At 37.9% G+C, this 215,228-nt stretch overlaps 6 protein-coding genes across 6 annotated transcripts; all 6 read left to right on the forward strand.

The window, feature by feature from the left end:
- The first annotated feature begins 401 nt into the window (after positions 1 to 401).
- plcl5 (phospholipase C like 5) lies at positions 402 to 109,226 on the forward strand. The gene is given in 8 exon segments (XM_022209043.2): positions 402 to 1,298; positions 61,874 to 63,062; positions 63,065 to 64,080; positions 64,082 to 64,360; positions 75,996 to 76,199; positions 85,003 to 85,078; positions 99,427 to 99,536; positions 106,345 to 109,226. Coding segments are annotated over 8 exon segments (3,573 nt in total). The 5' UTR covers positions 402 to 1,001; the 3' UTR covers positions 106,747 to 109,226.
- A 1,099-nt stretch (positions 109,227 to 110,325) lies between these two features.
- hcrt (hypocretin (orexin) neuropeptide precursor) lies at positions 110,326 to 113,907 on the forward strand. Its single transcript, XM_022209036.2, has 2 exons — positions 110,326 to 111,560; positions 113,373 to 113,907. The coding sequence occupies exons 1-2, from the start codon at positions 111,504 to 111,506 to the stop codon at positions 113,703 to 113,705; spliced, it is 390 nt and encodes a 129-aa protein (XP_022064728.1). The 5' UTR covers positions 110,326 to 111,503; the 3' UTR covers positions 113,706 to 113,907.
- Positions 113,908 to 116,198: 2,291 nt separating this feature from the next.
- Positions 116,199 to 140,691, forward strand: kcnh4a (potassium voltage-gated channel, subfamily H (eag-related), member 4a). Its single transcript, XM_022209042.2, has 16 exons — positions 116,199 to 116,468; positions 123,698 to 123,931; positions 124,007 to 124,138; positions 124,223 to 124,356; positions 125,816 to 126,068; positions 130,378 to 130,535; positions 131,338 to 131,545; positions 132,451 to 132,645; positions 132,731 to 132,930; positions 135,612 to 135,861; positions 135,944 to 136,152; positions 136,307 to 136,345; positions 137,774 to 138,126; positions 138,219 to 138,298; positions 139,217 to 139,293; positions 139,769 to 140,691. The coding sequence occupies exons 1-16, from the start codon at positions 116,393 to 116,395 to the stop codon at positions 140,591 to 140,593; spliced, it is 3,423 nt and encodes a 1,140-aa protein (XP_022064734.1). The 5' UTR covers positions 116,199 to 116,392; the 3' UTR covers positions 140,594 to 140,691.
- Positions 140,692 to 144,268: 3,577 nt separating this feature from the next.
- rab5c (RAB5C, member RAS oncogene family) lies at positions 144,269 to 165,160 on the forward strand. Its single transcript, XM_022209040.2, has 6 exons — positions 144,269 to 144,412; positions 155,899 to 156,213; positions 161,502 to 161,653; positions 161,829 to 161,951; positions 162,852 to 162,945; positions 163,888 to 165,160. The coding sequence occupies exons 2-6, from the start codon at positions 156,048 to 156,050 to the stop codon at positions 164,013 to 164,015; spliced, it is 663 nt and encodes a 220-aa protein (XP_022064732.1). The 5' UTR covers positions 144,269 to 144,412; positions 155,899 to 156,047; the 3' UTR covers positions 164,016 to 165,160.
- A 1,503-nt stretch (positions 165,161 to 166,663) lies between these two features.
- kat2a (K(lysine) acetyltransferase 2A) lies at positions 166,664 to 180,725 on the forward strand. Its single transcript, XM_022209039.2, has 18 exons — positions 166,664 to 166,937; positions 167,176 to 167,299; positions 167,438 to 167,583; positions 169,032 to 169,121; positions 169,238 to 169,419; positions 170,034 to 170,225; positions 170,389 to 170,495; positions 171,247 to 171,351; positions 171,839 to 171,975; positions 172,224 to 172,432; positions 172,510 to 172,636; positions 173,616 to 173,726; positions 173,808 to 173,951; positions 174,047 to 174,161; positions 175,701 to 175,737; positions 176,519 to 176,582; positions 176,670 to 176,754; positions 177,747 to 180,725. Exons 1-18 carry the CDS (start codon positions 166,722 to 166,724, stop codon positions 177,938 to 177,940), a joined length of 2,385 nt encoding a protein of 794 aa, XP_022064731.1. The 5' UTR covers positions 166,664 to 166,721; the 3' UTR covers positions 177,941 to 180,725.
- Positions 180,726 to 183,543: 2,818 nt separating this feature from the next.
- On the forward strand, positions 183,544 to 191,913 carry dhx58 (DEXH (Asp-Glu-X-His) box polypeptide 58). The gene is made up of 12 exons (XM_022209038.2): positions 183,544 to 183,657; positions 183,805 to 184,005; positions 184,441 to 184,645; positions 184,715 to 184,905; positions 184,984 to 185,097; positions 185,768 to 185,900; positions 186,035 to 186,220; positions 186,310 to 186,560; positions 188,209 to 188,520; positions 189,960 to 190,150; positions 190,241 to 190,340; positions 191,228 to 191,913. Exons 2-12 carry the CDS (start codon positions 183,829 to 183,831, stop codon positions 191,411 to 191,413), a joined length of 2,046 nt encoding a protein of 681 aa, XP_022064730.1. The 5' UTR covers positions 183,544 to 183,657; positions 183,805 to 183,828; the 3' UTR covers positions 191,414 to 191,913.
- The last annotated feature ends 23,315 nt before the right edge of the window (positions 191,914 to 215,228 follow it).

A 215,228-nucleotide genomic window follows, 5' to 3' on the forward strand; every position in this document is an offset into this window, starting at 1 on the left:
TAAAATGAATGCAGCAAAGTCTAGAGAAATCCTGGAGGACAACCTGATGCTGTCTGAAGAAAACTGAGACTTGGAGAAGATTTGCTTTCCATCAAGACAATGAGTCGAAGGAAACATCTGAAGCTCCACAGAAATGGTTTAAAGACAACAAGGTGAAAGTTCTGGAGGCTGAGGGATATTTTTTGTTCTCTGGTAGTTTGGAGTCATTTTTGCAAATAAAATGAGTCTGAATAAATGAACACTGTTGTCAACACCAATTACATTGTTATTATTATTTTCCAAACTTTTCTTCACTCTTTAATGAGCTCCCTCTAGTGGATCACCTGCAGCCTGACTAATGTGGAGTTTCAGTGAGTTACATAAGTTAGCAGCACTTTGGTTCTTCACATGAAACATGATCTTGATGTTCTCCAGGATGAACCTACACAACCTGAAGTGTGTAGACTCATTGTGTTGTTGTGACCAACGTGGGTTGTTTTGGGCATATTTCCGCGCACACGCCTCAAGAGTGAAACTGTGATTGCACGCCCGACAGTGGGGGTTCAGCTGCACGTGCACGCTCTCCCGTGCATGCGCCCCGTGTGCTTTATTGCGGCTGCGCCCTGGCAGTCTTGAATTTGTCCCGCGGATGCGTGCAGCGGGGGAAGCTCCGGTCTGTCGCTGCAAAAGTGTTGAGGACGCGGCGATGCGCGCAGCGGAGAGTCCGGAGCGACGCAGCGGGTCTCTGAGCACCACCAGGCGGACACGCAGTGAGCTGTGAGCAGGGAGCACCGCAGCAGAACCTCCGGTCTCCGGTATCTCTGAGCACACGCCTCAGGGAAGCTGCGCCCAGAGTCGGTGCGGGGTTCACCGTCTGCTCGGCGTTTCCACGGGACCAGCGGCGCTCCGAGCATGGAGCCACGGCGGTGATCCGGTGAAGAAGAAGAGCCGCCCCGGACGTTGAGAACATGGGTTGCTTCGCCGCTGCGGAGGGGAGAGCTTTGCTGTAACACCGGCGGATCATGGCAGGGGTTCACGCTTCGGATGCGGGACATTTTATGGATCCTGCCATCGGCGCCCCTCCAGCCCAGGGCGCGACCACCGTGGCGGGGATCACCGGAGACGCGGCCGTGCTGCCGCCCGCCGGCACCCGGACCTACTTGGAGGTGTCGGCCGCTGCCCACGGCTACGGAGCCGAGGGAGTTTACACCAACGGACGGTACAAGGAGCTCGGCAGCCCGCGGATCGGGAGTGGCAGCCGCGACAATTCGACGGAGAGGATCCAGGCTGCTGGAAACGCACCTTGCGGCATCATGAAGGTTGGTGGTTGTTCTGGTTCCGATTCTCAAGGTGACACAAGGAGAGTGTGGTCAGGAGCTGCCTGTTCAACAGGAGATCCTCTCTGGAAGTCATTCTAGGGACATACCTCCACCTCCTCTGGAGAAATGTTTCTAAAATCCAGTTTACTGGCTAGATTGGCCTTCTAGTTCCAGAAATAAGTTGCATCAACCCAGTATGTGTAATTTCAACTCAAATATTTGTGTTGTTTCAACTGGAACTCAATTCAATTTGGGGAAACTTAATAAAATCAGCATGATAACTTGATTTGTCTTCACCTTGAGGTCAAGATTGTAAACGTGATTGTAGAGATCAGAATAATTCCTCCAAGTTAATATAGTTAGTTGGTTGAACATAATCTTATTAGTAGTTGTCTTAAGTTAATAACACTGATACAAACTGTTATTTCTTTTTTGTTGAGCTAAACATCTGCAGTTATTTTTATATTTAGAGTCCAATTTTCTGATTTAGAGAAACCGTTTAAGTTGCAAACTTTAGTTGCATCAACCTAATATTATGTGTAATTTTAACTCAGATTATTACATTATTTGAGCTAAAACTAAGCTCAAGTTCAACTAACTTAATACAATCAGCTTGATAACTGTTTTTTTTCCACTTTGAGGTCAGAATTTCAAGTCCTTACAAGCTTATATTTAAGCTGCCAGTTGTTAAGCCATTTTAAATACTTTGGATGACAGAGATCAGAGTAACTCCTTCAACTCAATGTATTTAGTTGGTTGAACATAATTTTGTTAGAAGTGGTCTTAAAGTCAACAAGATTGATGCAAACTGGTATGTAATTTTTGTTGAATGTAAATATTTATATTTAGAGTCCAATTTGCTGATTTAGATAAACCTTTAAAGTTGAAAACATTAGTTGAATCAACCTAATATGTATAGTTTAAGCTCAAATAGTTGTGTTTGCTGAACTAAACTTAAATTCAGGTTGAGTTAACTTAATAAAATCAGGTTGGTAGCTTAGTTTTTGTTCACCTTGAGTTCAGGATTTCAAGTCCTAAATGCTTGAGTTTATTCAAGCAAATGTCGAGTAATCTTTTAAAATACCTTTAATTTATATTATGTAATACACTGAGCAATTTATCCAACTCAACATAGTTGGTTGATTGAACATAACTTCATTAGAAGTTGTCTTAACTCAAAAGTACTGATGCAAACCGTTATTTATTTATTTTTAGCCTAAATATTTATACTTATTTTGATTTACGATACACTGTTTAAGTTGCAAACATTAGTTGCATCAACCTAATATTATGTGTAATTTACACTCAAAATATTACTTTAGTTTAACTAAAACTAAGTTTAAGTTGAGCTAACTTAGTGAAGTCAGCCTGATAATTGGGTCGTGTTGACATAGTGTTGCTAATTGCAACAACTTAATATTGTGCATCATTTAAATGCAAATTAGTTGAAACTAAACTAAAGTTAAGTTGACAAAACTCCATAAATTTGACTTGATAACCCGAATTTTCAAAAATAATTTTGATTGTAGGGCAAAAAATAAGTCCACTAACTAGATGTGATTTGTTGATTGAATATAATTTTACCAGAACGATTGGTGCAAACTGAGCCAAACATTATTTTTTGGAGTTCATTGACTTTCAGGGTACTACAAATTTTAAGTGGATACTTAAACTGCTTTTAGTTGCTTAACTTTCTGTAAATGTTCAGCTCAAAAGTGCACAAAGGAGATAACTCTGGGTTTTAATGCAACAGAGCAGTAAAACTGACAAATCGAAATGCATAGAATTTCACAAAATGAAAGTATTTTGTGTGGATGTTTCCAGAAACATTGCAGATGTTTTTCTCTTCAGGTTAGGGTGTAACCGTCTGTTTTGATGCTGTCTCTGTTGGACTGTGCAGTTTCAGGATATTTGCTCTCTGAACAAAGCAGAAGTGAAAGCAGGTCTTGTTAGAACACATGGTTTGAAACTTCTTCCCGTCTATAAAGTGTTCTCTGGCCGGCTTTCTTTCTCCATATAGCTCCTTCAGTAATGGATGGTGTGATAATAATATTTTTAATGGCTGCCCAGCCCTAATTAGTGCTCCCATTACTGGAGGTTAATTAACTGGTCTTCCACCAACCAGGCGAGGCAGGAAGGCTGGTTTCCTCGTTATTTAATGTCGCCCCACATTATGCTTCCCGAGTTGCTTTGTTTTTACTAGCTAGCGTGTAGCGTGTTAGCATGACAGACTGCATCATGGGGTCCTTGGTGGAAGTGTTGCGTAGGTGGGACTCACTGGAGAGTTGCATTCTGTCATATCAGACCCAGTGTGCTTAGCAACTGACTAAACACCGGCTGCTTCTTTGTTAGCCCCCATTACTGGATTCCCTGTGGCTGTGGGGGAAACACTCGTGTTCACATGCGTGAACTCTCTGCTGCCGGTTCAATATCTTCAGTAGGATCCACAGGAAAGTTCAGTTCTTTGTTGCTTTTTCTTTCACTCTGTCAGAGGTCGTAACCTCAGCGGTCAGTCCACCTCTTTGAAGATAAAGAGCCAAACATGGCAGTAGAGCTGGAGGGGATACTGCAGTTGAAGTGCGATTGATAAGAAACTATCAGTAATCTGAGCCGACTGTGATTGTTTTTCATAATTGTGAGACTTGTTTCCATTCACCTACATAAAAACAACGTCACATTTAAGTTATATTTTCCACCATTTGTGTCTCCTTCTTCTTTTTCTGCTGTAGCACTAATTATTAATCTCTAGGTGCTTTATTTCACCAATTGCATGTCTTTGGCATTAATGTAACCCAAAACTGATGGAACCAATCAGCGTTTGGATGTAAGGCTGCAACTTATGATTGTTTTCATTGTTTATTAATCTCTTGATTACTTTCTGGATTCATTGTTTCACTGTTTGGTCTATAAAATGGTAAAGAAATATCAAAACGTGAATATTGACACACCAACGTATCAAGAACTTGGCTATTGACTCAACAATTTGTCTAAACCTGAATATTAACGCATTGAAAGGTCAAAAACCTTGATGTTGATGTACCATAAGACCAAAAACTTCCAGATTAATACACCAAAATGTCAAAAGTCCGGATATTAATGGAGTGAAAGGTCAGAAACCTGGATGTTAACACACCAAAAGTAAAAAGAACCTGGATTTTAACTCAACAAAATGTCAGAAGTCTAGATTTAATGATACCAAAATGTCAAAACCTTGCAATTTAGCTCAATGGTGTCAAAACCTAGATTGAATTCATTAAAACCTAAAAAGCCTGGATGTTAACACAGCAAAATGTCAAAGACCTGGATATTAAGATTCCAAAGTGTCCAATCCCTTAATTTTAACACCGTACAACATCAAAACCCTCCATGAACACACCAGAAGATCAAAACCACAAAGTTTAGACACCAAAACATGAAAAGCCTGATCCTCATCGTCAGTCTTGTTTTACTCGAAGATATTCAGTTTACTGTCATAGAGGAGAAAAGAAACCATTAAATATTCATATTTAAGAAGGTGGAATCACAGAACTTTTACTTTTTAAACGTGGCATGGCTCGAAAACAGGATAGAAAGTAGATTGTCAGCAAGTTGTTGAAAGATACTGTACATTCAGCATGGTGAAACATCTTTCTAACTATGTGGATCAATAAAATAAACGTGGCATGGTTTATGAATGGTATTCAGAGGAGAAACTTGTTGGAAGATACATTCAGCATGGTGAAACATCTGTCTAACTATTTGGATCAATAAAATAAATGTGGCATGGTTTATGAATGGTATACAGAGGAGAAACTTGTTGGAAGATACGTTCAGCATGGTGAAACGTCTTGCAAATTTCGAGGATAAGTAAAATAAATGTGGCATGGCTCAAAAATAGGTTGTTGGCAAGTTGATTGAAGATACATCCAGCGTGGTGAAACACCTTTTTAATGATCTGAATCAATAAAATGCATGCGGCAGTGCTTAAAAAGTGTACAGAGAGGCAGGTTGTCAACAAATTGTTGGAAGCTATGCTGATGTTGGTGAAACATCTTTAGTCGATACTGGATCAGTAAAATACATGTGGCATGGCTCAGAAATGGAATATAGAGGAGCAAGTGGTTGGAAGATACATCCAGCATGGTGGATTCTAACTTGGTGGATCAAGAAAATAAATGTGTTATGGTTAAAAAACGGTATCCGGCGCAGGATGTTGTCAGCAAGTTGTTGGTAGATGCATTCAGCATTGTGAAACATCTTTCCCACAGCTGATTAACAGAGGCTGTAAATATTTAATTATCTATAGTATGTGGAGTCTCCATTTTGTTCTAGTATCTTTTAGCCAGTGTCGTTTTGTTTCCATAGAGGTGTAGGACTTTATACTACAGTGAAGAAGGAATCCATAGTGTGGACAAATGTCATGAGAGGCAGCATGTAATGGTTTGGATGTGGAACACACTGTTCGTTTGCTGGTAAAGTGGGTCACTGGTTCATGTACGTCTCCAGTACAACCAGCAACACTTCAGCAGCATCAGTGTGTTTGAGTGCAGCTTCCGAGGGTGAAGGGTCGACGGGAATCGGGAAGCAAACGAGCCATCGCCTCATTAACTCGGCCCTCGACATGCAAATCGTGGATGAAGAGCCGAGTTTGCATGTCTGTCCGGTGTCCCAACTTTGTCCTCTTGTGGTTTCCTCTGCGGGGCGACGGCAGAGACTGCAGAGTGTCCGGAGGAGGGGGTTTGTGATGTAGCCGGTTATGTAATGCCGGGCTGTGGACAGCTGCGAGGCCGACCGGCGGCCGGCTGCAGGCTGCAGGCAGCTGACAGCCAGCACAGTGAGTGAAGCGGCATCTCACCAAGACGCAGGATGACAGCGCTGCATCCCAGCATCCCCGGCGTTCGTCATCGCTTTCTGCTTTCCCCCGCTCTGTCTCTGCACTCTGGAGGGCTGGAAGCACATTTAAGATGCAGATCTGCAAGACAAAAAGCAGCTTAGAGTGTCAAATAAATTAAAAAAAAAAAGGATGTACAATGTTAAAAAATAAGAGGCAGAAAACATACTGTAAATACATACTTACAAATAGCTGTAGAATTATGACTTTTTTGGTGTTGGTTTTCTGAATAAATGCAGTAAATCAGTGTAATTTTGCAGTCAAACATTCAAATTATTTTTATTAATTACTATTTGTGAATAGGGCTGCAACTAATGACGCGTCGACTAATCGTCTGAGCACGATACGTCATCAAAAGCGGAACTGAGCGCGCAATGCAACAGAAATCACCATCCAACCGGAGCGCGGAACACGGACGGACATCGGTGCTGCATCGTGCATATATTATGTATGGACGATACAGCGCGACATCCTCGATCTATCATAAATGCGGATGTCAGCATTTACTATACAGCTGTATCTAAACGCGGACATCCGTGCTGCATCGTCCATACATAATATATGCACGATGCAGCGCTGACATCCGTCCGTCGCTCCGGTCGGACACTGATTTCTGTTGCATTGCGCGCTCACTTCCGGTTTTGATGACGTACCATGCTCAGACGATTAGTCGACACGTCATTAGTTGCAGCCCTATTTGTGAATATGCAGGTGTTTTTATGTGGACGTTATTTATAGGTTTGACCATTTTTAAAGAAAAACAATTGTATTTATTAACTAATGCATTATTTTATTACTATTTTTACAATGTAGATTTTATATATATTTTATTATATTAGATATTATCTCTAATTTTACTAAACAGTTTTGCCCATTTTGTGTTTTGATTTTTGTGCACATTCAGCACAGAAAGTAATACTTTCATTTCCATGATTTTTTTTAATAAGCTACAGTTAAAATACTGATTTTGAATTTGGGCATTATTTGCAGTGTTTTCTTTTTTAAAAAGATGTAAATTAACACTTTTTGTCTGCTGATTTTACATCTATTATCTGGATAATTCAACCAAACTAGGAGAATGTTTAGAATAACAGAAACCTAATTTAGCATTTTTCTATCCTTAATATATGTAAATTTTCATTTAAAATCTAGCTAATATCTGTGAAATGATTTTTTTTTTTCAGATTTGTATAAAGTAAAAAAAAAATCAAAAAAGTGTCACTTCACAGTCAAATGTGTAAAAGTACCCTTTAGTATTTGTAAAAAAAACAAAAACAAATACAGAACTATTTACAGTTTGGCCTAAAAATGTTTAAAAAAGCATTATTTTTTTAAAAGCTTGTTTAAGTGGCTCAGCCCGGTTCCTGTCCGTTGGGAATAAAGATCAATAAGATCACAGAGCTGTCTGCTGTTCCTGCATCACCTCTGGACTCCCAGTGACAGAATATCCATTAATCTGTCAATGATTACCAGGTCTGGAGGATTGATAAGGATGGACACGTCAATAACGATGCGAAAATTGATCAATAAAGTGTTGGCCAGGTTCACCTGGAGCCAGGAGATACATCTGAGAAACACCATCATGTTTAACTTCAGTCAATAAGAAGAATTATTGACCTTTTTTAAAAAAAAAAAACACCAACAGAAAAAAATATTTTATTTAGAATTTTTAATTTTAGTGAAGTACACAGATGGATTTAATCATAAAATAAAGCAGCACTGTTTGGTTTCTTGGTAAATTATCCATCCTGTTTATTTTATTTTTTTATCTAATATTGCACTGGAAAAACATCCCCTTGAAATTATTGTGCTGAGATTTATTAAAGGTTTCTGTATTTAGTATTTATTTTAAGTTTTTATGTATGTAAATTTCATCATTTGTGTGTTTCTAGTGCTAAAACTTTGACCTCAATAAATAGTCACAGCAGTTATTTTCACCACTAAATAATCTTTAAACTCAAAATCGTCTATTTATTATTGAAACACCGCTTCATTGTGTAGAGGGTTTTATTAAAATATGTTCATAAAATGGTGAATAATTATCTATATCGGCTGAAATTAAACATTTCATTGTAATGATTTTTTTCAGGTTCATCATTCAAGCTTCAAGGTTCAAAGACAAGATATCCAAGTCTTGCTCTTGGGAGGTTTTCTTTTTTATAAGTAGGTCAGCTAAATGTGGTATCTTGTATTTTGGAGGTTGTGAAACTGTGTTCATGTTTCCTAAAAAGACAGAACATTGTCCAACAGGAAACGCGAGATGCAATTTTGGTGAATCTTGTCTCTGCTGAGCAAAGTGATGACGTCCAATCAGATGCTGCTTCCACTCACTGAAGTTATAAATAGAAAATACAGCCCAGCGTTTGACCGCCTCTGGTCCTGATAACAACTAAAATAGTCCGGAGACTCGACGGACGACCTGCGTGGTGTTGAAGCTGAGCAGATCGATCAGGTCACAGTTATGACGTTTAATCTGAATGTTCCTCGACTTATTCCTGCTGGGTTTTTGCTCTGTTAAACTGAAGCACGTAAAGTTGCAGCGTATTGTTTCTCTAGCTATATTTTTGAGCACATACTTAGGGAAAAAATGGTGAAAACACTACCTGCAGTTCATCTGAAAAGTCCCTGAATTTGAGTCAGAAGTTTGTTGGTTGCAGCAAAGTCACTAATGGCTTCATGGTTATGATGAAAAGTGCAGAATTGTTTGTTTTGGACAGAATCTAGTTCAAGAGAAGAGCTTATTTTTTTTGGTGAAATTTAATGTAAGACGTAGAATAAAGTGGTTTTGATGAAATATCACAATTTTAAGCTTAGATTTGGTTAATTTTGCCGATGTAGCTGCACCTCATACGTGATTAGTTCACACATCTTTGTTGAAATTCAGTTTATACTACGGCCTGACCGATTTATCGGCCGTTTATAGCCCTTATCAAAAGAATCATCATAGGCTGGAGTTTTGCAGATTAAACGCCGATATATTCTTAATTTCTCATGAAACAGTAAATGTTAAGTGTCAGAGTCGAGCAGAATGACGTTCTTGCACGACAACGATGTGAAATTAATGACTCAACACGTCTCCTGATCCAGTTTAACCCTCTTTGCTGTGTGTCATGACGTTGGTCATGCTTTTCATTTTCGTTGCATTGCTCAAGTTGTGCTAGCCTAGCTTAAGTTACTCCCTGGCCGTGTCCGAAATCGCATACTAACGTACTACTCATACTAAATGTGACGTCAAAATAAGTATGTAGTGCGTTCACACTGGATAGTATGAATAGATTGAGTACGCAAGAAATACCCGGATGTATACTATATCCGGAAAAATTTTAAGTATGCGCGGTGACCACACTAGTCATACTCAACCGCCCCATAATGCTTTGCGAGCTATCCACCAAAATGCAAGCCTCCGCGGGATATGTGGCCGGACCGCGGCGATTTTTATTTTATTTTATGTGGTTAAGTAGTCATCCTAATCACCCCACAGATTTGAGAAATAGGCGTTTTCTGACCAACGTTTTAAATTTGTCAGACGCCTCACAACGTGCTACTGAATGCTAGCAGCTAGTTGCAGCAGCTCGCTTTGCATACAGAACAAGTAGCAGCTACCTCCAGTAGCCTGCAGCTACAATTGAAACGATTCACATAATCTGGCTAATAACTACATGAGGAGTGCCGGCTTGAAATTGCCACATTAATTATGCGACTGTTTGTTAGCGTAAAATCGACCTGAAGCCGGCATTCAGCCGAGATATTTGATAGCCGTACTTCCGGTTTTTGTCGTCGGAGGTTTGAAATGCATTATGGGAAACGGAGTAGTATATTACAGTGTGAACGGTCGGCATTCTAATCATACTTATAGTACGTAGTATACAGTATATACTCATTGAGAATGTAGTATGTAGTACGTTAGTATGCGATTTCGGACACAGCCCCTGTCTGTTTATGTTAGCAGTAACATGGCTGTAGCTATGCTAACCTAGCATAGTGCTAGCTGAAGGCTCAAAAGCCAGTAAGCAACTGCAGAAATAAGTGTACAAAATATCTGAGTCTCTCTGTTGCAAAGCTAGACAAGTACTAAAGGAAAAAACATTGTAAAACAGTAAAATATTCTGTCTGTAATTCATGTCTTTGTTGTTCTAAGCGTTAAAGGACCAAAAAGAAGTTATTTTAGTCCTTATATGAATTTTTAAAGTAATCGGCTGATAAATCGGTTATTGGTATTTTTTTCTGCCAAATATCGGAATCGGTATCGGCCTCAAAAAATCCATATCAGTCGGGCTGTAGTTTGTACAGTTTCTGAAAATGCTACAGCTATGGAGATTTCTTTAAAGACAATGTAATGTAATGCCACAAATCTTAAAGAACAGAACACAAAAACGTCATCTTTTAAGTAGAATTTCAACACAGCCTGCAGTTCAGCTGAAAAGTCCTTGAATTTTATTTGAGTAACTGTTGATCACAGCTGCTGAAGTCTTCATGGTTGCATGAAGGAGTGCAGAATTTTTTAATTTTTTTTTCAGAATCTGGTTAAAACAAGTGATATAATTTTGGTGATTTAAAAAAAATAAAGACATGCAGACTACAGTAATTTTGATGAAATATCACGACGATTTTAAGATTAGATTTAGTTTATTTTCCAGATGGAACACTCCTGGTCTTTTTAAATTAAAAAAAAATCTGATAATTCTTTGTGCTTCTAAAATATTGTACCATTTGTAGCTCTGATAAATGATGTAATTTGGGCATTTTTTAAACCATTTAATGCACAACATGGGTCAAAAGTGACCCATATTCAATGTAAAATGGGTATCTCTTGACCCATGCTGTGCATCAAAGGGTTAAAAAATAATGTGCTTTTCAAATCTGCCAGCAGGTTTTGAGGTTCAGAGGGTTAAAGTCACCTGAAGTAGATTTTAACCGTAATTAAAAAAAGACACACAGTAGAAATACAGTTCCTAGTTTGTATTTATCTGGTATAATTTAAAACCTGATTGAAACGTTGCTGCAGGATTCCTTCACGTGTCGGCCGGCGTCTTAAATTTCTGTACTCCTGGATATTTAGTTTCCCTGACAGGAGGTTTGGATGATCCTCTGCAGGCCTCCGACGCCTCCGACTAATAACTCTGATTACAGCTCGTGGAATGAGATGATGATGATGATGATGATGGTGGAGTAAGAGCCCGTCCACGCATCACTGCTCATATCACAGGCTTTACGTGGAATCAGAGCTTCCTCTGCAGATTTAATTTAAAGTAATGGAACAGGGGCTGAGATAACAGAAGTTGAAGCGACGCCTCTTGCCGGGATTTCAAACGGTAATTCCCACGTCTGCTGCAGCGGGCCTGATATTTTTGGAAAACAGATCTGCAGCGCGTTGAAGATGTGAAGATTACGGATGTCTGCTGAATCACCGCCGCCCGGTTTCGTCAAAGCAGCAAAAAACGCAAACATGTCAAACGTTTGAACCTGCAGCTCACAATCAACCGTTTTACAAAAGGAACACAGAAGAGCTCAGAGTTGGGTTCCCTTTCTGTTTTTTGTTTGACGCATTTCCAGGATTTCTAACGTTTTTTGATAAAGACAGTAAAAGTCACCTCACAAAAAATGAGCTGAGCTTCATAGATTAAAGAAAACAAAAGAAATCTGTGGAAGGCTTTACCATTAAATAAACTGCAGGAAAAACAAGAAATTAAAAAGAAAAGAAGAATTGTGAAAATCTGCCAGGAAAAATATGTTAAACAGAAATGGAAAAACTGTAAAATAATGGAAAACATCTGTAAAATGGTGTAATTTTTAGCTGATTGAAATACAGTCAATGTAATTTGTACAGAATTTTAAAACAAATGTCATTTACAGTTTTAGCCTTTTTTTTTTACTTTTGAAAATTTATACTTTTTTCTGTAGATTTTACTAAATCTTAATATTATTACTGTACTGAAAAAAATATAGAAAAAAGTGGAATAGTGTATTGTTTAAAAAATGTAAAAATGGTAAAAACACAATCTTTAAAAATTACTATGTTTTTGCTGATTTACAAACAGTAAAAATGGTGGAATTTGATGGTGATACACTGTAAAAAAAATACTATTTTTAAAAATGCAGGTTTTTAATTCAGACTTTATTTTTATAATGGTAAATTTGTAAATCTAATTCTTCTATTTGTGTAATTTTATTAAATTATGACAAATAGATTTTGCTCCTTTAAATGCTGTTAAAAAAGAAATTTTGATGGTGAAATGTAAAAGAATAAAATATTTTTTATAAAAATATATTTGCGGTTTAACATTTGACATGTAAATTATCATTATTTTTGTAATTTTACTCAATATTATCTATAATTTAATCAAATTTGAAAGATCTGTAAAAGAGCTGTTAAAATATTTTGTTATAAATCATTTTTCTTTTAAATGTCTGTAAAAAAAATAAATAAAAAAGCTTTTCTTTTTTTGCTGTTTTAAGTACATTAAAACTATTGAGGAACTGTGTAATCATATATTCCAAAATTATACATTATAAAAAAGCAATTACCATGTAGAAACGACACAATATTTGTAATTTTGGCCTCTTCTTATGTTTAAACTATAAATGAATCTTTTTTTTTCTGTGTTCATGCTTTTTTACAGTGTAGACTTGAATGTGTTTGTTGGAGAATCAGGTCTCAGACACTTTTAAGAACAAGTAAGTCTGAACAGAAGTGTGCTGGTTGGATGATTGTGGTTTTGCTTTATTTCACCAGCAGCTACAGTTTCAAAGCACAAATGCAAACTAGCAAACACTAAATTAGACCAACAGTTTCTACAGCTCTGACAAGGATTCATGTTTGACTTTCACTTCTTTACAAACAGTTTAAAGCAGAGTTTGTCTCGTCCTTGTGGCCACCCTGTCCGTCGTCGTCTCCGAATCCTTTCTTTGTTCCCTTTAAGGATAATGACTTGAGCTAGAGCCTCAATTACACAAGTGTCGAACTGCTGCCCAGACAAAGAGAGTTCTTTCAAACAAGAACAATTGATCTGATTGGACACCAGCAGGGGGTGTTTGGGGTGAACTCTTATCTTGATGATCCCTGAGGAACGTATGCAGCAGCGATGAACAGTTTCGCTTTCAAACACTCTAAAGTGGATTTAAATTAGACTATGTACAGTCCCCGACAAAAGTCTTGTTGCATAAGGATATAGTAACCTTAAATGGCATATAACTTTATTTCTAATCAATCAGTTCTCACAAAAAATGGTTCATTTTAATGTCAAGGGCTTTCACATTAATAACTGGGTGCCAATTGAACCAGTCATAAAGTGTCCTGATGTTCACGTCTTGGTAAAGCCCATGACATCTGTTTTTGCAAGGACAAAAGTCTTGTCATGTCTTTAAATTATTCAGCCAATCACAGATTAGAAGTTCACCTGTGACAAATACTGTAACTGTAACATTCCCAGGTGTGTATAAAAAGAAAACCAAGACACAAGACCTTCATATGAAGCCCAACCTGACCCCGACAGCGTGCCAAAGATCCAACCACAGACCAAAGTGCTGATCAGCAAGACCCTGAAGACCAAGTCTGCTGCTGAGGTGGCAGACAGCTTTAATGTATCCAAATGTCAAGTAGAGAGGATAAGAAAAAGATCTGAAGAAACTGGTGATGTTTATGACAAGCCCAGGTCAGGCAGACACCTGTTAGAGAAGAGCATTTGTTGCTTCGACAGTCCAGGGCCAGCCCTTTTTCAACTGCAACAGAGTTACGCATGAACTGGTCGCCAGAAAGGACTGTGCATTCACTGTGGTAGTCCTGACTAGATTCATACATGGACTTTGCTTCATGTGATCCCACCAGATATGCTTTAACTGTTTTCTTGGTTTCATCTCACCATTCATCAGGGTTCTTTTCATGTTCTTAAAATTGAATCTTGTAGTTTAGAGCCAGAGACTCCATGACTAGAAGCTGATGTCATGAACTGTCCTTCACATTGTGCCTCTATTGTCACTTCCACCTCTGTGCTTCACTGTCAGGACTATGCATTCAAGCACAACCACAAAGACACACAGACGACCACAAAGAAACACAAAATGGCCACAAAAAGACGCAAAATGACTACAAGGAAGCAGACAAATCATCAGAAAGAGACTCGCAATTCTTCCATGCTTCACTGTCAGGACTATGCATTCACTATGGTAGTCCTGGTCAGGTTCATACCAAACATGCTGGACTCCATCTGAGCCCAACAAGTTTATCATCTGACCAAAGAATGTGCTCCCTACTTTCATCAGACTGCTTTTATGTTTTCTAGCGAACTTTCATCTTCAAGTTTTGTACTGAAGAGAAGGCAGAGGTGTTTTTCAAGATGTTGTCTACAGAGGTTGATGTTCGGAAATGTCCTTCACACCATCTGAGCTTCTAAGAAACTCTGATTTCCATTGATAACCGCTATGCCAAGTCTTCACACGTAAACTGTGAAATTGATCACTGTCTGCAGAGTCATTTAAGAGGACGACTACTACAGTGCTGATTAGTGGTACCATGGCTTCGTCTATACCTCCTGATTACTGCTGCAACTGTTTCCACTGATTTTTAATAGATCTTCCCAGATCCGTTTCCACCTTTTTGAAGTGTCACAGTCAGATTTTTCAGCTTGTCTAATATTCTTTTTCCATGTGGAGCCATGGAGCGCTTCACTGTCAGCACTATGCATTCACTGTTCATGTCCGTACATCAGAACACAGGTGGTTTTGTTTAATTTATCGTAGCTTTATTCAGTTTTGTTGCATGGAGTTTCTACTTTAGGGCCCAAGTTTTTCATATAGTCCGTCCAAAAAGTTTGTTTTTGACTGTTTACGCGGAAATCGTCTGTTGTTCAACTTATTGAGAGGCGATGCGGTTTTGAGTCATTTGACATTTAAGTGATTTTTACACGTTGGGTTACTGTACTCACTCCTGTTGTGTCCTGCAGACAGAGGGTGAAATATTCTGGGCAGGACGTTGGTGTTATCTGAAGATGTATTGGCATCCTACAGAACGTTCTGGTCCCTTCAGGAGGCTGTTGTAAAGATGACTGATGTCCACATATGTCAGGCTGGATGTTCCCCAGGTTCATCTGTGCTCTGAGAACAGGAGTTTGATGGATAAACATGGTAATATGTCTGCGGAAACTGCTACACACCACTGTTCTCTGCATGGCGCTTCCAGCTAACATGATTTTGTGCTGCTAATATGAAGTACAACAGAAAAGAAAGGCCACTGACCAAACTATGAACTTTTTAATCCATCCAGGTGTCACATTCTAAACATTAAAGGATGATTGAAATGACATTTTGAACAGTATTGAGTAATTTTAGACATAATTCAAGCCTTCTTTTAAAAAGTTGAGTGGTTTTGGACAATTTTTTTGTGTGTTTGGACAACTTGTATGTACTTTACAATATGGCTGGCCCGAATAGTGGTTTCTGGCCTCCGAATATTTGGGCCCTATTAAAGACGAATATCCGGATATTCGTTCTGCCCCGTAACGTCCGGGGGGGGGGGGGGGGGGGGGGGGGGGGAGACGGCCCGAATATTCGGATCCGTTCGTCTGGTCTCCCGGGTCCACATTTTGCCCTCGTTTAGTCTTAAACTGAAGAATTCCCAAACAGCGGTCTTTAGCATCTTGTCTTCTGTTTATGCAACGAAGTAAAGCGTGACGTTTGAGTCAGTAACGCTGCATATTCTTTCTGCCCGGTGATGTCCGACAGTGGCGGGGGGAGCGAATATTCGGATACCAAAATTAATATCCGGATAGTGCCGTAGCGAACGAATATTCGGATATTCGGGATATTCGGATCCAGCCCTACTTTGCAACATGCTTTTAAGTCATTTTAGATGAAACCTACCTAAAGCAGGAGAAACCTTAAAAACTGCATTCTGGGTTCATTTTCAAGACTCATATCGGCATGTGTGATAGGTGGTTGTCAGAACAATTACAGACAACTAAATGAGCATATTTACACACATTTTGAGCATTTTTGGGTCATTTTGGGGAAAAATTGAATAACTTAGGAGACATTTTCAGTGACTTTTGGTTTTTTTTTTTGACATCTTTTGAGTTATTTTGAACAATGTTTGAGTCGTTCTGGACAAATTTAGGGGGAAATGTGCATTCTGGGTAAATGTTCAAGGCTCATACCAGCATGTGTGATGGGTGGTTGGTCAGAACAGGTTCTAGACAATGAAAGGATCATTTTACACAGAAGACACCAGAATAATCTCTAGAGGTGATTCACTCTGTAGAAAAATAATGTTCTAATTGAATCATTTCTGACCCAGTGGTATTTGTAAATGGTGCAGATTTAAACTGTTCCTGAGAGAACAATAGAAGACGAGCGTAAACTCAATCACAGCAGATCAGACCGGAGATCTACTGCAGGAGGGAAGTGATGCAACTTGTGACCGTCTGACCTTCTGGCTGGATTTGCATGAAGACTTGCCAGAGCTGGCGTTAGCGCACCGCGGCTATTATTAGCTGCTAAAGTGCTCTGCAGCCTGAGAACTGTCGCTGACATGTGGAGCCGTCTGGACTCGTTCAGCCTCATAAATGCATATTTATCTGTCAACAGGCAGCACGTCATCTTACATCTGCACCGTTTATTTCCAGAAAACATTCCTCTGCAGGCGGAGCGATAAAACATATCGATCAGTACGCTGCACTTTAACCCTCTGAACTCCAGCAGCAGATTGTGGGCGTTTTTGCTGCTGTTTTAACTCACTGTGGGCTCGTTTTTCACTGCAATCTAAAGTCCGAAAGCTCTGTGGAAGCAACACAACCATGAAGAAGGAGAGCGAACTCAGAAATGTCTTCTGTGCAGAATGACACAGTTAGACTGTTCAAAAGAGACGCAAAAATGACACAAAAAGGCAAAAATTACAGGCAAAAGTGACATCAAGACACAAGAAGATGCAACAATGACACAAAAATGCTGAAAGATGCAAATATGACAGGCAAAGTAGACACAAAAAATATTGAAAATTACACAAAAAGATGCAAAAATGACACAATAGGTGCAAGAATTTCCCCAATAGACGCAAAAATTACCCTAAAAGATGAAGAAATAACAGGCAAAAGTGACATGAAATGATACAAAATGACACAAAAAGGACAGTAAAAGATGCAAATATGATGCAAAACGATGCAAAAATAATCGAGACAAGACACAAAGACATACAAATACAGAAAACTACACAAACTATAGAGAACTCAGAGATGTCTCAGATGCAGCATGATGCATAATAAATGACATTAAAAATGCTAGAATAACAGTGAAAAAAATACACTGTTATTCCAGCAAAAATACATGATAAAAAAATCTGCACAAAAAGCTTTAGAGAGAACTCAGAAATGCCTTCTGTGCAGTATGATACAGTAATATCATCACAAAGATGAATAAATGACAAGAAATGGCAAAAATACCAGGCAAAAACGGAACAAAAAGATATTAAGACCACAAGATGCAAAAAAGACACAAAAAGAAGTGAAAATGTCACAAAATATGCAAAAGTTACACAAAATATGCAAAGTTAACAGACAAAAATGACACAAAAAAACGACAAAATACGCTGCAAAATCCTAAAAATGGAAAAAAATGAGCTTTGAATTTATTTGAGGTGGCTTATCTACTCAAGAAAACATTGAAAAAAGCCTAAATTAACACGTTGAACAATTTACAAGCAACACTGGAAAAATGTGACTTTCCATCCACTTGGCAAAACACTAAAACCTCACGCAGAAATTTTTTTTTTTAAGATTTAAACTCATCAAGGCGACAAACTGAACTTTGTTTTTCAGCTTCAGTCAGTTTCTGAGCCAAAGTCTTGAGGTTTCACACCTAGTTTTATGATATTTACACGACTGAAAGCTGCAAACCGGTGAGAATAGTACCAGCAAACCAGTCACACAGCGGTCTGCTCAGCTGTTTACACCTCGAGCGCAGGAAGAAAACGAAAAAAAACCTCTTTGTGTTGTTCAGCCTTCAGCGTGTTTGAATAACAGAAAGATCGAAGCCACGATTATGAGTTGGAAATAAAATGTGGTCTGCGGTGGGCTGTTCTCCAATCAGACAGAACCTGAAAGAGGAAAAAAATAATAAGAAAAACAAAAAACTCAAGAGCGCTGCTCTGCAAATATAGAAACTGTGAGAAACCTCCAAACAGAACTTTAAACCTCTTGGAGGCACGAATGATGCAGATTTACTGATAGATGTCGGTTTGTCTTCTGAGCAACGAGCCAACAGGTGCAGCTGCTCCAGGAAATCGTGCATCTCGGAGGATTTGTGTTCTTCGTGCAGCTGCTTTATGAAACATTACAGCTGCTGACGGTTTATGAACCATCAGCCCAACCACGAAAACCTGCCTGTGGAGCTGAAAGGAATGTAGTCATTTAAAAAATCACCAAAAATACAGCTTTTATTAGAGCCAGAAACTGTAAAAGCATAAAAATTCTATGGATTTTCAGCTTTCTGACAGTCCTTGAACTACTTATCTGTGATGTGCGGTTCAGTGAGGAAAATTAGACAAATCAAAGCTTAAAATTGTGCTAAGCTAATGTTAGCATGCTACAATATTGAAGATACTGAACAGTGGTAATATGGACGGATACAGTGTAATTTTGGTCATGTTTTCTACTTCTTTTGTTTTCTTAAAATATCTTTTTAAAATCTTTTAGTGTTATTTTTGCATCTTTTTGTGTCTTTCCATGTCATTGTTTTCTCTATTTGTCACTAACTGTGTTGGAAATGATACAAAAGGACAAGAAACTTGCCCGAAATGACTCGGAAGTTTCCTTTTGAAGAGATTTTGAGCAATTTTTGACAAGCTTCAAATAATTCTGGACAATTTAATGTTACTATGAACAAGTTTCATGTTACTGTGGACAAATTTTGAGTCATTTTAGTCATGTTTTCCACTTGTTTTCCTTTTTAAGTGATTTTTTTTTCATCTTTTTGTGTCATTTTTACATCTTTCTTGTCCATGTCATTGATTTCACTATTTCTCTATTTACTGTGTTAGAATTTGCTGAAAATGACTTGTAAAGTTCATTTTGAACAAATTTTTTAGCAATTTTTGGCAAATTTCAAGTAATTTTGGACAATTCTTAATTCAATTTGGACAATTTAATGCTACTTTGGCCAAGTCTCATGATACTGTGGACATATTTCAGGTAGTTGTTGTCATGTTTTCTGCTTGTTTTGCTTTTTAAAATGATTATTTTTCACCTTTTTGTGTTGTTTCCTCCATCTATCAACAAACTTGCCCAAAATGACACGAAAATTTAATTTTGAACGGAGTCATTTTGGACAAGTTTCACTTCATTTTTACAATTCCTAATATAATTTGGACAACTGCATGTTACTCTATTCTTTCACCGTTTTAAAAATGATTTTTGTTAATTTTTTTTGTGCCATTTTGGCTTTTTTTCTTTCTTCTGTCATTTTTCTCTATTTTTTTGCTCCTTTTTGTATCATTTTTGCATCTCTGTGAACATTACAGAAGACATTTCTGAGTCTCCTTCTTCGTGGTCGTTCTGGTTCCACAGAGCTGCAGGACTTTCTGTTGCAGAGAAACATGAAGCCCAGTGAGGAGAAATGAGAGAGAAACTGAAAGCTGCAGAAAAACAAGCAGTGACGCTGCACAGAAAATGCTAATAACGTGAGTTCATGGCATCGGTGGAATGTTTGAGGCACATGTCTGAACTTGCACTGTAACCTGCAGAAAAATAGCCCTGGGGGCAAATAACAGCAGGCCAGACGACATCTTTAAAAGACCGAAAAGTGCAAATCAACCTGTGAGCTGGATTTATTTCCAGCTTGTGTAGGAGGATCTGCTTTAAGAACGGCTCATCACCAGGTGTCTGCTAACGTGTGGGCGGCTGCCGTTAACGGGAAATTCAAAAGCAGTCGAGGTGCATGAATGAAAAGGGCTCAACCTAAATGATTTTCAGATTCTGAGACACAGAAAGGATCAATCGGCAAATCAAACGGCTGCTTCCAGCCACAGACGTCCTCGTCTCGTGCCATCTGTGCAGAGAGAAAAACGCCGCCATCTGTGAAACCGGGGCAACGTCTGTCACACATCCAACCACAGCGGCCAATACAGACCAGAACCAGCAGCACAAACCGTCCAGGAAAACCTTCCCGAGAGCCAGAGAGAGTTGCTTAACGCCGACGGCCTTCGTTTCATAACGGAGTCAGCTGATGGCTGCAGACTTGGCAGGAAAAGCAAACTGATCACGGAGCAGCTGACGGGTCACTGAGACTTGTTTTCAGTTTCTGCATAATTCAGTTTACGTAAAGTTTCACAGAATCCAAACCGTTTGCAGTGACAACGTTCTGTAAAAAACAAAAAATTCTGCACTTCTTGACAAAATCTAAAAGACATAAGTGACTAAAATGCGACCAACAGTCGCATAACAAAAATTCAAAGAGTTTTTAAGTGAAATGCAGGATGTAGAAATGCACGGATCAATAAAAAAATGCAGAGCTGATGAGCAGAGTAGAGTGTATTTAAAGTCACTCAAAATTTGTCAACAATGACTGGAAAAAATATGTCCAAGACGGCGTAAACTTTTCCAAAAATGACTGGAATGACACAATAATAACAATAACAACACTACTGTGCAGAGCCACCATATTTAATGTTGTACATGTTCTAGGTTTGGTCAATTTATGTAAAATCACGCAAACAAGAAAACTATCTTGTCCAAAAATTCACCAAAAAAATAATTCATTTGCAGGAACCAATTTCTGTAAAAAACAAAATATTCTGCACTTCTCGCCCAAACCGAAAAGACTTTAGTGACTACAATATGACCAACAGTTGCACAACAAAAATTCAAAGCGTTTTTAAGTGAAACGCAAAGATCAATAAAAAAAATGCAGAGCTGATAAACAGAGTAGAGTGGATTTGAAGAGACTCAAAATTTGTCAACAGTGACTGGAGAAAAAAAAGTCCAAAAATATGTCCAAAATGGCATAAGCTCATGACTTGGAAATTACTGGATTAATATAATAATAGTAATAATAACAACAATGCCATGCAGAGCCACCATATTTAAATGTTGAACATATTCTAGGTGTGGTCAGTTTTAGTAAAAAAAAAAAAAAAAAGCAAACAACAAAAAAATAAAATGTCCAAAACTTTGCCAAAAAATAATTAATTTGCAGAAACAAGATTCTGTAAAAAAAACTAAAAATTCTGCACTTCTTGATGCACCTGAGAACGCCCCGAGTGTCTCGCTGTGACCAACAGTCATGTGACAAAAATTCAGTCAAACTGAACTTGAGCTCTGATCACAGAGCGACTGACGCATCGCTGTGACTCGCTTTCAGTTTCTAATTTGAGTTGCATAAAGTTTCACAGAATCATGCAGGAAAGACGAAGATTCCTCATCAATGTGTTCACAGTGATTTATAGTAAATACAGACTGTCATTGTGCAATCAGAATGTTTGCTTTAAGCAGTTTCCTGGAATTTCATTTGAATGTTTCTAATGATCGTGTAGGCGATCCGCAGCTGAACAGACAGAAAACTGATCACATTTAGGATGACTTGTTGCTTTTCTTGACTTATTATTTTCAAAAGAAAACTGTGGTCTTGAAATCATAAATTTCATTTTCACTGCTTTTTTTTTGTGTGAGCGATTTTCTTTTGCTCATATTTTTTCTCCCTGTGAGCTCATTTTTCACTGCAATAGAAAGTCCTGCTCCTCTATGGAAACGGAAAGAAGGAGAGAGAACTCAGAAATGTCTAGAATGATTGTAATATTGTCACAAAGATGCAAAATGACACAAAAAGATGCAGAAATTACAGAAAGAAAAGACACAAAGACAGAACAAATGCAAAAATTACACAAAAACATGAAAAGAGATGGAAAGCATGAAAAAAATCACCCAAAATCTACCCACAGTAGCATGAAATTTGGCCAAAGTAGCATTAAATTGAATTTAGAATTGTCCAAAATTCAATATTCAAGTCATTATGGTCTAGTTTTTTGTCATTTTATATTATTTATAACACATTTAGGATGACATATAGAGAACATAACATAGAAATATGCAAAAGTGACACAAAAGATGAACAATGACTTTAAATAAATAACAAAAAGATGCAAAAAATGGCACAAAATTACGTGAAAACATGCAATAATGACAGAAATGTCAAAAATAACGGACAAAAATGACACCAGAGATCCAAAAATGGCTAAAAATCACAAATTGAAAGTTGAATTTCTTTATTTATTTACAATGCAATAAATCGGAAAAAAGAAAAGTTCAGTAATCATTAGTAATTATTCTTAGTAGTAATAGTGATAATAATGTTCTTAATAGTTCCTGATGTATTTATTTATTTTGTCACACGAGTGTTTCGTGACAGCTGAGTCACTGAAGGCTTCATGGTTGCATGAACAAGTCCAGAATTTTTTGTTTTTTGCAGAATCTAGTTGCTGCAAATGATTTATTTTTGGTGGACTTTTAAAAGAGACCTGTAGAATAAAGCTATTTTGATAAAATATTACGATTTTAAGTTTGGATTTAATTAATTTTCCCGACTAAACTGCACAACACAGATGAGCAGTTCAAAGACCGTCAGAAAGTTGAAAATTGAACATTTTTTTCAGTTTTTTTTAAAGCTTTTTCCTCTGATAAATTGTGAAATTCAGGCTTTTTAAACTTTTTGTTTTGAATAGAATTTATTTGAGACGTACAATGCGGTGATATTTGTGTAATATCAGGATTTTAAAATTAATTCTGGTGAAGTTTTCCAATGAAACTGCTGCACAGTTGAAAATCCAACAATTATTTCTACTTTTTCCACTTTCTGTCTCTGATAAATGGAGTAATTTTGGCAATTTTCCTCAACGATAACATTACTTTTCAAACCTGTCGCTGAGTTTTGGGTTTTCGAGGTTTGAACAGATCATGCAGACTGACTGTTGCTTCACCGAAATCCTCATTTTCATTCTGCGAGTGTGTTTTCAGTGAGAGGAAAAGCTCTGTGTGCAGTATGTTTGCAGTATTGTATGTGGAGGTTCAAGGGTCTCAGGCAGCTTTCTGTCTTCTCGGGCTTTGGTTTGGATATTTGTGTTTTCTCGGCGAGGACACGGTTTGTGCGTGAAGTGGGAACAGATTGAGCTTTGCTGTGACTCGTGAACTGAAGGATTTTATGTGGATTTTTTTTATGTTTCGAGATCCTGAGAGAGACAGATCCGGACTTTGCAGCGTGAAATGTGATATCATGCAGCGAGCTGGAAAAACAACCCAGAGGGAATCCATTGATGTTGTTTTCTCCTGAAAGGAAAATGTAAATTTGTGGTGAAAAGAAAGTTCAGATTTTCTATTTTGGAGCTTTTCTAAGTTACTAAAAACACCCTGAATCCTTCAAAGAACTGTCATGTTATCTGTTCAAAGAACAACATGAAAATTAGATAACAAGGATACAAATAATCCAGCTTCTACTAGTTCAGTATCTGTTAACTGTTTCTTGCAACAAGCATGAAGGTGCACATTAAGAAGCAAGAATTTAAAATAAAAAACAGGCTTCATGCATGATATATCATTTCAGCAGCAACATTGTGATGTGAAGCAAAATAACGCAAACACATCATGCTAAACTTAATTTGCCGTTTGATACAAACGGAAAAGTCACACAGTTGTCGTTTCACATCACTAATCTACAAGTGAAGTTCAAAAAAGAAGCCTTAAATTGGAGTAAATTTAGTTTTTTAACTTTATTTAAAAGATGCAGTTTGTTGACAGAAAAAAAAGACTTGATTTTGAGAAAATAAACAACCCGTGATCTGTAGGACTCGACAGATAATGAAATAATAATCATGATTTTTGCTTCTTACAACTAAATATAATCAGCTGTGCACTCGTAGAAATGAGCCCATATGGATGAAAACTTGGTAATAACTTGGATACATCTGACATTAGATTTCATTTTTAAAATTTTTGGTCTCACACCTGTCTGATCTGCTGCAGTAACTGATGGAGACTAGAAGCTTCTGCTGGTTGTCATTCATTATGTCTTTAAAATTCCTACAAAAACATTCACAAATTGTCCAAAATGGCTTAAAACATGTCCAAAACTAGTCAAGCATTGTCCACAATGGCTCAAATATTGTCCAAAATGTACTGAAACCTTTCTCAAATAACTCAAAATTTGTCCAAATTGATGCAAAACCTGTCCAAAATAACATAAACTTCCAAAATGCCTCAAAACTAGTCTAAAATGACACAAAGCTTGTCCAAAATGGCTCTGAATTTGTTCATTTTACCATTTCAAGTCAACTGTCTGATCTGCTGCAGTAACTGATGGAGACTAGAAGCTTCTCTGTGCGCAGCCTAATGGTTAGTTTGAGCAGTGAGTTTTCGTGTGAGGCTCCTTCAAAATGACTCAGAAATTGTCCACAATGTCTAGAAACCTCTCTACAATATCTACAAACATGTCCAAAGTGACTCAACCTTTTATAAAACCTCCCCACGATGTCTTGAAACATCTCTGAAAGTATTGTACAGATCTACCCACGGGTCTTAATAAAGTAACCTTGAACCTTGTGCAGAATTACTCAAAAATGATTCAAAAATTCTCCCAAATGACAAAAAACTGACGCAGTAGATGATGGAGACTAGAAGCTTCTAAGTACAGCTAGCTATCTTCTACTGGGGCCTGCATGTGAGGCATTTGCAGTATTTGAATTCCGTTAGATTTTTGTTGTATTTTGAGGATTTTTTTTCTCAGTTTTGGGGTATTTTTGAAGCATTCTTTATTCAGATGTTATTGCTACACAAAACAACAAATCTAAATTTTATATATTTGTCCCATAAAACCTGAATATTCGCCCTACAGTATCTGTGCTTCATGTAAAAGGTAAATGAAACCTCCGTCCTCCTCAGCCCGCTGCTGCCTCTTCAACCCGATCGTCTTTGCATAAGAGCAACAAGCTGTGACGCTTGGCGTCGGCTGGAGCTGAACTGAAAATGATTTCCACCACCTCGTGTTTATTTCTGCCTCTGCAGCTCCAGCTGAGAGCAGAAATGAGTCAGAAAAGGGTCGACGATGGTCACAGAACTGCAGAGAGTCCCTGCAGTTCAACCAGCAGACCCCAGTTTTATGTTTCACCAAATATTTGACTCAAACCTAGCGCAGTTTAACATTTTAATGCAAACTCTAGCATGGATAGCTGCAGCTTGTGCCTGTACAGGTTATAAATTCATCATAGGATTCATGTTGGCTTCATATTTCTGCTAGTTTTATTCTGTTGCTTTGAGCTGAGACTGTTTTCTGGTGGTGTGTTCAAGGACACTCTGACCTCTGATGTTCCTGACATTGAAAAGGCATGCAAGAGCTGCGCTATGTGGAAACGATTACCAGAAGCCTGTATTTGCAAACTAATAAATCAAACAGTTCTTTTAATCACTAACCGGCTTTCTGCCCTTAATAACTCCTGAAACACGACCTCTTAATGAACCAAACATCCTTTCTGAGCTCTTATAATTTACTGCTGAGAAAACGACTGCATCAGTTGTTTATATGGTCTGGAACATGTGGAAAATTAGAAGCTGCATTTATTCAACATTTTGAGACAAGTTCAAGAGGTATGAATCATTTTAGATGAAACATTTTAGTAGAAATGTAGGAAAAGATTTAGAAATGCCACAAGAAACCATAAAAAAATCACTGAAACTCAAATAATTGAATATTTTTGGCTTAATTGCATCTATAAGAGAAAATTTTAGGACCAGAATCTGCAGTAGAACATAAAAACAATGAAAAAACTAATGCACATTTGGCAGGAAATTTATTAAAAAGCTCAAACACGCGTGCAATTAGTAGTTAATGGGGAACAACCTGTTTAATTACCACCCCGGCCCTGTGGCTCCTGGTGCTGAGATGTTCTTTTTATTCGAGCACCGTTTTAATGCTGTTGCATAAAGTGAGATTTCAATCAGAGCAGTCGGTGACCCAGATGTCGCTGAAACCAAACCTTCATCCAGAATCCAGGTTGATCTGTGGTTGTTTAACTCCGGCTGCTCGATTGTTTGATCGTGTGAAAAGCTCAGAGGAAAGTCTGTTTGGTAATCAGAAGAATTAAGGTCACAGAAACGCAGCAGGAGACGAAAATAAACACAAGAATCCAAATTAGACTAATTGAGAGCTCATTAGTGAGCCCAAATAAAACTGATCTTAAAGCTTCTCGGGTGAAACAGCTATATATCTGGACCTCAGAGCACTTTGTTTAGATTTTAAAAATTACCCCATTTATTTACCGGATATTATACAAACAAAAAATAAATGCACAGATTTTCAACTTTCTGACAGCCTTCGAGCTAACCATGCATAATAGGCAGCCTCATCAGAAAAAAATAACCAAATCTATGCTTAAATTAAGGTTATTTTATCAAATCACTTTTGTTTTCACTTTTTAAATGTTACAATATTTCAATGTATTTTTAGCATGAGTGCCAAAAAAAGATATATGAGAAAAAAATCATTAAAATGGTCTTGAATCCTCTCCAAGAATGAGTCAAAAAAAGACTTAAGCAAAATGACAAAAATTGTGTCCTTTGTGGCTCAAATTTGTCCAAATGAAAATAAATTTTTCTAAAAAAAACGGAAATTTCTCCAAAATTTGCCCAAAATCACAAAAAAATTCAACGGTGCTTTAAAAAAAAAAAAAAATTGGTCCAAAAGTGAAAGATATTTCTCTGAAATGTCTTCAAACTTTTCCATAATTAGTCAAAACTTTAGTAAAATGGCTAAAACCTGTGTAGTATTAATCAAAACTCATCCAAAATGTCTTTAATATTCATCTGAAATATCTTGAAACTTCTCCAAAACAAGTCAACTTTTGTCCAAAATGACAAAAACGTCTCCAAAGTTTCTTAAAGCTTCTTCAAAACAAGTCAGAAATTGTGCTAAAATGGCCAAAGCCTTAATACATAATGGTTCAACATTTGTCCAAAATGATGAAAAAATTGGTCCCAAATGTTTTGAAACTTCTCTGAAATGCCTCAAAATGAGCCCAAAATGATTTTAAAAATATGCAAAAAATGACCCTAGCTTCATCCAACATCCTGAAACGGACTCATTTGTCCAAAATGATGCAAAAATTCCTCAAATTAACTTCAAATATGTCTAAAATGTCTTAAAATGTCTTTAAAAAAATCGCTTAACATTTTTCCAGAACAATTCAAGAAGTGTCAAAAATGACTCAAATATGGCCCAAACTGACAGTGAGAAATAAATTAAATCTGACATTAAAACACCTAACTTCACTTTGTTTGCAGTAACTGATGCAGACTAGAAGCTTCTCTGTGTACAGCCGACTAGTTCGCTTCTACTGTAGGCTGAAATGACAAAAACTTGTCCAGACTAATTTAAATTTGTCCAAAATGATGTAAAATTAGTCCGAAATGACTTGAAACTTGTCAAAAATGACACAAAATGTTGTCAGATTGCTGTATTGCAATAACTGAGTGGAGACTAGAAGCTTCTCTGTGCACAGCTGACCTGCTGCTTTCTAAATTATGTCTATTAATGAGCAGATCTTCAGTTCTTGAGGTGTTTTGGGTAAATTTAATCTATAATCAGCCTCAAGATGCTTTGAAGTCAGATTAAGTGTATTTTTAAGTCTTCTTTTGATGCAGATATGCAGCTTTTTTCACTTGTATGTAGATGTTTCAGCTACAGAAAGGATGTTTTGCAATATTTGACTGTATGACAAGTTCAAAGTCAGATCTGAAAGCAGAAAAATTCTTTGGATGTTTTTCTACCACATGAGGATAGTTGTACCGGTTTTAAAAGAATTTCTTGTTTTCTATACAGATGCATTTTCTCCTACAAAATCACCCCAAACACTAGAGTGATTCATTCTTTCCAAATGTTGAGTCATCTGCTGGAAATTTTTTCAATTTTTCAAATCGCTGGAAAACAAAATATCACAGCGTCAGTTTTTTCCAGTTTATTCCAGTTTAGTCGTGCAGATCTAGAAAGTATTTTGGTGATTCAGAAACGAGGAAAACAAACTAGTTTGTTGGATGAGAAATACAAATGCAGAATGTTCTGGTGTAGAGGGAAACCTGGAAGAGTTCAATGTGGAAAATATGTTGGCAGAGACAATATTTACAACCGAGAGAGGGGTGCGAAGAAGAAGAAGAAGAAGGAGGAGGAAAAAGACAAAGAAGAGGAGGAAAAGGAAGGAGGAAAAAGTGGAGGAAAAATTACAGAAAAAATTTAAGAAAAAGAGAGTAAAATAAAAGAAATGTCATGTTAAAAGGATGAAAAAAATCATGGAAAAAGGAGGAAACAATCAAGGAAAAATTATGAACAAAGAAAGGAAAAAATTACAGAAAATGGAAGAAATAATGAAAGAAAAATTAAAGGACAAATTTAGGAAAAGAGAGGAAAAATTAAGAAATTGGAACAAAAAAGAAAATAAATAAAAAATCAGCAAAATGGGAAGAAAAAATGAAGCATAAAGGAAGACGAAGTAACGGAAAAGGAAGTAAAAGATGAAGAAAAGATGAAGGGAAAAATGAAGGAAAAGGGACAACAAAAGAAAGAGAAAATGAAAGAAAGGGGAATCAAAAAATATAGTAAAGGGGACCAAAAAGACAAGGGAAAAATTAAGGAAAAGGGAGAAAAAATTAGGGGAAAAAGGAGGAAAAATAATGGAAAAAGGAGAAGAAATGAGGGAAAACTGAAAGGAAAAAATGAAGAAAAGGGGTTGAAAAGGAAAAATAAAATAAAAACAGAGAAATGGAGGACAAAATACAGGAAAAGAGGAAAAAATGAAGGAGAAAAATGAAGAAAAAAGTAAGGAAAAGAAAATTAAAAAAGGAAATGGAATGTACAAAGGGCAAAAAATAAAGGAAAAAGGAAAAAATAAAAGGAAAGGGAAGAAAAAAATGAAGGAATAGGAGTAATAAATTTAAAAAAAAATTAAGAAAAAAGGGAGTAAAACCAAAGAACGTGGACGGTAGAAAGGAAGAAACAATGAAGGAAGTAGGAGAACAAATGAAGGAACAAAGTAATGAAAAATGAAGGAAGTGGGAAGAAAGGTGAAGCAAAAACGAAAGAAAAAAGGAAGAAGACGACCAAGTAGAAGGACATCTGTCTGGTGGGTTAAACCTTGAGGCTGCCGTTAGATTATCAATGACTGTGCAGTAATCAGATTACAGTCGGCTGATCAAACGGTGGAGCTGAAGCTGAACGTCACATTCGCTCCTCTGGCAGCTTTAACGGGATTAATGCTTCGTCCTTGTGCTGCTCCTCAGCATCACGTTTCAGCTCCTCCTCACGATCGATTTCAGCAGCAGCGACGCCGCTAGAACTTACCGCCGTCATGTTTCTGTTTGCTTCTCGCGGTGACAGGACGAAGACACAAATCCATGCAGCTGCTGGCTGGAAATAAATCCAAATGGAGGATCTCGCTGTGGAAATGTGTTATCGACCGACCCGAGGCCGTGAAGTGAAGAAAGTTCCCGAGAGGAGGATCTGAGGATCTAAAGACGCCCACAACAGAGCAAAATAAACAAAAAATTATAAAAATCTAGTAGGAATGAACAAAAAAAAACGTGTTAAAATTTGTCCAAAAACAGAAAAAGTGCAAAATATCTCAAAATTGTCCAAAACAACACAAGCTGTTGTTAAATTTGTCAATTTTGACCCTTAAAGTCAAGTAAATCTGACATTAGAATGAATTATTTCACTCTTTTCAAACTCATTTTTGATCAAAATGTGTCCCAAAATGTCTTAAAACATTCAATATGTATCTAAAAAGAATCAAAGCAAAAACTTGTCCAAAATGAAGCAAAAAACATGTTAAAGCTTGTCCAAAAACAAAAGAAATTGTGAAAATTTTAAAAAGTTGTCAATAATAGCACAAGCTTTTGTCAAATTTATCAATTTTGACCATTAAAATCAAATAAATTTGAGATTAAAATGGCTTATTTCACTGTTTTCAAACTCATTTTTGATCAAAATGTGTCCCAAAATGTCTTAAAACATTCAATATGTATCTAAAAAGAATCAAAGCAAAAACTTGTCCAAAATGAAGCAAAAAACATGTTAAAGCTTGTCCAAAAACAAAAGAAATTGTGAAAATTTTAAAAAGTTGTCAATAATAGCACAAGCTTTTGTCAAATTTATCAATTTTGACCATTAAAATCAAATAAATTTGAGATTAAAATGGCTTATTTCACTGTTTTCAAACTCATTTTTGGTATAAATAGGATTTAAATTTGTCCAAAATTCCCACCTAAGCCTTTGTGCAGTGATACTCTGCTCTCAGTGCTCCTGCAACACTTTTGCAAAATGTCTTGAAACTTTTTCCAAAATTATTCAATGTGTCCAAAAAGACAGAAAACATCTTTAAAATATCTTTAGACTTTTTCAAGTGTGTCCAAAATGATTGAAACTTGTTCAAAATAACAAAATAATTGTACAAAACATCTTCAACTTTCCACCAAAATGATTCGGTATATGTCAAATAGACTGAAAATGACTCCATACATCTTCAAGACTTCTTCAACATGGCCCACTTATTGTCCAAAATGAATCAAAATTTGTCCAAAATATCTTGAAATTTACACACTGTGCGTTCTGGGAATTAAATTTTGCCATCATCCCCGTCAAAGTCTTCATGCAGTGATACTCTGCTCCCAGTGCTCCTGCAACACTTGAAACTTTAACCAAAATTGCTCAATATGTGTCCAAAAAGATGCAAAATATCTTTCAAACTTCTTGAAACTTATTTAAGTGTGTCCAAAATTACTTTAACTTGTTCATAGTAACTAAAAAGTGTACAAAAGTCTTCAAAATTCCACCAATAGGATTCAGTATGTGCCAAAAAAGACTGAAAATTTTCCCAAAATGACTCCAGACATCTTCAAAATGTCCAAAACGTCTTCAACATGACCTACTTACTGTCCAAAACATTATTACATATAGAAAATTATACAAGTTTGTCAAAAATGACGATTTTTGGCTAATAAAATGAAGTAAATCTGACATTCTCAGTAGTCTAAAATCTGGCCAGCATCCCCGTCAAAGTCCTCGGGCCTCATTTGATACTCTGCTCCCAGTGCTCCTGCGACACTTCGAAATCCTGCTCTGTTCTCTCATCAAGCAATATTTTATTTACTTAGTACTTTTTGATCACCTTTGTAATGTTTCCTCAACACATCCTAGTTCGTTGTGCTTTAAAAGCCACAGTTTCTGATGCTTTTTTGTGTCATTTTTCTATTTTTACGTCGCCATGGTGTGAAACCTGCAGGTAGAAGAGCAGCACTTCCTGCATATCAACGAGAAACTCCACATCCTCGTTTCGGTCACGTTTGCAGATTCCTGACGGGGGAGACATAATTTCATGGCTCTGGTCGTGTGCCGATGTTCTCATCAGTTTCACATTTATTCCTGCCACCTCGCCGCTGATTTTCCACCGTAGTCATCCGTCAAAACTCATCCCGCTGATTAAAGCACATCTGTACCAATCGGCCCGCAGCGGGTTGAGCTATCAGCAGTAAGATCTGGACTGGAAAATAAACAGGCAAAGATAAATACAGTCATTTATTTCTAATTAAAAACAGCACAAAAGCCACTAAAGCTTTGCCAAAATGAATGCTGTCATATGAAAACACTGAGGTCTAAAAAATGTCTCATAAAAATATTTAAAAAGTGGTGAAAATCTGCCTGAAAATTACATTAAAACAATAATAATGTTCTAAAACTGTTAAAAATAATTAAATACTGAAAGTAGCGATCTATAAAATTATGATAATATTAGTAGATTTGTAAAAGTACAGATGATCGATATTTTTGACTGTTTTGGCCTGTCTTTTTTTACAATTAAAATGTGAATTAATATTAAGTAAATCAGTTTACTTTCAGTGATTTTACTTATTATGATGTTATCATTAATTATTACTAACAAAGCAGAGAAAATACAAAATAACAGCTATAAAATACAATTCTTTAATTCTTAATATACATAATTTTGTTTTAAATAATGGCAAATTGCAAAATAATGTAATAATAATAATTAAATAATTTGCTCATTGATATACAGGAAAATGCTGTTTCAAGGTATAGCATAGCAGAACAAATTCTAATTTATAAAAATACAGATTTTTGATACAAATGTTACCATTTTTTAAAAATTTATTCATTTTAAATACAGTAAACTTGCCAATTTCCGTGATTTCACTAGATTTTATCTGTAGTTTACCAAATCTGTAAAATAAACGGTTTAAAATATTATATACCATTTGTCAGTCCTTAATATATATTTTTTCTTTCAAACAATGGCAAATATAAAAAAAATGGAAAAAAAATTCTGTTGTGAATACAATAAAAATACTGTAGTTTTCTGGTCATAAATGAAACAATGAATAGCGAAGAATAAAAGAAATAATCTGGTAAAATACAGCTTTTTATATGGAAATTTTTTTCTCGACAATTAACATGTAAAAAATTTTTTCGAGATTTTACAAATTATTTTTTGTGATTCAACAAAACACGGAGAACCTGTAAAATAACAATTTAAAGATACTATGTACCACTTTTCAGTCCTCTATACACATTTCTTCTTTCAAAGATGTTACATAAATGGGAAAATAAAAATATTTTGGCTGATTTAAATAAAATAAAAATGATGTAAATGTATGGTCCAGTGAAATTTTAAACAATTACTAAAAATAGCAAAGATCTAAAAATATTATTTTCATTTTTTTTCAACCATTTACATGTTAATTCATTTTTTGGTGTGATTTTCCAAACTATTATCTGTAATTTAACCAAAAAAAAAAAAAAGGAAATCAATAAAGTGACAAAGAACTGTTCAAAATGTTACAATGAAACACAAATTTTTTACAGTGTAAAAATGTAGAATTTTGCTTTGAATGTACCTTTAAGCTCCAAATTTTTGGATTTGTAGTGATTTTTTTATTTGACCAGTGGGTTTCTTCTGGCTTGAAACAACATAAACAAGTTCTGAAAGACAGAAAGTCATTTTAGATTAGCATCTTTTACAGCGTGGAGTCAACCAGGACTTCTAAAATTTAGGAATCAGTTGAATTTGTGGCACAGAGTCCAGTCTAAACTGTCAGGTGAGCTCTTTGTTTTCATTCCAGATGTATTTTTGGACTCTTGTCTGGTTTCATAGCGTGACAGAAAGCGAAAGAGGATGTGTCACTGGAAAATGTTTTCTCTTCACGTTAAAGAAAGCAGAAGATGAAAGCTGGAAATTAGCTGGCAGACGGACAGAAAGCAGGACGTGTTGGAGGTGATGTTGGTTTAGGAAGGACGGGGGATGAAGAGGAAGGAGCTAGCAGACAGCCGGAGCAGAGTTTAAGAGGTTTAAAATGTTCCTCGCTGGCTGATGTCGTTCTGCCGAGTCGGGTCAGTCGGGTTTCATGCTGACTCAGCACCTTCAGAGAACAGAGTCAGAGGGAGGCTGAGTTGCACTTAATAGCAGCTTCTAGCAGCCATCGAGCTCCTTTTAAAGGCAGCTCTCCATCACTGCATCCTCGCTAATGCAGCAGCAAGAGAAAGAACAAGCAGAGGCGAGCGATTTATCATTTCAGAATCGACGTCAAACACATCGAGCAGCAGCTTCTTCTGCAAAAGAACACTTTTCTCATTTCCTGTCACTAGTTCATATGGATGCATTGGGGTTCTTTTTTGTTTACCTTCATTTCAAAGAAAGAATTTGTTGACATGCAACTGCTGGGCTGCACAGTGAATGGAATATTCTTGAAATAATAATGATTAACTGTGATGTCAAGGATTAAAATGCTCCTCTCACCTGAAACAGCCAATGTAGATAAGATCACTTGATTTAAGACAGATCTGCAGTGAAAATGTTGTATTTCAAATTAAAATGTCTCCAAAATGTCTTGAAACCTCTCCAGTTAATCAAAATCTATCCAAAAATGACCATAAACATCCAAAATGAATTGAAAATCATCCAAAATGAACTGAAACTCCCACCTTGACTGTTCAGTGTACGTCCAGAATGACTCGGAAAATGTCCAAAATGATTGAAAAAATCTTCAAAATGTGTTGAAATGTCTTCAACTTCACTCATGTATAGTCCAAAATGACTAAATAAATCAAAATTTGTCCGAAATGATATAAAAGAAAATGTGCAAAATGTCTTGAAACAGTAACTGATGGAGACTAGAGGCTTCCTTGTGCACAGTCGACAAGTTGGCTTCCACTGTGGTCTGCGTGTGAGACATTTAGGGAACATCTGTAAATTGTATATTGACAAAAACCTGTCCAAAATGACTAAGAAATTGTCAAAAAAGTCAAAATGACTCAAAAATTGTCCAAAATGTAGGAAATTGTATTAAAATGTCTCCAAAGGTGTCTAAAATGACTAAAAAAAGTCAAAAATGTCTCAGAATTTCCCAAATACGTCCAACTTTGTCCAAGATATCTTCACATCTGTAGAAAATAACATCTCCAAAATTACTCAGAATTGGTCTTAAATGTTTTGAAACTTTTCTAAAATAATCCAAAATGTGTCCAGAATTACTTAAAAATGGTCCAGTTTCAAGATTTTATTATTTATTTCAGTAATCTGACATTATAACACATTATTTCATTATTTTTGAACTCATTTTAAACAATTCTTTTGAGTTGTTGCAGTGACTGATGGAGACTAGAAGCTTCTCTGTGCACAGACGACCAGCTAGCTTCTACCGTAGCCTGCATGTGAGGCGTTTAGGGAACATCTGTAAATGGTAGATTGTCTATCAAGGTGTTTGGTATACATTTTTATGTATATTTAGCCTTTCAAAGATGCTCTGAATTCATTATTTTAAGTCTTATTTTGTGCATTAGCAGGAATGTAGCATGACATGGAAGTGCATTTTTTGTTTTAATGCAGATACCCTCCTTTTTAAAAACATCCCGGCTCTTCCTCAATAGTCATTCAAGTCATCTGCTAATAATTTCTCTATTTTTTTCACATGGCAGAAAAGCAAAATCTCACAGCTCCGCCAGTCTTTTCCAGTTTCGTGCAGGCCAAAGTGTTTGCTATCCTGACAAACTGTTGAGAACATGGAGAGAGAGAAAAAGTGTGATTTTTATCTTTTTTTTTCCCCTCAGTATCTCTGCTTCCATCTCTGTTCTCTTTGTGCCCTTTGACACCGACAGAATTAGCCACTCTGCTAAGCAAACACCCACAGCTTCGCCCACCTTCCCTCCCCTCAACGTACGTATCGATCCCTCTTTGGATTTTTCACACTGTTCGGGCAGAGTTGAAACAGGATGACTCATTTTTTTTTGCCGTGTCCATTGTTTTCCTCGTCGCTCTGGCAGTGTACGCCGAGAAAAATCGTCCTTCAGACCACCTCTGCATCGCTCAGGAACTGGATGTACTCGGAGAGCTTCTGTCTCGGATGCATCTCTTCTCCTGGCTGCCTGTCACCTTTTACAATCACATATCCTCAAAAATCAACATTTTACACCTGCCAGTTTTTCAAGCTGTAGATACCAAAATTCACCACCTACATGTGGCGCATTTCACACATTCTCGCAGATTTCAATCCCAGTTGCAGTTTGAACTGGTTACATAAAGGTTAAATGTCAAACATGCACATAATAAGCGAGATGTCGGTGGAGCGTAGAGTTCATGAGGGATTGTTATGAACTGTATGCGTCCACATTTCCAGGCTCTCCTTGTCCTTTTGTGTCACATCAAAGCGGTCCTCCTGTTGGCCCTTGAGTCATTGCCCTTCTTTGAGTGTAAATTAAAAAAAAAAAAGAACGACATCACTGAGTTGCTAGGCAACCAGGCCACTCTATTAACCTCCTTTCTGTCTACATTTCCAGTTAATGAATTACAGGGGCGGGGATGCTGAATGAACACATAAACATACCATTATATATATAGATAATGCACAGAATAATAGCTCATGATGAAGCTGCTTTACTTCCAACTGCAAACTTATGTGGTTAGATTTGCTCTGTAGCTTCCTTTCTGCAGTGAACAATGATGCCACAGAAACGTATAAATATAGGGTTTGCATGACTACGCAGCAAAATAAACAAGCTTTATGTCACGCTTAAAAACACCGTGTTTTTCCTCGAAGCAACTAGAAGAGAACAAATCCAGTTGTCATCAGTGAAAGATCGTCATACGAAGAGCAACACAGTGGACAGAAAGTCGAAATGAAAGTCAAAAACAGATTATTTACTGCGTTAAAAATACAGAACCCACAGCAGGAGATTCAAAACTATTATTTTCTCACTGCTTTGCATGTCTATTTTTATCTTTGACGAATGACTCAAACCTCTTCAGCGTACAGGATTTACATTTCTGGAGATATGCTCTGTCATTCTGCAGTCTCTCTCACTGTATTGCTCTGTTTTTCTGTTTAGGCCTCGTGTCGCCTTGCGGGTCAAATCGATCTGTTTTAAAGTTTGAAAATGTGGGGAAAATCTATATTTACACAGTAAAAATTTCCACATTTTCAACATTTTTTGGAAAATTTTTGAACATTTTTTTGGTGGGAAAAAGAAATATTAAATAAAAATGTTTCTTTAAGAACATTCGGAAAAAAATCAGATTTTTTTCGGGTTTTATCCCGAATGTTCTTAAAGAAAATATTAGAACTTTTACTGATATGTATGCAATCACTTTAAATATTTTTAGGATTTTTTTGGGAAGATTTTTAGTCATTTAAAAATATATATATAATTTTTCTTTATTTTTATTTCTTGGGATTTAAAAAAAGCTTTTAAGGGAAACTTTGAAGGAACTTTCTTCCTGAAGATTTTGTAAATTTTTACAAATTTGAGGAAGTTTTTGGATTTTTTTTCAGGCAAGGGAACGATATTTTTTGGTGCCATAAAAGAGGACAACATGAGGGTTAAAATACCATCAAAATGTTTAATTATATTCAAGTCAGGCTGCGTGTTTGTCCAGATCGTACTTTTCACTTTGCTCTTCTGTAGAAACCTTTCTGTGCTTTTGTGTTTTGGCTGGTTCTCATGCAGGAGTGTTCCTCTTCTTCAAGTTTCTTGTCGGACAGCATTTTGGTTCATCCACGGACATTCATGGTGCAGCTATAAATGTCACCAACACCTTTTGCACTCATGCTGCTCCAAATCATCACACTTCCACCTCCGTGCTTCACTGTCAGAACTATGCATTCACTGCAGGGTTTTGGTGTTCAAAGTTCATTTTAGAACCACGTTTATGCAGTTAGACTGATTGGAAATCACAGGTGGACTCACTTTCGTTGATTTTCTACTTTGGGGCTTGCATTTTAAATATAGTCTTGGTTCAGTATTTGTTTTTGATTGTTAATATTCTGCATTTTAAATTAGAAATAATGCAGTTATCGAGAGCTGATGCAATTTTGAATCACTTGACATTAATGTGATGAATATAAGAGAACCAACATTAATATTATTAGTTGTTATTATTAGTCATGCTTGTTTATTCTAAAATATTTCTCTATCAAATCTCAGAGTTCGTTTCCGAAGACAAACAGTTTAACAATCCATCATTGTTGTGTGCTCTGGCTGCCGTTCAACTTCTGAGCAGAGAAAAAAAAAACCAAAGGGTTCCATGAAAGTTGCAGAGTTCAGTTTCACAATATTTGAGAAGGATGTGGGTGGTTTGCAGGCTTCTTATTCTGCACACAACATGTAAGCTCTTAAGCTGGAGCACTCAGTAGTTGTATGAAGGTCAGTGGGCTAAGCTGCTTCAGGAAAGAAACAACAAAAACGCCTTTTCTCCGAAAGCCCCTCTCGTCTCGTGATGCGCCGACGTCGTTCAGGCCACCCTTTAGCGTCTTTGATTTCCCTCACGGCCGGTTTTATACGCATCAATCTGATTTCAGTGAGTTTACAGAGACCCGAAGACTCCCCAAACTCAATCTTGACATCCTGAGTGTTGTGTCTTGCAGAAATTCTGTTTGAAATGTGCCACGGTTCAAACGTTTCCAGCCCCCGTGTTATCATAACAGAATAAATCACGTCAGAATCTTCCTCCATTTCTGATTTTATCATTTAATTAATGCGTTGACAATATGCAAATTAAAAAACAGGAGAGAGAACTGCCCGTATTTGGTCCTTTTCCCGCTAATAATTTCCCTGTTATCTGTCACTGGCAGGTTTGTGAATAAAATAAAATGTTCGCTGCGGTTCTGCCGAGCTCCCCCCAAAGAAAAGGTCAGCGCTGATGAATTTCAATTACTCGCGCACCAGAAATTGGCAGTCGATTGCAATCTGGGTTCCAACGTGGTCAACTGCGTTTTGATTGACGGCGGCGTGGAAGTAAAATCTGCGTGATGGATGCACGGGAAGCCGCTGATGCTCAGTCAATACGATCCAGAGCTGTGAATGAGTGTTTTTCTGGCAGTTAACAGCTAAAACAATGAAGGAGATGTAGCCTCTATCGTATTTTTGTCTCCTTTGATCCATGAAAGTGAGAATAAATCCCAGCGTCTCCTTTTCGCTGCCCTCGTTCTGAACCCAAAGCAGACTCTGGGTGTGTTTTTTTTTCTTTGCTTCTATCATGTTTTATTCACTTTTTCACTGCAAAATGAAAACGTGCACCTCTACGGAAACGGCACAACCACAGCTAGAAATGCATGAAGGAAAATATAGAATACCATAAAACATTGGGGGAAAGAAAGAGAATGTGTTCGATCAGGGGTGTCAAACTCCTTTTAGTTCAGGGGCCACATTCAACCCAGTTTGATCTCAAGTGACCAGTAAAATCAGAGCATAATAACCTATAAATATTCCTCTGTTCTAGTGCATTTAAGGAATTATCTTTTTACAAAACATCATGAACAACCTGAAATTACTTAAGAAAAATAAGTGCAATTTCACATTACAACTTAAAGATCAGAGTGTTTCTACAACGGCACAAAATATTTAGTCACAGGTATCTGCAACTGATCAGTATAGTGTTTTACTTTATGATCAAAAAGACAAAAGTCAGACAAAAAAAGACAAAGTATCACAAAAATGAGACACAAAACAACAAAAGCAGGAAACGGAATGAGACAAATGACACAAAAAAGAGAAAAAAGCTACAAAGCGACAAAAAAATGGACAAAACTGGACCTGTAGAATAAAATATTTTGATGATATATCACAATTTTAATCTTCAATTTGGTTAATATTTCCTGAGAAAAGAAAAATTTAAATGTAGTATGACAGCTAAAATATCCATGAATTTTTGTCGCGTCATTGTTGGTTGCAACCAAGCAGAATTGTTAGTTTTTTTGTAGAATCTTGTTAGTTCAAATTTGGGCTGGGCGATACGGCCAAAAAATAAAATCTCGATTTTTCTAGTCATCCTGGACGATTACGATTTTAATCGATTTTTGTTGTTTCTTTGTGGTCTGTTTGCTATGGCTAGTGCTAGCCATGCCGCACTCCCGTAGCTGCCAGCACTTTTCCCATTCTTTAGGATGCCTCTGCCGGAGGTGCTGAAAGAGGTTAGTTGTGCTGCTACTCTTCGTTTTCACAGTACTTTTGCAAACCTTGCACATGACTGTAGTTTGCTCTGCGTCAGTCTTGTCAAAGCCGAACCACTTCCATATAATCGATGTAACATGAGGCCCTTTTCTCGCGACCAACTCTTCGTCTGCTGTTCTGTCCGCCATGACGGGGGTGTGAGTGTTTTGGTGGAAAGAGATGAGAGGCAGAAGCAAACGCCAGTGCACAAGTCGTGAAAGGCAGAAGAAGAATCTGTATTGTAATAAATTTAAGCTCGCCTCGATTTTACAATTTGGCAAATTTTCCGATCGTCAGGTTTTCAAAAGGCAAAGTAATGAAATTAATTCCATTTATCGCCCAGCCCTAGTTCAGATGGTAAATTTTTTGGCGATTTCTACAAATCAAACATGTAGATTGAATTGCTTTTAATAAAATATCTACATTTTAAGGTTAGCTTTGCCTCATTTTTGATATTTTTTTCTAAGGAAACCCAAAGTCACATATGATATTGACAACTAAAACATCATGAGTTTTTGTCTCGTGATTGCTGTTTGCAGCTGAGTCACTTATAGCTTTCCGGTTGCCTCAAATACCACAGAATGTTTAGTTTTTTTTACAGAATCCTCCTTGTGCAAATGGTTCAATTTTAGCAAATCTTCAAATGAGACATGCAGAAAAGGGTGATTTTGATGAAATATCACAATTTTAAGCTCAGATTTGATTGTTTTTCCCGACTAAATGTAACAAAATAAAACATCACATATAATATTGACTCAACTAAAGCATCCATGAATGTTTCTCACATGGCTGTTGGTTGCAGATGAGTCACTCATTGTTTCACAGCGGCACCAAAAAACAGAATTTTTTGATTGTTATAGAATCTTGTTAATAAAAATGGTTATTTTTATATTTTTTTTTAGCAATTTTTAAAACTCGACAAACAATGAAGTGATTTTGATAAATAAATTGGTTAATTTTCCCTACAAAAACAAGATAAGAATCAATGAATTTTTGTCATGTGACTGTTGGTCCAGTTGAGTCAGTCACTGCATCACAGTTTTACCGCAAAACCACAGAATTTTTAGTTGTCCCCCGCCGCGTGAACGCGCGAAGAGGGGGACCTAGTATTCGCCTCCGTCCATCCGTCCGTACGTCCCGCGTCCTTGTCTGCACGATATTTCATGAAGGAATTGTCGGATCTTCGTCAAACTTGACGTCAGCATGTATTAGAATGATCCCCCGACACCAGTCAATTTGGGTGACCTTCGCATAATTTTCAAGGTCACACCGAGCGTTTGTTGACTTTGACTTTCAAATCCTTGTCTGCGGCGGGGGACATAGACACGTTAGTGGCAAACACTTGTTTTTTTACAGAATTTGGTTTGTGCAAACGGTTAATTTTTCGCAATTTTTGAAAATGAGACATGTTGAAAGTTCACGATTTTAACCTTCAATGTGTTTAATATGTTCAAGGAGCGTCACAAAGCTGAAAATCAGCCATTTTTAACGTTTTTTGCTCTCATAAGTGGTGCAATTTTGCACACCTTTCCGAGCAGTTTTGGGGTTCAGGGGGTTAAACGTGATGCTTACTCGCTGATGACAATCTTACAGGATTATGTGGCTGCTCTGTTTTTCCCGTCTCCCTTATGTTTGATCAGATTAGAGCGTTTGCATTGCGTCCGACTGTCCTTCAGATGCCCTCGTGCCGCAACAAGGCAGCAGAGAGGTAAGAGGAGATAAAGCGGGGATGGAAGATGTTTGACTTTCTCCTCACATCGGCCTCTGCGGCCATGAATGAGTGGACTTATGATTGCCCTGCTGCAGCGCTGTAATACCGTTAAATCCCTCCTGTGCTCTAAACCTGCACCTTAATGAGTGCAGTAAATCAGGCAGCTTGCTCAGGATGCAGCATGTTAAACCACAGCGAGCTCAGACAAAGCAGCTTCTGCTAAGCAGACGAGGGAAATAACAAAAACACAAGACGGATGACGGTCAGATTGAGCTGCAGCATCCGGCAGACGAGGAGCAGGAATGCCAATAGGACGGAAATAGTGCTGAGTTCACTAAGCCGGAGAAGATTTGTCATTTCGCTGGGAGACTGTCGACCCCCCCAAACCTTTTCCACTTTCAGAGTATTGATTTTTCAAGCTCACACAGGGAATTCCATTCGCTTACATGCGTTTAAGTGGATGTAATTTTTTCTCGGGGCAGAAGGCTTTCGAGGTTCTCCCATTGTTAAAGGGGAAAGTTCGGTTTATTTGAAGTGTCTGAAGTGTGCTACCTGCAGTAGATCACAGGTTTAGGACAGCAGACATGAGGACCAGGATCAAAGAAAAGCCATGAACTGCTGGGAAAGAAATATTAGAACCAGCCAGAAGAATCAATATTGGTTCAAGTGTGCACTATATTTATAATATTTATAATATTTTTAGTGCTGCCTGATGGGAACTGAAGCTTTAATGTCGTTCTCTTCTAAATCACCATTGAGAAAATCAGTAATTTTACTTTGCAGAATTAAGTAGTTACTGGTTTACTGCTGCCTCTTCTGATTAGTCTGTTTGGGATTTTGTGAGACTTTGCTGTTTTAACACATAACAGCTAAAAACATGCAAAAAACAACCACAAATAGAAAAAACTAGACCAGAAAGATGCAAAAACAACCACACATATATGAAAAACTACTACTAAGAACCATAAATGACCAAAAAAGTGCATTTAGGAACACACAAAGATGCGAAAAGCATAAAAAGATAAAATATATGATGACAAAGGTGCAACAAAAACTACCACAAAGAACTGAAAAAGATCAGAAAAAGACAGAATGGCACCACAAAGAAGCAGAGACATGCGAAGGCAGACCAAAAGCTACTATCATGACTAAAACAAACTATCACAAAGATGTAATGCCACAAAAGCAACCACAAAGAGACAAAAACGACTAGAAACCAAAAAAGACCACAAAAACATGTTACCACAAAGATGCAAAAACACATTGAGATGCAGAACATGACCCAAAATTTCCAAAATTCCACCACAAAGATGTAGAAATACAAAACATTAAAAAACTGCCAAAAATGACCCCAAAAACACCACCGCAAAGATGCACCAACATGCAAAGACACAAAACACAAAAGACAAAGACACAGGAAACTACCACAAAGATGCAAAAAACCCCACAAAATGTCAAAATACCACCACACATATGCAGAGAGACGCAAAGACGGACAAAAAACTGCCATGATGACGCAAAGAAAGTACCACAAGGAAACCAAAAAGACCATAAAAATATGCCACTGCAAAGATACAATAAATTACCACAAATAGACGGAATACCACCTCAAAGATGCACCAACATGCAACGACACAAAAACATACCACAAAGATGCAAAAAAAACAACTACTAAGAGCCAGAAATGGTCACAAAATGTCAAAATACCACCACGCATGTGCAGAAACACTCAAAGACGGAGAAAAAACTGCTGTGATGACTCAAAAAACTACCACCAAGACCAAAAAATATGCCAGCAAACGATGCAAAAACACACTAAGATGCAATAAACTACCACAAAATGACAGAATACCACCTCAAAGATGCACCAACATGCAAAAACACAAGAAACTATCACAAAGACCTAAAAACACGGGCAACAGCTTTTGGAAACTTTTCTAAAGTTCTCATGTCGCTGACTAATTGTGGAGCCAAAACCGACTAATGTCGCAACAACAAAGCATTTGTTAGAATGAATTTAAGTTCCAAATGATGATGCTGGTGGATTTTCAGCTTTAACCCCATAATTACGTCGACTTATCGCTGCAGCTCCGTTAAACAGAAAACGCTAATGATGCTTTTAGGTGCCTGAACCACAGACTACTGCAGGTGTTGCGTCGACTGCTCGTACAACTTCAAAGAAAGCAAACTCCCCCTTTAAGTGCAGAGACTAGATTCAAAGCCGTTGCTGAGCAGGATTTGTCGCTGTGGGGAGGACTTGTTTATTTGAATTAGCCGAGCTTAGCGTTGTATTTTTCTCCCCCCCGAAGCCCTCGACAGCTGCTACGACCCTGCTTCCCCTCTCTTTGCCCTTGTAACACCCACTCGCTGCAGCCTGGTATGTGAAAGCAGCCACTCCACACTGGGAGTTTTATTTTCCCTTTCTGAAGGACGTACTGTACTTTGTTCGCCCTCCATAATTAAGCAAAATGCCCGACAAATGCCTTTGTTGTCCTTGGAGACTGATGCAGTGACTTTAGGCGCAGTTTTTACCTCCGAAATGAGGCCTCAGTGTTTGTTTACAGTGACTATTAAAAGTATCTGTGTCCCTTGGAAGTTTTCCTGTTGTGTCGCTTTTCAACGTCGAATCATGGTCACATTACTTTGGCTTTTTTTGAACAGGAATTCACTAAAAACAGACAGTTTCATGTCAAAAAAAAGAAGTGAACAAAGCATTTAACTTCTCCAGGAGTCATAGGTGTCTTGGTGGCCTCCTTCAGTAGTCTTTTCTTTGTATGGCTGCTCAGAATTTTAAAAAAAAAGGCAGTTAAATCCATAATTAAGAAATAGAAAGAACTTGGTTCATGTGTAAATCTGCCTAACGCAAGACAAGTGATCGAGCAAGAAAGAGACAAGTGAGGGAGGCCACCAAGACACCTATGACTCCTCTGAAGGAGTTCCAAGCTTTAGCAGCTGAGATGGGAGAGACTGTTCATAAAACTGTTGTTATTCTTCACCAGTCAAAGCTTTATGGGAGACAAAGAGAAAGACTCTGATGGAAATATCTCAAAATAAATCTGGACTAGAGTTTACCAGAAGACACGTGGAGAACCTGAAGTCAACTGGAAGAAGGTTCTTTGGTCTGAGGAGACCAAAATGGAGCTTTTTGTCCATCAGATTAGATGACATGTTTGAAGGACCCACTGTGAAGCATGGTGGTGGCAGCATCGTGGTGTGAAGCATGGTGGTGGCAGCATCATGATGTGAAGCATGGTGGTGGCAGCATCATGATGTGAAGCATGGTGGTGGCAGCATCATGATGTGAAGCATGGTGGTGGCAGCATCATGATGTGAAGCATGGTGGTGGCAGCATCATGATGTGAAGCACGGTGGTGGCAGCATCATGACGTTTCTCAGCAGCAGGTCCTGAAGGCTTGTAAAGGTAGAGGGTAAAATGAATGCAGCAAAGTCTAGAGAAATCTTGGAGGACAACCTGATGCAGTCTGAAGAGAACTGAGACTTGGAGAAGATTTGTTTTCAAGACAATGAGTCGAAGCAAACATTTGAAGCTCCACAGAAATGGTTTAAAGACAAGAAGGTGAAAGTTCTGGAGACAGAGTTCAGACCTCAGTCTAACTGAGAATTAGTGTTTGGACCTGAGAAGTTCTGTTCACTCATGATCCTTGTGGAACCTGACAGTTTGAACAGGTTTGTAAAGAAGAATGAGGTAAAATCTTAGCGTCCAGCTGTTCAGACTGATTGAGACCAACAGGATCAATGCTGGAACTGCAGCCAAAGATGCATCTACTAAATACTGATCTGTTTTCAGTCTCTTTTTTTTTGTAAATTCTTGTCAAAGAAGCCAAATTAAATCGGCTATGATTCAGTGTTGAAAGGCATTAAAAGCTCAAACCTCTGGGGGGGGTAAAGCTTTTAATAGCTGCTGCATTGTGCTGCTCTGCTTGTCTGAGGAGATTCGACATGAATATTTTGGGAGTAATGAAGCGGTGAAGTGTTTGCAGGCAGCTTTTCAGGAACCGGGCTGCAGCTCCCCACAGAGAGCAGTAATGACAGAGTCCGGGAAGGTCCTCCCTTTAAACACTGATGTGGTTCTGCTGCCGGAAGCTGCTGCTGGCTCAGGTTCTCTGATCTGCTGGGAGCCGTAAAGTCGACCACATGAAGAGACGATGGAGCTCAGAAATACCAGAACGATGCTTCACGCACTCATGAAGCTTCCTCCCTTTGATCCAGTTTGGTTTTTGCAGATTGTGTGGGAGTGTTTGCAGTCGAGATCTGCATCACAATGTGAGGTGTTCAGAGGATGGAAAACTAGAATTCATACAAACACATAACGGTTATGAACCAGGACGTATTGATTCATTTTGTGGGGAGCTTGTGTCTCTAATACCAATCTGTCTCCTCAATGCACAGCAGAAAATATGTGAAATATGTCAGATTATGTGCCAAACGTATTTAAAATAACTACTGCTTATTTTGTCACTAATTGGATCTGATTATAGGAATATCTTTACAGTATTTAAATCATATTTCACAATTTAATATATTAAATCATTTAGAAATGTCCATCTTTTGAAAGAAAAAAGAAGACCGCTTAGTCAGTTTATTCAGAATTGTTCTGGAAATTCAAAAATGAAAAATTGTGATATGTTAACTTATTTAAAAATCGTATACATCTTTCATATAATAATTAATTAAATAACTGTTTTTGCGTTCTTTAATATCAAAATTGAATTTCCCAATTTAATTAAGTGATCAAATTTGGAATGTTTGTCTAGTTAGAACAGAAAAATGAAAATAAAATGAATAAATTTAGTGTTAGATGTGCCTAATTTTCCTGAAAGTAACCGTAGTCACACATGATTAGTTCAAATACCATTGGAAAGTTGAACATTTCCAGATTTTTTTTCAGTTTTTACAGTTTCTGAATCTGATAAATGGTGCAATTTTGGTGATTTTCATTTTAAGACAACATTCTGTTTTTAAATTTGCAGGTGAAATTTAATTGAGGCATACAGAATAAAACAATTTTAAGCTTGGATTTACTTAATTTTAAAAAAAACTAACCAAAGCAACATGTGACTAGTCCGAGGACCAGTGGAAAGTTGAAAATTTGAAGATTATTTCTGAACATTTCTGACTGGAATGTTGTAATTTTGGTGATTTTTTTTTTTTTTTAAAGTAATGTTTTTCGGTCAGCATTCCTTTTTAAACCTTTTGGCAAGTTTTGGTCTTCAGAGGGTTAAAGCTTCTCTGAATGCTGAGCTCCATCAGATTAGACATTTATATTAGTGAAATCATGACGTTTTCCTGTTGTTTTTTAAACCCGTTGAGATGCCGGTCTCGTCCGTCCACGGAGAATTGTTTCTGAGACACTCGGCAGATTAAAATCCATCCCATAAACCGGGCAGACCTCCTGAGGATCGCATTGCATAAGATTGTCTACGACGTGTTGATTGTTTGGGGCCGGCTGCATCCCCCAATGTGCCGAGAGTAACAATTTAGCGTCAAAAAAAAGGAAGAGGAAGGTGCAGACAGTCGTTCTCATCACCTTCTCGTGACCTTTAGCAGAGGAACATCTCGGGCTGAATCTGGGTCGGCTGGTATCGAGGCTGGTATCCACCTCCCCTCCTGCTGTTCGCTGCTCTATCAGGGAATCCTGACTCCCAAACTAAAAATAGTTCTTCCCTCTGCATGCCGAGTGTCGTCCTCCCTCCTGAAGATTCCCCGGTTTCCCTCCTTCCGTCTGGTACCGGCCGGATCCTTCTGCAGACCGTCTTCCGCACTGAGGTCACCTTCATCCAGAGCACATGGAAGCACTGTGCATTTACACTCTCCATTCCTCTCATGTCCTACATTCGTCTGCTCTGCTGAAAGGAAAAAAGCTGCTGAAGCTGACGTCGGTCCATTTGCAGCTCTGACTTGGTGTCAGCGGTCAGTGCTGAGGGTGCACTGGAGAATTAGAGCCTTTGTTTCAGCAAAAATAGTCCTGAAAATACACAAAGTGAATTTTTTAACTGTATTTTTGAAAGGCAATTTACTGTCATCTTATAGATTTTCCATTTCACTGAATTGCAGATAATATCTCGTAAAAGCATAGAAAAAAAATATGAATTTGCAAACAACTGAGCTGGAAATAATGTCCACATCAAAGAACAGAATTTTTCCAAATAATAATTTGTTCTTTTTTACGGTTGAGGATAAAAAATAAACCAAAAATCACAATTTTCTGTGCTGCATTTAAATCAGATTTTGCAGATATTTACTGTATTATATTTTATATTTATACAATAATTATATAAATATATATTATGGTAATTTCATACTTTATTTATTTTCTTATTGTCCCTTTTGTTGTTTTGCTAAATTGCAGATAATATCTAGTAACATCACAGAAGAGGCAGTGATTTCTAATTTTCCAAATAGTAGTTTGTTCTTTTCTAAGATTGAGGATAAAAAAAAACACTATTTCCTACCCTGTATTTAAATCTGTTATAATAGATATTTAATGTATTATTATTGTTATGTATTTATATAGTAATTCTAACATAATAATAATAATAATAATATTTAGATTTGTTTGCAAATGTTCCCTGTTGTTGTTTTGCTAAATTGCAGATAATATCTAGGTAAAGCACAAAAAATGGCATTAATTTACATGTTAACTATGAAAACAAAATAAACATGTATTTTTTCCAAGTTGTAATTTGTTCTTTTCTTAGATTTGAAGATAAGATTTCTATTTTTTACTGTATTTAAATCAGAAAAGAATTATTATTTTACGAATATGTCTTATCTGAGAGAAAATTTACATTAATAATTGAAAAATGTCAAATTATTTTGGAACTTTTTTTCCCTGTTTAGTTCAATTAATGTTAATATCTCATCAAATCACTGTATTACTTTTTGTGGAACCCATTAAAGAGATTTTTTAAATTATTTTTTTCAAATAGTTATTTGTTCTTTTCATTTTTTTGTCCATTAAAATAAATTAAATCTGGCAAAAAATGTGTAATTTACAGATATTTGCCATTACTCAAAGGAAAATTATGTACATTAAGGACTGAAAAATGTTAAACATTAAGAAAAGAAGCATTAATAATATGTCAACTTTACAAAAAAACGGGCTAAAACTGTTAACAATGTGCACATCAATACACAAATAAATGAATAAACTCTGTTTGAATAAATGAATGAAATATCCAAACAGTTATTACATCATTTGGTGAAGGTTCCTGCATTCTCTCCAGTATATATTGCAGAAAAACTAGATATTGTATCATGTTTTTTCCAGTTGTGCAGCCGTTCTACTACATATTTGATGGAAATCTGATGACATTTTATAGAGATAATGTAAAATCTTCACTGCAGCTCAGTGTGATGCTGAATGACAAACAAAAAGATCAGAGATAAGCAGGTGTAGATGCTTTTTATTTTTATTCTTCAGTTGGCCCTGGATCAGTCGCTCAGTCGGTTTGCAGCCTCTCGACGAGACGGAAGGCGTCCAGCCAAGGATCAGGCTCTCAGGGATTATTTATAGAGCTGAGTGGGTTTCGTCTACGCAGGCGTTGGAATGTGTCAGAAAGAAAATGCATCATTGATCAAAGCTGCTCCAGGACTCATTTTTCCTTTTTGCCGAGCGGCGGCGGTGGAACCGGCAGCAGTGTGAGGCTGGAGTAAGCTGCAGCCCACTCAGGCCTCCCACTCAGCTGACTCCAAACACCTCCAGCCTCCTCCTGAAACACTGTGGGCGTTTGGACGGAGGCAGGTGTAGGTGTGTGGGACCTCTCGCATCTCGCAGCTCGTGTGAAGTTGTTTCCTTAAAAAGACAGAGCGGAGGACGGGCTCCGGTGCGTCTTTCAGAGGACGCTTCGTCCTGTTCGGGGAATAGCAGCTCTGCAGCAGCTCGGCTCTCTGGTGGCGGCAGCAGGAAGTTCGCTGCAATGCAGATGGCAGTCAAGGTTACTCCTGTTTGCTCCGACAGGCTGAAGGATGGAGGAAACCAGGCCAGCAGTCAGCTTCTGGAAGCTCGTAGCCTCGTTAGAACTTCACGCTCAGACTTGCAACCGAGGCTGCACAATTTATAGTCACTCAAACACGACAAGCGACGACTTCTTTTGCTGCTCACATGGTTCTGCTTGAAAAAATGCATTTTATCTACATGCACAGAGTTGGTTTTTAAATTTATTTTAAAGACAGAGTTTGTTGAAACAGGAGAGAAACATGCAAAAGGAAGATTTGGTTACAAAAAAAGACATACAACATCAGTTGTAGGGCTGCAAAACTTCTTTCCACATTGAAAGAACATAATCCACTGTGATATTTACATTTAAAATGCTTCACCCATAGAAGACGGTCCATGTAGATGAAATTATTTGGTTTAGGATGAAAATTTGAAAATCTAAAATGACGAAAACATCTGCAGTTACTCTAAATTTGTCCACAATGAATGGAAATCATCCAGTGTCTTGAACCTTCCAACAAAACGCTTCAATTTGTGACTCAAGGTGACTTAAAACTTCTTTAACGTGGCTCATTTATTATCCAAAATGAATCAAAAATGAATCAAAACGTCATAAAACTTGTCCAAAATGATACAAGCTTTTGTCAAGTTTTTCAATTTTGACCATTAAAATCAAATAAACCAAATCTTTTCTAAGCTAATTTCTGGTCTCACAGCTGTCTGAGCTGCTGCAGTAACTGAGTGGAGACTAGAAGCTTCTTGGTGTACAGCCGATTAGCAGCTTCTACTGTAGCTGAAATGGCAAAAACCTTTCCAAAATGTAGGGTTATCTGTCCACAATGACCCAAAATTAATGCAGAATAAACTCAGAATTTGTTTATTTTTACTATTAAATTAATAAAATTGGACATTAACGCATCTTAGTTCACTTTTTACAGTAACTTTTAGTTTCTCAGCTGCCTGAGCTGCTGCAGTAACTGAGTGGAGACTAGAAGCTTCTCTGTGCAGAGCCGACTAGCTAATTTTTTACTGTAGTCTCACATGATAAAAACATGTCCTAAACTAATTAAAATTTGTCCAGAATCACTCAAATGTTGTCCAAGATGACTTACAATTAATCAAAGATGACTCTATTGACCATTTTAATGAGTGGCACAAGTCCAACGCGTATGCTTTGTAAAGCAAAAACATTTGGAATGTATTTACCAGAGCTACAGGATAATAGAAAGGCTCTAAAGTGATTTTTTTTCTCCACTGTTTTGAAATGAATTTCCTACTTTCTGTGTATTTTTGACTCTTGGTATTACAGTTTTAGCAGGAAAACTGAAAGAAAAGTAGATTTTCACCTGCTATTACCGTATGAATTGAGGTTGACTTTCCAATTTGGAAGTCATTTGGTGAAAATTTCTGCATTTTTTTTCCAATATATACAGCAGAAAGACAAAATGACGCAGCCTTACTGGATGTTTCTGGGCCACTTTTTTCTTATACTGCCCCTTTTGTTGCAGAATTAGCTGTAATCTTTGGGCTGCATGCCATTTTTTCACTGCATCTGGACTTGCAGGGGAACATTTGTCGTTGATCAGCTTCTACTTTTGCAGCACAGAGTTTCATGCACATGTGCAGAATTCCTCCACATTCAGCAGCTCTGCACTGGAAAGCTCCTGCAACACTCTCACTTCCTGCATTCTGATGAGAACCAGAAGAGAAAAGCTGACTTCTGACATCCGGTGTGTGTTTGTAGAATTCCTCCGGCTTCCCCTTTTGGTAGTGCCCGAGGCTCCGGCAGACGATTCATGGGCAGCAGGTTGAAGACAGCTGCTTCTGTCAGAGATTATTGAGGAAGTGATAGATCACTTGCCAGAGCAGCTCCACAGTGACCTCAATGTTTCCCAGCGTCGGTCTGATCTTTGCATCGGTGCTGCATGAAAGAAATACGGGTCAGTCCGTTCAAAATCACACAAAATCTGGAAAGAAATCCTCCTCAGATTGAGCCGATTCTACATCGACTGTAACTTTAGTGTATTTAATGTTTAAAAGTTAAAGTTTTACCTCCATACTGCAAAATTTAGCACAGTTTAATGGACTTTTTCCATCATTTCTGAGCCTCAGAACTTCATCAGTACAGCAGAGAGATTTATGGCATTTTAGGATGAAAAACACATTTTCTTTTTGGTAAAAACTGACACCAGATCAGTTTCACATCCATCCAGGTGCCACGGTGGGAAGATAAAATCTGTTATTTGTTCATTTTCTCTATAACCACCAGCATCAATATTGGATAAACTAGACACAAAATGCATAAATCTAGACACAAAGCAAAAAAATAAAGACAAGCAAGACCTAAAATTAAAAAATAAACAAGAATAATGAGATTAAAAACAGGAAAAGAGAGATGTAAAATGATTAAAACGACAAAACAACTTGACAACGGTGACAAATAAAACATCCCAAAAGCACAAAACAACACAAAGCTGATGCAACGTGCTTTGTTTTGTGTAATTATATTTCTCAGTCTGTCATTTTTCTTCTTTTATGTCTTGTTTTTGTTGTTTTTTCTGCTTTGTGTTTGGATGTAAGAATTTAGCGTCTTGTTTTTCTTGTTTTGAGTCATTTCATGTCTCATTTTTGTTGTGTAGTGTGACGTTTTGATCATTTTACGTATTCTTGGGACAATTTTGTCTCTTTGTGACATAAAGCTATTATATATTCTGTAATATTGATGCTCATGGTTGGCTATAAATTAAAAAAACCAAAACAATCTGGTGTCAATTTTTACCAGAACTCGAACGTGTTTTTCATCATCATGGTTCTATCTGCTGTACTGATGAAGTTCTGAGGCTCAGAAATGATGGAAAAAGTCTTTTGAAACTCCGTTAAAGTAAGTGAAAGTAAAATATTGGTAGCATGAACACATAGAAAAAGCTAAAGTTACTGTAGATGAAGGCTCAGCTGATCCTGAGGTTTGAGTTTCTGCTCGGTTTTCGTGTATCTGGACAGTGAGACAGTAGAATAAATGACTTGAGGGGCTTCAGAGAGGAAGTGTGAGATCAAACGGTAATTACAGAGTGAAAAGACGAGCAGCAGAAAGAAGCAGGTGTCAACAGACGGAGTCGACTATCAGCCGTTCACCGAGTCGGACAAACATCGTCCACATCTTTGGCAAACAGATCCGGAGCCTGTGGCTGAAAAGGGGTTTGGGGAGAAGAGAAAACAGAGAAGCAATGAATGTAATGAGAGCAAAGCTTCCACACAGTTTAATTAAAGTGTGCAGTGACCACCTGGGGGGGAATTAAACACTTGTGATAGACATTCAGCAGCACAGCGGCAGTTTGTTAGTATAGAAACCCTCCATTGACCGGCACTGTGCTGCCTATGCACGCTGTAAAGGTTAATCAGTGTTTAGCTCACAACAACATGCAAATATAAAGTCCTGCAAAGAGAGAGAGAGCTCAGAAATGTCTTCTGTACAGTACGACACAGTACGACTGTACAAAGATTAAAGAACGACATAAAAGATGCAAAGAATGACAAAAATAATGATCCAAAAAGATGTAGAGAGTACTCTCTAGAGAAATGTCTCCTGTGCAGTATGACACAGTAATGGCAAAAATGCAAAATAAAATGCAGAAATAACAGGCAAAAAAAAAAACCCGACAGAAAGACACCAAAAAAATGTAGAGAGAACTCGGAAATGTCTTGAGCAGTATGGCACAGAAATGTTGTCACAAAAATGCCAAAAACTCTGTTAAAAATACAAAAATAAGTTGCAAAAAAGACATAAAAAGATGCAAAAGTGACAAAAAATATTCCTCAAAAATGCAAATGTGATGCATAAGGCCACATAAAGATATATAGAGAATAATATAATAATAGTAATAATAATAATATAAATAAAAGTTTTCTGTTTCTTGAAGAAGCTAATTTCTAGATATTACATGAAAAATAGAGCAATTTTGATTAAAAATCACAATTTAAAGCTGATTTTTGGTGAATTTTCCTGAAGGAACTCCTCGTCACTGACGAGTAGTTCATGGACAGTCGGAAAGAGGAAAGTTTGAGGATTTTTTCTGTTTGTAGAGTTTATACCTCTGATAAATTATGTAATTATGGTGATTTTTCTTTCTTTTTTTAAGGATAGCATGCCCTTAAAACCTGCTGATGAGTTCTGGGCTCCTCTTTGTATCACAGACACACTAAGCCTTTAAAAACTTAGACAGCTAATCAAATTGCGATATCTATCAGAAAAATTTGCAATTAGATATGTTCCCCAAATTGTTCAGCCTTTCTAACTCATGTAATTAACTGCTGCAGGGCAAACAATGTCATATTTCTAACTGAGAGCAGCTCTTTTCAGTGTGTTTCATGCACAGCAACTGAACAAATTATTTGATGAACGGAAACAAAGCCGACGGTCTGCAGCCCTCGGTTGTCCTTCATGTGCTTTTAGTGATCAGAGAACAGCTGATCTGGTTGAATGAGGCTATCTCAGTGTTTCCTCCTCAGCTTCTGGATATTTGTGCTGCTCCGCTGAGAGCTGAAGTTGTAATGTGGGCACATTCTGTTCTGTTCTGTTGGTCGGGTGATCGAGGCCACGGCGCTCCGACAGTCAGTCACTGATTAAAGAGCTTCTGAACAAGAATCAACACCACGTACAGGATTGTTCTTGTATTATCACACAGCGGAAGCAAGAAGATCTCAACTGATTGGAGTTTTCAGGGCCAATACAACTTATTAATCATCAAAAATATTTAAGATAACAACATATATTTGCCGTACAATCGAAAATCTTGGTGTCAGAATTCAGAATGACACAATTTCCGACACAAAACTTCATTGAAACACCTTTTTCATGCTTTACAGCTGCTTAGTTAAGGCCTTTAAAGGATGGAGAAAAGAAATACAAAACAATGTAAGAGAGAATATAATAATATTGCCACAAAATGTAAACGCATACATCTATCTCTAATATTTTACTTCTTACGATAATAATTAATTTTCATTTGTTTGCTGTGTGTCTTAACAGAACCTGCATTTCATTTGAGAAGTCTCTGAATTTTTAGAATTTAACTGGTTTATTTTTTTTGCAAATTTTTAAACAAGATACATGTAATAAATTGATTTTAAAAAACGTAATTTTAGATTGATTCTTATCATGCAGGACATTAGCCTAGCCGCGCTAGACAACCCACGGCCACGAATTTAATTCTCTGCCAGGGTGGGTCTAGTTACCCTCCATAAGGCTCGAGGTTGGATGCTCCTAAAACTGGCCGGACCAATCACCATGAAGTGTAGAGTCAGAAGGCGGGCGTAACTAAGTGACGACAGAGGCGCGACGATTCTGACAGAAACAACCGGCGCACAATAAACAGTTATCTTTCAACTCGGTTTTGGCCACAGCCCTTAAAGATTTGAAGCTAAAATTCAACTTGAAAGATAAACAAAGGACGGCACTGAAGTGTTTCATTGAGAAGAAAGACGTTTTTTGAACTTATGCTGACAGGATATGGCAAATGGTTGGGAAGCTAATGGGACTTAGCCACAATCCGCCGGCACTCTAGGAATTCCGTCAGCCTGTTCGTTGCACTGATTGGTTGTATACCTACTCAATTGCTGCAGAGTGATTTGAAAGACAACCTTTTAGCCCGCCTCCCTCCCTGTCGAGCAGTCCTAGACCCTTGTGTCTTCAGAACATGGGTCTAGCGCGGCAAGGCTAGCAGGACATGCTAAAACACAGGAACATACTATAACACAGCAACATACCAAAACACAGGAGCACACTATAAACACAAGGACATGTTAAAACACATGAACATGCTATAAACACATCATAATGATACAACACAGGAACATGCTATAAACTCATGAACATGCTATAAACTCATGAACATGCTATAAACTCATGAACACGCTATAAACAAAGGAACATGCTATAAACTCATGAACACACTATAAACACAGGAACATGCTATAAACTCATGAACATGCTATAAACACAAGAACATGCTATAAACTCATGAACACGCTATAAACAAAGGAACATGCTATAAACTTAAATGTAGCTGATAATTGGCACCACGCTATAAACACAGAAAAATACTATAAACACATGAACTTGCAACAATATATGAACATGCTACGAACAGATGAACACGCTATAAACATGCTACAACACAGGAACATGCTATAAACACATTAAAGCGCTACAAACTCATGAGCACGCTATAAACACATGAACACGCTATAAACACATGAACACGCTATAAACACATGAACACGCTTAAACACATGAACACGCTTAAACACATGAACACGCTATAAACACATGAACATGCTATAAACACAGAAAGATTCTATGAACACCTGAACATGCTATGAACACGCTACGACACAGGAACACGCTGTGAACACACCTGCAGCGGATAATTGGCCCCAGGGTGCTACTGCTGATGGAAGCAGCCACTGGTGGATTCAGAGGATCAGAGATGATTTGATGACTGGAATGAGGAGAGTAAAGAAAAGACTTTTAGACCGTCTGCAGCGTCCTCAGCTCGATGCCATCGCGCTGCCGGCCATTAGTCAGACTCTTTGGTTTGTTTTGGGAGTTTTTCTGCTTTTTATCAAACGTGAGCGTCTCCGGCACCGTTTCAGATCCTGGTTGAATTTTCTCCCCGCTCACACATTATGTTCTGCACAATGAGCTGCAGAGAGAATTTAAACTGTCGCCCACATGACAGATTAAAGTGACGAACGCTGACAGATTCCTCCTCCCTCCATCCAGCAGACTCCCGTTTACAAAATCTGCTCTCGGATCCAACATGCTTTATGACAGATTACACTGTTAAAATATGCAAAGAAACCGTAACAAAGCAGGAATGTTCTGGCAAATGGAGACCTGAAAATAACCGCCTCTTAAAATACAGTAATTATGGATAATAATAAAAAAAAATTCTAGCCCTTTTACATGAGCTCATGTGTATTTTTGGGCTTTGTGATGTTTGAGGAAGAGTATTTACATGTTAAATATATTTTAATAATAAATCTGACAGCAAAGTTGCCAGAAAGGCAAATTTAAAAAATGACAAAAGCTGTAAAAAAATGTGTAAAAACAGATGAAGAAAAGAAAAGTATATTTAAAATAGTAATATTCCACTATTTTTGGTTAATTTAAATACAGTGAAATGGTGTCATTTCACAGTGAAACATTGTAAAAATACAAATTAATATTTATAAAAATTCAGATATTTATGTGGACATTATTTACAGTTTTGGTATTTATTTTTTGTTTATTTTTAATATATAACGTTGATACACAGACCGTTTAAACAATCAAATTTATTTATTTGGCATTGAGCATGAAATTATTTAAAGTGCTTTACAGGTAAAATAAAAAAAAACATGTATAAGAAAAATAAAAACTAAAATTATTAAAATTAAATACAGCAGAAGCAGAACAGAAAAGCTGATAAATTACACTAATTGAATAATTAGAACTGATTGACTGAAGTAGTATAGAAAAACAGAAGTAAGAAAAAATACTACAAATAAAACAAAATAAATATATATTTAAAAAAAATTATAATAAATAAAATATATAGTTATAAAAAAATTAAAAATGACTTTAAATAATTAATTGAAGGTAAAAATGAAAAGCCATTTTTCCACCAGCGTGAGGATTGCTGTTTACCGTTCTGTATTCAGTGGGGATGAAGCGTCTCTGGTAACCTGAGAGCTGCTGCTGTCGCTACCTGAGCGCTCACGGCTCATCGCATTAATTGCGTCCCTGGAGTTCAGTTCTGCATCAGAAGCGACAACACTGTGACAAACTGCTGCCCGTCAGAGGACGACGCAGGAATCAGCTCCTGAATCACGACGAGTTTTACAGAAAAATATAAAAAAAACCACCTCCAACACCAGAACAGAAACACAAAAACAGAAATGCTGTCTAACAAGGACAGATTGATGCTGCTTTTGTGGCAGAATTTCTTATTTATGCGTATTTATGGAACCCATGTAACCTGAAGCTGGCTTTAAATATTCTGAAATAACAAAAAACTAAAGTTGAATTTTTTAGATTAGATGGAAAAATACTTCAAGGACTTTTTTTTGAAGTATTCACGGGTGCTACGACTGAATACTGAAAAATAAAATGCTGGCTCCACACACACTATAGATATTTAATTATTCACTTTTTAATTTGTGTCCACATTCTAATCATATCCGCTTAGGTCAAACACTGCCTGTCAGTTCAGCTGAAAAGTTTATGAATTTTCTGTTTTGGGTGAGTTTTCTTGCCATTTTGGAGAAATTGGAAGTCATTTTGGATGTGTTCTGGTTAGTTTTTGTCATTTCAGGCTAAAGTAGAAGCTAGTTACTCAGCTGTGCACAGAGAAGCTTCTAGTCTCCATCCGTTACTGCAGCAGCTCAGACAGCTGAGAGCTCAAAAATTAGTTTGAAAAATGAAACAAGATGTGTTATTGTCAAATGTACTGAAATTATCAGATTTTGTGTAATTCTGCGCAAATTCTGAGTCATTTTGGACAGATTTTGATGAGATGAGAAGCCTCTTTTCTCCACTCAGTTACTGCAGCAGCTCAGACAGATGAAAGTTAGTTTGAAAAGAGTGAAAGAGGCGTTTTAAAGTCTGATTTATTTCATTTTGTCAAAATGGACAGTTTCGGAATTGTTTTGTATGGATTTTTTTTGTCATTTTGGAGAAATTTGACCTAATTCATGACAGGTTTTTGTCATTTTGGATATGTTTTGATTCGTTTTTGTCATTTCAATCAACAATAGAAGCTAGTTAGTTTCCTGTGCACAGAGAAGCTTCTAGTCTCCATCAGTTTGATCTCAGACTGCTCTAAGACCAAAAAATTATTTGACAAGAATTAAATAGCTTATTTTAGGTTCAGATTTACTTGAACTGATTCTAAACATCAATATCACAGTTGATCACGTTCTTTGGAAGCTCAGATCATGATTATATTAACTGTACCATTGCGGTTGCTTTTTTGCCACCAAGTTTTCCTTTTCAGTGTTTCTCACTCATTTTGCTGCATATGTGGAGCTTACATGTCAACAAACCATTATATAAACTTTAAAAAATCCTAAATCCATCGGAGAACATGTAGATTAGTGAACCATGTAAAGCAGTTGTAGCTTGATGTGTTTGACTTGATTCGCCTCGCTTGACTTTTGCACATGTTTGGTGCTGATATATGGTGCAGCTGTAGCATCAGTCCTGAGGTCTGGTTGGACCTGCAGTCCTATTTTCCCTCAGCTGAACCAGCAGCATCTTGGCAGCGCTTCATGCATCGCCATGTGCTTGTGGGTCTTGGCAGTCACTCTCACAACAATTGCATGCAAGTATTTCTGGAGGGGGAGAAAGTTAATGCCTGAATAGCTCTATTTTAACTCACAGTGGGCAACAGTCCTAACCTGGGTGGTCCAGACATCTTTAGGCCACAGGGGAACATCTGTCCAAAGATCACTGACTGGAATATCCACCATTTTATCTCCTTTAACCCTCTGACCCCTGAGCAGTTCCTAGGTGGTTTATAGGCATTTTTCTTTACATTTTTCACTGCAGTGTGAAGGCATGCACCTCTATGAAAACAAAACAACCAAGATTAAAAGTAGAGAGAACCCAGAAATGTGTTCTGTGTAGTTATATTGCAGTAAATCATAAATGAAATTTTAATTTCTTTGCTTATTGGTTTTGAAAAAAACTGCAGTCTAAGTCCCCACAGGTGTTACAAACACTGGAAAAATGGGTACTATTAATATTTTACTACTTGCTTGTTTTATTAGTTTCCACTCTCTGCTTTGTTTAAACACAGCCTGCAGTTCACCCGAAAAGTTTTTGAATTTTTGTCACATGATTCTTGGTTGCAGCTCAATCACTAATAGCTTTATGGCTTCATCAAGAAATACAAAATTTTTCGTTTTTTATAGAATCTCGTCTCATAATTTTTTCAAAATAAGACGAGATTTTAACACAATATCACAATTTTAAGCAGCGTGTTTCAGATGAGTAGTTCAAGGACGGTTACAAAATTCAAAATCTGATAGTCTTCTACGTTTTTGCAGTTTTTGGCTTTGACAAATGGTGATATTTTGTAAAGATATCCTGACTTTCAAACCTCTATGTACAACAGATGTTTTACTATTTCCATTTGTAATTTGCTTCAATGCTTGTCTCACAGCTGCAGTTCAGCCGAGAAGTTTTTGAATTTTTCTCATGTGACACTTTGTTGCAGCTGAATCACTAATGGCTTTACAACTGCACCAAGAAGTGCAAAATTTTTTGTTTTTTTTACAGAATGTTACTCGAGTAAATGGTTTACAGTTGGAAATTTTTTTAAATTGTCCCTGTAGAATAAAATAATTTGGTGAAATGCCATTATTTTTTAACTTACATAATTCACACATGAGTAGTTCAAGGACTGTTGGAAGGTTGAAATTCCAACAACAGTTTTTGTTATAGTTTGCAAATGCTTTGCTTTTGGAAATTTTTAAAAGGAGACACAGAGAATTAGGGGATTTTTATTTTAATTGTAATTTTAGTCAAGGTTGCCAAGCTGTGTAGTTCAAGGACCATAGAAAATTGTGTAATCTAATGTAATTTTGCAGATTTTGTAAAGATAACATGCCTTCCAAACCTCTACATACAATAGATATTTAACTATTTCCATTTTTCTGCAGTTCAACCTTAAAGTACCAGAATTTTTGTCACGACTGTCAGTTGGAGCTGACTCACTAACGGCTGTGCAGTTGCACCAAGAAGTGGAAAAGTTATATTTTTTACAGAATCTTACTCAAGTAGATGGTTTACTTTTACCATTTTTTAAACGATTCATGTAGAATAAAGTGATTTGGTGAAATGCTAAGTTCAAGGACTGCTGAAAGGTGGAAATTCCAACAACTCCTTGTGTTTTTGCAGCAATGATTAATTGTGTCATATGGGCATTTTTTAAAAAGATAACATGCCTTTTCATACCTGCTGACGTATTTTGGGGTTCAAAGGATTAAAGAATGATCTGAATCTCTACTGAAATCTTCTTTTGTGCAGCTCAGAAGAGGTCCACCTTTTGAGATTTGGATATTAAATGCTTGCGTGTCGGTAAAGGAGATAAAGGTCGTAGAACAAGGACAAAACCGGAGAGCGATGATTGCATCATTTCATCAACGGTGCTCATTAATCGTGATGAGCTGCCAGGCGTCATCTGCCCCTGGCTGCCGGCTGGAAGACGGATGGTCCGGAGGTGTTTCTTCGCTGTGGCCTGACGTCGCTCAGGAAGATCCATCAGATCCGCTGGATGGTCGCTGATCTGGGTGGAAGATAAGGGGAAGCCCCGCGGCCCTCTGAGGCTTTATTTCTGGAAAGCAAAATAGATAAAGAGAAAACTGAGATTAGGGTACTTTGGTTGTAATCAAACATCACTGCTGAAGTGTCACTTTAGTGAAATTACTGTGTCTTCTTTCAACAAAGCCTTTGTGCCGAGACTTTTTATCAGTAATTTGTAGATCGGTTTAGACTTGATTTTAATGCACTGTTCTCTGCACTATGCATTATTCAACAAGCCCATTTCCAAGTCCTAAATCAGGCCATCTGCATTCAGGCTTTCTAGCGTACCGCAGCCCTGAGTGGAAATAGGGCAGCGCTGTCTGCTTTCTGCCAGCGAGGCTAAAACAGGCCTGAAAGATGCAGAAGTTCAGCCGTGTCATTGCAGGTGGAGTTTGGAGTTTGGCTTCTTTTCCACAACAGGAAAGAGAAAAACAGTCGCCTCAGAGCTGCAGCAAACATCGGCTGGCAAGAGGCGAATTTATGAGAGGTTGCCCACAGGATGAATATTTAATCAGTAAATCTCATTAGCAGTTAAGAGGCAACATGAAACCGATTTTAAAGCCCTTAACGTTGTTTGCGAAAGGAAACCGTTGTGACTCAAGCCAGACTGGAAATCATATCTGCAGTTTTATACCCCGTCATTACAGCAAACTGCCCCGTTTTAAACAGAAACAGACCTCACGCTGTATACGGTAGTTTATGATTTATATCAGAAGAAAATACCAGAACATTTTCTGCCCACAGATGAAGAATCTGAGCAGTTATTAGAAAAGGAGGTGGAGATGTGCATTTAAGCTTTAAAATAGCATTCTTTTCAGATGCAATGGCACCTAACAGATGAGAACTTCCAAGAATTATCAGAAAGTTGACTTTTTTTTTGATGTCTACAGTTTCTGGTCAGTAAAGAGTGGCATTTTGGAGATTTAAAGTAAAATAATTGGCATGCCAGCACATTTTGAGATTTAGAGAGTTAAACCCAGTTGTGCTTCATGATTTTTATGGGAAAATACATCCTTTGTCATTTTCTAATTGCATTGTTTCCTATTGTTATTGTGATTTTGATTTGAAACTGATCAACTCTTCAGATGAAAATGACACTGTTGTATTTACTGCTGTTTCTTGACTTTAAATGCAAAGTGTAACCGAAAAAACTCTCTCTTTCCCAACCCTTTTCTGCTTCCAGGATGGATCTAAGCAGAGGCAGGTGAGGAAGAAGACAGTTTCCTTCAGCTCGATGCCCAGCGACCGCAAGATCAACAGCACGGCCGCCTGCATGGCCTTCATGATGGAGGGCTGCGAGATGAAGAAGGTCCGGTCCAACTCACGCATGTACAACCGCTACTTCCTGCTGGATCCGGACATGCACTGGCTCCGCTGGGAACCGTCCAAGAAGGATTCAGAGAAGGCCAAACTGGAAATCAAGAGCATCAAAGAGGTCCGACTGGGAAAGAAAACTCCGGTTCTGCGCAGCAATGGTCTCTCGGATCAGTTCCCAGATGAGTGTGCGTTCTCGATTATCTATGGGGATAACTACGAGTCCTTGGATTTGGTCGCCAGCACAGCGGATGTGGTCAGTACCTGGGTGATGGGACTGAGATATCTGGTGTCTTATGGCCGCCACACCGTCGACATGGTGGAACCGAGCCAACCCAGCTTACGAACTTCCTGGATTGGCTCCGTTTTTGAGCTAGCAGATATGGACAAGGAGGGACAGATAGATCTGTTCAGAGCCACCCAGATAATCAAGGGGCTCAACCCAGGAATGAAAGAGGCGAGGATAGAGCTGAAGTTCAAGGAGCTCCAGAAAGCCAAAGACCAGTATGGAGAGGCAATCAACATGGACACCTTCGTTGAGGCCTACTGCGAGCTTTGCACTCGGCCTGAGATCTTCTTTCTGCTGGTGCAGTTTTCCAGCAACAAGGAGTATCTGGACAATAAAGATCTGATGCTGTTTGTGGAAGTGGAGCAGGGTGTGGAGGCTGTAACTGAGGACATGTGCAGGGAGATTGTTCAGAAGTTTGAGCCGTCTGCCGAAGGTCGAGAAAGGGGCTACCTCTCTATCGACGGCTTCACGCACTACCTCTTGTCCTCCGAATGCCACATCTTTGACCCGCAGCACAAGCGTGTCTGCCAGGATATGACCCAGCCGCTCTCGCATTACTACATCAACTCTTCGCATAACGCCTCCCTCCTGGAAGACCACTTCTGGGGCTCGTCGGACATCAGCAGCTACATCAGAGCTCTGAGGATGGGCTGTCGCAGCATCGAGATCATAGTCTGGGACGGACCTGACAATGAGCCGGTGGTGTACGTTGGCAGCTCCGTCGCCTCGCAGCTGGCTTTCTCTAAAGTTTTGGACATCATCAACCAGTATGCTTCGAGAGCTCTGAGTATCCCCTGCTCCTCTGTCTGGTGACCCACTGCTGCATCCCCCAGCAGAGGGTCATGGCACAGCACATGAAGAAGATTCTTGGCGACAAGCTGCATGTCGATTCCCCCAGCAAGGAGGACAACTACCTGCCCTCTCCGGAGAAACTCAAAGGTAAAATCCTCCTCAAGGGCAAGAAGCTGCCACCCAACTGCACTGATGCTGAGGGGGATGTGACGGACGAGGAGGAAGGTCTGGAGATGTCCAGAAGAGTCGGAGCTGACGAGAAGGACCACCTGAACGGGTTGGGCTGTAAGAGACTCCGACTGTGCAGGGAGCTTTCGGATCTCGTTTCTCTTTGCAAGTCGGTCCAGTTCAGGGACTTTGAGATCTCAAAGAGGGAGCAGAAATACTGGGAGATATGTTCCCTCAATGAGGTAGATGCAAACAGGTTTGCCAATGAATTCCCAGAGGAGTTTGTCTGCTACAACAAGCGCTTCCTCTCCAGGATATACCCAACACCAATGAGGATCGATGCCAGCAACATGAACCCGCAGGACTTCTGGAAGTGTGGCTGCCAGATTGTGGCCATGAACTACCAGACACCCGGTCTGATGATGGACCTAAACCTCGGCTGGTTCCGGCAAAACGGCAATTGTGGGTATGTTCTGCGGCCTGCCATCATGAGGGAGGAGGTGTCGTACTTTAGTGCCAACGCTCGGGACTCCCTGCCAGGAGTCTCTGCACAGCTTCTCCACATCAAGGTCATCAGTGGCCAGAATCTGCCCAAACCTCGAGGTTCTGCAGCGAAGGGCGACGTCGTGGAGCCCTACATATACGTGGAGATCCACGGCATACCAGCTGACTGTGCCGAGCAACGAACCAAAACCGTGTCCCAGAACGGCGACAACCCTATTTTTGATGAGACTTTTGAATTCCAGATTAATTTACCGGAACTGGCGGTGCTGCGCTTCGTGGTTCTGGATGACGACTACATTGGAGATGAGTTCATTGGCCAGTACAACCATCCCGTTCGAGTGCCTACAGCCAGGCTATAGACACGTCCCACTGCAGTCCCTGACCGGAGAGTTTCTTCCCAATACCACTCTGTTCGTTCACATTGCCATCACCAACCGGCGGGGTGGAGGGAAGGTCCATAAGAGGGGTCTGTCGGTCAGGAAGGGCAGGAAGGCCCGAGAGTACACCACCACCAAGACCACTGGGATCAAAGTGGTAGACGAACTCTTCAGGGCCTCGACTCAGCCGCTCAGAGAGGCGACGGACCTCAGAGAGAACGTACAGGTAAGGAACTTCACTGGAAAAAAGTATATTGATCAATATACCAGCATTTCTTACTTCCTCAAATCGATATCAGCCCTAAAATCCAGTATCTGTCCTTAGAAAGATCCTTAGAAACTTCATGAAACTCTTGAATATAAAACCCCAATATATTCTGGTGCAAATCACTTTTTTAAACTATAGTTGAGAGAATATTGGCCTCAAAGTGTCTATCCAGTTATCTTTAATCTCATTTTAAGTTAAAACATGACCAAGCATCGAATCATTTTCTATTTTTCTGCCTCAGTCGCTCCGAACTGATGCAAGTGTTTCTGATTAAACTTGCTGTTGTGGACGGAGGCTCGTCGCTAATTGCAATCTATTAATGGTGCAGACGGTAATAAAGTGACATTGCTGTACAATTATGAGCTTTATGAATAGTGTAATCACTGACGAGGGACAATTACTGTCCAGCGGGGAGCGCTGGGTTGCCAGGCTCTCAGCGAACCTCTTTAAAACTCCTCGAGACCAGTGAATGGAGATCTGTAACCATGGAGCTGTCTGGCCAATGACCAGCAGCAGAAGCCTCTCAGTGCGGTTTATTATTTGGCATGTAACCACTGAAGGCTGGCGATACCGAAGCGTATCTTGCTTGTTCGGTCTGCAAATGATGGTACGACGCTGAGCCGTTTACATGTTGTTAGTTTAGAGTGGCAGCCTCTTGTGTCCTCTGACGGGTTTCAAAGAAAGGAAAGTCAATGATGCTCCGTCCAGGTGAAAAATTGTGTCACTTAGAATATTTCAACTGCGAAAATTGATACAAAATTAACAGAGAAATGCAATTTATTTACATCGTGCTTCTAAAATGGGAAGTTTCTGGGTGTTTCTTTGCTCCTGTGGCATTTCTAATCTCTCTGGTTCATTTTTCATCCCCAACATAAAGTTCTGCACCTTTGTGAAACAGAACAACCATGAAGAAGGAGAGAGAACTCAGAAATGTTTTCCACGTAGTATGATAACAGTTAGAATGTCGGTGAGGAAAATAACTGTAAAGATGCAAAGGTGACACAAAAGTTGCCAAAATAACAAAGAAAAATAAAACAAAGGCAAAGAGTGGATACAAAAATGAAGCAGTAAGTATCAGGCACAAATGACACAGTCTCAATAAGAAGAAAGTTATTTTGATTAAATACCATGGTTTGTAGCTTAGATTTAGTGATTTTTACTTTTTCAGACAGAAAGCTGAAAATCTGACTTTTATTTCTGTTTTTACAGTTTCTGGCTCTGACAAATGGTGTGAATTGCAGATTTTATTTAATTTTTTTACCAAAGCAACAAAAAATATGAAGAAAAGACAGTTCTCTGATGAAATTTCACGATTTTTGTGGCTCATCATATGTGAGTAGTTTAAGGGCGGTTGGAAAGTTCAAAATCTCACAAATTTTTCAGTTTTTACAGTGTTTGCCTTTGACAAATGATGTAATTTTGTGTTTTTTTTAAAAGATCAAATGCCTTCAAAAACTGCTGGCAGACTCTGGGGTTGAGATGATTTAAAAAATCTAATATTTAATGTTGATTTCTTGCGTAAGAGGACATAAAATACCACAGGCTCTTGTGTTATCCTCCAAAAGCTACAAAACCTTCCCCACCTTTTTATCCAGGTCATAAATACCAAGCTACCTAATGTTTCAGCAAACAGAAGACAGACCAAACCAAATAAGCAGAGATGTGATTAGAGATCCTGTGGCGTGCCTCCATGCATTTTTCACTTGTGGAAATAGGCGTGTTCTGAAAAAAGCCGCATAATTTTTCTCTGCATGAAGCCAAAACAGAGAGAAATATGTTTGTGCTGCGCAGATGAAATAGATTTTTGTGATGCTGGAGGTTGTGGCATCATCAAATAATGGGAAAATCACTGGGAATGAAAACGACAATACAAGCAATTAACCAAACAATGCTGCCAAAAAGCAGAAAAGCGCTTCACCACCTGATGAAAGATTGATGTTTCCTGGCGAAATCACAGTGCTGCTTTTTGAGATAATCTAAAAATGGGCATGATTAGGTCCTGATAATCTTTGCTTCGGTGTCAGCCAGCGTGAGAAATGATAAACCGAGAGCTGGACCTGGCACAGACTGATCCCACATCTTCACTTTTCTGTCAAAACTCCAATCAACTAACTAACGCTAAATATGGAAATAATCACGTTCGCGCCATGTGTCGCGGCTGAGACCCTAATCTGTTCTGCCGCTATGATTCGTCTCTCATAACAAATGGCTTCGGGATCTAATCTGTAGGCCTACCTGAAAGATGTCGGCAGCTGATTGAATGTGTGTCTGTGTTAGCCTGATCAAACAACGGCGGCGCTGCTAACCGCTCGTCGGGCCTTGTTTTAACTCCAGTTTGAAATGTAAATTCACCCTTTTTGAAGTACAGAGATAAAAGTTGATAAAATAAATGAAAGAGGTGAAGTTGAGAGGGAGGCTGTAAAGGGGATGAATTAAGGTGTGTTCTCTAGAATAAGGCCTTCACCTTTTAAGGGTAGAAACTAGGGACGTTTATGAAGCTGTAGGGAGTCTGGTGTCAACAGGTCTGGAAGCTTCATGACCACTGATCTACTGACTGGAAACCAAGACACAGTCTAGAACAGAAGGAAATCTGTTGACCTAATACGTTGACATCACCTCTTTAGATTATTTCTAAGTTGAGCAATCAAGTATTTTGTCTTTTAAACAATCAAAAACTAATACTTTAGAATGACAGCATTGAAATTCAGGCCCAAAAGTAGAATCAAAACAATAAAAGTGAATCTACCTACCTATGTAGCTAAATTGAGTCCACCTGTAATTTCCAATCAGCCAAACTGCATAAACTCTGAAATTAACTGAACACCAGAAATATGCAGTGTGCATAGTCCTGCCAGTGAAGCACTCCATGGCTCCACAGGAAAAGGATTCCTAAAGGAACTGAACAATCTGATTACACTTCACAAAGATGGAAAAGGATACAGGATGATCAACTGAAAAGCAGTAATCAGTAGCAGGAAATATAGAAGGAAGCATAGTACCACTAATCATGGCTGCAGTGGTCGTCCTCCTGAAACGACTCCACAAAAGGTGAACTACTTTTGTAATCTAGCTGTAATGAACAGATGGACTTCAGGTTTGGTACAGGGGTCGTCAATGGAAAATACGGTTTCTGTCAGAACATCAACTTCAATGGACAGACTAGAAGTTTTGATGTTTGCAACAAAACTGCAAAGTGATTTTTTTGCTAAAGATCATGAAAATAAGACTGATAGATGTTGGAGAGCGTTGTTCTGTCAGATGAAGATAAATTTGTTGGACTCAGAGGGAGTCCAGCATGTTTGGAGTGAGCCTGACCAGGACTACCACAGTGAATGCTTAGTCCTGACGGTGAAGAACGGAGGTGGGAATTAGATTGACTGAAGAATAACAGAACATATCTGCAGAAATTTGAAGTATGGATTGAGTCTTTCATCAGAAATAATGGTGGACATATGAAATATTGAAAAAACATTTTAAAAAATGATCATTCTTAATTGTACACATGGGTAAATATCTTACTGTTCGACTTAAAAGTGATGCAAATTCGATATGGTGGGACAAATTGGACATTCATTTAAGTCTCCTGTTGTCCTCATTTATGGGCACCAAAAATATTGTTTCTTTGTCTGAAAAAAATCCCCCAAAAAATCAGCAAAAAAATTCCCCAAGAAAATTCCAATAATTCCTTTAAAGTTTCCTTCAAAAGTTTTATTTAGAAAAAACAAAATCCCCCAAAATTTGGCAAGAAATATCACGTAAATATTTTTTAAAAATGAGAAAAATCGTCCCAAAAAATCCTAAAGCCACGTATCTAAAATGATTACATATATATCAGTAAAAGTTCCAATATTTTCTTGAAGAACATTTACAAAAAAAATCAAACAAAATCCAGCAAATTTCGCTGGATTAAGAAACATTTTTAGAAACATTTTTAACATTTCATTTTTTCAACCAAAAATGTTCAAAGATTTCCCAAAAATATTGAAAATGTGGACATCAGAAGTTGCACTGTGAAAATGTATATTTTTCGCACATTTTTAAACTTTATAACCGGTAAATTTTGATCCGCAGGACGACACTAGAGTTAATATTGCTGTCTTTATCTGTAAACTGTGCATCTTTACTTGAGAAGAAATATCTTGTGAACTCCGTTAAACTCCAGGTAAAACAGTTCTCATCTCACCTAGCTGAGCTCCTTTAGGACTCCTTTTGTCCCCAAACACCAGGTGGTCTGCTTTCAGTGACAAAGGAAAGGACATTGCGTTTGACTACTGAAGATCTGATCGTCTGCAGTGTCTCACATGTGAGTCCAGGCAGCAGATCGTTTGTTTCTGCTGGACTCCTTTTCTGGAGCGCCAACCTTATAAAATGTTGATGGAGCCGGAGGAGGATGTCCAGCTGGGAGTTTCTCTCTCTTTCTCCTTTTTTATTTCGCTGGAAAGTGTGTGCAGAAGAAAGAGTAGATGCGGAGATGGAAGCAAACGCAAACAAAAGCGGCGTTGTAACCGGAGCTCCGGTTCGGGGAATGTTGGAAGAGGAGTAAAGTAGGGGGAAGGGACTAATTAAAAACACAAGCCTCTCGTTGGGGTTTGGTAACACGACGGCTAGGGAACACTGTGGCTTTTATTACGTAACAGTTATCACAGAAACATTCCCCGCACACAAAGCGTAATGAATGCTAATAAGTGGACTGAGTGGGTTTAAACCCAGAGCTGCTCGGTGCTCCACGAGCTTTCTGAGCCTCTCTGTCTGCAGGAGGGTGCACTTTTTCTGTCCTTTTTCTGCAGACTCTTAACAGCAGCTGATTCCCTCCTGTTGCCTTCCTGCAAAATATGCAAAATTACACAAAATGTATGGAATCAGTATTGTGTATTAGGTATTACAATGCCTTTAAAAAAAAAAAAACATTTACATAATCTAATGTAAAAATCTATTTTGATATTGGAAAATGACAGTATTTTTGAAATATTATTACAGTTGCTTTTATGGTACTTTTTGTTTTTATGTATTTTTAACATATTTTATACCTTGAAAGAGAAAGAAAAGCATTTATCTAAATCTATAATTTATTATTATTATTATTATTATTAAATAGTAGGCATTTTTCTACATGTGAATATCTTTTAATAAACCTCAAAATTTCAGAAATTCTAATTACTTTAGTAGATGGTTGCTTTCCTTTATTTAACAGTATTTTTATATTATTATAGTTACTTTTACTGTACGTTTTGTTTTTTGTTTATATTTTCACGTTTTTACTCTTCTTCTTCTTATTGTTATTATTTAGTAGGTATTTTTTCTACATGTGAATATCCTTTAATAAATCCTAAAATGACAGAAAATACATTTTTCTTTCGTAAAATTAAGGCTAGAAAATCTGTTTAAACTCAAATAATTGTTGTTACTTCAGGAGATGGTTGCTTTCCTCTATTTTACATTATTTTTTCAGTATTATTAGTTACTTTTACAGTACATTTTGTTGTTTATTTTGTTTTTATATTTTTCAACATTTTTAAGCCATGAGAGAAAAAGAAAAGCATCTCATTATATTATTATTTTATTTTTGTTGTTATTATTATTATTATTATTATTATATAGTAGCCATTTTTCTACATATGAATATCCTTTAATAAACCTTAAAATGGCAGAAAATACATGTTTTCTCATGTAAAAATAAGGCTAGAAAATGTGTTTACACTCAAATAAATTATAGTAACTTCAGGAGATTGTCGCTTTCTGTTATTTTTCAGTATTTTTTGATGTTCCAGCTGCCAGAATACTGCAGTTTTTGTAGTTTTTCTATTGGTGGCTTCTTTTTTTTGTCACATTTCTGCACAGGTTGAGAGTTTCTCTGCGGTCTAACCAGTATTCATGGGAAGACCTCTGCAGTTGAGAGGCCGACATTCGATTGTCCTCTCTAAACGCCTTCCTGGCTTCTCTCATCTCGTATTCAGTCTCACGCTCTCCTATCTGACTCCAGTTTCCTCCATGTTTCTCATCAGAGGCCTCCCCGGTTGTTGCACTTCAGCGCAGACTGCTCGTCGCTGCTTCAACACACCATTTATCAGAGACACCAACTGCAAAAGCGGAAAGACTTCAGCAGTCCTTGAAGCTCATCTTTGGTTCATTTTCCAGAGGAAACCACACGATTAGGTTTCCTGTGGAAGATGAACCAAATATGAGCTTCAAATCAACATATTTCATCAACACCTCTTTATTCTACGTGTCATTTTAAAAATTAGCCCAAAAAATAGCCGTTTACAAAAACCAGATTGTTGAAAAAACTAAAAATCTAAACTTCCTGCTGCAACCAGGAAGCCAGGGAGAAAAGTATGATTTTTTTTTTGTAAAATAAATTAGCAAAGAAACTCAACTTTAGTTTATCTTTTTTATGATTTATGACGTTATAACTGTCATGCTACGCAAAAATATTAAAAATGAAAGCAGTAAAGCATCTATAGTGTACAGCATCACATTAGTTGGTTCAACTTTCGATAAATCATGAGACTTTTCCTGAGAACGTATCGTGTCATTCGTGCCTGACTGTCTGGAAAAGCAGCCAAAAATAAGCTCAACCTTGTCTATTTTCATAAAAATCACTCCTTTTCCACATGTCTTATTTAAAAATGAAGCCAAAAATAAACCTTTTGTGCAAACTAGGTCGTGTAGAAAACAACAAACTTTGTGTGGAGTGACTCATCTCACCAACAGTGTCTGAAACTCAGGGACTTTCCAGCTAATATTCAGGTTGTGCTTGAAAGAAAATTCCAAAAACGGCATCATTTACCAGAGCCTGAAGCACTAGAACCAGTCTATTTTATTTTGTTTTTGCATCATATTGTGTCTTTTTGTCTCGTTTGTCTGCGTCTTTCTGTGGCATTTTATGTAATTATTGCACCGTATGTCGTATTTTCTTGGCTGGATTTTTTTTTGTTGCAATTTTTGTGTAATTTTTTTGGAACTTTTTCTGCTTTTTTTATCTCATTTTTGCATCTTATTGTGTCCTTTTTCCTATTTTGACTGCTATTTTTGCATCTTCTCAGGTATTTGTGTAATTCTTTGTATCTTTTACCATCTTTGTGTGTCATTTTGCATCTTCTTGTATCTTTTTGTCATTTTTGACTGTTGTTTCTGCAGCTTTTTGTGTCATATTTGCATCTGTTTGTGTCAATTTTGCATCTTATTTTCTCTTTTATCTCTTTCATCTTTTATCTCATTTTTTGGAGCTCATTGCATCTTTTAGTCTAATTTGACTATTCTATTTTTTGCATCTTTTTGTGTCATTTCTGCATCTTTTTGCATCTTTTTGGTCATTTTTGAATTTTCTTGTGTCTTTGTGTTATTTGTGTCGGCTATTTTTCATAATTTTGTGCAGTTTTTGCGTCGTTTTGTGTCACATTTGCATCTTTTACTGTCCTTTTTGTGTCATTTCGCATCTGTTGTGTCATTTTTGCTTCTCTTTGTCATTTTTTGAAATTTTTGCCTCTTGTCAGTTATATTTTGCTTTTTGGTGACTATTTTGTGGGTTATTTTTGCATCTTTTTGAGTCATTTTTGCATTTCCTCGTGCAGTTGTGCCATTTTTGCATCTTTTTGTGTCATCGTGTCACATTTTGCCTGCTACTTTTGCACTTTTTGTGTCATTTTTTTTGCATCTTTTCTTGTCTCTTTGGAACATGCTAACTGCCATTGTGCACAGAAGACATTATCATACGACACAGAAGACATTTCTGAGTTCTCTCTCCTTCTTCATGGTCATTCTGTTTCCATAGAGCTGCAGGACTTTAGATTGCAGTGAAGAAAAATGTGACAGGATGTTGTTTGGTGTTCAGTGGGTTAAATCCTGATGCTCTCGGAAAGAATGAGATCCTATTAGAGGCTCCAGAGCTGCAGAGATGTTGAAGACGTTTAGGAGCAACGGAAGCAAACGGAACCCCCGCTGAAGAGTCAATGAAGCTCTGAGAGCACTTCACATGAAACAGAACTTGGGTGGACCAACTGCCCTTGAGCAGAGCTGCTGACAAATATCAGTTTACTCACGACTCGAGGAGCGTTTTCTCTTCTTTTAACTTTATTGCTTATTCATTAAAAACAGAATCCAGACAAGAAAAGAGGACAGCAGAAATGTCTTCATGATGGTGCTTTTACAAGCTGCCAGCTGAATGTAAATCAAAAATCTGTCTTGTCTTCACACAACATCTCCTGTTACATAACCACAGTAGAGGAGTTTACATGACTCAGACGTTTTACAGCCCAGAATGGGATAATAAATGAACATCTCCCTAAAACTGTGCACCAAAAGACATGAGAATGAGCTGCTTTTATTATCCCCACATCGTCTCATCGAGCAGTTTCTGGGCATTTGTTTAGGCTTGTCACATATTTACCCACTGTGACTCATTTTTCACTGTAATATAAAGTCCTGTACTTCTATGGAAACAGAACAAGCATGAAGAAGGAGAGAGAACTGAGAAGTGTGCAGTATGACACAGTTTCGTTGTTCCAAAGAGACAAAAACAGATGCAAAAATGACAGCAAAGATGCAAAAATAACAGGCAAAAGGGTCATGAAGACACAAGAACGTGCAACAAGGATGCAAAAGTTGCTAAAAAAGACTCAAAAATTGTGCATAAAGTGCCAGAAAAGATGCAAAAAGATACAAAAATGACACAATTAAAATGCAAAAAGATACAAAAATGATACAAAAATGCAAAAATGACACAAAGACAGAAGAATATGCAAAAACTGCACAGAAAGATCCAAAGATAACGGACACAAGAAGATGCAAAATAACACAAAGATAGTAAAAGAAGCAAAGAAAAAAAATGCAAAAATAACAGGCAAATATTACACCAATAACTTATTTTTGCATCTTCTTGTGTATTTGTGTCATTTTTGCGTGTTATTTTTGCATCTTTTTGTGTATTTGTGTCATTTTTGCGTGTTATTTTTGCATCTTTTTGTGTATTTGTGTCATTTTTGCGTGTAATTTTTGCATCTTCTTGGGTATTTGTGTCTTTTTAACGTGTTATTTTTGCATCTTTTTATGTATTTGTGTCATTTTTGCATCTTCTTGTGTATTTGTGTCATTTTTGCGTGTCATTTTTGCATTTTCTTGTGTATTTGTGTCATTTTTGCATGTTATTTTTGCATCTTTTTGTGTATTTGTGTCATTTTTGCACGTAAATTTTGCATCTTTTTGTTTATTTGTGTCATTTTTGCATGTTGTTTTTGCATCTTCTTGTGTATTTGTGTCATTTTTGCGTGTTATTTTTGCATCTTCTTGTGTATTTGTGTCATTTGTGCGTGTTATTTTTACATCTTTTTGTGTATTTGTGTCATTTTTGCGTGTTATTTTTGCATCTTTTTGTGTATTTGTGTCATTTTTGCATGTTATTTTTTCATCTTTTTGTGTATTTGTGTCATTTTTGCATGTAATTTTTGCATCTCGTGTATTTGTGTCATTTTTGCATGTTATTTTTTCATCTTTTTGTGTATTTGTGTCATTTTTGCATGTTATTTTTTCATCTTTTTGTGTATTTGTGTCATTTTTGCGTGTTATTTTTGCATCTTTTTGTGTATTTCTGTCATTTTTGCATGTAAATTTTGCATCTTTTTGTTTATTTGTGTCATTTTAACGTGTTATTTTTGCATCTTTTTATGTATTTGTGTCATTTTTGCATCTTCTTGTGTATTTGTGTCATTTTTGCGTGTCATTTTTGCATTTTCTTGTGTATTTGTGTCATTTTTGCATGTTATTTTTGCATCTTTTTGTGTATTTGTGTCATTTTTGCATGTAAATTTTGCATCTTTTTGTTTATTTGTGTCATTTTTGCATGTTGTTTTTGCATCTTCTTGTGTATTTGTGTCATTTTTGCGTGTTATTTTTGCATCTTCTTGTGTATTTGTGTCATTTGTGCGTGTTATTTTTACATCTTTTTGTGTATTTGTGTCATTTTTGCGTGTTATTTTTGCATCTTTTTGTGTATTTGTGTCATTTTTGCATGTTATTTTTTCATCTTTTTGTGTATTTGTGTCATTTTTGCATGTAATTTTTGCATCTCGTGTATTTGTGTCATTTTTGCATGTTATTTTTTCATCTTTTTGTGTATTTGTGTCATTTTTGCATGTTATTTTTTCATCTTTTTGTGTATTTGTGTCATTTTTGCGTGTTATTTTTGCATCTTTTTGTGTATTTCTGTCATTTTTGCATGTAATTTTTGCATCTTGTGTATTTGTGTCATTTTTGCGTGTTATTTTTTCATCTTTTTGTGTATTTGTGTCATTTTTGCGTGTTATTTTTGCATCTTTTTGTGTCATATTTACATCTTTTTCTAATTTTATGTAATTTATGTCTTATTTCCTATTTTACCAGTTGCATTCTTTGTCATTTTTGCATCTTATTGTGCCCTTTTGCCTATTTTGACTGTTACTTTTGAATCTTCTTGTGTCATTTTTGCATTTTCTTTTGTCTTTGTGCCATTTTTGCTTATTTTTTTAAACCAATATGAGGTCCAATGTCTTGCTCAAGGACGTTTCTTTTCTTTCTTTTTTTTTATCTTTTTGTCTGCAAGTCCGCTCAAAAATGACACCAACCAACCATGGTGTCATTGCTTAAGCTTCATGTGCAATTTTTTTTTCTTCTGTGTGACTGTGACCATCACCTGTCCTCATGGCAGATTAACCTATCATGTTTATTTCAAGCTGTTTCCTACATTATGCCATTGAGGGCTATGCACACCCAAGTGAAACATAAAACAAACACAGGACAGACAGAAAGATCAAGGACGTTTCAACACGTGGAGAGGAGCTCCTGCTAACTGAGTCACATCTGGCTCTGATGAAAAATAAGATTTACTCTTTGTACTCTATGAGATATCTTCCTGTATCGAGCAGCTCAAACTTTCAGCGGTCTGTGTGGTATTTACTTCACATTTGACCGTTTTTCAAGCCTGATATTTGCACAAAGACGGACAGACTTGGGAAGAATAACAATTAAAGAAAAGGTGAGAAAAGAGAAAGCAAGATGGATGAGTGGCTGAATATTTAGCACCTCCAGGCTGCAGTTTGGCTTCACATCCTCTGTCGAATGAGCAGGAAATGGATCATTTTGCCGAGACAAACACTCGCCGCTGATGTCTTATCTGGTTTCTGGTCAGACGGGAGTATCACGATTCCCCTCATCAAATCTCCTCACCCAAGGTCACGAGGAAGTGGTTGCAGTGTTTTTCATCCCGCTATGACCTCAGTCATTTCATTTGCAGAGTGCAACATCTCTGCAGGAACGTGCTTCAGTTAAACACATCTGACGTCGTTCTGGTCGGCTTCGCTGTAAACCAAATGTAGTGGGAGCGATTCAGAGCTCAAGGACGGACAAGGACACGGAGGAAGACACATGCAGAATATTTATGTGCATTGATTTATGTATAGCATTGCATTTAACACTCGCTTTTCATTTATTATGCCGAGCAGAACATCTTGAAATTAGTGCATCTGAACAACATTACAGAAAACCCATCTTTTAGATAAATATTACGTACAGAATCGATCTTTTTCACTCATGCGTTTCCTGTTTTTTACCGTTTTCTCCCCAGAATGCCATGGTGTCCTTTAAGGAGCTGTGTGGACTAACGCCTGCAGCCAACATGAAGCAGTGCATCCTGACCGTGTCGACGTGGCTGATGAACAGCGAGCGATCGCTGAGGGTGACGGTGGACCTGAGCGAGACGTACCCGACCATGGAGGCTCAGGGTCCAGTACCAGAGCTGCTGCGCAAAGTCCTCAACGCCTACGACATGGTAAGCTACCACACGGATATGCTAAGGGGGAGCTTTACCTTCAAATATGATAGATTTGGGTGAAAAGGTCAAATTTTAAAAAAGTTGATTATCATATATCGAAACATGTGTTCTTTCTCCTGATGAATTGTTTTTTTTTTATTTGATTGCTTATATAATGAGTCATCATCAATAAACTTTAAGTGCCGATTTCTCAAAACTTGATTTTCGGACACACATAAACTGCCCCTTAATTTATCTTCTTACGCTTTTGACCAAAACTTCCCATTTTTGGCATGCTGGTAGTATCGGCTATGTAGAATGCACCTATTAGCCATTTTTTTGATAACTTCATTCTTATATACGAGTTATATACGAAAATCTTTGTAGCAATTGTTTCGTTTCATTACCGTGGTAACCACAGTGAAATATGACAAAATGCCTAATAGGTGCACAGATCCATAATTAAAGTACTACGTGGCGCATTGGTATCATTTCATGTTAAATATTGCATGAGATTTTGCTTGGGGCAAATACAAGATGTAATTTCGGGTTCCATAATTCAACAGTATTTAATTTCAATCCAGTTGTTCAAAATGAAAAAAAAAATGGTTTCACAGTAAAGTTGGTGTTTAGAGGTCTTTAAAAATGTACAGGTTGCATACCTTATCTTAAAAAGTGTGTGCAATATGAAACTTTCAACATTGGTCATTTGTAGTAGTCGGCCGGGTGAAGCTCCCCATTGATACTACAGCAGAACGTACAGGATACCATACAGTATCACCTAAATGTCAAATTATTCAATCAAAAGCAATAAAAAGTATGAAGATTTGTTTGACAATTCAGGCCAGAAAGTAGAAGCTCAATGCAACAAAGGGGAATGCATGGTTTTAAAATGAGCTGTGACGTCATAGCTATGCAGTGAATGCATAATCCTGACAGTAAAGCACAGGAATGCCAGTGGAACTTGTGAGACTTTTAAAAAAAAAATGGAGGAGAACTTAGGAAGATCAACTACAAATCAGTGGAATCACAACATGACTGCATGTACATGGTTCTAAAACACGCTGTGAATACCGAAACGACACTACCACTCAAAAGTTTGGACACATCTTCTCATTTTGATGTTTTTTCTTTATTTTCAAGACTATTTACGTTGTAGATTCTCACTGAAGGCATCAAAACTATGAATGAACACAGATGGAATTGTGTAGTAAACAATAAAGTGTGAAATAAGTCGAAGCATGTTTCATATTTTACGTTCTTCAAAACAGCCACCCTTTGCTTTGATCTCTGCTTTGCACACTCTTGATATTCTCTCCATGAGCTTCATAAGTTAGTCACCAGGTCCTCTGACACAGCACTCCATCACTCTCCTTCTTGGTCAAATAGCCCTTACACAGCCTGGAGGTGTGTTTGAGGTCATTGTCCTGTTGAAAAATAAATGATGGTCCAGCTAAACGCCAATTGGATGGCATGGGCCAAAAACCATTAAATGAGAAAGTGTGTCCAAACTTTTGACTGGTAGTGTATGTAGTGAATGCATAGTCCTGACATTGACGCACTCCATGGCTCCCACGTGGAAAAGAACTCCCAAATCTGATTGTGAGACTTTGCGAAGATGGAAAATGATTCTGGAAGATAAACTAAAAGCTGCGTGTACATGGTTATAACTTACGCTGTGAATACCAGAACTGTGTAGTGAATGCATAGTCCTGACAGTGGAGTACTACATGGTTCTACAAGGAAAAGAAATGCCAGAAGAACTGACAAAAATCTGATTGGGAGACTTCACAAGGACGGAAAAGGATACCAGAAGATCGATTAGAAATCAATGGAAACACAGTTGTACCAGAATGTGTAGAAGGAGACACAGTACCACTAATCAGAGCTGCAGTGGTCGTCCTCCTAAAAATTACTCCACAGACAGTGATTTACTTTCATAATCTAGCTGTGAAAAACCTGTTTTAGACTGGGCACAGTGGTTATTAATGGAAATTAGAGCTTCTGTGACAGCTAAAACAGCGTGACCGACATTGTGCGACATCAACCTCTATTGACAAAACTGCAAAATGAAACTTACGTGAAAAGACGTCTGGTGAACGTTGGGATAACATTCTTTAGTCAGATGAGACCAAGATAAATTTGTTCAGCTCAGATGGAGTCCAGCATGTTTGAACCTGACCAGGACTACCACAGTGAATGCACCGTCCTGACAGTGAAGCACGGAGGTGGAGGTGTGATGATATGGGGCTTTATGAGGGCAAAAGGTGTTGGGGAGATGACACTTATAGATGAATGTCTGTGGATAAACCAAAATACTAGCTGACTAGATGATTCCCAGTCTGCAGAATAGATTCTAAAGAAGAAAGCAACGAAAAACTACGACCTGGACAAGTGCCGATTAGCTTGAATGCATAGTCCTGACAGTGAACCATTGTATTCTGAAGAGAAAGGTAGAGCAACACAACCCCTCCAGCTGAAAACAATGAAGGATGACAGAATGTCTGAGCCTGTCACCAAAATAAATTTTTTTTTTACTTCTGCATTGCTGTCGTCAACCTGGTAAATGTAAACTGTTTCATTTTACACGAGAGAAAATACCCAAAATACACAGTTTTGAATCACTTGACATTTAAGTTGTATTTCACAGGGGTGTATTCCCCTCTCTTTAAACACTTAGATGCTTCTTACACTGTGTTCATGCGAGACAGTACCTCACTTATTACATTGTGTAACATCCGACTAAATATCTACCTTGGGTAAAGATAAAATGTCAGAGCACTCAAGCAGTTAAGTATGATAACAAACGCTGCCCTGGGATGATGCGATAAGCAGCGTTTCCAGCTCTGTGTAGATCTTTGTGTGCGCTGTGCTGACAAATATAAATTAGAAAAGAAAAAAAACAAAGCAGATTGTTATCTTACTGCCTCGCTTAATGCCAGCGTTTGATTCACACAGCTGGATGAGTTTCACAAACCTCCTAATTGACCAGTCAGACTGTCAAGCTGCAGCGACTCGTAGTGTAATTTCACATGTCCTGAACCTCCTCTCCGACAAGAACACTGCATTTTTCACCACTTGACATCGGCTCGGCCCAAAGGGGGAGGCTGGAGGACTCTGTCTGTAATTAGTCGTCACCCGCTGGTTCCCCTCCCTCGCGATGCTTCGTGGGAGTCGTCCAGCATCGTTCAGGTCAACAGCGTCCTACAGGAGACATCCAGGCCGAAGCTGCAGCTCCACATGGAAGAAGCTGCTTCAGGTTTTATGAGGCTTCGCAGGAGGCTGTCAGGGCGACTCTCACGCTCCAGTCCACAAAAAAAAAAAAAATGCTTTCTGGGGACTAGCTGGAAAGCAGGAACAGAATGTCAGATTTTATGGATTTTAGAGGACGACAAACATTCAGTCTACCTGCAGTACAACGAATCATGGTCAATTTAATTTGGCTTTTTTTGACTCTTTTATGTCAAAATGAAAACAGATTTCGAGGAAGTAATGGTGATAATTCAAACTAACGAATAAGTTCTTACATAAAGTGACTAATTGAACTCAGGTGGAGCCAGTTGGTGCTAGAAGTCCCACAGTTAGTGAAATAAAGATGATCTGACGTCAGTGAATGTGTCTCCGTGATTGTAGTATAAAGACTCCTGTATCTGGAAGGTCCAGTCACTGGTGGATCAGCACTAATGATAGAACTACACCATGAAGACTAAAGGACACTCCAACAAACTCTGAGAAAAGACTGTTGAACAGCAAGAAGATTTCCAAGTTACTGAATATCCCTTGGAGTCCAGTTAAATCTGTCATTAAGAAATGGAAGAAAGATGGAACATGAGTAAATCTGATTAGAGCAGGACGTCCTCAAAAACTGAGAGACCGAGCAAAAAAGAGTCTAGTGAGGGAGGAAACCAAGACACCTATGACTGCTCTGAAGGATTTTCTAGAAAGAGACTAGTGAGAGAGGCCAGTGGTGACAATGGGAGACAAAGAGAAACACTGTTGAAAAAAGCTCATGTTAGATCTAGACCAGAAAGCATGTGGAGACTCTGAAGTTAAGTGGAAGAAAGTTCTTTGTTCTTCAAAGTGGAGCTTTTTGTTCATCAAACTAGACGCAATGTTTGGCGGACACCCAACACTGCACATCATCACAAACACACCATCCCCACTGTGACGCATGGTGGTGGCAGCATCATGGAGAGATGCTGCCAAGACACCTGTGGTTCCGCTGGACAAATATGCAAAAAAATATCTGTCAAAAGTGTATTTTTCTTCTGGATTAGTCACTGAAAATGTCACGTCTTCTCCAATGTGACCGTTGCACTCTTCGAGATGTTGCTGCTGAGACTTCTTCGTCCTGATGCTTTGGTTTTGGCAGTTCCCTCAGACTGGCGTGTTGCCACAGTTTCTGCTCAAGAACAGAGGACGCTGTGTGTTCGCATTAGTGTGTGTGTGTGTGTGTGTGTACATTTGTGTAGCTACTTCACGGCTGCCAACAGCAGGTTGTTTACTGCAGAACATTGGCGTGTCCTCAGTCACTCTGATGGATGACCCTGAGCTGAACAAGAGGTCAGACCGGTGGAACACAATCACACATTTACCTGAATGTTTTCATGTAACTGCACACAGACAGTGGAGGTTTGCTGTGTTCTGCTTCTTAGTCGCTTCAATTGATTACAGCTACCTATACATCAGGTGAAATGGACTCAGAACATAGTATCTTCATATTACATCATCATTATGTCATCTTAACTGATTATTTGAACCCCAGAAACCGCCAGCAGGTTTGAAAGGCATGCTGTCTTGTAAAAAATCGCCAAAATGACACCATATACCAGAATCAGAAACTGCAAAAACAGGAAGAATCATCCAATGTTCAACCTTTCTGATGGTCCTTGAACTAATCATGATATTATAATAATGTGTGACTTGCAGTTTTGTTTGGAACAATTAGCCAAAACGAACTAATGTTTAATAAAATCCCTTTTATTCCACGTCTCATTTAAAAATTCAATGAAAATAAAGTGTTTGTTTTTGCCAGATTCTGTAAAAAGCAAAAAAATTCTGCACTTCCTGTCAAAACCGACTAATTATTAGTGACTCAGCTGTGATCAACAGTCACATGATGAAAATTCAGGGACTTTCCTGCTGCAGACTGTTTTCACAGAGCAGAGAGGAGACAAGAATGGAAACTAAAATAAAAATGTTTATCTTAAAATATCTGTAGTATGTAGAGCCAACATTTCTTTTTCCAGCAGTGATAGCACCAATAGGCACTTTAAAAAAAATGTTAGAAATGAAAAATGTTCTTTCCTTCTTCATTTTTTTTTCATTTTTGCATTTCTTTGTGCCTTTTGTGCCATTTTTGCATCTTGTTGTGTCTTTGTGTCTATTTTGTCTGCTGCTTTTGCAACTTTTTGTGTCTTTTTTTTCTTCTTTTGTCATTTTTGCATCTAGTTGCATCTTTGTTATTGTTATGTCTCCATCTTTTTGTGTCATTTTTGCATCTTTTACATTTTTTGGTGTCATTGTTGCATTTCCTTTGTATCATTTTTGTTCCCGAATCATTGTGCACAGTAGACATTTCTGAATTTTCTCTCCTTCATCATGGTTGTTCTGTTTCTGTAGAGGTCCCGGACTTTATATTACAGTGAAAAATGAACCACAGTGAGAAAAATTGTGACAGGAACTAAGTTCAGAAGGTTTATGCAAAGTTTCCGTTTGGAGACTCTTACCAATTTGTGCTACTTTGAAGACCAGAATGTGGTGCAGCTCCAAAACATGTAGGCTGCATTTTTACTCTTAGAAATATTTACCGCCTGAGTTGCTTTCGCTTTTACTGCAACTGTAACATGCACAAACTTTTCTTAATGTTCAGATCATCCTCTTAGTAAAACAACCATCCAGAATGAGCTGACTTTGCAAGACCAGTTCTCGTAATAGAAGCGAAACAAGACAAGGCACGCACATGCACACACAGATGTTGCACACACACTTAATCCGAGACTTCCTGCCTCCAACAGGAGTGTGAAACTTCATTAGCCTCCTCCTCGATGCTGCGTTGCTGCTGCAGCTGCTCCTCATCAGAACTGTGGCATTGTTTAAGCCTCAAACCACAGCGAGTGCTGGTGAGATGCAGCATTAGAGGTGGAGATCCATCGCTACAGTCAGCCGGAATCAAAAAAATAGTGCAAGAGTACAGGAAAACTCTGACAGGAACCCAAATTGCTCCACTTATGCAGATGGTTTTATGTTTTTATGTTGCTATTAGGTGAGACTCTACAATAGATGTTTTCAGATTAGCATAAAGTAAAGAATAATTTAAAGCTTATTTTGTCTTCTAAAAGCCTGCGAAACTTCAACAGGCAGCTTTCAGTTCTGCTTCTCCCATGCATTTTATCTCCGCTAGCTCTCGCGGTTGCTTAACAGACGAAATGTTGTTTGCACACCCAATTAATTGAAAAGAATCTGCTTCCTCTGATTAGGATCTCACCGCAATTAATGTAATCTGATAAGGACATTTACATGACAGCTATTTTGCCCTGATTGGGTTAAGCCTGAACTGTTATTGTGCCTGGAAACACAGCAGCAGCAGAGAGTTCAGCGGAAATACTTCAGAATGAGCCGCGGCTAGCTAGCAAAGTGCTGTGAAAGACGACCCTCAGCTATCTGTATGAAGTATTTCTCTGTTTGTTGTCACTTTTTGCAGCAGCACAAGTGAGCAAACCACCGTGCAAAATGAATTAAATGTCAAGTGATTCAACATTGTAGCACTTCTCAGTTATTAACAATCAACAACAAACAGTATATTAAGTTTTAAAAAAAATTGAAGCCCCAAAGTAGAAGCTAAATGCAACAAAGTGAAGCCACAGAAAGTAAACTCCGCCTGTGATTTCCAATCAGTCTAACTGCATGAGCATGGTTCTAAAATGAACTGAGCAGCAGAACCCTCTCAGTTCTGGACCTGTGGACTGTGTCTGTGTCTGCATCATGGCTCCACATGGAGAAGAATTGAACAGAGGAGGAGAAAAATCTGATTGTGAGACTTCACAAACATGGAAAAGGATCCAGGAAGATCAACTGAAAATGAATGAAAATACAGTTGGATCAGTGATCAGGAGGTATGGAAGGAGCCATAGTTCCACTAAGCAGGGCTGCAGTGGTCGTCGCCCAAAAATGACTCCACACACAGTGAACTGCTTTTACTTTTAGCTATGAAAAGACAGCAGCTGCTTCAGATTTGCTGCTGGGATATCAGTGGAAATCAGAGTTTCTATGAAACTCAAACCGTGCCAAAACGACGGTACAAAAGAAGTAGGGCTGGGACTTTAACGCGTTAATTTCAACTAATTAATTACAGAAAAAATAGAGCATTAAACCTCAGTTCCTTAATTTCTGGCACACCGGTAACACTGATGCACACTCCAGCCCAGTAGGTGGCGGTAATGAGCCTAAAGTCTGTTTTCCAGCTGCGAAGAAGATGCACAAGAAAGTTTGTTGAACAATGAATGAAGACGAGACCGCATTGAGCTTGTTGAGCAGAAAGTTTTCTTTAAAAATCTTCCTGATGGCATCTTGGATAAAAGCCTGATTGTGTGCAAACTGTGCAACAAAGAGTTTTCTGATCAGGTCAAGCTGACGGCATCACCTCAATGTAAAACATGTTGCTGTTAGCACCAGAGCTAACATTAGCTATGACAGTCCTGCTAACGGTGGAACCAACCCATAATAGACCACTTTAGAAGACATGAAAGTGCTTGAGTTTACAAAAGTCTTAAAATGTTGATTATAATCGCTGTAATTACACTTTGAGTTTGAAGTAATCTGTGAATGTAATAGACAGACGAAAAATGCAGATAAATAGAAATGAAACAAAGATTTTTATTTTTACGATCAGTGTTGGTTTGTCCACGTCCAACCAAAGTTTTATTGAATTGAAAAACTTTCCTTCTTGTTTCAAATATTGCTATTTGACAGAAATGTGATTAATCGTGATTAATTAATTACCAAGCCTCTAATTAATGAGATTACTTTTTAATCACATCCCACCAGATAAAAGAAGATGAGATTTTAGATACGAACATAAGAAGAAGCATGATTAATGGTGAGAGAATAATTCTTTGGTCAGATCAAGATAAACTTGTTGGGCTCAGGTGGAGTCCAGCATGTTTGACATGAACCTGACCAGGATGACCACGGTGAATGCATCGTCCTGACAGTGAAGAACGGAGGTGGGAGTGTGATGATATGGGGCTGCATGAGTGCAAAAGGTGTTGTGGAGATGACATTTAGAGATGGAAGTCTGTGGATAAACCAAAATAGTGATTGATAAGATGGCTCTCAGTTCCCAAAAGGCTTGACGAAGAGGAATATTCCAGCATCAGAACCATGCAAAGAATAAAATCAGACAAGAGTTTATCCATCAAATGAACCTAAAAAGCACTACCTGGACATAAAACAGCACCTAGTGAGGTCTACCACGGTGAATGCATGGTCGTGACAGTAAAGAACGGAGGTCAGAGTCTGAGTGACTGAAGAAAGATGGAACGTATCTGACAAAATTTGAAAGTTGGATTGAGTTTGCCATCAGAAATAGAGATGGATGGATGCAGTAAATGAGGAAGTTTTTCATGTTACATGAGCACGGATGACTTAGAATAGATGGAATCACTTTATATGATGTGATTTTGAATCATTTGACATTTAAATGACATTCTATCCAGTCCTGCTGGGTACTGCAATAGCACGGCCTTCTTTGTTTAGCCGGATGTCTGCTTGACGTTGAGACAAATTGCAAATTAACTTCATGTCCTCTTTGTCTTCCTAGATGATCCAAACCAGCAAAACACTGATTGAGTCTGCTGATGTGGTTTACTCCAAGCTCACACAAGCACAACGGGCAGGTATGTGGAATAATGAATGCAGACCCTCCTCCTGTTCTCTCTATTTACTACAATACGGAACACACTCGCTGTGATATTATTTTGTTTTCCTGAAAGCTGTGTGGGTTCTTTCATTTCCTGACATTTTCAAAGCGCCGTGACGTGAATCAAATTACCTCACTTACTGGCATATTTCTTTAAAAATAACCTGCCGAGAAACTAAATGTGTTTGAGGAGCCGAATGTTTCTTCAGATCCACATGAGTCATGCGAACGTGCGGCCCGGTTTTCAAACGCATTACGCGTCCTCCAAGGCGAACCGAACCCAGAATCCTCTCCTGCAGCGTCTTTAGCACCGGTGAGTCACAGTTTTCATGTCGGTGAAAACAATCGGAGCCGCTCAGACAAAAGGATGCGGCAGAAGGGAGGCCAGAGAGCGTCGGCATCCTCTGAGAGCAGGAGGGGAAATGAAAAGCTCTGAGCTGGAGGACGGAATTCAAGAAGCGTTTTGTTTTTGTCGGTGTGTTTTTAGCGGTTCGACCAAATTAGCCGTGATACGATCATTACGAGAGAAATCAAGAGGCGATGCAGCTCTAAAACTCCCTCATTTGCTTCTGCGGAATCTGTCAGAGTTTGAATACTGGGTTTAAAATTTTGCATGTTTGTACATCATATTCACTGAGCAAACCTACAGATTTAGACCTTAACACAGCTGGTGGAAACATGGACAAATGTGTTTTATCTGTGTATGATTAGGGACCATTTTATTCCTCTGAACCCCAAAACCTGACTGGTATAACGTCACTTTTCAGAGGTAGATGCTTTAAACAGAAGAAAATGATGTAAAATTGCAACTTTTCTCCATCTGCTCGTCCGTTTCGCTCAGTTTAATCATGAAAATGAACCAAAACTGAGCTCAGTATTGTGATATTTCATCAAAAATGCTTTAATCTACATGTCTCGTTTTAAAAATTGCTAAAATAAATAGCTAAAAATGAAAATCTAGATCATGTTTAATGTTATCTATTTTTCAACTGTAAATAATATTTTTTCAAAATATTTTGTCCCTTTAAAGTGTGTGACCTTAAAATGACACATTTACTGTTTTTAAATTAAAAAGCTTAATTGTTTTACATGTCTTTTCCATTATTTTTAACATCTTTTACGGTTTTTGAATGTTGTCCTATTTCACTTTTTTTTTTTTTTACATATTTTTCTGCCAGATTTTCACTTTTTTTTACATATTTTTTTTAACAGTGTATGGAGTTATTTAAGTGCTTTTTAGGGGGTGTTTTTTCAATCTAACATACAGTGCACGATGCTGACTTTGAAACCTGAAACACTCAATACCGACTGAGAGGAGAAGCTCAGAATCGACTAAAATAACTCCACATACATGCGTTTTCCCGCTTACATAAAGCTGAGAACCAGGCTTCGTGCTGTGCGGCCGCTCAGGGGTTGCAGGTTGAACTCCAGGGCTTCGATTGCAGATCTGGAGGCAGCTTCAAAGCTTCAAAGACAAACTTAAACCTCCACACAGAAAAACCGGTGCAGTGGCTTTGTTTTCTGTCCAGCGGGTCGGAATTAATCCTAAAAGGGCTTCGAAGGCAACAAGTTGAAGCTTTTTCAACAAGTAAACATGTAATGCTTGAAAAAACGCGGCGTTTTATGGTTTTCATGTAAGTGTAAAAAAAGAAGAGGCTCAGCTGCAGACAAACATAACACCTTCCAAAGCAAACATGTCAATCCGTCCACGCCTGCAGGTTTTAGTGGGTCTCAGCATGAAAAATCAATTAAAAAGTCCCACCTGACGCCCTCAGAATCAGCTGATTCTTTATTTACAGTAACATTAGTCTAATTAAATGACTCCATGCAAGGTTTCACCTTCACATGATGAAGATTTTCAGACTTACAGGCCGCAATTTTATGTGTTTTGCTGATTTACTTTCCTGCTTTTTTATTTCTTTAGTGGTAAATGGCGCCTCCTGGTGTCATGGAGTCAATGATCTGAGCAACTTCACCTGAAGCTTCACATCACCTAAATAGATTTACACATTCATTATTCAGATTTTTTTTAAAACAGTTTTTCACTAGTTTGTTGACTGATGTTATTGTTAACTTACAGATTTTCCCATTTATGTTAAATTACAGATATTAACTAATAAAAGAAGAAAAATCTGTATTTTTACAAATGGTAGCTTGTTCTTTTCTAACATTTAGCTGTAAAATTGCACTATTTTAACTGCACCTAATCAGAAAAAAAATATTATTTTTTTCTACAGATATTTGCTTTTATTTCAAAGACAAAATATATGTATAAAATATTGAAATATATGGTTGATATTATATTGATAATACAATATTAATATTATTAAATATTAATAGCATATTTTGTAATTTACAAAAATAATTTACTAGTTTTTACAGATGTTCCCTGTTTTATTAAATTACAGGTGTTTTCTCGTAAAATCACAGAAAAATCTGCATTTTTTAAATCCATATTTCACTGTATTTAAATTAGCAAAAACATTTTTTACACATTCACTGTTATTTGAAAGACAAATTCTCTAAAGACAAATTATTTTTAATCTAATGTTCCTTGTTTTGTTCAATTCACAGAAAAAAAATATTAATTTGCATTTTAATGAAATAAAAAAAGTCCACAACTGTAAATTATGATTTTTTTCAAATATTTTGTGCTTTTAAAGTGTTTGTGACAGTAAAATTGCACATTTTACAGTTTTTAAATGAACAAAATTCTCATTCTTTTACAGATATTTACCATTACTTTTTTGAACGTTATACTATACTGTTTTTTTTTTACATATTTTTTCTGCCAGATCCACAAATATTTTACAGATTTTTTTTAACAGTGTATGAAGTTATTTACGCGTTTGTTACAGTTTTTATGCACTTTATCTTTCGCACTGCGCCAGAAACAAAGAGTCCTTTCTTTTGATGCTGAAAACAATCTCAGAATAAGCTGCAGAAAAACACACATACGTGCGATTTGTGTTGTTGTTGTTTATGTTGGACTTAACTGTCAGGTTCTTAGGAAACGCTGAGCTGCTGTAGAACAATTCGTCGAGCTCCAAAGTGTTCTTGACCTTGATAGTGCTGAATGTGCGAGCAGAAAGGCTGAGTAAGTCGAGATAAGCCGCTTCAATTTAATTTTGCAATCAGAGATCTAATGAAATGCCACACAGACTCCTGCTATATCGCCCTTCCTCCCCGGTTTTAGTGTTTTATTTGGCCATTTTTTATCCTTCGGAAAGCAGAAATAAACCCACAGCATTCCTCGCGGACGCTGGAAGAGCTCGAATTTATCTTGATGGACTGACTGAGTGCATCCTCCAGACGCCACATGGTTACTGACAGCAGGCGGAGGCTGGATTTGCATTGAATTGAAGGTTTTGCCCCGCTGATCGAGCCGGAGGCCGAAGGTATAATTTTGGCATAATGGCTCTGCGTGTGTGACGCGGGGAAAAGGTGCTATTAGAGGACGAGATGTCAGCGTCGGATGATGGAGCGTGTTTGCTTCATCTGAGCTTCATTCAGGGCCTCCGATGGGACCTGACAGCCGCTGAAAGTGGGATCTGCTCGGAGGAATCCATAATTCATTCATTCATTCAATCTGCATGTTACCCTCCGAACCCTGAAATCCACCAGCGGGTCTGAAATGCATGTTATGTTTTAAGCCTCATGTTGTCTTCATTTAAAGGCACCAAAAAAATGTTTCCTTTCCTGAAAAAAAATCCAAAAATTTAGCAGAAAAATTCCCCGAGTTTCTGAAGACTTGCAAAATCTTCGGAAGAAAATTCCAGTAATTCCTTCAAAGTTTCCCTTGAAAGTTTTATATTTATATGCATATATGTGTTTTAAAAAATCACCTGAATTTGAAAAGAGAATTCTTGTAAATGTTTTCAAAAAAATGAGTTAAAATTTTCCCAAAAAAATCCTACAAATATCTAAAGTAATTCCATATATATCAGTAAAACTTCTAATGTTTTCTTTAAGAACATTCATTAAAAAAAATCAACCAAAATCCAGTGAAATTCGCTCGATTTTGGTTGATTTTTTTTATGAATGTTCTTAAAGAAACACTTTTAACATTTCTTTTTTTCCACCAAAAATGTTCAGAAATTTCCTAAAAATGTGGAAAATGTGGACATCAGAAGTTTCCCTGTGGAAATATAGATTTTTTTCCGCATTTTCAAACTTTAAAACGGGTCAATTTTGACCCGCAGAACAACACGAGGGTTAAAAAATCCCCAACATGCCACCATTTCTCAGAGCCAGAAACTGTAAAAACAGAAAAAATTGCTGGATTTTCACTTTTCCGACACTCCTTGAATGCATCATGTATGACGTAAGGTTGAATCTGTAAAAATAACCAAATGTGAGCTTAAATTCTGGATATTTTCTCAACTTTCTGTTTCAAAAAGTTCCCAAAAATAAGCCGATTCTGTGGAAAAACTAAAAATTCTGTCCTCTTGCTGAACACTTTCCACACGACTCTGCCCATGTTTCACCATGCTGAATGTGTCTTCCAACAACTTGCTCCTCTGTTTCCTGTTTTTGACCCATGCTGCATTTACTTTATCGATCCAGTAGCTTTGATCTTCCTCTCAGTCTCTCTGTGGAAACACTGCCTGCAGTTCAGCTGAATTTCTCAGCATTTTTGTTATGTAACCGTTTAGTCAATACTGGCTTCAAAGTTAGCAAATTATTTGTCCTTAACAGAATCTAAAGGGTTAATTTATGTCATATTTCTACAAAAGTAGTGTAGAATAAAGTGATTTTGATGAAATATCCTGATTTTAAGGTTAGATTTAGCTCATTTTCCCACCTGAGCAGAACGTGGTTGGTTTGAAGGCCGTTTGAAAGTTGAAAAACAGACATTTTTCCCAATTTTCACAGTTTCTGCCTCTGATAAATGGTGTAATTTTGGTGATTTTCTGAAAAAGATGAACAAATAACCCGCCTTTGAAACCTGTTGTCGGGTTAAAAGCAATTCAAACACCTCCTAAAGATCAACAGAAAGAGCTGCACAAGGTTTCCTTCTGTCCACGGCCGCCATGATGCGGTTTAATACGGGAGCGGCAGCAGTGATAGCGGCAACCGTTCCTTTTAAAAGCGTAATCGCGATCCGAGCTCCGTCCAGGAACGAGCGACACAAACTGACCTCCTTGTTGCTTCCAGTCTGAAATGATTGGCACGCTGGGTTGCCATGGCTCTCCCTCGCCTCCTCTTCTTTCCTGTGTTCGGTTTGTGCCCAGTCATTATCGCGGCTAATCAGTTTAATTTGGCCGGTGGAGCTGACGTGTTGATGAGGATGGAGAGGTGCTGGATGATTCCCCCCGGGCGCTATCGATGGCTCGCCATCACACACGCCGCTAATGGGGGAGCCGGGAAAACAGCTGGGATGCACAGTCGGCCACCTCCAGATGCTCCCGCTGAGGTTTCTGTGTACACTGTGTGTGCCGGCTGATGTGTCTGCACTCGTATCTAATCAGTGTGTGGAGAGCTCGACTCCCACTCCTTCTCCGAACTCGCCTCGGCAGCTTCCAGAAGGGTTTTCTTAACTAACGGTTCATTTCGTTGTAAACATTTTGTGTCACTGTTTTATTTAGATGTTGCTGTTTTTATGCTGGTGTAAAACCCCTCAAAGGTTCTACTGGATTCAAGTCATAGTTTGCACTTTGTTGTTCTGTAGGAACTCTTGTGTGATTTTGTTCTTTGGATGGTCCTCATGCTGGTGTATAGACTGGGACTCATCTTCTCAGCCGGGATTTGTTGTTAAATTATTTTTAAATGTCGTCTCCCAAACACCTTTTGCACGACCACAAAGACGACCATCAGGAGACGATACAACCGTGAAGATCCACAAAAAGACACAAAACCGCTATAAAAATGGATCAAATTACCACAAAGACACACAAATGACCGCAATTAGACAGAAAACTACCACAAACACCCACAAACCTACGACAAAGGCACAAAAAATGAGTGCAAAGAGATAAAATAACAGACGCAAAATGACCACAAAAAACAGCAAAGAACCACAAAGACCCACAAAACTACCACAAAGAAACCAAAAATGACCACAAAGAGATACAAAAATGACAACAAAGAGACACGAAACTACCACAACGAAACACAATATCAGCCCCTCATCACACTCCCACCTCTGTGCTTCACTGTCAGAACTATGCATAAAACCACAAAGACAAACAGACGTCCACAAAGAGACAAAACAACCATGAAGACACACAAAATGACCTCAATGAGGCAGAAAACTACCACCAAGATCCACAAAACTACTACAAAGAGACAAAGAAATGGCAACAAAGAGATGCAAAGTAACTACAAATAGACACAAAATGGCTGCAAGGAAACACCAAAGAACCACAAATACACAAAATGACCACAAATAGACAAAAAAATGACAACAAAGAGATACAAAATGACAACAGACACAAAACGACCACAAAGAAACACCAAAGAACCACAAAAACACAAAACGACCACAAAGAAACGCCAAAGAACCACAAAGACACAAAAACGACCACAAAGAAACACCAAAGAACCACAAAGACACAAAAACGACCACAAACAAACACCAAAGAACCACAAAGACACAAAACGACCACAAACAAACACCAAAGAACCACAAAGACACAAAATGACCACAAAGAAAAATCAAAGAACCACAAAGACACAAAACGACCACAAAGAAACGCCAAAGAACCACAAAGACACAAAACGACCACAAAGAAACACCAAAGAACCACAAAGACACAAAATGACCACAAAGAAACGCCAAAGAACCACAAAGACACAAAAACGACCACAAAGAAACGCCAAAGAACCACAAAAACACAAAACGACCACAAAGAAACACCAAAGAACCACAAAGACACAAAAACGACCACAAAGAAACACCAAAGAACCACAAAGACACAAAAACAACCACAAAGAAACACCAAAGAACCACAAAGAAACGCCAAAGAACCACAAAGACACAAAAATGACCACAAAGAAAAATCAAAGAACCACAAAGACACACAAAACGACCACAAAGAAACGCCAAAGAACCACAAAGACACAAAAACGACCACAAAGAAACGCCAAAGAACCACAAAGACACAAAACGACCACAAAGAAACACCAAAGAACCACAAAGACACAAAAACGACCACAAAGAAACACCAAAGAACCACAAAGACACAAAAACAACCACAAAGAAACACCAAAGAACCACAAAGAAACGCCAAAGAACCACAAAGACACAAAAACGACCACAAAGAAACACCAAAGAACCACAAAGACACACAATGACCACAAAGAAACGCCAAAGAACCACAAAGAAACACCAAAGAACCACAAATACACAAAACGACCACAAAGAAACACCAAAGAACCACAAAGACACAAAAATGACCACAAAGAAACGCCAAAGAACCACAAAGACACACAATGACCACAAAGAAACACCAAAGAACCACAAAGACACAAACGACCACAAAGAAACACCAAAGAACCACAAAAACACAAAACGACCACAAAGAAACGCCAAAGAACCACAAAGACACAAAACGACCACAAAGAAACACCAAAGAACCACAAAGACACACAATGACCACAAAGAAACACCAAAGAACCACAAAGACACACAATGACCACAAAGAAACGCCAAAGAACCACAAAGACACAAAACGACCACAAAGAAACACCAAAGAACCACAAAGACACACAATGACCACAAAGAAACACCAAAGAACCACAAAGACACGAAACGACCACAAAGAAACACCAAAGAACCACAAAGACACAAAACGACCACAAAGAAACACCAAAGAACCACAAAGACACAAAACGACCACAAAGAAACACCAAAGAACCACAAAGACACAAAACGACCACAAAGAAACACCAAAGAACCACAAAGACACACAATGACCACAAAGAAACAACAAAGAACCACAAAGACACACAATGACCACAAAGAAACGCCAAAGAACCACAAAGACACACAATGACCACAAAGAAACACCAAAGAACCACAAAGACACAAAACGACCACAAAGAAACGCCAAAGAACCACAAAGACACAAAACGACCACAAAGAAACACCAAAGAACCACAAAGACACACAATGACCACAAAGAAACGCCAAAGAACCACAAAGACACAAAACGACCACAAAGAAACAACAAAGAACCACAAAGACACAAAAACGACCACAAAGAAACACCAAAGAACCACAAAGACACAAAATGACCACAAAGAAAAATCAAAGAACCACAAAGACACAAAACGACCACAAAGAAACGCCAAAGAACCACAAAGACACAAAATGACCACAAAGAAAAATCAAAGAACCACAAAGACACAAAACGACCACAAAGAAACACCAAAGAACCACAAAGACACAAAAATGACCACAAAAAGACACAAAACGACCACAAAGAAACATTCATGCAGCCCCTCATCACACTCCCACCTCCGTGCTTCACCGTCAGAACTCTGCATAAAACCACAAAGACAAGCAGACGACCATAAAGAGACAAAAACAACCATGAAGATACACAAAATAACCACTAAAACACACAAAGCAGCTGCAAAAGTACATCAAATAACAAGCGAAGCCACACAAATGACCTCAGTGAGGCAGAAAACTACCACAAAAACCCACAAAAATGACCACAAAGAGATGCAGCGGTCATGCTTAGCGTCACACTCCCACCTCCATGCTTCACTGTCAGGACTCTGCATTCACTGCGTAGTTCCGGTGGTCCAAATCTCATTTTAGAACCACGTTCATGCAGTTTGGCTGATTAGAAATCACAGCTGTGGTCATGTTAGTTGCACTGATTACAGTTGGATTGGCTTTTGTTGCTTTGAGGCCTGACTTTCTGATCAAATCTTTCTGAAATAGTGTGGTTTTGATTGTCCATAAGAGGAAATAGTCGACTGTTCAGCTTGGAAATAATGCAAATACTGAGAGGTGATGCCATTTTAGTCATTTGGCATCCATCGCTCGCTTCTGTAGATACCTACAGCTGAAACGGCGTCTATGGAAACACTAAAATGGAGCAGGATAAACTCACACATCCAGAATTATTCGAGCCATTTTTGCGACAGCGTGGTGTATTTCTCGGCATCGCGAGGTCTGTCGGGTCTGAATTTAGATCAGCATCCCGCCACGTTAAAGCATGAACAGGTGCAGGCTCACTGTATGTGTTTAGGACCTACTGCCTCCCTCTGCTGATTTATCGATGCCTCCATCCAAGCAAACATTTCCTCTGCTTCTCCATTCGCTGGTTTAAGGCCGCGCCGTAGATTCCATTACCATGAACATCCAGGTGGTCTCCCTTTGGCTTTGTAGCTTCAGGTTTTTTCTCTTTTTGTGCCATTTTTGCTGTCATACTCTCCAGAAGACATTTCTGGATTCTCTCTCCTTCCATCCATGCGTGTCTTTTATGTCATTTTCGCATCTTTTGGTGTCATTTTTGCATCTTCTTGTGTTTTTGTATCGTTTTTGCTTGCAATCATGGTGTAATTTGGTGTCATTTTTGCATCTTTTTTATCATTTTTGCCTGTTATCTTTGCACCTTTTGTGTCAATTTTTGTCATTTGGGCTTTTTGTGTGTTTTCTTTATGTTTTAACTGTTGGTTTTGTACCTTTTTTGTCATTTTTCCATCTTTTTTGTGCCATCTCTCTCTCTTTTTCTAACATTTTTACTGTCGTACTCCCCAGAAGACATTTCTGAATTCTCTCTCCTTCCATCCATGCGTGTCTTTTCTGACATTTCTGCATCTTTTGGTGTCATTTTTGCATATTGTTGTGTTTTTGTAGCATTTTTGCTTGCAATCATGGTGTAATTGGGTGCACTTTTTGCATCTTTTTGCACTTTCTGGTGTCATTTTTGTACCTTTTGTGTCAGTTTTTCCATTTTTGGGGGGTCATTTTTGCATTTTGCTTGTAATCTTTGCCTAATTTGATGCCTTTTTTGCATCTTTTTACATTTTTTTGGGTCAATTCAGAATCTTTTTGTGTAATTTTTACATTTTCTTATGTCTTTGTGTCATTTTTGGCTTTAATTTTTGCACCTTTTGTGTTATTTTTCGCGTATTTTTTTCATTTGTGCTTTTTTTGTGTCATTTTAATGGTTAGTTTTGTACTTTTTTGACATTTTTGCATGTTTCTTGTGTCGTCTCTCTCTCTTTTTCTGACATTTTTACTGTCATACTCTACAGAAGACATTCCTAAATTCTCTGTCCTTCCAGTCATGCTTGCCTTTTCTGACATTTTTGCATTTTGTTGTGTTTTTTTAATCATTTTTGCTTGTAATCTCTGTAGATTTTGGTGCCGTTTTTGCACCTTTGGTGTCAATTTTGCATCTTTTTGTGAAATTCTTTGCAATTTCTTGCATTTTTTGCCTTTTATTATTGCACATTTTGTATCTTTCTGTGTCGTTTTTACATTTTCTCATGTCTGTGTGTCATTTTTGGCTGTTATTTTTGCCCCTTTTTTTGTCAGTTTTTGCATCTTTTTGTCATTTGTGCATGTTTTTTGTGTTTTTATATAATTTTAGTTGTTATTTTTGCACCTTTTTTGTCACTTTTGCGTCTCTTTTGTGCTATCTTTCACTTACTGTGACATTTTTACCGTCATTCTCCCCAGAAGACACTTCTGAATTCTCTTCCCTTGCAGACATGCTCGTCTTTTAGGTCTTTTTTGAATCTTTTGTGTCAATTTTGCATGTCATTGTGTCATTTTCTTTGCATTTTCTTGTGTCTTTGTCGTTTTTGCCTATTATTGCTGCACTGTATATGCCAGTTTTGTGTCATTTTTTGTCATTTTGTTAAATTTTCTCATGTCTTCGTGTTGCTTATGCCTGTTATTTTTGCACCTTTTAGGTCGGTTTTGCGTCTGTGTGTGTCATACTTGCATTTCCTTGTATCTTTGTGTCATTTGTGATTTTCCACGGAGCTGCAGGACTGAGAAATGAACCCACAGTGAGGAAAAATGTGCCAAAAAAGGGACAAAAAATGGCACAAAGGCTGCACAAAGATGACAAAATTACACGAAAAATGCCGTCGCTGTGAAAATCCAGGTGATCTTTCGTTGGTTTTTGTACAGACGTCGTTTCCCTCTGCAGCTGGAAAACCCTGTCCAGTGTTTGCTTATTATTTACTCACCTTCTCGCTCTGCATCAAGCCTGTAGCTACATCTTTTTGTATTTATTTTCTGTGCAGGATAAGAGGTGCTGCAGCAGCGCTCCTTACAAGGGCAGAACCCCTCAGTGCTCGATGCAGTAAACCTTTGCAGACGTGTGCGTTCGTCTGCATTTACGTGAGCTTTTCTTTCTGTGTGTTCACGCTGAGCCACCGGGCCACATTCTGTTTATTAGCTCAGATTTCACACGGTTTAAGCGACACTAAGGAGCAGCAACTGTGCGGCTGTTAGGGGAAGGAAAAGTTTAATAATTGTGAAATTAAACGCTCGAAGAGGCTGTATGTGGTACGACGAGACGCCTGCAGCTAATTTCATCTCTGATTCGGCTTCCCCGGCGTTCCTGCAAAACTCAGCTCTGCGCCGGCATCATTAACGGCAGCAGATTACAAGATCGAATCGGCCCTAATCCCTGTGAGCTCCCAGCCTCAGAAATGCAAACGTTCTGCAGCGGCTGCTTGGAGCTTTGACGCCCTGAACCCCAAAACCTGCTGCTGGGTTTAAAAGGCATGTTAGATTTTTAAAAAAAATCACATTTATCAGAGTTGGAAGCCGTGAAAACCAAAAAAATCCTCACATTTTCTGCTTTTTAACATGCTACAGCATTATCATGTGTGAGTTGTACTTTTAAAGAGAAAATTCACCAAATTCAAGCTTAAAATCAGAATGTTTAATCAACCTTTATTCTACGTGTTTCATACAAAAACAAATTACCAAAAATGACCAAAAAAAGAATCAGTATTACCTTCCAAATAGTATTCAGACTTTGAGTTGCAGTTTTGAGGAAAAAATAAACAAATAGACAAATTTAAGCTTAAAGTCTTGATATCTCATCAACATTTCTTACTTCTACCTGTCTCATTTTTAAAAATCACAGAAATTACACAATTTTTCAGAGCTAGAAGCTGTAAAAACAGAACAAATTTTTAACCTCAAGATAGTCCTCAGCCTTATTGTGTGTGAGTTGTACTTTCAAGAAGAAAATGAACCAAATCTAAGCCTAAAGTCTTCATATTTCAGATGTCCCATTCAAAAGAAACTGCCAAAAATGACACCATTTATCAGAGATAAAGGCTGTAAAAAACTGAAAAAGTTATTAAATTGAACAGTTTTGAGGGGAAAAAAAAGCAAATTTAAGCTTAAAATTTTGATATCTTATCAAAATTTCTTACTTCTACCGGTCTAATTTTTAAAAATCACAGAAATTACACAATTTTTCAGAGCTAGAAGCTGTAAAAACAGAATAAATAATCAGATTTTTAACCTCAAAATAGTCCTCAGCCTTATTGTGTGTGAGTTGTACTTTCAAGAAGAAAATGAACCAAATCTAAGCCTAAAGTCTTCATATTTCAGATGTCCCATTCAAAAGAAACTGCCAAAAATGACACCATTTATCAGAGATAAAGGCTGTAAAAACTGAAAAAGTTTTTCAATTTTAACTTTAACTCATGTGTAAGTTACAGTTCTGAGGAAAAAAATTGTTTACTTCTGTCTAATTAAAAACAAAAATGATTTTTGTCTTTATTGCATTTTCTCGTGTCTTTCTGTGCCATTTGTGTCTGTTATTTTGACACTTTTATGTCAATTTAACATCTTTTTTATCGTTTTTGCCGGATACTTTTGCACCTTTTCTGTCAGTTTTGCATCTTTTTGTGTCATTTTTCCATTTTCTCCCGTCTTTGTGTCACTTTTGCCAGTTCTTCTTGCACCTTTTGTGCCATTTCTGCACCTTTTCTGTGTAATTTTTCTCGTTTTGGGACGATTTTATTGTGTCAGAACCACCAGAAGACATTTCGGAGTTTTTTCTCCTTCTTCATGGTTTCCATAGAGCTGCAGGAATTTAGAAAAATAAGCCACAGGGAGGAAACGTGTGCACAAAAATTACACAAAAAGGTGCAAAAACATGACAAAATCACACTAAAAAACAGAAAATAAAGGGCAGATATGACACAAGGACGCAAATATGACAGAAAAATAGTAACAGATATTTTAACAAAGACTCAGATATGGTTGCATTCATGTATCAGGATGCACTTCATGACAACAACATGAAATCTAATAAAACAACGTTACAGAACAGAGAAACACATGCAGGCTGTCTTTATCTTGGGAAAATGCCATTTAGGATGCAGTTCGAGTTATTTTTCAGAAAACAGAGGCGTTAAATCTCAAACAAAAAGTTGAATTCAGAACTTTTCTTGACCACTTGAGGTTCTCCATCTGTTATTTCCACGAGGAGCGACTTGAGAAGACGGTGTTTTCCGAGCGTCTCCTTGTGTTTCCTTGACGTCTCTGCAGTAAATGAAGCTTCAGGTCGGTGATGCTGGACGGACAGACAGAGACTTATGGCTTTAGGAGGATTAGTTCTGGTCTGCTGAGGCTAAATGCAGCCTGATAGATTAATTAGAGCTTCTGATGCAGCCGACGGTTTCACCCGCCGAAGCACAAACTGTGGAGCTGAATCTGCAGAATCAAGAAACGGCAACAAGAGCACCTTTAAAATATTCAGATCGTGATTAAAAAACAGGCATTAATTTATACTGGCAGCAGTGGTGGTTAACCAGTGTGCAAAGATGCTGTAATTTCACATCTAATGGTATTTTGTTTAATGTAAAATAACAATAAAACCTGGAATTGTGAATGAAAACGAATTTTTACGATTTAAAGAAAAATTCACATTTTTTTAAAAAACTGTAAAAACACTTTTGCAAATATGTCATGATTGCTCAAAATTAAAATATAATATTACGCTATTTAACTTCAAATAAATAAATGCCTAAAATGAGAAATAATTCATGAATTAGTGGGGATTGAGCGTGACATAACATTTATAAGCTTTGATTATCTGTAAAAATCCAGTTTATTTGTAATAATTGTAGTTCTACATTGTTCCTCTGGGATTTTAGTTTTTATTTTTATTCTTTTCTTTCTTTCCACACACATACATTATTTTATATGCGCATACATACTATAACTATGAATTGTATGTATATTTTTTGTATTTTGACAATACCGATCTACTGATGTTCTTTCGTTAAATTCATACAAAGGACCCTGATGAGCAGAACGTAACTACCGATGCTGTGTGTTTTATCTGTAAGTTAAATATAATGTCTGTCTGGTTGCAGGTCTGGACTTCCACGAGGATCTGCATCGAATCGGAGCGAAGGAGGGTCTGAAAGGTCGTAAACTTCAGAAGGCGATGGAGAGCTACGCCTGGAACATCACCGTGCTGAAGGTGAGAGAAAACGCCTCCAAACGCTGAAAAAAACGTACATTTTTAGCTGTATTTTAACTGTTTTTCAAAGCAGTTTAATGTTGTTGTGTAGATTTTCTTGTTTTGTTTAATTCTAGATCAAATTAAATTATCTACAGGCCAAAGCTGAAATAATGTCCACATCAAAACCTTATATTTTTACAAATGGTTATGAGAAAAAAACTGCAAAAACTATAAATAACGTCCACGTCAAAATTAAATATCTGCATTCAACAAAAAACAATTTGTTTTTTATATAAACTTCTAGATTTGCTGCATTTAAATCAATTAAAAACTTAAATTATTTTACAGACATTTGTCATTATTTTCACAGATTTTTCAGAATTTGAGCGTACTGAATTTTTAAAAAGAAAATTCTGACTCCCTTGCCACCAGATTTCCATTTTTTTAGTTTTTTAAATGTATTTATTTTATTCATTCATTCATTCATATTATTTAATTTAATTTAATTGTATTTATATTAAATTAATTTAGTTTTAATTTTATTTTTATACACTACAGATATTTGTGTGCAGCTTATTCCTTTTTTTAAATTTTTTTATTATTTATTTATTTTATTTTTATACAATACAGGGATTTTTGTGTAGCTAAAAATTTCCGTTTTTTATTTATTTTCATTATTTGTTTTTTTTAGGTTTATACAGTACAATTATTTGTGTTCAGCTAGTAATTTCTATTTTTAATTTATTTTTATTTTATTTTTCTCCAGTACAGATATTTATGTGTAGCTAATGATTTCCATTTTTTAAACTTTTTTATTATTTGTTTATTTTCATTTTATTTTTCTCCAGTGCAGGTATTTCTGTGCAGCTAAAAATTTCCATTTTTTAAATTTATTTATTTTTAATTATTTATTTATTTTTATTTTATTTTTCTCCACTGCAGGTATTTGTGTGCAGCTAATAATTTCATTTTTTTTAATTAATTAATTTTTTTATTATTTTATTTTTCTCCAGTGCAGGTATTTGTGTGCAGCTAATAATTTCCTTTTTTTAAATTTATTTTTAATTTTTTATTTTATTTTTCTCCAGTGTATTTGTGTGCAGCTAATAATTTGTCTTTTTTAAATGTATTTATTTTTTTTATTATTTATTTATTTATTTAATTTTTTTTATTCAGTGCAGGTATTTGTGTGCAGCTAAAAATTTCCATTTTTTAAATGTATTTATTTTTTATTTATTTTTTTTTATTTTTTTTCTCCAGTGTAGGTATTTGTATGCAGCTAATAATTTCCCTTTTTTAAATGTATTTATTTTTATTATTTTTATTTTTTTCTTTCTTTCTCCAGTGTAGGTATTTGTGTGCAGCTAATAATTTCCCTTTTTTAAATGTATTTATTTTTATTATTTATTTTTTTTATTTTTTTTTCTCCAGTGTAGGTATTTGTGTGCAGCTAATAATTCTGCCTGATGTGAACTTGAGCCTTCAGCCGGCTGGATGTTTCCCGCTGCTCAGATTAAACTCCACGACGTCTTAAAGCAGCTCTCCGGCTAATTGTATTTCCCTCCTCTAATCCCTAAATCTCTTAATTAATTACTGTTGATTCCAGTTTGATGTCTTTGCTCGTGTGGACGGGACGCGATGCGATGATCCTGCTGGTAACAGTGGAAAACGTCCACATGCTGCTCAGATATTTTTATCCCTTTTATCAGCCTGAAATCATTTATTATTGAGTGAAGAAGCTCCGTCTGCTTTTTGCTTCAGTGTCGGGATCTTTAATTTCCTGATTCTGCTTTTGCCTGTTCCCGTCCAACAGAGAGGACGACAGAAAGTGAAAATTAGAGCGACAGCTGATAATTAGTGCCATTAATGGATTATTTGTCCTTTTAGTTTGTAATGAGCTCATTAACAGTGAATAATGGTGGTTAAAACTTCCCAAATTGCACCTTCAAAAATGCCATAAAAAATGTTAAACTGTAGAATAATTAATTAGAATAATTAATTTAAATCCAATAAGACTGTATAAGTTTAGGGTTACACATTGTAAAAAAAAAAAGTGTGATTTTTTTACTATTTGGATTTAGCTTTTCTTTTTTTTTTTTTTGAAGTTAACATGTAAAATTTTCTCTAAAAAATACATTAAATTACCCTCAAGACGCACAAATCAATTAAATAATAGTAAATGTCTGGAAAGTAATTGATTTAATACAGTAAAAAAATATATTTTATTTATATTTATACATTGTAAAAGAAAAAATATATTTTTGTAAAATAATAATGGGAAAATATGTAAAATATTTAGAATTATCCTCAATATCTGTAAATATCTGTAAAATAATTTGATTTTTGCTCATTTAAATACAGTAAAAAATAATTTAATTTATATTTATACATTGTAAAAAAAATATATTTTTGTAAAATAAGAATAGGAAAATATGTAAAATATTTAGAATCATCCTCAATATATGTAAATATCTGTAAAATATTTAGATTTTTGCTAATTTAAATACAGTAAAAATATATTTTATGGTTATACATTATAAATATATATGCATGTATATTTTTGTAAAATAAAACATCTGTAAAAGAATAACTAAATAATTTTTTTTCCATTTTTCAGTGCCTAATATATTTACATAATTTGTCTTCATAAAACAGCAAATATCTGTAAAATAATCATATTTTTTGACACTTTAAATACAGTGAAATTAGTGTAAATTCACAAACACAAAAGAGCAGATTAGAGTTGGAAAAGTTAAGACATTTTCATTCATTTCCTGGTAAAATGGGGACAAACAGGGACGTTTAAGTTGCTGTGAGGGCTCGTTTCTTTTGCACTCCTGCAGTAGAAGCTGTTGTCTATATTAAGCTTCGGTATTTAACAGGTGGCGTCCTCATCCTGAAAACACAAACCTCCCCTGGTTTTTAATCTCAGCGTCTTGTTGAAGCTCCTCCTCCTGGTCTTCATTTGGTGCGAACCGGTGTTTGCCGGTCACTTCGGTTCTTTTACCCGTCGGCTCCTCCAGACTCCCAGCAGGCAGGAAGTGGGAGCTGGCTGGTGGAGGAGGGAGCACGGAGAGTCGTGTCCTCTTTCAAACCCCCCAGACTCCCTCTGCAGCCCCCGTCAGACCGGAGCTGTCACCACCGATGAGGGCATTTGCCCGTTGTCTGTCACCGTCTGAACCTTTCTGTCGAGGGGAAAATATATTCAGAGAGACAGGAAGAGAGGCTTGGAAGCAAATGTCAAGCATATTGCAGGTTCTCTTTTAGCACGCCAAAAAAATGATGCATCTGGTTGTTTTCCAGGTCGCTCAGCGTTGTGGTTTCTGCTGTCATTAGCTGCTCTGACCCCTTTCCAGATCTTTGAAGATGCACAAAATAGATGTTTTGTTTTGTTAATCATTCAAATAAGAAAATTCCAATAATTCCTTAAAAAGAATTTCAAAATTCCCCAAATTTGGCAAAACAATTCTTGTAAATATTTTCAAAAAATGAGTCAAAATCTTCAAAAAAAAAAAAAATCTAAAACTATCTAAAGTAATTACATATCAGAAAAACGTCTAATATTTTCTTTAAGAAACATTTTTTAACACTTTTTCCTCCAAAAGTGTTGAACATGTGGACATCAGAAGTTTCACTGTGAAACATTTTTTTTGCACATTTTCAAACTTTAAAGCCAGTCAGTTTTGACCTGCAGGACGACACGAGGAGAAAGAACATTCACAGAAAAATCAACCAAAATCCAACAAATTTCACTGGATTTTGGTTGATTTTTTGTGAATGTTCTTAAAGAAAATAGTAATAGCTTTACTGATATATATGGAATCACTTTATATATTTTTAGGATTTTTTTCTGGAAGATTTTGACTCTTTTTTTGAAAATATTTATAAAAAATTTTCTTGCCAAATTTGGGTGATTTTTTTTTTTAAATAAAACTTTTTAAGAGAAACTTTTGAGGAATTATTGGAATTTTCCTCCTGAATGTTCTGCAAATTTTCAGAACTTTGGGGAATTTTTTTTGCAGAATTTTGAGATTTTTTTTCAGACAAGGAAACAATATTTTTGGTGCTCATAAATGAGGACATATTTTGTCCTTTAGGTGTTATTTTACAGGGGTGTGCTCACTTCTGTTCTTGACTATAAATCCATAAATCATGGTTCAGTTGGAGAAAAATGAGCTCTCAGCCTTGAGTACGTCAGTGAATACACAGTGAAGGCAGCCCTTCTTTTTCTTTATTCTTCGCAACAAACAATTCTAACCAACAGGGCGGACAGTGGACTAGAGTCTAATGAGAGTGTGGCGGAGGGATTTGGGGCCTCGTGGACAGCGTTAGGCCTGAATGCATCTATACACAAGTGCTGTCGTGATTTGGCACTGGCAGTAGCAGGACAAGCTCCTCGCTGTCTTATTTTATGCCTGGTGAGTCATGACTTACATAATTTCAGCTTTATTTTTTCCCCAACACATGACTTATTCATGCTCCTGGTTTGCGTGCCGATTCGCTCAGGTAAAAAAGCAGCGTCCGGGCGCCACCTTTGCTCTTTCTGCAACCTGTCAGACGGCTGCTCCTTTATCCTTTTCCCCGTTTAGCCGGTGCACAGGTCAGAAACGTGCAGATGCCGGAGTGGACACGGCAGAATAACGACGGAGGCCTGAAGGGGAAGGTGATCGTACAAGTGTAAGGCGGCTTGTGATGAAGTTTTTGGACGTTTCTGATAATAAAAGCGCCCCCTTGCACACAAAAATTACCGCCCGAGGAGAGAAGTCCGCCACATTTCCACATGGCAGTGACAGCTAGCTTAAGGAGGCAGGCTGGCCCGGATCAGGACGCCCGCCCCGACCACTTCCTCCACATATGGCCTGGATTCATCTCTGGGGTGTTCAAATAAAGAGCACAAACCTAGTGTAATATTATCACCATATGACAGCACTGTTTGCCGGCTGAGAGCAGCAGTACAAAGAGCTGGCAGCCAACCAGAGGCCTCGGTTAGCGGCTTTATACTGCCCCCTTCTGGGTGGTGGTAGCTAATGCAGCCAGGAGAAATTATCCTCTGATTAGTCTCAGTTTGAACACTCATTTTGACTTTTTAATCCTCCTTTTCCAAACAGATCAGGTCAAAAAAAAGGTAACATAGAACCCGTGATGTTGTCCAATGCAGTGAAACGGTAAATTAACCCCTCAACCCTTAGAAGTTGCACATTTTTATTCTCTGTGAACTAATTTTTCACTGCAACGTGAAGTCCTGCACCTCAGTGGAAACAACACAACGATAAAGAACTCAGAGCACAGTTAGCATGACACAAGAAGATGCAAATAGGATGCAAAAGTTGCCACATTAATAAACTTATGCACAAGAGAGAGAGGGAAAAAAATGACACAATGTGATATGAAAAGGGCACAAAAGATGCAAAAAAAATGGCACCAAAAGACAAAAATGTGCAATAATGTTGCACAAATTCCAAAAATAACAGACAGAAATGACACAAAATGTTGAAATATGACACAAAAGATGTAGAAATGGCACAAAAAAAGACACAAAACGATGCAACAATTATGCAAAAGGACAAATAAAAACAAGGCAAAAAAGAAAAAAATAACAGAAGGAGACAAAAAAAAATACTTGCCGGTTAAACCCTGAGAACTGATGCACGAGACTGAGGAATAGCACAGGAAAATGGTGCAAAAAAATATTTTAAAAACAATGGCACGGAAGACAAAAACGTGCAATAATGTCACGCAAGTTAGCACGACACAGAAAGATGCAAATATGACAGAAAAGGTGTAAAAATTAATACAAATTTTGCACAAATTGCACAAAAATATGAAAACGGCACCAAAAGTGGAATAAAAATGGCACAAAAAGACAAAAATAACAGACAGAAATGACACAAAATGTTGAAATATGACACAAAAAGATGCAGAAATGGCAGAAAAAAGACACAAAAAGATGCAACAATCATGCAAAACAGCAGAAAAATGTAACTAAATAAGTACCAATAATACAAGGAGACAAAAAATACCGCTGATACCACACTGTTGGCGTGACATGCAGGTTAAACCCTGAGAACTCTGAGCAATTTCTGGATGTTATTTTGTTCCTGTTTAATTTTTCCTCAATGTGGGCTCATGTTTCACGACAGAACACAGTTAGCATGACACAGAAAGATGCAAATGTGTCAGAAAAGTTGCAACATTACTAAAATTATGCACAATAGTGACAAATAGCACAGAAAAAATGCGCAAAAAATATGTTAACAGGGAAAAAAGCTGGCTCAAAAAGACAAAAACATGCAGTAATGTCACAGAAGTTTCAAAAACATCAGACAAAAATGGCACAATATGTTGAAATATGACACAAAAAGATGCAGAAATGGCACAAAAATGCAAAAAAAAAATGATGCAACAGTAATGCAAAGCAACAGAAAAGTTTAACTAGTAAGAATAATACACGGAGGAAAAAAACAGAACACAGTTAGCATGACACAGAAAGATGCAAATAGGACAGAAAAGTTGGAACATTAATAAAATTATGCACAAGATTGAAGAGTAGCAGAGAAAAATGATACAAAAAGCATGAAACGGGCACAAAAAATGAATTTTTGCGATATTATTGTTGGTTGCAGTTGAGTCACTCATGACTTCACAGTTGCACAGAATTTAACATAATTTTTGTTTTTTTACACAATCTTGTTACTTCGAGCTGTTTATTTTTGGTGAATTTTTAACTGAAGCACGTAGAACAAAGTGATTTTAATGGAATATCGTGGTTTTAATGGTGGTAATAAAACTGAATTCCTCCGTCTTTGTGATTCCTGTGTTTTTTCAGGGCCAGGCCGACCTGCTGAAACACGCCAAGAGTGAAGCTCTGGACACCCTGCGTCAGATCCACTGTGCCGCTCAGTCCTGTGGCCTCAGTAAGAACGGAGCTGCATCTCCTCAGCTTCACCATCAGCACCAGCCGGCCCCACACATCCAGCAGCAGCAGCAGCAGAACAAGCCCAGCCTGCAGCTTCCAGTCCTGTACCAGTTCCAGACCGCTCCTCAGGCTTACCTCCACCCTCACCCCCAGCTCCCGTCTCCTCTCCCTCTGCTGCAAACTCTCTCCAAACCTCCCGCCTACCCCCAGCCTCCGCCCATGCCACAGCTCCAGGTCCCGCGGTCCCCGGGAAACCTCGACGGCGTCCCCGACAAGGATCTGGTGGGCGATAATCCCGCGGGATCGTGCTGACCCGCTGCCTGTACCCACAGAGAAGCCGACCCGAAGCCGGAGGCCGGAAGCCAGAAGGCGGCGGAGGAGGAGGAGAAGGTGAAGGAGCTGGAGGAGGCGGCGGAGAGGATCAGGGAGATGATGATGGCGAGGAAGGTTCGGAGGGTCAGAAGCGAGACGAGAGTCTGAGAGAGAGAGACGTCACACTTCAGCCACACATTTAAAAGCAGCATCGAAAACCGGATGGAGGGGAAAAAGGTCGGAAAGTTGACATCGCTTCTGTCTTCTCCGGGGGTCGATCGGTGAAGAATCCATCAGAGCATCTCACCCGAGTCTTCATCTACACGAAGTTTTACCGTTTCATACTGTCAATGTTTTACTGTCACTTTCTGAGCCTCAGAGCTTCATCAGTACAGCAGAGACTCATGACATTTTAGGGTGAAAACGCATTTGAGTTCTAGTAAAAAAAAAAAAAAAAACTCTAATTGCCCCCTGGGGACAAATAAAGTTTTCTGAATCTAAATCAGCTTTACCTCCATCCAGGTGTCACAGTCTACAAACTAAATCAGTTTTTTTCTTAACAACAACCATGCACATCAATATGATGGGATGTATCATGTCACAAAGAGACAAAAATGTCCCAAAGATACATGAGGCGATCAAAACGACCCACTAAATGACAAAAATGGGACAGAAAGCAAGAGAAACAAAGACAGAAAATGGCTAAATCTAGTCACAAAGCAAATAATAAAGATAAACTTTATTGATCCCACAGTGGGGAACGTTCACTGTTACAGCCGCTCCAAAGAAAAAGTCTAAAAGTATAAAGGCAGTGCAAGAATAAATAAGTAAAAAACGAAAATCACAGACAACATTATATACAGATGGTTTTTTTTAAAAAAAATAGTATGTAGAAGACAATAGACAAGAGAATGAGGTATCAGTTATTGGGGGAAGAAAAAAACAGGAAAAACGAGACACAAAACGGGAAAAGAGATGACAACAAATGACCACAAAAACCAAAAAACTGTCAAAACAATACAAAATGGCAGAGATAAAACTAAAAAAAACAACAAAAGCAAGACACAAAAGAAGAAAAATGAGACGTAAAGTCACCAAGTGCATCAGTTTACCTCCACTCCAGGTGTCACAGTCTAAAAACTAAGTCAGGTTTTTATTTTATTATTTAAAGTTTCTAAAAATATGAAGTGATTTGCTGCAGCCACAGCTGATAAAACGAACACTTTCATGCATTAGATGTGACTTGACTGACATCTACTGGTGGCTGAAGGAACTACAGCAAAAATAGTCTGCTAGCATGATATGTAAATTCTCTGTTCTTTCCAAGTAGATTGAGGCATTTATTTTTCGTTTTTGTCTTCTGGTGTGATGTTTTGTCTTTTTGTGACATGAAGCTATGATGCATCCCATAATACTGATGCTCAAAGTTGGTTAAAGAGGAATAAAAAGTACAAAAAACAGATTTAGCGTTTAGACTGTGACACCTGGGTGGATGTGAAACTGATTCGTTTTTGTAATTTAACGTCTGGTTTTTATAGTTTTTTCTCATCTTTGTCCATTTTTTTTGTTTCTCTTCTGTCATTTTGCATCAATTTTATGTTTTTTTATGAAGTCTTTGGGAGAATTTTTTTCTAATTGTGATTTCGTTTGTCACTTTTGTCCTTTTGTGTCTCGTTTTTCATGTTGTGTGTTATTTTCTGTGTGTTTTTCAGCCCTGAAAATGTCACGTGTCTTCCTGCTGTACTGATGAAGTTACGAGGCTCAGAAATGAAGGAAAAAATCCATTTAAAAGCGCAAAAAAAGTCCGACTTCTAAGTACTTTAAGAGTCTGTAACTCAGAAAATATTCACAGTATGAAGGTAAAACTTTGCAGGGCTTCTGTGGATAAAGAATCGGCTGATTTTGAGGCAATCTGGTTGGATTTTCGTTAGGATCTGACCCTGCTGTGAAGAGCTGACGGTCAGCAGCTGCTGGGAAAGCGCTGATGAGTCGATGCGCTCTGCTCTGTGGGTACAGGCTTTACCTCACACTGGCAGTTTAATGCCACAAATTTGCCTTTTATTTCATTTTCACAGACTCCTTAGGCATGACTTTTGATTTCCCGAGAGGCCGCCATGTTTGATTTTCAGTGCACAAACCGTAGAGCAGCTCCGCGATAGGCCGAGCCGAGTAGGTAGGAGTCACGTTTCAGCACAAACCAGGGAGCTTCTAGAGCTACAGTAGAAACCGCCACTGTCGATGTGCTCGATCACACTGATGTCACATGTTCTAGAGTCATTTCTTAGACTTTAAGTTCTTCATCCTCACTGGACCTCCTCCATAAGCGGGGCTTTTTTTTCGTGTATGACGTCACGTGAGTCGGTGTTTCGGTCCCCCTCGGTGGAGCTCACCAGCCAATCACAACTGGAACATCTGGAGATCGACAGGAACACGATTACTGCTGTCAGCTGTACAAAAAAAAAAAAAAAAATCAATAAAAATCAAGTGACTGTAGATGTAAACTGTATGTAAAATTGTACGAAGGGAACATATATTGCTATAATAATAATTCTCAGATGTTACGGATCTAATTATTGTTGTTAGTTTTCTGGATATTCTTTTTTTAAACATTACTTCCACGTATACAGTGATTTGACACCTGCTGTTCTGTGGTGCCGATCAGGACAACCAGTGCATGTGGGACGGAGAGTTTAACGCCACGACACGACGGTCAAAGCCACAACCTGACACGTGTTTCACTCTAAAGTGGATTCTGTAAGAGCTTCTTTAAGTGGCCCATTAAAACTGGCTTCATTGTTTATAACGACTCCTCGCATTTATTGGTCCTCAGTAGCTTCTAAATGGGAACATAAACGGATGTGACAGGACAAAAGCAAATAAACCTCTGGGTTAAACGTCAAATCATTCGGAAGAGTATTTCGTCTTTCGAACAATCAAAAACAAATTATTTAGAAATGTTCCGTGGGCCAGACCATCTCGGGTGACAAACCTAAGTGGTACTAAAATGTGCGTTGGGTTAATCTAAGCACATTAAGATGTGAGAGCCTCTCCACACTGGCAGCTTTATCACTTATTTATGAAACTTACATTCACCATAACCCTGATATTACACAATGGATTGAAATCTCACCGTATGCAAAGATCAGATCTAATGTAAGTCAATAATGAAATAAAGCAGTTTGAGAAAAAAGTAGATAGATAGATATAATTAAACATAAACCCCAGATGAATGTTGTTTTGTGTCTTGCTTTGGTCTTTGTGTCTTGTTTTGTCATTTTGTGTCTTGTTTTTGTCATTTTGTGTCTCATTTTTGTCATTTTGTGTCTTATTTTTGTCATTTTGTGCTTTGTTTTTGTCATTTTGTGCCTTGTGTTTGTCATTTTTTGCCTTGTGTTTGTCATTTCGTGTCTTGTTTTGTCATTTTGTGTCTTGTTCTTGTCGTTTTGTCTCATTTTGTCATTTTGTGCCTTGTTTTTGTCATTTTGTGCCTTGTTTTTGTCATTTTGTGCTTTGTTTTTGTCATTTCGTGTCTCATTTTGTCTTGTTTTTGTTATTTTGTGTCTCATTTTTGTCATTCTGTGTCTTGTTTTCTCTGTTTGTGTCTTGTTCTTGTCGTTTTGTGTCCTGTTTTGTCATTTTGTGTCTTCTTTTTGTTATTTTGTCTTGTTTTTGTCATTTTGTGTCTTGTTTGTCGTTTTGTGTATTGTTTTTGTCATTTTGTGTATTGTTTTTGTCATTTTGTGTCAACGACACAAACTCCAGCAAAATTCTCTTCCAGAGGCTGAAGCGAAATTCGCTGAATTTTGGTTGATTTTTTTTTGTGATTTTTTCCACCAAAAAATGCTCAAAGATTTCCCAAAAATGTGTACATCAGAAGTTTCAAAATATTTTTTTTTTCCACCACATTTTCAAACTTTGAAACGGTCAATTCTGACCCGCAGGACGACACAAACATTAAACAGTGAAAGGTTTACTGACTTAAGATGCATTTAGTTCCTACTGTAAGGGTCTAAACTTTTAGTATCGTCAATCTATGCTGTAGTTTTTCATTTTATATCAAAGCAAATACCTGCTGATCAGTTTAGAAGTGGTGGCACAGCTGTGAATCACTTGAACACGACCTTCCTATTAGATGTAAGTCAATAACACCTGCCAGTATTTATTTTATTATGAGCATTCAGTTACAGCAGTGCTTCTTGTTGTCCATTAGATGGCAACAAATAGTAAGAAAATTAAGTTTTATCCAGCTTTTGCAAGTTTTCAAAGGTTTTTCAAGCAGAGAACGTGGACACAGTCCATCATGGCCTTCTTTCTGAGTGTCATCCTCGTACGATGCTGATAAATGAAGAAGTACAAACTGTTCCTGGTGTGTTAGCAGACAGAACAAAGCCCAAGAGACCTCATTAGCATGGCCTTTTGTTAGCTCGTCATTAGCCCTGAGAAAGGCCATCGCTGACTCTTTGTCGTGTCTTGTGGACACATTAGTTAATTGACTTGAGTCTCTCACCGCTCATGGTAACGGTATTTTTTAATAAACCGAGGGCATGCGGCCACAAAGACATACCTGAGCATCATCAGGAAGCCTGGGAGATGATCTGGAGCTAATTAATGGCCTGATGACAAAAAAAAGAGCAGAGAATTAGTGGTTTTGTGTTTGGTCTGAATGACGTCCAGAGGCTGAAGGTGTGGACGAAGCAGGACGCTATAAAAGCAGCTCCTTTCTCCGTCTGGGAGTCCAGTTTTACAGGATCCAGAAGATGATGTGGTTCAGCTCCAACATCCAGAACGCTGCTGGGATGGAAACGCCCAACAGGGTGAGGCTCTGATTCCTGCTTTACTTTCGTTTTCTTTTGGCTTCACCCAAGCAGACTGAAAGGCGCTTACTTGATTCTTACATGCACAATAACACAATAATATAACATGTTTGCCAATATTTGAAAGAAGTAGTATGAACTTAAAATCAAAATTATTGTAATTTTTCAGATTTTCCCAACTTTGGTAAATTATAGATAATATCTGCTTAAAATATTAAATAATATATGCAATATTAATTTAAATGTTAACAGGGCAAATAAATAATTCTCCACATAAAAATCTATATTTTAAATGCATTTTTGTAAATAGACATGATAAGGAAAATCTTTTTTTCATTTTTTTAAAATTACAACACATTTTCTGCCTTTTAATCAGCAAGATTATTTAATATTTGAGCTATTTAAATGTTTTTAAAGATATTAAATATAGACATTTCCTTAAATATACCTAACTTTGAAAGAAAAATCTGTATATGAAGGACTGAAATATGGTAAATTATTTAGTTTTTTTCCAGATTTTATGTATTTTGTTAAATTTCAGATCATATTTAATCAGAAATTTTTATAAACGATCATTTATAAAATGAGTGTTTGTAAAATTTGTAAAATTATGCTGTTTTGCTGTATTTAAACCAGCAACAATATTTGTTATTTTACATATATATATATGACATTATTTCACAAAAGCATATTAATTTGCATTTTGACTGTTAAAAAATAAAATTAACTGTATTCAAATCTAATGACAATGTATTTAAATCAGGTGAAATTGTCAATATTTTTACAGATATTTATTTGAAAGAAAAAACATGTTTACGTTTTGTTTTTTACAGTATAGTTATTTAAAGTTTTTTTAAACAGTTTTCAAAGTTACTTTTTATATAGTTATTTATACGATTTTTGTAGTTGGGTTTTGGGTTACTTTTGATAGTTTTTTTCTTTCACTTACAGAGTTTTCATATTTATTTTTTCAGATTTTTTAAAACTATTTTTAAAGTATATGTAGTTGTTATTGTTAGTTTTTATCATTTTTAGATAGTTTTTATAATTACTTTTTATAGTTTTTATTTGTTTTGAATTTTTATAGTTTTTGACTGTTAATTTTGTGTGTTTTATAGTTGCTGTTTAGAGTTTTTAAAATATTTAAAATATTTTATAATTATTTTTATAGGTTTTTTTACTGTTACTTTTGTGTGTTTTATAGTTGCTGTTTATAGTTTTTAAAATATTTCTAATTATCTGTATAGTTTTTATTACAGTTTTTATAATTTGTTTTCGTAGTTTTTTTAATAGTTTTTATCATTTCTTTTCATAGTTATTTTCAATAGTTTTTGCAGTCACTTTATATAGTTTATTATATTTTTTATAATTACCTTTAGAGTTATTTTTAAAAGTTTATTTTTATAGATGTTATTTGTAGCTATTTTCAGTTGCTTTTCAGAGTTTCATAAATTATTTTTTATAGTTACTCTTCAGAGACTGTTTTTTATTAAGTATATATAGTTTTTTATTGTTACTTTTTATGACAGTAAATGCTTAAACTGTTATTTTAGTGTTATTTTTTCCAAGTTTGGTTAAATTACAGATGATGAAAAGTAAAATCAGAAAAAGATTTCTAATGATACATTGTTCAACAGTTTTTTTAATTGTTTGTTTTCCTGGCATCCTTACTGCTAGATCTTTACTTCTTTTTTTTTTTTTTTTTTTTTTACTACAGTGTAGTTCCTTTTGACAGATGAGCAGATAAATAATAATTCCTGGTAAATCTGCTCCAGTAGATGCTCTGAATGCTTCGTCTTTGTCCCTGAGCAGAAGGTCCTGGTTCTGGTCCTGATGCTGCTGCTATCTCAGCTGACCTGTGACGCCCATACCGTGTCCGAGTGCTGCCGACAGCCGGCTCGCTCGTGTCGCCTCTACGTTCTGCTGTGTCGCTCCGGAACCACAGGAACCCTGAGCAGAGACGCCTCGGCCGGCATCCTGACGCTGGGAAAGCGGGCCGAGGACGAGCACCGGCTGCAGAACCGCCTCCACCAGCTGCTGCAGGGCTCCAGGAACCAGGCGGCCGGGATCCTCACGGTGGGCAGGAGAACCGAGGAGTGGGTGGACCGGAGCAGAACCTCCATCAGCACACCTTTACCTGTCTGAGAGCAGCTTCACTGGGACTGAAAATCTAGATTCCAGCAGAGAAATCGCACCGTTAATGCACAAAGTGTACAATTTTTACTCATGTAGGAACATTTTAGTGTTTTTGCTTTGAACCGTGAGTGTGAGAACTTTCAGAATATTTCTCATGATATACATAAAAGTAAAAGGATTTGTGATGTAATAAAAAAATACTTAAAGATGACATCATGTCTGAGCTCATTCATGGCTACTTTAACACAGTTCAACTGAATATTCACAGAATTTTCCTGATGCAACTGTTGATCACATCTGAGTCACTCAGGATTTTTTATTTGCAAGGAAATTATGGAGATTTTTTTGCTTTTTACAGAATTTTGCTACTTACATTTTTTTATTTGTGAGTCTGAAAAAGTATGGAAGGTATAAAATACTTTACTCCTCTGAGTAAAGACATCAAACAGTTCAGCTGAAAAACTCCAGATTTTTTTCTTAAACATCTGTTGATCACAGCTGAGTCACTGATGGCTTTTTGTTTATGTCAAAAATCAGAAATTTTTGAAGTTCTTTAAGAATGTTGCGAGTTACATTTGTAATTTTACATGTGAAAAAGTGTAGAAGGTAAAGACTACTTTTCTCCTCTGTGACAAACACCGCCTGCAGTTCAGTCGAATTTTTTTGTCAGTCACAGTTTTTTTAATAGCAGGAATTGTAAACAAAATCCGCAGAAGAGCTCTTTTTATTTCTACCTGGAAACGAGGGAGGAGTTAAATGAGAAATACCTGTGAGCTGAATGGAAGCAGCATGAAGGACAAACTGAGTGAAAGTGGCAACAAAGAGCAGCTTCATCACGTTTCCGGTCATTTTTACTTTAAATTTATGTTGTATAAAAGTAAACTGAGCGACTTCTGGCTGCAAGAAGATGGATTTTTTTTTTAATCAATATCCTGTTTGACATGTGAGCAGAACTGGATTTGTCTCCTTCAACCACCAGTTCGTCTGAATCTTTGTCGGATTCTACTTCAGGTAAGTGTCATTTATTTGTTGTTTTTTGCTTATTTTCAGACGTTTTCTTCTTCCATTGCCTCAGTTTAGTCAGATTAGAGCTGCAGATTGGAAATATCTTAAGGACTTTTCTTATTTTTCTCACCAGGATGTCTCTTTGTCTGGTCTTCCTTATCATTTATCTTCATACTGTCGCTTTGTGTTTCCTTTTTTCTTGTTTCATGACTGCTTTTGGTTGCTTCATTTGTGTTTTGTGTCCCCTTTTTTTGTCATTTTGCACCACATTCTTGCCCCTTTTTGCATCCCTGTTTTGGTTGCTTTGGTTGTTTTGGTTACATTTTTCTTGTATTGTGTCATTTTGTGCCTGATTTCAGGTGTTTGATGTCTCTTTAGAACAGAAAAATATGGTGCAAAATGACCAAAAAAAGACACAAAGCACAAATTAAACAACCAAAACCAGCCATGAAACAAGAAGAAAGAGACACAGAACGACAATATGAAGATAAATGATGAGAAAGACCAAACAAAACTGTGACAAAGAGACGTGAAACCACACAAATGAGTGATCTCTGGGAAAACTAGAAAAGTACGTAGAGAGTGCAGTCCTCCGCCAAGACTGCTCCGTCGTTCCAGTCTTCCAGATCCAGACGATAAGATGTCACTGCCGAAATCTAATCACTTGGTCCTTGTGTCATTTCTGACCTTCCCTTAAAATTTCGTCCAAATCTGTCTTTCCGTTTTTGAGTAATGTTGCTAAGAGACAGACAGACAGACAACTCCGCCGCATTCCTTGGCGGAGTAATAAAACAAACACAAAATGACAGAAGGAACACAAAAAAGGACAAAGACCAGATAAAACGACTGGAAAAGAGACAAACTGTTCTGAAGAGGCCTGGAAAATCATACAATAGGAGAAAAACGCAACGCAAAACAACCAAAACGAGACGCAGAAGGACAAGAAAGTGGTGCAAGATGACCAAAAAAAAGACACAAAACAACTTCAAACAGACAGATCAACAAACGTACACTGATCGTCACATAACTCCACCACTTTCCTTGGCAGAGTAAAATCTAAACACGCAGAACACTTTAATATTAAATAATTGGTCACAACAATGTAAAAGTTTCATAACTGATGGAGCAGGTTTGGCCAGTTCGAGCACAAAAACACCAATATCTGTGGACAGTCTGTTTAGTTTCTAATACAACTGAGTAAAAAATACTGTTTAAATATGGACTAATTTTGCAGATTCAGGATAAAGGAGAAGATGGAATCTGAGTTCGTGAATTTTCTCCAGTTGAATCGTCAGTTTTCTTGAGCTGACGTTCTCCTGTGACGCTGAAAAAGCCACACAGGAGCAATCCGGTTCATTATTTCATCACCTTGACCTCTGATCTCTGCAGAAGGTTTAATGAAAAGAAAAACTTCCCAGCATCTCAGCATCACTGGTTTCCTGAAGAGAAGAGAATCCATTGTATTTCTGCTAACTTGTGCGAGGCAGCAGGAGACGTGGACTAAAAAAGGGGGACGGTTCAGAGCGAAGAGGAGGGAGGAGAGAGGCAGGATTCACAGAGACGAGTTGCAGCGATCAGACTTTCCTCAGAGACTCGGAGGCTGCAGAGGAACCTGAAAGATGCAGCTCCGTCGTGCTTCTTTGTGAGCTTCTTCCTGAGGAACTCGAGCGGCTTTTGTTCATTCAGAGAAGATGCCGGTGATGAAAGGTCTCCTGGCGCCACAGAACACCTTCCTGGACTCCATCGCAAACCACTTCGACGGAACTCGTGAGTAAAAAGATTCAGGTTTTACTCAAAACGTCGTTTAGGATCAACAGGAGAGACTGGACTTTAAAAATGAATGTTTAACTGTTTGGAGTTGGGGGTTTTTTAAACATAAATTTACTCATATTTTACAAATTTTACTTGTTTTGCTCAATTGCTTGGAATATTCAGTAAAAAAAAACTTAAATAAAGGTCAAAAACTATAAATAATGTCCATATCCAAGGAAAAAAATATTTTTAATGTAAAGTGACACTTTTATTGTAAATTTATACGTATTTGCTGTTATTTAAAAGAAAAATTAAGCACATTAAGATTTTTTTAAATCTTAAAACTATTATGTTAAAGATTTCCCTTATTTTGTTGAGTTACAAATAATAAATATTAAAATAAATAAAATCACAGAAAAGAGCATTAATTTACATGTTAACCCTAAAACTCAGGTCATAACTGGAAATAACCTTAAAAAATCTCTATTTTAAAAATATTTTTTCTGCTTTTACAACATTTGACTGCAGATTTTCTTTTTTTTTTTTACTGCATCTGTATCTGAAATTAGTTATTTTACACATATTGTAAGAAAATATATATATATATGTGTATATATATATTTAACTGGTATTTTGCAAATTTCTCCTAAAAATATGGCACCATTTGTACTATATTAAAATCAGAAAACATATTCTTAATTTACAGACATTTTCTGTTATTTCAAAGCAAAATTATATAAATTCAGGACTGAAAAAATGGAAAATAATTCTTTAAATATGAAATTTTACACTTTCCCTCCATTTTTTTAATTACAGAAAATATCAAGCAAAATCACCAAAACAAAATATTAATCTACATTTAACAAAAATGCAAAAAAAACCCAAAATTTGTAATCTTAAATAAATAGTAGTATGTTCTTTACTTATATTAAATCCACAAATAATGTTGTTAATTTCATATTTTTGCCATTGTTTTTAGAAAGAAAAATTATTATATTAAAGTTGAAAACTTGAAAATGATATTTTTAGCTGATATTTTTATTTTTGTTAAATTACAGAAAATATCTAGTGAATTCACAGAGAAAAATGCTAATTTATTACTAATATTTTTTTCTTTTTAAAACAAACATTTATATATTATAATAATATTGTTAATTTAAAAAATACAAATGCAAAAAAATACATTAAAGTTGAAAAATGTGAATTTATGGTTTTTAGCTGTTTTGTTAAATAATTTTTAAAAACTAATTTACATCTTGGCTAAAAAAAGTATATATAAAGTTTTCATTAAAAATCTGTATTTTTTAGAAATACCAATTAGTTGTTTGACTATTTTTAATTGGCTAAAAATAGTGTAATTTTTCAGGTATTTGTTCTTATTTTCACAGTTTTTAAACATTTTTAACAGTTAAGATATTTTTTGCTTCCTGTTTTTCACCCTTTTTCATTTATTTTTATTAGTCTACTTTAAACATCCTGACACTTGTTGATTTTTGTGTCGTTTCTTTACTTCCAGCTGCGTTTTTTTTCTCCCTCTTCTTAAAACCAATTAAAATTTGTCCCTGTGAATAGTTTAGAGTCAGTCAGAAGGACGCTGATCCTCCATTACAGCCCTGCAGTGTTCCTCTAACCCAGTTCAAACTCGATAAACTCCGATAGCTGCTGCAGAATATGTCGACGCTGGTTGAGCTGAGCTGAGACTCACACATTGTGCAGTCGAGGATTTTCTTTCAAACAGGCAAAAAAGGACTAAATTAAACCCTTGGACAGCAAAATGAAGGTCTAAATTAGAAATCTAGCAGAAAAATAGCTCTATCTGCATCTATTTAACATCTTTCTTTTCAGCTTGAAAAGATTCACGATTCTAATTTTGCTGCAGAAACAGAACGTTACAAAGGAGGCTGGTCTGTTTCTGACCTTAATATTTCCTTCAGACGTTCCTCACAGGACAGAAAATCAGGATTTCTGTTGCTGCTGGAAACACATCAGCTCAGTGTTGCTCGGTTAGTTTTCTACTCATGGAAGAATCTGCACGATATCAGCTCTATTTCTGAGTATTTCTAGTTTATCTTGGTTTTTGCTCCATTTTTGCACTGCACGTTTCCCTCCAGTGGGAATAAATGAAGGATTTTCTTATTTATTCTGTGCAAAATGTGCAGCAGTTGCAGAATTACACCAACAAATATTAAAGAAAACAAACCGTAATCAAACTCTCTGCAAGTTCTGCTCGCTTTCAGCATTTCATTTTGCAGGAAATTCCATCAGAATGCCTTACAAAAACACATCAGCTGCATATTTGTAATATTCATGTGTTTTGTTTTGTTGTTTTTCCAATCTGGAGATCGATTATTTATGCAGCTGCAGGTTTCCCACAAAGACAAACTCCTAATTACCTTCCATATTTATTTCTGTCTCTCCATTTTTAAGCTTGATTTGTTATATTTGAGGGGATTTTTTAAAGATAAGATGGTATTTTGTTAAATTCTTGTGCCAGATGACACAAAATGACATGAGAATAAATGCAGTCTTTAAAAAAAGAAAAGAAACTATAAAGATTATTGAAAACAAAAGCAAATGAGGTCAAATAAGACTAAAATAAAAATGTAAGAAGTAACACATGCAGTAATTCTGAGACTGTAAACTAATACTACACGATTTTGAAATATTAAACATAAAGTTAAAACGTTGCTCATAAGAATGACAAAGTTCACATGATGAAATATTATCAGATTAATTGATTTAAAATGTTAATATTGCATGTAAAATCTAAATATTACACATGAAGCTGAATTAACTGGCATAAAATTCATGGCATTCTTGCAAATAAAACTGAATTGTTGCACATGTTAGTGATTAAAAATTCTGCACATTGGATTGAGTTGTATGGAGTCACAGTATGGAGTCACAGGAGTGCCAAATAAAAATATAAATAAATAAATAAATAAATGTGAAAATATAGAGAGAAATAAATAAATAAATAAATAAATAAATGTGGAAATATAAAGAGAAATAAATAAATAAATGTGGAAATATAAAGAGAAATAAATAAACAAATAAATAAATAAATGTGGAAATATAAAGAGAAATAAATAAATAAATAAATAAAAGGAAAAAACAGAAAAGGTAAAAGCAAAGATAAAATTTTCCTTTTTATTTATTTATTTATTTATTTCTCTTTGTATTTCCAAATTTATATATTTATTTACTTATTTCTCTTTATATTTCCACATTTATTTATTTATTCATTTCTCTTTATATTTCCACATTTATTTATTTATTTATTTTTATATTTCCACATTTATTTATTTATATTTTGATTTGGTACTCCTGTGACTCCATAGGAGTGCCACATCAAAATACAAATAAATAAATAAATGTGGAAATATAACGAGAACTAAATCAATCAATAAATGTGGGAATATAAAGAGAAATAAATAAATAAAAGGAAAAAACAGAAAAGGTAAAAGCAAAGCCAAAATTTTCCTTTATTTATTTATTTATTTGTCTTTATATTTCCACATTTATTTATTTATTTATTTCTCTTTATATTTCAACATTTATTTATTTATTTCTCTTTATATTTCCACAATTTTTTATTTATTTATATTTTAATGTGGCACTCCTGTGACTCCATAGAGTCGTTGCACATGAACCTGAATTGTTGCACCTGAAAATAAAAAAATATAAAGATTCTTGAGCATAAATGTACGACCAAAACAAAAGCAATAAGATAGAAGTTTGACACATTGCTGAGAATAAAAAACTGAAATAAGACTAGAATGGAAAAGTAAGAAGTGATATTGCTCATGGTAATGATATATAATACATTCAATTGAAAACATGCAGAAAGTTGAATTATTGCACACAAGATACAAATATTGCGCATTCTATTGACAAACTGCAAATCAAATGAATACAGAAGCACATAAAGTCAAAATACTGCATGTAAAGTTAACATATTGTACATGAATTTGAAATATTGAAATAAAAAATTAAATGTTGCACATGAAATTAAAATATTACACATTAAGAAAAAATATTAAACTTTAAATTAAAAGCTTACACTTTTTCAAATATTGAAATAAAAAATAAATATTGCATATGAAATGGAAATTTTTAAAAAATTACATATTATTAATGGATTGCAAATATTGAAAGTAAACTATTCGAGGATTTCAGACAGCAGCGGTTTCTTCTTGTCGTCTTGTTTCGTCCGCTCGCGTTTCTGATTCGCTGCAGAGCTTCAGCAGCTTCTAGACTTTCTCTTCACAGATGAAGGCGACTGTTTGGGTCACGCTGAGCTACAACCTCACAAATGATCCTGTTTTCTGAGCTGCTTCCATACACACAGACACAAATGCTGCAGGACGCATTCAGATGTGTGGGTGGGCGACCGACTGAGCGGCTGAGTGGGAGGTGAAAGGGCCGACCGAATGTCTGAAGGGATTTCTGTGTAACGGCGCCTTCTGAAGACTTGCTGGTGAAAAGAAACGAAGGTGTCGTCCATACGAGCCTCTACGAGAGCAGAGAGATTCACTGAAATGAATGAGGGGCAGAATAATCAGCAGTGTCTGAGGTCAGGGCTGCAGAATGTAGGAAATCAATGACCTCAATAACCTGCCTGGGGTTTGGAAGGCAGGTTTTCTTTATAAAATTACAAAATTGTACCAATTATCAGAGCCTGAAATTGTAAAAACCAAAAGAATCATCAAAATGTTCAGCTTTCCTCACTACTTGTGCAGATCCATCGGGACAAAAAAAACAAACCTGAGCTTCAAATTGTAATATTTTATCAAAATCTCTTTATTCTACACGTTCAGATTTTCTACCTTCATAATGCTTCCATGTGCATTTTTTGCAACAACAATAATAATTGTGACAACTTAATTTGCATAGAACAGTTCATGTGGAAAGTGCACCTCAAAGTGCTTTCTATCAAAAACTGTCTGAAACTGAGTGCAAAACGACTTCTGACAGCAGTCCAAAACCAAAGTCTAACAGTAGGTACAAAACCACTCCAAAACAAAACTAAAACTAAAGCCTAAAACTAAGTCTAAAACCAGTCCAAAATCACAGCTGAAAACAGCCCACAACCAAGTTTATAACCAGTCCAAAGCCATCACATCTGAAACCAGTTCAAAACAATTGTAAAAACCAGGTCTGTAACAAAGTACTAAAACAGGGCAAGCCCAGTCCAACCCCATTCCAGGAAGTCCAAAACTGAGAAGAAAATCAGTTCCAAACAAACACAATACCAGTCCAAAAACCAACTCTAAAACCAAGTCTAAAGCAAACCTGAAACCTGTACAAAACCAGTCCCAAACAAACCTAAAACCAGTCCAACAACAAGTCCAATGTCAGGTCTGAGACAAGTCCAAAGTAACATTTAAAACCCATCCTAAAATCTAAAACTAAGTCTGAAACCAAGTCTAAAACTTGGCTCAACCCTAAAACCAGTCTACAACGTTTCCTGTTCGCTGGGTTCTTTGTTTCTCTAACAGAATAAACTGAATCCATGGAAACAGGCTGATGGAGGGATTCACCAAGATGACACTTTAATCATGAATCAGAACCGTTTAGACAGAAATCTGACAGTTTGGCTTCAATACAGACAGAACTTGTGACTCTGAACCACCAGCTACTGGAAGACCTTCAACCTTAAGAACCAGAACCAGAACCAGAACCAGGAAAGATGCTCTGAGTCCTTCCTCCGCTATCTGTGTTTTCAGAGGCCACAGTGTCTTGGTAACCCCGGAGAAGCGAGTGGAAGCATTACCATATGTTTTATTTTTCTGCTGCACACATCGCCATGGCAACACGAGTGTGGAATGGATCCTAATTTAGCTTCATGTGAGATTAAACTGAAGACACACATGTCAGGTAGAAAGTATCCACACATCACTAATCGCACACCTTTTATTCTTCTTCTCGTGCAGCAAGCGCTTCGTTAACGCCCACTAATTAAATCTGGGTTGAAAACTCGTTTAAAGCCAATCAGGAGAACGTTCGCTCTGAATAGAAGCTGGTCTCATTGCTGTGTTTACTCTGCTGCCTCAAACTCAAAGCCTCGTTAGAAACCAGCCGCTCGGCATCATCGTGAGAGAGTTTTCCCTGCAAACAATCTTTTAAATTTAATTTGCTCACATTCAAACGTTCAAAGAGCGAATGAATGAATGACGAAGCGTTCAATGGACTCGGTTTATTTGTCCAGGTATTGAACAGCTAACTGACTGAAAGCAGCCACACATTAGGAAAGAAAAGACGTGTGCTGCTGGTTTCTCTTCACAATAGAGCTGAGAGGACACAGGATTTATCCTTTAAAATCACTCAGGCAGCTGAATAAACGAGGGAGGCGGCTTTATTCCAGCTTGTCAAAATGCATGCAATGTTGGAGCCAAGAAAGATGAATCAGACTCCACTGATGTTTTTATGGACAACAACTTTGCGTTTAATGAAGCCGTGCAACATCTTACGTTCATACTGTGAATATTTTCACCGTTACATGCCCTCAAAGTACAAAACCTAAGTAAAAACCAGTCCAAAACCAAGCCTGAAAATAGTCCAGAAATTAAGTCAAAAAGCAGTCACAAACCACGACTCCAAAACTAGTCCAAAACCTAGTGCAAAAATGTACAACCTAGTGTAAAACAAATCCAAATCTAAAATCAGCCCTAACCTGACTCAAAACTAGTCTAAACTCAAGTCCAAAACCAGTTCAAAATTAGTCTGAAACCAGTCCACAACGTAGTTTAAAATCATCCTCAAACCAGTCCCAAAATACATTCCAAAAGCATACCAAAACCAGTCCCAGTGCAGTCCCAAACCAACCTTAAACCAGCCTAAAAGCAGTCCAAAATCAAATCCATAAGCAGTTCAAAACAACCCAAAACCAAGCCTGGGGTCACTACAAAAGAAAGTTTGAAACATTCTAAAACCAGGTCCAAAAGCACTTCAAAATCAAATCTACCACCTCTATCTACAACCAACTTCATCTGTTGAAGTTCTGAGGCTCAGAAATGATGGAAAAAGTCCATTAATGTTCCACCTCTACGCCTTATGTAACTATGAAAATATTCACAGTATGAAGGATAAACTTTTCTTCATTAAGCATCCTAAAGTTGTCGTAGATAAAGAATCAGCTGATTCTGAGGAGATATTTTTCCAGATTTGCTTGATCTTCAAGGGAATAACTCAGGAGGCATCAATCAGTCTTTCAGCTTCACTTCCTTTCATTTTCCTCTCAGACAGCAACTTCCTGCTGGGAAACGCTCAGGGTCGCTATGGTTACCCCATCGTCTACTGCTCGGACGGGTTCTGCGAGCTGACCGGCTTCGTCCGGACCGAGGTGATGCAGAAAACCTGCACCTGCAGCTTCCTGCACGGAGCCGAGACCGGCGACAGCGTGGTCCAACAGGTGGACAAAGCTCTGGAGGGGCAGCAAGAGTACCAGGGGGAGGTCTGCTTCTACCGCAAGAACGGTGAGCGTCTGCTGCTACGTCAAACATCTGGTCCGGAACCTGATCTGAAAACGCTTTTCTCTCTTTTAAAACCAGGGAATCCCTTCTGGTGCCTCCTGGATATCGTCCCGATTAAAAATGAGAAAGGCGAGGTGGTTCTGTTCCTGCTGTCCTTCAAAGACGTCACGGACTCTTATGGGAAGAGTCACCACTACGCTCCAGGAGAAGGTGAGGCCCGGCGGTTTCAAACTCAAAATTTAAATGTGATTTGTATTTGATGTTATTTAGTAAATATAATGATTTTGCTCTCAGGTGCGTCTGAAGCTGCTCACCACAGCAGAAAAATCAACCAATTGCACTTTTCTCAAGCTCAAGAAAGAGGCAGGACGATTCTGCATCACCTGAACAGCCTGTTTACCAAGAGAGGGAAGAAGAAACTGACCGATGTGAGAGCAAGCCTTCTACAGTTGTTCATTTAACCCCAAAATACTCATGTCTGTGCTTTAAAGTTGCAGCTCTGTTGAACAGAATAATCCCATCCTGTTTTACCATAGATGTAACTCAACCTGGAAATACTCAGTCATGGTACTCTTTTTTTTTTGCTCATTTTACATCTTATTGTACATTAAAAACTTGATCTAGATCATTCAGCCAAATATGCATGAGTATTACTATTAATAATCCTTAAAATAAAAGCTTTTACACTCTTAATAGCTCAACTTTTTTGACATTTACTGCCGAGGGCAGTTTAACCCTCTGAAATTTAACAGTTTCTGGACATTTTCTTGTTTCTGTTTCATTTTTCTTCACTGTGGCTCATTTTTCACTGCAATATGAAGTCCTGCATCTGTATGGAAACAGAACAACCATAAAGAAGGAGAGAGAGATTTCAGAAATGTCCTCTGTGACAGAATGACAGAAAGAACTAAACATGACATAAAAAGAAGGAAAAAGAAAATGACACAGAGGCACAAGGAGATGCAAAAAGGTGCATAAACTGCACAAAAAGACACAAAAGATGCAAAAATTACACACAAAAATGATGCAAAGATACAAAAAGTGGCAAAAGCAATGGCTGAAAACGACACAAAGACACAAGAAATTGCATAAAGATGCAAATAGTACACAAAAGATGCAAAAGTAATGGCTGAGAAAGACATGAAGACACAAGAAAATGCAAAAGCTACACAAAAGATGCAATAATGACACACAAAATTTATGCAAAAACAGAAACCGATGCCAAAAGTAATGGATGAAAATGACACGGACACAGAAATTGCAAAAAAAAGATGCAAGAATTAAACAAAAAGACACAAAAGATGCAAAATTTACACACAAAAATGATGCAAAGACACAAAAAGATGCAAAAGTAATGTCTGAAAATGACACAAAGACAGAAGAAAATGCAAAAAGATGTAAAAACTGCACAAAAGATGCAAGAATAACAAGTTTAAATAACACAAAGGTACAAAAATTTGTGTAGAAAACTGGTTTCAAATATCCAAGTACTCAGTGTTTGTCAGGGTCTGCAGATGCTCCAGTGAAAATCACGTTTTTAACCTCGCTAGCATGTTAATTTGATGTTTTTTTTTAGCAGTCAACAAAAGAACTGTAGCGTTTTTTTGTAGAGTTACACTGAAGCCAATTTACTTCAAACTATTTCTGACATTTTCTATTTTTAAACCAGATTTTTCTCGTCAAGTCTTGTTGTTTTTGCAGTCTCGTTGCATTTCCCTCCTCATACTGCATGTGACAAATATAAAACTCTTGATTTAAAGCTGTTTGTTATGGGGGAAAAAACACGTAAAATGTGCAACTCTTTAGCTCTCCCCAAGTGTGTCGACTGTTCTAAAAGCAGGACGTCACCGAGTACATGAGAGATTTGAGTCCATGTGATGTTTTCAGAGTGTGTTCCAGAAACCGTCCCTTCCCGAGTACAAGGTGGCGGCCGTGAAGAAGTCACGTTTCATTCTGCTGCACTACAGCGTCTCCAAGGCCTTGTGGGATTGGCTGATCCTGCTGGCGACCTTCTACGTCGCCGTCGTGGTGCCTTACAACGTCTGCTTCGTCAGCCACGATGAGGCCGATGACCGCCGCTCGCTCGTCAGCAGAAGCACCATTGGCAGCGACATAGCAGTGGAGATGCTCTTTATACTCGGTAAGTGGTTTAATAAAGACGTCGTTGTTTTCCGTGGCTGTATAGCCTTGAAACCAAATTGAAAAGCAGGTAAACATCTTTCATCAGAGAATATGAGGCTTTAATCTAACCTCTTTAGTAAGATTTTTGCAGCACTATACAACTTCCTCTGTATCCACGTTAAATGATTCAACAACTATTACTACTACTGCTTATTTACAAGTTAAATAGTCGAGTATTTCCTCTTATGAACAATGAAAACCAAATGCATAACAAAGAATATGCTGAAACTGAGTACACCTGTGATTTCCAGTTCGTTTAACTGCATGAGCATTGTTATAAAATTTGCTATGTGAGCAACAGAAGTGTGCAGTGAATGCATAACCCTGACAGTGAAGCACTTTGAGGCTCTACATGGAGAAGAATTGCCATTGGAATTTAAAAATCTGATTGTGAGACTTTGCAAAGTTGGAAAAGGAAGATCCACAATGAGTCAGTCTAACTACACGATTACAGTCATAAAATGAACTGTATACACAAGAACCTTCTCAATTTCATGGGCTGTGTCTACTTGTAAGCCTGCAAGCATGTCTTCACATGGAAAAGAGCTGCCATTGGAATTCAAAATGTGAAAGATTAACTAAAAATGGAACCAGCATCACCAGTAATCAGGAGGTACAGAAGGAGCCATAGTACCAATAATAAGAGCTGCAGATGTCGTTCTCCTTAAAATATTGTCACAGACAGTGAATTACTTTCACAATCTAGAGAGTTTCTGTGACAAAATGAGCTGTAAAGACCTGAGCTGTCTTAGTTTTTTTTGACCTATCAGCTCTGTTTATCTGCATGCCTGAATGATGGTTCCACATGGAAAACTGCAATGAGCTGGAAAGTCTGACTGTGACACTTCAAAGGTATGAATTGGTGTGAACCTGGCCAGGACTACCATGGTGAATGCATAGTCCTGCTAGCCTAGCCGCGGTAGACAACCCACGGCAACGAATTTAATTCTCTGCCAGGGTGGGTCTAGCTACCCTCGGTAAGCCTCGAGGTTGGATGCTTCTAAAACTGGCCGACAAATCACCATGAAGTGTAGAGTCAGAAGGCGGGTGTAACTAAGTGACGACAGAGGCGTGACAATTCTGACAGAAACAACCGGAAACAACTAGCCTAGCCACGCTAGACAACCCATGGCAACGAATTTAATTCTCTGCCAGGGTCGACAACAGTCGCTGAGCTCCATTAGCACCGACTCTGAATAATCTTTCTGTTAACATGTCTGTAATATACTTGAGCTTCACCCATTGACTGTATAAATAAGGCTTCACCGAACTACCACATCCTCTGATTTCTGGTGCTCTAGGAACTACGTCAGCCTATTCGTTGCGCTGATTGGTTGTATACCTACCCAATTGCTGCAGAGTGATTTGATAGACAACCTTTTAGCCCGCCTCCCTCCCTGTCGAGAGTTCCTAGACCCTTGTGTCTTCAGATCTGGGTCTAGCGCGGCAAGTCTATAGTCCTGACAGTGAAGCACAGAATTCTTAAGAGAAAAGTAGAACAACAAAACCTCCAGCAAAGAACAACTGAAAAACGGCAGAACATCTCTTAACCCTTCTGTTGTCCTCATTTATGGGCACCAAAAAATATTGTTTCCTTGTCTGAAAAAAATCTCAAAATTCCCCAAATTTCTGAAAATTTCCAAAACCTTCAGGAAGAAAATTCCAGTAATTCCTTTAAAGTTTCCTTTAAGTTTTATTTGAAAAAAAATCCTCCAAATGCGGCAAGAAAATTCTTATAAATATTTTCAAAAAATGAGTAAAAATCTTCCAAAAAATATCTAAAATGATTACATATGTGCCAGTAAAACTTCTAATATTTTATTTAAGAACATTCACAAAAAAATCAACCAAAATCCAGTGAAATTCGCTGCATTTTGGTTGATGTTTTTCGTGAATGCCCTGAAGAAACATTTTTAAAATTTCTTTTTTTCCACCAAAAAATGTTCAAAGATTTCCCAGAAATGTTGAAAATGTGGAAGTCAGAAGTTTACTGTGAAAATATTGTTTTCCCCCAACATTTCCAAACTTTAAAACGGGTAAAGCGGGTTGTCCCGCAGGACAACACGAGGGTTAATCTAGTAAATCTAAACTGTAAATTCTTCATCTTACATAAGATAAATACCTTCCGTTCAACATAGAAGTGATATGTAAATGGTATTGCTCAGGGTTGTAATCTGTTGTGCTGAATATTGTCATGTGATTGTTGTAGTCGGGGGCGTATTTTGAGTGATGTAGCTTCCCAACCTCGACACCAAATTAAACAAGCAGATAAGCATCTTTCCGCCGACAGTAGGAGGCTGTTATCTAACGTTTTCACCAAGATAATTGGAGGCCTGCAGCTCTGTAATTTTAAACTAACATCCTCGATGCTGATTGCACACCAGCTGACCTTTGATGTCGAAGCACATCGAGCAACGTTATGAAAAGACAACAATGTTAAGTTTAAATGAAGTAGCAGCTATATTTGTGCAGCTGTTGTTTCCCTGGCAATGGCTAACCCATGGCTCCCTCCTACCTTTTCTCGCCCACTCAGGGTGTCTCTGTTGCCCCAGGTTATGAATCATAATTAGATTTCTCTCACTTCGTCCCAGTTTTTTTTCCAACAGAAGTGTGATCGCACATCTGTCGCAGCGCTCGCCGACTTCATGCCTCTCAACAAGTTTGTCTGAGGACAGACGGTGACACAAAATTAGCTCACCTGCAAACACATGCTGCTCTTTTTTATGGTAAAAGTAACATTCCTGTCCATGAATCATTGAAATTCAACCTACATTCAGTGCTCCTGCAGGAGGAGAGCTTAGATTTTCAGTGCACAAAAACACATGAAGTCAAATCTACTGGAGGGGATCATTAATGCAGTGAAGGAATACTGCTTTTCCATTTCAGTTATGCTTTTTCTGATGGTGAGTGGAGCTGTTTTCATAAATAACTAAAGACTGGCAGACTCTAAAGTAAAACAATAAATAAATGACTGACATCATCTCACCATTTACAATTATTTATTTTTCCCCTTTGTTATTCATAGATTAATTAATGCTAGAACATTATTTTTTTTAGCATTTTCAGATTTTTATTAGTCGTTTCTTGATGTAAAAATGTTTTTACTGTGCATGTTTTATTTCATTTTCTATCAACTACTCAGCTGTTTTATAATGTTTCTTCCAAAGTAAAGTACCTGGCCTCTGAATTTTATTAATTTCATTTTGTTTTCTGAACAGTATCTTGCAAAAGAATTTCCTTCAGGATTAACTTGACTTGACTTTCCATAATTTTTTAAAAATGTATCTTCACTTATTGTACTTATTCTATTATTATTTAACTTGTCTGAATTACCTTAATTTAACTTATCCAAATGTAGTCATCTTAATTTAATCTAATCTTTATTATCTAATCTAACTGAATTTATCTAACTTAAGTTACCTTATGTAACTTAGCTTAATTCATTCACTTAAGCTACCTTTACATAATTTTTAGTTAATTTGATTCATCTTAACTTACTTTATCTTATTTAACTAAATGTAGCTTATCTTATTGTATCTTAACTTAGCTTAGTTTCTCATAACTTTACTAGTCTAACTTGGCATAATTTGTCTTAACTTATCTAACTTAACTTAGTTGATCTAATTCTACATTAACTTAATTTAACTTAGCTTACCGTTACTTAACATATCTGACTTATCTTATTCCACCGTGGCTTAACTTAGTCTAGCTTAACTTATCTAACTTAACTTAGTTTATTGAATTCTATTTTAATTTAGCTTAGCTTACCCTAATACAACTTGATTTATCTAACTCAGCTCGTCTTATTCTGCTTTAACTTAGCTTAGTTGACCGTTACTTAATGAATCTAGCTTAGCTTAACTTAGTTGATCTAATTCTACATTAACTTAATTTAACTTAGCTTAGCTTACATTACGTAACATATCTGACTTGGCCTGTCTTGTTCCGCCTTGGCTTAACTTAGTCTATCTTAACTTTCTAGATCTGTCTTAACTAATCTAACTTAGCTTAACTTATCTTATCTAACTTAACTTAGTTTATCATCTTAACTTAATCTAGCTTAGCTTAGCCTATTATAACTTAATTTATCTAACTTAACTTGGGTTGTCTTATTCTGACTTAGCTTAGTTTACCGTAACTTAATCAATCTAATTTAGCTTAACTTATCTAACTTAGCTTAGCGTACCGTTACGTAACTCATCTAACTTAACTGAGCTTATACTTACACTTTCTTTTAATATATTTTTAAATTCTGTGGTTCCTTCCAGATATTATCCTGAACTTCCGGACCACCTACGTCAGTCAGTCCGGTCAGGTGGTCTACGACGCTCGATCCATCTACCTCCATTATTGCACCACCTGGTTCTTTGTGGATCTGATCGCAGCGCTGCCCTTCGACCTTCTCTATGCCTTCAACATCACCGTGGTGAGATTGTTGTTTTATTTTTCTGGAAGTTTAATACATCCCTTTGTTTTATACTTTCCAGCCTCTAACTGTAAGACTTAAGTGACTGTTTAATTCCTCCAGAGACCGGAGACGAAAATACTGTCAAATAACAGAATATAACCCAGTGATAGAAATACAGTAATTTTAAATAGTTGTAATTTTCAAGCCATGAGTGTACATAAAATCACATTATGGTTATGCTTTTATGCTTTTGAATTTTTAATGAAGGATATTTCCATGTGTAAACACACTGAAATTACCAATAATAATGATGATGATAATAATAATAATAATTGGACAACAATTACCAATACTTACAGATAATATACACTGCTGACAGCACATTCTTTGAACACCTTTGTCGTAGAAAAACGATGTTTCATTTAACAAACAATTCAAAAGTTTTTGAAATATGTTTAGAATGCCAAACTTGAATTTGACACTTTCATCTGTTTAATATAAAAAGATTTTGTGAAATTACAGTGAATGTATATCTCAACTTATCTGATGTAAAAAAAAAAAAGGAAAATAAACATTTTTTTGGTCATTTAAACCTTCATGTTGCTGTTTTACTTAAGACATGTAAAATCATCCTCTGTTTTAGGGTAAATCAAAAATACTGAGAAAATCTGTAAAAAAAAAAAAAAAAAGGATTAATTCTGTAAAATTACATTTTCTAACAGGTCAGATGAATATATTACAAAAAATCTGTATGAGTGGAATAAACCTACATATAAGTAAAAAGTCTAAAGTGTTCCTGTATGTTGTATTTTCCATCCAGACATCTCTGGTCCACCTGCTGAAGACGGTCCGGCTGCTTCGCCTGCTGCGTCTGCTGCAGAAACTGGACCGGTACTCCCAGTACAGCGCTGTGGTTCTGACCCTGCTCATGTCTGTGTTCGCCCTGCTGGCCCACTGGATGGCCTGCGTCTGGTACGTCATCGGACGCAAGGAAATAGAGAGCAGCGACCCCATCACCTGGGACATCGGTGAGTTTCGCTGCTGAAACACTATTTAATCTCGTTACAGTCTGTTTTTTCAGCAGCAGGGAAATGGTGACAACACGGATCACGCCTGAACGCCTCGGCATTACTTCAGCCTCAGCTCCAGTCCAGAGGAAGTGAACATCACAGAGCAGCTCCATCAAATCAGCACTGATGCGTTTAATCAGTATTATATCACCCAGTAGGATGACCTTTATATCACTTGTTGGAGGTCCAGAGTCACCTACTGAACTAAAAAATGAAAACTGTTCTACACTCAGGAAAATGCATCAATCTGTGGAAAAATGCAGAAACAAGACTTGTTTTAGTGATTATTGTCACTCATTAAAGAAATGTATTCATAGTATTGAACTTGTAAAGTAATACTGACCAAAATATAATAAATTTGCAAATTTACTTAAGTCTTGTTTTGTGGGGAATTTTTTTTAAAAAAAAGATTTATGATGGTAACAGGTTTTTCTTCGTAGTGATGCCATAGAATAACTTTTTTCTTTAAACAGGAAGAATATTTATGCAATTGTTTTGATTGAATTTGATGCTTTTAATCAACTGACATTACTTTGTAGAAGTCTGTTTTCACTTTGACATGAAAGAGTCTTGTTTTTGTCAATTCTTCAAGGTAATTAAAGAGCCTCTTGCCCAAAGGTTCTTTGTGGAGCTAAAAATGGTTCTTTACTAAAAAAACATTGTGATTCCAGATAGCACCTTGCTTTTGTTAAGAGTGTAGTATGAACACTAGTTGCAGCTCCAATTTCAAACTGTTACTGCCACCAAACCAACTAATGCCAACAAAAAGTTTTGAAGAACCTTCTTCAGAACCATTATTTTTCTGAGAGTAGTTTAGTCACCTCAGACCTTACACAGGATAAATATACGACTTCTTCCTCCAGGTTGGCTTCAGGAACTGGGGAAGCGTCTGGAGACTCCGTACATCAACAGCACCATGGGTGGACCATCCATGCCCAGCGCCTACATCGCATCGCTCTACTTCACCCTCAGCAGCCTCACCAGCGTCGGCTTCGGCAATGTCTGCGCCAACACCGACGCCGAAAAGATCTTCTCCATCTGCATCATGCTCATGGGCGGTGAGTTCAGAGGTGAAATCATTGAATTTGTCATCAGATTAGTGTTTCGAGATCATCCCAGCATCGATCCTTCTGCCTCCTCCAGCCCTGATGCACGCCGTGGTCTTCGGTAACGTGACCGCCATCATCCAGCGAATGTACTCGCGGCGGTCGTTGTACCACACCAGAATGAAGGATCTTAAAGACTTCATCCGAGTGCATCGGCTTCCTCAGCAGCTGAAGCAGAGGATGCTGGAGTATTTTCAGGCAACCTGGTCAGTCAACAACGGCATCAACGCCAATGAGGTGGGTGAGAAATTGCCGGTTAGCAGCGATCTCGTAGTTCATTCAGGGGTTATGTTGCATCACTTCTAACTAGGACATCTGGGTGTTTTTGCTGTTATGCAAGATTAACTATATTAACCCTTTGATGCAAAACATGGGTCAAAAGTGGCCCATATTCAATGGAAAATGTCTCTTGACCCATGTTGTGCATCAACGGGTTAAATTACAAGCCCTACAATAAGAACTTCTTACAACTGAAGCCAGTGCACCTTTTTCAGTACTTCAATACTACCCACTGTCCTTCACTGTCAGGACTATGCATTGACTGACCGTAGTCCGAGCCAGGTGCTGGAGGCATTGTGTTGCTCTAGCTTCCTGTTTAAAATACCATAAAAGTGTTTGATTCAAGTCAGGCAACCTACTTGTCCTTGTCACAATTTTTTTTTTAACCTCTCTATGATTTTGTTCTCGGGATGGTTCTCATTCAGGAATGTTTCTCTTCTTCAGTTCTCTGAAAACTGGGGGTCATCTAGTCAGCCAGGATTTTGGTTAATCCACAGATATTTATCTAGAACTGTCATCTTCTCAACACCTGTTGCACTCATGTAGAGCCATATCCTCACACTTCCACCTCTGTGCTTCACTGTTAGGACTATGCATTCACTGTGGTAACGATTTTGACCAGGTTTACACCAAACATGCTGGACTCCATCTGAACTAAAACTTAAATTGTAAATTGTTTTTTTTGTTGCAAATTCTCATTTTGTAGTTTAGTGCCAAAAAAGTTAGTTTTTCTTCAATGTCGTCCATAGAAATTGTTGTTCTGAAATGTCTTTTCCACAGGCTGAGCGTCACAGAAACCTTGATTTCCATTAATAACACCTGTAAATGAGGATTTTGAATCATTTCACATTCAAATGAGGTTACACAGAGGTGTTCTCACTTCTGTTGCACTGTATTTCCACCAATAAGATGGTAAACTGTGTCACTATTTAAGATATAACCAACAAGTATATGACCTGAAGACTGCGTGGGCTGCAGTGAATGTCCTCAGGAAGAAGAGAAAGTACGTTCTGTGCGGGCGTTTCAGTCTCGGTTCAGAAATGACGTTATTAAATGTGGGACACCTCCTGATTCTCTGGAGGCTTATTCCATTTCCTTAAGTAGACGGCACTTTGTTGCAAATAGAATTTCAGAAACAATGCCAGAGCCGATGTAGGAGAAGTTCCCTGTAATTAAAAAGGCTGGAGCTGAAATAGAGAGAATACTCATTAGCACCCTCACCATCGTCATCTAGAGATAATGAATTCAGCGTTGAGGGCAGCAGACAGACACCGGTTTGTGAGAACAAGCTGGTTTTAGCACATCGAGTCTGTTTTTACTGAGCGGTTGGCACATCATGTGAGAATGACACCGTCTGAAACCAGACTTCCTGCAGTAGCAGCACATTAAAGTCAAATACTTCTAAATAAGTGTCAAGAGTTAAAACATTTACTAAGAATTTAAAAGGAAAAGCCCGTTTAGAGCTGGATTAAGTTCTTTTAAACGTGGTTTTATCCACATTTGACAAGAATATCTGAAGAGGAGGAGAAGCCTTCCAATTTTGTTATGCACTGTATAATGACAATAAAGCATATTCTATTCTGTTGTGTTCTATTCTGAGTCTGTAAGTTGTTAAATGCATCAAAACACCGATCAATGCTGGCTATGAGAAACACTACGACAAACTGAATTATCACAACAATGAGATTAAAGCTCCACTTAGAAAGAAAAGAGGTCATTTGTACGTCCTGGAGCAATTTACACTGTAAAAAGAAAAAAATCGTGAAAAAATCGGGCAGCAGTTGTGCCAAAAACAATAAATAAATGGTGGTTTAAAAAAAAAGTATAAAATAGGAAATATCTGTCAAATTGTTGTATTTGTTATGTTGTATTATGTAAAGTTTTCTTTCTTTTTACCACCAAGGCATACATTCATGCTTGTAATTTGTAATTTTTCTAATTGATATCTGTAATTTAAAAAACAAAACATGGAAAATCTGTAATTTTTCCTTTAAGTAGCAACAAATATCTGTAAATTATTCATATTTTGGCCAATTTAAATAGAGTAGAATGATGTAATTTAACAGTCAAATGTTACTATTTGTAAAAAAAAAAAAAAAAAGAAAGCAAAAAAAAAAGATTTTTGATATGGACAAAATGAGCTTTTGTTTTTTGCTTTTGTTATAGTAAACTAGTACTTCTCTTTGTGATTTTGCTATTTATTATTTTTAAATCCTTAGTATACAGATTTATTTTAGCTGTAAAATAATAATTACTGTTTTGCAAGTTTTTCATGTGGATGTTATTTAGATTTTTTTTGAATGGTTCACATGTAAATGAATGTTTTTTCTGTTATTTTATTAGATATCATCTGCAACTGAAAACAAACTGGACAAATCTGTAAAATTAGTTTAAAAGCTTGCCTACGTATTTTTTTATTTATCTTCAAATAACAGCAAATATCTGTGCAAAAACTATGCAATTCAATGGTCAAACATTATTACTTCTTCTGTGAGTTTACTAGCTTCATGTAATTTAACAACCAGAAAAATCTGTAAATTAACAGCAAAATGTTCAGTGTTCTTTTTTTGCTGTGCAGCGTCTGCATTTGACTGGCAGGCGTTGGTTGACTTCCTATTTTTGTCCTCATCCTCTCTCAGCTGCTGCATGACTTCCCCGACGAGCTGCGAGCCGACATCGCCATGCACCTGAACAAAGACATCCTGCAGCTGCCGGTGTTCGAGCGAGCCAGCAGGGGGTGTCTGCGCTCGCTGTCGCTGCACATCAAAACCTCCTTCTGCGCTCCAGGAGAATTCCTGATCCGCCACGGAGACGCCCTGCACTCCAACTATTTCGTCTGCTCGGGTTCCTTGGAGGTTCTGAAGGACGGCATGGTTCTGGCCATCCTGGGTCAGTGACGAACACTCAACCTCGTCCTCGTTTCTTTATCTTGTAGTCACTAACTCCTATGCTTGTGTACTAACTCCTGCAGGTAAAGGTGACCTGATTGGAGCCGACCTCCCAGAACAGGACCAGGTGATAAAGACCAACGCTGACGTGAAGGCGTTGACCTACTGTGACCTGCAGCACATCAGTGTCCGGGCTCTGAGGGAGGTTCTGGGCCTTTATCCAGAGTATGGAAGCCGGTTCAGCTCCGACATCCACCACAACCTCACCTACAACCTGAGGGAAGGCAGCGAGGTAAACAGGATGATGTAATCTACTATAGTTCCAGCACAGAACAGTAGCTGTTGCTGCTCATTAACAGAAACATACCGGTACTAGACACCAGACATACCACCAGATACACATTGTGAGTGTAATCGCTTGTTAATTCTGACTTCCATACTTGCAGAGTGTGACCAGGTTTCCGTGGACTCCGAAGATGTCTCAGGTATGTGTGAAGATAATTACCTCAGTAAGGTATTAGTCTGATTTATGTACTGAACTGTGGTGGAATATCGCAGCTAATTTATCGAAAGTAAAAACTAATTTCTACAATCTAATGCCCATTAATTAAAAAATAAGTATTCAGTCCCTTTTAAAGGGAGTAACTCAACACAGATGCAGCCAGTTGGTGCTAGAAGTCCCATAGTTAGTGAAATAAAGATGATCTGAGGTCAGTGATTGTGTCTCAAGATTGTAGTATAAAGACTCTAGTATCTGGAAGGTCCAGACACTGGTGGATCAGAACTACTGGATAGAACTACACCATGAAGACTAAAGAACACTTCTAGAAAGAGACTGTTCATGCAACAGCTGTCTGTTCTTCACCAGTCAAAGCTTAGTGGGAGTCAAAGAGAAAGACTCTGTTGGAAAAAAAGCTCAAATTAAATCTGGACTAGAGTTCACCAGAAGACATGTGGAGACTGTGAAGTCAACTGGAAGAAGGTTCTTTGGTCTGATGAGACCAAAATGGAGCTTTTTGTCCATCAGACTAGATGCTATGTTTGACAGATGCCCAAAATTGCACATCATCACAAACACACTATCTCCACTGTGAAGCATAGTGGCGGCAGCATCATGATGTGAAGCATGGAGGTGGCAGCATCATGACATGAAGCATGGAGGTGGCAGCATCATGACATGAAGCATGGAGGTGACAGCATCACGATGTTCCTCAGCAGCAGGTCCTGGAAGGCTTGTAAAGGTAGAGGATGAAATGAATGCGGCAAAGTCTAAAGAAATCCTGGAGGACAACCTGATACAGTATGAAGAGAACTGAGACTTGGAGAAGATTTGTTTTCCATCAAGACAATGAGTCGAAGCAAACAGCTGAAGCTCCACAAAAATGGTTTGAAGACAACAAGGTGAAAGTTCTGGAGGCCGAGTTCAGACCTCAGTCTAACTGAGAATTAGTGTCTGGACTTGAAAAGTTCTGTTCACTCATGATACTTGTGGAACCTGACAGAGTTTGAACAGTTTATAAAGAAGAACGACGTAAAATTTCAGCGTCCGGATGCTCAGACTGATTGAGACCAACAGGATCAATGCTGGAACTGCAGCCAAAGGTGCATCTGCCTAACACTGACTGGAAGGTGGTGAAGACTTACAGTCACCTTTTTTTTCAGCTAATTGACATTACTTGGCAAAACTGTGTTTTCACTTTGACATCAGAGTCTTTTTTGTAAATTCTTGTAAAAAAAAAATGTCCTGTTGTATCGAATATGTTCTTCCGAAGTGCACTGAATGCTTTTTATAGACACTGTATGTTCCATCAATATCTTCATGGGGATATTTTGGGTATATTTCCCCAAAAATTGCACATAGAGAAAACTTTGCAACTGGCTTCACCAAGTTTTTCCAACTCTCCTCCCTTCAGGGTCAAGTGTCACACCAGAAACTGCCCTTCATCATCGAGGCCAGCGATGAAGAACGAGATGATGACCTGAAAAGCTCCCAGCAGAGGAGGGTTCCTCTGCTGCAGGCGATGAACAGCCCCGTCCACCAGCCTCACCTCAGCACCTTACTGGGGGAGGAGCTCCGGCACATCAGCGCCCTGCACCTGTGTCGGTCACCTGTCCAGGGAGGCCGAGGTCGCAGCCCGTCACCTCAGACTTTCATCGGAGAGGAACTCTCTCCATCTCCTTTACCGAGCATCACCACCGACCATCGACCTGCCAAGCTGTTAATGCCTTCCTTACCTTGTGTTAGTCCTTTGACCCTCAGCCCCAGGTGACACTTTCTACCTGCTGCATCCAAAAATATTAAAATAACCTGTTTGTATCTATTTAAAACTGTGTAACTCTCTTTTGTCTTACTTTCAGGGTCGTGGATGGAATTGAGGACAACAGTGACACATTTCAGTTTAATGTAGAGCAGAGTGAGACCAAGACTAATGTCACAGGTGAAGTCTCTCCGCAAGACTGAATTCCAGGGAGTTTCTTGCCATTTTTTTGTCTGTGTCCCATTCTTTTCTCACTGTGGTTCATTTTTAACTGCAATCTAAAGCCCTGCACCACTATGGCAACAGAACAACCATGAAGGAGAGAGAACTGTGCAACAATAACACCACAAGATGCAAATCGATTTTTTAAAAGTCATATAGAAACACAAAAAGATGCATTTATAATGGAACAAACGGACAAAAATGACATTGAACAATGCAAAAGCGAAGCACAAAGACACAAAATAATAGGCAAAATAGACACAACGACTCAAAGATATAAAAATTACACAAAACAATGTAGAGAAAACTCAAAAATGTCTATATAAATATATCAATACAATATAAAGACTTCTGTGGAAACAGTACAGTTATGAAGATGGAGAATTGAGAAATGTCTTGTTAGTAGGACATAGTTAGAATGGCACAGAGACAAAAATGACACAAAAAAAACAAAGTACATAAGATGCAAAAAATAACAGGCAAAAATGACACAGACACAAAAAGATACAAAAATTACACAAAAACATGAAAAATGACTGGCATAAATGACACAAAGACACAAGAAGATTGAAAAATTAGCAAGCTTAGAACTGTCATATCTTTCCTGATGGAACTGCACGCCAAACATGCCACATTAAAGGACTGCCAGAAAGTTGAAAATGCAATGATTTTTTTTAGTTTTTACTGTTTCTGACTGATATTTGATAGATAACATGTATTTCAAATCCACCAGCAGGTTTTGTGGTTCAGAGGGGTAAAGATAAACTGTGCAAGGTTCAGTAGAAACAGGAAAATGTCAGATCTGAACACTCCTGACCATTCCAGGTTAGATTCGCTCTTAAATCAGCTGTTATTCTCTTTCCCATCCTCTTTCAGATCGGCTGCAGGTTAATGCCAACCTGCTTCTGGAGACAGAAGAAGTGAGACAGAACATCAGCAAACTGAACAAAGAGGTGAGGTCCAATATCAGACAAACGCTCGAAGCTGCAGGTTTTTAATTCAGTTCTATCTTTCAGTGTATTTTATATATCAAGCTAAAAATGTCACAAATATCTTTAGAAATGTCCATATTCTGTGCTATAACAATTGACAGCAAATCAGAGACGACAAATCACTGCAAAACATAGGACCGATTCAATAAAATGTGAATAAAACATTTTTAAAAGCAAATTGTCAACATTAAAATCCCTCAGCTTCCTTAAAAAGAACAGTCTCTGGTTGGCTTTTTTGCAAATATAGTCCGTGTTGGACTGAAAAGTCAGTTTGTCATCCAAGATGACGCCCAAATATTTCTACTGGCTTACAATCTCCACAGCCACCATTAATGAAAGTGGGTCTTGGGACAGGAGGATTTTTTTTTTCCAAATTGTGATTCATGACATCCATACTGTCTACGCTTCCACCGTCACCTTTTCCGTTTCTTCTCAGGTGAACAACCTGAACCATGAAGTGTCCAACCTGGCTAAGGAGCTGCATGACATCATGCACTTCCTGCAGCCCCACATGGCGATGCTGCACTCCTCTTCCCCGGTTTCTTCGTATTCGTACGGCCTGCAGATGGCCCCCGACCCCAGCGTCACCACCTCCAGCAGCTGGCAGCCCCGTGTCCCGTTGAACATCTCCGCCGCGCTGCACTCCCACCACGACGCCACCAGCCACCCAGCCAGGACCTCGTGGGGCTGCAGAAGCTCCTCGCTGCTGACCTCCACCAGCCCCATGTCGTCCGGTTTGCACCTGTGCTGCTCAGACAGAGAAGGAACCTCATCCCACCGGATCCAGAGCCCCTGTGGACCCTTCCAGGCCTCCCCTTACATCCCCCAGGGAGGCCCGCCAGTGCTGGGCATTGGCTCGGCCTTCAGCGGCCTCCAGGTGGTCTGTCAGGCTCCTCAGATGGTTTTCAACTCACCTGTCCATACCATGAGCAGCTCCCGCCCCTTGTGCTCCACGGTTAACTCCACCCTTCCACCACTGAGCTCTGAGCAAACTTACAAGCAGAACCAGACTCCCATCCACTCCTTCGTCACTCCCACAGGTCTGGCTCAGTGCCACACCGCATTCAGCTCTCTGTCGCCCCCCAGAGGCCACAGCTCGGTCTGCAGCCAGAGCTCAATCAGACGACGGGTAGGCTCCAGCCCGGTTCAACAAACGCTGGAGCAGCTAATGAGCTCTCGAGCCGTTCTGGATCAGAACAGGACAGAAAGTTGTGAATCAGCTGGCTGCAACATTCTGGACATGGAGGAGATGCCGCACTGATTGTATTATTTTGTGAAGACGAAGAGTTCATGTTTAAAAATTGCAGTTAATAAAAATACACCATGCAGCCACGACCCAATAAAACAGTTGTGATATTAGCATTTGCGAACTTTGGTACTTTTTTTTATTCATGCAACACATTTAAAAACAACCTGAGTTGGCCAAAGTGTGAAGATAAGCCCTTATTAGGGCTTATCTTAAGCCCTCCCGTTTTCTTCATTTACAGGCAAAAAATATTGTTTCTTCCTCTGAAAAAAATCGAAAAATTCAGCAAAAAAATTCCCAACATTTATAAAAATTTGCAAAATCTTCAGGAAGAAAATTCTAAAAATTCCTTAAGTTTTTCTTAACATTTAAAACAAACAAAAACAAACCCAAATTTGACAGGAAATAAAAATTTAAAAAATAAAAATAAAATAAAAATTGTAAATATTTTTTAAAAATAAATAAAATCTTCCAAAAAATCGTAAAAATATCTAAAATGATTTCACATATATCAGTAAAACTTCTAATTTTTTTTTAAGAACATTCGGTAAAAAAAAAAATCGACCAAAATTCGCAGGATTTTGGTTGATTTTCCTTCAAAGTTCACAACACAATGAATGAATTCCTGAAACACTCAATGCTGGAGAGTGTTTGTGATGCTGAAGCAGTGACCAGTTTTTCTGTTTCTTCTCTGGAGATGCACAATGAGGGAGGTCTGCAGCGACTGAGAAAGAGTCGCACCACATCCTGACACGAGGAAAAAGACTTTATTGAAGACTACAATGAGAAAAACTATCAGACAGCAGACGGCATGCATTCAAGGTGAGCTCTGACCATCTGATCTGGAACAGGAATTCAATAACGGCAAAATGAGCTTCATTTCAGTCTGTAGCTGCTGAAGCCATGGATGAATCATCTGGCATTAGAGAGGAAGTCCATTAAACATCCACGTCAGCTGATGGAGGACCAAGAGTCTCACCAAACAACCTACAGAGTGAAGACCTCTAACCTGATTGGACGGCCTCCTATTCAGCCACATGTGTGAACAAATGCCTCCAAGATGATTTATTTTCTAAAATAAATCTAGTTTGAGTCCTAATCTATGCCTTTGTGTTTGCTTCTTTACAACGCTGTTAACAGTTCAGGATGGTGGGTAGAATATACTGGCTGACTCACCAGCTGACTCGGTGAAGGCAGGGGACACCCTGGACAGGTCGCCAGTCTGTCACAGGGCTACATATACAGACGAACAATCACTCTCGCATTCACACCTATGGGCAATTTAGAATAATCAATTAACCTCAGCATATTTTTGGACTGTGGGAGGAAGCCGGAGTACCCGGAGAAAACCCACGCATGCACAGGGAGAACCACCACCACTTCGCTACTGTGCAGCCGGTTGAAAGAACAGCTTATAAAAAATTCAACTGATAAATAGACTTCCCAGGATGCATTGCTGGAGAGTCAAAACCCAGAGAGACTTGTGTTTTTTGTTTCCGTTTTTAGTTTTGCTTTTTGTAATTTGAGAAAACAATGTTTATTAATTGATTTATTTTTGAATCTAAACATATTTTTTTCAGTGTGCAAGCCATATGCTCTCTCTATGTACATATTAAGATCTTTTAAAAAAAAGTGGGTCAAACTTAGAAACTAAACTTCACCTGCTGCATTAAAAATGTGAATAAACCAACTGTAAAGGTAACATTTTGTCTCAAGTTATATAAACTGTTTTACTAATGATCAAACTCACCCTTTCTAGTCAAACGAATATGTTTACAACTCTGCTGTTTAAAAATGTAACATCTATGTGAAAAAGAACAAAGTTACACCAACACCAACGAGCATTTAATTCAATACTAAACTGTATTAACTGAACTGCATGAACAGTGTATCCAGGTTTGACTCTGATCTACAGCTGTGTAGCGCCACCCAGTGGTTGAAAGGGATTACAGCAGCAACATTAAACCACACAGAGCACAAAGGAACAAACCTAAATGTGATGATTACTCACCTTTAAACCGAGGTCAAATTCAGATTAATTTTCTAATCTAAGATTTAAAGAGTTTATGAAAGTAAATTTCTCGGTGGGGCACTGGATCAGTTGGAAACAAAAAGTTGGCAAAAACTGTTTTGTTCCCATGAAAGACAAGACACATTCACTGTTTTTATTGCTCTATGATGCATAAGGTTGAGCATAAAATACTCCATTATATTGAGTAAATTTATTACAAAACAAGGCTATTAGGATAGTACATAATGTGAGATTTACCTAAATGCATTCTAAACTTTTGACTCTTCAGACCAGATATAACAGCTGAATGCACTCATGACATTTTTTCCACAATGGAAATCAAATATTCTTCAGAAAGTTTCTCCCAACTCTTTTGCAGAAGTTCCCATAAATGCGTGGTACTTGTAGGCTGCTTTGCTTTCACTTTTCCATCCAGTTCATCCCAAACCAGCTCTATGGAGTTTAAAAATCCTGTGTGATGAATCAGAGATTTCAAATTTTGATTCATCAGTCCATAATACCTTCTTCCAGTCTTCAGTAGTCCACTGGTGGTGTTTCATGGCCCCGACAAGCCTCTTTTTCTTATTCTGATATCTTAGCGATGGCTTTCTTGCTGCAACGTGACCTGTCAAACCTGCAACTCCAAGTCTTCTCTTCACAGTTGAAACTGAGACTTCTTACTATGACCACTGTGCTTGAAGCTGTTGTCCTGTGAGTCGCCTATCATCAAGCTGTTAACTCTCAGAAACTTGTCTTCAGATTCTGTTGTAGCTTTGGGTCTTCCAGACCTCTTCCTGTCAGAGTTTCCCTCAGTTTCTGAGTGCCTTTTAATGGTGAAGAAAACTGTTCTCACTGACAAGTTGACATTCTTCAAGTGTGATGATGATCTGTCTCTCTTGTCAAATGCCTTTTCTTAGCCATTTTTATGGCAACACACTACTTTCTGCAGTACAATACTGTTTAAATAATGCTCTGGAGGGTATGGTGCCATTGTGTGTTCCAACACTACTTTTATGCAGACAGATTTAGTTGTAATTAATCAAGAAAAGTTGAGATACCTGTAGGATTTGGTAGTACCAACTTTCAAGGCTTGATCGACCTCCATTGCTGCAGTAGTTGTTCACAGGAACACAGAACCTGCTATTTGTTTAAAAAGAGAGAGCAAAGTATGTCTGAGGTGTGGATATATTGACTATACAATAAAACCTGTACTCCTCAAATAGGGTAACTTTTTTTTAGACTAGATTCCAATATTTTTGTTTTTGTGGTACAATTTGTCATACCTGCTTGGTAACTTTTTGTGATCTACTACATTTCAGACTTACATCTTAAATAGTTCCTTGGATATTGTTGGAATGAACCAACTTTGGTTATACAAATACTGACTAGATTTGCCTCTTCTGCTGAAAAAAAATGTGAATTTGTTTGACCTGCCACAATAGAGAAAGAGGGGCAAAAAATAAAATAAATACAAAAAATAAATATAATATAATATAATATAATATAATATAATATAATATAATATAATATAATATAATATAATATAATATAATATAATATAATATAATATAATATAATATAGTGTGTGACCAGCAGAATGTCGTGTCTCCGCTGCTCTCATTGGTCAGACGCTCCTGTGAGCAAAACTCCACTGTTATTGGTCAGTCTGTGTGCAGACTCTGTTGTCATTGGTCTATCAACCGGTGACACACAGTGGGAGGTTCCCGGAAAAATCTCTAACCGGAAGGGAAGGCCAGAGCCCAAGAAGAAGAAGAAGAAGGAGAAGAGCCGCCGATGAGCCCAGCGAAAGAAGAAAAAGTAATGTAAGTGAAACAACTTGAAATTGTTAAAAAACGAAGCCGAGGAGGAACATTGAAGGAACGTTGGTAGTTGTGTCGTCAAGCTGTTTCTCCGTAGTTTCACCTCCCCTGGCTAATTTCGCTTCGCCAAGTCCGAGCCGGAGCCGAAATGTCCATCAGACTGAGAAGCTTCGAGCACTGGGGGACCACAGAGTCAGAAAATATCCCAAATAACAGTCGTTAGCTCCGGTGTTTAAGAGAATCTACTGGCTTTGTTTCGCTCCGGTAAGAGACACGGTAATAAGTCCGAGTGTCGGACTTTGTCAAATGTCCAACAGCTGACGACGGAGCGGCCGACTGAGGGAAAGTTGTCTAATGACGTTTTCGACACTTGGCTGTAGCGGCTAGCGGTGCTAATGCTAATACAAGTCAAGTTTCCTTTTTCAAGCGGCTCGGCGTTAGTTTTTAAATGTCATTTTACAGTAGCAGGCTAGTGCTAATGGTACATAAACGGTGAGGTTAGTAGTTCAAGTGGTGCAGCCGGTGTTCACTTTGTTAGCCAACTGCTAGGTACAACTTAGAAGACAGTGTTATGTCGGCTAACTTAATGATAGTAGGTCATTTACATGGACGTTTATACATTTTTAGCTAACATACAGAGATACAGTGCTGTTAGCCAGGTAGGTGATAGATCAGTTTTATATAGGAGAAAACCTCTCCATTGAGTTAGCTTATCCTTCTGCTAAAGCAACCAAATAGAACTTTGAACTAACCTAAATCAAATTTATATATACAGCATGTTTAAAACAGCCTGAGATTACCAAAGTGCTGTAAAGTTGTTAAATGCAAAACACAAGACAGGACTTGTAAAATGGACGTGTGAAGCAATATAAAATAGTTTAAAAAAACACTACAACAAAGCAAAACAGGGTAGCAACATGTAAGACTAACAACAAGCCACTGAAAACATGTATGTCTAAGAATTGGAATGATAGTTGTATCTTAATTGGATCCGATCTAGGGCTGGCTGATGAAGCAGAAAAGTTTATCACGATAAACAGTTTATATTCAGTCAATGCTGAGGAGCATTGACACTTTATAGTGTCATATTTTAGATAAAGATCAGAAAATAAAGGGCTTACTTTGACTGTGGCCATTTTAGCATGTTATCTAGAAGCACGGGAAAGCATTTTAATATTAACACAACAATAAAAAAACAAACCACAAATAATGATAAAGAAGTGATCCCACCTTGATCCACAGTTAAGATAAGCAAAGAAATCCTTTAGCTTTTGAACCGTGCTGAGGTTCTGAGAGGCTGGAAAGGACCGAGTGTCACCGGATGTAGACCCTGATGCCAAGTCCATCAGGTGGGAGTATGCCGCTTAGGTTGAGGTGGCCGTCGCTGGCTGCAGTCTCCACCTGAAGATTTTATCATCATGGATGGAGTTGACAAGAGGCCCAGGTGGCTGCAAGCTAGCCCACCTTAGCTCATCTACACGGAAGTCAAAGGACCTTCATTATTAGGACACGTTGTAGACCGTTACGAGCCAAAACGTTAGCACATCTGGGTTTGTTCATGCAAACGAATGCTGCTTTCATGGCGGTTTGCATCTACTGCATTCAAGTAAAACTATCAATCGGTTTCCCTGTTGCTGTTGATGAAGTATTTATTGCTGGTACATATTGTTTTATTGCAAAGCTGTAATCTCAGCTGTGAAGTTAATTGGTCAGAACTTTGCAATCCTCTGGTTATTCTGTTGGTTTAGTATTTAATAATAGAGCTATGATCGCTTTGAGTATCTCAACATTGGTTTAATCGGTTTGAGTAAGTTTATTAAGGATAAAAATTCTCTGATTCCAGCTTCTTAAATGTGATTATTTTCTTGCTTCTTTCCTCCTCCTGTAACAACAAGCTGAATATGCTTGGGCTGTGGACAAAACAAGGCATTTAAAGACCTCATCGTAAGCTGGGGGAAACACTGATCGACATTTTCCACCATTGTTTTTTACATTTTATGTACCAGAAAAGTCACTAGTTATTGGAGAAAATAGTAAACAGATTAATCTACAGTGAAGATATTCGAGTGTACAATTGTCGCAGATTGATTACAGGTTTAAGTAGGTATACTTTACAGGAAAACTCCTTTGTAATGTTCTCATGGCTGTAATGTCGGTTGCATTTTTGCCACACATTAATCCACATGTTTGCCCTGCAGCTGTAAACCAGGTGCTCACCTGTGATTGTGATTATGTTTCACAGTTTCTCACTCAGGCCAGTAAATGCCAACAGTCTCGTACTTTTAGCAGTGCCATCACATTGTAAAGGTGTCAGGACTGCAGACAGCATTTGTGTTGTAATTCTGCGCGTTAACTTTGTGCGTCCACATGTTTGTCCTCGCATTTTTAACGGCATACTTGTTCCCAGATGGTTGTTGCTTTTCGTTTATGGCTTAACGAGGGTGGCATAGCTTGGACCTTTGAGACAGCGCTTTTTGTGTTTATGGTGTTTGGACTTTGTCCCTGCGAAGTGGCCACCCATCTTGACAAACCAGCCCCGAAGAAAGGACTGTGAGTTTATCCTCCACTAGTACGCATAATATTTGTGTTTTGGGTCTGAGTTTTCATTCTCAGGCTGTTTAAGCATTGTGTGAAGTTGGGGGTTGCAACAACGCAAGTTACAGTGAGGCCTAGGTGTGAATTTTGTCCTCAAATGTATTATAGTTTTAGTATTAGAGCTGTAATTAATAATCAATCAGTGTGCTTGTGACTTTCTTGTAAACAAACAAAATCAAAGTTCTCAGATTCCAGCCTCTTAAATGTGAATATGTTTGGGTTTCTTACCTTCTCTGTGACAGTAAACTGGATTTTTTTAAGCCGTGGAAAAAAATAAGACATTTCAAGATGTCATCTTTGGCTTCATTTTCCACTATTTTCTGACATTTTTTGAAAAAAAGCAACTACTCACTTTATCAAGAATATATAAATGACAGCCCTACTGAGTTTTTGTGTTTAACCTGTTGTTGTTGAACTATAATCAAGTACCACCTCCTTTTTTTACGTGCAGGAAGGAGCTGTGAAATTTTGAAGCTTATCATTTTATGATTCAACTCAGTTATTTAAACAGCACATTTAAATCAGCCTGAATTAACCGAACACGTGTAAATATTGAGCTAAAAAGCCTACAGTGCCATTTATAATGTGATGTTACCAGAAAAAATGATGTAAAATACAAATTTACCAGATTGTAATAAATATAAATGCAAACACCCTACAGTTTTGCTAATTATGAAGACTAATTTGGATATTAAAGATAGGCTCCTGCATTATTAATTAAAGCGATTAACCTGATTTAATTTAGAACTTATACAAGAATTTTTGAGTGCATTCTTTTATGTTTATATTTAATGTTTCTTTTTATTTTGAATGTATTTCAGAAATTATTTGGCAGCATGTGAGGCCATTGTTGAATTTCAGAGTTTTATTTTAATTACAATCTATAAAAATGTGGGAACTAATATTTTCCACTCAGACTTTTTAGTTTACACTTTTTAATTTAAAGAGGAAGGATTTGTAAGTGAACAACTTCCTTTTTTCTGCTTTAAAATCCATGTTTAGACACAGGAAAAACGGTAAAAATGACACCAAAAGATGAGCAGTTATGTGACATTCTCGAGACGTTTTTTATGTTTATATTTAAGGTAAATGTTGGAGTCACTGGGTAGTTGGACATGTTTGACTGAGCCTCCAGCTAACTGCGATCTTTGGTTTGGTCACTGAGCTTTTCACTCACAAGAAAAGGAAGCTCCAGTGATTTCTTATTGGCCTGCTCATCTCAGCGAGTGATGGATATCCTGTTTGCTTTTCCTGTTATGTCACCACTTTCCCATCTAAGCTGTCGCCGTCTTTATTATAAAGTTAAACCGTCGAAGCAGCCGCCTCGGATCAAGAGCTGGAAGGGTTTTGTGCCTTTGTTGTCGTTTTGTCGGCCTTGAATGCTCGGTTTGCTGCTTCCAGACGGGACTGTTTGCATTTATGTTTATTCAAACGAGACAAAAGCTGAATTTTGAATGATGCAGCCCCTCATAGCAGATAGCACCGTTTTTTTCAGGACCCCACCCTTCACATGAACTCGGCTGCACAAGTCGGTGCTTGCTTTTTCTTCAAACTGCTGTCATGACACCAGCTTGTCGGGCAACTATTTAAATCGGAGGAGTTCAGATTACATTGCATGTTATAGTACACTGCTAATTGTGTGTTTTCTTTTAGGGCTGTGAAGCATCCTCTGTCAATTAATTTCTCGAAATGGTGAAAAATGGCCAAAGTATCGTCCTCAAATGTCTTGTTTTGTCCACAACCCAGATGCATTCAGTTTGTTTTCATAGAGGGAAAAAAACTGAAAATGTCCACATTAGAGAACATCAAAATGCAGTTTCATTTCAAAAAATGTACTGACATTGATTATCAAAATAGTTTTCAGTTAGTTTAATAGCTGACAGCTAATCAGCTTCAGTATTTTTTCTATAATTGGTAATGTGAAGATGTTGTCTAGCTGTTATAATTAAGGATTTTACATTTTCTGGAATGGGAAATAAATTTTTACATTTTTAAAATATTTCTCAAATACCAGGATGACATCCATATATGCATTAAATATGGATAATTAGTAGGTTTACTGTCTTGGATTAGAAAATCCCCCAGAAATATCCAGATTTAAGAAGCTGCAATGAGAGAATTTATACATTTTTTATAAATAAATATTACTCAAACTGATGAAATATTAAAATAATTGGTGACTCAGTTCATTGTTCAGTTGTTACATCTCTGTTCCTGCAAAAGGTGAAGATTGTTTTGACACCTTTCTGAAATAGTCTTTTGAAATGAATCTTAATTTAGACAGTATGAGTCATAAAAACAGTCAGCGAACTGTTACCAGGATGTGAAAAATGATCGTTTTGCTTAAGTTAGTTTTCACATTAGGTGCTTGACTGAATTTTTATGTTAGTGAGGAGTGTTAGGTAGGTCTTTAATGCACAATTAAGTGTAATTTCACTTAGTTTTTTCAGTTTTTCTTCTGTTTATAAAGCCAGAAGGAAGTTTTTACTTTACCGTGAGATATTTTAGCGTTAACTTCTATTGAATAAAAGAAATTATTTGACAACTTTACCTGTAGACGGAACAGAAATTTACATTTTGACTAGTGTGAAAGTAAAACATCAAGAAAAGAAGAATCGTTCACATTCTAATCATGAAGTATCAAAATTGCCAGGAAGAATATTCTGTGTATTTGAAACAGTTCTTCACTTATTTTAATAACCGGCTTGTTCTTTTAAATGCCACTGAAAGGTTTTAGTGGCATTTTAATGAAATCATGACAACAAAACATGGAAAACTTGATATTTAGTTAGCAGCAAGTGTGTTAACCTAATAAATAAGCAAATGACATTTAGAATAAATACTGGTTAATGTCCACATGCCTGTGCAGAATGTGGTTTGTTTGAGCTCTTATCTGCTAGTTTGTTTAACGTACTTTCATTTTCGAACCCAAAATAATGCTGAGCTGTAATCTGTTCAACTTGCCACCTTCATGGTTCACAACATCTGGTCTTCAGTGGGAGAGGATGGACTGTTTTAGTCACAACGTTACACAGAAAACCAAAATTGGCAAACTAAAATGTTTATTTTCAGTCTATCTACAGTCTGAACCACCAAGCCCACTTTAAAGAAAGATACTTTTATTAAAATGACCAAAATTACTCCGTTTATCAGAGCTACAAACTAAAAACTGAAGGAATTTTAGATTTTCACGCTTCTGATGATCCTCAACTCACTTATCTGTCAGAAAATGTAACCACATCTAAGCTGAAAGTCGTGATATTTCAGCAAATTCTATTTATTCTACTCGTCTCATTTAAAAAATGGCCAAAAATAACCATTTAAAGCAACTACAGCCATGGCCATAAGTTTGGACACAAGTACCATGACGCTTGTGAATCTTAGAAAATACCACAAAATTGTCACTTACAATACAGTACACAACTCCTGAGAACTATATTAAGTTTCATATTTAAAAAAAAACATCAAAAGAGTTTGGTGTCATTTTGTTATTCTTACCAAATTCAGTTGTGAAAGTACAGCATTTTTTTTGTTATTTTCTTCTAATATTATGTTTTGGGAACAAAGTTGTTCCAATTGTTGGAATTTATTGATAATATTATATCCCTTGTTGATTTGTTGACTAATTAAACTGGTGCTGTCAAAAAATATTAGTTATGTTCTGTCATAGACATGAAAACAGACATAGTAAGTCATGCTGTGTCCAAACTTATGGCCATGGCTGTACATTCTGTAAAAAACGAAAAATTCTGTAATCTTCAATACAAATATGACGCTTCTAAAGAGTCAACTCTAGCCAGCTGTCCGTCAAACTACAGCCAGTGCTTAAGCAGAGCAGACAATGAATAGGAAAAATTAAAGTAGTGAAATATCTTCAGTATGTAGAGCCACAATTTTAGCTCCATTATTGTATCACCCGTTGATTCCAGATGAAATTAAAATATTTTATACATAATTTATAGTGATTAATCAGAATTGCACATAGAAAAAAAAGCATATTTATCATGATAAAAATGTTTAATTACAGTCGATCTGTAATGAATTTTTTATGAAGTATTTTTGCTCCGAACCACGAGAAAGCCACTAGCAGGTTTGCAAGATGTGTTTTCTTTAAAAAAATGTCCAAAATTACACCATTTTTCAGAGTTACAACCTAAAAACGGAAGGAATCGTTTGATTTTCAAGTTACTGATGGTTCTTGACTCGCTTATCTGTTGGAAAATTTCACCAAATATAAAATTAAATTCATGATATTTGATCAAAATTGCTTTATTATACACGCCTCATTTAAAAATCAACCATTTGTAGTAACCAGATTCTGTAAAAGACAAAATATTCTTTGATTCCAGACTTTTTAAATATTTTAGTAGGTTAATTATAATTCATAGCATGAAGATGCTCAAAAACACTCAGGAACAACTTGGATTTGAGACCGTTAAACCGACTGGTGAAGGTAGCAGCAACATTTAATTGCCTTATTGACTAACTGTGCAAATTATTATTGCCCTTGTGTTGGTATTTTCAGTTTTAGCTGCTTCTGTACGTCAACATCGTCATGTTTCGGCGCTGCAGTCGTGTGGATGCCGCGCTGGCAGCCGAGCGTACAGGAGGCCATGATGAATATTTCACAGCTCCTCGTCCTCCTCTTCCTCTGACCCTCGTACCACCGTCTCCCTCTCTGACCTACTTCCCCGTCGAGGTTTCCATCATGGGTGCCATCAAAGCGTCCGTGATGTGTGGAGGTCTGATTCCACCTTTCCTCTGCCGCGGCATCGATGGCACCGAACGGTTCTCCATCATAAATCAATGCGCGTAAAGAATACGATACCGGCTTTTCTTTTGCTATTAATCGATTCTGCAGCATCTGTCGGTAGCAAAAACGCATCTCCGGCTCAGGACACACAATCTGTTTAGTCCATAGGCCACCTGAAACCTTCCCTCTATGCGTTTCCTCTTATGTAAGGCTGCAGCCAACGATTGTGGATTAATCTATTGATTGTTTTCTGCATTAATCAATCAGTTGTTTGGTGTTTAAAACGGCACAAAGCACAGCAGCTGCCATCACAGTCGAAATATTTCTTGCACAAAAGACTTACAGCAAAGTAATGCAAATATTTGTAACATTTAGCATGCAAAATGTACAATACGGTGTGCAAAAACATAGAAAAAATTCTGATGTAAAATATGTGTTTGGCATGCAGAATGACTTTCATGTATCAGGTATGCAAAAAAATCTTTTTAAAATAGAAAAATGTCTACATAAACATCTTTTTTGTGCACAGCTTAAGAACAGAAAAATATATTCACATTTCAGAAGCTTTTTTAAAAATCTCGATCTATTATAAAATAAAATAACTGCTCGTTAATTTAGTAGCTGACAACTAATTAATAAATAGTATTTTTTTACATAATCGGTAATGTGAGCATGTTATCCTGTTGTCAAGGCAAACAAATAATAATTGCATATTAACATTTTAAATTGCATGAAAGGAGACAAATAAAGAAAGGAATTCAAAGTGGAAATAGTAAAAAAAAAATCTACAATTTTTAGTTCCAGTGTAGGTAACACCTGTATGGAAAGTGTTTGTGTTGTTTCCAACTTTAATTCTAATTTTTTGTCAAAATAACGAAGAAATACAGCTATTTTTTCCTCTTTTTTAATGATATAAGGTGCTAAAACTCTGAGCTGTCTCTCCTTCTTGGTAGTTCAGTTTCCACAGAGGTAAAGGACTTCACAGTAAAAAACGAGTCCACCGTGGATAAAAATGTGACGGGAACAAAGAAGAAACTGCTCAAGGCTCAGGAGAGTTAAAGTAATGCTGCAGAATGTGATGTTGCATGTAGATGTGTGCAGCAGAAATGAGTTCATATGAAGTAATATATGCGAGTTCTGAGCTTTCATGCCCAAAGCTGTGATCTCCAGTCACATGTTAAAGATTTAGCAGCTCAGAAACCAGCTGAGGGAAAAAGCGGCCGGCGTATCTGAAGCCTCGAACTTCAGAGCTTCGTGTTCATAGTTTCTGTGACAGAGCTGGAGCCGTTGCAGGTTTTTAATGTGCTCAGCAGTAAAATGTCTTCTGCAATCTTCAGTTCCTGCTTTTGAGCCGAGTTGTGTTTCCTGTCTTTTGACCAAGCAGAAGCTGGCTGACCTCATGTGTGTCGCCCAAGTGAACAAAACAAAACAAAAAAAGGATTAGGCAAGGTTTCAGTAATGCACAGCAGGCCCAAGTGCAGAACTGAGTGCTGCTGTCTTGGTATATGTTGGTTTATTTGTGCCACACGTTCCAACTCGGCCTCTGTGCTCTTCTTGACTGTTAGATGCAGTTTTCCTGGGTGTTTTTTTTTGCACATTTTTCCTCACTGTGGTGTCATTTCTGCACCTCTATGGAAACGGAACAGCCATAAGGAAGGAGAGAGATCTGAGCTAAGCCTTCTGTGCAGCACGACAAATTCAAATAGATTTTCTTTGATTATCTTTTCTACAATATTTAAAAACCTCAGAATCAACATGTACAATCATTTAAGAGCTCTCAGGTGTTAGCAATACTGGTAACTTAAATGGTGACTCGACATACTGTAGACATTTTACCATTTCCATTTTTAATCCGTTTCCGTACTTCTCTAGTAGCTGTTTTCTGTACAGACAAAAAAATGATTGTCTGTGTGCAACACTGACTGCAATTCATCCAGAGAAGTCAGTAAGTTTTTGTCAGGTGGTTGTTAGTTTGGCTTAGATTCAGGAATGTTTCACAGAGGAGTAGTTCAAGGACCGTTGGAAGGTTAAAAAGCTGGCAATTATGTTTTAACTGTTTGTTGCTGTAGTGAAATTTTGAATGTTTTTTTAAAGAGCAATTTTCTCAAATACATCTATTTTCCCTCTGAAGGATTAATTATTGATATTGACAGAAGTAGAAATATGACTATTTTAAATTTTAAGAAAAATGTAAGGGTAAACTTAGATTCTTTTTTCCCTGATGGAGCGGCACGTCACATATGATTCACTCAAAAACTGCCAGAAAGTTAAAAATCGTACATTTTTTTCTGTTTTTACAGTTTCTGCCTTTAAGAAATTGTACAATTTTGGTCATTTTTCTAATATACCATGCTTTTTAAACTGACTTGTGGGTTTTCAGAGTTTAAAAGCAAAGCGTGGAAGGGTAGGGCGATACCACTTTTCATTTCGCCAGACGAACACTACCCTGTTTTTGAGTTATGACCAACTGTGGCTGCTTCATCCTAGTTTGAAGGTTATGCAATTAAACAAAAAGACAGTAAAAGACATTAAAAGAAGACATCTGTAGCTTCAAAATGGTAAATGATCTGTGCTACAGCTGCAGCGTCCTGGTTTTCTTGCTAAAACTCCTATTAAGTATGTTAATATTTGCAATTTACTTAATTTACATCAGCATCACATTGCACAAACTAAAAAAAAACGTAAAATAAAACATCTTGATGTAAGAAAAATGGGCAAATGTTAGGGTAAAGGCTATTATTTTCTGCTATTGAACTGGAAAGGACCCCAAAATTTGAATTAAATGCAAACCCAAAAAGAGGCATTACACTGAAGTAAAGCGCCTGGATGTTTCCCTGGAAGTTTCTCCTGTTGTCACTAATTATTTCTGACTTAGTGGTTCATGTTTTTTTTTTTTTTTTTTCTTTTTGTGTCCTGTCCGGCAACAGAGCAGGCAGAATGAGGATCTGGCTGCTGCATTGTGCCATACAAGTTTGCTTTTCCAAGGGGAGTTCGTAAGTATAAGACTCCCCTTGATACTGTACAGTAATTTATTTAGATTGAATACTTGTTGATTAGTTAAATATACATAAATTTGCCGGACCTGACGGGGGAAAGGCAGGAAGAAAGAAACGAGAAAAGGAGAAAAAAAAGTGGTTCATGTTAAACATTGAGATTATTATGTGGTTTTGGTGTCGCTACATGGAAACAAACCACAAAGATCTCGGCTCTGCCTGGTCGAGGCTTCAAATTGTGGCCGGACATCTGTGAGGAGATGACTCACAGGAACAAATGTGTTGAGCTTTTGTTTGGACGCAGCTTTTTGCTGATTTCTATACAGAAATGCGCGTTTGTTTTTCATGACTTCATGCATTTGGATTTAGTCATTTCAACCTGTAAAAACAAAAGTTTTGCACAAATTGCAGTTTTACGACAGTTTCCAGTGTAATTTCAGGTCAAGCTTCAATTTCATATTCGGGGGTCCTCAGTTTACGTCGTCCTCGACCTACAGCGTTACGTCTTTACATCTGAACTGGTCATGCGGAACTTGTTGGCGAGCGGAGCGCTGTAAGACGGTTTTGTTTACGTTCTCTGGTTGTACACCACCTTGGATTGTGCTACATTCACAGACTTTTTGCCCTTCATTATGACTCCCTAGCGCAACTCAGACTCTTCTGATGACAAAGAAAATGATGATAGTAAAAGCTGCAGCTGTCCAGCTACTGTAGTTAAACTCGTGCTTGCAGAATGAATGGAGTCGTAGCAAACTAGGCTTCTTTACTCTGGCTCTTGATGCACATTATAGGCAGAGTGAAAAATTCGACAAAAATTATTGCGGGCAGTCTAAGGCACACCTGTGCACTAATCATGGTGTCCAATCAGCATCTTGATATGGCACACCTGTGAGGTGGGATGGATTATCTCAGCAAAGGAGAAGTGCTCACTGTCACAGATTTAGACAGATTTGTGAACAATATTTGAGAGAAATGGTGATATTGTGTATGTGGAAAAAGTTTTAGATCTTTGAGTTCATCTCATTAAAAATGGGAGCAAAAACAAAAGTGTTGCGTTTATATTTTTGCTGAGTGTAGTTTATGATAAATTTTCAAGCATGAGCAGCACGATTCCAGAAGTTTAACTGTCTGCATTTTGTGTTTTCCAGCTCCTACTGGTGAGGCCTCTTCTTCCATCCGACCTGCCCGACCAGAACCAGCTCATCCTCCATCCCTCTGCACCAAACCCAGCCCGGAACTTTACCGCTCGTCCTCTTCCCCCGGCTCCTTCCCTCCTCTTTGTTCTGATCGCTGCGACATGGCAGGGCGAGGCGGACCAGCTCGGACCAACGGCACGGCGGCGAGCAACAAGATCTGCCAGTTCAAGCTGGTGCTGCTGGGAGAGTCAGCGGTGGGGAAGTCCAGCCTGGTGCTGCGCTTCGTCAAAGGCCAGTTCCACGAGTACCAGGAGAGCACCATCGGAGGTGAGCGAGATCGAGGATTTCTCGAATCATATCTGCATCCTGACTCAGCTGAATAGCATCACAGCGGCATATCTCTTTAGAAAATTTGTCTCAGTGAAAACCGTGTTCGGACTCTTTTCCTGCATTGTGACAGCAGAGTAGAAACTGAAATTAGCTCTGAATTCTCCCACCTGAGCTGTACACACTTTATTATTTACGCCTGATGTCATAAAAGTCATTAAACACACTGAAAGGAAACTCATCAGACCTTATTTAAGAATTTAATTTGCATGTAATAACGCTGATAAACACCTGATTGGACACAGGACTCAGCCTCCTAATAGCTTAAAGGCCGTACAATATTCTTATTTTCTGATTTTAAACAAGAAAGACCACAAAATTTGAATTCCTAGCAAATGTCAAACTAAAGGAGGTAATTTTCACCCAATAAAGAGACATCAAACATTATTAGGAATTTGATATTTAGGCCGTAAATTCTACTTTTATGAAGCTTCTGTAGGTTTTCATTTCGTCGCTTCCATTAAGGTGATAAATCTACTTTTTATTAGTTGTTGAGTTCATAGCACACGGTTGAAGTGTGTGTTGTATTTAAAATGTGTACCAGCAACATATTAGGAGCATTTATTAATGTAATGCAGTCCACCACTACCCACCATGGCTTCAGTAGTGAACACAAAGTGCGGAAATGCCGAAAATAAACCACTTTATAATGTCGAATATTTGGATTTCAGATTGTACCAGAAAAACAAAATATTGAAAATATATATACTGTCACTCTTGTGTATTCTGTTTATTATATGTTAGGTATATATTTTTTAAATTTTATTTCACTTTAATTTTATTCTATTTATTGTATCTTCTTTTATTTTCCTTTCACTTTATACCCTAATATTCTGTGTTGTCTTATTGTTTACCCCTTTATTGAATATCCATGCTGCTGCATTAACTTAATTTCCAGCCACACGTTTCTAAAGCCATCTAATGCTAACATCTGTAGAGTTATAAACTGGTCCTTAAAATCCAACTAAGAACTTTTGTTTTGCATTTTTTGTTTTGTAATACGGGTGCATTTTTCATTTTCATCTTTGATCATTTCTGAGATGTTTTCGTTTAAACAAAGCCTCAAACTTGTGGTGCAGAAAAACGCGCTGAAAGCAGGTTGATGGAAATTTTTTTTTTAAATTTTAAATGATCTCAAAGTATTGATATGTCAAAAATTTCACAGAAGCCATTTTAAATCCACAGTAATGATGGCAATAGACGGTATCAGAGACACCACAACCCGCTGTGACCTCAGTAATGAACATTAAGCATGAAAACGCCCCCAAATAAACAGCAAAATTGAAAATATAGAAGCTTTGTCGTCGTTTGGATGAGATTTTGCAGGTGTATTTATTCAGTGTGTGTATACCTTTTTAATAACACTTATTACACACCTTTAGCTACAGTTTCACCCTGATTTTGACACTTACAGTCGTGTCATAAATCCACCTCGTTGTTGGGCAGGTAATTAATTCTCTAATTATCTTTTAACCACTTTAAAAACTTTCCAGCGTGAAGCAGAAACAGAACTCGTCCTTGTCGGTGCAGGGGAGCTGCTTACTTGCAGGTCTTAATCTTTTCTGTTGTGCAGCTGTAGGAGTCGTTGAACCTGTTCTCTGCAGCCGGTCACATGAGATGATTTCAAGAGTTGGAACTAAATGTGTTTTTTTTTTTTTTTTCTTCTCTGCATTATGGTGCAAATCCTCAACGTTTCCTCTGCAGCTGCACGACTTTTCAGACAGGACTTCTGGAGTTGAATTAACCGTCTGAACTCTGAGCTGTTTCTGGGTGTTTTCGCTCACGTTTTTCCTCACTGTAGGCTCGTTTTTCACTGCAATATAAAGTCCTGCAACTTTTATAAAAACAGAACAACCATGACTAGAAGTAGAGAGAAATCAGAAACGCCTTCTGTGCAGAATGAGACCGTTGGAGTGATACAAAGCATTAAAAAAAAGAGAGCAAAAAAAGTTTTTCTTTGAAGATTTATTACACAAAATCTTAAAGAAAACGTGCCCACATGTGTCACCAATACTAGAAATATTATTCCCATACTATACGAGGTATTTTCTGATTTTAATTCATTAGTTCAGCTGAACGACCCTGAATTTTTGTCGTTTAAATGTTGGTTACAGCTGAGTCGGTTACAGCTATTGTTACAGTTGCAATGATTTGTGTAGATTTTTTTTTTTTTACAGAATCTGGTTAGTTTGTTTTAGACAAATTTGATATGCCTGTAGATAAAACTGATTTTGATTAAATATCACAATTTGAAGCTGAGTCTTGCCACTGGAAAGGTTCTGCCTCTGAAAAACTGTTTCACCTTTGTGCGTTTCTGGGAATGTAAACAATACCAGGCTAAAGTGAGAAGAGTTGACTCAACATATTAGTGGTTTGGTTGGTTTCCTGCTTTTCAGTAGCTGGATTTATGTTAAATTTCCATACAGTTTAAAAGTCTCTGCCATGTCTTCCCTGATTAACTGTAATCGCAGAGCATTTCTTGCAAAGTTTCCCCACATAGAATCACTGAAATATGTGGCAAAGAATAGTTTGTTTACCCAAACTGGGGCTGCATAATAATGGTGAAAAAACTTTACATTGTAAATTAATTAAAGTGAAATAATTAATCATTCTGGACTGATTGGGGGGGGGGGTTGTAGCAGCGTGCAGCTGCATTGCAAATCAAAAAGTGATTTAAAAAAACAGCCTCTATGATCCAGATTTTAACTGTCAAACAAGTTGTTGCCTCGTGGTGGCAAGAAATGCAAGACTCTGCAGAAAGAGTTGCTGTTTTTGATCAGAAATGTTTAGTTTCTTACAACTAAATCCTACTTTTCAGTGATAATCTGTTGCTTTTTGCTCATTTTGTTGTGCACATGTGCAACCTGTGTGTCGGCAAACTCTAATCTTTTCGTAAAATAAAAAATGCACTCAATGTAGCCAAGGACCCATAAATCAAAGTCAGTAAGACTTATTTTGTAGTTTAATGATGAAAAACAAGAAGCGTTCTTTTTTGCATCAAGTAACAATAGTTTTAGTGTGATATAGTTAAGTTGCAGATTTAATGTGCAGCCCTAAAAAAAGGAAAATTCTTCAGCTATCCGAAGCTCACTTCAGTTGCTTTATTCTTCTCACTTTGCAGCTACTAAATTTGTTTTGAAAAGAGCAACAAAGAGTTCATTCTACTCAATCTCCTTTGTTGCCTGGAGCTCATTTCTCACTTGTACTGTGCATTTTCAGCCTGCACTCCCTTCTTATTTACGTTTCCTCCCGTTTTAAATCTCTCTCCGGTAAATTACAAGGTGAAGTCTGTTGTGTAATCGCTGCTGTGACGACAGTAATGTTTCCTCTCTGCTCTCTGAGTTTTTCCCAGCTTCATGTATGTGGTTGCTCACATGCGGCAGTAGGATGTCGGCACAGGATGCTCGGTGCTTACGCCAACGAAAAGACGAAAAACCAGTCAGCGTTTTTAATGCTCTCCTGAACTCGCGGTCAGCTGCATGCCTGGTAAAAGATTACAAAGCTTTAAACTATGTGCAGCGTGAGTTCCCTCCGTCATGTGACTGACGGCTCATTAATGCAATTCAGCCTCTGTGTACAAGTTATTTTCTCCATGTACATTTGAAAGCCATTTTTCTTTTCATTTCCCTTCCTGGCATTTTTTTAATGTATTTCCAGGAATTTCTGAAAAGCTGGAGTTATTTTCAGCAGCAAAAACTGTATGATTTCTGGTAGATTTTTGTGCCTTTTTACTCACTGAACAATTTCTGGTCAACTTTACTCACTGGTTTTGCTTTTTTCTCCTCACTGTGGTTCATTTTTCACTACAATATGAAGTCGTGCAGCTCTGTGGAAACAGAACAACCATGAAGAAAGAGAAGTCTTCTGTCACACTTAAAATGACAAATATTAAAAAAAAAAAAAAAAAAAGAACAATCAGGAGTTGAATTTCTTTGATTATTTCTTTTACAGAAATTGGCCAAAAATATCATAATGGATGACATTTTTACATTTTCGTGGGGAAAAAATGGCGACCCTCATATTATAGACATTTTAATATTTGTTTACATACTTTCAGCCATAAAGTTCCTGAATTTTTGTCAGTGACTGTTGTTTGGAGCTGAGCTACTTGTGGTTTTTTGGTTATGGCGAGGTGCAGAGAATTTTACTTTTTTACAGTATCTGGTTAGTACACATGATTTATTTTAAGCAAATGTTTAAACGACGCCAGTAGAATAAAGTGATGTTGATGAAATGTTCATAGATTTGAAGGTTAGTTGTGGTTAAATTTCCTGATGAAAGTAAAAGTGACATGAGTAGTTCATCCGTGTTTCTATTGGAGAGGTTCTTTCTCTGATAAATGGTGTAATTTTTGTGCTTAACATGCCTTCCTAAGTGAATGAGAAATAACTTGAATAATTTAAATGATGCCAGCTATAAATGAGAAGAGTTGATACAACGTATTTGTGGTTTCATCCATATAGGCGCTTCTCAGTGGCTGGATTTATGGTGACAGTTGAGAAAAGCAATAAAACATTGCTTACTTTGAGTTAAACAAAACTAGAGCTGTGCAATGTCAGAAAATAAATTGTGGCTGTGTGTATTTTCTCTACTAGGCTTTGATTTTTATGGCCGACTGTTGGTCAAAGCTGAGTTACTAATGGCTTCTCGGTTGCACTGGGGATCACAGATTTTTTCTTTTTCTTTTTTTTTCCAGAATCTCATTACAGCCAAGACTTTTTTTTTTAGCAGCTTTTTTTAAATGAGATGTGTAGAAAACCCGATTTTGATGGAACATCAGCATGTTCAGCTTAGATTTGGGTCATTTTCTCAATAGAACCATAAGTCACACATGATTAGCTCAAGAACTGCCAGAAACACAGAATTTTCAGAGTTTCTCACATTGATCAGTGGTGTCATTAGCACAATTTTTGTGTTATCTATTTTCAACTATCTTTTTTTAATCCCTTGCCTTTCAAAGCCATTGGTGGGTTTGGCGGTTTGTAGGGTTAAAATATTTCTCTTCTGGTCTTAAAATTTGCAATAAATATCTGTTACTGGAAATTAAACATTTCATAGTGATATCTTTTTCAGTTGAATTGCTTTTTTTGTGTTTCTTGTGACTTTGTGATGTTCAAGCTTTAATTTTGAACACAGATTCTTATCTCTCCAGTAGAAGTCATTGATGTCCTCTTTCTAAATGCTTCATCTCAGTCTAACCCACCTGATTTTTTTCCCTTTGCTTTCAGCTGCCTTCCTCACACAGACGGTATGTTTGGACGACACAACGGTGAAGTTTGAGATCTGGGACACTGCGGGACAAGAACGGTATCACAGCTTGGCGCCGATGTACTACAGAGGAGCTCAGGCTGCCATCGTGGTTTATGATATCACCAACACAGTGAGTTCCATCCAGTCTTATGTCATCCGTGTGGACCTTGTCTTCCAGCCGAGTTGATCATTACTGACTCCAGCAGACATCTGCAGACCTTTGCTCTCGTATTGTACGGTCAGATGGGACATTTAAAGTCTTGTGATCATCGTTTTATTCTCCTTTTTGTTTTGTTTTTTTAAAGGACACATTCACACGTGCAAAGAACTGGGTGAAGGAGCTGCAGCGACAAGCCAGCCCCAACATTGTTATCGCACTGGCAGGGAACAAAGCCGACCTGGCCAACAAGAGAGCTGTAGATTTCCAGGTAAACGGAGACTTGTACAGAAGTACGTTATTATATTAGACCTGCAAGCAGCTTTGATCTGGTCCTCGGATCCCTACGCATGTCCACCAGGTGGCACTATGACTGTGAATGGTTACTTGCTTTGGGACGTCATCAGGCCTGGACTCTGATCATACATGTAGAGTTTCAGCCAGATTAGAGCATGTACAGGGCAGTTAGACAGCACTTCCTGTTTCCTGGCCAAACACACAAATTCCACCATGGCCACGCCCTTTGACTTTTGTGGAAGATATTACTAGGGCTGGACCCGAATAACCCGAATATTCGTTCGCTACTGCGGTATCCGGATATTAATTTTGGTATCCGAATGTTCGCCATAAACATGTACATATATGTCTATGTGATGTGAATATATTTCATTTTGGTTGATGGCTATAACTGGTATTTATATTGTAAGTGACAATTTTGTGGTATTTTCTAAGATTGAATGACAAAAAGATTGAATGATAAATGACATGGTACTTGTGTCCAAACTTATGGCCATGGCTGTAGGTTGGAACTCCGACGACAACGTAAACAAAGCCATCACGTGCATCACTATATTAAGTCATGAGTACCAATGAGTTTCATGCATGTAAGACTCATTGACAAGAAGATTACACAATATTATAACAGACTGATAGTGTTGTTGATGTTTAAATGTTTATTGTTCAGTTTAGGATTTACCTAATGTCAGTGAACATGGCATGTTTAGTCGAAGACGTCGTAAACTGAGGACCTCCTGTACTTTGTTGACAGAAAGTATAAGAATAATTTCTTGCATTCCAATAGGATTCTCGTACCGTTGATGCTCAAACCTGAATTACGTTCCATGCTGCTAAACTGTGCAAATACATATGAATCTTGTGTTTGTGTCCTCAGGAAGCACAAACGTATGCAGATGACAACAGTTTGCTCTTCATGGAAACCTCAGCCAAGACCGCAATGAATGTCAACGAGATTTTTATGGCCATAGGTGAGTTTTTAACAGAGGAAAGGCTGCAACTAACGATGGTCTCACTACTTACCTTTCACTACATTATTTTCCTAAATAATATGTTTAAAATGGTATAAAATGTCCGTCTGTGTTTCCTAAAGGTGACAAATGTCTTTTGTCCAAAGATGTTCAGTTTACTGTCATAAAAGAGGAAATAAAACTGAGAATATTCACATTTTAGAAGCTGAAATAAGAGACTACTCAAACCAAAGACTCGAAGATCAAAATAATTAGTGACTAATTTAATAGTTTACAGCTAAATGAATAACACAAGCTGGTTTTGTTATCATGTAGAGCTGCAAATATTACCTCTGTTATTATTTATTACACTGCATACTTACATGTTGGGTTTATTTTTCTAGTACAATGCGTATTTCATGCTTACGCTTTTCTTACGGATATATTTTTAGGACGTGTTTTTCTACTATTGCTTATGTTAATTCCACTGCTTAAATTTCTAAAAATATTGATGATTAACATGCAAGAAGACCCTCATTTTATTCAATTATTGGTCCGAAATATGAAGAAATACCACAAATCCTGACATTTTTGAAGCTAGAACTGAAGAATGTTTGCCATTTTTGCTATTAAGAAAAAACGAAAACAAACAAAAAATCCTCAAATTATTGATTATCGACATTACGTACAGCTGTTTCAAACCAAGGTCAGAAATGACAGTGAAACTTTATTTTTATGATTTAATTTCTAATTGTAGACATGTCCAAATATCAGTTCAGGAAGTTGTTCAAGTTTGCATTGTTGGTTCCAGATTCTGATTTTGTTTTGCATTAAAGCAAATTTATATATTCTGGGTTGTTGACTTTTTGAAAACAAACATTTTCTCCATTTTTTTATATGGTGTTTACAGCTCATTTGTCAGGTAGAAGTTATACTCCTTTTTTGCATTTTTCCCCGCTATAGCCAAGAAGCTTCCCAAGAACGAGCCTCAGGGTGCAGCCGGCACCGGCGGCCGGGCCCGAGGCGGCGTGGACCTGCAGGAGGCGGCGCCGCAGAGCAGGAGCAGCGCGTGCTGCGGGGGCGGGAACTAACAACGCCACCACCAATCAGCTGCTCCGATCAACCAGACCAGATATCAGCCAGCCAGCCATCAAACCGACCGGCCGGACCAACAACCCCACCAATACGAGCACCAATTAACTGTTTGGCAAACGAGTCGACTCCTGGACGGGTCGGAAACCCAGAATCCAACACATTCGCAGAATCCTATTTTAAGCCCAGGACTCGCTGACCTATTGATGATGGACACTTGACGTCACCTTTAGGGGGAAGAAGGAAAAAAAAAAAGATCAGTCATTAGCAATGGCACTCACTCACCTTTGTGTCTGTATTTGTGTAGAAAAAAAAGATTAATGCAACAAGAAGGAATTTAAAAAAGAACCGGCTCCATCTCGCTTTTTCAGATGCGCCGTTAAATCCAGGTGCACGTTTCACTTTTCTGTGTGGGAAAGAAGATTGAAGGTTTCCACCAGGACAGATGTTTCCTTCTTGGTAGAGCTGTGTAGATTGAATTATTACATTATTATCGTTATCACTATCGTTCTTTCTTTCGACACGGGCTGGTCAGTGTGATTTTAAAGCCTAAACTCTGAGGTTTTACGATCATCCATCTTCCAGTATGTTATCAAAGCCGTATCCAGTAAATAGTACTTTATTAACATCGTCACCCGTATGTAATTTTTAGCATTAATGTAATGAATCATCGGTGTAAAAAAGGCAAAGATCTGTTTTCTCGACCAAAATCACGTGTGGAAAACATGCCGCTGTATTTGTAACAGACTTTTCAAGTTTATAATCGATCAGTAGTTCTTGTCAAAACTTCCCAAATCTCCACACGATGTTTCTGTCTACCTTAATTATGTTGTGATGTTATTATTATTTTTCTTTTTTTTATGTCTTAATTTTTTTTCTCTGGAGATCTAAGGTATTAAATGCACTGGTTCCGTCTCATCATCTTTGTGAATTTGAGATGTTCTCCTCGGCTTCTTTTTTTCCTCTTTTCTGTCCTCTTTATTTTTACTCGTCATATCAGGGAGGGGTCTTCTTTCGGCATCAACAACTAGCACAACAGAACCCGCACAGCCGTCTTTGCCGTTTGGTGGGAGGATAACGGGGAGGGGAGGGATGCGGGTAGAGGAGGAAAAATGTAATTTTACGAATAAACAAGGGGAAGGTATCTCATTTTGTACGCCTGTTTAATCATTTCACCTTATCTTGGTGTGTTGAATTGAAATTTATTAAGAGAACAGTGCCACGTTCAAATGGATTCTGAAACATTACATTACAAACACTTAAAAGAGAAAAAAATATTATTGCCAAGACCCTGGAAGTTTACCCCTTTTTGAATCTTGGTCAGTATTTAATTTGGCTTTTTTGACAAGAATTTACAACAAAAGACTTTCTTTAATATCAAAATGAAAGCAGATTTCAACACAGTAAAGTCAATTAACTAAAAATATAAAGTGTGTGTATTTATTCACCTCCTTGCAGTCAGTGTTTATTAGCTGGCTGCAGTTCCAGCATTGATCCTGTTGTAATTTTACCTCATTCTTCTTTACAAAACTGATCAAACTCTGTCAGGTTCCACACAGATCATGAGTGAACAGAACTTTTTAAGTCCAGATGCTACTTAGATTGAGGTCTGGACTCTGACTTGGCCTCCAGAACTTTCACCTTGTCTTCAAACCATTTCTGTGGAGCTTTGGCTGTTTGCTGCATCATGATGCTGCCACCACCATGCTTCACATCATGGTGCCAGGCTCATCTTCGAGCTTTAATGTTTTCTTTGGTCAATTATCCGAAAACACACATGGTTACAGTGATTTTTTTTTCTAAGTCATAGACATTAAACTGCTGCAGTTTTATTGTTCCAACAAAAATACATCCCATAATATTGATGATAAAATTTGGCTTAAAAGATATTGCCCAACAAAAATGTAGTGTTTAGTCTGTGACACTTGGATGTAAAACTGATCTGGTTTCAGTTCTTTACCAGAACTCAGATGTGTTTTTTGTCCTAAATGTGATAAATCTGGACCTCTATGTACTTCAAGGGCCTGAAACTCTAGAAATATTCACAGTAGGAAGGTAAAGATGTGCCAAGATCTCTTCCACAAATCACCAAGCAGAACAAAATGAACAATAAAACTTATTTACAGTCAGACTATTACACTAGTGGACATTACTTATGGTTTTAGATATTTACAATCAACAGTTCAAAAAAATATTTGTCAATTTTCAATTCTTAGTTTACATATTCTTTTCTTCAAATAACATCTAATATTTAAAATAAGTTTATTTGATTGTTTTTTTTGTGATTGAAGTACAGTAGTAGTACAGTTTTTTTTAGTTATTATATGTATTTTAACAAAATGGTAAAATGTCAAATTAAAAATATTTACAATGCTTCAGTTATCAATATACAAAACGTTTAAATACTAGCAAATATCATTTTTGTTTAAACAGTAAAAACAAACAAAAAAACTGTGTAAAACAGAATTACTATTCTCTCTACTCCGAATTTCTGATGTGAACATTATTTTATATATATATATGTTTTGACCTGTTTTTGGGGGGTTAACACGTAAGTTTATAATTATTTGTCCTGTAAATTTCATAGATTTTATCTGTAATTTAAGAAAGCGGCCGCTCCTATTCCCTTTAAATCAAACTCCGCCGACTGTCCGTGAAGGCAGCACCGGAGCTCCAGCAGCAGCAGCAGCAGCAGCAGCGTGGACATGTCGGACCCGGCGGCTCAGGCCTTACAACCCCGGCTACTCCAAGCCCAGTCGGCGGGCTCCAGCACCGCCGCGACGGGCTCCGGGACGGGCAACAGCGACCCGGCCAGACCCGGACTGAGCCAGCAGCAGCGGGCGAGCCAGAAGAAAGCCCAAGTCCGGGCTTTCCCGCGGGCGAAGAAGCTGGAGAAACTTGGCGTCTTCTCCGCATGCAAGGTAGCTTAGCATTAGCATGGCTAGCCAAAGTTCAGCACAACAAAGCGGTTAGCGGCTAGCGTTAGCATTAGCATCAGAAGCAAGTAGCGCTGGATGTTAACTTTTACAACTAGCTAGCTAGTTAGCATCACTGATACTGCTATTAGCCACATTATAACAGCGGATATGCTTTAATATGCGGCAGCTAACCGATTTATTACTAAACAACAGCTTTAAGGGGTTTATTTCTCATTTTCAGGCCAGTGACACTTGCAAGTGTAACGGATGGAAGAACCCGAACCCTCCATCGGCCACCCGGATGGATCTGCAGCAGCAGGCGGCCAGTCTGAGCGAATCCTGCCGCAGCTGTGGACATGCTCTGGGTACCAACTAGCTCCAAACCTGCTGCAGCTCAGACCTCAGCAGATAAACTAGCATCTACCTGATGATTAGTTCACCTGTGTGACGCTATTCCTGTGTTTGTTTGTTTGTTTGTTTGTTTTTATCCCCTCTGTGTGCAGCTGATCATGTGTCCCACCTGGAGAACGTGTCTGAGGAGGAGATTAACCGGCTGCTGGGGATGGTGGTGGACGTGGAGAACCTGTTCATGTCTGTGCACAAAGAGGAGGACACCGACACCAAGCAGGTGTACTTCTACCTGTTCAAGGTGGGAACCCGTGCTGTCAGATGTAACATTAATCTGCTGAAGTGACTGAAATCTGTGAGCCACACACAGATCACTTTATTCAGACAAAAACACCTCAATATTTGTAATCCCTGCAAGATTAAACAGACTGTGTTGCAATAAGAAACCAAAGATTAAACCTAAAATAACAGCCTAATTTGTTTATTATGTCCTAAACCGTGTAAATTCAGTCCAGCCGTAGAATAAACATGGAGGTGGTGATGGATATATTCCATCAGCTCCTTAAATAAACTGAACACACGGCTGGGGTTTTTGCTAAGTTTGATATTGTTGACTGTCACAGAGGGGAATTGAAATGCGTGGAATGAGTCCCTCTGTGTACCAAAAAGACAATATATTTGGAGAATAAAAGAGAGTTGTTCTGTGTCAACTCAGCGAATGTGGCTACTCCATATCAGAATCTGTTGAACCTTTGTAGGAATTTTTTCTGAAATTGCGACATTTTCAGAATTGTTTACCCGATGGTAATTTTCATTAAATCTCTCGTGAGCTGGAAACTGAAGAAGATGCCACTTTCAGATCTCCATATCTTTTGACGTGTATGTCCAAGTGTCCGCTAATATCGCTGAGCTGACACAGAATGAAAAATTATAAATGCGGTGTAAATAATACAGGCGATCATAAGAGAATGCCTTTGCAGTTACCCCTTATGTCTCCAACAGAATGCATGTAAAACTCTGTATTTTTGACGATATGATGCATTCAACCTGAAACTCCAAACACCTAAGAACTTAGTTACTTTAGAAATAAATGAACATATAAGCAACTGATCATTAATAGATAAACAGATGAATTAAATGGAAATAAATAAAAAGCTAAGAGCTTGAAATTGGTTTACTTTCTTAGGGTCATTTATAGTTCTTCGTATTTAATTAACCCAGATGAAAATCTCCTACAAAGAGCCGCTAGAGGCAACCTCAGCTTAAGCTCCTAGTGTTTTGTCACATCTAAGGCCAAACAGTTCATCTGCACAAGGAATAATCTGTGCAATATCAAAACTACTTACGTCTGTATGTCTTTGTATAGCTAATTTCCCCAAATGATTAATATAGCCTTATCTTAACTGATTTCAAATCACAATGTGGAACAGTTCAATTAGCAAAATGTGGAAAACTCCCTCCTAAAATCACTTCACGCATCATCAAGTATGCTTTATTCGTTACTGTGACTGAATGCAGTTAGTAATATAAGTGAAATGTTACTTGGTGTGATTGTGGTGTACAAAAAGTGATCAGGAAGCTCAGATGATGTCAGATTAAAGGAAGGAAGTGCAGGTCTCAATGGGGCTTATGACAGACATATTAATAAACCAGCAACCGAGAGTCAGTGTTCATGAAGTTTTTGTTCTAGTTCCACAATCACTGTAAACAACAAAACCAAACAAAAACAACCCTCCTTCTTTCCCTCAGCTCCTGAGGAAATGCATCCTGCAGATGAGCCAGCCAGTTGTGGAGGGATCCCTGGGAAGTCCACCATTTGAAAAGCCCAACATCGAGCAGGTGGACCTGAAACTTCTTCTCTACTTGTCTTGATCTTTACCAGCGTCCACCACTTCTAGGAAACAAATCATGAGCATAAACTCTCTACTGATCTTGTCCATCTTTTTATTCCAAAGGGGGTTTTGAATTTCGTCCAGTACAAGTTCAGTCACCTTGCACCGAAGGAGAGGCAGACCATGTTTGAACTGTCAAAGATGTTCCTGCTGTGCCTAAATTACTGGAAGCTCGAAACGCCGAAGCAGTATCGGCAGCGCACTCAGAAAGATGACGGGACGGCGTACAAAGTGGACTACACCAGGTATGAGCGTTTGTTGTAATTTCAGTTAATTAAATACTTAAGAGAAATAGCCCTACATCATGATACTACCACCACCGTGCTTCACGTCATGATGCTTCCACCACCGTGCTTCACATGATCAGGGATGGGATTTTTCCACGGATCCGTGGATTTCCGCGGATTTCATTTCAAGGATCCGCGGATCCCCCCCCCCCCCCCCCCCCGTCAACAACTTTCCGCTGGAATCAGAACTTGCTGATCCCATCCCTGCATGATGATGCTGCCACCACCATGCTTTACAGTGGGGATGGTGTCTGATGATATGTAGTGTTTGATGTCCACCAAACATGGCGTCTAGTCTGATGAACAAAAACCTACTATCATTTTGTTGTCATCAGACCAAAGAACCTTCTTCCTGTTGACTTAAGAGGTTCCACATGTCTTCTGGTGAACTCCAGTCTTTAAAGTACGTTCACTGACCTCAGATGATGATTACGTGACTTCTAGAACCAGTTGGTTGGACTTGAATGGAATTAAACGAGTCCTTTTTTAAAGTTACAGTTGGTGTTTGTTCATTTCCTGTGCTAAATGCTGTTTTCAGTCTGTGTAATCAGTGTTTTTCTTGTTTCCACCAGGTGGTTGTGCTATTGCCATGTCCCTCAAAGCAACGACAGCCTGCCGCGATATGAAACCACTCATGTGTTTGGCCGCAACCTGCTCAAGTCCATCTTCACGGTGACCCGACGGCAGCTGCTGGAGAAGTTCAGAGTGGAAAAGGATAAACTGCTGCCGGAAAAACGAACTCTGATCCTCACACATTTCCCCAAGTAAGGACAGACTCCTGAAACCACTGCAAAGTGACAACAGCTAATCACTCTAGATTTATACTCAGTGTTATTGCACAGGTTAGCATTACATGGTGATAGTGTAGCCTACATCTCTTTTAGAAATCTGTCTGCATTGGTTTTATTTGTACTTTTGTGTCTTCAGGTTCTTGTCGATGCTGGAGGAGGAAATCTATGGAGAGAATTCACCGATATGGGAGGCCGACTTCACCATGCCGGCCTCCGATGGCTCCCAGCTGGGACATCAGACAGGTGAGGCAGCGGTACACAAGACAACAATTCTGTCTTAACTTTAATTTATAATAATTAGCACAGTTTTCTTGATTAGTAAACAGACAGAAGAAAGGTGCAGAGAAAACGACCCAAATTTACAGCCGACTGGAACAGGACCAATATTATATTTGGACTTGTATGCTTCACCAATATTTTCCTTAATTTGGGGTGGAATTTTTACTTGCCAAATCACCCGGCACAGATTAGTAAATTATTAAAAACACAGACAAGCTCGGCAAATATTACAAATCGCAAACGGTCTCAAGAGAATACTAGTCTGGGGCAAATAGGGGCAAACATTAAATTTTGCTCTCAAACTATTGAAGCCACTTCAACATGTAACTGTAAATGATCAGGCTATTCTCAAATAGTATTTCAGTGTTTTTAAAGGCCAGACGTGTTATAAAGTTAAAATAAAGAAATGACTAACTTGAGTTAATGAGTGTGAAATTATTACCATAAAAATTGAATGTGATTTTAGGTAAAAAAAAAAAACATAAGATTTTACTGATACCTTTAAGAGAAATTGTCAGTTTTTGGAGTGCAAAGGAACTGATTGAATGGGTAGGAAACAAGTTATTGACAGAAACAGCAAAGAAGAGAGAAAAAATATGCAAATGGCAGTCGTACAGAATTGTAGTTGTCATTAATATAATTGACAGTTTTTTCTCTTGTCAGTGTCCTGTTGTGTAGTTTCTGATGAGGTGACCCTTTCTGTTTCTCATCGCAGTGATCAGTCCTGCTTCCGTTTCTGGTTCTCCTGCTCTGTCTAAATGTCTGAGCAGCAGCTCGTCTCTGGGCAGCATCGACGCTGGAGGTGTGGAGCCCATCACAGGTATCTGCCTTCATCACCTTTATACTCTGCTGAGGTGAAACATGAACCCAGCACGAACATACATACAACCAATGGAACTACAACAGGACAGAATACTGAAGCATGCCTGGTTCTTCTCATCGCACGAGCTGCGTTGGCCATTCCTGTCATAGTTTTAACTCCTTTAATACATTTTAGAAGCTGCTTTTGAGTTTCCAGCAGGTAAAAATACCAACATGTTTATGAAGAAATCCAAATGACACATTTAGCCCAACACACAGCTTTTTTTCTGGTCACCTAAATATAGCTTTTGGAGCCTGTTTCATGCACTTTTGCTGCCAGTGTGGACGCTCAGGACTGTAATGTATAATTTCAGCCTTGGTCCACACTAAGAGAACCAAACTCCAAATGTGAACGTGTCTGCTCAAGTCGGACAACACTGTTCTAAGATCCGTCTGAGTTAAATCTTTTTCTTGCTTCATTCTTAAAAATGACGCTTTATGTTCAGGGGAAAAGCGTAAACTTCCCGAGGCGTTGACGCTGGAGGACGCCAAGCGGATCCGAGTGATGGGCGACATCCCGATGGAGCTGGTTAACGAGGTCATGATGACCATCACCGACCCTGCTGCCATGCTGGGACCTGAGGTCAGTCAAACTATGTGGGCCGGTTGGACTGCTAAAAACATGGCGATCTAATTCAGTTTACTGTTTAGTTATTGGTGTTTGATTGCAGTTATCTATTGTTTTCTGTGGCTGTTCTGTAATAAACTTCTTTTTCTGGATGGAGGCATAAAGAACTCATGTCTGAATGTCACAAACCAGTAATTTTCCATATTCACTGTGTGACAATGGCTTTAATCTCAGGTTAAAGTTTAGTTTATGTCTGTTACCAGACGAATCTGCTGACGCCAAACGCCGCCCGCGATGAGACGGCCAGGCTGGAGGAGAGACGAGGCATCATCGAGTTCCACGTCATCGGAAACTCTCTTTCCCAGAAGTCCAACAAGAAGATCCTGATGTGGCTGGTCGGCCTGCAGAACGTCTTCTCCCACCAGCTACCTCGAATGCCCAAAGAATACATCACACGACTGGTGTTTGACCCGTAAGTGGATGATTTAATGTCGCGACGTTCGATTCCCGTCCTAACAACTCCTCCTGACACGTTTGGTTCTTTCGCAGCAAGCACAAAACCCTCGCCCTCATCAAAGATGGCCGCGTCATTGGAGGCATCTGTTTTAGGATGTTTCCCACTCAGGGCTTCACGGAGATCGTCTTCTGTGCCGTCACATCCAACGAGCAAGTTAAGGTACAGCATTCAAAAAACAGCAAAGTCAAATGAAGTAACTTTGCAATGCCTTATCTTGCTCTTTTCAAAGTAATTCTTGAGCGCTCAGAGGTGCAGTAACTGATACTAGACTAGACGTTTCTCTGTGCACAGAGGATTAAATGACAAAAACCTTCCCAAAATGTCAATAAACCTCTCTAATATGTCTCCAGATTTGACTCGTGAAAGTCCAGAATGGCTTTGAACTTCACCAAACTAATTTAAAATTTGTCCAAAGTGAGTCAGAATTGTCCAAAATGTCCTGAAACTTGACGCAAATTAAACGACTCAGAAATTCTTCAAAATGACAAAGAAAGTCAAATTTTAAAGTAATTAACTAAGTTTTGGTCTTTTAGCTGTCTGGGACGCAGTAACTGATGGAGACTAAAAGCTTCTTGGAGGACTAAATGGAAAAAAATGTGCCCAAAATGTTAATAAACCTCTCTAATATGTCTCCATATTTGTCCAAAATGACTCGACAGTTGTTCAAAATGTCCTGAAACTTCTCCAAAATGACCAAATCATTTCTAGAAATGACTCAAACATTGTACAAAATGTCAATTTAAGATTAACATAAATATTTGACATGTATCTTTTCACTATGGTTGATGTAAAAAAAACCCTCTGTTAAACAATTATCTAATTTAATTTCAGTTTGCACTCTAGAAAAGCAATTTATCTGCTTTTTTGAAAAATTATATTTTCTATGCGAATGCTCTCCCCTATAAAAGATTAATTTGTTACTAATCCAGAAATTCAAGTCATGAAGTGAAAATTTCTGCATTTTTTTTAACTAAATATTCTGCAGTCTCTAATTTGGATTTCCTCCTTTTTAAGCCTTAAAATGTTGATTCATGCTGTTTTAACATATAAATAACTAATATGTGTAAACACCAGACTAGTAATTAGATTTGTATTATTAAAAAAAAGCTAACGTATTTCTCATATTTTCTTCTTACAGGGCTACGGTACCCACCTGATGAACCACCTGAAGGAGTACCACATCAAACACAACATCCTCTATTTCCTGACGTACGCCGACGAATACGCCATCGGCTACTTCAAAAAGCAGGTGAGACCTTCGCGTTGGCTTCTCCTCCGTCCTCCGCCTCCCCCGCGTCCTCTCGGTAATTCAGTTTTTTTTTCTTCCCAGGGCTTTTCCAAAGACATCAAAGTGCCGAAGAGTCGCTACCTGGGCTACATCAAAGACTACGAGGGAGCGACGCTGATGGAGTGCGAGCTGAACCCGAGGATCCCCTACACCGAGCTGTCGCACATCATCAAGAGGCAGAAGGAGGTACGACGAGCTCCACCGCTTCTCATGCTACTCGTTTATTCCTGTGAGTTTTCATGTATTTTTAATGCCGCATAAATCTGGAAACGTCCCGGCAGATTATTAAGAAGCTGATTGAGAGGAAGCAGAGTCAGATCAGGAAGGTTTATCCAGGACTCACCTGCTTCAAGGAGGGAGTCCGACAGATCCCAGTGGAGAGTATTCCAGGAATACGTGAGTTTGAATTCAACAGTGTATTGAAACATCTGTGCTCCATCTTTTATTTTGTTCTGTTGTTTTTCATTTTATCCTCATTTTCACAGCTTTAGTCGCTATTATTTTTTTCAAATCCTCTTTGCTGTCCTTTCAACGTCTTATGGTATTGTCAAACATTTCTGCTTTTTATTTTTAATCAAAATTTATCCAGCAAGCCTTAGAACTTCCCCAAAGTGACATGTCCTTCCAGATGTCTTAAAATGTGTCCAAAGTGAAACTAAAGTCAAAAATTAGTCCAAAAAGTGACGCTTAAATTGTATGAAATGTTAAAGTCACATTACGTAAGTCTGACAAATGGCTTTTTTACATTTTTTCCTAAGTTTTACAGTTTTAGTTTCTACACTCAACAGAAATATAAACGCAACACTTTTGTTTTTGCTCCCATTTTTTATGAGATGAACTCAAAGATCTAAAACTTTTTCCACATACACAATATCACCATTTCTCTCAAATATTGTTCACAAATCTGTCTAAATCTGTGATAGTGAGAACTTCTCCTTTGCTGAGATAATCCATCCCACCTCACAGGTGTGCCATATCAAGATGCTGATTAGACACCATGATTAGTGCACAGGTGTGCCTTAGACTGCCCACAATAAAAGGCCACTCTGAAAGGTGCAGTTTTATTTATTATCATTTGGTATACGCCGACCACCAATATCCAGCAACTTCGCACAGCCATTGAAGAAGAGTGCCCCCCCCTTCCAATAAAACAAAACTGCACCTTTCAGAGTGTCCTTTTATTGTGGGCAGTCTAAGGCACACCTGTGCACTAATCATGGTGTCTAATCAGCATCTTGATATGGCACACCTGTGAGGTGGGCTGGATTATCTCAGCAAAGGAGAAGTGCTCACTATCACAGATTTAGACAGATTTGTGAACAATAATTGAGAGAAATGGTGATATTGTGTATGTGGAAAAGGTTTTGAGTTCATCTAATAAAAAATGGGAGCAAAAACAAAAGTGTTGCATTTATATTTTTGAGTGTATTTTTTCATTTTACTTTCTGTTTTGTGTGCTGTCTGTTAATGTGGCTTTTTTAAAATGGAAAAATAGTCCAAAATGATTCAAAATTCATCTAAACTGTCTTGAAACTTCTCCAAAAATGACTTAAAAACTCTTTAAAAAGTCAATGTCAGGTGAGGTAAATCTGACGTTTAAATTACTTATTTTACTCTTTTAAAAAAAAAAAAAAAAAATTTAATTATCATCGTTTGTACAATTTGTGGTTTTTTTATTCTATATTTTTCTTTTTGCATGCCTTTTAATGTACTATGACATTTTTACACAATATATTCACTTATTTACATATTTGCTTTACTTTACTTACTTTTTATTTGTATCAGTTAGTGTTGGTGTTTCTTTAATTTGATTATCTTGAAAATTCTGTACTTCTGCACTTTATAAACTCTTTTTTAAAAGGGTGATAAATAAAAATAGTTGTTATTATTATTGGTAGTAGTACATGTCATTTACAAGTCTTCTATTGCATCCAGGTGAGACGGGCTGGAAACCCAGTAACAAGGACAAAGGGTGAGTTCTTTACATATATTTTGATACATACATGACAAAAATTGCAGGCAGTGTGTTTACACGGAACAGAGAGGAGACGTGTGGAAACAACTAAAAAAATGTCAATAATTTATCTAGAGAATGTAGAATCACCATCTGTTTTTTTTCCAGTGTTGCAGCTGGAAAATGTCGTACGTTAATTCCAAGTTTTTTCAGTGTTTGCAAAATAAAATAATGTACAAGAAAACTTTGATTTTTTTTTTTGTCTCATTCTAACTGGGTTGTACAGTACTAAAGACATTTGAGTTATGTCTGCTTTTAGTCGTGTTCTGTCTCCATAAAGGTGCAGGACTTTACACTGCAGTGGAAAATGAGCCACAGTGAGGAAACATGTAACAGGAGCAGAAAAATCAGCTGCTTGTGGTTCATAACTCTGACAGCGAAACGTCAGAGTAAACCAACAGCATTCTTAAATGCCGCCACAAAGACAAGGATTGAATGTTTAACTTTTAGTGGAGTTCTCTTACTCTCTAATGCTGAAGTTGAGATCCATTCATCTTTGATAGAAGCTTCTGGGGTTGTAAGAAAGTTTGCTACTTTCTTTGTTTTCCCAGACTTTTGTGCCAATAAAAGACAATTTTTTTTGTGTGAAATGAACATAAAGCTTCACCTCGTCCAAGTATTTCAGAAGCACCACACATTCTAATACCTGATTACAATGAAAAAATGTGTGTTTTTAGTATGGAGTGCTTCTAAGTGTCATCAGTGTCTGACTTATTTTTGTTCCATTTGTGTTTTGTAGCAAAGAGGTGAAGGATCCTGATGTTCTCTACAACATGCTGAAGAACCTGCTGGCTCAGATAAAGGTGAGGCTCAGCTGTTGCAAACAACCACACATCACTAAACTATAAAGACCCGAGACTAAGCAGGACTTTGTTGTGTTTCTTTGACAGACTCATCCTGACGCTTGGCCCTTTATGGAACCGGTGAAGAAATCAGAAGCTCCAGATTATTATGAGATCATTCGCTTCCCCATCGGTGAGCAAAACATCTGATAGCACTTTGAAAACTCACAGGTCGAAATTAACTTCAGGCTGCAGACGGACTTTTTAACTGGCGCTACCAGATAGGAAACAGAAGTTGTTAATTTGATGTAAAGATTGACTTTATATAAACAACACTACACACACAGCCTGCAGTTCAACCCAAAACTCTGAATTTTTGTCATGCTGTAGTTCATTGCAGCTCAGTCAGAAATGGTTTCATTTTGGCGTTGCAGAGTACAAAATATAGATATGAGCAAATTCAAATCTGTGAATTATTAATATTTTCTCCATTTAACAACCCTCCATAATATTGGATCTAGATGTACTAGAATATGTGCTTTATTGTCATTTTTCGACAAATCAGTGTGATATTTTATTACTTCGTTCAGTTTTTCTGTTCATGAAAGAATCTGTATTACCACTGATGCGTACAATGCTGTTACTTCTAGAACTGGTGCTTATTGGTGCATAATCGTCACGTAACTCCCCCATGTTCCTTGGCAGAGTTATGTGACGATTGGTGTTGGTTTGTCTGTCAGTCTGTCTGTTAGCAACATTACTCAAAAATGGACTTACGGATTTGGATGAAATTTTTAGGGAAGGTCAGAAATGACACAAGGACCACCTCATTAGATTTTGGCAGTGATGCAGCTTATGGTCTGGATCCATGGATTTGTTAAAGATTTCTGTATCGGTGCAAGATAGCGGCACGGCATCACTGTAACTATGGCAACAAGTGAATATAATCTGGTTAGTTCAAACTAACAACTGCAACATATAGAATAAAGTGATTTTAATAAAATATCACAAACTTAGATTTGCTTATTTTTATGACAAACCTCTACATTACACACGATTAGTTCAAGGACTGTTGGACAGTTTAAATTAGACAATTCTTTCCGGTTTCAGACTCAGATAAATGGTGTATTTTTGCTTCTTTTTTTTTTTTTTTAAAGATAACATGCCTTTCGTTTACCCCCTCAGACTTGAAGACGATGACGGAGCGACTGAAGAACCGATACTACGTGACCAAGAAGCTTTTCATCGCCGACCTGCAGCGGATCATCACCAACTGTCGTGAGTACAACCCCCCAGACAGCGAGTACTGCAAGTCCGCCAACACCCTGGAGAAGTTCTTCTACTTCAAATTAAAAGACGGGGGCCTGATCGAGAAATGACTCGCACAGCTGCCAAACACCACGACGAAGCAGAGCACGTGGAAACGAAAGATGAATCTTAGGAAATGTTGGATTTCAAAATAAAATGTCAGAACCAGTGGAGCGATACAAATGTCAAAATGGCGTCCTCTGACATTTTTCCACTACTCACCGAGGGGGAATAATGCGCATATACACGTTTCATTGAGTGTACCAAAGTTACAGGTCCAAGTTTTAACCGATACTACTCCTTCCTCCATTTATTTATAGTATGACTGATCCGGTTTTGTCGCTTTTAAGGACAGTTGCTCATTCCAGTTTTGTCAAGCTTAGAGCCGACGTATATTTAAACGGACCTCGGGACCTAAAGCCACGTTGCCTTCCATTACTGACGGACACTTGAACATCCAGCCATTTTCATGTGTATGAAGAGAAATGTTCTAAAGTCGTGACGGTGAAAGGTTTGCTGAGCAGAAACTATTTAATCAGTCATTCGGTGTGAAAAGAATCAAAAGCAGCTGCTCGTTTATGAAGTGCAGGTTTTCATCTCTTGCTGTTTTGCTTTCCGGTGATCATTTGTTTGATGTTCTTTTGATTGTTGGTCGAGAAGAAAAAAAAAAGTGGTTTCTGCTATCTTTTTTTCTTTACTCCAAACAAGTGACTGATTATGAAAACAGCATGACAGGTAATCGTTGGATGGAGCTGCTAGTAATGGACTGAACGTTAAAAGTTTTCCCATAATTTCCACAAATGTTGCTTTTGTTGACAACGTAATCGTTATTTATGCATAGAAATATAACACATACTGTTTATGCACCATTCCACTGGCAGGGTTTTATTACAAACCTTATAACTAGAGGACACACTTAGTATAGCTCCTACCAAGCTTGGATAGTATACAGCAGAAGTGAGTACACACCTGTGCAAAATCACTTGAACGGCAAATTGTTTGAAAGGGAATCACTTCATCGATAACTGCATTATATCACAGCTGAACTAAAGAATGTTTCCTCCTATGAACAAACAAAAACAAATGCTTTCCAAAGACCATATTGAAAATTCAGGCTCCGAAGTAGAAGTCGATGTAGAAAATGTGAGTACAGCTGTGATTTCCAAAGGGCCTAACTGCCTGAACATGGTTCAAAAATGAGCTGGGGCATTTGAGGCTTGCTTTTCACCACATCCCTCTCATCTCTCAGCAGTTCTACTCTCTTGTAAGTCTGTTCATCAATGTGACGTTCAAGGCGCCCTTCCTCGTCTTCCTCTGCCACGATGGCCTCTGATTTTGTGTTCACCTGCCGTATCTCCTTTTGAAACTCTTCCCGCTCCTTGTCCATTTTGATCTTTGGGGGCGTCAACGTTGCGCACTTTGGCAACGTCAGACTAGGCACTTAGTTTGTGAACAGCAGAACTTTGTACATTTTTGGACCTGTTGGTCATCTGTACGTCTGCTTCATGGCTCCACGTAGAAAAGAATTAGCCGTGGAACTGAACAATCTGATCGCAAGACAAAGATTTCCAAGATGGAAAATGACAGACAGGTCAACTGAAAATCATGTCATAGCTGAAGAAGAAGCCATTAGTACCACTAATCAGAACCTGCTCCTGAAATGATTCCACAGACTACTTTCACAAGTTAGCTCTGGAAAAGAGATGGCGCAAGAGTTACCAGTGGAAGTCTAGACTGTGTAATTGACAGTCCGAAACTTCAGAATCCTTGGACAACATCTGAGGAAAAACATCCTGTTTGTTGTTGGGTACAAACCTCCAAGATGAACGAGATAAATTTGACTGGCTCAGATGGAGTCTACGGTCTTTGGCATGAACCTGATCGAGACTGTCACGGTGAAAGCATAGTCCTGACAGTGAAGAACAAAGTTGGGATTGTGATGATATGGGGCTGCATGAGTACAAAAGGTGTTGACATTTAGAGAACCACAATGAATGTCTGTGGAATATTCTGGCAATATAATGGAAAATTACTAAAAAAATATTGTGAGGTGATTGAATTTATAACCATTTTTAGCGGTGTTGCACAAGCATGTACTCCCATCTGTTGTACACTGTAGGCGTTGGCACTGATTTCTGCTGTCGTACTGTGTCTCCCACACATATGCTATGTAGTTAAGTGTTTTTTTTTTTTGTGTGTATGTGTGCAGCCACATTTTAGTGGTGTTTCCATGTTTACCAGGCAAAAGACCCAAACATGGTGGTTAGAAACCAACCAGCAGTCCTCAAACCGATTCTGGCTTTCAGAAGAACTCTATTTATCTCACCGCACACACTAGCTGTAGTGTGTGTTGATGCATGGCACACAATTTACAGTTTGCATTAATGACGCATCCAATTTTTAGCAGGTGTTATATTGGTGTAATTTTTTTACAAACGTAATTGTTTTTTTGTTTTTTTTGTTCATTCATTGGACGTGTTTTTGTTGAGCGGTCAGTGTCAAAGTGCTTCCTGAGATGCATCCGCTTGTTTCTGGAAGCTACTGTCCAGTGCTGGTTGAGCCTGCTTGTTGAATGTTTCGTTGGTTTGCGTGGGCGTGACTGTGAGTGGATGTCTGTTTTTGTACTTGAATCATGACTAGCTTTGAACTGTTGAAGTGATGTCATTGTTGCATTATTCAGGGTTTGTCAGTTTGCGTAGTTCACCCTCAAATCTACCTAATGCTGCATTTCAGATTCTCTCTAAAGGTCAGTCTGAGTGAACCTTCCAGCTGTTTGAGGATGGCTACCGTCAAGTTACGGTATAAATAATATTTACTGTAATACTGTTCATGACAATAAAGTTTTTTTTGTAAACACTTCTGTGATGTGTAGGTGCTTTCCAGAAACTTTGATTCTTGGTGGCACTGAATCAAAAACAAGACATGCCTGAACTTGAGTCATTTAAGTGATTTCTAGAATATTCCACGTTAAATTCCCCTTTTGGTTGTTGATTCAACTCCTAAAAATGGGTGTGCATCATGCAGTATTACAGAAAGTGCCACCCTGCAGGATTTATTTCGGTTTCTTATGTATGAAACACTGGAAGTCTGAATGTGTTTTGGATGCTGCAGTTTAAAGGTGGAAATATTCACCTAACTGCTTATTTCACTCACAATGTTTCTTCCAGCATATAATTGGCAAAATTGATTTTGCGCCAAAGTGTTGATTGTATTGACCAAAATAGTCGAGGTAGGATTTGTCCTTTTTCAAGATTTCACATTTAGTTTTATAGTACCGTTTTAGCAAGCTTGCTGCTTGTGTACATTGATATTTAATATATGTACAGTTTAAAAGAAAAAAAGAGTTCTTCAGGTGGGTTTCTTGCCTCAATTTAGCTTCATCTACACACTAGAATTATAAGAGGCTATGAAAGGCTTGGAGTTTTGCCCAATTTTGGCAAAAAATACTACCTACCCAGCTTTAAAGTCAAAACAAATCTGATTGTAGACATTATTTTAACTTTAAACAGCCTTAATCTGAGGAAAAATGTCTGTTTACACTTCTAAAAGATGTTAAATTGGTAAAAGCAGACTTGTGTCCTGTCCTTGACTGGAGATTTGAAGGTACTTGAAGCCAAATTCGTCCCTTATTACCAAAATATCCTTGCCTATAACTCATTTTTTTTTGGTTTTGCTTTCCCAAATAAAAATGAAAACATTTGGGGCCCATTTAGGGTTCAGTGGATCCAAAACCTGGCAAAGTCTGTAGTGGACGCTTCCTTCTTAGTCACAACCTCGACTGTGACTCAGACAAATATAACTTTGTTTGGGAAAGTTTCACCTCAGGCTTCGTCTGTCGCTGCATCACTGAAAAGACTTGCTGTTGTCCCTCCAGAGCCTCCCTTAGTAGGGTCCCTCTGTTGGTTTTGTTTCTCAGAATCACTCAGCAAATCCTAACCGATTTTAAAACTCCACCTAAAACCACAGAATCAATGGTGAGTGATGCTTCTAAGATCTTGTCAAGGGGTGCATTAGGTCCACTTAGAGACAGTGAAGATTCCAAAGTGTCCAAGTAGAGACTATTAAGATCCCTGGGTGTCTACATACAGGTAATAAAGACTCAACCCTAACTTCTGCTTTTGCCTTCCTGTGCACAGCTCGAAAACAGTCACATATTATCACAGCTTAAGAACACCTCAGTTACAGTGAATCACTTCTTTGAATCATTTATTTTAGTTTAAACTTAAAATGATCATTCTAATCATCATTTTCAATAAATCAACATCCTAAAATATATGTATTTCAGCAAGCATAATCATGTGGTTAACTTACAATGTTTCTCATTTTAACTTTTCATTGGTCTGCTTAAAGCTTTTATTTAGGTAGTGGCTGCTCCTGGGATCTCAAATAACTAGGCCCCACTTGACAAGTAGAAGACAAAGACTCTCTGGTGTCCACAAATAGAAGACTCTTGTGGATCCACATTGAGAGAATAAAGACTCTTGAGTTTCCACGTAGTCAAGGACTCCAAAGTGTCCACTTAGAGACTGTAAAGACTCTATGATGCCTATGTTAAGATAATCAAGTGTCCGAGGTGTCCATGTAAAGATAGCAAAGACTCCAAAATTTCCATGTTGAGACGGTAAAGACTCCAAAGTGTCCATATAAAGACAATAAAGACACTTGTGTGTGTATGTAATGATAATAAGGACCCCAAATAAAAGTGTCCACAAATAGACAACAGAGGCTCCAAAGTGTCCACAAATAGACAATAGAGGCTCCAAAGTGTTACAGAGTTGATAAAGACTCCAAAGGGTCCAAGTAGAGACAATATAGACTCTCTAGTATCTACGATGAGATAAAGACTCCCAACTGTCCATGTAGAGGTGGTAAAGACTGTGTCTATGAAAAGACGATTGATTGTGAAACCCCAATCAATCTCATCCTTTCTTAAATCTTATCACCCAAACAAGTCATTAATCAAGGAACTGTTCGACCTCAGTCCTACTTGTAACCTAATCACTAAAAAGACTTGGGGTATTCCATTAGTAGGCCCAAAGTGTTCTAAACTCCCTGGAAACCAACCGGAACTAGCGTCAATAGTGGTTTTAGTGTTTTGATTTTCTTGATATTTACATTGTTTCTGATTTTTTTCTGTACCTGGCTGCTGCAGAGATTTCATATGTTTCTTTTCATTACTTCCTGTTGGAATACCTTCACTCAGCTTGAGATTTACTGTATAAATGTCCTGCAAAACAAGAACTTGAGTTCTTGTTTTGCAGAGTAAAGTTGCAGACGAACCTGGTGGCAGAAAGCATCCAGTTTGACAGATTAATGCAACAGAACCACAGAAATTGAATGCACTTGCTCCAACCGACTGTAAGTTTCGCTTTCCTGATGCAATGGAGAACAGATGGGGCCAGTCAGAGGACATGCAGACACTCAGGAAACAATCCAATATACAACAACACAGTGATAGAAAACATACTATAGATGGGATTGAAATTATAATGGCAAACAAAGGTACTTATGGGCATGGACATGTTTTTAGTGTGTGAAAAAGGGGTTATAAAAGATTCTTTAATGCCAATAACCTGTCACTGATAGGGGCCTCGAGCTGCTCTTCCTCCAGAGCCTCCCTCACTGGCCCCCCTTTCTCAGTTCAGCTGAGTTTTCCTTTCGTTTTCCAGTTTCCACGTCACTCAGCTGATCACAACAGAGCTTAAAACCCCTCCTCTGCTCTGTGTGGTGTTAGTGGACGAGGAGAAGCTGGAAAAGCAACACCGATCTGTGGTTTCAGTGCCGAGAGGTGAGTTTAAAGGCTCATTTCCTACAAAGTGGCTTCTTTACATGTTTCCTGCCTGCAGCTCTGTACTGATCCAACCAGTTTTTTCACTCTTATTCATGAGTATATTTTAACGTGTAATCTGGTGCCTGTTTCTTGCATTTAAAACAGGTATCTGCCGTGTTATTGAGCAGGATGGCCGAGTTTCAGCTGTTTGCATACCAGGAAGAAGTGGTTGAAAGGGCTCTCAAGGGGGAAAACATTATTATTTGGCTGCCGACTGGAGGTGGAAAGACTCGTGCTGCTGTGTACGTGGCCAAAAAACACCTGGAGACCACAACAAATGCCAAAGTTGTGGTTCTGGTGAACAAGGTATGTGGAAAAATGTTGAAGAAATGTCACTCTTAGTACTTTGAAGTTTGCTGTAGTGGGATGTTTATTGGTGGGCTTACCAACACGGAGCATGAGTCTGTGAAGGTAAGCCAAGCCAGAGCATTTTGAGAGTACCTGTTTGAGAGTACCTTATGGTCAATAGAGGGAAAGACAAAAAAAGAGCAAAGGCTAATTCAAAGATCTGGTAAACAGTTGCAAATGGAAAAGGTGTGACACCAAAAGTTAAGCGTAGGGGGTTGGTGTCTGACAGACAGTAACAAATACCAAAGATAGAAGATTTGTGGAGAACTGTGAGAAATGGAATGAAGGGGCTGACACTAGTAGCAAAAGGTGTGCCATTTTCTAGAACAAAAACAAAGTAAAGATGGATTTTTTTTTTTAGCCGTTGACTTTTTCATGGCTTTTCTGGTGTAGGTTCACCTCGTGGACCAACATTACAGCAAAGAGTTCCAGCCTCACCTGGGTAATAAATACTCTGTGATGCCGGTTAGCGGTGAGAGCGAGGAGAAGGATTTCTTCGGGATAGTGATGCAGGAAAAAGACGTGGTCATCTGCACAGCTCAGATCTTATACAACGCTCTGATCAACGAGGAGGAAGCAAAACATGTGGAGCTCTCAGGTCAGTAAAACTTGTCTGATTGTGTTTCAGTGACGCTAAAGAGAGCTCACCCTGGATGTTTCCCTCCAGATATCAGTCTGCTGATTATCGATGAGTGCCACCACACCCACAAGGAGTCGGTCTACAACAAAGTGATGAGATGCTACTTGGAGAAGAAGCTGAAAGGCGAGCAAGCGCTGCCTCAGATCCTTGGACTGACGGCGTCTCCGGGGACGGGAGGCGAGAAGCTCCTGGATAAAGCTGTGGAGCACGTCCTGCAGGTCGGTTTTTCAGTTTTATAGATGTCCTCCTATAGTTCTGTCTCTTCATCTTCATCATTTTTTATCTCTGCCTTTCAGATTTGCGCCAACTTGGACTCAGCCATAGTTTCAGCTAAAAACTTTGCGCCTGAACTGCAGCAGAAGGTCCCCAGACCCATCAAGACCTTTGACATTGTGGAGAAAAGACTTCTGGTAAAAAAAATTAAAATAATTAACCCCCTGACCCCTAAAACCTGCTTTCAGGTTTGAAAATCAGTTTTGAAATCCTGCAATTTACACCATTAATCAGAAGAAGAAAAAAAAACAGATTGCCAAGTTTGTGAAGGTTCATGAAATACTCATCTGTCAGTAAACTCAACTAAATCCAACTTCAAATTCAAAGTACTGATCAAAAATCACTTCATTTTAATATTCTGCAGAAATAAACCTCTTAAACTTTCCAAATTCTGTAATAAACGTGATCATGTCATGTGATATAAACCACTCCTCTGTGCCATAATTTGTGATACTTCAAGAGAGCAAGTGTTTCCTTGGATGAACTGCAGGCTGTGTTCACACAAAGTGAGTAGCAAGTATGGACACAAATTAAAAATGTAAATAGCAAAATATCTATAATATGTAGAGCCTCCATGTTTTCCTAGTGTCAGTAACACCTGTGGACACTTGGAAAAATGTTGTTTCTTCTGGTTTTTCAGCTCCTCTGATAATTCTTGCTTCACTGTCAGGACTGTGCATTCACTGGGTGGTTTTATACCCATGTTAGCAGCTAGGCTCAATGGAAACCACACATGGACAAGTATTTTAACATGGCTAGAATTTTCAGATTTAGTGAGGACTAATACTGTATTCTTTTCTCCTTTAGGATCCGTTCGGGGATCACGTGAAGTCGATGATAGGGATGATTCATGACTTCATGAACCTTCCTCCAGATGTCAGGCTCAGACAATGTGGCACACAGGAGTACGAGGCAGATGTGGTGATTCTGGAGCAGCGAGGTAAAAAAAAAAAGAAGGTCTCCCTTTTAATCCCGTGATGACCATATTTAAATTTGTGATTCTGTGAGGATTAAGGCAGTCAAATGTTTGAAGAAATGCATGCTAATGCTAACGCGCAATATCTCGTCAATCAGGAGTCAGAGAGAACAACAGGATGCTAGCTCAGTGTGCGATCCACCTCCGGCAGTACAACGACGCCCTGCTGATCAACGACACCCTGAGAATGATGGATGCTTATCGATCCCTGGAGGATTTCTACCTCACAAAATCCAGCACCGCCATCGAAGGAACCGACTTCTTCCTGGTGGGGCTCTTCGAAGGTGGGAATCCTGATATTTGCTGTGTTTCTTTGCTGCGTAAATTCAATTTCCCATGCAGCTTTTTCACCTTTGCTGTCTTTCCTACGCAGAGAACCAGGTGGAGCTGAGGAAACTCGCTAATGATGCTCGGTTTGAGAACCCGAAGATGGCCAAGCTTGAGAGCACTCTGCTGAAGCAGTTCGGTCCGGACGTGCAGTCGAGGGGAATCCTCTTCTCTAAAACCCGTAAAAGCACCCACTGCCTCAAAGACTGGGTCCTCAAAAACAGGGCCTTACAGGAAGCTGGCATCAAGGCAGCGATCCTCACCGGGGCTGGCGGTGGCATCACCTACATGACTCAGGTGTGTTGATATAAAACCGTTGTACTGTCCTTGGTATATGTGCTGGATATAACTTGACAGTCAGATAAACGCCTTCCAAACATCAAGACTCTGAAGACGTTCGGCTCCTTGTCCACAGGTTTATTGATCTTAACGGAAGGGTGAAACTGAAATAGACAAAGGGCATGATAAATGCCATGCTTTCTTCCAACATGCACAAATATACTTGCAAACATCCCAACTTAATATCCAAAACAAATGAAATACATTCGTGATGTTACTTTAACAGTACAAGTTGCACATATTAATTCCATTTTCCTCAACATAAACATGAAACATATGACAGCACACTAAAACACAAGCCACCTGTCCCTGCATCCATCTGTAACCACACTCACATGAGCTCATTGCGCTTATCAATTAGCTAGAGAACGTTTCCAGTAACAAACTTCTTGAATGTAACTCTTTCCCAAAAATAAACATTTGCAAAAATATATTAAGGCAATATAAATCAATACATACCCACGATGCTGCAAAAGGCGTAAGATTTAAGTGGATGTCACTGGATTAGACCAGATGCAACCAGAACAGCCGTTTTCTATTACATGCTGACTTACTTCCTGATTCTCACAACTTCCTGTCACTCTTAAGGTGCCCTCAGCGAAATACAAAAACATGCAATCAAAAAACACAGAACTTTAAAACATGTTACATTAGTTGTAACAGAACAACCTTCACCTGTTAGCTTTCACCCTCTGAGCTCCAAAACCCGCAGACAGGTTTGACAGGTAGTTCAACTTTGTGACGGTTCTTCAACCAGTAATCTGTGAGGGATCGTTCCATCGATGGAATCACCCAAATTTAAGCTTCTTAAAAGCTTGTCAAAGTCACTTTAATCTGCAGGTTTCTTTTCAAAATTTGACAAAACAAATAACAGTTTGCACCAGATTCTGAAACTAAAATTAGGTTTGAACTTTTAGACTATTTTTAAACTGGTTTTGAATAAACTTGGTTTTAGACAGGTTTGGAGCTCATTTCGGACTGGTTTAGAATGGGTTTTGCACTGATTCACTATTTATTTAGACTTAATTTTTGTACTGGTTTTGGACTGATTTGGAACTTAGTACTAACGTGGATGTGGTTTTATTCAGGTTTTAGACTGGTTTGATATTTGGTCATGGACTGGTTTTGAACTGGTTTTGGATTTGATTTTGCACTGGTCTTCCATCAGTTTCAGACTTTGTTTTGGACTGGATTGGACTTGGGCAGGTTTAGAGTCGATATAGGCTGGATTTGGTTTTGTTGTTGGACTGGTTGGTACTCAGAAAAATACTGGATGTCTTGTTGATTCAAGATTTTTCTTTTATATTTATAAAATAAAAAATTATGGAAAAGCACTTTTAGTTTTTGCTTTTTTTTAAATTATTATTTGCATCACTACAACCGTGTCATGCTGCATAAAATCAATTTTTGTGTTGTTTCTACAGAGGTACAGGACAAGCAGTGAAAAATAAGCCAACAATGAGTAAATAAGCATATCAGGGTTATAAAATATCCAGAAATTATTTGGGGATGGGAGGGTTTATTCATTCCCATTCAACAACATCTTCTTAATGAATATTTGCTTTTACTCTTGACATTTATTTTTTTTTGCAAACCTTAATTGTAGAACGAGCAGGCAGACACCATCGGAAAATTCCGGAGGGGTTCTCTGAACCTCCTGATCTCCACCAGCGTGGCTGAAGAAGGCCTCGACATCCCAGAATGCAACCTGGTGGTTCGCTACGGACTGCTGACCAATGAGATCGCCCAGCAGCAGGCCAGTGGACGAGCCCGAGCCAGAGACAGCCAGTACTCGGTCGTCGCCCAAGAAGGAGGAAAGGAAGTCCGTAGGGAGCGCGTCAACGAATATCTGGAGGAGCTGACCGGAAAAGCCATCCATGTAGTCCAAAACATGAGTCCCCATGAGTTCCGCAGGAAGGTGAGGATGAAACACTTTACCATCCTTATTCACTGGTCTCAGTGCTGAGGGTATTTGATGCACAAACTCCATATAAAAGATGGATCTGAACAGTCTCACCAACGTGTAGTGCCTTAAACCTGCATTCTTTCTAACTATGAAATCCTGTGTCCAAAATCATTATCTCATTCCCTTGAATTTTGATCTCAGTTTGTATTATTCAAAATTATTAATGAAAATAACTTGTCTCTTTATTTGGGTTGTGATATCTCATGGATTGGTCTCGTGCCTGTCAACATTTTCAACAACACACATAGAAAAGACACTTTATGTTTAAAATAAAAGCTGAAATCTGAGGAAATACCACTAGTCCTATTTTTCACAACAGTAGTCCACAAACTACCAGGTTTCGTCGATGGCTATGTTAATCTTTTATTAGTCAGATTCTGACTAATTTGAGAGTTGTTTTGGACGATTCTAGACTGATTTTAGACTTGGTTTTTTATTGGTTTTGGACTATTTTTGTATTGGTTTTGGACTAGTTTTAGACTGGTTTTGGACTAGTTTTAGCCTTAGTTTTAGACTGGGTTTGGATTAGTTTTGGAATAGTTTTGAACTATTTTTACCATTGTTTTGGACTGGCTTTGGACTCATTTTTTTATATGTTGATTTGGACTTGATATTAGACTGGCTATAACTTCTGCTAACTACTGTTACCATTTATCAAAATTCCCTGTAGTGTAGAAAACAACAACAACATCTAAACATCAACAACACGCTAAAACTTTCTAGATTTGGCAGTCCTGCTTGGTTTTTTTCTGGTGAATTAGCCTTTTTATTGACAGTATTTGCTTCCATGCCTTTAAAAGTTCCGCTGAAACAATCCCCCATTGCTGTTTTGCAGGAACAGTGTCACTTTATGCCACCCAAGAACATTCTGATTGGTTTAAAGAAATAGAGATAAGCCACTGCTTGTTTTATTTTTCAAATGTACACTACTGTTCAAAAGTTTGGGGTCAACCAGACAATTTCACGTTTTCCACGAAAACTAACACTTTTATTCATGTACTAGCATAACTGCACAAGAGTTTTCTAATCATCAATGAGCCTTTCAACACCATTAGCTAACACAATGTAACATTAGAACACAGGAAATGTGGAACGCTGGAAATGTTCCTCTGTACCTCTATGTAGATATTTCGTTAAAAAAAAAATCTGCCGTTTCCAGCTAGAACAGTCATTTACCACATTAACAATGCCTCCATTGTATTTCTAATTAATTCAATGTTATCTCCATTGAAAGAAAAACTTTTCTTTCAACAAAATAAGGATATTTCTAAGTGACCCCAAACTTTTGAACAGCAGGTACAGCAGACCATTCTACACTGTGGGGATATTTCTGGTGATGCGAGACTAATTTTATAAATACTCTGACATCATCTTTTCTCCTTTGTCTCTAGATAGGAGAACTTCAAACAGAAGCAGCTGTTCGCAGTAAATTTGCAGAAAGATGCAAAACAGAAAAGAGGAGTCGCTACTTGGCTTCCAGCGTCCAGCTCTTGTGTAGAAACTGTTTTGCTCCCGTGGCCTCAGGCAGCGACATGAAACTTGTCGACAACGCTCACTATGTCAACGTCAATCCGGACTTTAAGTGAGTCGAACTCTTTCTGCTTAAAGAACTCATTGAAAAGTATCTCCAGGGTAAAATAAAGCTCTACTTACTGCTTGTCTTTGTTCTCAGGAATCACTACAAACTTGGTCCTCGGGTGGTACTGCCGAGAAATTTTGAAGACTGGGAGCCTGGGCACAGAATCATCTGCAGCAATGGCAACTGCAATAAGGTACATGAATTATTTTGTCTTGAAGACGATCCTGGTGTCAGAATGTTGGTAGAAAATAAGACCTTTGATTGTCAATAACTTCTTTTGATCCACCTCCTATCACACATGCTGATACGACCGATAAAAGTTTACCCAAATGCATTTGAAAGACTCTCAAAACAACACTATTTGCTGCAAAGTGGCTCGACAAATGTATTTCTCCAAATAAGGATATGAAACATGCAAACACCATGTTATTTCTTCATTTTAGCACCAGAAAGTATACTCACGAGGATTTAAATCTGTATAAGAAATTTTGGAATCGTGTCCAGAAGATGATCCAGGTGTCAAAATGTTGGTAAAAATGAGACTTTTTGTTTGTTGTAACTTGTTTACCAGCTGATACGACCTTTGAAAATGTACCCAAAATGCGCCTACAAGACTCTCAAACAAGCACCAAATTCTGCAAACTGCTTTGACCAATGTGATTCGTCCAAATTGTTCTAAATAACACACAAACACCAGTGTTGATAGTCTAATACTCACCAGAAAGGGTACTCACGAGTGTTAGAATATCTATATAGGAGTTTTTCTACAAAAGAAGTCATGGCTAGAAGATGATTCTGGTATCAAAATGTTGGTTGAGAAGAAGACCTTTGATTGTCTTTAACTTGTTCTGACCAACCACCTAACACACATGCTGATATGACATTTGAAAGTTTACCCAAAATGCTTTTGAAAGACCCTCAAACAAGCACTAAATGCTGCAAACTGGATTGTTGCATGAGATTTGTCCACCAATGTCTCCATTTCACCACTACAAGTTATATTTGCGAGGCTTATTGTGACTGTTTTAGATGAAGATACTGATTGATTTTTCATTTTGTGACCCGTATGTAATTCCACAGGAGTGGGGATTTGAGATGAAGTACAAGAAGAGCGCCTTGCTACCGAACATAGCCATCAAGAACTTTGGCCTGGAGATGCCCGACGGCAGGACGACGGTGAAGAAGTGGAAGGACGTTCCTTTCACCGTCGACGACTTCAACTTCGCAGAATACTGCCAAGAACACTTCCCCGACTTGTTCGACTGAGGGGAGCCCTGTGCGAGATCATTTTATCAGTGGAGGTGCTTAAATACAAGCTTTTCTGCACAAAAAACGCATCCCTTTCCACACATGCTCGGCCACGTTTGCGCTGGGAGCAGTGTGCTGAAACCTATTCGGCATCGATCATGCTTGAAATTAGCATGACAGCTTTGTTTATGCCCAAGGTCTGAGCCTCTTTGCATGTTTTTGTGCCTCGGCTGCATCTCACGTCAAGCAAAGAAGCAGGAGGCAGAAAATGAACTGTGCTGCAACCTGCACTTTAACAATTATGAATTTTTGACACACCATTTTTAAAGAGCATACAGTACTATGAGCACATGTACTATGATGATGATGTGTGTAATTATTCACACGTTTCCAGAAGTCTGATTTTAACTGAAGTTTTACATCCTCTTCTTTATTATATTTAGTTTTATTGATGTTTGATGTTGATGTATGAGATTTTTCAGCTACATATGAAATAAACACTCCTGGATTGATTAGCAGCTCTCCTGTGGTTGTTCTTCCTTTCTAAACCACTAGGTGTCAGTGTTGGTTAGCAGATGTTCTCATCGCATCAGCTGCTGGATCTTCTTCTGCCTTTGTTGCATCCAATAAACATGAATAAACCCAGGATTAAACTGAAAGCAAAGTGCTGCTGATGTTCAGTGAGTCTTAGGGAGCAGAAGTGCGTCAGAATCCACAGACATGATGTGAAAATGATATATTTGATGATATATTTGCTGATGGACCCTTAAGCGAAGCACTGAATATCACCGTGAAGTGTTTTTAAGGCTCCAAAGCAAAGAAAATGAAGGATTACACAGTATTTTCATGATTTTTTACTTTTACTTTTTTTACACACACACACACACACACACACACACACACACACACACACACACACACACACACACACACACACTCACACACACAGACTCACACACCCACACAACATGACATCATCAGGACATGGCGAGGCACCGAGGCGAGAAGAAAGGAAGGGAGACACTACCTTTAGATTGGGTTTGAAATGGCTTCGGTCTTGGTTTTAAATTGGGTTTGTCCTTTGTTTTGGACTAGTTTTGGATTGGTTTGGCCTTGACTTTGGACTGGATTGGGCTGTTATTGGACGTGTTTGTGGACTGGTTGTAGGTTGGTTTTCGGCCATTGTGTTTGACCTCGTTTTGTACTGGTTTTGAATTGGTTATGGACAAGTTTTGGACTGCATCTAGACTGGTTTTAGATCGGTCTTGATCTTACTTTTGGACTGGTTTTAAACAGGTTGTTGATTGGTATTAGGACAGATGTGGACTTAGTTTTAGTCTTGGTTTTGAACTGGTTTTGTATTGTTTTGGACTTGGTTTAAGGCTTGTTTTGAACTGGCTTGGGCTTAGTTTTAGAAAGGTTTTGACACTGGTTTTTGAATGATTTTGGAAATGGGTTTGAACTGGTTTTAGATTAGTTTTGGACTTGGTTTTGACTGGTTGTAGATTTGGGGTAAGACTGATTTTGCATTGATTGTGGACTCAGGATTTAGACTGACTTTAGACATGTTTTAGACTGGTTGAGGACTGGTGTTAGACACTTTTTAGACTGGTTGTGGACATGGTTTAATACTAGCTTTTCCCTCTGTTTTGGATCGATTTTTTTAGATGTGGTTTTAGCCTAGTTTTTGACTTGTTTTTGGACTGAATTTAGACAAGTTTTAGTATGATTTTGGACTTACTTTTGGACCAGTTTGTACTTGGTTGGATGGGACTTAGTTGGTTTGGAGCTGGTTTTGATTTTGACATGAGGATTGTTTTAATCTTGGTTTTAGAAAGCTTGTGGAATGGAGTTTTAGACTGGTTGCAGATCGATTTTGGACTGGATTTGTGTTGATTATGGACTTGGGTTTGGACTGATTTTAGACAGGTTTTGGACTGGTTTTGTTGGTGACATACGTTTTGCATTCATGGGGCAGATTCCGTCTGTTTTAGTGGAATCATCACATGAACAACACATCTCGTCTCTTTGTGGCTGTAAAATGAGTGAACTGTTCAGTGAGTTTCTGCCGCTGCTCTGAGCTGCTTCTGCATCACTGGGTCAGTGTGGAAGTTCAGTATTTCAGCTTCATTTAACTCCACATAAACACTCCACACTGAGGACGTGATTTATTAGACTTGCAAATGATCATTTTACATGCTGGCTTCAAAGATACATTTTATTGCATAATGACCTCGCTGTTCTCCACAACCCAAAGATTCCCAAAGGACGCATTTGGACGCCCATTCTTTCATTTAGCTGCAGTGTTTACATACATGAATCGAGCTTTAATATGCCGACGCTCTGCTGCAGCCGTAATGAGCGATTTCCAAAACAAACCCAGATTATGGAAGAAAAGGAAACTGGCGAGGAAACTGTTCATTTCCAGCCTGGCAGACGGTTTGGGCAGATTCCTTGTTGACCCATAAAACATCTCCGTGTGTTTCCAGGGACAAAGATGTGATTAGGTCAGCCTCACGGTGTCAAATCTGGCACAGAGCTGCAGCCATTGACTGGAATCAGTGGAAATAGTCCTGACAGTGTGGTTGACTGTGATCAGCTCAGGCTCTATAATCAGCACTGATTGCTTCCTTTCACTTCGCAGCTCAACACTTCGTGCATCTTAATTGCAATTAGGTGTCTCCTGGAATAAAAGCAGCTTGAAGTGGCTGACAGATGGATGATAATGCAACACGCTGCTCTGTGTTTATGTTTCTGTGTGAGTGTAGATGCCGCTCACACACTAGAATGCCGCTATTGGTATTGATGGTACATTTACATGAGGTACGTATGGAGGCTACAGCAGGTTCTGGCAGAAACATTAGCATCTCCTTTCTTTTGGTAGGATGTTGATTTAAAAAAACAAGAGCAAAAATTTTAAGCAGCATTAGATGAAAATGAAACTAAAGACTAAAACCTGTACATAACAAAAGGCAAAACCAGTATAAACCAGTTCAAAACAAAGCACAAAACAAGTCTATAAAGTCCAAAACCAGTCTAAAATCAGTCCAAAAGGGGGGGGTCTAAAATCAGTACAAAATGAAGTCCAAAACCAAATCTAAAACAAATCCAAGACCCAGTTCAGAACCAGTCCAAAATTAGCCCAAAGCCCAGTTCAGAACTAGCATGAAATCAATCTAAAACAAAGGGCAAAGCTAGTCAAAAACCATTCCAAAATCAAGTCCAAAACTAGTATAAAACCAAGTTCAAACCAGTCTCAGACCAGTCCTACCCAGTATAAAACCAGTCCCAAAACTAAGTCCATAAGCAAGCTAAAACCATTTCAAAACAAAGAGCAAGTCTGGTCCAGAATCAGTCTAAAACCAAGTCCAGAACAAAGAACAAATCCAAGTTTAGAACCAGTATAAAACCAGCCCAAAACAGAGGGCAAAGCTAGTCAAAAATTGTTCCAAAATCAAGTTCAAAACCAGTCTAAAACCTAGTCCAAGTCCAAGGCCAAATTGAAAACCAGTCTAAAATCAGTCTCAAACCAAGTTCAGAACCTGAAATAAATCAGTCCAAAACAAAAGGCAAAGTGAGTCAAAGGCCGTTCCAAAATCAGTCTAAATCAGTCCAAGAAAGCAAAACTAAGTCAATCTTACAGTCTAAAAGCAGTTCAAAACCAGTCCAAAACCAAGTGTAAATCAGTCAATTTTTTGTCATGCAATAAAATTTAAATCTTTTCTGACATTGTAATCGACAAAACAAACAACATACAAACACGTTTTATCTACAGACTACCTCTTTGACCTCATGTGTGTATTTTTCTACAGGTATGTTACATTGTTTCTGTTCCAGGTCAGAAATGTCGATCACTGCAGGGGACAATAAAGTTTTTCTGAATCTGAAAATGTGTGAATTTATTACTTGTGGAACCAAAGAATGCATTTTTCTGATTATTTAATCACCTGATGATAAAAATAATGAGCTGTTTGGCTTCTTGTATAACTTTACATTTTGTTTGCTGTGTTCCTGATGAGTTCAGTTATGAACAGTTTTCTATTTAGTCTTTCAGAGAGTCAGAGCTCCAAACTGTAGTGCTGAATCATGGCTGCCTCCTTTAATGAATGATTGACAGCTCCTTTGTCCAATCAGCTGCTGGTATTAGGAGGCAGATGACCCAGTGACCTTTGAGGTGGGACTAACGCAGGACAAACCTGTGCTGCTGATTCACAATGGAAAATCAAGAAACAATGAGTTTGTATTCAGGATTTTGCTCAGTAGAAGATGAAACAGCGTTGTTGCTGCTTCACACCTGGTGAGTGTTGCTTTACCTCTTACTAGAGTTGATAAATTCATGCATTTAAGGAGAAACTGTGAGCTGGTTTTAGCCTCAGTGTAAGAGAACAAACTTCCTGCTTCTGCTTCATTATGCTCATCCTTTTAAAACATAAAGCTTCATTTCTCTGTTATCTGTGTCCCATAATCACATGGCAATGGTTCAACCCATTTGTGTTTGTGTGAGTCCTTCAGTTAAGTTGTGTTTTTTGTTTCCTCTGTAGTTTCAACCCCCATAAAACCTTGGCTTTAAAGTGATTTTGACTTTGTGTGCACTTGATTTTAGACTCGGTTTTGGGCTGTTTTAGGCTGGCTTTGGACTGGTTTTTAGGCTGATTTTGTGCTGGATTTTGGACTTGGTTTTGGATTGTTTGATGCTGGTTTTTAAATCTTTTCTGACATATACTGGTTCTTACTGGTTTTAGACTTGTTTTGCGCTAGATTTTGGACTAGTTTTAGGCTGGTTTTGGACTGGCTTTAGGCTGGATTTTGGACTTTATTTTAGACTGGTTTTGGACTAAATATTGCATTGGTTTTAGACTTAATTTTGGGCTATTTCAGGAAGGCTTTGGGCTGGTTTTGGATTGATTTTAGAATGTTTTGAACTGGTTTAGACTTGATTTGGCCTTGGTTTTAGAATCGTCTAGTATTTCAAACTGGTCTGGGACTTGGTTTTAGGCTTGGTTTCATTTTCAGATGGGTTTTGGGCTTTGGACTGTGTTTAGATCTGGTTTTTAACTTAAATAATTACCTTTTCTCAGTGTTTGTGATACGTAATTCATATTTCAAATAACAGCAAATATCTGTAATTTTTTTTCAGTTTTAAACACACGAGAAACGGTCTCATTTAGCGTTCAAACACTGTAAAAGACCAAATTAGCATTTGTAAAAAAGTAAGAGTTAAGATGTAAAAAAAAAAAGTTTTTCCTGTGATTTGACTAGCGATTTTCCATAATTTAAAATACCAGGGAAAATCAACAAAAAAACAATTAATTAATTTTAAAAAACATATTAGACAAGCTTTATTTGTGACTGTGTGGGTCAGTTTCCTGACTGCACATAGAAGTAGAACCTGTCTGGTTATTGTCCAACACAAAGCGATAGACTCTGACTGTCTACAGTTGGTAACACACCGTGGTGTTGTGTGTTTTTGTGTGTCTGTGGTCGTCACACATTCAGTTCAGGAAACTCGAACATCTCCTGCAGCAGCGAGTCGGTCACCAGGACGAACTCGTCCTCTGGGAAATCCTGTCAGCTGGAAACTCTTCTGAGGTGGTTGGAATCTGTGTTCTGTAGCTCAGAATGAAGCCTTTAGACACTCAGAAGGATCAGTCCCAGAACAGCAGCGTACCTGCAGGTTTCCTGATTTGATAGAAGTCTATGCACACTGTTAAAAAGGTTTCGATCCATTCTGAAATGTAACTTACTGTAGCTTTCCCATGTTTTAGGTTAATAAATAGTGGCAAAAATGTAAAATCCGCATCAAAAATCTTTATTTTTATATATTAATGAATTGCTACTTTACAACATAAAGCTTCAAAAAATGTTGTTTTTTTTGCTGATATCGAAAAATGAGTGATAAAAATGATTAACTTCTATGTTTACAGTAAAAAAGGAAAAACTGTTTTTAAATCCTCCTCTGCTGGTTCAAACCTCCTTTAAATCAGCCTCCATCCACGCAGCAAAAGCACAGCATCACGCTTCCTAAACTGCCTCTGTATGTTGTTCTCTATATTGTCTGTAGTATTTGTAGTTCAAAGTGAATGTCAAGTCCTCGGCTATGTTTGGACTCGTGCGGTTTGGTTTTGACATCTCTGTCTGCCTGTTTGGCCTCGTCTGGGGCATCAAACAAATACTTCACATTTTACAATCCTCCCTAACATGCTCGCTTCGTTCCTGCTGACGCCCAGATGCTCGGAAATGTGGACTTGAAAGCAGTTACTGAAGGCTGCATCTCTGCTGCAGTGCCACAGTTAAACAGCCTATTTCATGCTTTATTACAGAGCAGATAAAAGAGAAGCTGCTCGCCGTCTGCCTCCTTTCTCTTCTGCTTTCCTCGTGTCAGACCTGGCTGCTCGATTGTTAGAAACTCGAGGATGAACTCCTAATGAGTTCAGTTCTGCAGGTAGTTCAGTCCATAAAACATCATGTCAGAGCTGCAGAGTAAATATCAGAGCCCATATTAAAATGTTTGGGATGTGTAAAGCTTATCGACATATGACTGAGGCATTTATATAACTGTACATATACATGTGTCGGTCTGCTGGTACATTCGGACTAAAATAAATCTGTCCCCTGCATTGACTGCAGATTTTTCCAACATGTAAGTCTGACAATAAAACACCATTTAAAATCAAAATTACTGTCAAATCACCCAAAATGTCTTCAAAATGACTCAGAAATTGCCAAAAAATAGTTGCAGTTCCTTCTAAATTCTTGTAATTTATCTGAAATTTCCCCCAAAATGCCCCCAAACTGCATCTAAATGTTCAACATGAGGCCAAAATCACACACACATTGACAAAAAATACTTCAAAATGTCTCGAAATTGGTCCAAAATGTGTAGAAACTTCTGAAAAATCATTCAAATTGTTTAAAATAACAAAAAAAAACCTTTCAATTAACTTCTTTAAAGGGGCACCGAGGAAGATTTTAGCGGAAATGTAGCGTTGCCTACATTTCCCATGAGCCTCGGCGCGCACTGTCGCAAACCATCGTAAACGAGCGAGCGAGCCTCAGGAAAGCCGGCGGAGTTGAAATCATTGTTGAACAATAACGTGTGTAAATGACTCCGCGGTCTAATGTTGTAAAACCGAGTTGTCAAAGCTGCTCCGAGCTACGGAGTTAACCGAACGTTAGCTCCAAGCTAACGTTACATTAGCCAATACCCACAGTGTTTTTGCCACAAAGTTAGTCAACTAAACCAGTCACAGTCAAATGAATCCCATAGTCTACTAACCACACATCGCAAGCAACACACACAAAAGACAAAAGAATTGTATCAAACTTACAAAGAGCTAAAGTTACGTACCTGTCTCGGAGAAGCACAGCCAGCTTGGCATCTGTTTTGATTCCTTTTTGCTCCCCTAATTCTCTCCACCTCTGAAATGCCTGTCCAAGATGAACTTTTCTTTTGCTTCGTTGTCGATCTGACAACCGTTTTGCTTGCAGACTTTGCTCCGTTCGCTTCCTTTTGCGCTCCATGTGTGCCGTCTTCTCAACCAACTCTCCCCTCTGCTACTGCTAAAAACAACTCGCTCCGCTCTGCTACCGTCAGCGCACGCGCACCATATTTGCTGTAAATCGCTACGTCTCTCACAGGAAATTCTAGACGAGTCGACAAAAAATTAATAAAATACAAATATTTACAAAACCAAAATGATTCATGAATCGAAAATGGGGGCATTAATAAGTGTAAATAACGAAGATTCATCCACATTAATATGAGACTTTGTTACGAGCATAAAAATCTTCCTAGGTGCCCCTTTAAAATGTCTCAAGATTCGTCCACACTGGCTAAAAATTGGTGCAAAATTAAGCTAAATTAGTGCAAAATGTCTTGAAACTCTCAATCATTACAGTTGTCTGAAATGGTTAAAACGTTGTCCCAAAACTTTTTCAAAATCAGCCTCTCGGAGATGCTCTAAATTCAGTTGAAGATAATTTTAAGTCTCATTTTGCTGCACAGATTGTTACTTTAGAAGGAATACCATGCCACCAAAGGCCAAAGAGCAAATTAATAGAGCTGTTCCACCACTTTCAGTCCGTAAAACATCATGTCAGAGCTGCAGTGTAAATGTCAGCGCTCATATTCGAATGTTTGGGAGGCGAAGAGCTTATCGGCAGGCTTCTGAAGTATTTATGTAACTGTACATATACATGTGTAGGTCTGCTGGTACATTAGGACCAAAATAAATCTACTGTTCTGTCGCTGACTGCCGCAGTAATCCCTGTTATTAATCCACATTCAGTCGACTCATTCAGACCGCTGAGGATTATTGTGGACTTTTAAAGCAGCACACTGTTTTTATTTACTCCTCCATGCTGATCTACTGGAGAAGGATCGAGTTCCAATATATGTACATGTAGCAGTTAAAGCTGCATGAGGCTAATTAACTCAAGCACGTCCTCCTGCACCTTAATTTGCTGCTAGATACTAAAATAGAACCGACACATTTACCATTAATACTCCGCAAGAGAAGTCTGATGAAACATCATTCACTTTGATTTGTGGGTTTTTAGACGCACTGAGGTTGATATAAAAACAGATTGTTGACATGCAACCTCCATATGTGCATGGCAAAATTAATGAGAACGAGAGAGAGGTGTTGATTGCAAAACATTAAATGCAGCGTCAATTGTAGGGCTGCATAATCACAAAGAAAAAAAACATGATTGACTGAGATGGAAAATATCCCATGTTGACAAAATCACCTGGTTTCAGAGAACACAGTATTTCACATTTCACACCTTAACCACTTGTCCATCCAAAATGTCCCAGAACTTCTCTAAAGTGATTAAAACGGTCCAAAGCAACTCAAACATTTCCCAGACTGACACAAAAGTCTTTCAAAATGTTTCAAAATTTCTCCAAAATGCCTCAAAATTTGTTCATTTTGTTTTAAAACTTCTCCAACTTCTTCAAATTGTCCAAAAAATGATTACAATTGTCCAAAATGACTCAGAAATGACCAAAAATGACAAAAAAAAAGTCTTGAATATGTCTCAGAATTTGTCCACAATGACAAAATGTTCAAAATGTCTTTGAATGTTTCCAAAATTATTAAAATTGTCCAAACGATCTTTAAAATGCCTCAAAGCTCCTTTTCTTCAAATCTGTCCAAAATGTCTCAGAACTTGTTGAAAATGTCTCAAAACGTCTTCAGTATGATTCCATGTGTAAAAAATGAACCAAAAATGATCTGAAATGACAAAAACTAATTCAAAATGTTTCAAAATCTGTTCAAAGTAAAAAAAAAAAAAAAAAAAATCAAAATCATTCTGAATGTCCAAAACAATTTTTAAAATGCCCTCTAAATGGCTTAAAATCTGTCCTAAATGTTTTAAATCTTCTGAAATTACTTGGTTTGCCCCAAATGATGAGTGACCTTTAAAATGTCTCAAAATCTCTCTGAAATCACTCGAAATTTGTCTAAAGTGTTGTGAAAATTCTCAAAAATTATTCAGATTGTCCAAAAAGACTCCAAATTTGTTGAAAATTTCCTAAACTTGGCCCCAAATGCCCAAAACTAATTCAAAATGTTTCAAAATCTGTTGAAAATCACTGAAAAAACTGTACAAAAACACCTTAACATTCTTTTAAATCATCTTAATTGTCTAAAAATTTGTCTAAAATGACTCAAACATTGTTATGAAAACATTTCAAAATGTTTCAAATTGTCCAAAATGTCCTGAAATGTCTCCAAACATATGCCGACCAAAGTGACAGAATCCTCCCTCAAAAGTTCTCCAAATCTGTCCAAAATATCTTAAAAAATTCCAAAATGACTCAAAATTTGACTTAAAAATAAGTAAGTAATTAAGAAATGGTTTACTACATTTTTGCCACATTTTTGAATTAAGGGATTTCTGCAAATAAATCAATTTTTAAGCTAAGATTTGAGTAATTTCCCTCATTGAACTACGGGCCACATATGAATAGTTTAAAGACCGTTGGAAATCTGAAAATCCTGGGTTTCATTGCTGTCTTTACAGTTTGTGGCTTTGATTAATGGCGTCATTTTGGCGATTTTAATTTTCTTTTCTCCAAACATAACATGCCTACAAACTGGTGGGCTTTTAGGAAGCTGTCTGACTTCACTTTGGATGTCGAAACTTCTGCTACTTTTAAAGGTTACGGTCAATTTCTGTCAAATTTACTGATGTTTTCTGCAGACAGGACCCTGTTTTTCAGTTTATTGTGGTTGCTCGCTGTAACTGTTAATCATAGAGGCGTCCTTGATGCATAAAGCCGACAGTGTTGCGTGTGAGACGGTTGAATGGCGTGTTTTCCTTAAAGCAAAGCCGACGGTGTTTTCTGAAACGGTCGCACACAAATGATTTCGGCTAAAACGGTCAAACCCTGAGGTCGGAGCTCCGGGTGTCGATCACGAAAACCTCTTTGGCTCATATATGCAGCTCAAATAAAATGAAAAGAATGAGACCAAACAACTGCAGCAGCCAAGTGTTTTTAGGAAATTATACATGTGGTTAAAGAAAAAGAGGGAAATGTGAAATGAGAACATGCAGTCAGAGAGGAAAGTGTGCGGAAACAAGCGCGTTTGAAGGCTGAAGTGGTGAGGAGGAACGGCAGCAGCACGAGTCCTGGAGGAGGAAAACTGCCAAAGTGGAGTCGTTCATCATCCCTAACCTTGCCAGGACACGGCAGCGACTCGGACAAATCTGATGTGAACAGAATGAGACGACAACAGCAGCCACACTGTCGCAGCGCCGCTTGATAAACACCGTTTCCAAATCCCCACGAAGCCCAGTCAAAGCGAGAAAAAGAGGCCTTGTTCCTCTGTAGTCGTGGAGCCGGAGATAAATACAAGGCTCATGTAGCATAAAAAGATTTCTGCAGATTTATGAGACTCTGGAACAGCGAGGTATTGATCCCTTTGCCCGTCTGAGGAGAGGATATGCTGCTGCAAGCCTCCAACCGGTTTACTCATGGTGCATTTTTCTGCTTTTGGAGAGCTTCCTCTTATCTCCAGAGTGACTTAGCACAACTGGAGAGTAGTTAAAAACTGAAAATGGCAGAAAAAGAGAGAGTGATCGCAGTGAGATTCGTAGATTGTTTAATTATGGATGTATTTGAATTGATCTGTTGAACTTCCTCAGTCTGAACCTACTGGCTGTTTCTATCTGTACGTCTGCAGCATGGCTCCACGTGGAAAATAATTGCCAGAGGAATTGAAATGTCTGCTTTAACAAGGACTGAAAATGGTACGGGAAGATCAACTAGAAACACAGTTAGTCCACCTATTATCCTCTTTTACAGGCACCCAAAAAATATTGTTTCCTTGTCTGAAAAGAATCCCAAAATTCAGCAAACAAATCCCCAAATTTGAGAAAATTTGCAAAACCTTCAGGAAGAAAATACCAATAATTCCTTAAGTTTCCCTTAAATTTTTTATTTTGAAAAAAAAAATCTCCCAAATTTGGCAAGAAAATTCTTGTAAATATTTTCAAAAAATGAAAAAAAATCTTCAAAAAAAAATCGTAAAAATAACTCAAGTAGTTACATATATATATCAATAACACTTCTAATATTTTCTTTAAGAACATTCACAAAAAAATCAACCACAATCCAATGAAATTCACTGGATTTTGGTTGATTTTTTTTTTTTTTTGTGAATGTTCTTAAACACTTTTAACCTTTCTTTTTTTCCACCAAAAAATGTTCAAAGATTTTCCAACATCAGAAGTTTCACTGTGAAAATATATATATATTTTCCACATTTTTAAACTTTAAAACGGGTCAATTTTGACCCTCAGGACGACACGAGGATTAAAGTGTTTTTAATTCTGCATGTGAACAAACATGCTGCTGTTCAACTTTAAAGTGATGCACTTATTCAGAGGTAATATGGTGTTATCTTCTGTAGATGTTAAAAGTTTTTACAGGCGTTCTGTCCTCATCAGCACCGTCAACATCACCACCAACAAAAACAACAGCAGCAGCAGCAACAGCGACCGAACAAATAGAGCCATTGATCACGCTCTGAGAGCTGCAGGTCATGCACTGCAGCTTTGCCTAATAGAGGCACTACATTAAGTTTTGACAGATCCAATTAGAATAAGCTCCATACCTCTGCCACCGCCCTGCCCTCCAAACAGCAGCAGGACCACTATTCTCTTAGATATTCTCTTTTATTGTCACGGGAACCTGCACAAACAGAGGAAACAGTGATTATCTCGTTCTCATGACAATAATCAAAGTAGGGCTGGACCCGAATATCTGAATATTCGGTTGTGACGATGGTATCTGAATATTTATTTTGATTCACGCGATCATGAAAATTCGCCCGACGTCTCCCCCGTTGGATGTTACGATATGAACCGATCTTAATATTCGGCTCATCATCCCCCCCACCCCGTCAGACGTTGCGAATCGGACCAAATATTCGTCTCGTCCCTCGTCGGATGATGTCACGCGATCGTGATTTGTCTCGTCAATTCGCCCGACGTCCCCCCCAGTTGGATGTTACGATATGAACCGATCCAAATATTTGGCCCGTATCCACCCCCGTCGCACCTTGCGAATCGAACCGAATATTCGTCTCCTTCCCCTTCCCCTCCAGATGTTACGAACTGAACCGAATATTCATCTTATCCCTCGTCAGACGATGTCGCGCAATCGCTATTCGTCTCGTCAATTCGCCCGACATCCCCCCTGTCAGACGCCACGATATGAACTGATCCTCATATTTGGCTTGTACCCCCCCCGGCCAAACGTTACAAATTGAACCAAATATTCGTCTCATCCCCCCCATCAGACGTTACGAAGTGAACCGAATATTCATATAGTCCCTCGTCTGATGATGTTGCGCCATCGCTATTCTTCTCGTCAATTCGCCCAACGTCCCCTCCGTCGAACGTTACGATATGAACCAATCCTAACATTTGGCTTGTACCACCCCCCTTATCGGATGTTGCGAATCGAACTGAATATTCATCTCCTTCCCCTTCCCCTCCAGATGTTACGAACCGAACCGAATATTCGTCTCATCCCTCTTCAGATGATGTTGCGTGATTGCTATTCGTCTCGTCAATTCGTCGGATGTCACAATATGAACCGATCCTAATATTCGTTTCGTGCCCCGTCCAATGTTGAGAATCAAACCAAATATTCATCTCGCCCCCACCCACCATCAGACGTTACAAACCCAACCGAACATTCGTCTCGTATTTGTTTATTTTTATTGATTTTTTTAATCTTCAGTTTACCAGGTGAGTTAGCTGAGAACATGTCGTGCGATCGCTATTCGTCTCGTCAATTCGCCCGACGTCCCCCCTGTCGGCCGTTACGATATGAACCGATCCTAATATTCGACTCGTACCCCTCCTCCCCGTCAGACCTTGTGAACTGAACCGAACCCCAGATGTTACGAACCGAACCGAAGATTCGAATATTCGTCATTAATCGTGGTCGGATATCCAGAGCCCATAAGCTGCTATTCGGGCTGGCCCTGAATCAAAGTACTACTAGAAAATGCATGTTTCCAACGCTGGATGGTTTCCATACTGCCACCGCTTCCCTCCAAAACGTCTATTCCTGTCTCTGGTGAGGCTGCTGCTCTGCCGTCTCCCCACAAATGTCCAAATGATAGGTTTTGTGTTGCCGGAGAGAAGGGAGTCATGCTTCACAAGATGGAGCGCAGCAAAACATCTGACTCCTGCCAGCGACGGGGGAAACAAAGCAGGCTCATTTCTGCAAAAAACACAGCACGCACACACAAAAAAACTATCTTTTGTCCTGCTGTCTTTGTGCAGCCTTCAGTGTGGCTGCAGAGAAACAACGCACCTGTCAGTCTTCCCCTTTCAATAGCTAATGGTCCATCCGTCCTCCTCCGCCCAACAGTCGAGCCAATTAATTCGATCAAGCTGTTGAAAGTCATTTTCAGTCGCAGCGGGAGGCCAGCGCCAGACTGACAGCGCTGACTCAATATATCTATTGTTAAGAGGAGAGTAAAGCGAGGTAAATTAGCCCGAATGGATCCAGGAGTAATTTTACATCTGGACTGTTCAATTATGTTTTTGTGTGCATCATTTCCCTGTTATTTCTACTCGGTCGTAGCATGTGTGGATGGAATCAGTCACGTTTGCTGCAGAGCATCATCTGTGGCCTGAAACGGTGTGAATATTACGGAATAGAACAGAAGAGAACACGAGGATGATATTAGGGCTGCGTGATATATCATACTTTCAGACTTTTTCTTTGTATTTTTGGACATTTTTACATTATTTTCCACTTTAAAAAAAATAGACATCTTTCTAATATTTGGTGACATTTTATGACTGTTTTCCAAAATGTTGTCAAAATGTTTGGGGAAATTACTTTTCAGGCACAATTTTTCCAGGTATCTCAGTGAAAATTATGAGTTTTAACAATATTTTCAGCATTATTTCTTAAACATTTTACTGATTTTGAATGACATTTTATTTATAAAATATTTTTAATATGAAAACAGTAGAAGTTTAAGTAATATTTTGTAAATGTAATTAATGCTTTTAGACATAGCTATAACTTTCTGGGATTGTTTTTTTGTTCTTTTATTGAAATTTTAGAAATTATGCTATTATTTTCTCGCATTATAATATAATTTTTACGCATTTTGCTAGTATTGGTATTTTGTAATTAATTTACAAAAATTCATATTTTTGAACAAATTACTTTTCAGGCACATTTATAATAAGAAAAAATGAATTAAAAATGTTTAATATTTATGGACAAAGGAATCATTTTCTGATGTCTTGATGATATTTGGACATTTTATTACGTTTGGACATTTTGATATTATTTATTAGCATTTTAATAGTATATTCCTGATAATTTTTCTTAGACTTTAATGCTATTTTTAATACTAATAATATTTAAGACATATTATTTTTTTGACATTTTATCATTATTTTGTTAGACATTTTACCAATATTTACTGACATTTATTCATATTCTTTTGACAAATTAATAATTGTCTGACATATTTACAAATATTTTCAGACATTTCATTTTTATTTTTTAAAAGATTGAATACTTTTAGACAGTCATATTTTTTGTTTGTGTTTCTGGACATTTTTCCATCATTTTGATATTTTCTAAAATTATATGAATATTTTTTTTACATATATAATGCTGCCAGACATAGTCATAGCTTTTTGGTCAATATTGTTTTTTTGTGTTTAACAAGGCAATCACATTTTTAATGATTTTATTGATATATATTTTTTATAAATTCAAGTAAGATTTTCTAACACTGTAATGTTATTTTCAGACATTTTACTAATATTTAAGAATATTTTGATAATATCATTTTACAAAATATTATGAATATTCTTGGCCAAATAATTATTCTGAGATTTACTAATATTTTCTGGCATTTTATTCATATTTTTAAAAAGATTTATTAGTACTTTTTGATGATCTATTTGCATTTATTCATATTTCGGGACATTTTAAAGATATTTTTCTGAAATCTTATTCATATTTTCACACATAGTCCTTTTTGTTTATATATTCTGACTATTTGAAAATATTTTTGAACACTTTATTGAGATTTAAAATGATTTAGGTTCTTTTCCCTGCAACTCAAGAAAAAACTAATTTACTGAATTCGAAGATCTATGTAAGTTCCAAACGATATTTTAATGTTGACAAAATAATGTTGCATCAACTTAATATTCTCTATTTTCTTCTTCTTCTGTGTTTTCTCTTCCCTAAACTAAATTCAAGTTGAAGTAACTTAAAAAAAATTTGATTTTTCTCTATTTCTATGTTTCTGTTAAGTCAAACATCCTCTTTTTATTTACTTTTTACAGTGTGTAGAAATGTATTACCTATAACAGTAAGAAGACAAATATGCGACTTTTAATTCTGGCATTTTGCAGATTTTAGTGGTCAAATAAACTTCATTAATCAAGTCTTTGAACTGGGATAACATATTCTAATGCATTCAGACACTGTGCAGCGGCTGTGCTGAAATAAAATGCTAATTCCACTTAGCAGGGCTGACAAAAGAGCAGAAATGGACTTTTTAACCTTGCCCAAAAACACTTTGTGCTCTGCAGCTTGAGCATTATAATTTATCAGTGCGAGGACAAATATGAGAGAAGCACTTAGAGTGTTAAAGCCGCTTCCAGTCACATCAAACTCTGCTTCCATCAGAATTTCACTCTGAAACACTCGGGGGACGGACCTGTTTTAAAGCTGAACTAGTGTGTTTTTTGATTCTCTGAAGGTTTCAGTGTTTGTCTGTGAATTAACAGGGGATGTGAGAGGGAGCCGCAGGAATATTAAACCCGGATTTGTGCCCTGAATCTTCTTACAGGGACGTAAAATCACTTATTTGAATCTTTTGTGCAGCTAAAACAAACGCTGAACGTCCTGCCGAAGGTCACGCCGGGTCGCTTCATTTCCGTCGCGGCGTCCACCTCCCCTCGCCGTCACCAACATTCCCCTGATCTTCACTTTCAATTTCCTGCAGCTCCCAGAGACAATGCAGAGACATCAAAGCCTGACGGAGGGCTTCCATCGCTCACGTCAGCAGAAAGCAAGAAAAAAAAGTTTTCACTGAGCAGCATTTGGACAAGTCATCATCTTTCAGTTCTCTGCGACATTTTTAGAAAGACGCTCAGACGGCAGCTTCTGGGGGAAGAACGGAAATCTTATGCAGGAGCTTTCACCTGCTTCTGCAACTAAATGTAATAAAGTCAAGTGTAGCATGAAGCAAACGGCACCAATATCAGCTAAACTCTAAATAAACAAGGTTTTAGCTCAGTGCAACAGTTTGCAGCAATTTAAGTCACGACAACTAACAAAATTATGTCCAACCAATGAACCATAATGAGTTAAAGAAATCAGCTTTTTTTTTTTACTACAATCAAAGCTATATTTTAATTCACAGTGTTTAATTGTCCAGACATTTTAATGTAGAGAAGACTTGAAATCCTGAACTAAAGATGAAGACAAACCACATCCACACATGACTCCAAAATTTGTCCAAAATGGACTGAAAATGGCTCAAAATGACACATTTGTCCAGATTGACTTTGAATAATGGTCCAAAAATGACAAATAGTGACTGAAATGGTTCAATATTTGCCAAAAATAACTCAAAATTTGTCAAAAACTTGCTCAAAACTGCCCAAAATGATATAAAATATTCACAATGGCTCAAACGTTGTCCAAAACGACTCTAAATTTGTCCGACGTCACTCAAAATTTGTTCATGATGACTCAAAATTCTCCAAAATAACTCCAAGGTTGTCTAAAATGGCCCCATATTTGTCCAAATTGACTCAAAATGATCAAAAATTGACTCAAAATTGTCCACATTTCCAGAATGTTTGCCCAAAATTACTCAATGTGTCCAAAATATTTGTCAAAAATGGACTCAAAATTACCAAATCTGATAGAAACTTTTTGCAGTGGCTCAAATGCTGTCCTATATGACACAAAATTTGTCCAAAAATGGTTGAAAATGGTTCAAAATGACACATTTATCCAGATTGATTAAAAAAATATCCACAATTACAAATAACAACCAAAGCGGTTTAATATTTGCCAAAAATTACTCAAAATTTGTCAAAACCTGACTCAAAATTGCCCAAAATGATGGAAAATATTCATAATGGCTCAAAAATTGTCCAAAATTATTCTAAATTTGTCTGACATCACTCAAAATTTGTTCATAATGACTTAAAATCATCCAAAATGGTTCTATATTTGTCCAAATTTCCTAAATATTTGTCTAAAACAACTCAAGATTTGTCAGAATTTGACTCAAAATGACCAAATCTGATAGAAAATAATCACAATGGCTCCAACGCTGTCCGATATGACACAGAATTTGTCCAAAATGACAAAGGAAAGTTTTTAAAAAACTGCTTCAAGTGCCAAAATGCCCCCCCCACCCAAAAAAAGAAATTTAAAAAAAAGATTCAAAATTGTTCAAAAATGATGGAAATTTTTAGCCTAGCCATGCTACACCCATGTTTCTGACGGCACAAGGGTCTAGGGAAGCTCGACAGGGAGGGAGGTGGACTAAAAGGTTGTCTATCAAATCCCTCTGCAGCAATTGCGTAGGTATACAACCAATCAACGCAACGAATAGGCTGACGTAGTTCCTAGAGCGCCGGCGGATTGTGGCTAAGTCCCATTAGCTTCCCAACCAGCGGAACCGCAGAGCCAACTGGTATATTAAGGATTTTCCATATCCAGTCGGCATAAGTCCAAATACGTCTTTCTTCTCAATGAAACACTTCAGTGCCGTCCTTTGTTTATCTTTCAAGTTGAATTTTACCTTCAAATCTTTAAGGGCTGTGGCCAAAGCCGAGTCCAAAGATAACTGTTTATTGTGCGCCGGTTGTTTCTGTCAGAATCGTCGCGCCTCTGTTGTCACTTAGTTACGCCCGCCTTCTGACTCTACACTTCATGGTGATTCGTCCGGCCAGTTTTAGGAGCATCCAGCCTCGAGCCTTATGGAGGGTAACTAGACCCACCCTGGCAGAGAATTAAATTCATTGCCGTGGGTTGTCTAGTGCGGCTAGGCTAGGAAATTTTCACAATGACTCCAAAATCATTCAAAAGGATGCAAAATTAATCTTAAATGACTAAAAGTGTGTCTGATATGACTCAAAATTTGTTCAAAATGACTCAGAATTGTCCAAAAATGACAATAAAACCTTAAGAAATTGCTCAGAGATAGCTGAAAACAGCAAAAATTGTCCAGAATGACTAAATATTTGTCCAAAATGACTCAAGATTTGCCAACAATTACTCACTTTGACGTAGTGCTCTTTTCTTGTCTATAATCTGAACGCTTTAAACATCAGATGCACAATTCTAAACAGAACTTTTGCACTTATGATAACATTTGATCATTTTTAAGACATGAAATGTGATTTCAGGTCAACAAAATCCCCAAAAGTGCACTTTACTTCAATTACAGCTCAAATAAGCTTCTCACATTTACACCGAAATTTAATTTGAACCCGAGTAGCCGAGCTTTTCCTGTTTGAATAAAACCTGCTGTGGTTCATTTTTCAGGTGTTCAGGAAGCAGGTGGGACGGTGGCAGGTCAGAAGCGGGAAAAAGTGGGTTTGCTCTGGCGGGAAATGGCTATTTACGAAGCCGAAAATGGAGTGGGCCTTTCTGACATTTCCGCAGGCCTGAAGGCAGAAATAACCTTCAGCGGGCATTGAAAGGAAAAACGGGAAGAGGCTGCATGAGGGAAGTGAAGACGACGGAGTCTGGGAGAATGAAGACGGACAGAAAGCATTTGGAGGTCATCAGAGGAGAAAACATTGACTGACAGGCTGAAAATCAGGAAGACAAGCGGAATAATTTAAACTAATCATGAACAAGGTAAACAAAATCCAGCTAATCTGCAAGAATAAAGCTCAATAAATGACAGATTTCAGCTTTTTAAGCATCAAATGCGTTTGATGCGACACGGCAGTGACATGATGCAGGTAGAAATGGAGACAGGGTTGTACTGAATCGCATTTAATGGCTAATTCTCTGTAGTTCTTTAATCAGAGCCACAGTCTGCTAGCCTAGCCACGCTAGACCCATGTTTCTGAAGGCACAAGGGTCTAGGGCCGCTCGACAAGGGAGGGAGGCGGGCTAAAAGGTTGTCTATCAAATCACTCTGCAGCAATTGGGTAGGTATACAACCAATCAACGCAACGAATAGGCTGACGTAGTTCCTAGAGCGCCGGCGGATTGTGGCTAAGTCCCATTAGCTTCCCAACCAGCGCAGCCAACTGGTATATTAAGGATTTGCCATATCCCGTCGGCATAAGTCCAAATACGTCTTTCTTCTCAATGAAACACTTCAGTGACGTCCTTTGTTTATCTTTCAAGTTGAATTTTAGCTTCAAATCTTTAAGGGTTGTGGCCAAAGCCGAGTCCAAAGATAACTGTTTATTGTGCGCCGGTTGTTTCTGTCAGAATCGTCACGCCTCTGTCGTCACTTAGTTACGCCCGCCTTCTGACTCTACACTTCATGGTGATTTGTCGGCCAGTTTTAGGAGAATCCAGCCTCGAGCCTTATGGAGGGTAACTAGACCCACCCTGGCAGAGAATTAAATTCGTTGCCGTGGGTTGTCTAGCTAGGCTAACAGTCTGCATGAAACTCACAGATTAAAAGTGCATTTAATCACCTTTGATCTAAATCCTGTTTTTAATCTGTTAAAAAAATCACCAAAATCCCGTCATATTCCAGAGCCACAAACTGTAAAAACAGGAAAAAAGTATCAAATCTGGGCTTGAACTTGTGATATTTCATCAAATCAACTTTATTCTACATGCCACATAATACATAATTTGCACAAAACCTTCAAAATTCTGTAGAAGGTAGACTCAGCAAGAGACTCAGTATGTCATGATAAATATGAAATGTCTTTTCAGCTGAACTGCAGCCTGTGTTCCCACACAGCAGACAATAATCTGACCAAATATACCAAAAAATGTTCCTAAATGACTCCAAGTTTGCTTACAATGACCTAAATTACTCAAAAGTTGTCCAAAATGATAAAAACAATCATTACAAATTACTTTGTTTACCCAAAATGAAAAAAAGTTGTCAGAAATTACTAAATATTTCCTTAAAATGACAAAAAGAATTGACTAAATGTCTCAAAATCTGTTTGAAATGGCTTAAATTACTCAAAAGTTGTCCAAAATGATAAAAAGAAAGCATTAAAAATTACTTAGTTTGTCCAAAATTTGAAAAAAGTTGACAAATTACTAAATATTTCTCTAAAATTACAAAAGAATTGTTCAAATTGACGCACATTTTGTTCAGATTGACTCAATATTTGTCCAAAATTGACTCAATGTTCTCTAGATTGACCAAATATTTGTCCAAAATTATTAAAAATAAAAACCCAGAATGGTTCAAACTTGTCCAAAAAGGCTCAAAATTCGTCTGAAATGACTCAAAATCTGTCTAAATATGCCCAGAACAACAAAAAAATGCACCCAAAATGACTCAAAATTTGTTCAAAATGAAAATAATTTATCCAAAATGACAAAATGTCACCCAAAGTTACTTGAGATTTATCCAAAATGACACAAAGTCCTCCAAAATTACTCTACGTTTGTCCAAAATGACAAAATAATGCCCAAAATGACTCAAAATTTGTCCAAAATGAAAATAATCTCTCCAAAATGACCTAAAATTGATCCAAAATGACAAAATACGGTTGGAAAAATACTGTTGAAAATGACCACGACACATTATTGGACCTGTGGGGTCGTCGGAACAAAATGAGACCTGAGAACTTCCCAAAAGTGGAAATGATTTCCAGGAGGCCAGAGAGGACTGATTCTGTCAGAAGATGCAGCTAATAGACTCTGATTATCAGCAGCCTCATTTCCCTTCAGTTTCACTCATGTCCTATTCTTCTTCTTTTTCTGTCTGTCTCTCATACAATCATAACATCCCCGTAATGAGAAATGTGGTGAGGACGTTTTCAGCTGATCTCTGAGTAATTAAGCCACTGTGCAGGTTCAACATCTGCCACTGTTTCATTACTTTTCAATAGAACCAGATGTGCTGATAAGAGTCAGAGTGAGATATCAATACGTCCACTATTACTTCACACTTAAATCATTCTGCTCCCAAGGTTATGCGTTGATTAAAAATATTTCTACGGGATGATAATACGATGACTTCTTTTGAGGCTGAGCGTTGGTTTATCTAAAGCCTAAGTCACGGGTTCACATGAACTATCGAGAATTTCATTTATTATTGAAATAAAAGTGCCTGTATCATCATGGCAAGACTAAAATATACACCTCATTGCAGCAACTGTGTCATGTTTAAGTGTAAATTTATTTATTTGTGTCTGATTTTAATATACTAACACTATCATTTGTACTGTTTAGCAAATTTAAATATCTTCTAGCAGTAGTGGTTCCATCGATAAATGGCTTCTCCGGACTTTTTGCACCAATTCAGCCCCATATCATCGCATCTCCACCTCCGTGCTTCACTCTCAGGACTGTGCATTCACTGTGGCAGTCCTAGTTACCTTATCATACTGGAATATTCCTCTACTTCTTCAAATTTTTGGATACTGGGACACATCTTGCCAGACAGTATTTTGGTTTTATCCGTAGACGTTCATGTCGCATCTAAAAATGTCATCATGTGCTTCACTGTCAGGACGATGCGTTCACTGGGCTTGTCCTGACACCAAATATCTGAGCCCGATAAGTTTATTCTAGTCTTATCTGACCAAATAATGTGCTCTTTACATCCATCAGACTTGTGTTCAAGTTATTTAGCAAAGTTTCAACTTGCAGTTTTGTGTCGAACATCAAGGAATATATTTTTTCTTGGATGCCATCGATAGACGTTGACGTTATAACGAGTCGGTCAAACTGTCTGAGCTTCACAGAAACTCAGATTTCCATTTATAACCATTGAAACCACATCTTTCTTTCCCACGCCTGTATTGTGAAAATGGAGCTATTTTAGGCGGACGGACACTGCAGCTCTGATTAGTGGTACCATGGCTCCTTCTGTACCTCCTGATTACTGCTGACACTGTGTTTCATCCTACTTTTAGTTGATTTTCCTGGATTCTTTTCCATCTTTGTGAAGTCTCACCATTAGATTTGTTATTTCTTCTATTCAATTCTTTTCCATGTGGAGCCATGATGCAGACATAGACAGACACAGCGCAAAACTGAGAAAATTCTGATGTTTCCAGCTCATTTTAGAGCCATGTTAAGGCGGCTAGACTGAGTGGAAATCACAACTGGAATCAGTTTAATTTCACTGATTGAAGCTATATTTAGATTTGTTTCATATCATGTTAACCATCCTGTTGTCTTCATTTATGAGCACTAAAGAATATTGTTTCTTTGTCTGAAAAATATCCAAAAATATATCAAAAAAATTCCTCAAGTTTATGAATATTTGCCAAACCTTAAGGAAGAAAATTCCAATGATTTCTTAAGTTTCCCTTTGAAGTTTTATTCAAAAAAATCCCCCAAATTTGGCAAGAAATTTCTTTCAAAAAATGAGTAGAAATCTTCCCAAAAAAATCCTAAAAATATCTGAAGTGATTATATCAGTAAAACTTCTAATATTTTCTGGAAGAACATTCACAAAAAAATCAACCAAAATCCAGCAAATGTTCTTAAAGAAACATTTTTTTCAACATTTCTTTTTTTCCCACCAAAATTTGTTCAGAAATTTTCCCAAAAATGTTGAAAATGTGAACATTAGAAGTTTCACCGTAAAACTAGATTTCCCCCCCCACACACATTTTTAAACTTTAAAACGACACGAGGGTTAATATTTTAAATATGTTCTCTCTAAAGTTTGTGCTTTTGATTGTCTGTTAGATAAAACACTCTTAGAAATAATGCAGTTATTGAGAGATGGTGCAATTTAGAGTCATTTGACACTTAAGTGATTTTGAACATGGCAGCAACGGCGCTAACAGGAAAGCATTTGATGGTTTATTGTTCTTCAGGAAACTCAGAGACTCTTGTGCGTCACTTTGACAATTAAACCTGCTGAGACCTGGTCGCCAATCATCATAATGAAGGTTCAAGAGTAAAACGGCCTCCGTTCCTGCCTGCTGAAGGGCTTTCCTCCATTTTCATTCAGTGTCATTGCTCAGATGCAGCAGATGAGAGATCCTTAGCTCCATTTAAATTGTTATTCTCAGCAGACTTTGTACAATAAACTATTTTTAGAGGTTGCATACAGAAACCCGCTCACATCAGGTATCCGTGCCGGAGGCTGAGCTGCTCAGTATACTGTCAGTGGTT

Source organism: Acanthochromis polyacanthus, chromosome 21, assembly GCF_021347895.1.
Source record: "Acanthochromis polyacanthus isolate Apoly-LR-REF ecotype Palm Island chromosome 21, KAUST_Apoly_ChrSc, whole genome shotgun sequence".
Taxonomy (NCBI): Eukaryota; Metazoa; Chordata; class Actinopteri; family Pomacentridae; genus Acanthochromis; species Acanthochromis polyacanthus.

Bases quoted from the DNA above. Each gene is read 5' to 3' on its own strand.
- kat2a (XM_022209039.2), top strand. From the start codon at position 166,722: ATGTCGGACCCGGCGGCTCAGGCCTTACAACCCCGGCTACTCCAAGCC. The intron at 169,420-170,033 runs GTATGAGCGTTT...TGTTTCCACCAG, and splicing joins TACAAAGTGGACTACACCAG to GTGGTTGTGCTATTGCCATG. The intron at 170,226-170,388 runs GTAAGGACAGAC...TTGTGTCTTCAG, and splicing joins ATCCTCACACATTTCCCCAA to GTTCTTGTCGATGCTGGAGG.
- kcnh4a (XM_022209042.2), top strand. From the start codon at position 116,393: ATGCCGGTGATGAAAGGTCTCCTGGCGCCACAGAACACCTTCCTGGAC. The intron at 123,932-124,006 runs GTGAGCGTCTGC...TTTTAAAACCAG, and splicing joins CTGCTTCTACCGCAAGAACG to GGAATCCCTTCTGGTGCCTC. The intron at 132,931-135,611 runs GTGGGTGAGAAA...ATCCTCTCTCAG, and splicing joins ACGGCATCAACGCCAATGAG to CTGCTGCATGACTTCCCCGA.
- dhx58 (XM_022209038.2), top strand. From the start codon at position 183,829: ATGGCCGAGTTTCAGCTGTTTGCATACCAGGAAGAAGTGGTTGAAAGG. The intron at 185,098-185,767 runs GTAAAAAAAATT...TTTCTCCTTTAG, and splicing joins TTGTGGAGAAAAGACTTCTG to GATCCGTTCGGGGATCACGT. The intron at 186,221-186,309 runs GTGGGAATCCTG...TTTCCTACGCAG, and splicing joins CCTGGTGGGGCTCTTCGAAG to AGAACCAGGTGGAGCTGAGG.
- rab5c (XM_022209040.2), top strand. From the start codon at position 156,048: ATGGCAGGGCGAGGCGGACCAGCTCGGACCAACGGCACGGCGGCGAGC. The intron at 156,214-161,501 runs GTGAGCGAGATC...CTTTGCTTTCAG, and splicing joins CCAGGAGAGCACCATCGGAG to CTGCCTTCCTCACACAGACG. The intron at 161,952-162,851 runs GTAAACGGAGAC...TTGTGTCCTCAG, and splicing joins AGAGAGCTGTAGATTTCCAG to GAAGCACAAACGTATGCAGA.
- hcrt (XM_022209036.2), top strand. From the start codon at position 111,504: ATGATGTGGTTCAGCTCCAACATCCAGAACGCTGCTGGGATGGAAACG. The intron at 111,561-113,372 runs GTGAGGCTCTGA...GTCCCTGAGCAG, and splicing joins GGATGGAAACGCCCAACAGG to AAGGTCCTGGTTCTGGTCCT.